This window comes from Catharus ustulatus, chromosome 5, assembly GCF_009819885.2.
Source record: "Catharus ustulatus isolate bCatUst1 chromosome 5, bCatUst1.pri.v2, whole genome shotgun sequence".
Lineage (NCBI taxonomy): Eukaryota > Metazoa > Chordata > Aves > Passeriformes > Turdidae > Catharus > Catharus ustulatus.
The window spans coordinates 38,727,256-39,015,613 of record NC_046225.1 but is presented as its reverse complement, the minus strand read 5'-3'; the positions used below and the strand labels follow the sequence as shown (position 1 = coordinate 39,015,613).

The 288,358-nt window shown below is 37.7% G+C and overlaps 3 protein-coding genes and 1 long non-coding RNA gene across 11 annotated transcripts in view; 3 read left to right on the top strand and 1 right to left on the bottom strand.

Annotated features, from left to right (window-relative positions):
* Positions 1-24,277, top strand: part of ASB5 (ankyrin repeat and SOCS box containing 5) — a 53,089-nt gene extending 28,812 nt beyond the window's left edge. Inside the window, exons 5-10 of the mRNA XM_042779307.1 lie at positions 17,611-17,690; positions 18,719-18,826; positions 20,198-20,348; positions 20,482-20,616; positions 22,140-22,331; positions 23,646-24,277. Of these exons, the coding sequence (XP_042635241.1) occupies positions 17,611-17,690; positions 18,719-18,826; positions 20,198-20,348; positions 20,482-20,616; positions 22,140-22,331; positions 23,646-23,773 (794 nt within the window). The 3' untranslated portion in view covers positions 23,774-24,277. The remainder of the gene's footprint in view (positions 1-17,610; positions 17,691-18,718; positions 18,827-20,197; positions 20,349-20,481; positions 20,617-22,139; positions 22,332-23,645) is intronic.
* Positions 24,278-26,983: 2,706 nt separating this feature from the next.
* On the bottom strand, positions 26,984-90,762 carry WDR17 (WD repeat domain 17). Of its 8 annotated transcripts, XM_033060292.2 has the most exons (31): positions 80,072-80,967; positions 78,328-78,428; positions 69,882-70,010; positions 67,973-68,156; positions 65,484-65,714; positions 62,361-62,612; positions 61,487-61,609; positions 60,965-61,152; positions 59,498-59,666; positions 57,523-57,614; positions 53,182-53,264; positions 52,199-52,285; positions 51,383-51,547; positions 48,639-48,841; positions 48,354-48,503; positions 48,116-48,246; positions 45,948-46,073; positions 43,659-43,814; positions 43,316-43,380; positions 42,411-42,543; positions 41,143-41,234; positions 39,864-39,963; positions 38,760-38,899; positions 35,470-35,490; positions 34,408-34,519; positions 33,558-33,699; positions 33,367-33,469; positions 32,442-32,543; positions 31,339-31,434; positions 30,996-31,179; positions 26,984-29,372 (listed from the first exon to the last, which is right to left on the bottom strand). In XM_033060292.2, exons 2-31 carry the CDS (start codon positions 78,391-78,393, stop codon positions 29,253-29,255), a joined length of 3,945 nt encoding a protein of 1,314 aa, XP_032916183.1. In that variant the 5' UTR covers positions 78,394-78,428; positions 80,072-80,967; the 3' UTR covers positions 26,984-29,252. The 8 variants fall into 8 exon arrangements, with proteins under 8 accessions (XP_032916183.1, XP_032916186.1, XP_032916187.1 ...); XM_033060295.1 differs by lacking the exons at positions 78,328-78,428; positions 80,072-80,967 and adding an exon at positions 90,673-90,762; XM_033060296.2 differs by lacking the exons at positions 78,328-78,428; positions 80,072-80,967 and adding an exon at positions 90,309-90,594.
* A 37,161-nt stretch (positions 90,763-127,923) lies between these two features.
* On the top strand, positions 127,924-139,908 carry LOC116996526. The gene is made up of 3 exons (XR_004417952.1): positions 127,924-128,147; positions 132,672-132,725; positions 139,632-139,908. It is a non-coding gene; the product is annotated as an uncharacterized LOC116996526 (long non-coding RNA).
* Positions 139,909-157,879: 17,971 nt separating this feature from the next.
* Positions 157,880-284,110, top strand: GPM6A (glycoprotein M6A). The gene is made up of 7 exons (XM_033060352.1): positions 157,880-158,452; positions 241,402-241,594; positions 256,071-256,227; positions 271,626-271,779; positions 273,869-273,945; positions 275,981-276,046; positions 281,861-284,110. The coding sequence occupies exons 1-7, from the start codon at positions 158,416-158,418 to the stop codon at positions 282,011-282,013; spliced, it is 837 nt and encodes a 278-aa protein (XP_032916243.1). The 5' UTR covers positions 157,880-158,415; the 3' UTR covers positions 282,014-284,110.
* The last annotated feature ends 4,248 nt before the right edge of the window (positions 284,111-288,358 follow it).

Genomic DNA, 288,358 nt, shown 5'->3' with positions numbered 1-288,358 from the left:
TGAATTGTTTCCTTCTGAGCAGTTGTAGCATCTACAGTTTAGTGTCATTTACTGCATGCATAAAAATAAATACATTATTCTATCATTCACAACATGAATAGCACCAAATGCAGAACAGAATTCGACAGTCTTTTACATTTGCTTAAAGTGAAGACCTGTGTCCTAAAAAGCTATTAGAGTTGTATTCTTTTTTTTCAGTGAAGTCAGTGATATTAGTACCATAAAAAAATTAAGTGAAAAAGGGATCCATTCTATTATAAAGGTGCTGTTTGCTATGTTATTTTTAACTTTGGCACTAATTTTATAAACACTCAATATACTCTTGCCCCATTGATTTGAAAGGGATTATTGATTAGTTGGAGCCAAGTGCTTTGCAATCAGGTACTAGAACCGTATTGGAAATAGGTTGTGGTGCTTAGTGTTTCTTTATCTGTTGTGTTGAAATGAGCATTTACATATTCATTGCATTTGAAACTTTGCAAAAGTCTACATTTTATTAATTTCTTTCTTAATGAATAAAGTCATAGCAAGTATATGTTTTTTCCATTTAAAAATTCTGTGCCCTACAAACTGATACACAATTAACTAACTTAAAAATTAACTTTGGGTATATTTAGCTCTTTAGCAAACTATGTGTAATGACAGTGGTCTGCACAGTAGTATTTCTTCTCTCATGGTATTTCGAGATCTGTGAAGATAATAACTCAGCCTTTTGTACAGCTGTTGCTGGATGAACACTGGAGGGTCAAAAGCAGCTTTTAGATTCTTCCTACTACACCAAATAACTGGTCATATCATGAAAGTGCTCTGTGTATAGGAGCACTGGGTTGGAGCTTCAGATGACTCTTATAGTTTAGTTGCTTTGGGATGAGGTATTAGTACTGTGGTATGAGGTGATTTCAATGTTTGTGTATCAAATCTAAAGAATTAAACAAGTATCAGATGTTTTGAGTCTGTAAGTTATAAACTCTGCCAACAAATACTGGTAAGATCTCAGTTTGTATGAAAGAGCCTGTATTTGTTACTACAGATAGCTTTATAGAAGGAGGCACAGTTCCTACTCAGAAACTTTTTTATAAGGCAGAGGATGTCTATTTTAACAAAAGTAAACCTGATATTCAGTAATTTTCAAAATGTATTTAACTACAAGCAGAAAATGATAGAGAGGAACCTTCTTATGAAAAAAATTAATTAGCAGAGGTGAATTTAGCATAAACAACAAACAGCTAGTCATGTATATATACACATACCTGGGGTCTGATAGACAAGCTAAGTAGTTCTCAGAATGTAAAATGATTAGTCTCAAATATGCTGTTTTTTAATGATATCACCTCTCTTCACAAAAAAATGTATAAAATTTCACTTTATCCATAAGTGTATACATTGAAGTTTACTTGAAAGCAGAAATTGTGTTTATGGTTTGCTTCTTAAAATACTTACTGGTTTTGCATTACAGGAGAGCTGAATATACCCTAGTTTCTTCTAAGCTTAAAAGAGTCTGCTCTTGAATCCCTGTAGCAAATTTTAAGCTACCCATCTTTGCTGTATCTGCCTTGGTCAGCCATGCTAGTAAAGCTCAGTACACTAGTTAGGCTAAATAAAGCTATCGACAGGATTGTGGTGCTTCAGTCTACTGGAGTCTCCATCTTCCAGAGACTGGTAAATACTATGAAGTTTTCTGTTTCCTTTTCTTTCTTGTACACTGAGAACTACTTGGGTAGTCCCAAGAAACTGGTCCTTAAAATACAACTCATAAATAGGCAATGGTGCTGTATTTCACTGTCAGGGATCTACTGTTTGGAAGGCTTGTAGTGAATGATTAGAGCAAAGTTTTCATATTTATTTTATCCTAACAAGTTGCAATTGATAATGCCACTCAGCAACAGTTGTTAGGTAGGGAAGATAGGCATGAGGCATTTTCTCAACTTGCATTCCACAGAGATCACAGTTCTATTAATAAAAGCCATACAAGACTTCTTTTAGCTTCCTGGATACAATAGAGATTCATTTAGCAATGATAGGAATATTGTATGGCATACCTATTCACCATACCACTTGGTGTAAGGCACCACATTTAGCATTTGTTTTTCATTTGCAGCATGTACACTAACGGTGTAAAAATGCTTAAGATAGTGTGAATATTCTTTTTTGAAAGTTTAGAAGGGCTTTTTTGATGGAGCTCATCACTTTCTCCTGTATTCCAAATAACTATGCCTAGTATGACAAATGACTGCAAAGAGTCATTCTTCAAAGTAAAGCAAATAGGACACTTTCTTTGAAGGAAGAAAATGACACAACATATTAGACAAATACCAGAACATTCTTTTTTGAAGAACATATTCTAGCTTAAAGAGGTTTTGCTTAGAGTTATATGATGCAACTAAATTGACGTGGCCAGAGCCCTGACTTATCATCAACAAGCAAGAGCATCTGTTGGCAAGCATGTTACTTTTAATTCAGATTTTTCATTTTTTACATCCTTCATCTTAAAGAAAATTTCTGAGGCCACAGAAGCTTTTAGTGAATGTGTATGCTGGAGTCTGTTTGCATGCTTGCCTCCCTGAAAGAAACTGATATAGCCTATCATGTGGATTTGTTTGTGGGGATTTTTTACTCTACTGTGTATGTCAGGACCTCCTTGAGGTCCATCAAATGCATTTTTTGACTGGTTACATTCAGGTGTGCCTTCTTGAAATGCTTTTTTTTTCTGAATATGGACCTTAACTTGTCACCAACCTAGGTCCCATTTGCTTGCTTGGAGTGTACACTCTAAACTCACATGGAAATGCCCTTCATTAGTTGATTTCTGTATTTTTCTGTGTGAAATGAATAGTAAGCTTATGAAATAATGGAAGTACAAAACTTAACATTATGAATTCTGATGTAGCTTAAAAACTGGGGTTTTAAAGGTGCATAGCAATATGACTGAAAGACAATCCTGTAGCAATCTGTCTGCAAGGCTTTAAAGAAAACTGGTGTTAAAGAAAATATGTAGTAAACTGCAGTATTGGCTTCAGGCAAGCTCAGTTGTACCATCTGCACTGGTCTTTCTTGCGTTGGTGAGGCACAAGGCAACGGGAAAACCAAAATAGCTTAGCTCCCTGAAGGTGGTGTTCCTTCCTTCAGCCACTGGATGCTTATGGCCAGGGTTTTGCTATTCACATTCCTCTCTTGTAAGGAATGTTCTCAAACACTCGAAGTGCAGGCAAACAGCTAGTGAACTTCTGCCAGTTAGATGATGATGGCTTGGGGGGAATTGCATAGCATGCCTAAGTACTGAGCTCTGCTCATGACTGGAGCAGTGCTGCCTGGTGGGCCATAAATCCTTTGTGGCATGCTGCATCTGTTGCATTACTGGATGTTACTCTCTGCCATGTCTGGAGTCTTTCTGGCAATAGATATGCTCTCGCTCTTTATGTCTGTTCTTTCACTATAATTGACTGAAGATTCTCTCTGAGGTGCCCTTTTCCACTCTTATGCTGACTACTGGTTTATTCCTGTGCCTGTCTTTCTATCAGAATCTTAAGCTCAGGCCTGCTTGCTAACTGATTTGCTTAGGTTCGACCCCATGACTTCTGTGATTTAGTTTAGTTTACATATTAGCAAGTATTGTGTGTCACTGCTGCCTTGTCTGCATGAAGAGTCTGACAGGTACAGATTGAAGACAAGCCAAGAAATGTAATAAATGTGTCATTGTTCCATAATCAACTTCTGTGAAGCCTGAGACAAAGCCTTTGTCATATCAGGAGTTTTAAATCTTTTTTCAGCCTTCAGTTATCATTCCCAGTATCCAAGGACACAAGGTGTAACAACTGTAGAAATCTCAGGAGAAGAGGTAGAAAATTACGAGCCAGCCAGCCATGCTGTTCCTAACATCATCATCATCATCATCTTCTATTACTACTACTACTATTAATACTGCTACTACTATACTACTACTGATTTGGATTCCCAGCTAGGAGATAGTGATGAGATTGTATTAAGAGTATGTAATAGACTTTTTTTAGTGCTTATAATGGTGTAAAGAATGTTGTTTTATGCTTAAGTTACTAGTGACCATTAAAACATTATCTACCTGTCTCCTGGTATTTGTCAAGAGGACTGTTTGGTGACCTGGATAATGCCTAAGCTTCTGGTTGCCTGCTAATGGCTTATATCACCATCATACTTGCCATGAAGTATGGCCTGATGCAAGAATCTATTTAACAAACAGATAAAAAGTTGTTCTTGACTTTCCCCTGTTCTGTTCCTAGAGCTTTAATCCCTGTGCTTATATGGTGCATTTATGTTCCTTGGCATTGAGCTGGCACTGCAGAATGTAACAGTGGCCTTGTAGGATGCTGTTTATGTCAGTTATCACAGTTCCTCAATCCTTCCTAAAATTTGCTTCTTCTTGGCATCTCCTACAGGGGGGATATTCAAGATTTCTTCTGTTTTGTTTTTGGCAATGTCAAATGACAGGCCACTCCTGGGGTGCTGGCACTGAGCCACAGGGAGCTTGTCTGTCATTTCAGCTTCGTGGTTGCAGGTATGGATCACATGAGCAGGAAGAGTCAGTTTCTAGTTCTGTTCCAGAATTTAGTGTGGCAGGTTCCATGCAGTCACTGTGACCCTATAATAATCCTGGTCATGCAGAGTAGCCTGGAAGAACAGAACAGTTTGGGAAGAAAGGAGGCTCATCAGTTGGCTGGTTTGAGATGGTTGCACACAAAATACTGATCTGTGACATTTGAAAATGGTGCAATTTCATGCAATTTTTCCTAAGATAAATTATTGTTATAGGAATTTGGACTGTAATAGATTGGGCTGCATCATGTGTTGAAAGATCAAGGAGGTTTTGGGTATTGTTGGTTATATTAACACTTTTTTGTGTGTTACTACAATTGCATCTCTAGTGCCTTAAAAATAGTCTTGAAAATAGAATGAGTTCCCTGCTGAAAGGGAAGAAAAAAAATTTACTTCTCTTTTCATTCCCACGTATTAAGAACTGCTGCCCCTTTAAACTCAGAACTATGTGCAGATATGGAAATGTTGAAACTTTACTGACATTTCCTTTTACAAAAATCTGGAATAAAAAGATTTTTAAAGTTTCCTTTAACACTTCTTCCTCTGGGTTATAAATTTGAACAGAACTAATTATTAATGAAATGTAGCACAGAGCTTTGTTTAAAGCTTGTATGCTAAATTAGGTCAGAATTCCAAACCCATCCTAACTCTCAGACTGTAGTGTCTGCCCCTTCCCCTGTCTGCTTCTCTGAAGGTAACTGCATTGCTTCCATGAGTGTCTGTAATCTAAATGCTGTCCCTAATTGCTTGTTTTCCAAGTCAGGAAGAATAATGGTCAACTGTATTTTTTATATGCTTGGACACCCAGATTTCTGTTAAAGGTTTTCTGGCAGGTTTTGGAAGTGTTTGAATGTCTTCTGTAGAGAAAAATCTGAAGAACAGAATCTCAGGACTAAACCTAAGTAGTTTTGTAGTTTTGAATGTTACTAGTTTTATTACCTTATGAAATTGAATGATACTGATTTTATTCTGTAGCTAATGTAATCCAGGGCATAGAGAGTTGAAGTGAGAAAGATTACATAGCAATTCCATGTCAGTGGTGGAAGTGAAAAGTGAAATAGCATGGTCTTTAGCCTTACTCCATGGTTTTAACCATGTTCATTTCCTCATCTCAAGTATATTTTTAACATGATTTCAGGCAATCTTTGGTGCTGTTTTCTTTTTTTTCTTTTTTTCTTTTTTTTTCTTTTTTTCCCTCTCTTTAATCTTGGATTTGTGAACTGTTTTAATAAGACTTTTTATAGTTCTTGCCGGGAGGTTGAATGGTTTGGCCTAGCAGAATTTAGTGAAAAGTTTCTTCTAGAGTTCTCAACTGGATAAGTTTTACCCTCTTTAAAACACAAAAATGGGTATTTTTTTAATGTCTTCTAGAGTATTCGAAGTAACTGAGTGAGTTATCCAAAGCATCTATGGAGTATCTCTGTGTAATAGAGCTACTTTTCCTATAAGCCATGCTTTGAAGAGGGAGAGTTTTGGGGGTGCATTGGCAGCTCATTGCTTCCTGTGCAGTTATCTGCACGAGAGAGCAGGTGATAGGTGCTGTGGGGCTCTGCCTCTTTGAAGCCATGGCAGCTGTCTGTGTACCTGCTGCTTTCCTTGCTCCTGCCAGTCACCCCTCTCAGACTGGTAAGAGAGAGCAGGGGGTGGAATAAATGTGGAAAGTATTTGTATGAAGTACTTCCAGGTTTGCACCACTCCTGTAGAAAGACACAGATTCATTCTCAGCTGACAATCTCACCCACAGAACTCCTACCAAAAAATGTAGATTTTTTTCTTGCCAGACCGCTGTCAATTCCTGCTCTGCAGTCCCAGATGCTTTGCTTGATCCTGATCCTCACCACCTTCTCCTGAGAGTCCTGGAATTCCATTCCAAATGGAAATTTGAAACTGAGATGAGCCTCAGAGCCAGTGCAAAACCCGTCAGTGTTTATTTCTCAAAGGAGAATAATGCTGGCATCTTCCTGCACAGGCACATGTGTTCCTGTACAGGCACATACATCCCTAGTATGCTCTACTGTTAATTTCTCTTCCAGTATTTATTTACTTGGAAGAAAGCACTACAAGGTAACACATAATTCTAGTGTTAAAGTGATATATTTATAATGTCCCATTTATAGTGAGGCCTTTTGTGAAAGCTCTGTTTCAGATTTACATGCAGAGTCTGATTGCTGGATATGTTGAAGTGTTATTTCAGACTGGGAGATATTCTGATTCATTCAGCTAGATAAAACCCGAGGAAAACACTTGTCTGAAAGCAACCTAATGTCTATGAGATGTCTTGTGAGAAGAGCAGTAGCCCACCTGCTTCTGTTCTGTAAAGGGTGTAGCACTATTCCAGGTAAGACATTTCTCATGAGCTGTAATTTCAAGGTGAAATTTGCAGCTACTCCTTCTTCTTCCCCATACCCCATCTAACTATAATCTTGCCTTTGATTTTCTCCTAAAGAAAACCAAAAAGGGATATAAAAAAATTAATTAAATACCTGAGCATTATTTCAGAATTTTAGGGATTAAGTTTTGTCAAGTACCTGAAAAGAGCAGTATTAGTGAACTTTGCTTGTTAAAAATTTACAAGTGGCTAGTTTATATATCTGTAGAAGACCATAATGAGGAAATACTACAAGGAAGTGCCAGGGAGGTAAAGGTGACATTTTCACATATTATTACAGAGAAATCACTGTCTTGAACAATGATGGAATTTTATCATGGATTACTTCTCTCCGCAGATTTCTGTTGTATAGTATCAGCCTGATACATAGTAATGAACTAAAAATTCTAGCACTCTTTGGTTGGTTTTGTTACTATTTTTAAAAAATACTGATCTGTGCTTCTTCTGACAAGACTACAGTCGTACTTTCATAACAGAATCAGACTTTCGAAATAATTTTTTTTTTACTCAAAACATACTTTTATTCAGGACGTAGTTTCTGTAGGATAACTTGCCCCCTATTGAAAAAAATAACAAACAAGAAACAAACTACAGAAAACCAGGAGTGTTTCTTAGTTTCATGTATTCTCCTGAATTCTAAAATCACTCTTAACTGCACATTAGATACGAGTAAAACCTGATGCAGTAATAATTGTTGTTATTAAAATAATTTCCATTCTGATAAAATAATTTTGGTTTTCTGTTTTAAGCTGCTTGGTATTCAAGCAGCAAAACATTTGAATTCTTATGCTTTAAGAATCTGTTTCTTTTTTGTGCTAAATGGTTAAAAAATTAACACCTTCTTTCCGTTTAAATCATGTAAATAGTTAAGACTCATGCTGTAGCTAAGCTGATTCTTTCTCTGTTTTAAAAATAGAAAATGCTGGAGCAGTCTTTCCCTTCCCCCACTCTGTAGTCACTAGTCCAAGCTAGTAAATGTTACTGAATGGATTTCAGTGTTGTAGCCATTCTACAGTAAGTACAGCAAGATCCTTTGTGAAAAAGCGAAAGGAGGAAAAAAGGTAGTAGAAATCATTTGTGGATGTTCGTCAGACCAGAGTACCTGCACCAATGACAGACAGGCTTTCCTCGAGAAACAAATCATGACAACAAACACTGCTGTTCAGAGGAGCCAGAATCTCCCCAAAAGACGCCTAGAAAGTGTAGGGGAGTGTCCTGCAAAACGGAAAGCTAGCTGGGGTATTCTCACCAGCCAAGGTTAGTATAGCGGCCATTTCAGAAACCGGGGGCTGAAATATGCTGAGCTGACCCAGTTTATGATGGTCTAGCTATAAAACTGATTTTTGGGTTTTTTTTCCTAGCTGTAATTTAAATGCATGCTTTTGTTAGTGGCACTTTATTGTCTTGCATGGGTTAACACAGGGGTACTGAGGCTATGTTCGATCTTTCTGCTCTCTTATCAGCTGATCTAAAATACCATTTCTTGTTTATCTGCTCTATTTGTTTTATCAAGTGTTTAAGGCTTGACTTACCCTGACTTTGGCTGTCCTGTCACAAGGTAACTGGATACCGAAGGTTAATTATTTACTATGGGGAACCAGGGAATGAAAGGAGGGGGAGGAGTAAACTTTACATATAACTTTATGTGTAAGGAGTCTATAGATAGCTGAAATAGGAGGCAACAGAGGAACACAGGTGACAGAATTATTGTCCTGTACTAAGATATTAAGGACAAATATATAATTGTAAGGCTTTGCATAGAGAAGTACTTAGGAGGTATTTAAGTTGCTGAACACTGACATTTTCAGCAATGAGGAATAAACTCTGTTAGAGGTGTTTAGGACTCCTATTGCCTGTGCCATATTTTCCTGTAATTTTTTTCATGGTCCAAGTGTGTGAAAGGGAACTTTGATGCAGGAGTCTTAAGAGGATTTTTTAAAATCATAATTCCATTTGATATTGATGATATTATAAGGTTTAGAGTGAGACCAAAAAAAAGAAATTAAAGAAGTAAAATTTAAATTTGTGATAATATGATATGAAATTAAAACTGGAAATGTTAAAATAGTCTGTGAAAGGAGCAGACAGGAGCAAGTTCATATGTTGTGTATAAAGGAACTGTGAATCTACCATGTAAAATACAACTATATGTTATAGAAATCAGAGTTATTCTTAAAATACCTTTGATAATTTCCAGTATTGACAGTTTTAGAACTAAGCAATATTCAAGAATTTAAGCACCATTTTCCTTATCTTCCAAGTATCTGTTTGAATGCGATGATACTGCATGGATGTGTTTATTCATCAGTTTTAATGTGCAGAGCATCTTTTGCCCTCATATTTTTCACTGTTTGGGCTAAGATTTCCTGACCTAAAGGAAATTTTATTTTGTGGTCATTTTGGCTCGTTAGGTCAGTAGTTTCCAAAAAACTTGGACAGTATCCCTCAGCTGAAAAGAAATTTCACAGGAGTTTATCAGTGTTAGTACTAGCCACTCCATTATATGATTGAAGGTTAGGATCTCTTGCTACTCTTACAAAGAAATAGCCACAATTAGTCTAACTTTGAAATTATCAGAATCTAAGTAAAATATGGAAAGTAAAATTTTCTGAAGAATCCATCTTAATGGGGGGGTCTAGCTACTTAGAGCCTCTTGGTGATTGCCATTCTGGGAATATACATTTATTGACATGCTGAAGTACTGACAGATGTCTGTTGCACTTAAGGCTTCTGATTGTTGCAGTTCACTTGAATAACAAGTACATCTTTTATCAAGTCTGAAGGATCCTTTTTCCCCTTCCTCTCTTTTTCATCCATGGAGGTATCCAAACCTGACTTGGCTCTGCAGGCACCCTTGCAGAGCAAAGGAAAAGTCATACTGCATTGCAGTCTGTAATTAAATAGGCAGATTGGAATATGGACTGAAAGTGATGCAGAGGGTGGAATATGTCATAAGATTGGATAAAAAGGTGAAAGGATAGAGTCAAAATGGGAAAAGGCCTTCAGCTTACTCACTTGAGGGGCCACAACTCCAAAATCTCATGGTTGTGACAAAAATCACACACTGGGCCCAGCCTGGATGCACAGTTGCTTGCTGTTTATAAGGCTTGGGATTTGGCCCTGTGCTGCATTGACTCTCAGGCAGGCTGGAAAAATGCAGTGAATTCTCAGCACAGTTTGGGAAAAATTATTTGTACTCTGGATTAAGGCTGAGGCCATGTTTGAAGAGCAAAATTATTCCAGACTTAAATCTTCAGAGTCTGAACTCATCTCAGAATGTCCATATGCCTTTTCTGTCACCTTCTAGTTGGAAAGGGGATTGAAAAACCCTTATTTTGTTTTAGTAGCTTGTCCAAGGAAATAATAACAGCCAGGGAATATTACCAGGTGCTCTTCCTACTCAAGTCAAATATGTTGTGGATCTAATAGATCTAGACTTTTAGAGATCTATGTGAGTTTACATCTTGGCATTCTAACTACCGCACACAGACTTTGCAAGCTTCTTTAGGTTAGAAAAATATCTAGACAGTTGTTGATGCTTCAAGTAGATGGAAAAAACATCCTGTGCATGAGCAAAGGACGTGGAGCTGTGGCTGTGCTTTCATTGAAGGGGCCTGACACACTCCTTCCCACATGTGCAAGGCCAAGCAGTGACTACTGCTGCTCCTACCTTTGTCATTGCCACCATCTTCACACAGCATAGTGCTACTTCTGCTGGGAACCAAGCAAGCTGTGCTTGGAAATCGCTGTTGTGTTATTCTAGGCTTTTTTATAGAGTTTAAGTGGCTCGTGTTTCTGTGTGAAAAGCGCAGTGTTAAAGTCCAATGCCAAACACTCAAAATGTTACATGTGCCACACTGATTTGACCACTCAGTGCATTATATCCCAGTATTTGACAACACAGTCACATGCCGCGCTCTTCCATGAAGCCCCAGCCTCCTTAGCTGTGCAACATGAATGTTGTTCTGAGAATGCATTAGGTTTAGACTCAGAAAAAACATATCCTATGTTTTTCTGTTTGATGCAAAGGTTAGAAGGCATGCAGCAAATGGTAGGGAGAAGGGTTAGCATTTTAATGTCCCTAAAAGTACAGTAATTTCATGAATACAAACCGCACGGACCGTAAGCTGCATCTCTGGGTGTTGGCAAATATTTCGTTCTTTGTCCATAAATAAGCCGCACCCGAGTATAAGCCACTCTGTTGTTCGCAGCGAGGACCCACGTGCAACAAAGTTGCCAAATAGTAACAGAACCGCGGCAGGGCGGGGTTTACTGGCTCAACTAAGGCTGTGCAGGCTCAGCCCGGTCGGGGCTGTTGACGGGGCCAGGTGGCCCAGCTCGGCGCTGCCGCTCGGCGGGGCCGCTTGGGGCCGGCTGCCACTGCCACTGGGCTCAGTCACCCTGGCCCGGTGCTGCCCCGTGGTGGCAGGCAGGGACGGAACCCCCCCGCACCCGCGGCAGCGGCAGCAGGCAGGGGCGGAGCTTCCCAGCTCCTGCGGCGGCAGCAGAGGGCGGGGACGGAGCTTCCCCACTCCTGCGGCGGCTGGTGGGAATGGAGCCTGCCTGCTCCTGCCGCGGCGGGCAGGGACAGGAGCCCCCCGCTTACCCCACGGGCTGCGGGGATGGTGGCATGGGGCCACCGCGTCTCTCCCCCGGGCTGCGGGAGAGGAGGGAAGGAGAGAGCTCTCCCACCTCTCTCCCCGCCCCCCGTGCTGCCTGCAGGGAGCCAGGCTCCACCCGCAGCGCAAAAGAGTAACAATTTGTAACAATTGCGAAATGCCAGCTTTTACTGGCAAGTTACTCGACTCGGCACCTCGGTTTCCACTTCTGGGGGTGAAAATGTCAGAAAATTATTCACATATTAGCCGCTCCTGAGTATTAGCCGCATTTCCGGTGTGGGAACCAAATTTTAGTCGAAATGGTGCGGCTTGTATTCATGAAATAACTGTAAATTCCATTCTTGTCTACTTTGGCACCTATGTGTTTCAAGACCAATCATCTAATGTAAAAGATTTTTGGCTGATCGTGGTTATTATTATCTAAAGCTGAAATTTCAGAAGCCCAGAGCTCTCATAGTCATAATTAAACTTTGCTTTTAGTGTACACTCTAATGTTTAAGAAATCAGAAAAAAATAAACTGTTAGAATGATTTTATAATTCAAGCATCAAAACTCTGTCTTTTAGTTCCGTAGTTTTAAAATAGTGTGAATAGATGATATTCTGATATAGTTTCAGCAGGGGAGTTGAAGTATTCTTTTGTTATTGGGACAATACCATAAAAAAGGCAGTAGAAAGTGAACAATGTTACAGTGAGTTTATAATTTGGATGATGTCTTAAAGAGATCCTGCTAGATATGGAGATAGAAAAAACCTTTGTATACTAACTCATTCACTGAATGCAACACTGGGATGGCAAAACTAATGTGAAGTCATGTGGTGTGGGTGCATTAGAGACAGAACTGTGGGGGAAAGTAGATTTGCTTTGTATGGTTTTTGGGAATAGGAAATTGTTAGCATTTACACTTGGAATGAAGCCCCCAAATTGTGAAAGTCTACATTATAATAAACATTGGAAAGTATACTGGTTTGAACCAATCCAGTTCTCATTGTTTGTATGCATATATATACATATATATACACATACATATATGCACATACACACACATATCTATACATATACAGTTAGTTATATAGTTAGAGAATTTTCAGATTATTTGAAATATTGAAATGACATGTGTAAATGCCTCTTGAATAACATCTCTTTCAGACATTTTTAGTAATTTCTAGCCTAAATTCTGATTCTCTTGGAGTTCTCAATTTTGACTGTTTATACTTCATTTATTAAAGAAAAAAGTGGCTTCTCTTTTTCTGATCATATCTAATCATGGTAGTTAAGCATCATAGATGTATTTCTTAAGGTTTAAATCCATGCTTCTTTATCCCACAAGAGATTTAGACAAATGGGTAATTTTGTAGTGCCACAGTAAAAATCTCTTGGAATGTAATTAGATACACAAAATATCAGACACATTCAACAACTGCAGTGAAGTGATTCTGTTGATCTTGGGACTCTGATGTTGCAGAATTTTTCTCTTTAGTTATTGATCCTGTCTGTTGCTTCAGTTGCCAGAAACTGAAGCACTCAGAATACATCTTAAGAAATAAAAGGTAACAGTGCTTGTCTCAATACATAGCATTTGTTGGTTTTGCAGAAATAAATATTAGCTACAAACTTTCCAAATGCTCTGTGTTTCTCATCTCCCAGTAGTGAGCTGTGTCAGGCTTCTATTTTCAGTTCTTTGATGATAGTGCTTCTTCTGACAACTCTATCTGATCTATTTAGACACAGGGCAGTAATTTTTTAAAGTGCTGAGCTCTGATATAAATACTCTCCCAATGAAGTCAGCAAGAACTTCTTTCATTTGCAGTCCTCCTTTTGAAAATCTAACCTTTAATGTACTTCTTACACTGAGTTGGGGGTTGTTTTGTTGGTTTTTTGGGGTTTTTTTTTGACACATCACAAATTTTTAGAAATATATACAAAAGGAATGACATGACTGGAGGTAAGGACTGTTGTGAACATATTTTTACTTAGTATTTTACTACTGTGATTATAATTGCAGGAATGACTTATAGATAATTGTAGGTAGATGTAAAGGAGTGAAGGCTGTAGGGCAATGTGAAGAAAAGAACGTTAGTGACTTAGAAATGAACCAAAGTCAAAATTGCAAATCCCTATTTTTGGACATTTTCTCTGCTGAGAATAGCTATCAACACCCCAATTCAACAACCAGTGAATATTTTAGAACATAATTGAAGGAATAGTGAACTACTAAAAGAAAATCACAGTTCAGGTACAGCACAAACAGTATTTGAAACATGATCAGACTATCTTTGCTTTTCTTTCTAGATATATTATGAGCAAGTAGTAAAATAACATAGGGACATTTGGCAGTGCTCCCCATAAAGTCTATGTACTGATACCAGTTTTTGAGGCTACAAAACTGTATCTCTTTGCATGAGGTTAAAAAAGAAGGAGTTTGTCCTGCAGTTTATTCAAGGTTCTCTTGATTTCACTGTGAATTTCTTTTGTGTTGAAATTCCAGTTAATCTGTCTGGGAAAGCCAATGCACAGATACTGGCCCTTTGAGAAGTTGGTATTTTAAAGAGAGAAATGTGAAAAACTGACAAAAATGGGCAGCAGTCCTTTACCATAAGAAACTGACAACTTGTCCACAGTCATATATTCAAAACCGTGTTTACTGAAAGCTGAAAGTTCATATTACAGGGAACTGTAATATGTCCAACTAGCAAGAGCAGGACTTTTTTATTATTATTTTAATTTTTTTTATTTTCCAGATTGAAAGAAATGAGTAGGATTTATAATTGCAATTGGCTGGAAGTGCCATGGGGAGATGGAGATTTAGGTATTGTATAATAATTTGTAATTTTTTTTTTAACTTTACCTGTTAATGCAGTGAATATATTTATTCTTTCTTGTTAATGCTTACAAAGCAATAATGCTTTGTAATAGTTTGCCCTTCTGGTAAACTATGCATCAGAATATAGTTAGAGATACTTCATATTCAGCATTGTCAGAGACAATATCAGAAGGGAACTAATGCATTATGAATTTTGGAATAGACTATGTTTGCTAATACTGCTGTTACAAACAGTGAATGAAAGTGTCCCTGTTTATTTTTTTGCTAATACTTCGAAGTGAGAGATGTAGTTTGTAGATCAACAGAGGGCAGTAATCTAGGCAAAGAATTTAAGAACACCGTAGATGTTTATTTGTGGTAAATATTTATGTTGAAGATATTCTTTTCTCTGTGGTATTTAATGATGAATTACTATGTATATCAATAAATTGGTTGGAATATGAATTTTCTTTTTCCCAACTTGGTCACAAAATAGTTCTGCAACATTTTGCTTTTACATTTTATTTGTAGTAGAAATGATACAAATATTTTGCATTTTATGGATTTATCAGGAACAGCTGGCTACTGAATGTGTCTGCCTGAAGATAGGAATATCAGGTGGGTCTAGCTGCAAACCAGAGCTTAACAACAGGATCTGGCATAATTTGATTATCAAATGTCACTGCTTTCAGATCCTGCCAGCATCTTTGTTGTGTTTATACATGGCTACAAAAATGTCTGAAATGTAAGTGTATTTAATAGGCATAAAAGCTTCATAACTCTTACAATTTTATAAGATGTTTTTCCATATAATCAGTTAAGTGTTTTTTTTTTTTTTTCTTTCTGTCCATTGAGTAGGATAAACTGTCAAGAGAGAGACATTCTCATCTATAAAGACAGGGGGACAAAATACCAAAAGCAACCACTAAATACAGATTTAAAATTGAGGAATTTTTTTGCACAACCAGGAGGAGAACTTAATGGATCTAATTAATTTAAATTAGAAGAACTCGAGTACTCTTTCAGATACTACTGCAGAAGAACAAAAATATTGATCAAATTACTACAGTGATTACACACATCCAAACCATAGTACAATAAATCTATCTGAGCTTATTGGTATGACAGAGAAAATACTGATGATTTGTCAAAATTGGGTCATTTGAAGGTTTCTGATCTCGAGTTTTGTTTTAAATGTATAATAGCCCTTAAAATCCCAATCACTTTGTGTGGGGCTATTTTTAAGTTTTCTTTTTGTTTGTGGTGGGTTTTTTGTTTTTGTTCTGTTTGTCTGTTTTGTTTTTATGTGGGGGGTGTATTTTTGTTTTTTTGTTTGGTTTGGTTTGGTTTCTTCATTTTGTTTTTTTTTTTTAATTTGGGCTGTCAATAAGAATTTCAAAACATTACATTAAATAAACCTGAAGTAAAAAGTACAGGGAATAATGTGTGTGCATGTGTATGTACATGCACACACAGATGACCAGAGCTTAGTGCAAATAAATCTGACAGAGTATTGGCAGCTGGATCTTCCCAATAGTCCATCTACTGCCACAGATGACAGAGTTCAAGGAGCTTCACATGTACAGGATACTGTGACGTAATAGAAATCTCACTGCTTTTTTAAAATCAAGTTTATAAAACCTTACTCTCATATTTTTAAACTTCTGTGATCAACTTTATATAGTCTTATGATAATCTAAATAATAATATTTGCTTTTGTTTTGCCAAGTTTTTGATCTCAGTAGTATTCAGTAGTGCTGAGTTACAAAGTGCACTGTATTCTCCAAGATGCAGTCGTATGTCTGTGTAAGTTTTAGTCTCATTCACTAACATCAGTAGGAAAAGGGAGGTGTTATCTACATTTTCCTATCATGCACTATTTCATATATTTTTAGCTAGGCCCTAAATTCTTTTCAGCTTGAGCAGCCTTAACCTTTTCATCATTCTGTGATTTGAGGGGTTTGTTTATAGTAAACAAAAGTGTACTTTCTGAAACAGGCTAGTGAACAGAAGGAGTCCAATGGAAACAGAAAGAGGGTCTATTTCTGGGGTGTAGTTATCTTAGAGCTTAGGCTGATGACTGCCAGTGATTGAGCAACAGCCTTCCCATTTCAGGTTCATTGCGTTGTCAGTAAATGCAGTTGCTGGCTCTGTAGGCACTCCTGGCCATGGCAGAGTCAAACCTGCACACATGAAGAGTCATCTGCCAATTGTTACCAATTCATCATTCCAGGCTAATTCTGTCTACATTTCTTCAGGAATTTTGGGCAGCTTGGTATAACTCATATAAGTGATTGTAATAGTATTTACAATTCTAGTGATTTTGTTCTTAGAGGAATGATTACTGGTAGTTCATGATACATTTTGAAGATGTTTCTTCCTTGCACAGCCTCTCAAAACTGAATTTTCAAAATTCCTGCCATAAATTGGTATCAGCTCTGCCTGCAGCCTTGGCATACTAGAAGGTGCTTGTCAGTGTGCAGTCTTCTAGAGGAAAGGGCAGGTCCTTCAGCAAGAGCTTCAGGATGTCTCTGGAAGCTGGGTTGGGAGTTACGGAGGGTTATGTGTGTGAACACAGGGTTGCTGGTTTTTTTCACCTTTCTCTTTTGGGTGTGATAAATAAATGAAAATAAAAGCCAAACCTTTCCAGTAAATATATCTAATTATTTTTAGGCCTAATAGTTTATGGAATGAGAATTTAAACTTTATATCTTATTCGTACTATAGAAATTTTTATACTGTGATTCTCACTGTATTTCTCTCCTTGCACTTTTGCAGTAGCTTCAGATTAATCTCACCATACACAAAGATCCCCACATTGCTTTTCATATACACCAGCTTCTTTGTGACTTCTTCAGGCAGCCTTATGACTGGTTTAAGTTTAAATAGTGCCTATATAACAGCTACAAAGTTTTATTATGTGTATTAAAAATGAACAATGCAAAAATAGAAGTGGAATATGGTAATTAATGAATTTACTAAATCAGATTACTCACATCAATATCTCAATATTTGTGCTGTGGACCACATAATGATTTATTAGAGATGTTTGCAGTTTATAATAGAACACTTCTTTATTGTTTAGAAACTGATCATTTGAGTGTCTAAAGAGGAAAAATTAATTTCATAGGACATTTGACTTCATTCTGTGCATCATATTTTCTGCTTTGCTCTGTGCATTCCAAACCCTTTCTAATTCATATGGCTTATTCAATAAATGTTCTTATTATATAGGTTCTTGGGCAGATCGCTCACCCCTGCATGAGGCAGCCAGTCAAGGACGTCTTCTTGCTCTAAAGACTTTATTGTCACAGGTGAAGACTCTGTTTTTACAATTGCTTTCATTTTTAATGTTTAATTTCTCAGCGTATATTGTTATTGCAGATTTATTATGCTTTGTTTTGCTTTTTTCGCTTGAATTTTTCAGAGTAATACATACTTAAAAATTTTTCATATTATAAGATATAAGCTAGTATTTAAAATATTTCCTCTGTATGTTTTAACCCCCTCCCCCCAAAAAAAACCCAAAGAAACCCCCTCCAAATTCTAGCTAAATTTATGTTAGTCTTCCCCTCTTGCATGGGATAAATCAACAGTGACATTGCTTTAAGCCTTTGGGTAAATTGAGCCAGTCAGGAAGATACTAGTTAACTGGAAGAATTACTGAAAGATTCTGGGTTTTTCACTGTTGTAATTTAAAAAATAATTGCTAATATCAAAGGGAAAGACTGTAAATGCTAAATTTTGATATTAGAATATTGTCCTATTAGCTAGTTCAATATTGAAAAATTTTACTATAGAATATATTTGATGAAAGCAGGTAGATAAAATTGTTAGTTCTTAAGAATCAAACAACACCTACCACAAAAAAATTAGAGGACTTGGTGATTTTATCAATCCAGTAAGTGTTTTCTTTGCTAAAATTCATAGCTTTGGATATTTCAGACCTTGATTCACAGGATAATAGAATTACAGAAGAGTTTAGATTCAAGTCTTTGTGGGGTTTTAAAGATCACCAGGAGTGGAGATGCACCATCCTTTCCCTCATCTGTTTCAGGGTTTCCTGTCCCCCAGTTAATTTTTCTTCCACATAGCTACTTGGAACTTGCCATGTTCTCACTTGGGTCTGTTGTCTTTTGCCCTCTTACTGTGTATCTAAACAGTCTACATATTTTATGCCTATTTCTGATTAAAAATAAATGCTCATTGAGGATTGACTTATTGCAAGTTGAGTTTTAAGCCTGTTTAGAGTGCTGTAAACCATTCATTTGAACAGTAGTGTGAGGAAATGACGCTTAATAGGTTTTGTATGATCTTTGAATACCATTCATATCTATTTTAGGGTTACAATGTCGACACACTAACAATTGACCAAGTAACTCCACTCCATGAAGCCTGCCTGGGAGATCATGTAGGATGTGCAAGAATCCTCCTCGAAGCAGGAGCAAATGTAAGGCTTTGGTTTTGTTTTCTTTTCTATAAAGTTCTAACCTTGGCTTAACTGAGAACGATATATTCCTTGATTTTAATGTAATTAGTCTCACCCTATTGGCTGTATTCATCTCAGGTAATTTCAGCTGCCATCTGAATGCTAGAAAATGAGAGTGATGGGCAGCCACTGAGACAGTCATGAGTTGGAGTGAATCTGGTAGCAGTATTCATTATGATATTCTTGTAAAATACGGAATGCATTCCTCTTCTTTACTGGGTTCCTTTCACTTTGAGTGGCTTTCAGGAGACTGTGCTTTTAATCTTTACTATGTCTACTGTCACACTGCACATGTCTGCTCTTAAAATTCTTCGGTCTGAGTAGAAAGAAACCACTGTCTCTTTTCTGTACTCCTGACATTGGCTGTCTTATCTTTTATCCCAAAATGAAAATGGGACTTCACAGATCACTTTCAATGCAATGTCTACTGATATCAGAGTTTAAGTGCATAGCTTCCCAAGTCCCTGATCTTTGTAATGGAAATATTTATTGTTCTTAAAATTCAGTTTTCAGAAGCATGTGGAATATGTCTCTTATTATAGAAAAAGAAAAAAGATACATAGATATTTCCAAAACCAATTGCTCCCTACTTCAGCTAGCACAAGGATCCTAAAGATAAAAAACTATAAGAAAAAAAATTCATTTTCCCACCTGGTATATTTTTAGTATTTTTAATTGTTTTGATGCGTGTGGGGGTTGCATGAAAGAAGATAGGCCAGAGTCCTGGAAGGAGCCTTCTCCTCATACTTGTGTTCCTTCCTCTAGTATTATTAGCCCTCACAAAATTGCCTACTTCATCTCCTTACTCTCTCACTCTGGAAATACTCAGTTGGAGAGTGAGGTGGCAAGGTTGTTATTAAAACAGTGAGCCTATGCTATTAGCTTTGTTTCCATCCTGTGAAATACCATTTGAACCTGGAGACTAACACTACAGATGAAAATGGCAAATAATCCTCAATTCTTCCCAGAGCTGTGGAGAAAAGATCCCTTTATCCTATTAGTATGCAAAGTGTAAAATTTCTGTATCAGTGAATCAAGCTCAGAGCAATGACTTTTGAAAATTATTTACTGCCCAGATGTCAATATATACTCTTCAGTATTCCAGGTGTATTTATCCAACATAGTTTAACAAGAATAATAGTAAAATAATTCCAACTGAGAAGTATGGTGAGAAGAAGAAGACAGTTTCACAGGGGCTGGTCAGTTAACTTGTTATTTTAACTTTGAGTTTTTTGGGTTTTTTTTTTCATTTTATTCTATTTCTAACAATTTCCTGTTTAAAAATCTACCTTTCTTAGAATTATTTTTGTAAATAGATTTTATATATTCTAGGTAAATGCTACAACAATTGATGGAGTGACACCTTTATTTAATGCCTGTTCAAGAGGCAGTGCAGCATGCACTGAGCTTCTGTTACAGTATGGTGCCAAAGCTCAGTGGGAGTCCTGTCTGCCATCACCAACTCATGAAGCAGCCAGCAGAGGTAGGAAATTGCCTCCTCAATAAACATGGAGCAGTTGAGCAATGTTTCAGTAAGAGGGTTAAGAGATGTGTGTGGTTTTGTCCATGAGACAGTGTACTGAAGTCAAGCAAACTGTCATGCTTTGTACTGACAGGTCACAGTGAATGCCTGGAGGTACTGATATCCTGGGGTATAGATGTTGACCAAGATCTTCCTCATTTAGGAACACCTCTGTATGTAGCTTGTGTTTCACAGCAGATTCATTGTATTCGAAAGCTTCTTTACACAGGTATGTCATGATTTAAATAAAATTATTCCTGGTCTGTAAAATAAGCATATTGTACTCGCCTTTGAAGTCAGCTGTGCTCAGCCAATTGAACTGGAACCCTTGCTTGCAGGGTTCTACTTCAAAGTTTATGCTGATTCACATTCTTAGAACTTACTATATCTTTTACTTTTTAGTGCCATAGTAAGCATAAGAGGAAAAAAGGAAGCAAGACCAGTAAGAATGAATGTTCAAAATTTTCAGCACATACTGCAGCTTTATAAATATTAATTTTCTGTAGGAAAAACAAGGATGAAAAATGGGCTTTGAGAAAATTTATATAGTAATCATTGAGATTTCATTCAAACTATTTGAGCAATGAAGTCCCCCTTGCTTTCATTCTTCAGCAAGTTCAGGTTGTTCTTTTCATGAGGCAGAGAGGCTGAGTTGCAAAGGGAAGAGGTGAGGTAAAGCACATCTGATGCTAAATTTCAGATTACTTATTTAATCAATGGGTAGGAGATGTTGAAGGCTTGCTCTGTTTCAGCACAAGTCCAGGGACACAGCTGGCATAGCTGAAAGACAATTTGCTGTGTTTCAGGTACTTACATACAGGGCTTTTGCATCCTGCAGAAAAAGGAATTAAAATGTTATAATTAAATGAATAATTCACACTTGCTGTCATTGCACCGGAATAGTTTTTCTAGTTGATTGCAGGTTATATTTAGAACTTAAACAAGCAGTTAAAGTGTTTCTCATTGAGTCCATCTCCTTGGATGATTAATTATCCTATGTCATGATTTTTTATGTTTAAGAACAGCAAAAGTATAATTAGCATATTTTGGGATAGAAATACTGCCATTGAGAAAAAAAATAATAGAAGGGCATATTCTATATTTGTTGGTGCCCTGAAGTAGAAAAGGGTATGCAAATTGAGAATATATGTAACTAGTTATTTAAACCAATTTTTTTCATGTTTTATCAGTTTGTGAGAATGTATTAGCTTTCTTGAATGTGTATCACACCTTAACTAAAATTAAAACTAATTTATAGATTAATAAATAAAGGTTGGATGTCTATTTCAAACCCTTTGTAAGCTTCAACATGTAAAAAATTTTAAGGCATTCAAGATTCTTTATTGAGTTGGTGTACTCACAAAAATATACATACAGAACTCCAGTTTAGTGATTTAAGACTTAAATAAGGAAAGTAGGTTTTTTATGTGGTGCAGATTTTTTAAAATGTGTGTAAAAAGTGCTTTTTTATGATTAGGCAACAATGATGCTCATGTTACTTGCTTGGTACCTGGATACCTTTTAATCTGGTTGTACTTAGATAATAAAACCTAGGATAAAAAAACAAAACCCAAACAAAACAATTATGTGATTAGTTATAGTTTTATGCAATAAAATTAATAAAGTGGCTAAACGCACTGTGGCATTCCAGGCCACCATTGGTTTTTGTTCGTTTTTAGCCTCATCTTTCTTACTCAATGGCAAATTTAATTAATCTCTTCTTACGTCTCTTTATGTGCATCTACCCACCAGGTGCCAACGTGCAGAAAGGAAAGCATTTGCAAACTCCACTCCATGCTGCTGCCCAGCATTCTAGTACAGAGATTGTAAATTTACTCCTTGAATTTGGGGCAAACATAAATGCCAAAAATTCAGATTTTAAAAGGCCTGTTGATTTAGCTGCCCCAAGCAGTTTAGTGGAGGGACTGCTGCTCTTCCATGAAGGTAAGTTTTACTTGTTTATATTTAATCTGCAATTTGTATTATTAAAAAAACAAACCCATCTAGAAAAATCCACAACTTAGCACACCAAACAACCCATATTATAGAAGGTAACACTGCTGTATGAAATGAATATGTGAGCATTCAGGTAATTTCCTTTCTAACTATAACCATACTCTGCAATATTTAGTCTCAGGCCAGAGCCCACTGACCAAGCAGCATAAGAATTTATATAAGCTGAAAAAGTATTGTCATATGTTTATTGGGTGTTTACACAAGTAGACTACATTTTTATTGGTTTTTACAGACCTTGTTAAAAGAAAAAAAACAGAGTATTTAAATTTCAGGTTAAAACTATATTTCATTTTGGTCAGCTGTCATAGTATTTTAAAATATGTATTTTATGTGCATATAAAGCAAATTATTTTGGTTGTGGGAAAAGCATAAGAAGTTTAATTTTCTGTATTTTCTTTACAAAATTATAAACACCTGAGAAACAAGAGACTAAAGAGTCTATAGTCCCTCAAACGTCTCAAAGGTCTATCTGCTTTGGAGAAAGAGAATATTCCAAAGGGAATTGGATGTGTTCAGACTGAACTATGTATAATGTAAAAATAAGCCACAAGAGAACGGAGCTATTTCAATAACCATGGGTTTCTCTTTAGATGTGAACTGACAAGTAACACTGATTCATGTTTTCCTCCAAAAAACCACTCTGTAGTCTGAATGCTATTAACAAAACCCCTCAAAAAATTGTATATTTTCTCAAATTTACCAAGACAAGTAGTGTTTTTAAAAGTTAGAGCATAGAAAAAAAATTACATTGCATGACACAGATATAGGTTTATTGTCTGGAGAAAATGGCAATGTTCATTTTGAAGGAGGGGCAGAGAGATAAAGACATTATAATTAACTAGTAAGACCACTAAATATAGTCCAGGATCTTGGAGTATTTTGCCTGCTTATTCTTGTTGCAGTAATGCAGTGGTAATGCAGCTGCTAGGGCGGTAGCAGGTATGTAACCTGTGCTCTGAATAAAAAAACCCAAAACAACAAGTCTGCAGTTTTTAAAGTTAATGACATCAGATATTTTCTGGGAGTTGGTTTTTAATTTTCAAAAACTGACCTTCTGACCTTTATCTTTGAGGGCAGAAAGGCAATGAAGGGAATGACAAAAAAGGTCAAATTTGCAACATGTAAAGTTTTTCTTTTTTTTTTAGAAATCTCATTATTGTGCAAGACTGTTGTAAACCAGAATGCTGGCTTTTACAGTTGTACAATTAATGTACAATTCACTTCTTTCTTTACTGTTTGCAGCCACACCATCTTCTCTTTGTCAGCTCTGCCGACTAAGTATCCGAAATTACTTAGGAAGAGCTAGACTGCATCTTGTTCCACAGCTTCAGTTGCCAACAATACTTAAAAATTTCTTGCAGTACAGATAACGTAGTAACTAATTGTTAGAAATTTAAATATAGCAAGTACATTTTCTTCTCAATGTTTATTGTACGTTTTATCTAAAGAACTGCTGGGCGGAAAAATAAAAGCCTTTTGCATATTGCTTTAAAAAATTGTATCTTTGACACCTGGGGTTGGTAATGTAACAGTAATTGGGAGCCATTCAGCAGCTAGTGCCAAGGTGCTAATCCAGCTGAATTGAAGAAGTGTGCTGATACTCTGGAACATGATTGTATAACTTTCTCTTAACCCTTAATAGCTTTAGTGCTGTTAACTTTAATCATGTCTATGTTTTTAAAATCTGTTTGACATACCTGAACCACAAAGAGTTTCTTCATTATTATTTGTAAAGTATGTCCATTTGGAGTCAATATTTTATGTATTTTTAAATTTTTGTTGTTCATGTACCTAAAAATACTTGGTAATGGGTTCATTGTATGCATTGAGGGTGCACTATATGCATTGATAAAAATAAAACAATTAGACATCAATTATTTTTCTTTTTCTTTATAAAGACAATTCATTAATTACAGTGAGAAACTTCCTTTACTCTTTCTCACTGCCTGTGCTGTGAATTGTAATTAAACTGATGTGAACATAACCATAATTTTTTTATAGAATTCTGTTTATTGGTACAATTAGCAACATTTCTCAATAGGCTTAATGCAGAGATACTTTTGATATCCTCTTGTAAAACAGAATCATATGGGCACTTCCCTTATCTTTTCATAACAATGCTCTATCACAAGCATTTAATGGGTATATTAAATGATTATTTGCCTCAGAGAAAGGCATATTTTAATGTGTAGTATCTGTGAGGTTCTGAAGGCATGTAGTGGAGATGTAGATACTGAATCTTCAAGCTCGAGCTGAGGAGGTGAACACAAGGTTTCAAAAATGTCAGTTTTCTGTATCAAGATGGGTACAGCTCATGAGAAGACATTACTTCTCTTACTACCTGTTTTGTAAACATTTACGCAGCTCCAAAAATCTCATTGCAAATTCCCAGAATACTCCAGCAGGCATTTCTGTGAAAAGATGTTCAACTCTAGCCAGAGATGGAATGGTGACATGCCCAAGAGACATTAGAAAACCTTAAGGCTTTGCTCATGCCCTTGAATTTTTGATGATTGTGCTCTGAATAGATAAAACCACAGCATATCTCCTTGCCTGCTTCTCATTTGGTGTTCTTTGAGAACAGATTACTTTCTCAGTGACTGATACTCAGTTCCTGCAAACCAAAGCACAGGACACCTGAAAACTTGCCATTTGCCCCTGGTGATTCACCCTCTCCCATTCCTTTTCAATGACTCCTTTCAGTATTTATATTTCTACTGGAAAGATGCTAAGTGAGGAACTAACTATAGAGGAAGCTTTCACAAAGAGGAATGCTTGCTCCATTGCTAGATTATATGCACCTAATAAAAAAATGTAGCTCTCTTGTCGCTATGTTAAATAACCTTAATTTGCTTCTGTTCCCTGCAAAACTCTAGTTAGGGGTCTTTTCTGGAGTCCTTGTAAAGGAAAGTCAAGTGCAAATATGAAGAGCTGATTTGGAGTCCATCACATCCTGAGTCTGTAATAGTTTGAATGTAGTGATTTTTGTTTTCATCTGGAAAGTAGCAATTTGTGTTTTCAGGTTCAACACCATTACTGTGTATTACTTTGACAAACAAGCCAACTTTGAACTGCCAAGCCAACCACAGCACTGTTGAATTTCTCCACATAGAATGAGCTCATTTAGAACCCCACCTCTGGGGTACACATTGCTTTTCAAGTTTGATTCAGACAAAGTGGCAAAAAAGGCTCTCACGTCCTGTACACCTATATCAGTTTGGATCAAACATGGCTATTCTGCAAAACAATTCTGGAATATCAGCATATCTGTATTCTGGAATACAACTAGATAATGTTAAAAGTTTTGCTGAGAGTCACACCAGAGTCCAAGCCATCTCATTGCAAATAGGTGTGTTTATGCTCTTGTGGCATTTGCAATATCTATTCCCACCATTCCCCTGATCCCTGCCACCATACATAAAGCAAACAAGACCATGTTTGCAGTTTACCGGTATTTGGTACTATTTTTTCGGTAATGTTACAGAATAGGAGACCAGTCAGAAGAAACTGGCTTGTGGTAATACCATTACTTTGATCTCAAGCAAGAGATTCTTTGCAACATAAACTTGCACCTTTTGCTACCAGATAATTATGTGAAAATTGATTTGATTTTGGCAAGCTGCGCTGAGTTGGATGGGGTGTTACTTCTGTTACTATGTGACAGGGACAAACAAAATAGGGAATGGATGTGGTTGGCCTGGCAGGATTATGCACTGCAACAGGTCTCTGGCAGCTGAGAGCATGCTACTGCCACATACCAAAGACACAGAGCAATAAAATACCTGATGTTAGTGCTTGGTAAAATCCCTTCGAATAGTGATCCCTTGTTTAGCCAGAAATGAAAGAAAACAGGTTTGTTACTGTTCTCATGCTGTGAGGGGCCTATTCCAATGTGGCTCTGATAGATTGAATTCTTAGTATGAAATAAATGTTAAGTAATGTATTAAAATATTAGGACCCAGGATCTGAAGCAAACATTGACCAAGGTCAGAGCACTGTTAAAGAATATTACAATAAAGGTCTTATTAAATGAATTGTTATGCCAATTAAAAAGTGTTCTAAGGCATTTTCAGGGGGTAGAAAAGAAAAAGTGTTGTAATATGTCAGTTCTGGAAAGAAATCCAACATTGAAATCCTGTAGGCTTGCTGAAAGTATTCCAGAGACCCACAGGAGGTACTGCACTGGCGGGTGAGAAAGCACATGGAATACAAAGTTCTCCTGGTGCTTCTCCTGGGACCTGTCCTGCGGTTGTGGAGCTGCTCGGCTCTGACCAGTGCAGCTTCACTGGCCCAGCCTGGTTGGAGCCATGCGCAGCGTGGAACAAACAGGGCATCATTCCAGTCCACAACAGAGGTTTAAAGTGCCAAAAACCCTATCTCAGACTGCAGCTGCCAGTGAAGCTGTCTCTGAAGCTTATAAACGTGTCAGTACTGTTGAACAGATTATTTCCATAGAACAATGGATTTGGTTTCGTGGGGATGTTGAACATAACTGAGATTTAATACAAATTGGAAAGAACTAGCTGTGTAGCTTCAAATGTTTTTTCATTTAAATGGAAACATTACAGAGGAGTCAAACAGTCTTTTGAAGACAAAGTATTCTTTAATATTTAGGGGCAGATACCTGTATTTGACTTGCTGTACTAGACAATGAAGTTACATATTAGCAATCTGAAATTATTTTTGAAAATGATGAACCAGTTGACAGGTGCGACCACAGCTGTAACAGCAGACACAATTACAACTTTTTCTGCATATTCCCCTCACTTACCACTGTATAAGCAAATTCAGGGAAAATGCAACCTCATGTTATTCACTATGAATGTTACCTGATGGATCCCAAATATAAAAAATGCCCTTTGACTTAATTTTGGTATTTTAGTAAGGAAAGAATTCTTAACCCTCACTCTGTAATTTAGAGGGAGTAGATTTGCCCAAGATTCCATGTTAAGGCACAATTTATGTGCAACACATTGATACAGTTTTACTTCATATTTAAGGTATTTTAACTGTGAAATATTAGTAAAAATCCTTATGATACAACAGAAGATTTAAAATATATTAGAATGGCAGTTGAATCAATGGTTCAGATCCCAAGCATCAGTCATAGGGCTGCACGTTCGGTTCTTACCTTTGCTCTCCACCTCTGTATCAATGACTTTTACATACCAGGTTGTACAATTTCTGTGCTAAAAGACAGATAGTCTTTCACATGACAGAAGCAAGATCAGATACTGACTTATGGAAAATTCTTTAAAAAACTATGAATTTTAACTTCTGAAACAGATTCTTCTTCTTCAAGCTCCGCAGAGTAAACAAAGGAAAAACATTTTCAAAGAATATTGAAGGAAGTAAAAGACTCAGTTCCAGCACCCAAGTATGTACAAAAATGGGGTTTTTAGGGTACAAAACAGCTGTGTTCCCTCTGCCCAATATATTCTTACCCCAGAAACCCTGTAATAATACTCTAGAACATTGCCAGACTGAAATTTTACCATTTTAAAGAGCATGGTGGTACTGTTATTTCTATAGTTAAATAAGGGCAAGGCTTACCTCTATATTGAGGACTGTTTGATAGGATCTGCTAGGACTTGATACTATTTCCAGTTTTACAACAGTTGCTATAGAAATAATTCTGGCAATTTTTAATTGCAACCTCTTTACATTTCATGTAACTGTCAGGAACTTAAATAAAATTTTAAATTTATTTTAAAGCAGGAGCTAAAAATATAAGAACAGATAAAGTAGTTTTCTGCTTATATGCCATCAATTAAGCTAATAGAGAGTATTGTAACAAAGGTATGTTTTCTACAGGTGAGAAATTCTGATTATAAGAATTATTAATAAGAATAATGAGTATAATATTTGCCTTTTAATTAAATTCCATACTATACAGAGCTTTTAAGTTTAAACATTTTAGTATTCTATTGCCATAACTGTTTTTCCATTTGAGTGCAGATTTAGTAAATAAAAATATCTATGCACAAGTATTTACTTCTGGTCTGTCATACAATATGCATGTTTATAACTAATAAAAAATGTAAAAAGAAAACAAGCATTTAAAATATACATAGCATAGTTAAATAACTTCAATAAATATACTGTTTGTCCTATACAAAGCCTTTGTTAAAAAAAAATTTATAAAGAGTTTTAGCCTCCAGTGAAAGTATAACGGGGGATGTTGCCAAATATGATCCTATTAAAAAATAGAATTTTGTAATCTAGATAATCTAAATAAATAAACAATAAATAGACAATCTAAACAAAAGTGACCTTCTATTTGTACTGCTATTAAAACACAATAACAAGTGGATGAAAAAAACATCTACTCTAAATTTTACTTTTGCTATAGAGCCCTGTGTGTAAAAATTGGTTCAAATTAAAAAGGGGGACAGTGTGAAACAGCCAAAACATTCCAGTCATTCTAAAAACAGTTTGCAGTTACTGTCAATAAAGTCATTCTATTATTATATATTTGAAAGACTGTTTATGGGTTTGTTATCAATATTTTGGTAACATGTAGGTAGTTGCTTACTTTACAAAGTATCTATTCACACAGAGTTGACAAAAATAATTGTCAGACGACAACATCCTTACTAAAAAAATGACATGGCTGTATATGAAATTAGGACTTTTTCTTTGGATTATTAAATAACTTTTTCTTTGGATTCTCAACAAATGTTTGTATAGAAATCCTTTTGTTCTCATTTTACAATTTTCAAAGTTCAAAACATTGACCTTCAGAAAGAATCAACTACCACCTTTCTGTCCTTTTACAATCAAGGTTAAATCAGCATTAACCCCCAGAATGTTATTTTAAGCACTATAAAGTACAGCAGAAACACCTCATCAAAATGGGTTAAGTCGTATTCCTGTTCCTAGTGGTGAGAAAGGATTCACTTTGGCCCACATCAAAGCATCATTCAATGAAATAGCAGATTTTCCATCTTCAAGAAAGAACACAGGACCCTGTAAAGCAAAAATGTTTGGGAAGAGAAAGGAAAGGAAATTACACATGTATTATGTAAAGGCCACAACAGAAAGGACATTTTTTCTAAGAACAGAAAACGTTGTTTAGACCTCTCCACTATGTTCATACAGACATTTTTCCCCTTCACTTAAAACTCTGGTAACAACTACACATTATGAATTGAGGGCACTTACATTCCCAAATCTGTTAGCCCAACCTTTCATAATATTTAAATTTTTAGTTTGATGTGTTTTATTGTTATTTTATATATGTATGCCTAGTATTCCAGAGTTAAATTTAGCTTGAATTAGAAATTGAGGTAACGAGCATTTTTCTTCAGAATACTGTGCATATTTCATCATGCCTGTCATTATTTCTGCTGATCTGTGCTTTTTCCTATCCACAAAAATACCGCCATTGATATAATGCCTCCATGGCACTATGAAAAGGACAAAGTACTCATTCATATAATGGAAAAAGAGCTATTTGCTGATTTATTAATTTCACAAAATCGGGTCTCAAAGCTGCAGTTCAATTTCAGTGCTTTCCTAAAGAGTTATGTTCTCCAAACTTGCTACATAAAACTTGTAAACCCATGCAAGTAGGCTACTCTACTTCAGTAGTTAATCAGTTAACTGATTTTGATTGTTGAGCTGATCTGCATGCCTAAAGCCATGACTCCTAGTGGAAGCTAATCCAGAAACAAGGATCCTGTAGATGACAAGCTGGTGACACCTATTTGCTATTATTGTTGAATGCATTAAAACAGTGGCAGCTTTACATGTTAGCAAATGTTGAGAGTACAGCCATAGACAGAGACCAATAATGTAATCTGGAAGTGTTGAGAGCAAGTTTTTTTTAGATTAATGGTAAGCAGTTGAGAATTTTATTTACCTCAAAAATTCCACTAGGATTTTGTAACTTTTGTCAAAAAACTATCCATCCCACTTAGTCCCTAAACCACCCTCTTACTCTTTGGGCTGACTGACATCTTACACTGGACAGGGGAAACAGACTCAGCATCACCTAGGAAAGTAAATTGTCACTGAGGCATTGTCTGGAGTCAGGAGTAGTGTTTTCAGGATCTTTTAATTTTCTCTTTATTAAAATAGCAACATATGCTAAAGAAGTGTTAAAAGAACTAATGTGTATTAATCGTAAAACTCTATATGAGTGATGAATAAATTTATTTGAATAGTCTTCTAATGTCTGGATTTAATTAGTAATGAGTTCCAAGTTTTATAGTATGCATTTCCATAATGATAAAAACCAAAACCAGAAAAATGTTAGTATGTGGTTGAAGACAAATAATTTCCTGCCTTTTATTCAAGCTGTGGTGAGGGAGTAGCCCATAAGATACGTGCACATTAGACATAATATTTGGCAAAGGAAACTAAAAGGTTTTGAATTTGGGAAATGACAACTATTTGATTGGACAATTCTCTATTTAGTCTTTCTTATTTAGCAGTTATCTCTGCCAGTCACCTTTAACTCTGCTCCTGTGATAACAGGGTAAATATGTTTCCAAACCAAATGATGGGAGAGAGCTTTGATTTAGGGCAACCTCACAAGCAGTCAGTGCTATCAGCAAGAAAGAACACTTCAGCTCTCCAAAACTGTACCTGGATCTTTAGCCCTGTCAAACAAGAGGTATGAACATCTGAATGACTGGGAAGATTTGATCCAGTGACACAGTCTGGCCCAACCATTCCTTTCAGAGGCTCCTCCTGAATTCGTGATATGATTACTGAATACAGCGCTCTCTGCGATTCAGAGGGTGGGGTGCATGGCAATTCATCTGTAGACCTAGGAAAAGAAATTTGGTTTTCAACTTTGTTTCCTAATTTGTGTTAGAGGTTAAGACCTGCACAGCAGTGACATTCAGACTTTAGAAAGGGAATAAATTTACAACTAAACAATTAACTACTAGTTTCATTCATGGTAATTTTATATTTTTCCACCTACTTGTTTGATTGTGTGCAAGCTCTCCATGCATCTAATTCCTCAGAAAGCTGTTCAATTTTCAAAGGTACAGATACTTCTCGTCTTTTTAAAAGCTGACTGAAAAGGAATGCAAGTAATTAAAGTCCAAATGAATCCTAGTAATGACTATTTTCTTAGAAGCCAAACATGATAGACAGTAGTAAAGTAAAACTGTTTCTCGTTGGAAATGGAATAACTATGGAAATCAATTGATCCTTCACAATATACTCTATATTAAACTTTAGTAATACTCATACAAGTTATAAAAGTATAGCTTTAGATTTAAATTTTATTTTCATTATCCCTATTTACACCTTACTTAATTTGCTGTAATTTTTTTTAAATTTGAGGCCCCTCTATATTTCAAGGCTATATGTGTTTTGTCAACTTTACTAAAATTAAGGATCTGTTTTGCCTACATATACCACATATGATAAAAATGCAGTTAGAAAAACATGGTTCAACACATACTTTGGGACACCATTGTTTCACTTGCAGAAAACAGTTTCAAAGCCCTTACAGAGGACGCATTTTTTATGTATCAAAATATAGGGGGCAGTTACTACCTGACCTAATTCAGCCATCTTTCATTTGTGTTGGGATACCTTAAAAATGTCCACTTTAATCAGGTAAATTGTCCACTTTAAGCAGGTAAGTGTCCAGTTTTAGCTGGGCTAGAAACTAAAAATCGGTGAGTCTTGAAAATACTGGGCAAGCCACGAACAAAACTTTGAGTGGTATTGTTCTGTGGTTCTTTACATAGGTACATGAAAGTTTTACAACCAAATGCATCACAAAATGAGTCTCAAAGACTGCTTGTTACCAGTCTATTAATATCCATATCAGAATAGCCCTCCTGTAAAAGCTTGCATTTCATGTTGCTATTTCTTTAGATTCAGAAAAGAAAAACCCAAACCCACAACAAATGCTCCTTTTGGCTTTTCCCAATCCTCTCACCAAGTTTCAGACATGAGGAAAGACATGTTTTAATTTTTTTGGCATGGGATGTGAAGAACTGGGGTCAGTGTATGGTATATGTAATAATAAGGACAGATTACTCAGAGTTAATGAAAACACAGTCTTACCTTGTATACTCATACAGTGCAGGTACAATGCTATTGTACTGTCTTCTGATAGCAAGTAAAGCACCAACGTAACCACACAAAATCAGCAACTCATTCCGAAATCTATAAATGAAAAAGTATCAATAATGAAAAGCAACAATTATTTGGAAAAATATTAAACAAACTCATATTAATGTTATAATTTTTAAACCTAGTTTATCCATCCACCTTTGGTGGAGAATATGTTTGCTGATTGTGTTTACTTTCTGTGTCATGGACTTGTTAAACTCATCTGCTTCATATTGATCTCTTTTATTAAATTTTAAATGGCATGCACAACACAATTTTTAAGCACCATCATGTAGAGTTATAAAAACAACATCACTCAGATCTTTTAATGTATAGAACTCTAAATGTAAATAAAAGTGCCCCGAATATTAGTGTCAATTTTAGTTTCACCAAGTTTCCCCAACTTCTCCTTTTCATTCTTCACACGGATATTTGTGTAGGCACCTAGGCCTAGCTTCAAGCATCCATCATAAAGGTGAACCAGAGTTATCCAACTATTTTAGAGTTAATTCTGAGAGTGGCAGCAAACATTCCTTATACTTTGACATAAAAGTCCACATGGTTTGTGATATCACTTCAGAGCTGATCAAAGTGAAGCTCTTCACATAAGACCAACATTGATTCACACATTGTAAATACTCCACAGAGAAAGACACAGTAAAGTATCTTATTTTTTTCTTGCTAAACCTTTGAAATGTGGGAGAGGCCACATTCTATTCTCCAGACTGGAAACAAGCATGCTTGCTGGATTTTTTTAGGTATCCGTATTCTGTTAAACAAAAAAAATACACTACCAGTGTGCACCTATATATATACACAATCTGGAAGATTTCTTTAAGGAAAGTTCCATTTTTCTAAGTCAGGAAAATATACTCACTCACTACACTTCGGCAACATTAACTGTTCAGTCCGTATGTAACTTAGAAGATCAAGATACGGAAAGACTGAATCTAAAGTCCAATCTGAACCACAAAGTTGTTCTGTTGAAAAATAAAATGAAAAATATCTTATGAGGTAAGTTATACAAATGACTTTTGCTTAAAAATTGTTCTTCATCCAAGTACCTACCTTTCACATACTGAATGCCAACAGGGAGAGCCTTTTCAGGTTCTGTGCTTAACAGATAGTACTTTATTGTTTCAAATACATCCCCATCTGCCTGAATTGTCTCTGCCAATTGCATACATTCTTCTACATCAGGAAGATTACACTGGAAAACAAACATTTTGCGAGAAAACTATTGAAATATTCAAACACTTCTCTAAGATGCAGAGAAATACTGATGTTTGCACATAACAATTAGAAAGAATTCTCTCTGAAAGTGTCATTGAAAAGCATATTTGCATATAATGCACATTAAGAAAGTCATCTAGAACAGAGCAACACTCAAAAAGATTTTGTAACTTTAATTTAAGCAGTACCAGTTTCATTGCTAATGTTTTTGTGAAGTTTTTACTACTGTTTAATAAATGTGCAGTCTGAGTTACACCCTAAGGGAGTGCAACCAAAGCAGACCCTTCTGCTGCTGAAGAGGAAAGGGGGCATTTATGGATATTATAGGCATAAGATATAAAACAATTCAGACTAAAGAAAGTTGATCTATGAAAACATGATTAATCTGCACATCTAGTAGGTTATAAATCATACTGACAGGTAATTCTGCAGATCATAATCTACTTCAGAAAGTCATGTGTGTCAGGGAAATAGTGTACAAAGGATAGATATGAAGAACTAAATTTATTGTACAATACTGAAAATAAATTCAACAAAGATTAACAGAGGTGAAGAGGATATGTTACATATAAGACTGTAGAGACAAATTCATCCTATGGTTTTGTATGGTCTTGTGTTTTTTGAAATTAGTAAATAAATCAATACAAAACCTTACTAGATTCAGGTAAATTCTTTTACATTGTACCTTTTCATGCAGGTCATTTATTTCTGCTATGCATCCAGGATAAAAAGCACATAGTTTTACTAACTGCAGTTTATTATCAGGAATCATCATAAGAAGATCAACTGCTAAATCCCTGCACAAACAAAAAATGACACGTAGTTACTCTTAATGATTTGTAATAGAAAGAAACTATTTTCTCTCTTACATTCTTTTTATAAAGAGGAGTTTAATGAAAAAATACTATTTCCAGAGATGTGCAGAAGCAACCTCAGTCTCTAAGACTATTTTTGTTCAATAAATGAGGCTTAATTATTCATCTTATTTGGAAAGTAATTAATTAATTTTCTGTTGCTTTAGTTGGTTGAATTGAACAGCTGTGCAATTCTTAAGCATCAGAACAATTTCAAAGTGAAATGGAAGAATATGTGAGCAGGGATGGGAAAGATTAGGAACCCTCAAATCTGAGAGAAGAAAAGATGATAATGTGGTTGTCATGAAACCATCCTCAAAATTCCAGGTTTCTAAAGCTTCATGACGTCAGTGTGGGACATCTCTAGGTATCATCCAGAATAGCTTGGTGCTCATGTGATATTGAAATAGAGAGATTATATAGGAAAAGAATGTGATACCTATTTTCATCCTTCTCAAAGGAAAACTGTTTTAGCACAGAGATGTTTCTTACATTTTCCTAAACTTTTTAACATTTGTTACCCTATCCTTCACACAACAAACAGCTGAAGGGAACACAATATTTTGAAATTATTTAGAAATTGTTCTATTTAAGTTTTAATAACTGGCTATTCTGTAACTTCTATTCATGCAGACATCATTTCTCCTGTGAACCTCAAGACTGACTTGCCCCTGTGTAAGGCAAAAAATACTACTGATTTCCTCTGGATTTTCAGAATTACCCTGAGCTTAAAAATATTCAAATAAGCTATTATCCAATGTCTGAAATTGCTTTCTATCTCACTTTCAAGTATTAATTGCAATTAAAATTTAGGACACTTAGAGAAATTTGAAAAGCTTATGACTTTATTAAGGGAAAAAATAAGCTTAAACTTTCTCCAAGAAAGAAAATACCTGTATCCAAATGATGGGAAGCTAAAAGGAAGACATTGAAACAGCATTGAACAAAATTTCACAGAGAAAATATCTGATAGAAAATAATTAAACTATAGCAGCAAATGTAAGGGTCAGGGCAACTGACGTCAACAACAACAAAAAGGCTTTCTGTTTTATGCCTTTTGACAACCTAAAGAAACCCATGCTAAAACGTCCTTGGAGAGTCTGTGATATTATTACAGCCATTTTTCCAAGTTACAGAAGTATTCTTTCAGAATCTAGGATGTTTCACAAGTTCTAAAGCTATTTTCAATATCACTTACTCATATGTGCTAATCTTCATAAGCAATTTAAACATTTTTAAGTGATTAGAAATTGTCTTGTCAAAAAACTGAAATCCAACATTCATTTGAAAAAAAGTAACTCAAAAAAGCACTCATATAATGGCCTACAAATTATGCTACCTGGAATGATTTTTAAGAATCAAACTGAAAAAACACTGTTGAGTATAAAGATCAGAATGAGGTGGCTGAGTTTGCATATGCAGAATTCAGTCTCTAAGGTAAAATATGACTAGCTTTTTGAATAGTAGAAAGTTGCTTTTTACTAGCTGCTATTTAGGTGTTAAATACAAATAAAAATGTGTCCTTAAACACTCACACATTTTTTCAAGGCTCTAGATTTGGGAAAGCGCATGAATGTTTAGTTTTAAATTATTTTTTTGTTTGATTTTATATTTTAGAGCATTTCTAAACATAACCAACCAAAACTCAAGAACTGATTTTTTTATTAACCCATCAGGATCCATCAGGTATTCCTTTTGCTGTCTACAATTAAGTGCTTCACTGCAGTGAAATGTTTGCAACTGATGGCTATCCTTAAGCATAACAACCAGTAAAAATAAAAAGGGAGCCCTTCAAATATCAGAGACCCTTGAAATTCAGCTTCCCTATACACGATCTTATGAGTACAGATAACCAAGGGAATAATGCTGGGTGAAAATCTCTTTATTAAAAAACTAAGAGAGTCATGAATCTCTGATCTTTTCCTATGGAATATAAAAAATATGCTGCAATGGCTGAAAATCAGAATTCAGGATTGCAGGGTATTCAGTGTAGTGTGTGAAACCCACTGACAAATCCAGATGTATACTTGGGCAATATGCAGTATGCAGTAAAATTCAAAATTTTATCATGCATACTCATGTAGATTTCAGTGTACACATGCTGTAAGTTTACAGAAGATTTATGGACATAAACATAAATGCCATATCATTATAAGCACTAATTACAACCCTGAGATCAGAACAAGCTTTTGTTATGGAGCTGGAAAAAATATACACTGTTTTTTAACTCCACATCCAGTGCTTCCTATCGAAGGCTACATAAAAATCACCCTTCACAATGAGTGAGCTTCAGACACCTTAAAAGCTGCAGGTGGAGTTGCCAGAACAACCCTATTAAGACAATGCAGACATGATAAACCATTGCAAAATGAAAGCAACAAGTCAATGATTTCTTATTTTATCTTTTTCTACAATGCTTCATTGTCTAATGAAAGCTAAATGTTCTGTAGAAAGGAGTTCCACTATGTTTCTCTCAGGCTACCTTTAGATACATTAGCAACTTCTAATTGTAAAAGAAAAATTGATCCTTAACTGTTTAAGTATAAACCAGTTATACTGCCAAAGTACAGCTGCCTTAGGAAGGTAATAGGAAATATACAGTAATTTCACGATTATACGCCACACCATTTTGACTAAAATTTTGGTCTGAACCAGGAAGTGAGGCTTATAATCAGGTGCGGCTTATATATGGACAAAGAAGGAAAAGTTGCTGGTTTAGTTTGGAGGACAGGTGTCTGCTGAGAAAGGCAGGAGCTTCTCTTTGAAATGGAGAATGTAAACTCCCTCCCTCCAAATTATTATAATTTTGAAATCAAGCGGCTCTCAGGCAAAAATATGGGAATTAGGAATAACAGTTCTTTTCTAGGGAAATTAAAATAGAAATACAGTACTACAAAGAAACAAACTCCAAACCCTGACAAAGTCAGAGTACAACCTGACACCCCGTCAGGCAGGGTGTTGGTAGCAGTCCCATTAAATGGTGGCTGCATCCTCTTGCAGTGACAGATGTGATTCAGTTGGAGCAGTGCTCCTGTAGAAGGTGCAGTTTCCCTCTGGAGGTCCAGTGGTGATGTGGAGAAATCTGGTTTTCCTCTGGAGTCCAGTGGAGAAAGAGGCTCCCTTAGTGTCCCAAAACCTCTGTTTTTATCTTGGTAAGAAATGTTGGGCTCTTCTCCCTGGCTGGAGCAACTTCCAATGGGATGCAGTAATTTTATCAGTCATACAGTGGGACTCAATGGGCCATTAGTAGAAAATGACTCCCTGGAGGAAGGATGGGTTGTGAAAAGATAAAGAACAACACCCCACCTGGTTTCAATGGATGGCCCATTAGCAGAATACCTCCAACGGAGATAAGGATCACTGCCCCCACCTTCAACAGATGGTGATAGAATAGATACCTTTTATCAGACTCTGTATTGTAACGTGCGCCTTATAATTAGGTGCGGCTTATATATGGACAAAGAACGAAAAGTTGTCAACACCCAGAAGTGCATCTTATAATCAGGTGGGGCTTATAATCGTGAAGTTACTGTACCTTAGGAAGGTTTTCTGCTTTTTCATTGTTAGATAAAAACCAAGAAGTTGTATTCTTCAAAGTAAAACCACTATAATGAGGAAAATAAAATTTAATACAGAAGGCTTCCCCTATATGCAAGACAGAAGTTACTTCTGCAGAATTAAAGAGTAATCCTGTTTCATCCTTAAATCTTTGTGCAGTGTTGTTTTCCTAATACTAATAGAAGATAATTTTTCAGACTCATAGTTTTATATTTTTCAATATAAAAAATATTCACTTCACATATCCTACTTGAGCTGTTCCTTTTGACTTTTTAACTCAATTCCAGCCTTACTTTTTTTGAAGCATTCTTTTTACTCAGTACAAACTAGGACTTCATAAGCTACCTACTGTCCAAGTAGCTAGGGTTTTTTTCAGTGGGTTTCACACTCTGACAATGACTCCTCTCTTATTTACAATGCATACGGAATGTATTTTGAGATTAAAGCAGAACATTTGCATGCCCTGTACTTCAAAAGTCCAATATAGCAATACTTTTTTAAGTAGCACTTTTTATTCTCCCTTCCTGTGGTAGTTTGATCTCTACAAAGTTTCACAACGACAGATCTTGATTGTTTTGTCAGGGAGAAAAATAAAAAAATCATCTTTGGATTAAGAAATTCTTACCATGCTATTACTGCCATACATTTTCTTGCTAGTAATTCTAGGGCATAATGTGTTGCTTGTGCTGCACTTTCTCCCAAGACAGTACCCACACTGATTGCCAACTCCAGTTCATTTCCACGAATCAGGTTTGCCATCGCAAGCTTCCTCAATGAAAAAATTACATCATTAAGAGACATGAGCAGTTTTGGGTATTCACGGTGTTGAGCATATGACATTCACTTATGAGACTTTTTACAGAAGGACAAATAATTAAACTCAATTATATATACTTTGGGTCTCTTGAACGAGTAAATAATTGTGCACCATGTGTTAATGTGTTTAATCAAATAGATTATCCATAGCAGAATAGTCCTTTATTCAGCTGAAGAGATCATATAAATACAATACCTAAAATGCATGATAGGAATTCCATCTAGTCTTAAGGACACTAGCATTCAGAGTGTATATTTCCCCTTCTCTTTCAGTGAAAGGACATTCAAAAACCCAGGAAAACGGGAAGGATTGTCCTGCTCTTACTCTCTGAGCAATCATAGTTACCAACAGGCATAGCAGAATGTCAAATCCTACGAGACTACAAAACAACTTGAAATATGCCTATTTAGAAATATAGGCATTAACTGATTCTCAGTTTCTCTCAGAAAAGCTTATTCGGATGGAATTGTATTTATTTGGGGGGAATAGAGGAAGAAAAATGTGTTAAGTCAGCAACAACAAAATCCAGATAAAATGAGGAAAAGAAACAATTTCTAAAATTACAAGTGAATTAAAAATATAATAAAATGTTTCCTACATGTCAGTTCTATTTTTGTATTGAGGGGTGGGCTTTATTTTTCCTAGTTACTTCTTCATTTAGATTGTAAATTCTTCGAGGTGGATGATTGTGTCTTCTTTAGCACAATAACTTCCAGTTCTAAATTGGTATTATGAGTTACCATAAACAGTAACACTTAGATGTATACATCTAAGGTACTAAAGTATCTTATATTGACTAATATAAAACACTTAGATGCATATATCTAAGGTACTTAAGTATCTTATATTGATTAATATAACAAGATATTGTAAATAAAATTCAGCAGCAACATTAAAGAAAAAGAAAATTACCTCTATATTTTCAACAGACAGATGACAACATGCTGCAAGCACCGCACGGCCATCCTGGAAATACCAATCGGCCAGTTCTTTACTGACCTTCTGCAGGAGACTGCAAGAACAAAAAATTAATTGTGCAAGATCACTTTAAGGTTGGAGTGCCTTGGGTCTTAATTTATGTAAAATTCACCACCTAAATGATGTAAAATGCTTCTGTACCCTATAAGTTGCTATATTTGGTTCACAGATAATGACACTATTAGCTTGAAAAAATGCAATCTTTTCAAGCTTCATCCACTACTTATGTCGATGCATATTGAGGTGGGTCAGTTACCCAAAGTTTGCATCAGTAGGAAATGTCTCTTCGGATTGACAGAAGAAAGATCAAATATTTGCATATCCAACCTGTAAACCCAGCACCTGAGCAATTTCTCTAATTGCTCAAAAACTGCTCATGTAAATGAAGTAATTACACAACCTCCAAACTGGTTTTGTTACTACACCTATAACTTGATAATGTAATTCAGTTTTTTCAGTGCTGTTCTAGACAAGGAGAAGTCCATATTTGGGGTTTTTTAATGGGCATGGACAATGGGAATCATAGAATCATAAAATGGCTTGTGTTAGAGAAGACCTTAAAGATCATTCTGTTCCAAGCCCCCTGTCATGGGTGGGAGAGGGGGCTTCCCCTGGACTGCGTTACTCAGAGCCTCATCCAACCTGGCCTTGAACACTTCCAGGGTTGGAGCATCCTCAGCTTCTCTGGGCAACCTGTGACAGTGACTCACCACTCTCACAGAAAAGAATTTTTTCTAATATCTAATTTAAACTTAATCTCTCAATTTGATTTTTATTTCATGTTATCAGAACCTTCATTGGTGACAAACAGCAAAGCTTCAGGAGGAGATTATGTGTAATAACAGAGGATCATGGATGCTTGTTAATGCTAGATCTTACTCACCCAAGGTTCTGAGTTAATATGCTATATATTTTAGAGTTAATATGCCATATATTTTAGTGCACAGGAACGCATCTTAAATATCAAGTAAGTGAAAATGACATTTATAATTATAATATATACATATGAAAAATCCACGTTGTGCCAGGAGGCACAATAGGGAAATTAGTGTAGCATCAGGTAGTCAGTAACTCTACTAAGTACTAAAAGACGCAATATTTTGTTGAACTCTACATTGCTGATGCCAAATTAAACACCTATGCTTTATCTCCCTTAATGACTTTACACTCTGCAATAAGATGAGGTTTACAGTTATAAACTACAACATCTTACTCATTATAATCATCTGTATTGTTTCCACCAGAATATGCAGTTCCGCTTGCTGTGGAGAGTGGTGACATCTGTATGTTTCCTTCACAAGCTGCCTGGAAGTGAATAAAATATGGCTTAATTCATGCAGAATTCAAACTGAAGATGAAATGGAATTTTTCAATAACAATAAAAGTAATCTAAGATCTATAAAAAAATTCTAAAGCCCAGTTATAATAAAGAAAATGTTTAAATGTTTAAACTAATGAACTTATTCATAGCTAAATCTTAACCTAGTTTTATCTAGCTATACAAGAATTCTACTGAAGTAAGACACTTCTTCCTTCCTATGTATTTGTGCAGGATTTTTCAGCATTTGGATATAATGGACAGTGAAGGCTACAACCCTGATTTTTACACCCCAAGGAGTAAGCAGCTCTGAGGGAAGGATGAAGTCCATAGATACTTCTCAGCAAATCTGGAAAAATTTGGCATATAGTGGCTTAAGGTGAACTTTTCTTTGTATCTCGCAATAATTAATTTCTAACATTAAATACAGAGAGATCAATGAGGGCTAAAATGAAATCAGTTGACAAAGTGATGGTTGGTCAAGGGTTAGACTCAGTGATCTAACTGATTCTGTGATTTTTCAAAATTCTTTCACATGCTTTGACATGTAGCTGGGATAACACCATTAAACCTCAGGGCTCAGTTACAGGAAAGGTAAATCCTGGCATTTTGTTGCTCATTATTATCTTATTAAACCTTTGAGACAAAGACTATTCTATGAATTTTAATATCTCTGCAATACCTCTCTTACAACAAAATTCAGGATCTTTCTGAAGCTTTAACTTGCTTTAAAGTTCAAAGATTACAGCATTTTAAATCTAAGCATGTGTCAAAGTTAAATTCTGTACATTATTAGCTATTTAGCTAAAACATGCTGATGATTTTTCAGCAGAAATTCAAGAGAAATCAAATCCTACATGAAGCTGATGTTAAGGGCAATACTGGCTGTTGAAAAACAGGTTCCATTTCAATTGAAAATGAACACATCAGTCTTCATTACGGTCATTTGGTTGCAGTTTAGAAAAATCAGTCTTTAATTCTGTAAACATGAGACACCTCCTTCTTATGATTTCTGTATAGAAACTGGTCAATACCACATGGAAGTAAAGACTAAGACATCATTATTCAGCTATTTTGCCTTTTAAATATGCATGTCATATTCTGAGCTACAAGCTAAGAGATAAATAAATATGTCTCCCACACTAGTATATATGTAGTAATACCTGTGCAACAAGCAGAGCCTCTTTAAGCTGACCTCTTGAAGAAAAGAAAGAAACCAGTTTCTTCACATCTCCAATAGCTATACAGTATGGGATAACATCATCATTTTCTTCCTGAATTAACTGATCAGCTCTCCTAATTAAACAAATGAATAAATAAACAAGAAAGATCTATGTATATGAACAATCACCAACCTTATCTATATGGAGTAGGTGTTAGATGAAGTCGAATAAAGTTCACTGAAATTCATCTGCCTTTCCAGATGTACAAACTGTGAACACTGCACTAAAGAGTTTATAAATTTGCAATTTATGTTCAACCCTTTGATTCTTGCACACAAAGTTATAGCTAAAATCCTCCGCAGTTCTATCCCAAAGCTTACTGAACAAAAAGTAGCATCACTAGAATGCTGTAACAAAAGACAAGTACAGTAATTTCATGTGTATAAGGTGCACCCTTTTGACTAAAATTTTGGTCCGAACCCAGAAGTGCGCCTTATACCCTGAGCGCCTTATATATGGACAAAGTACAGAAATTTGCCAACCTGGAAGTGCGAGCTGGCAGCCCAGGGCAGCCTGTGAGAGTCAGTAGCCTGCAGCAGCCAGCGGGAGTGCCAGGGCCCGCGGCAGGGGGAGGTTGCCTGGGACTGCATTTAAAGGCCATGCCAATCTGTAAAAAATGTCTGCAAGTTGAGCACTTGCCAGTAAACCCCGCGATCACGAGATTCCGTTACTAATTTGTTACTTGTTGCACGTGGATCCTCGCTGCAAAAAAGAAGTGTGCCTTATACTCCAGTGAGCCTTATACTCATGAAATTACTGTATATCTGGTAATAGTATCCACCCTTCCTACTTGTCTGTGCCCTTTTATGGACTGAAGCTACAATGTGCCATTTTAATTAACTTACCTTTGCATTAACTTCCTCCAATATTTCATTGATACACCAGGTGCAACTGAGAGCGCTTTGTCCCACTAGAAGAAAGCAGCAATACGTTCAACTTGGTAATTTCCATTTGAGAAACAGCCGTAATTTAAACTAGTATAACTTTTCTTCCATTAAAAATAAATTTGTCAAGAGTTAAATAAAGAATGAGTTATGCTTTGGACTGCATATGTTAAAAATAAGTGGAACAAGATTACTCTTTTGGGACTTGTGACCCGTTTATTGCCTCCCCATCTTTGCTAGGGAAACTGGTTTTAAGAAAATCTTCATATTTTTTTTATTCTTCAATAGTGTTCTGATATTTTACCTCTCCAAGTTCTACCATTAGCTCACAATATCGCTGAATTTGTCCTAATCTTAAATGTATTTCTGCAGCTTCTTTGAGTCTTTCCTCTTTGGTTGGTGCACCAATACCACCTCCAAACTTAGACATCTTTACTGTTGTCAGTTCTTGTGCCTTGGACTGGGAAAAAAAAAAAAAAAGATTAAGAAGTTTTCAGTGGTGAAAACAAGTTTTCTTGAGAATGGACTATCGCCAAATATTACAGTGGAATACAGAGGATATAATTTAAGAAAAAAGTTCTTTAGCGAGAAGGTTAATTGGAAGAGATTTCAGTGAACTATGTTTATGTTGTTAATGTGTTAGTAAATGTGTTTGTTGTACATACACATTTTCCTTGATTATCTTCCTATAATAACTTAATTTTTTTTATTCTCATATATAGATGGTATGTCCCTCATAAAAATCCTGATATTTTGAAAAAATTAAATTTGTGAACATAAATCATACAAAGCTGAAAATTGTACATATTACCATTATAATTATGTCCACATAAAGAAATAACAAAGACAGCAGGCTTAACTGGTTGACAACAGGCTCTGTGATCTGATCTGTCATACCCCATTAACCTTATGGCCAAGAAATTATTTATATTCCCAACTACTGCAATTTTATATTAGTTGGGAAGATAAGACTAAATTTCTTCATCTGGCAGAGTCTGAGAAACAAGCTGCAACAGAATTATATACAGGGAAAAAAAAGAAGCAAAGGGGGATTCCATTTCAAGAATTCTCCGTTCAATTCTATTATCAATGAACAATGATGACATTTGGCTATTCATGACTTTGCAGTACCATAATGGAAGATGCAGAACAAATTTTGAACATTCTTCACCAAGTAAACTGCCATGTAGACCAATGGCAGCTCAAGGGGATCTGTTTTTTTAAAAAACATAACACATTAATTTATTTTCCTCAGAACCTCTATATTTTTTATTATTTTCACACTAAAGTCTCCAATAAATCCTCTCTTTCCTAAAAACAGAAAAAACAGAGTTGCTCTACATCCTTATTTCATCCTGAAATGTGTAGGTGCTTCAGTGCCATTATTTAGTTTCCTAAGGAAAAGAGAGTATTAGCAGTCCTTAACAAGCAGTCAGCATTACTGTCCCCTGTACTTTCTCCTAAAGCTCTCTAACAAGATTCTGAGTCAGCAATGAAGGGGAAAAAATGCTTTTAATGTGAACACTTAATCCAGGACCACAGAATGACCAGCAATCACTGTAGTTACTCTAGGTCACTAGAGTTATAAATGCATGAAATCATGTTGCAGGGATAAACAGGCTGCTGGCACTGCACAAGTCAAAATTTAATGTCTTCTCAGGCTAACTGGCTGAGAAACCTGTTTTTTCAGACACATGGACACACAAACAGAGCTTCATAGGATTAGCAGAACAGCTGGTATTATTACACTAAACAACACTAATAAACTTCACTGGAGAGTCGTAAGGAATGTAGGACACTCTTAAAGAGCCTGTGATTTTTCAAAAGGCACAGCATGTAACAGCAAACAACAGGTGACACCAGGCAAGTACTAGTCCTGGGGCTGGCAAGTGCATTCCCTGATCCATACCAGTAGTTCATCTTTCCTCTATTTACAATCCAGTCATTAGAGTATGGGATTCTTTAGTACTCATAAGAACTTCCTAACAGAATTATGAATCTGCATATTCTACAGAAACTGTGTATCTGGTTGCATATTCATAAATGCAGCTACTAATAAATGTACTTGAATTTCCTATTCTCATTCAAGCCACTCTTAAGCTGCATATCTGTATTAGTGACAGGTTCTTGCCATTCCTTCTTCCGAGAGCTACAGAACATATTTCTGCTGACTCTCTCCCATTTTCAGACATGAATTCCCCTGTCTGTACACCTGAACATAGCTGCATGTTTATACAAGCAAATAATTTGACTTTACTGAACATAAAAGTACAGTGTATATAATAGGTAAGACAAACTTGCTTCCTAAGTGAAACTGTAGTGATGACTGCTTTGGAATTTCTTTTAATTGTTTTAAAAATGCTTGACTAGTTAATACCTGTAACAGCATTTTAACACTGACTATGCATGAAGTCACACAGACTCAGCTAGATACAATTGTAGCAGACTGGTATTGCAGTGAAGAACTGGTATTGCACAAATATCTTTGGACATGAAGTTGTGGCCTTTCGTAAAACATTGAATGTTATTTTTAAATAGTGAAATACAACATGTACTAACAACCATTTTCTCATATTGTTTGTGCTTCACTTACCAATCTAAAGCGAATGAGGTGCTTCATATGCATAATTCCTTTGCAGTAGTTCTGTGGAAGCAAACTGTCATCCTGTCCTTTTATTACAGCAACCAAGTCCCATAAATTTTTGCTGCCTCCTGGAGGCTAAAATTGTTGGGGAAGAAGAGTTTTAATACAGTTATGTTTAAGAGAGAAACTTGGAACTTATAAAGATGTTGGAAAACATTTGTCAGTCAACTCCAAGAAATATAATTTCAGATAATTTCAATATTAGAACCTTTATTATGAAAACATGAATTAGTTCAAGATACTACAAGTCCTTCAATCTTCTTGAATGTTGTAAAGGTACAGTGAGATCCATGAACCTTTTTGGTTATGTGTGGACAAAGCTGAGGGCTTGGCATTAGAGTTTTCCCTATTGCTTTCAAAGAAATAGAAGTTATCTTGTGTCTATTGCTGCTACAAACCAACAGTCAGCTGCTGGCATGCAGGAGCTGACCCCAGATTTGTTTACTTCTTTCTGTAAAGCAAAGGCATGGGCCAAATAGAAAAGAGCTTCAAGGCTTGACTGCCACAACTTGTTTTACTATCTTAATAAAAAATCTTAAAATAGACACATATAGTAAAATGGTATATGCACAAAATATTAATTTTAAAAAATAAATACATTTTAAGCATTTTTCTATTGCTCTACCCTTTGAATCAATTGCTCTGTAGAAACTGGACAACAGTTAAACATTGAATGAAGTCTAGAAGTGAGTATTCAAAAGCTTAAAGAAGCTTTTCTAAGAATAACAGGATCACAAGATTAGAAATCCAATTATTTCTGAGCTGGTAAAAAGCATAAAATCCTACTAGGGAAATTTCTGTCCTGCTACAGGAAGGGAAGGGAAGGGAAGGGAAGGGAAGGGAAGGGAAGGGAAGGGAAGGGAAGGGAAGGGAAGGGAAGGGAAGGGAAGGGAAGGGAAGGGAAGGGAAGGGAAGGGAAGGGAAGGGAAGGGAAGGGAAGGGACAACAAAAAAAACCCAAACAAACAAAAAAACAAACAAAAATAAACCTAAAAAACCCCAAAAATAAAAAAAAACCACAAACCAAAAAAAAAAAGGGAAAAAACCCAAGAAATCCCCCTACTCTCTCATTTTTCTGTTCACTAAAACTCTTGTAAGACTCCTTATAGTTTACCACAATGCCTCATTTTCTGGACTCAAAGAGCACTGAGCATATCTGATCAAACAACCTTTCTTTCTTGGAAAATTCTAGTATTCTTAAACCAATTTTACTCTCAAATCAACATAGGAAATCAAAATTTATAACTTCTGTAAAACAAAAAGTTCCATAAATATATTTTTAACAAAAGAGAAAATGTCTAAGTTTGAAATTGAGAAAGATTGTTTCATAATTTCTAAATTATACACTTCAATTTAGCTAGAACTCAAACTAAATATTTGGGATGAACTAGGTCTTTTTAGATCAGTGTTTTGACTTAAATTACAACATTGTTTGACACAAGCTCCAGTAGTAGTGGAACCTATAGATTCAAGTACTTTTGTCCTTGTTCTACAACAAGTGCAGCTCCTATTCAGCTAAGAACTCACAGGAACCCATATTTTTAACTCATTTGCACTGAGAGGGCAGCACTTTATAGAAAATATTACTGTGCAGTGGAGAAAAAGCAATAGATGCATACTGAGGCATGGGTCATCTGGACCTACAGTTCCTAAAACATAAAGAGCAGTTTGGGCACAGACACGTGGACAGTTCAAATCTTATAAGTAATGAGGGTGTTCTTTTGATCAATTAAATGATGAATTTAAAAAATTAAAACTCTAATGCAGTTTGATTAAACACATAGTTTCTTTTTCTTCAAGAGCAAATTGCTGACAAATTAACCTTTCATAGAGCAAATTGTATTACTTCACTCATTTAACTTTGCAAAAAGCTAGATTGCTTTTCACAAAGCTAAATTAATGAAATTTGTTTTTCACAACTGACAAACAGTTCAATCATGGACATTTTTATATGGTGACCTGTTAAGAAATTAACTGATACATGCCTATTTTCAAAGTTTCCTTCAAGAAAGAGAGGAAGAAAATGGTAGAGAAAAAAGAAATCTCAATTTCAGAGATTGACTTCAGAAAAGAAAGTCATGTACATTGACAGCATCCCTAAGATTGCAGAATACTTACTGAAAAAAATTCTGAAAACCACCTCAGTTTTTTTCCTTGAAGATTTCCTGACAATTTTTCCAATTCTTGTTTAATATCCCTGGAAACTTTACCACACAGCAAAGGAGAAGCTCCAGACTCCACAGCGCGATCTAATACACACAAAGATTTATATATGAAATTAAAATAAAAAACAACCAAAGGAATAGGCATATTAACATAAAGAAAATTGAAACAGTGGTTTATACAATTTGCTTACCTGTATTGCCGACAATATCATCCCAACATCTGTCTGTTATGATATTTATTTGTAGAGGGTTTATAAGAGGTGTCAATGACCAGAGTCTCACAGTGGAATCACGAGAGCAGGATGCCATAGTAAATGGACGACTAGGATGACATGTTAATCCTAGGAGAGGGGATATTAAAAATGTAGTCAAATAAGTTTATCTAATAAATTCTCTCATTAAATTACTTTACAAATTCCAAAATATATTGGAATGCTTTCCAATACAGAAATAAAACAAAATTTAAAAGATATTACCATATACATCTGCACCATGATCATAAACTGTGTCCAAACATGTTCCATCTCTTGTGTCCCAGACCCGAATTGTATAATCCCAACTGCCAGATATTAGAAGGTAAGGAATTTCAGGATTCCACATCAGTCCCCGTACTGGAGCTGTATGTCCACTAAGAACATTTATACAAGCATCTTGTGTATAATCCCATATCCGAACAGTACTGAAACAGGATAAAAACAGATAACAATCTAGATCAGATCACCTACTAAAATATAATTATTTCTCTACTTCAGCAATATTTTAAGCTTCAAATCTATCAGAATATTTATTTGCATCAAAACAGGGCTCGAAGAGTTGTAGCGAAAGGTGCTAAATCTGGCTAGCGACTGTTCACCAGCAATGCTTCTCAATTCTAGGGCCAGTCCTGCTCAATGTACAGTAATTTCGCGACCATAAGGCGCACCGGACTATAAGGCACACTTTTTTTTTGCAGCGAAGATCCGTGCCGCGCGCAACAAAGGAGTTAGTGACGGAATCGCTTGATCGTGGAGTTTACTGGCAGGTGCTCAATTTGCAAACATTTTTCCCAGATTGGTGTAGCCTTTAAACACAGCCCCAAGCGTCCTCCCCGTGCGTGGGCCCCATCACTCCCGCCTGGCGCCGGCTGGCGAGGTAGGGCTCAGGGCGACTGCAGCTCGTGACGGCCGCGGTTCGGGGTGGCTCGGGGCTGGAACGGCTCACACCTCGGGGTTGCTGCAGCTCACGGAGGCTCAGGGCCGCCATGGCTCGGGACGGCTTGGGGCTGCCTGCAGCTTGGGGCGGCTCGGGGCCGACCGTGGCTCGAGGTGGCTTGGGACCACCCGCAGCTTGGGGCGGCTCAGAAGCTCCCACGGCTCGGGGCTGCCCACTCCCTCCCTCCCTGTGCGGCTCCTGCTGGCCGGGGACGGCCTGTGGCCACCCGGTCCCACCCACTCCGCATGGCTCCCGCTGGTCACAGCTGCCCGCTCCCGCCCCTCCCTTGCAGCTCAGCGCTCCTGCGGTGCCGCCCCCCTGCGGCTTGTGCCTCACACTTCCGGGTTGGCAAATTTCACAACTTTGTACATTATATAAGGCGCACTCCCAGGTTCAGACCAAAATTTTAGTCAAAAGGGTGTGCTTTATAGTCGTGAAATTACTGTATTTTATTGTCAAGAAGTTTGCTCTCAAGCTGTCTCCTGTCATGAATCAATACACTATGAACTAACAGATTTTGCTTCAAGTATAAACCTCTAATGAATGATAATGGGAAAGCAACAGAAGCCAATACTCCAAACTTTATAAAATATCCTTTTACAAAAATATCTTGTACGGAAGATCTGCACGGCAGTGGCTTAGACTCATGGAAAAATGATTCCCCCTGCTTAACATGGACTGATATGCTCTCCCTCAAAAGCAATGGCATCAAACAAAAAACCAGAAGTATCCAATACTCATTAAAATTCTCTACAGATTCTACTTACGTATACAGTAATTTCACGACTATAAGGCGCACCGGACTATAAGGTGCACCCCCCCCGGATTCGGCAAAATTCGCAACTTTGTAGATCAGATAAGGCGCACCGGTCTATAAGGCGCACTTTTTTTTTTCCAGCAAGGCCCCGCCCCCAGCTCACCCCGTGCGGTTGCTGGCCGAGGCCCCGCCTCAACCCGGTAGCCATTGGCCCCCGGGCCCGCCTCCACCTGGTAGGGGCGGTGCCGCGAGCCACCGGACCACCCTGGACCCGGCAGCCATGGCTCCCCGGGACTGCCTGGACCCAGGAGCGGGGGTGCCGCTGGCCCCCTAGCCCGCCTTCATCCGGCAGCCGTGGGCTCCCGGGGCTGCCTGGACCCAGGAGCGGGGGTGCCGCGGACCCCCTAGCCCACATTCACACGGCCGCCATGGCTCCCTGGTACTGCCTGGACCCAGGAGCGGGGGTGCCGCCGGCCCCCTAGCCTGCCTTCATCCAGCAGCCATGGGCTCCCGGGACTTCCTGGACCCGGGAAGGTGGGTGCCGCGGCCCCCCTAGCCCACATTCACCCGGCAGCCATGGGCTCCCGGGACTACCTGGACCCAGGAAGGCGGGTGCCGCGGCCTCCCTAGCCCACATTCACCTGGTAGCCATGGGGCCCCAGGACTGCCTGGACCGGAGAGGGGCGGTGCCTCGGGCCCCCTGGTCCGCCTCCACCCGGCAGGGGCAGTGCCATGGGCCTCCGGGCCCGCCCCCAGCCGCCTGCTGTGGCACTTCCGGCTCCCCCCACGGCTCTCAGCTCACACTTCCAGTTTGGCAAATTTCGCCGCTTTGTACGTCAGATAAGGCGCACCGGACTCTAAGGCGCACTTCCGGGTTCGAGGGAAAATTTTAGTCAAAAGGGTGCGCCTTATAGTCGTGAAATTACTGTACTTTTGAAAAATATCAAACAAGACCAGGTCTTGCACCATTTCGTCAGATGTAATGTAAACATGTGTTATCCTCCTTGTGCTATTCCTTGCAGTAACAGTATCAGGCACTATGCTTGGGAAAGCATTTGGAATCTTGCACTAGTACAGCAGCTGTGACAATTTTAGATAATGACCCTGCTGCCCAAATACAATATAAAGCTAAGAGCAAAGCTAAAACCTGGATCTGAACCATGCAGAGATTTAGATTATTAAGTGTTGACAACACCATTACAAATAAAGATGTAAGTTTCTTCAATAGGCCTGTTTGAGGTTTATGTTTTCTAATAGTTCATAAATACTCACCCATCATCAGAGCCACTGCAGAGGATTCCTTCTCTGAGAGGAGACCACCGTACATGAAACACTTTTGCAGTATGCCCAGTAAAAACTTTCAGTGGTTGATCAGAGCTGGTTGCCAAGTAGTAAACACGAACATTTTTATCCTCACAACCAGTAGCTATCATATCTCTGCAAAATAAAAAAAGCAAAATCCTGGGTAAGAGAGATGATGAATATTTTTCTTAAATTTAAAAAAAATATTATATGCAATTTGTGACTATATTTTTAAATAGAAAACTTTTTGCTTCTCCTTCATCTCTTCAAAACATAGCTATCGATAATCCAATCGAAAAAACTAAGTCAGAAAAAACTTGATAAAGATCCATTGGTTGGAATGGGGAATATATTTGCGCTAGTCTTACTATGCACCAAATACAAAACTATTATTAAATTGAATTACTATATATATAGTAATGTATTTAGTTGTCTGATACATCTTCACCTTTGCAGTCATTACAAGGACACCAATATAAACCTCTCTTTCCTGGTGTTGAATGTCTGGGTTTTTTCCCCCCATCATATATTCAGCTAGATAATTTTTTCTCTCTCATCAATATGAAAAAAACCTCCTTTGAAAATTAAGACAGTTCATGGTGGTCATTTAAACATACTACTGGGAAGAGAGAGCTGCTATAGGTATATCCTACTTTGGAACAGGTAATTTCAGTGTTTTACTATCACAGTAAATATCACATTCTAGATAACTTTGTTTAACTTTACTGGTAATTAATTTAAACAGTAAATATGGACAATTCTTTGGGTTATTTATTTTTTACTTACTTGTTGTTTTGACTCCAATCACAACCAAACACTGCAGCTGGATGCTTGTACTTGTGAAGAACATTGCCATCAATGGTTCGAATAATACTGAAACCAATTACAATGTGATATTATAAGGAAAAATACATTCTGGGTAGGTTATCCAAAACTAACTTTTATTCTGTGCAAATAAGTCAGAGAGCAAAAAGACATACACAAAGAATAGGAGAAACACCCACAAATAATGTCAGCCCCTCAATTACAACATTTAACTGGATGTTCATTGTACAACATCTAACTTTGATTTCAGTATCTATGTTTCTTCAGAGGGGCTTTAAAGATGTTCACTGTGGTACATCTTTCTTGAAAGGATCCTCATAGCCCAGAATCAAAGTTGTAGTCATGGCTTTAAAGCAGAAATAGATCTTAATGAATTAAAAAGAAAGTTGATTATTTTTTAAAATTTCTGTCCATTATGTTTGAGCTGGAATGACACAGGTAGCAGAGGAAATAAATGAAAAAGGATTTTTAAAATGTGCTGAAACACAATATACGCAAAATTGGTTTCAATGGACATTCATGCGTTTTTAGAAATGAGGTATTATATTCCTGTGACAGTGCATTTGTAATTATTTTATTCTAAAATAGTACTCTTTAGTCCTTGAAACAACAAACTAAAAAAAATTTAAAATTAAGACAAGTAAAGTTGGATGACTTTTGAAAATGTCCTCTACAAATAAGAAACCTAGAAGTATGTTCTTGTCCAAATAAAATCAGTATTTAGTTTCACTATCAGTGTGTTTAGACTCTATTCCTTTTAACAATATTTCCTTTATTTTTCTCTTAAAATCATGAAAAATATACCCTAACGAGTACAGAAGACTAATATAATTTAAGTTTTGTCCAGTAAGAAAAGTTTTACAATTAATTACTGAGAGTACTGTCAAAATTTATAGACTTGAGAAGTGCATTTAGCAGGGTTTTTTTCTTCCAATAACACTCACCAAAATCCATCACTGCTGCAGGTTGCTATTCTTTTGGAATCTTTATGACTCCAGGCAATGCAGAAGATTCCATTCTTTCCATGCTTCAAAAAATGCAAAATACCTATCAATAAGAAATAATTCACCCCTTTTTCTCTCATCTATTGACTCGTCTTTTTTTACTTTATTCTCCTATGGGCTTCAGCCCTTTTCTTCCAGTACAGTGCACTGTACAAACCACGATAATGAGTACCCAGTATAAGCTGCATGTTTGACCATCCAAGTCCAACACATTTGGACTATGGAGATAGGTAGTAAAACTTCTACAGCCTCCAGCATCCAAGAGAAAACCAGGTCAAGCTGAAGAATGAGCAATCCATAACTATATAAATCTGAAGCTTAAATAAAGAACACTGTGGACAATCAAGAAGGACCTTTGGGCCTTAGGACGACTGCTCAAGGGATGTGAAGCACAAGTTGTGTTCTCTTCTGTCCTGCCAGTTGCAGGGAATGATGTGGCAAGAAACAGGAGGATTGTGCAGGTGAACAACTGGATTTGATACTGGTGATATCAGCACAATTTTGGGGATTTTGATCATGGGTCAGTTTATACAACACCAAGCCTGCTGGCAACAAATGGGGTCCAGCTGTCTCAAAAGAGAAAATGGATCTTAGTCCAGGAGATCATAGGACTTATTGCAAGAGCTTTAAACTAGTTTGGAAAGAGGCCAGGGCCAGGCTTGCTAGAGAGAATGTTTAGGGAAGAAAACAATAGAAACCACTCTAGTAGCACAAGGAAGCTTAAGAGGCAGTACCTGGAGCAAGCATAAGCAGCCAAAAATCTAATCACCAGACAGGACTATAGGGCATCCCTTTGCCCCTCCATTGGGATGTGGACACCATCAAATACTTCTATAAGGTGCCTGTACCTAGAGATCTGTGTGCAGTCACAGGCCTTTGACCGCACAATGATTACAGAGACGCAGTAGCTCACGCAACCGGAATGTTGCCACAAAAGGTTACACACTGTTTAGAAAAGATAGGTCAGGAAGTCACATTGGTGGAATTTCCCCCTGTATGTGGCAACACTCAGGCTCTATCTTGGGGTAGATGGGGAAGTAGAGAGCTTATGGTTCGGATAAAAGACACTGTTGTAGGTGTTTGTTATAGGCTGCCCGATAGGTAAAAAGAAGCAGATTAAGCCTTCTACAGCCAGCTAGAAGCAGCCTCAGAGTCACAGGCACTGATTCGTGTAGTGCACTTTAACTACCCTGACATCTGCTGGAGAAGCAACACAGTGAAGCACAAACAGTACAAGAGGTTCCTGGAAAGTGTAAATGACAACTTCCTGTCACAGGCAGTGGAAGATCCCACAAGGAATGTTGTGCTGCTTGAACCTTATACTAACAGGGAAAGCCTTGTCGGAGATGTGAAGGCTGGGGACAACCTTGGCTGTAGTGACCATTGAGATTGTGGAGTTCAGTACCAGGCAAGGTGGAAGCAGGGCAGCAAGTAAGATACAATCATGGACTTCAGCAGAGCTACCTTTAGTCTCTTCAGGGATTTTCTTCAAACAGTTCCATGGGAACACACCTTGCAGGAAAAAAGGGTCCAAGGGAACCAGTTGATATTCAAGGATCACTTCATCCAGGGCCAAGAATAATGTACCCTGATGAGCAAGAAATTGGGTAAAGGGAGCAAGAGATCTTCATGGATGACCAAGGAGCTTCTGTCATTACTTAAGTGCACACAGGAAATGCACAGGAGATAGAAGTAGGGTCAGGCCACTTGGAATTAATATGGAGAGGTTGTCAGAATAAGTGGAAATGAAATAAGGAAGACAAAGGCTCATCTGGAATTAAATCTGGTCAAGAATGTCAAGGACAAGTAGTGCTTCTTCAATTAGTAACAAAGGGAAAACCAAGGATAATTTAGGGCCATTACTAAATGGAGGGGGGACTCTGGTAACAGAGGATGCAGAGAAGGCAGAGTTACTGAACATCTTTATAACTGTCTTCACTGACAAACCAGCTCTCAGGAATCTTTGACTCAAGGCAATAGCATAGAAGAATGTTGGAAGGTAGACTTTCCCTTGATCAAGAAGGACTGGGTTTGAGAACACACAGACAAACTTGACATCCACAGGTCCATGGGTCCTGACAGGATGCATCCACAAATGCTGAAAGAGTTCTGGTTATCAGCCCAGTCACTACTAGTCAATTAGCCTCAGCTCTATCCACATAGATGACAAGAAGGTGATCAGGAGTAGTCAGCATGGATTCACTAAAGGTGAGTCACATTTGACCAACCTGATTGCCTTCTATGATGACACAACTACAGCATGGATGAGGGGAGAGCAGTGGGTATTGCCCATCTTGACTTCAGCAAGAATTTCAAAACTGTCTCTCACTGTCTTTCTCCTAGGCAAATTCAGAAGTGTGGATTGGATAAGTGGACAGTGAGGTGGATTGAGAACTGGCTGAACAGCAGATCCCAGAAGGTTGTAATCAGTAGCACAGGGTCTAGTTAGAGGCCTGTCACTAGAGGTGGTCCCCAAAATTCAATACTGGGCTCAGAATTGTTTAGCTTGTCCATCAATGACTTGATGAAGGGCCAGAGGCCTTCTCAGCAATTGACTGATGACACAAAGTTGGGAAGAGTGGCCAATACCCCAGAGGGCTCTGCAGCCCTTCAGAGGGACCTCAAGAGAGGTGAAGAGATGGGCACAGAGGAACCAGTTGAAATTCAGCAAAGGCAACTGCAGCATCCTGCAGCTGGGGAGGGAAAAACCCCAGGCACCAGACAGGCTGGGGCTAATCTGCTGGGAAGTAGCTTGTGGAGATGGACATGGGGATCCTGGTGGACACCAAGTTGTCCATGAGCCAGCAGTGTGACCTTGTGGCCAAGAGGCCAGTGGTGACCTGGGGTGCATTAGGAAGAACATTCCAGCAGGTCGAGCAATGTGATCCTGCTCTTCTACTCTGTCCTGGTGAGGACATATCTGGAGTGCTGTGCCCAGTTCTGTTCCTCAGAACAAGAGAGACAAGGAACTTGTGAAGAGGGTCCAATAGGGGGCAACACAAATGATTTCTCTTACAAGAAAATGTTGAGAGATCTGGGCCTATTTAGTCTTGAGAAGTCACAGCTGAGAGGTGACCATCAATGTCTGTCAGTATCTGATGGGAGGTACCAAAAGGATGGAGCCAGGCTCTGTTCAGTGGTGCCAAGCAATAGGACAAGAGGCATCGGGCAGAAACTGACGCACAGGAAGTTCCACCTGAACATAAGGAAGAACTTCTCTATTGTAAATGACCGAGCAATGGAACAGATTGTCCTGAGAGCTTCGGAGTCTCCCTCTCTGAAGATATTCCAGAATTATGTGGATGCAATCCTGTGCAAAGTGTTCTAGGATGACCCTGCTTGAGAAGGGAGGTTGGACCATATGACCCACTGTGGTCCCTTCCAACCTTAGTCATTCAGTGATTCTGAATAAAGGGTAGTTACTTGTTGGAATAGTGAAGTTAGTGGTCATGAAAAATTGTGGTATGAGAAAACTTAATTGGGACATGTATCAGTACCACTATTACAGAAAAGATATTCAGTAGCTCAAATGCAAATATCAGTATTAGAATGCCAGAACTCCTGAAGGTAGGTATATTTGTTTTCTGCTTGTGCCTCTCCTCACTCCCCTACTTCTCTTCTTAAAGAGCATCCCTTGTACATTGATGCAGGTCCTCTACTTAAATAATTATGTCTGTGTAATCTGAAGATCACAGTTACATACAAGGAAAACACAAAATAGTGTAAAATACTACAGCACAGTATTACACAACTCCTTCTCCCAATAAAAACTATGCTACTATTTCAGGACTTAAAAATGCCTGGATAAATTTCAGGTAATACAAGGCATGCCACTAAATGAGTCATACTGCTTAGTGTGCTGAAGAATGGAGCTTTATTGATCTAGATTCAAGAACTGAAAGTTTTTTCTGGCCCTTATGTTTGAAAATACAGAACACAATTTCCATTTTGATGCTGAGTCTGTATGTCCACATATGCTTACACAGTTAAGGAATCAGCTATGCTTTTGCCACGTATCTCTACAGGACCAGTTTTAAGATAATGGAATCCATCCGGCGCTTCATCACTCTCATATCACAAATCCAGTCTGAGGAAGCAAAAATACTTCTGCCACACAGGTAAATTGGCACCTACATAACATCTGATTTTTATACTAGAGGTTTTTATACTATAGCACCTTTTAAAAACATATGTACTTCGGTCATCTCTGTTTATGGACACTAGAGGGAATCACTAACTTACATTTCATATAGACAAAAAAAAGTAGCAATCTCATCTTACCTCACTGAATCTGGTTATCATTTTGCCTTTTCGAACATCCCAGATAAAGCCACCATTTCTGGATGTTCCACCTGCTATGCAGTTCAGATTTCCTTTAAAAAAAGATGTTTGCAAAATATTACAATAATTATAAAATCACAATATTGTTTGACAATGGTTCTACTTTAAATTGAAGAAATGTAATGTGAACATAAGACATCAATGGTACATGAACATGAGTTTTCCATAGTTTAAGGCCAGCATTTGCTACTAAGTCACAAACATCAATTTCAGTGAAAGCCTGACATGTTTTTCTACATTCCTGTTTTGAGGAATGGTCAAATAAACATTGTATTGCTGTAAAAAGTATCTTAATGCCTGCTGAAAGTCTTACATGTAAGAAATTAACAATCATGATACATATGACTCAAACTGAAAGAGAGGTAACCTCAATGTTTCAAGCTAAAAGTTGTAGCAACTAGAACATTTTCCTTTAAAGCTCCCTACATATAAAGACAAATCATAAAAATGAAAGAGAACATCTAACAGCATTTTGTGTTCTTAATCTTGCACCACTGCTGCACCTAAGACTATCAAGAATGTACCTGAATCTGTAGCCACACTCTACAGGGTGGAAAATCTGAGTACAAAACCCCACACTGAGAACATGAAAATTCAACTCGGATCTAATCCAAAAGTCACCAAATTATCCTCACCACATATAGCTATGATATATATCCCAATATAGCTATGCTTTTCATAAATAGCAGATTTATAGGAAAGTTTTGACTGTTATTTTATTCCAAGCTTAAGAGGCAGAAAAGACAATCTGTGCAGGAGGAGTCTAGCAAGGTAAATCTACAAAATAGGAATAAGCTTAAGTAGGAGAATGATGGGGGAGAAAAAAGAAGAAGGAGTAATCACTTTTTTTCAAAGGTCTTCTGAGACCAAACAAATAGTGGCACAGATTGGATGATATATTAGGAACAAAGTACAGGGCAGATAGGAACTGTCTGGGAGTAAGGTGAAAGAAGCACCAAAAGTTCCGGCTGGAAGGGACAGGTGGTTCTGGACAGGGTGGTAAGAAACAAAGTTGAAGCATGTGTTTCCAATTAATTTTTTTTTTTTCTTTACACAAACAAATCAAAAGCAACAATCCCACACCCCTCCTGCAGCAAACAAACTACGCATTCAACGTGAGCTACAACTACAAATTGAATTTAGGTGCAAGAGACTCTCTGAAATAAAAGTGCAAATTTATTTCACATATGCAGACTACATTAAGCTTCCCACCACAATATTTTTCTCCTGTCAGTTACTATTTCTTAAGAATTTAAAAGTGCAGGTGAGAACAGAGAGATGAACTACTTAGATTTTTAAAAATACATGTGCTGTCCAAATGAATAAAACACAACAGGGAAGTCAGCCTATTGTCAACTATTGACAACTACCAATAGTGTCAAGAAGTCTATTTTCAGGTACACCAAAGGGGGTAATAGAACAGTTTTGAAAACAAAATTTCCCAGTGAGTCCAGTGATTTGTCTACGAAAAAGTAGATGCTTTGCATAAAAGGTACTTCCTATTCTAATAAGGTTGAAGCAGAGTTCTTCAGTGATTAGACTCCTACACAAAGAAGGAAGAAAAAGAGCTAAATACATATGTTGCACTATTTCAGCACAAAATATAATCTGAATTCCTTTAAGTAGTTGCTTCTCATGCAAAGCAAGACATTTTGTCATCTTCATAATGCCATGTTAGAAATGTTCTGGAGATTTTACCCCCTTCATTATAAGTATGAAATACCCCTGGGAGCATTACTCAGAAGGGTAAGCTTCAGCAAGATCTAAAGCATTGAATTCTGCTGGTTTCACAGATAATCAAGTTTTGTTTAAACCTTATAAGATGCTTTCTAAAAAAACTAATACTTTTATATGACAAATTCTGCAGTCAATGCTAATTTAAAGAACATTTAGACATATAGCAAAATATCCTTACCTGGAGCCCAAGAAATTGAATAAATAACCCCCTCATTACCAGGAGATGTATAAACCGCTGATAAAGTATTTATGTCCCAAACTTTTACTGTGCCATCAAATGAAGCTGTAGCAAGAAGATCAGGGTTATCAGGTTTGAATTTGCAATCAAAGATGGTCTCAACATGTCCCTTAAATGAAACAAATATTTAATCCATTTTTATTACATTTGACTTTTTTCATAGTCCAACTCTAGATCAAACTCTAAAATACATTGTATTTAATTTATCTGTCAGATCAATTAAGAGTTCCAAAACCCCTTTATATTTAGGCCTGTCAGTCAAAATTTAAAGACATAAAATAACTGGGACTATAAGATGCTCTTTCATAGATTACTATTAAAACCAGAAAAATTCTTTCCTGAAATCCAGAAAGGGTACACAATGCCAGGAATTTATTAGCATCTTCTGTTGGAACTGTACTGCCAAAAAATTAAATTAAAAAACAAAGGAAAAAAGAAATCTAACCCCCTAATTTTTTAAAACAGGAGTGATTTTTTCCTTTTGGCAAAAAGTACCTGACTGAAAAAACAAAGCTCTGTATGTCGAGCATGTTCTACAAGTTGTTTAGTACCACACTGAATATTCTGTGTTTCTAGATACAGTCTACACTCTATTGCAGTTTAAAATTCAATCCATTAGAGATTTCATGTATCAATTGGTTGTTTTCCAAGACATGCATTCGTAAAATTTAAGTTGGCAAATACATGAAACACAGGTATTATGTAAGAATTTTTTTTAAGCCTCAGTTGCTTTACAGGATCAAACCCAATAAAAATGGAAAGAGAAAACCAACCAACAGCCTCTATTCACATGCATATGGAAAAACATGCATTGCTGAAAATTATTTGGATTTTGCTTGTTTGGGTTTTTTTTCAATGGAAAGGGAACTTGGAAAGAGGAAAAGAGAAATATCCTCAAGATAGTTCTCAAGAGTCTCAATAAGCAAAAGCCTGGTGAAGAAGAGGGTCATCTAACATAGGTTAAACCTATTTCTGAATTTCAGCTTCAAAGAAAATGTAATAATTCTTAATAATGTCTTTGTAATGTTAAACTGAGTGCATTCACCATATAGCTCTCTGATTGGACTCAATATTCTGAATTTTAGAAAACCCATTAGATAAAATTTATGAGAAGGCCATCAAACTAAAACTTCAGTTAAAAAATAAATAAACAAAAAACAAGTCCTTAAATCTTTATTTCTGGCTTAAAACAAACTGTCACAATATTTCCAACAGAATTCAGAAATTTCCAATAAAAGACTACTTTAAAATTCAGAACTGTCATTTTGTTTCCTAGAAATTTATGCTCTTGTTAACAACGGAAACTGCGTTACAGTACTGCAAAGACTTCATTCTCCATGTTTTGCTGTTAGGAGAAAGAACATAAGCCAAATAATCTCTCTATTCAAAGACAGAGATGAACCATACCAAATCTCTAAGGAAATCCCACTTTTTGGCTCCCATGTCATAAAGCCCCACTCCACCATCCATGAAGCAACAGACAGTATGACCAGGAGGAAGAGAAAACGCTTGGTTTTGGGTCAAAGTTGGAGGAGGAACAGCCTCACTTGTGGAAGATGTATGGTGATTTTTAGTAGGAAACTGTGATGAACATGCTTAACAATATAAAGCAAAACACAAAGAAAGAAGATTATTTCTTATTTCAATACTAATTAAAATCATAAAGAGTAAAATGCTTTCATTCTAATGAGATTTGAAACAAAAGAAATAGAGAATTCCTGTATGAAGCCTGGCCTACTAAAAAAGGACGTTATAAAGTACTTGATCCTTTATGCATTTGTTTCATCCACTAGCAGCAGAAGGTACTTTAATTACGAACTAAATAGCTGACCAATCCTACAGAGATTGATCTGAACATAACAGGACTCATAAATAAGATTTTCTTAAATTGCATTCATTACAATGAATAACAATCAAAATTACACTTACACTTTTTCTTCGGAGGAGAACTCAGCACATGCAAGCCATGGAAACCAGTCTGCTTCAATTTAAAATTATCTATAGGTGTTGTACGTGAAACATTCCAAACACGTAACACACCAACCTGAGAATCTGAGGTTTAAAAAAGCAAAACAAAACACAGAGGTGTGTGGTTTGAGGACTGATTAGTACAAAAATACAGCAATGAATTAAACTTCAACTCCTAAGAATAATTTCAGAAGCAGGCATTGTCAACTCCATAACACAAAATAGTCAGGATTGCATGGGGACCTCTGGAGATCATCAAATGTAACAACCACGGCATTCTATTTATTCTCCATTCACTACTGCGGACCTAACTCCTGTAAAAATAATCATTAATATTAGCTATTTAAATGCACAATAAATTCTATGGAACCTCTCTCATGATAAAATATTCTGCCAGTCTTAGCTTCCTGATTCATTAGTTCAACTTGAGCCATAATGTCTGTGGTGTAGAAAAGAGGCAGGAAATAGACCTTTTTCTTCTTTTACTTGTTTAAATCTTTGAAGTGACATCAATTAGTACAATCTATTTTTATCTCTATTCCCAAAGGAATTAATATATTTTTTGCTAAAAGGTGCATGAGGAAAATATTATTTAGTATTAAAAACTTGTAGAAAGTCATATATTTATGTAGCTAAAATTTTTTTAAAACGTAAAATTTGCTTAGTGTAGTTTTACTATTTTCGGATTTTTGTTATGGTCCTTTTCTGCACAATTCATGTATGTTTCTACTTGTAAAAATATTATGAAACAGAAAAATCAAACTTGGAGTATCAATTTTGAAGACTCAGTCCTGTATTTGTTATCTTTGTATAAATCAGGAAATAAAAGCCTTACCTCCAGTTATAAACATTCCAGGTGCACTAGAAACCCAGGCTAAACACTGAACAGATGCTGCTGCACTGGGAAAACTGAAAGTTGTGATACAGGACAGAGATTCAGAATCAACAAGTCGAATACCATTATGTAAATTAGCAACAAGGAGGTAATCAGTTGACAAAGGGTCCCACTCCAGAGCTGTAACTGGATCTTCTTCATCTGTTCCTTCAAGAGCCTCTGGTCTTAAGACATGTTTCTGATTTCTAGAACCTTTAAAGTGCACAAGAAAACAGGTTGTTTAAAAATTAAATCGCATATATCCTTTCAATAGTCACTAGCCTGCTCCATTGTCTGCATCAATGAAAGTAATGGAGCTATCTTCGCAATATTTGACTTAGAGTATTTATTTTTCTATCAGATTTGGCTTTATGTTTAATACAGCAGAAAACTGAAATAGGTCGCAGGCTTATAAACATAATTTTATAGGAAAGTATGTTAAATCATATACATTGTCCTAAGAATTTCTGTGATTAAAGGTCTGCAGCACTGCACAACATACAAGCCATTTGAGTGTACATAAATCTGCACACCACAGCAAATACAGGCAAAATAAAGGCAGTTTGAACCAAGAAAACACTGTGGCAGTAAAGGCTTTTTCTGAACAACTGCCTTTAGACTTTTTTCTTCTTTAAAACTATGAGTGCAGCTATGAAGCGTTTATAGATTCCATAGGCAAAACAGACCATTAAGTATCTAGTTTGACACTTAAAGATGATGTTTCACTTGATGATACATATTATCAAAACCCACATTTTTTTGTATCATTCTTATCTCTCACTTTTTATTTTTACAGAGAGATGAATGCTAGTTTTACAAGACAGTGCACAGTACAAATGAAACAGATCTGTAATTTTGAAGTTGTGATCTTATACTTAAAAAAAAAAAAAAAAAAAATTAACGCTTTTCTAGAAATAAGGAAAGGACACCTTCCAGTACTCAACTTCAATCTAATTTTTAGTTTTGGTACTGTTTCATACATGCAACATCTAGGGCAACTTTATAAAAATAGTTACCACAAATGGGAGAAATAATTCAAGACTGCACAAAAAATTAACAGCATAAACCAATTTCTCGATTCCATTTTTCACTCTTCTGAAGCATTGGGAATAACAGTAGAAGTATGATAATTGCACTAATTTGCAAAAAACTTGAGAACTCCCACTTCTTAAAACGTAACCTGCTTGCATTACAGCTCCCCTTTTTTTTTTTTTTGTACAGACAACAAAGTTGAATTGTCATTTTTCAGTTAGCTATACAAGAACTAAAAAGCAAAAAGTCCTCGAGTGACTGAAGCCACCCATATTCCAACACTTCAGCACCAAGAAAGCACAAGCACCTGGTGGGAGAGCATTAGACAGTATGTATCTAGGAGCCATTCAGTTTTATCTGTGTTTCAAAAAGAGTCTAAAAGCAAACCTCATGAAAACCCTAACTGCTAAATTTTGTTTTCCATTAAAAGAAGACATGAACAGTATGAATCATGCAACTGAGTCACGGGTCATTTCACTAAGTGGTGCTTGTTTTGAGAACAAATGAAAGAGAAAGTATTTGGATCTATATGACTGCATTGAATCTCCCCAAAAATTGGGTATTTACCAAAGGTTCTGGCACATTAATGCATAGTCTAGAGTTAATAAAAAAGAAAATACATCCACAGCAGAGAAAACTAAGTAGATTAACAACAGTGAAAAAAAGGTGTAGTCTGCTACTTATGCAGAAAATTTTCACCCAGCTGCATATAAACTTTCAAATTTTATTTCTCTGTTGGAAACGAAGAATCTTATTCATGTTGAGAATAGGAAACAACTTGTATATTTTTAAAAATTTTAATATTATTTTAATAAATATGTGTGATATTACAATAATAAAGAAAATTATCCTAAATACAGAGAAAAGCAGCATTCTTGTGATAATCTAATCTAAATTTTTAGTTCATGCAAATAGTTTTATCCCCAAAAGTAATGGATAATTTTCCTTAAACAATTTTTTTACAGTAACTTGAATTGTGATACATACAAAACTGCCACTGCCCGGACTTTTTTAGCCTATATTATATTTTCATTTGCAGAATATAATTTTGATTTTTAAAATATTTTTCTTATTATTTGTGGTTTTGTATTCAAATCATTCTAGGAAGACTTCATGAAAAGTCTCAGTCTGATAAATACTTTGATGTTATGATATTAAAATTTCTTTCCTTTTCCCAATAGAGTTCTAATTCAGTCAGCACTACAGAAGCAAGAAAATCTATTCTCTGTGACATCCTGTGTGACAGATTAGAAATGTGAACTGAAAGAAAAGAAATTTTGCATGGCTGTTGGAGAACAACTCTATAATGTGTAAAATGAAAACATTATTTTAAAAACAGTTTTTTTCATGAAGTTGAAAATCAATTTTTATTCAAGGAAGAAGAAGCAGTCAGGAAAAACTGAAAGGGTCAGCATAATACAGATATCTGCCTTTGAAGAAAACTATGAAAACAAGTGAAATTTTACCTTCAAATGAGCTTATCAACATAACACCTTCTAAGTAGAGAACTAGACTATTTATAAACTATGCACAAATGTGTGTCGTGGATTTCAGACAAAAAAAGATAAATATTTTCTTCTCTATCCTTTGACAGAACGGAACCATGAATATTAAGTGTGATGTGAGATTCTACCTATAAAATTGTAGAGGATTCTAGAACATGAAACAGAGAACTCCAGAGGAAATGTAAAAGTACAAAAGTAAACAATAGATTCAAAACTTTCCATTCAGAATGAGAAACTTGCAGGAAAATACAGTTCAGTAGAAGATCATGGCTGTTATAAATCTCAAAAAATAAGTGTTTATTGCAGTTGTCAAAAAATTGCAGTCCTATCTTGGTCACAAAAGAGAGGAGACATAAAGAAAATGCCCTGAATTCTTTATCTAAGAAAACATTTTTGTGACATGGAAGGAATAGGAATATGAATCAAGAAAAAAATTAATGTATGTAGCTACATGATAGAATTTAACTAAAAAGTGCAGAATTACATGCATAAGGAGAAACAAGTTATACATATATAAAACTAAATATTTTGCCATATGGGTTTTTACCTGGTTGAAAAATAGATAGGCTGCCATCAGTATGTCCAAAAACCACCTTTCCTTTTTTCTTCGGATGCCATCTAAACAGACTGATATCTGACAGGAAACTATGTGCTTCTCTATGCACAGTTACCCCGCTGTCAGGTCCTGAGACAGTCCAAATGTATAGTGGACCTCTATGGGACACAAATGCAACTGCATCACCTGCATTCCAGCACCAGCCAAGGGATGCAGGAATTCCTGAAACATACAGGTAAACCTTGTAAGAACCAGGATACAAAATTCAATGTAGTATTCCTTGACCCAGTATCAGTAATTGTTTTGAAAAACAATAAAAATAATTGTTCTACATAAAAATTGCTAGACTGAAATTTAGAGAACTGTGTGCACATCTTACAGTGTAAAAGTAAACTACAGACTTCCATAGGCAGGGAGTAAAATCATTTCCCAAATTACTTCATTACTACTTTGATGGGCCGTATTTCATGATACCTATATTTCATAAGTGCCAAAGACAATCAACATTTAAAAGAGAATATGCCTGATGCTGCAAACAATACTTTCATTCATTCAGAATTTCATTCACTACTATGTTTAACTGTAAGTTATTTGCTACTAAGATATTAAAATACTGAGAATTTCAAAAAGCCTATTTTAGCAAAATACAATAAAATTTAAATAAATCTAACAGAAGCAGATGTTTGTGACAAAATTTGAAAGCTAGCTCCATAATAAAAGGGAACTTTTGATAACTATCTTCTAGATACAGGAGTTTTAATTCAGTTGTCTAATACCTAACTGTAGGCAGCCCTGCTTCAGAATTTTGATTTTAACGTCTCAAACCCTCATCATCCTCATAAATTAATAATGTGTGCCTGAAGGAATCAATGACAGTAAGACATATTCCTCAAGCTGAAAACTTAAAACTGTATTTAGATTCTTTTATACGGCAGTGTAAAAGGGACTAAAAGATAAATCAATAGGAGGTTTAAACATATTACCTTAAATTAGTTTCTAAAAATATTGAAATAGTAATAACAACACTTCTTTCATGTGTAGTTGCCTTGGTTTGAAACCCAAAACAGCAGTGATTGGCTGAAGCAGATTTTTAAACAAGCAATGTATTGAAAATTCTTATTGAAAAAAGTACTTATTGAAAAATAAGTACCAGCATTTATATTTATGCATGAACTGACACATTATTTCTTTTAGAATAGATTAAATCACTGTGGAGTTTTCTTTTGTATGATATGCAAGATGTAAGAGATTTCCAGAGGTATCCCTAGATGCTCTGAAGAGAACAGAGTAGGGAGTCCCAAAATAGCTTATTAGATCCTGAGATTCTGATTGTTCTTGGGTTGCATTCATGAAAATGTAGGAGTCAAGGACACCTGATGAGATTGACTGTAAGAACAGAAATACAGCTATTGGTTTTGACTAAATGTCATAAATCAGAATTGGGCAGGGATATATAACTGTAACACAGATGCTTAACCACCTACAATTGTAGTACAATCTCCAGCAGTTTCAAGGCTTGAGACAAGATTCAGGTAGACAAGCATCAAGGTATCTAAACAAAAGCTGTTCTTCAAATTCATTGATTATTTATATTTGAATCTGTTAAGGCTACCTTTTATTTGCTCTCATTTAGCTAAAGTACAGTAATTTCACGCATATAAGGTGCACCCTTTTGACTAGAATTTTGGTCCAAACTCGGAAGTGCGCCTTTTACCCCAGAGCACCTTATATAAGGACAAAGTTTGGAAATTTGCCAACCTGGAAGTGTGAGCCGGCAGCCCAGGGCAGTCCGTGAGAGTCGGTAGCCCGCAGCAGCCGGCACCGGGTGGGAGTGCTGGGGCCTGTGGCACGGGGAGGGCACCTGGGGTTGCATTTAAAGGTTACACCAATCTGTGAAAAATGTTTGCAAATTGAGCATCTGCCAGTAAACCCTGCGATTGTGCAATTCCGTTACTAATTCGTTACTTTGTGGCATGAGGATCCTCGCTGCAAAAAAAGTCCAGTGAACCTTACATATGGACAAAGTTTGGAAATTTGTCGACACCCGGAAGCCCGCCTTATACTCCGGTGCGCCTTATACTCGTGAAATTACTGTAATTGGGAAATTTGTTATTTAAAAATTCAAATATTTATCCTTTTATATAGTGATGAAAATAATTTTGATTTGGGTTTTTTTTTCCTCCCCTGTTCAATAAGAAATCATTAGCAAAGTAAATTCTTGAACCAGTCAACTTCTTTAGAGAAAAAGAATAATGTATTTCTTTACCAAATATAACATGGTTGATAGCAATTTACCCAAACACACTATCATTATTTTCTAGAATAAACTGCAACAAATCTGACATTAATATTGTGTTAGGTAACTGTTAAAACTCCAGCCTACCAACCATAGAGTTTAACCATAGAGTTACTACATCAAGTATTTCTCATACCCATGGATCAAGCTGTATGGATAAAACAGATTTCCACGTCTAAAATACCTTTTGTATTTTCCAGCTTGGCCACAACTTTCTGCTCATTCACATTCCAAATGATCACTAAACTATCTGCACTGGCACTTGCAAACACGTCAGGATTGTGGGGACACCAAGATATGGCTGTGATTGTCTTCTTATGCTCAGACATAATCGCATGGAGCTTGAATTCATTGTATCGGTGGTCCAGCTAAACAAATAGCAAAATTCATTTTAGAAATACTTTTTTTGTAAACTTACTTTAAATACCTCTGGGTTGGGGAATACTTCATATAAGAGTATTGGACTAACAGATGAATTTATTGTGCATTTAACTATTGCCAGTACCTCACATCTCAATAAAATAAATCTCATACATTTGACTTGGGAAAAAAGGTTGCCTGATATCCAACTATCCAAAAAACAGTTGTATGTCTAGCTTCCTGTCACTTATAAATTATTATATTTCATTTAGAAGTGTACTCAATTCTAAAATGTTTTATTTATAGGCATGGTAACAATCATTTAGTAATCTCCAAGGGAGTAAACAAGACAGAATATAAAAATGAGTTTGAAATCCTTCTCATTTTTTAAATTACTTAGTATAGCTAAAAATACACTAAAAAAAAAAAAAACAACAAACATGACACAGTAAATCTTGTTCATTTTAATCCTACTATCAGTATAACTCGTAAAATTAAAGTAAGTACAGTAATTTCACGTTTACAAGCCGCACGGACTATAAGCCGCATCTCTGGGTGTTGGCAAACATTTTGTTCTTTGTCCATACACAAGCCGCACCCAATTATAAGCTGCTCTGTCATTTGCAACGAGGACTTGCGTGCAACAAACTTGCCAAATAGTAACAGAATCGTGGTATGGCAGGGTTTACTGGCTTGGCTCGGGCCGTGAGGGCTCGGGGCTGCTGACGGGGCCAGGTGGTCCAGCTCGGCACTGCTGCTCGGCAGGGCCGCTCGGGGTTGGCCGCCGCCGCCGCTGGGCTTGCTCGCCCCGGCCCGGCGCTGCACCACGGTCGCAGGGGGGCACGGAGCCCGCCGGTACCCACGGTGGCGGCGGCAGGAGGGGATGGGAGCCCCTGCCTCCCCCCGGGCCGGGATGCCAGCAGGAGGGGGCCCCCCGTCTCTTCCCCGGGCTGCTCTGCCTGAAGGAGGGAGCTCCCCCACCTTCCCCACCCCCTGTGCTGCCTGCACTGAGCCGGCTCCACCCGCAGCGCAACAGAGTAACCAATGTGTAACAATCAGGTAAGGCCGGGTTTTACTGGCAGGTTGCTCGACTCGGCACCTCGGTTTGCACTTCCAGGGTTGAAAATGTCAGAAAATTATTCACATATTAGCCTCTCCTGAGTGTAAGCTGCATTTCCGGTGTGGGAGCAAAATTTTAGTCAAAACGGTGTGGCTTATAATCGTGAAATTACTGTATATCCTTTCTTTACCCATATATTTCCCAATCTGAAAATTCTATGTCATAGCATTTCTATTTTTGACTTAGGTGCTGATGTACAGCAACTAGAAACTTCAGAAAAACACAGTGCTGAGGAGTTCAAGCTCCAAATTAAGGTGGGTCACTGAATCCATAACTCTGAACCATTTTAATCCACTGTGCAAAAGACTATTTTATACTACAGTTTCAAATGGAAGTGTGGAATTGCTTCATTTCTCCCTCAGAATCCAGTCTTCTATCACTGAACTTCACTCATCTCAAATGTTTCCTGCACTGTAAGCTGTCTTCTAAAAATAATTATTGGCACATAAAACTTCAGGGTTATCTTGAATGGAATATTGAGCTTTACATAGATATCTTCTCAGCAGCAACCATACTTGCAAAAGCATTGCAGAAACATTTGTTGAAAGGGTTCAAAGTGAGATCAACAACAATGTAAAAGTATAACTAATCTGATAAACAAGAATAATCTCACCTGATAAATATAAACAGCAAGTGTAGCACAGTAGGCAAATCTGTCCCCACTAGCGGCACATATATCCTTGTTCCATGGCTGACATCCAGCAGCTAGAAGTCCTACTTGCTTCACATGTGACATTTTTGCCTTTAAAACAGAAATTCATTAAACTCCAAGATAACAGAATATTAAAGAATAGAATAATACATTTTTGTTCCCATAAATAATTTATACATGTCTACTTAAAAAATATAATTCGCCTGAGATACAAGTGAATGTATCTGAAGAAAGAACAAGTCGATGTTCAGGGGCTACAGTGCCACACAAGAAAGGGTGCCTAATACCAATCTATTTGGAAGCAAAGAGTGGGGAGAGGGGGGTGCCCATAAAACCTTGAATAGTTTTTGATTTGTACTAGCTGGAACCATTCATCATGTCCATTTTCTTCTACGGTCTGGTTCAAAACTTTCTCAATTACAGTTTGATGTCTTCTCTGCTCTCCCATTCATCTCCCACTGACAGTCAGACAAAATAAACCACATACTAATAGTTTTAAGTAAAACCAACATGTAGAAAGGTCTTCAAACCTCTTGCATAGAACAACTCTTTGTCATATTAACCTCCTTATCATCATCCTTTCTGGAGAAGTTTTCTAACTTTTCTCAATAATGACTGTTTTAACAAAATAGTTGAAGTGAGCTGTGAAAAATCAAATGCAAATCTTAGGGTAATATTACTGTACAGCAAAATATGCTTTCTACGTCCAAAACTAGTCTCACAGTTACAGCTGTGTTCAGAGTGAGAAAACTGACTTCAACATAAAAATGCAAGAAATGTTTTACTGGTCCAGACCAATTATTTACCTAGCCCCCATTTCATTCAGGATAATGTCAACATGCTCCCTAGTAACAGAATGTCTCAGGGTCATGTTTATGCTGTGGATACATTAATGGACTGAGGGACATTAGGTGGAAAAATATTACATGGAGTGTGGAGGATGACATCTTTAGGTCAAAGAGCTAAGACTATAAACCTGAAAGAGAACGAGAGCTATGTTAAATTTACGAAGTGTTAGATACTATTTCAAGCTCCACAAAGGAAAGGGAATTACAAGAAATGAGACTTCAAAGGCAATCAAGTATTTTGAGGGAGAAACTACTGAATTACCAGGGTTGGTTATGCAATGCATTGCTATGTAGGAGTTTAGCACAGATATGTTGCTGTAGATCACTTTTGACCTACTTCATGTCAAATATATAGAGGGGGAAATCTTTTTCTGGATGACAGTAGTATTAAGGAACATAACAGAACAAACTTTATACAGGTGTTGCAGTAGTAATCTACAGTACCCAAAGGAACCTATTGGTCGCTATCGACTAAAAGCTGGTTGCCTAAATATTATCAAAGTTTTATTTTAATGCATTATACAAGGGATAAAAATAAAGTTGAATGATTAATTTATTTTTAATTTTTCTCCTCTGCTTGATGTATCTGCTTGGCAAGTAAACAGTAATGAATAATTATAGGCAGCAAATTCCATGACATCATGTTTCTCTCACTCTGGAAAGTGTGACAGAAAAAGAAAAGAATTGAGAGCGACTTATTCTGGGGACTTCTTTAGCCAAAGATCAGGATCAGTTGAATGTTTGAGACTGATCATCTTAAAGATATCACTGACCCTAGGTTAAGTGCTTAAACATTCTGAGTGAGTACTAAATTAAAGAAATTAAATACTCACATGTAACCTTTGAAAATTTTGGTAAAAGAGACTGAAACAGCAGAACAGAAATATACAGAAAAGTAAGTTACGAGCTTTGTTGTGATCAGTGCTTTGGCTATTAGACTACCTATCTGTCTGTCAATAATATTAATTCTACCAACTTCTGCAGCAAATTAGAGATTCCAGAGAGAACATTTCTATAAATTTTATCGTCTTGTAGCTCCTTGTTCTGATGTTCTAAATGATATGAGAGAAATTTATCTAATTGTTTAAAGAATCAACATCCTCAGGTGGGTAAAATAGTCTCCAAATTTCTAATTTTGCAATTTAGTGTTCTTTACTGCTCAGTAAAATTATCAATTTCAGAGGTCCCTTCTGTGCAAATAAAGTATAAATCACATAGGCAGAGAAATAATTGGATCAAGGTCATTCAGAACAGACTTTTTCTAGTTCCCATGAAAAAATAACATGCACTATTAAAAATCACTTTTTCTGAAATTAAAGCCTCCCAGCTGATTAGATAACTATTCTGTGAATAGAATAACTGACACTAGAAATTTTGGGTTCTGTTCTGGATTCCAGGGAAAACAATGGCTAAAACTCTAGGTGTGTCAGCAAACTAATAAAGAACGTTGAAAAAAAAGAAGCCATGGTGAGATTGGAGATAATTAGTTGTAAACTATTAGATTATCATAGGTTTAGTTCCAGGTTTACCATCTGAAAGCCATCAATGTAAAATTGATGAAAAGTTGATAACTATATAGAACCCAAGACTACCCAACTGTTTACTTCATAATAATAAAAAAGTTTTCTCACATTGTACAGATATCCTTTTTTACCTTCTCATATAGAAGCTGAAAAGTCCTGATTTGCCAAAGTTTTAATTGGTAAGAAAATACAAGTTAAGTCTTGTTTAATTTGCAGCTTGATTACAGGTAGAATTAGTCATAAAGCTAAGATCTCTTACAGATGCTAAAACAGAATTCCACAGATTTTTCTTTCAGAGTAACAACAGATTTGTCTTGTGGGATTCTGCAGTGATTTCTATGAAAATGCTGCTAATAGATGAATTTTTTTAATTTTAAATGAAAAATGTTGCACTGTAATATATTATTAACTGAGTTAAGAATTCATGCTTAATATGTATTCTTAAACATTTACTAGATTTTCCCTATTTAAGTATATGTAAAAAAGTTACATATATAAAATATTGAGCTTTATTACAGAAAAGAACTTACATTTTATTTACTAATATTTATTGTTTTAAACTTGTTATTATTTCCTCCTTTTTGTAATGATATACCATTTTACAAGAGGAAGCATTTGCCTTCAAATTCAGTATGACAGTATCCAGAAGAAATGACAGTTGTGTGGAATACTGACTTGTTCTCTCATAGGTGTCATGTCTTAAAGCAGTTTCCAGCACATCTTTTCGAACATTATAGATTTCTGTTAAGCATACATAACAGAGTAAGCAGTGTATAAAATAGATGTACTCATCAGAACAGCCTGAGTAAAATGACAAAATGTAGAAATGAAGCATAACTGAAAATATGTATGATTTCACACATGGTGCATTTTTATACAATGGAGATTTTTTATACTTTGTAAAAAAGCATTTTATTTTGAAATAAGGGAACTACAAGTAATTATATTTGACTCTTAAGTACACAATGAAAAAAAACCCCTGTGCATGTAAAAACGTACACCACACTGGGAAAGCAAGCAGTGTGTGCTCACAGTTTCCAAGGAGATGAAGGAAAGAGGGAGGACAACAAAACCCTTTCTTTTCCATTGGCAGAAGCAGCAACATTCAAGGTCCTTCCTTGTTGTTTAATATAGAAAAAACCCAACAATCAACCACATTAAACTGTAATTTGGTATATCATAAATATAATTTTAAAATAACAACTGAATTGACTAGATACATATGATGGCTTTATATCAATAACTTAAAGATAAATGCCTAATAATCCCTACCTTAGCATAGGTATCATTTTTTGCAAAGCACTTTAGATTTTCCATGTTCATTCCAGTACCTTGCTGGTCCCAAAAATGGAAAATATTTTTCTGATTGTAGAATGAAATCACTTTACTTGACAGATAGGAGGAGCTAAACCTTGATGTTCACAGAATAATGCAGTTACTACAGGATGCAGGAGAAAAGACTGAGTGTTGTGTCACACCACACACAAAACTGCAGTGTCAGTAGCCTGGCAACTGCAGCTCTTTAACAGGCACCATTTTAATTTTAATCTAAATCCCTTTTCTCTGCTTCAGCTACTTAGTGTATTTCATTGCTCACTGCATTTTCCAGTTGCACTACAATGACACTTGTAGAATAATAATAGCTCTTTAAACCCATCACTTAACACATTCATTATCAATACAGGGCTTGCATGTTATCAATATCCACAAATGTCTAACCATCAAGCACAAGCAACAACAGATGCTACATGTGCTTTGATTGTGGTCCATGTGGTGTATGACCTATCCAAATGAGTCCATATGCAATATGGCATGCATACAAAAGTGGATATACAGTTGCCTTATGTAAATCAATATGCTTCTGTCTATACAGAGTGTAGTTTCTTAGCAGTTAAAAGCAGTAAAGTGTTACTGTCCTCTGCTTCTGTTCTCTCCATTGTGATTATCTTCCCATCAGGTTTGTATCTTTTCTTATGTGGAAAGCTTGCTGTCACTCCTGTTTGTTTGACACATAAAACTGCTACATCTCATCCAGACTATTGTCCCAAGGTACCAATATTTTTGTCAGCAAATCAATGCTAACATAATAATTAATAAGCTCTTTAGTGGTATAAAGACTTTATATCACATTATATCTCCTTAAAGATATTGGGTATATTTACCCATCTTTGGGCGGAAATCAAATCCCTTGGAGATTAAACTGTCCCCTGTGAACCACAGAGTTTCAAATTCATTACCCTATCCAGTGGGACCAGTTAAAAGCACCAGACAATGAACAATCATTTTATCTTGCTAAAAACATGAAGATTTCAAACTTACGAAGAAATCTTGGCATGTCTGCACGACAGAGCAGAAAATGACTTCTGACTGACAATGTCTGCCTCAATAGCACCGAGACTCATGTAAAAACACAAACGTAATTAGCATGGGTATTCTTCCAGTGACACTGGGGACCACCAAGCACATTATAGCCATGTTAACAAATTAAATTCTCATTAATTTCTCCTGACCTATGAAATAAGGATTACTAGAAATACCCTGGTATATATGCAGCTTAGAAGCCAATAGACAACTTACAATATGAAAACTGACAAAACAAAGAAAAGTTCTTCCTACTTTGGAATACCACAAAATGCTAAAAATTTTTCAGTCTTGACATGGTGTACTAAACTGCAGTTACAGTAAATTCACGAATACAAGCCGCACTGAGTATAAGCCGCATCTCTGGGTGTTGGCAAATATTTCGGTTTTTGTCCATAGATAAGCCGCACCCGAATATAAGCTGCTCTGTCGTTCGCAGCGAGGACCCGCGTGCAATTAGTAAGAGAACCGCGGGAGGGCGGGGTTTACTGGCTGAGCTAAGGCTGTGCAGGCTCGGCCCGCTAGGGCTCGCTGACGGGGCCAGGTGGCCCAGCCCGGTGCTGCCGCTCGGGGCCGGCCGCCGCTGCCCCTGGGCTCGGTCACCCCGGGTCGGCGCTGCCCCGCGGTGGCAGGCAGGGACGGAGCTTCCCCCGCTCCTACGGCAGCGGCGGCGGGCGGGGACGGAGCTTTCCCGCGCCCGTGGCGCCGGCGGCGGGCGCGGACAAAGCACCCCGCCTCCTCCCCGAGCCGCGGCAATGGCGGCGCGCACTTCCCGCCGTCCCCCCGGGCCGCGGCAATGGCGGCGCGGGGCTCCCGCCGGCTCCCCGAGACGCGGCAATGGCGGCGCGCACTTCCCCCCCCCCTCCCTGGGCCGCGGCAATGGCTGCGCAGGGCTCCCGTCGGCTCCCGGAGCCGCGGCAATGGCGGCGCCCCCCCCACGTCAGCTCCCCGGGCCGCGGCAATGGCGGCGCTTCCCCCCCGTCGGCTCCCCGGGCCGCGGCAATGGCGGTGCGGCCCCCCCGCGTCCTCCCTGGGCCGCGGCAATGGCGGCGCCCCCCCCCCGTCGGCTCCCGGGGCCGCGGCAATGGCGGCGCCCCCCCCCCCGTCGGCTCCCCGGGCCGCGGCAATGGCGGCGACCCCCCCCGTCGGCTCCCGGGGCTGCGGCAATGGCGGCGCCCCCCGCCCCCCCCCCCCCCCCCCACCTCTCCTCCCCGGGCCGCGGCAATGGCGGCGCCCCGCCCCCCCCCCCCTCCTCCCCCGGGCTGCAGCAGAGGAGGAAAGAAGAGAGCTCTCCCGCCTCTCTCCCCGCCCCCCGTGCTGCCTGCAGGGAGCCTGGGCAACACGGTAATACTGTAACAATTGCGAAATGCCGGCTTTTACTGGCCGGTGCTTGGCTCGGCACTCTGGCTGGCACGTCTGGGGTTGTAAATGTCAGAAAATTATTAATATATTAGCCGCACCCGACTATTAGCCGCACTTCCGGGTTTCCACCAAAATTTTTGTCAAATTGCTGCGGCTTGTATTCGTGAAATTACTGTACTAATGCAGGTCTCTGAATAGTCTGACACAATACACACTACTCAAGCAACTGTTATGGGCAAATGACAAATAAAGTCTGACTGTAAAAGCAGTGACTATCACAATGTAGAAGAATGTAGAAAATTATGTAGCTTTACATTTACTTCTCTACACAAGTGAAGTCCTTCATACTTTCCAGGAGAATTCTATCAAGGTAGTCTACTGCTTATTAAAGTGCCAGGCTGGTTGCTAGTTTACCACTAAGCAGTAGTATTTTTTCTAATTTTATGCAATTTTCTAATTGTATGCAATTCATGGTACAAAGGCCATCTATAGGTCTCAGATAATGAGAAGGCTAACCATAGTCACAAAGAGGGTGCCTTGGACAAGGCTTTGAATTTCAACAAGATTCCTCAAAAATACCAGAAGCTTTGGCTAGACTCTTGCAACCAGAATTTGCAGATGACATTTCCTAACCTATGACAACCTAGAAAGTGTTCAAAATGTACATTCACTTATCCAGACACTGACCAGGAAAAGAACACCAGGATTTAAAAGATTCTTTGAAATGAGCAAGTGTTCTACTAGTGTTCACAGCCATTTCAAACCTCCACAAGAAACTTGGACTCAAATCACTACCAGAACTGATTTAACCACAGGATCTCTGGTTTCAAAACGGAAGAAGTTGTGGACCTTTCTTTAAACTTTGAAACTTGAAATCATAGCCTGAAACTCTTTTACAGAAACAATCACTCAAAATAAAACCCAAATATATAAATTGATAGATAGATATCCTTCCTAGAAAATATAAGGCAATAACATTAAAAAATAATAACATAGTAAGTCTTACAAAATAGTGGGTTTGACTGTCTTGACTACACTATTTGTACATTTAACTAGAATACCCTTTATTGTGCAACTTTAACAGGAAAATCTAAAGAGCCATACTAGGTTTGAAACCAAGCATAGAGAAATGCTGACATTTTTAATATACATCACCACCAATGTTGGACTACACAACTAATCGATATGAAACCATCTAGCAGTGATAACAAAGCCATTATCTATGGAATATTGCTTAACCATAGTTTGCAGATAATGTGTGTAATACACAGAAACATGTATAAAACCATGTCTGATCACAGTATGAAGCATCTAGGAGTCTGCAAAAGATTCTGTTCTCGTCTTCCAATCCAGAGTTACAACAATCACCACGGATGCTTTTCTGCTTGCAAATTGCCAAGACTGTTCTGATTTCAGATAAAGTTACCTCTTGACGCATCTCACATCTGAATCCCTGATGAGAGCTATTAAAAGGCAATTCTACATCTGAAACATCCATATCATGAGTGACATGAAAATGGGAACAGTGGAACAGTATTAATACCTACCAGTTTTTTATACTTAGGAGCATATAGCTGGCATTATCAAGTAATACACAATAATAAAATGAAAGCAGCTGCTATTCTAATTCATTAGTTGACGATATACTGTGAAAACAAGAAGAAATCCCAGAAGCATAAGGTACCATAAAAGAGCTTAATACAGTAAAATAAATGTGACCCATATTCATTTCCCACCACAAATCTATGAAAGCAGCTGTCAACATGCAGCTAATAAATGCTAAAAAAAAAAATCCAAGTTATCCTGCAAATGTTGCTATAGTAACAACTCCTCCTCAGAAAAATGTTAATAAAAACACAAAGCTATCCAAGATACAACTTGGAAATTACCCTAGGTGAATTTAGTATCTCCCAAATTTTTTTTTTACCCTATTACTAATTATAACTATTTTATGTTATTCCATACACGGTATATCAATTCCTTCTAATTCAATCAAATGAAATGCTTGCTTTCCATCTCACTGCATATGAAAAAAATACTAATTAATTATTAAATTATGCAACCTAAAAAATGCAAGTAGGTGGTTGTCACACTTCCAGTAACTTTTATCCAGCTAGGAACATTAATTTTCAAAAAGATCATTTTGAATATGTTTTATTTATGTTTTGAGACCTCACTAAAACTACTTAAAATCTCTTCCTAGTACCACTACAGAAATACTACTTTTGATACTATCAATATAATAATAAATAGCTTAAAGAAGAAAAATATAAACGTAGTAAAAGAGAAAATATTGCTTTAAGCAATTCTTACTCTTTGTTGTCCTTCATACCAATCATCTTCATCAAACCAGTGGGAAATATAAGTCATCCAAGCCATGAAAGAAGGCACAGTTGAAATAAAAAATACAAGACCTAAACACATATAAGTATAATAAGTCCTGTGCTAAAATTTACTCAACACTACAACTACTCAAGATCAGATCTGAAGCTCAAGATCAGATCAAGCTACTCAAAGATCAGATCTGAAATCTGTAGCATGATTTGAGATTATTGTTTTAAATTCATAAATATGTAATCTGAAATACTTTTAACAGCAATTTAAATGCTCTACCTACTGGATTTTCTAATGGAAAACAGAAATCAATACTAAAACAATTAATAGATTATATATTCCAGTATTTAAAATTAAAGCAGATTAGTGCTTCAAGATTGATTTGCTATGCTTCTGAGCCCTGAAAATGAGGTGTTGTCTGAGTAATTCTTATCTGTCTCCTAAAAAATCATTTTCCTTTTTCAAAAATGTACAGTCTACAAAATGCAGTTCAATGCACAAAAGCTTATACCAAAATGTAAAATATCCTCAGAATCATGGGGAATGATTTGTTTTGGTTATATAGGGAGTGGTTTCAATTGACACAGTAGGAGGGGCCAAAATTACCGCAAATACCGAGCATAGGTTTAACATTTTTTTTAAGAGGGGAAAAAAATAAATCTGTAACACCATTGTTCACAGCCAGCAGAGCCTAAAGGGCTCATCCGCAGCCACCAGCACTGGTTGAAAAATGTAAAACGCCTAATTTAACTAATTCATTGGAATGGATCTGCTTATTTTCTTTTCCCCAGAAGAGGTTCATGTATCTGACAGCATTTATTCCTTCCAAGGCAGTATCCTTTTCTGGCATGCTGCCAAGCTTCACGTTAGATTTCACAGTGCATTATGCCAATGAAGATGAAAGGTAAAAAGGAATAGAAGCTGTACTACCCCATTTCAGTACTGCAGCAATATACTTCATCAGCTGTGCTGCTTAGGAGATGTTATCATACAAATCTTCCTGAGTGCATGGTTACAGCAGCTATCAAATCCTCAACAGAGATTGTGCAGACCTAAAAAAAACCCCAGTTTCCTAAGAAACCTAGGATCCAGACAACCTCTGCCTTTCTATACTGACTTAACAAGCTGTTCCCCACAGTTTGCAATATAATGCATGCAAAAACTAAACAGGGAAGTTCATTGTCTAATCAAGAAACAAACAAAGCAAAGTAGGAAAAGAACAGTATGTGGAAGTACCAGATACTAACTGGTCAACCATTTACTTACTATTTCCACAGAGTAATTCTGTGTCATCACCTGCTCTACCCCAGAATGTCTAGTTTCCATTAAGGGTACTGTATAGGCAGGTGACATTTTCCAAGGGCATAAAGAAAAGCAGCAATACTTTTGGTTCCCAATCATTTAGTCAGAAATTCTGACATCCAATGAGGGAAAAAAAAAGACCATACATATAAATTACACATGCAAAACCATAAATATTTAAATCAAGACACCCAGTAATAGGAAGTAGCATTCTAAGGTTACCAGATTATTTGTAGTTATAAAGTCCTCCATGTAAATGGATACAGAACACAAGAATATACAGAAGAAATTCCTACAACCATGCTGAAATTTTTCTAATTACTTGCCCTTTGAGTTTTCAGCTCAAAAATTAACTATGCAAAGTGCACAGAATTGCATAGTCTCACAAACTGTATGAGAAACATAGGACTAAATCAGTCACCTCAAAGCACAGTGCTGAAGAAATCCCCGACCATAACCATGGTCTACGAGCAAACAATAAAAATGTTGCTTAGGTACCACATCTGTGAACAAAAATTTTACAAATTGTTAAAACATAAATACAATATTACTGCTTGACACACATGAAAATAATGGTTTCAAGTAAATTAATACTTGCCGATTAACGAAAGTCTTTGCTTTCAGGCTGTTCTGTATTTTTTATAAGGGCATATACTATCACTGAGAATCTTGATCAAGAATTACAAGTAGTTCAATAATAACAAACTTTTTTCTCTTCTAGGCCTGGAGCTGTTCCACCATCTATGTAAACTTCTTTCTCTTTTATGCCTATGTATCGGTTTTGCAGGCCTGGTTTCTGGAAGAGAGATGGAGGGGGCACAGAGGTGGCTTCCAGGAGAGGCTGCTGGAAGCTTCCACCATGCCTGGCAGAGCCAATCTCTGATGGCTCTGAAGATGGACATGCTGCTGGTCAAAGCTGGTCCAGTGATAACATATTAAAGAAGGAAATCACAACAAAGCACACACAGTTTTTTCTAGTCAGAGAAGAGGAGGAGGTGAGAACCTGTGATGGAAACAATATGGGGACGCCAAAGTCAGCGCAGGAGGGAGAGGAGCTTTTCCAGGTGTCAGAGCTGAGATTCCTCTGCAGACCACGGTGAGAGAGCTGCGCCCCTGCAGCCCATGGGGATCCATGGGGATCCATGGGGATGCAGACATCCACCCACAGCCCATGGGGATCCATAGGCGATGCAGAGATGCATCCACAGCCTGTGGCAGAAGTGCCCATGGCAGAGTGGGTGGATGCCTGGAGGAGGCTGTGATCCAATGGAAGACCCAGTGGAGAGAGAGGTCCCTGCTTCCATGCTGGAGCAGCCTGTCCTTGGAGGACTGCACCCTGTGGAAGAGTGACAGACGCTGCAGCAGTTTTGGGAGGATTCCTACTCGTGAGAGTGGATCCAACTGGAGAGATTCATGCAGAAGTGTCTCCCATGGAAGGGACCCCACGGTGTAGCAGGGGTAGGACTCCTCTCCCTGTGCTGAGGAAGAAAACCTTGAGTGATGAACTGACAAATCCCCATGCTCTGTCTCCCTTCACTGTCAGGGGGAAGGACGAAGGGTTTGGGGGGAAAAAGATGTTTTTAAGAGCTTGTTTTACTTCTCCTTATCCTCCTCTGATTTTGTTTGTAATAAATTTACTTTGTATTGTTATGTTGATCCTCTTTCGCCCTTGGAGGGTTTTTTTTTTTCTCCCAGTCCTTAACTCGTGAACCCTTCACTAATTTTTCTCTCTTCTGCCCAGCTGTGGCAGGGGAGGGTGAGCAAGAAGCTTTTGTGAGTGCCTGGAGTTTGACCAGTGTCAAATCACAACAGTCTGTAGCTGCTCCACCATCTATATGATCTGAGTTTTTTAGTCTCAATACCAACCTGTCAAAAGAATGAGTCTCTCAAGACAGACAAACTCTGTGACTCACATTTAGTTTCAGCATCATCAGGGAAGTATGGGATAAAATGGACATGTATACTGTATTATCCTTTCAATAAACTGGTAAATACCTTCAACTCAAAAGTACAGATGTAATTAAAATCCTCTCACGATAGCAGATGGGAATTTAAACGGCTTACAATTTAAAAAATCTGTTACAATTACATGTAAATAAATTAAGAAGTTTGGTGTTAAATTATACATGAAAAATAGAGACAAGAAAGACTGAAAATGCATTATGGGGCAATGATATGTTTTATCCTATTTCATCATTCATCTCCCAAGTACTGGAAAAACTATTATACTATAGTATGCTGGTTTTGGCTAGGGTAGAATTAGTTTTCTTTCCAGTTGCTGGTATGGGAATGTGTTTTGGGTCTGTGCTGAACAGAATTGACAACACAGAGATTATAATTAATATAAATTACACAGAGCCAAGGCATTTTCTGGGGGTGCATATGAGGTAGTAAGGAAATTCAAGCTTGGAGAGCTGACCCCAATTGACCAAAGGGATATTCCAGACCATACTAACCATGCTAAGTACATAAAGTGAGGGGAAGAAGGATGGGCGGGGAGACATTCAGAGTAATGTGTTTGTCTTCCCAAGTAACCATTGAGGGGTCCTGCTCTCCTGGAGATGGTTGAGCACCTACCTGCCCATGGGAAGCAGTGAAAAAACTCCTTGCTTTGCTTTGCTTGTGTGCTTGGCTTTTGATTTCCCTATGAAACTATCTTTACCTCAACTCAGGAGTTCTCTGGTTTTTACCCTGCAGATTCTCTCCCCAGTCCTGCTGGTGGGGGATTGAGAGAGTAGTTGAGTGGGTGAGTGAGGCTTAACTGTTGATTGGGGTTAAACCGTGATACACAAATATAACAAAACATATGTATAAGATGAATAAAACTATGTATACTTAATATTATAATAAAATATGAAAAATCTCAAAGCGTTCTATCTCTTAAATTGATGTAATTAATATTAATATTATTAAATGTTTTAAAGTAACTTAGTATGCTCTTAACCTAAAGTCCAGTTGGTAGCTCCAGTGAAGTGTCCTTTGATCTCAATTTAAGGACAACAAAATGTACCATAAGAGATCAGACCAAAAGAGACATCTTCAAGGCATATACAGTCTTACAATATATTGCCCAATACATTTGTTTGCAATATTCTAGAAGAAATAAAAAAAGACAAAACATCCTATTCATTTAATGTAGAAAAAATTGTTTAATTCTTGAGCTGACACATGAGAATGGCATGAAACTGTGTCAGGGCATGTTCAGATTAGACATTATGAAATGGTTCTTCAACAAGGGGGTGGTCAGTCACTAGGACAGATTCTTCCTGAAGCTTCCATCACACCAAACCATTCAGATTCCACTGAGCATCTGGACAATGCTCTTAGTCATGTGGTTTAGTGAGGAGCAGGACATTGGACTCAATGTTGCTTACAGACCCCTTCAAACTTGATATATACTATGATTCTATGATCAAACTTGTGCTACGGACATTTCACAATCTTCCCTTTGAAACTAGGTAATCTCATTTTAGCTCATTTCAGATTGACTAGGAATAAATACAAAAAACCTAAAGCACTCAGAAGGAAAAAGTGGAAGGGATGTTGAAAATTATGATGCTTTAGCATATGAACATCACAATGTGTCGTTAAAGTTCAGCACTACAATAATCAAGAATTACAAGATACTAAATACATCCACTCTTAAAAACAGCAGTTATTTTCTCTTCATATTTTATATTAAAGTTGATCTTCTGGAAATTCCAGTGCAGATATCTGTTTATTATGAGAACAAACTACTACCTAGCTCTTTACAGAACACATGAGCCTAAAAATCTAGAATATGCTGGAAAGTATACTGGCCTCAACCTCTACACACTAAAAAAAGGTACCTAAATATAACATATATGTATAATTTACCCAAAAAACAGAATATAAAAGATTACAGTAATTTCACGACCATAAGCCACACCGGACTACAAGGCGCACCTCCGGGAGTCAGCAAATTTCACAACTTTGTACATTATATAAGGTGCACCAGACTATAAGGCGCACTTTTTTTTTGCAGCGAAGATCCGTGCCCTGCGCAACAAAGTAACGAATTAGTAACAGAATTGCGCGATTGCAGGGTTTACTAGGAGGTGCTCAATTATTTTTCAGAGATTGGCGTAGGCTTTAAACGCAGCCCCAAGCGTCCTCCCCGTGTGCGGGCCCCAGCACTCCTGCCCACCCCTGGTGCCGGCTGGCAAGGCACGGCTCAGGGCGGCCGCAGCTCGCGGCGGTTCGGGGCGGCTCAGGGCCGCCATGGCTCAGGGCAGCTTGGGGCAGCTCGAAACCGCTGTGGCTCAGGGCCGCCACGGTTCGGAGCGGCTCGGGGCCACCGCAGTTCAGGGCGGTTCGGGGCGGCTTGGGGCTGCCGTGGCGCGGCTCACACTTCTGGGTTGGTTCGGGGTGGCCGTGGCTCGTGACTTCTGCGGCAGCCCGCTCCCTCCCTCCCTGCGCCGCCCCGGCAGCTCTGTGCAGCTCTGGGAGCCCTGTGCCCCTCCGGTGCTCCAGGTGCCCCGAGCCGTGCCAGGAGCCCCGCGCCCCCCTGGGCTTTTCCCCTGCACTGGCGCAGCCCCGATTCTGGTGCAGTCCTGATGCCGATGGGCTCACACCGTGCCGGAACAGCCCCAATGCCAGCGAGCTCGCTCCGCGCTGGCACAGCCCTGATGCCGGCGCTGCCTCGATGCCGGCAGGCCCATCCCGCGTCAGCACTGCCCCGATCTCGCCAGGCTCGCCCCACGCCGGCACTGCCCCGATGCCGCTGGGCTCGCCCCGGCCCGGTGCTCCCCTGATGCCGCCACCGGGCGGGTTCTGCTCGGTCGGGGCTGTTGCGGGCTCACACTTCCAGGTTGGCAAATTTCGCAACTTTGTCCATATATAAGGTGCACCGGACTATAAGGTACATGTCCAGGTTCGGACCAAAATTTTTGTCAAAAGGGCGCGCCTTATAGCCGTGAAATTACTGTACTTATGAAAATAATAGCCTATATTGCATTAGAATGAACAAACTGATGCTACTCTCTCATATTATCTGGCAATATCAGAAGTCAGCCATGCACTTCAGTAATGAATAAAGATTTTCAGAAATGGATGAGAGGTAAGAAACCTCAATTTTGACTTTTACCACAAAATTTGCTGTTAATTAATAATTTGTTAATATACTGCAACAAATCACCCATGCACTTTTTTTCCCAAATACATCTTTAACCACTGTTACTGTTTCTCCTTAACTATTATATACAGAAATATTTAGACATTTGTCTGTATAACTTCTATAAAAAGCCATGTTTGTTACATTCTTGCCATAAATCAATAGCATTATATATGTTTCAAAATTAAGAATTATTTTCAAATAATTCAATTTTTACCTAAGAATTTTTTATTTTTGCTGTACTCAATTCTGTGAGAAAAATTCTTGCCAATCCATGTAGACATAATTTCATAGTATGTCTCATCATAACTCCAAAAATTATCTGTCTTAACTACTGAATTACTAAAGATCAACATGCTGTGACTTTGCATTGAGGACAAAACTCCTTATAGGAATGTCTTCATAACAAAAATGCACAAGTAACCCAAGAACAAATACTAGAAAAATTCCTTAAATTACAAAAATATAGGAATTCATTTCTTTCATAATTTATATGCCATTATGCAGATTCATAACACCAACAACTGCAGTAAAGAAGTCAGTTAAATCCTCAGGTTTTATTTATTAATTAGCACTTACACTGAGAACACAAAGCACGTAATGATGCCAAACATCCTAACAGACAATGCTTAGAGTAAAGCTGTGCAAGAACCAATCATATGATAATGACACAGTAAACCTATACCTCAGTGATCTAATGTCATACAAGGTCAGGAAGAATTAGATTACCCTAGACTTCCCCAACTCCTATCAAGGTACTAATGGCACAAACATAGCAGGGATCTAAACAGGTGTTCTTTTAAAATTTTTCCCTCACTTGCTCTTTCCCAACAAGCTGTATGGATTTATCAGGACATGACATACAGAACAACCAGGGCACCTAACAGTGATTAGAATAAGCTGTTAGTAACAGATGTACAACGCTATCATCACCACCAGATCTACACTGGGCTGAGACTTCCACACAACCTTCTCACAAGCTACTTTTAAGATTGAGCTTTATCACTTTATAGAGGAGATTAAGCTTTAGCTACCAACAATAGCAGTGGATTGGACTTGATCATGTATCTTCTTAAAGATGTTCCATAACTGGATCTTCAAAATAAATGCAATGAAGTTTTATAGCTTTTTCCAAGAAAATAAATTATCATCTCTTCAGAAAAAAACCCATAAGTTTGTATGTATATATTTATAGTATCACTTTTACTATGGCTTAGCAGACACCGCTTTAATTCTGTGAAGAATACATATAAGAAATGGCAACATTAAATATCTCCAGTTGTGTCCTTGGTCAAAAAAGACAAAAAGGGCACACAGTATATTTACAGGGGAAAATTACAGTCTTATTCATAAAACTATGTCTATATTGAAATACTTGTCTCAGTTTCACAATCACTACTCATATAAAATTCGAACGTAGTCAACATCAGAAAGTGCCCCAGTTATGATTCAACCTGGCAGGTAGCTAATTCCACACGGCCACTTGATGATTTTTTGGTCTGACAAAAAACAGTTCATATGCCAAAAATCATATTGCATGTATTTTTTTTGTAGCATGATCACAAAATTTTATCTACCTCTACTAAGTGATTCCATTCTAAAATATTCTTCAGATACATGTCAGATTCTAATAAATTTAGATTATAATAGTGCAAATCCTGTCAGGAATTATAATGCACACATTATAAATAAATATTTTAATTATATCAACTTTTTATACTATAGTTGGGTGATTTGAATGCTAAGATAAATTAAATACTAATTACTATAAAGTACACTTCTAAGGCAGATAGAAGAAGTAACATAATCACTCCCTCATGTACCAAAAATTTACCTATGAAGAAAAAAATGTCAACAGTTGTAACCCAAAAGAGACCACAAAGAAAATAAACTGAAAGTAGGAAAATAATTTAATGAAATAAAACAAATTCGTTCTAGCTGTGAAACTCGAGGTAGTATTTAAAATCAACTGTATTAATTAATGTATTTGCTGAGATAAGAAAGGTTGAACAGTCAAAGTGGGGATGACATCCAGCTGTATATCAACTTATTAAGTTTTCAAATTTGAGCTAGGCCTTAAAGCAGGATGTGGGCAATAACTTAATTTTATTAGAAAAACAGGTCAACACCTGAAAAGTTTGTTTCCAATATAATGTTCTAAAACATGAGATTTTCTGCCCTAGGAATTTTTAGAGAGCAGTCAGGTTAACAGATTTGTTCAGACACCTCAGAGTCACTTGTGCCCAAATATCCATTAAGGCAAAAGAAATCTCAAAAAGCAAGCATCGCAACAAACCCCAAAATAATAAACTCTTTTACTGTAACAAGATTGCCCTTGTTTCTCTGGGAAACCAGAATGGGATAGAGCTACATACCTGTTCACAGCCAGCACTTAAGTATAAAGATGAGCTTAGGTTAGGAATAAATGATTAGTGTCAGGAAGAGCTGTTCTCAACACCAACCACACACTTGACTGCGGAAGGCTTAATCTTTCTTTCCTGAAATCTAAACCAATGTATGAAACTGATCTCCTGGATCTGACATGTCCTCTTTCACTCAAACATCATCAGTCCTCCATCACAGGTATTTTCACACAATAGAAAACTATTTGAAAAGAAAGTTAGGAGAATGAAAATAGTGGCATTAATTAGTTCTCTTAGACCTTGATTAACATATACGGGGTAAAAAAAATTAAATATCATCAACTCTAACATAAAAATTCCAAATCACTCTTTAGCCAGATTGAAAAAGAGAACACAGAAGTTTAAAACCAAAAAATTAGGTTTCAGACTGTCAACAAACTAGGCCATTTATGTCTCAATAAGCAAGAAGTTACAGAGCATTTTTTCTAATGGTACAAGTAAATGTCAACAATTACACCTAAGACAGAAACAAACTAGATCTTAAAACATGTAACTCATTCATAGGGATGAGATAAATGCTGTGTGTGGTCCAACTATAGTACATCAAGCAGAATGGAATCAATCAAAAAGAGAGAAAGAGGGAAAAAATCCCTACAAAATCATTTTAACATTGGATGCAATAAACCATGGGAAAAGTATGAGCCACCAACAGGATGTAGCCAGAAGAAATATACAACATATAAGGAAAGATATTGTTAATACAGAAGGAGCCTAACATCATTATATCAGTCATTCATGCATTCATTCATGCATTATGTTTGGTTAGCACATTCCAGAGAGACAGATTTAAACATTTAAATACAGGGGTTTAAAAATTAATGAAACAAGGAGGCATTTATCAGAGATACAGAAATGTTATATGAATCAAGATATCATACATGCTAAGCAGCTGCGTTCAGATTGGTCACATTGGCTAGAAGGTCAGTAAGGGCTCCTGAACCTGAGGCAAATTTATAGCAACGTAGAAGCATTAAGGAAAAAAACTTCACTAAGCAGAAGAAAGGCAGTATTAACCGCATCACTATAAGATCTATAATATACAGCCCAAGAGAAAAAAAAAATTACATCAATCCTCTTCCACTGCAACAACTTCTTCTGAGTGCCTCTACCATCAATAAATAGGAAATTAGATACTAGACAACAACAACAAAAAAGATTCACCACTGATGAAAATCTTAAAAATCACTATTTATCAACTTGTTTACTTACAGTTTTCCACATACAATTAAACAAAGTAGTCCAAGTGAAAAAATGTAAGAAGACTTAGTCCAGACAACAGTGCAGTCAAGGCCATCAGTATAAATTAAAACACCAGCAAAGAAAGACCTGGAAGAGGCGAGTTCCTACACTTGACACTGCTTCAAGAACTAATAAAGGGTATTGTCAACAAATAAAAACAGTCAGCAAAGTTCTGCAGGCCTTTACTGACAACCAAATAAATCCCACATATACCAGAAGAAAACAAATTCTCCAGCCAGTATTGAATAGGATAAGGAATAAATGGCCCTAATGGATACAGCCAGGGCTGCTTATAGGATGCAAGTAGAGAAAAGATTACCATAAAAGCTTCTGCCTTTCTCCAGTGCCTGTAGTACAGATCAGCTGCTGCCATAAATAATGGCTAGTCTGAGTGACAGGATGTCACTGAATTGCCTACACCCTACAGGGGAATTCACAGTTCTTGTAGCCACTTTCTGTAATTCAAATGTTATATTGCTATCTACTTCTCCTCTTGTGCTGCCTATATTTTGCTATATAAAACAAATAATGTCAGTTATATATCATCACCACCAGGACTTGCTGAAGTTACTCTTACTGCCCACATCAACTTTAATTCACAGACTGCAGGAAGAGGAAATAATGCTTTCCCTAAATTATAATCTCCTATTACCACTTCTAGAAATAAAATACTGAATTAAATAGACTATTAGGACTCACCAAGGACCTCCTTACATTGTTCTTGCTATGTGGGAATTTTCCTCATAGAGATGACCAAATGACAAGTTTATTGTGTGTTATGGGTCCTTGACCACAGCCAGAGTTACTCAAAGAGTCCAAGATTTGGTAAAATAAAACATAGAGAATGTTGAAACTGAGGAAGAAGACTTTAGATATCTTATCAGGGAGAATAATTCATAAGTGAAAAAATCAGTAAGTAAAACCATAGTCCCACAATATTTTAAAATGTTTGCATTATCTGTATCCATCCATGCACACTCCACACTACCTTTGCAAGTTCTTTATACCACCATGTCTCCATAAGGGTTACAACAATTTGTCGAAGATGACTACAGTCTTAACTGATGCTTCTGAGCAGTTTTGAAATGCAAAATATAAATAATGATAACACAAAGTAATCTAGACTGATTTGTGCAAGGCACTTATTCTCTAACAGAAACCTTAAAATGTATCAGTAACTTATACAGTTGTGCCTGTAATTGGGAAAGAAATTTCACAAGAGAGGTTCATTTTCCTTATTTTAGAACCACAAAAAATTAGGAAGTGCAATGATTAGAACCTTGAACTTATTTTAAAACAGTGGGAAATATGCCTTGCCAGAAATAAAGCAAAATAACTCTGTACTAAAGTATGTTTACCATATGTGTTTCTCAACAGAATTCTTCCCGTTATACTCTTAGGAATAGCAGGTAGCTGCATAATGTCATGGCAAAATTTTTAAACGGTACAAAACCAGAAGGCTCATGACTCCTATACAAACCTTCTAGAATTAGAGAGACAATGAAATTCCTAACCCATGAAATTTTTGAAAGACTAAGTGCATGGCAATCAGAAAGAAACTCTTGAACCAACAGAGTTTAGTGCTCAAAAAGGACATTTCCAGGTATTTATTTTCTATATCACGCCATGGTTAAGCCCATTATTAAGGATAGTAGGGTCTTTATTAATTCTAAAATCCAGGATTATGTTCTGCACTGCAGCATTACAAGTAATTAAAGATCTTGCTCGGACTTTGGTTTCATACCTGCCATCTTCAACCCTTCCAAAACAGTTTCTCAAATTGTTGTATGACAATGACTATGTAAAGCAACATCTCTTCAGATATTAGGAGAATTTACCGAACAGAAAAAAAAAAAACCCACCTTGAATTTATTTCTTCATTTGCAGAGTCTGCTGTCTTAAATTCACTTTCACAAGCTTTGCTTACTTAGCTTGTAGTTTGCTTTTGTACTTGAATGATTTTTTTTTTTTTTTAAATTCTCTAAGCTTGATTTTGCTTCCCCCTCCCACACTCGCCCCAGCTGGGAAGAGCATTTATAGTATGAACAAGCACAAACCCCTCCCTCCCTGCGGAGGGCAAGCGTTTGCCACACAGCTTGCTTCTTATAGACATTGCTGCCCCCGCCTTTACTCTTTCTCAAGTTCATGTTTCCGCACCAGCACGCTTGTAGAGAGAGACACACACAGCAGGACAGTCCCCAAAACAGTGCAAAATCCCGACAATACCGTCAGACGGCTCCTGGATGCTTCAGACACCGCCCGCAGCCCCGAGAGCTCCCCGGGGCCGCTCCGTCCCCGGAGCGCAGGTGGGCGTAGGGCGGCGGGGCCCGGCCGAGCCCCGCACAGCGTCCCGGGCCGTGCCGTACCCCGCGGGGCAAGAAACGCCGCGCCGCGCCTCCCCTGCCCTGCCCTGCCGCGGGGGCGGCTGCCTGCCGCCCTGCCTGTCCGCCCGCAGAGCAGGACACGGAGTAGCCGGGCAGAGCGGAGCCGGGCACGGAGGGGCCGGGCAGAGCAGCGCCGGGCACGGCAGCGCCGTCTCCGGGCAACCCGCGCGCCCGCCCCCGACGGGCTCCTCGGCCGCGCGCCGCGGCCGCATTGCCGGGCAACGGGCCGGCCGCACGCGCACGCCGAGGAGCGCGGGCCGGGCCCCGCTGCTCTGCCCCACTGACAGCCGTGTCCGGCCGGGCCTGCGCCTCACGGGCTGGGGGCACCGCCGGGCTGCTGCCGGCGCCGCTGGGCTGCGGGGCCCTGAAGGTCTCTGCTGACCTTCGTGGTGCTGCGACTGTGTTCCGTGCGAGGGTGACGGGAGGTTTCAGAGCTCGCATTCCCCGTTACTCTGAGGGCACCAGAAACCAGGGCCAGGTGGGAAGGGCGGATTTTGCGCTCCCCGAGGATCTCCGGGGAGTGCTCGTCGGTCTCCAGACGTCCCAGCTATCAAGCTAAGCACTGTAACGAGACATGAAAATTGTCTCGTTTAGCTGTAGCTGCACCTCGTTCGCAGAGACCGTGCCTCCATGCTGAGGGGCTGAAAGGAACTGCAGACTAAGCGCACTAATCCTATCAAAGAGGAGGCACAAAACGCATCCCACCAGATCTCACTCCACCGGGGCTATCACGTACATATGTGGATTTATGATTCACAGACGCTTACAGGGCAGCATCCACTTGTTTTTTCTCTTCTACGTTTTTCCCTTCTCCAACTGTTTGTGCAGCTGTATAGTGGCTTGCAGTGTGGAACGTGTTTAGTGAAAAGGTTTATTTCCTCAAATTGTATTTCAACCAGAAGAATTTCCTGGTCCAACTCAGTTTATCACCTTACTATTGCTGTGTTTGTGTCAAAGTGATGCAAACGGTGGGAAGATACCCAATGAACTGTGCAAATACAGTCCCAAAGATAGTTCTTGATTTCTTTCAATAAAGCTAACACGATCCACTGTATCTGACATGTATACACACTCAAATAAGAAAAAATTATTTCTTACCCTGTCCTCTGCAAAAAAGCAACTTGTTGTTTGAGAAGATTTGTTGTACTGTGTAATTCCTGACAGATTCTTTTTTAGTAGAAGGAACTGAGAAGAGGTGGATAAGGAATCACTTTTTCTATCGTTTGCAGGGTAGAAAATTTACAATATACATCACCTGCCAGCGAAACTTTTCTTTAATTTGCTTCCTTCCTCGGAAAACTATGCTATGTTTTAACCTAAATGATTTTAAAGACCATATCAACCATACTTGGTCGTAGTCTCAAGCACTATTTCCCATATCCAACAACATTCATTACAAGAAGCAGGTGCAGACAGAGAATGGAACAAAAGGCCCTTAAGTATTATACTTTAGGAAAAGCTTATAGGAGAGATAAATGCAAAAAATATAAGGAAAAGAAATTTATTCTTTCACTCTTGATATTTTATCTTTTGGCAATTATAAACTATGAGATTCTTGTACTAAAAGTTGCACTCAAGGTCATGGTTATGTACTCTCTACATTTATCCACCATCCTAGACTTTTAATCTCCAAAATATCCCACAACACTGAACACTGTTTTTAAAGTCAGCATTTGCATTTGTTATTTTTAAACCATCCATCTGGAAATCCATGTGCTCCCTTTTTAATGATAGATAACAAATAATTTTCTGTTCAACTTTTTTGTCCACTCATTCTTTCCCAGCTCTTTCCAGCCAACCCTTTCACCAGTTGAAGAGATCTAGCCTATTTTCACTCTTAGATAAAATCTAACTGATAAATGCAAATTACCACACTTGTTGCCTTTATCTTCTCTAGTCATACTTCATTCTTTTGGTCTAGGGTGACTGGGACTGCTTAGAGGTTATTCCTAGAAAAGTGTCAAAGGATCAAAGGATCAAAGGATCGGTTCACAGGATCATAATATAGTAAAAGAGGGTGATTCAGACTAGAAGAACCTTCTCAGACAATCTAGTCAAACCTCCTGTTCAAAGCAGGGTGAGCTATGAGGACAGGACAGATTGCTCATGGTTTTATTTTGCCAGTCCTCCACTGAACTTACTCCCTTTTGTTGCCTTTCTTGTTGGGGGCCCAAAACTGGAAGCAGTATGACAGATGTCGCCTAAGATGTAGAGAGAAAGAAGCTAAAGATGTAAAACAGAAAACAGTTTTAATATTTTCTCTTATACATTCTAAGGATAGAAAACCTTCCCTTAAATAGAACTAAAGTAATTTCACGACCATAAGACGCACCGGACTATAAGGCGCACCCCCCTGGCAGTCGACAAAATTCGCAACTTTGTAGATCATATAAGGCGCACCGGACTATAAGGCGCACTTCTTTTTTGCAGCGAGGCTCCGCCCCCAGCTCCCCCCGCACGGTTGCTGGCCGAGGCCCCACCTCAACCTGGCAGTCATGGGCCCCCAGGCCCGCCTCCACCTGGCAGGGGCGGTGCCGCAGGCCCCCGGGCCCGCCTTCACCCAGTGGCCATGGGCCCCTGGGCCTGCCTGGACCTGGGAGGGGTGGTGCCGTGGGCCCCTGGGCCCGCCTCCACCCGGCAGCCATGGGCCCCTGGGCCTGCCTTCACCCGGCAGGGTCAGTGCTGCAGGCCCCCAGGCCCGCCTCCACCCAGCTGCCGTGACACTGCTGGCTCCCCCACGACTCACAGCTCACACTTCTGTGGTGGCAAATGTCGCAACTTTGTACATCATATAAGGCGCACCGAGCTATAAGGCACACTTCCGGGTTCGGGCCATAATTTTAGTCAAAAGGGTGCACCTTATAGTCATGAAATTACTGTGATCACATTTGAGAGCATGAAGTAATTTTCTCTGGATTCTGAGATGATACTTAGCACTGCAATCTCTGTTGTGTTTTATTTTAGTTACAGTAATTTCACGACTATAAGGTGCACCCTTTTGACTAAAATTTTGGCCCGAGCCCGGAAGTGCACCTTATAGTCCAGTGCGCCTTATTATAATGAACAAAGTTGTGAAATTTTCCAACCTGGAAGTGTGAGCCGCAATGGGGGGGCGGTGTCGCGGAAGCGCCGAGTCGTGAGAGGGGACAGGAGCAGGTGGCCGCAGGCAGCAGGAGCCCCATGGGGAGGGAGGCAGGTGGCCCTGGCCGCCACGTGAGGAGGGAGGCGGGCAGCCCTGGCCGGTGCTCTGGGAGGGAGGCAGCGGGCGGTCCCGGTCGGCGCGCTGGGAGGGAGGTGGGCGGCGGCTGCGGGCAGCCCCCGCTGGCGCGCCAGGAGGGAGGCAGCTGATGTGATGGTCCCAGCCGGCGCACCAGGAGGGAGGCGGCAGGGGGTCCCAGCCAGCGCGGGGAGGGAGGTGGGCGGCGGCCTCAGGTGGCCCCGGCTGGCGCACCAGGAGAGAGGCGGGCCACCCCAGCTGCCGCGCCGCAAGGGAGGCGGGCGGCAGCCGCGGGCGGCACCTGCTGCTGCACCAGGAGGAGGCGGGCAGCGGTCCTGGCTGGCACACTGTGGGGGAGGCAGGCAGCCCTGTCTGCCGCACTGGGAGGGAGGCTGGCAGTGGCTGCAGGCAGCCCCAGCGGCCGGGAGTCGTGCCGGGAGGGAGGTAGCCGGTGGCCACAGAAGCCCCGAGCCATGAGCCGCGGCCACCCCAAGCCAACTTGGAAGTGCGAGCTGCGGCCGCGCCACGGCAGCCCCAAGCTGTGCCTCGCCAACTGGTGCCGGGGGTGGGCAGGAGTGGCGAGGCCCATGGCACGGGGAAGGTGCCTGGGGCTGTGTTTAAAGGCTACGCCAATCTGTGAAAAATGTTTGCAAATTGAGCACCTGCCAGTAAACCCCCTGATCATGCAATTCCATTACTAATTTGTTACTTTGTTGCGTGTGGCACAGCTCCTTGCTGCACAAAAACAGTGTGCCCTATAGTCCAGTGCGCCTTATATAATGTACAAAGTTGCGAAATTTGCTGACTCCCGGAGGTGCGCCTTATAATCCGGTGTGCCTTATAGTTGTGAAATTACTGTACCCAGAAAAGCAACAGAATTTTTACTATTAGGAGTCTTGATTAACATAGACATACCTAATAACGTCTTTATGCAAGGTGTGTAGCTCTACCACTCTACTAAGAATAAGTCCTACTTTTTCTACCTTCTCTGGGACTTTCAGCTGAAGAAATAAAGGTATCAAGGTGAAATGCAGTAGTTTATTGTTGTCCATGTTCACCATACAAATTCTTATCTACATCATTAGTTATAGTTACTAGAGCCTTAAGCTTTTACAGAATTTTTTCTTGTTTTTTCTCAGTCACTTAAAGCTCAGTGGAAATTTATTCTGTTAGTTGTTTCTTAATCTTACCAGAACTCTGTATTTTCTCCTGCACTTGTGTTATTAAAGGAGGATACATTTATCCCAATTATGGCTATTCAATAAAACTAGTAGAAATAGAAATTTAAATTGATTGAAAATGCAATTTCAATTTCCATCATATTAGAATCCATGAGTACAGTAATTTCACAATTATAAGCTGCACCATTTTGACTAAAATTTTGCTCCCACCCCGGAAATGTGGCTTACACTCAGGAGCGGCTAATATGTGAAAAATGTTCTGAAATTTCCAACCCTGGAAGTGCAGCCGAGGTGCTGAGCCGAGCACCTGCCAATAAAACCCAGGATTGCGCGATTGTTACAAATTGGTTACTCTGTTGCACGGCGAGTGGAGGTGGGTCCGTGGCAGCAGCGCAGCGGCGGGGGGAGGTTGGGGGGCTCCCTCCTTCAGGCAGCGAAGTCCAGTGGAGAGGCGGGGGCTCCGTGCTGCTATCCCCGCGGCCTGGGGGGGAGGCGAGGGCTCCCTCCTGCCAGCCCCGCGAGGCAGCGCCAGGCTGGGGCGAGCGAGCCTGGCGGCAGCGGCGGCCAGCCCCAAGCGGCTCCGCCGAGTGGCAGCGCTAAGCTGGGCCACCTGGCCCCGTCGGCAGCCCTGAGCGGGCTGAGCCCGCATGGCCTGAGCCGAGCCAGTAAAGTCCACGATTATGTTACTAATTGGCAACTTTGTTGCATGCAGGTCCTCGCTGCGAACAACAGAGCGGCTTATAATCAGGTGCGGCTTATGTATGGATGAAGAACAAAATGTTGCCGACACCCGGAGATGCGGCTTATAGTCAGCTTGTGATCGTGGAATTACTGTACTTAGAATTTTGGTAACTTTCATTTTATTCCTATGATATGAGTGACCTCTGGTGGGAATAAGTAAATATTATTTTAATTTCTCACTAAGAATGGTTGAGGGTTTTTTTCCCACTAGTGATCCTGTTCACTTGCTGCCTGTCAGGGAGTGCCAGGCCTTTCTACCTCATGTTAACTGAGATAGAAATTACAGTAATTTCACGAATACAAGCCGCACTGAGTATAAGCCGCATCTCTGGGTGCTGGCAACTATTTCGTTCTTTGTCCATAAATAAGCCGCACCTGAGTATAAGCCACTCTGTCGTTCGCAGCGAGGACCCGCGTGCAACAAAGTTGCCAATTAGTAACAGAACCGTGGCAGGGTGGGGTTTACTGGCTTGGCTCGGGCTGTGCAGGCTCGGCCCGCTCGGGGCTGCCGACGGGGCTAGGTGGCCCAGCCGGGCGCTGCTGCTTGGCAGGGCCACTCGGGGCCAGCCGCCACTGCCACTGGGCTCGGTCACCATGGCCCGGCGCTGCCCTCTGGTGGCAGGCAAAGACGAAGCCCCCCTCCCGCTCCCGCGGCGGCGGCGGTAGGCGGGGAATGGAGCACCCCGCCTCCTCCCCGAGCCGCGGCAATGGCAGCGCGGGGCCCCCGCCTCCTCCCCAGGCCGCAGCAATGGCAGCACGGTGCCCCCCCGTCTCTCCCCCGGGCTGCGGCAGAGGAGGGAAGGAGAGAGCTCTCCCGCCTCTCTCCCCGCCCCCCGTGCTGCCTGCAGGGAACCAGGCTCCACCCATGGCGCAACAGAGTAACATATTGTAACAATCACGAAATGCCGGCTTTGCAGCTGCTCTGCTCGGCACTCTGGCTGGCACTTCTGAGGTTGGAAATGTCAGAAAATTATTCACATATTAGCTGCTCCTGAGTATTAGCTGCATTTCCGGTTTGGGAGCAAAATCTTAGTCAAAATGGTGCGGCTTGTATTCGTGAAATTACTGTATATCTAGCAAATGATTTCATGGGGGACTCAGGCTGGTGGTTTTCTTCCCCCATTTTTTTTCCTAAGAAGTCCTTACTGAAAGGTGTCAAAAAGAGAAAATACTTGAAAGAAGCTTAATTCATTGTGTTCATGCAGTGGTTTTATCAGGTGCATACAGTCTCTGCAGTGACTAAAATCAGTAGTATTTCATAAACTATTTTAAGCACAGGAATTGCCACTTTGGCAGTGGTGTTGATGTTTATTGGTAGTTACAACATTGGGATTACCTAGAATTCATTTCAGGAAATGAAATGCAATGAGTCCAACATTTGCAAATGAGATCAGGCCAAATCAGAAAGCCCCGCTTGTCCTTAGTGACTTGCACAATGTAGACTTTGAACAGCCACTGCAGGACGTGAGGAAGAAGAAGGTGACAGACCCTTCCTGGCTGATGATTAGTTTTCAAAAAGCAGTAGCCAGGGATAATCACTACTCTGAACAGGCTGGCAGACAGGCTCTGGTTACCAAATCTAGCACTTGGGTGAGATTCGCTTTGAAGTGCTGGACCAGTAGGTCATTCCTGTTTTATCTTACAGGAATACCACAAGATCTTCCACTGTCTTACACTCTGCATGTGCTCAGTAGCTCAGTTTCCTGAGACTAGGAGTTTAGGATAAAATTAGTTGCTTACTCTAATCTATTGAATGTATTGATTAGATCATTATTGACTATAGTGGGAATTTTAAACACCTAAATTTAAACCAGAGTTTTAGTGGCAGCAGATGTTTAGGCGAGGTAACACCTCTTCTTTTTTTGCATATTGCAGAACTACTTGCCCAGATAACATTGAACCTGAGAAGGCGCAGGCCTTGCTGTGCTGTGGTGTGCTGTCCTGTGCTGTCCTGTGCTGCACATCCCACCAGGCTCTCAAGGCTGTGGCTGTAGAACGCTATCAGCCAGCTCATTGTGACAGAGGAGACTGCAAGTCTGCTCCCACTTGGCACCTGGTGGCTTTGCCATGATCTTGAAGTGCAGTAGGAAGCTTTCCTGTGGATATCTTACCTTTTCAGGAGTAGGAATGATTAATATAGTTATATATATGCAAAAAAAAATCCTATAGTAGCTCAAATGACCAACATGGGGTAGCTTTCTTTACAGCCAGGGTCTGCATGGTGTGCTGCACACTGACCAGGGAGGGCCCTGTTCAATGCTGCACAGCTTTGAGTGCTAAACATCTAAAGGAAGGTAAGACTACCTGCACTATTCTCTATTTCTTTATTTTTTAGCTACTATAAAGAGCATTTTAACTTGTACTTTGCAGAGTTCAGGTGTCTTTCTAACTGGGAGCATAATGGACCAGTATTTTGTAATGCAAAATGCCTCCTTTTCTGATTTTTTTTTTTTTTTCAGAAATACTGGTGAGATTTCTAGTCTACAGAGAAGAGAAAAAAGGTTACCTAGAAGCAAATATTTTAGAATCAAAAACGTGTTGAGGCTTCTCTGGTTCCCTTCTTCAGGTTTTGTACAGTTCCAATTGTCTTGGCAGAGTTCCTTTGAGGTAGAAAATGCAAGGAGCTGGCAAATGTAATTATTTGTAATTCCTTTTATCATAGATCAGAATATATAACTTTGATGCACTGGAATAGAGGCTCCTTGAGACCTTTATACTCTTACACATCTGTGTAGGAGCAAGCTCTAAGCAGCACAAGCAGTGTACACAAGCAAGTGTACACAACACAATCAATCCACAGAAGCCTTTTTGTTAAAGGCAGTACCTACTAGTGTAATGATATGTGCTCAGGCCCCACAGCAGTTACTCCTGTTTAAGTATTGGTCTCTACAACCAAGATCTATGACTAAACCATTGAGATTCTACTTGAAATCACTATTTCCATGTTACAATGTCTTCTGTAGGGGCCCTCTATAACATTTTCTTAGAATAACAGAATCATCAGGGTTGGAAGAAACCTTCAAGATCATCAAGTCCAACCATCAATTTTGCATCATTAAATATCAATGCATGAACCTAAGATGATAAACCCAAGAATTAACTCTTTTAGCTCTGCTGGATATTATAAGATGTGGTCAATGGACCCTTTGATGTAAAAGTAGAGCATGGTCTCCCTCTCAATTGCTTCCTTCTTCTGCATACCCCTCTTCAGAGATAAGGAAGAAAGGGAGAGAGAAGGATGGGTATAATGTGTTTTATCATTCAACCCCACTAACAACACCTCTTATTTCACAGGTAGCAATATTTTGTCTGAAATACGTTATTTCATGCACTTCTAATCAAACTTTCTCATCTCACATTTAGCCTGTGAACACATCTCCCATTAAATCCTGTGAAGTAAGTTCCTTTCTTTTGCTTCTGAATATCTGGACACTATTTTGAATTAATAGATAAGGTATGAGATGCTACGTGTAATGAAGGCAATCACTTTTTTAGTTTTTAGATAACTGCAAAAGCTGGGCTAACATCAGTTCTTTAATGATGGGCAACTTTTCTACTCATTATTAGTAAGTCTGCTGGTAGAAGGAAGAAGCTGTACAACTGCTTCAATAGCAACAACAGTTCAAAAGCAACAAAAGATGCCAGCTGTACCATAATTTTATGTTGTTTTAAATCTATTGTTACTCATGCTGCAAGCTCCTAACACTTCCAATGACCTTTGATATTGTGGCACTGCTATGGCCCAGATCTGTCAGCAGAATAACCATATCTATCATCAGACACAACGACTGAAATCACCCCTTTGACCAGGAAAGTCTGTCATGCTCAAACAGCAGTGGCTGGATCCAGATGAGATAGGATTAGGTGATTTCAAATACATTGCTGTGTCCAGTGCAAGCAGGTGTGTGGGTCATGGAGCTTCCTGGGGCATGCCATGGAACAGGGATAGAGCTGTGGTAGAGCTGTGTGCTGTGGGCAGGGGCCATGCAATGATGCTGCAGGATGACACTACAGAACACATGGCATGTGTGGGCCAGGAAGTGGAGAATGGAAATTGGTTGAAGTCAGGGTTTTCTGTTTTTGCTGACACTTTGGTTTTGTGCTAGTCCTGTTCATTGTCCATACACTAAATTGCATAACTACATTCTGATCTCTTCCCTCATGGGTTTATGAAATAATTTCTTTAGTGTTCTTACCATATTCCCCCCTTCCTCTCTGCTTCCTTCTTACTTCTTCCAGTTCCTCATCTGAACCTTTTATCCTTGAGAAGCCCTTCAGTGACCAGGTACATAGTTAATTTTCTTCTAACCCTCTTCCTACTGTGCTTTTCAGAGTGTTCAAATCTACCTCAATGTAGCCTCTCCTTAGCAGGAGCTCTCTCTGCTTTTCTTTCATCTTCTTCTACCATTATTTCTTGATTATAAGTGAAATCTGACAGTTTAAATAAGGGATGGTAATATAGTCAGTACACAGTAAAATAATGTCAGGCTGTGACAGTTCTGCTGAAGAATTAAAAAGAATTAAAAAGTTAGAGTTCACACACTCTTTTTTTTTCTGTAGAAAGACATTATGAACATTAATCCTTCATATGCAAAATATGGAAGATTAAAGAACAATTCTACTTAGATTTTCTTTCGATCCTTTTTGCTTGCCCTTTCTTCCTGCTCACTCCCTGATGCCATTCAAACTCTTCAGTTTTCATTGACTAAAGTAGGATATTCTGTTTCTTGTCAAGTGCTTTCATGCAGGTATAATTTCTCAATGCTCTTATTTATCTTTGGAGGCTAAATCAGTTGTTTGCAAGAAAGCAACACAGCAGATGTAACTGGAACAGGACCAAGTTTCAGAACTGAGATCTTGTTGCTTTCAAATTTGAAGCATCATGGCATCGACATAAAATAAGGATTATACCATAACTGCTTTTATAGAAGCATGCATTTTAAAAGCTGCCTTTTAGAGAATTTTACAATAGTAAGATCCAAGTGTAATGAATCCCACCTTTCATTATATCAAATAAAAGTTTTGTCCCTGATTTCAATGGGGGCAAGATTGTGCTTGGACATACTTGAAAAAGAAAGATAAGGTTTGTTTACAACACACTTTCAACATGACAGAATTTACTGGAACATCAAACATAGTATAAGGAAAGTACACCAGAGCTATAGTTAATAAATGCATTGCATAATTCATAAAATATAATGCAACACTGAAAAAGGGTCAAGCCCATTTTTTAGTCTGCCACACTTGCTAAATAATGGCAAATATATACTTGACTTGCATAAACGAACTAAACATGAGTAATGTACCCTTCAGCAAAATAGCTAATTTTTTCCTTTCAGAATGCTGAACATTTCATAATCCAGTGGATACACCAGTACATTCAATAGAAGCCAAATCTAGCACTTGTTCTGTACCAGATTATTTACAAGCTCTGTGATTGTTATAATGTCCTCCTTTGCTGCATAACTGCAGCTTAAAAGCAGGTAGAGCATTCTAATTTTCCCTTTTATCTTGAAGTAGTTAAGGATATTTTTCAATTCCCTGCTGTTTTTACTCTTCCCCCTACCCACTCCCTTTTTTCCACTTTTGTCTTTATGTTCTTATTCAGTGTTATTTTCACCTGTAGATCTGGGGGGGAAAAAAAAAAAAAAAGTGTTTTCCTCTCTAACTGTAAACCCTTCAACTTTCAGAGCACTTGTCTCCACTAACCATCTCAATGCTTTTGCCTGGTTGTTGAGAGACCCCATCTCCTGACCCTGAGCGCTATGCTTGTGGAACTTGAGAGTTTCATTGAACATTGCTGAGAAATACAGAAAATAGGAAGGTTGGCTTTGTGGGTGGAGATGTGCTTTTCCAGGGGTATTTGAGTATTTGATGGGGAATCTGGGGAACTGTTACCTTGTTTGCAGAGGAATCAGCCACAGAGAGTTGTGGGCTGCTTTTCAGGGTTTTGTTTGTTTGTCTTCTGCGCTTTTTTTTTGTTCTTATTTGGCTGCGTTTGGTTTCGGTCTCGGGTTGTTTTTTAATTTGGGGGGGAGGGGGGGAGAGCTAATTGCTCGTGTTACCTGCAGGGCAGGATGTTGTGTTTGTTTTGTGAGAAATGGTGCTTAGCCCTGTAAAACACAGGGGAATGGTAGTATTGCCGACTGCCTCACCAGCTCCGAACCTCATTCAGGCTTGTTTATTTATTGCACAACAGAAAGGTAATTCAGATTTGGTTTGCAGTGCACGCCAGTGACATCACCGATTTGGCTTTGCTGAATAACCTGAGCCGACGGCTGCCCAATGCGAGGTGTTTCTACAAGGCTTTCTTTACAATCTGGTCATGTTCCGATACCAAAATTTTTCAGAACAGCTATTTAAAAGATGTACCGAAAGAGAAAACAGAGGAAGGAAAAAGAAAAAAAAAAACCACCAAAAAGCCAGGAGCAGGGTGAAAACCCGCGGGAATATCCGCCCGCTCGGCGGTGGGCGGGCGGCAGGGCGGAGCTGCTGCAGCGGTGACGTCATGCTGGAGGCGCTGCCGGGGACCGCGCCCAGCAGGGGGCGCTGCGCTCCGTCGCTTTGTCCCCTCAGGCGACGAGCGCGGTCCTTCCGTCCCGTGTCCCTTGTCCCCTGTCCCCAGCAGCTGCGGCTGCGCCAGGGATGCGCGGGGAGCGGGGCACGGCCGTCAGGCGGGGAGCTGCTCTTGAGCGGCACCGAGCGAAAGCAACAACCGCACCTGGAAAAAATTTTCTTTTGCGTCCTGCGTTTTCTTTACTCTGTCTGTCTTTCCCTTTCCAGTAGCCTGTAGTAAATATCTCTCATCTGTGGAAAAACAAAGCAAAACGTCGCTCCACTCCCCAATCCCCCCTCAAAAAATAAAAAAAGGGGGAGGGGGAAAGCAGGGATTACGTAATTTGTTTTTCAAGTAAGTGGAAATCCTTCTTCCTTGAGGAGTGAAGGGAGATTGTTTTTCCCGCAGCCTCCTGCAGGTGGAGAGCTGGAGGATAATATAAGGTTTGATGGAGAGCACGTCATGCAGTCGGACACAGAAGACAACGCAGTTCCTAATCACAGACGGGAATTTCTTGAAGTCAGATTTGTCGGTCTTGATTCAAGTCACCCATCATGAAAACAGCCTTCTTTTTTTTTTTCTTTTTCTTTTTCTTTTTCTTTCCCTGATTGATTAGAGCTGTTTCGGTTCACAGAGGAATGCAGTTCGTATGAAAACCAGTGCTTGCATTGGACAAAAGCGAAGCTGCTATGAGCTTCTCAGGAAGTCCCCCTGTAGCCGCCTCCCGTTACAAAAACTTGCCGCATAAACCCAATACGATTGCCACAAGAAATAGTCCTGGAAGGTGATTTTTTCTTGTCTTTATAAGCACATGTAACAGTCCAGTGGTTGCTTCAGAGCTGCGTACACAGTGGCTCAACAACGTTGTAGTAATCATTTTTTTTGTTAAAAAAAATAAAATATACTGCCGGTAAGTAAGGAGGGTAAAGGGAACATGTTGAAGAAGGCTTGTTCCAAAATGTTGCTTGTGAAATATGCAGCGTTTTGGTGATCCTTGAAAAGAAGGATGCTTTCAAGTGTGAAAAAACCCCAAATCCTTTTTGTAATATCATCCAGAGTAATTTTGTGTTTTGTGAGAATCCTGTTGCTAAGAGTGAAACCGATCAGGACATTGTCAGATAATGCTTTGATACTGTGTGAGAAAACTGGTGCAATCATTGAAATTATTAGCATAAGGAAAGAGAGAATGATAATAGCAAAAATGAATGAAGGGACTGGAAATAGGAAAAAATACTGATAATACTGAAAATACTTTGCTAATGACCTGTGTTTAAAACTCCTGGCTTTTATTAACAGAACAGATAAAATTTCATGGGTATCCTAGGTAGACATGGTTTATTTATCCTGAATATTAATTAATTTTATTAAAGCCTTTTGGTTAGCTTTTCTGCCCCAAATCACTTAGATTCACTGACGGAACCCCTGTATTCTGAGAAGAAAAATTTTTCATGTGACTTTTAAAACTATAATTATTTCAACGACACAGTAATGATAGTAATTTGAGACTTTTCCTCATCTTTCAGTGTAAAAGTTCTATAGGTCATGGGACACGGCTAGTCAGCATGTTTTTGTAGATATGGACTTTTGCATTCTCTTCTCTTTCAGTTGTGAAAATACAGTTGCAAAACTAAATCCAGTTTGTGTTGGTAACTTTTTTTTTTCCCAAAGAAATTATTACCTGTCTCTACTGATGAAGGTGTGGCTTCAAGTACAGAAAAAATTGGTGAATGTAGTCACCATGCAGGACACGGATGTTGAATTTAAAGATAATTATAATGACATTTTTTTTTCACCCATGTATTTCTAGTATGATGAGTGTTGATGAGATCCTGTCACTGGTTTTACTGGATTTTCTTCTTTTAGAAGATGTTAGAGCCTATGCAGTAGAGGAGATACAGTAATAGGAAGCACATTTTGAAGCAGGGAAAAAAAAGTCTCTGACCTTCAAAGTTACGCTCTTCTTATTTTGTTTTATGAATATTTGCATTGCTGCTGGGAGGCAGCCAGAGGAGTAGCCCCGGAAAACACTTATGAAATTGAACTTACTAGACCAAGTGTTTTCTTGAAAAGAGAGGTTGAAGTGTAAGATTTATCTCCTTTTGTGTTATTTGGGCAATGAGGAGAAAAGGTTTTAGTTTGATCTATAGGATTTTTTAAATTTCGAAGCATGATACTGATCAACAATTAAATACTTTCTGTCTAGGTCAGTGTCAGGTCTTTCATACCAGAAAACTATTTAAGTCTGTCTGAAAGTACTGATATTAAGCATGATATCTGAAATGGTTCTTCATCTTTTGCCGTAGCCCAGAGAATGGCATATCCTTGGACCAGATCCCCCTCCACAGTCATCTTCTGAGAAAAGTGCACTTTCTGAACAGTTCTCTTATATTAATGGCCCAATGATGTACCAAGTATTGACACTGAGTGTCATAAATTGTCCCTGTCATTGTCCCTGTCTGAAGGCAGGTACAGTTTGCTTATATGTGATATAGTTAATACACCTACTGTTTTTCTATTGTAAGATTTGAAAATCTTAAGGTGATTTCTTTGGGCCTCTGGTCACTAGCATCCCAGACCTCTGTGCCTCCTGGAAAAGTCTGGGATAGAGGAATAGCATGTGTGAGAGGAGGACTGAGTTAAAGGTTCATATAAGCAAACTGAGACTGCTGGACATGCAACCAATATTGATATCTTCTATTGCTTATCTTTCTTTAAAGACTGTGGTGAATATGAGAGGTCTTCAGTAACTGGAGAAAGCTAATTAAAATGCCCACTTTCGAGAGGGAGAGGAAGGATATCCAGAGAACTGTACACTGCACAGTCTCATTTCAGTTCCCGGGAAGAATATGAAATAGATGTTCCTGGAAGCCATCCATTTACCAGCAAGGTAAATAATGTGATTCATAACAGCCTTCATGGCTTTACTGAGGACAAACCATGTCTAACCTGATTACATTCTGTAAAGAGGCACCTGTCTCTGTAGATGAGGATACAAGAGGTAAACAATTTTGTTTATCTTGACTTAACCAAGTATTTTGACATGGTTTCTGAAAGTGTTAGGGACTAGTGGCCACAACACAGGTGGGAATGCAGCTCCACTGCATGTCTCAAAGGACAGAGGTGTACAGCATGATGTCTGAGGAGTTGCTGCACTTTAGAGGCTGATACTGATGTAAATATTGCTTAACATTTTTATCATTGACTTGGATGATGGCAGGGAAAGTACCCTTTTGTGAATGACAGCGAGATGTGTGGCAAAGTGAGTCAGCCTATATGCTGGGCCATACACAGGGCTAGCATTCAAAAGGACCTCAGCTACCCTGACTGTAAGGTCCTTGGTGAAATCTAGTAAGAACAGACATGCTTGGGCTGGCATAACCCCATGCAGCAGCATAGGCTGGTGAGTGACTTGCCAGAGACAGCTCCTTCATAAAGGACCAGAGGCTGAGTGAGGATTTAACCATGAGTCAACACTGTGTCATGAAGGCTGTCTGCCTGCTTGGTGGTCACAGTACGTGTAGCATGCACAAGAAGGAAAGTGATTCTTCCCCCTCATTCAGTGCTTGAGTTTGCATCAGGTGAGTCTGGCTTGGAGATAGGTCCATCCTTCTCCCACACCCATCAGAAGATTGCTAAACTGGAACATTGTTAACAGATGGCTATCAGAATAGCTAAGGGGATAGAGCACTATGGAGATTCTCAGCTGTTGAAAACACAGAGTTCTCGTTTCATAAAGGGATAAATATATACAATTATTTGATACAGAATGGATCATTAAAAATGGTGTGCTTTTAACACCTAAGATTGTGTGGGTAGAGGAGTTCTGGAATGAAAACAAAATCTAATACTTAGAAAGTAGTTTGGAAAGAATACTGTTCTTTCCAAACATACAAAGGTTAAAAAAAAGTAAGAGAGTAGTATTGACCTTTAGTATTCCAATTTGCATTACGAGAAAGATTAAAAATAAACAGATTAAAGGAATTTTATGATTGGCTTATTCACTATGCTCCTTTTACACTTATTCTAGTCTGCTTTGGTTTCCATAGCTACTAGTTTAATCATGGTGCACAGAGCTATTTCTAATTATAGTATATTCCAGCATAAAATTAATTCTTTGAGTATCTCAAGCAAAAACCCAGCTTGCATCTTGTTCTTTGACATTATCACAAATCCTGAAGTAGCACACTAGCACATCATATTTAGTCTGTTCAATTTTATTAAAAAAAAGTCTTTAAATATATGCCTGCTTAGATCTGTGTCAAGGGAGACAGGTTACAGAAGGACTTTATTGAACCCAAGTCTGATGCATTATTTTCAAATTATGTAACACTCGTGAATGATCAGTGGCTATTATAGAAAAGACTTGTCATACTGAACATCCAATGTCATCTAGTTCTGTTCTCTGTTTTTTATCAATGTGAAGTTTCTGTGACATCTTTAAATTCCTCTTACACAAATACATGTTTTTTCCTTCCAAAATAAAGAGAATGAATTAGATATATTTTGTCTTGAAGAACTTGCAAGGACTCAGGTTCTACAACTGAGTACAGGTGGACCAGACATACAGTTCAGTGAGAAGTTATTGAAGTGCAGTGATTGCAGGCTAGATCACAAAATAATCATCCTCTGAATTCAGTAAAAGTCTTTCTGTGAGTAAAGAATGTGTATTTTGATCTGAATACATTTCTAAGTAAGATCTAGCATTTTAAACTTCCAAAATGATACACTGACTTTGCTTGATTTATGAGTTTTAACAATGTTTAATCAGTCGGAAAAGCTTATGTGCATATTTCCCTTCAACAGAATTCGTATCATGGAATACAATAACCAATATGTCTCCCATTTACTTCTTCCATAAGAATCCTTGCTATATTGTATAGTGAACTCTGTCTTTTTAGAAAATGTACATTATATGCTTTTTGTATTTCTTAAAAAACTTTGCCAACCTTTATTGATTCAGTCACTTCTAGATGAGTTTTCACATGTACATCAAAAGATGCTGCACTCATTGTAAGATAATCATTATTGTCTCATCACTTGAAAAATTATCTATAGACTGAAGGCTTTAATTAGTTTTTTTTTAATATTAAATCCATCTTACTTCACCTTTAGGCTTCATCTCCAAAGTTTTTAAGTTTTCTTATGTAGAATTTTACCTGCATGAGATGGCTGGTCCACTAGTCTTTAAAGGTATCTTTTAACATTTTATAGATATACTTTTTCAGTACCTTAATTCTGGACTTGCATTAGACTGAACTAGAATATGATTTTACTGAAAAAGTGTATGACGATTTCACATTTTCATCTGTAAAGGTTTTTGGGTTTTTTTTTTAGGATAAATATTACTGTAGTTAAAATACTGTTCTGTGAGCACTGTGTAAAATTGGGTTTTCCACCAGTACTGGTAAAACTACCAATTTAAATTGACTTGGCAAGAAAACGAACAAAGTTAAAAGAAACCAAACTAACCAACCAAATAACCAAACAACCAAACAAACCAAATAAATAATAAAAGCAGACTTGCTTAGTTTGATGCAGAATGCTTGGAATGTTTCTTTTTATGCTGTCTTAACTGTTGGGCATTCTCATCCTGTTGTGATTAAAAAGTGCTGTCATAGTAAATTAGAAAGAAAAATCAATAGAAGTTGGCCTACAGCACACCAAACAAATTCCAATCTAAAAACTCTCACAATTCATTATATTCTTTTATTCTTCCATGAACACTATTTTAAAGTTGACAGGCATATATTTGTCTCAGAAACTATGGGGCTGTACTGATAATATAAAATAGTTTGTTTCTCTCATTGGAATTAACAGTGAAATTTCTTGTAGTTTCCAAAAGGATTGTGGATGCTTGCTTCAAAATGTATTGCCATATTGAGTATATTGGTGTGTTATTTGAACAGAGTTGTTTGCCATCATTTATTATTGGAAGATGGATGATATCTCTGTAACAGATTATCATCATCTCATATCTTGTTCTGTCCTCATTCTGCAAGCCTAATAGATACAGCACAGAGTACTGCTTCCATCCATTTATTTTAAATGTCTTGAAAATTCACTTTTTTATTTCCCTTTCAGAATGATCTTATAGATATCCTAGTGTGTTTAAGTAACCAAATGATTGCTAAATATTTGTCTGGTAAACTGGTGAGTGAGAAAAATAATACAGAAGATATACAAGAACCAGTGGATCATATGATCATATCTTTTCATTTTCTCTCCTATGTAGTGATAGAGAAAGTGTGAATTGATCCCACAAAATTAAAGAAGTTAGTGTTAGCCAGTTCAGAGTTAAAATAATATTACTTGTTTTGATGGCAGCTGAATCCAGTGAACCTTGCTAGATGCAAGGTGGCACCTTATCTCTGTTTGCAGGCAGTCTCTAGCCAGGCTACTTCCCAGTGGTCACATACATATATATATACAGACACAACCACACGTATTGCAGGGACAACCAGCCATTGCAGGCACCTGCAAAAACACACAGAGCATTCATACCAGACAAACCTAATGACGAGTAGCTTGTCTACATGTGTCAGGTCTCTTCTGTTCCCTGACTTCTCTCCATTTTACTGCTCTCGTTTCTTGTTGATTCATCTTGATCCCCCCTCATCTTCATCCCTGTCTTCCTCAAATTAACAATTTCTATGTAATTACTTCTACCCAATGAGTCGCCATTGTAGCTAGGTATCATGGGCTTTACACTCTCTATTTGGTAAAATCAGACCATTTTGTTTATCTACCTGGGCAAACGATTGTTTTGTCTAAAATGGTGTGTGATTATTATTGTTGCTGGTTGGAGCAAATAGGCAGTTGCCTTAACAATGGGAACAAACTTTGGTAACAACACAGTTGTTCATTTATAGTTCAGGTTTTATCAACCCTTTAAGTGGAACATTGATTTAAAATTTTGTTCTAAAAGGCTTTAAAAGTGTTCTGTGTGACTCATTTAGGTTTGGGGCTTTGTTCTCAATGTAAACTGCAGTGGTATGATTTTTTTTAATATCCAATGGCTTTGAAATACAGTGTATTCTTTATAAGCAAAAAAATTTACTGTTTAAAAAGCATGAAATGCAGATGTTTAAAATTATGCAAAGTGCTTATTTTGACTCAGTGAGTGTTCCGATGGATGATGATGCAGATATTTAAATTTTGTAAATGGTTGCTTTTCAGAATCACAGTTAAAGGAACTGAAAAAATATCAGTATCTCTCTATTTTACCCTTGAGCAGTATACAAGGTCTAGTTTGAGATGGAGTTAGGAAAATACTTCCTATGAGGAGTTATATATATGTTAATAGTAATGCATTGAAATTCAAAATCTTTGTAGAAATAATCCATCCATTCAGTTTAGTAGTGGTTATGTAGGGATTAAAATTTTTAAAGTGGGAATTAGAAGGGCCCAATAAATAGCTAATATGCTTGTAGATATCAGGGAACTTTTTAGAATGTGAAGAGAAATAAGTTGAGCACTCCTAAGCAAGTTCCTGTTGAAAGTAAAAGATAAGTATTTTTGAAAATGAAAAGTCTAAACACATGAAAGAGGGAAAGCTCAACTGTAATATTGTGGTACTATGTTTAATTCAAATGAAAATAATTTGAGGTTTACTATGTGCACAATGTTCCCCCCTCTCCCCCAAGTTATTTAAGTCATAGGGATGACACCCAGAGGTAACTCATACACCACTGGAGTATAAAATTTGAACTCAACAGAAATGGAGCTTACAGTTGGCAATGGCACACTTGAGAGTCTCTAGGTAAGGATTAAAGGACAAACAAGTTGTGTGGATATTATTGTGGGAGTGAATTATAGATCACTTAGCCAGATGAAGACACTGAGGAGCTATTCTTTGAGGAACTGAGACACCCCCAAATCAAGTGCTTTTGTCCTCATGGAAGACTTCAACTTACCAGAAATTAACTGGGAGCATCACACAGTTGGCACAAACAGATCTGGAAGATTCCTAAGGCATTTGGATGATAACTTACTGGTCCAGGTACCAAGGGAGCAAACTAGGAAAAATGCCTTCATTGATTTGTTGATGTCAACAGAGTGGTTCTGATAAGTGAAATGGAGATTGGTGGCTGTATTGTCCACAGTGACCACAAAGCAATCAAGTTTAAAATTTCTGTTGACAGAAGGAAAAATGCCAGTGCCAACAAAACTTCAGCGCTGGATATAAGAGCAGACTTGAGGCTTCTCAGGAGACTAGGGAGTGAGGTTCCCTGGGAAAGTGCTTCTGAAGATGCTGGGATCCATCAGTGCTGGTCCGTTTTTAAGCACCACCTTCTAAAGGCCTGGCAATTCCATGCTGTCAGTAGTCAAGCAGGTGAGGCACAGAAGACCAGCTTGACTGACTAGGAATCTTCTTTTGGAGATTATGACTGCTGTGAGCAGCAACAACAGAGCCAGGACAGCCAGGGAGTTTGTGGTGTAAATATAGAGGGACGGGAATGATGGAGTTGCCTCGAAACAAAGAACTTTTAATGTATAAATAACAAATGTAGAAACTGCATGGTACAAGGGCCAACCTCCAAAGACCCTGAAACCCAGAAAGGACAGAGATGTATAAATGAGGTAGAGGGTACAGGATCCAATCAATAACTAGGATAGGGAACAGAACCATATAGCTGACTGGCCACTAGCCAACCATATATCGAAGCTGAGAAAAGCACCTTATTTGTAATAAACTAGTTAACATGTTAGCTCTCATGAGACAACTCTTCTTGCTATTTTCTCACAACGATGGAAAAGAATGTCCTTCTTCCTAGCTAGTCACCCAGGGTTTGAAGCTGAAGCTGTCTGCATCTGCAGGTGAAGCCAACTCCCTGTGCACCTCAATTTCCACAGGAGATAAGGCAAAAAAGGAAAGAATATGGCCAGTGGAAGCAAATAGAGGTGGCATGTAAAGCACACAAAGATGCTGCTTGACAGTCTAGGGAGAAAATTTGTGTGGCCATGGCTCAACTAGAGTTGAAGCTGGTGAGAACTATGGGGGGCAATAAAAAAGTTTTAAAATATATTTATGTCAAAAGGCAGTGCAGAAATTGCATCAACCCATCACAGGATGAAGATGGTAACCTCACAGTCAGGGACATTGACAAGGCAGACGTGTTTAATGCTTTCTTTGTCTTCAACATCATTCCTGGGCTGTGGGGATCTCAGCATGCTAAGCAGGAGGATCATGGCTGTGAGAGTGATAAACTCCCAGTTGACCCTGAACTCATGTGGGATTTGCTGCTCCAGCTGGATCCCTGTAAATCTATGGGGCCTGATGGGATTCATCTGAGAATACTCAAAGAGCTGGTTGATACTCAAAGAGCTGGATGATTTTTTGAATGGTCTTGGGAATCTGGAGAGGCCCCAGTTCACTGGAAACTGGAGACAGTAGTTCCAGTTTTCAAGAGGGGCAAGAAAAATGAACCTGGAAATTCCAGGCCTGTCCGTCTCATTACAGTGACTGGTAAAATTACGGAGAAGATTATTCTCAGAGGTATTGGAAATCACCTGAAAGACAACACAGTCATTGGTTACAGCCAACATGGCTTCATTGAAGTCCTGTTTGTCAGACCTGATTTCCTTTTATGGCAATGTAACTGGTGAAGCTGACCAAAGGAAGCCAGCTGATGTGATCTTTTGGTATTTCACTAAAGCTTTATGTACTGTCTCTCATAGTGTCACTCGGAACAAAATTATTCAACTGGGTCAACATATTGTGTTGGGTGAGCAACTGTTTCATGGGTTAGGCACAAAGGGGTTACTGTGATGTGATAGCATCAAGTCAGTGACCAGTTGCTGCAGGGTTCTGCTGTAAGACAAGTGCTCTTCACCATCTTCATAAACAATTTGGATGCAGGACTTGAAGGAATACTAAGTAAGTTTGCAGATGATAGTCAATTTGGAGGAGTTGTTGACTCCCTCGAAGTCAGGGAGGCCCTGAAGAAGGACCTGGATGAAATAGAGGGCTGGAAAATCACCAATTATATGAAGTTTAACAAGGGCAAGTGCTGGATTCTGCACCTGAGATGGGGCAACCCTGGATGTACAGATAGACTAGAGAACAAGAGGCTGGAGAGCAGCACTACAGAAAGACATCTGGGGGTCCTGATCAACGGCAAATTGAGTCTCTGCCCTGGTGGAGAAGTGGGCCACCCGTGTCCTGGGAGCATCAGGCCCTGCATGGCCAGCCAGGCAAGGGAGGGGATAGTCCTGCTCTACTCTGCTTTGCACTGGGGCAGTCTCACCTTGAATCCTGTGTGCAGTTTTGGGTGCCACAACATAAGAAAGATACTAAGCTATTAGAAAGTGTCCAAAGGAAGGCAGCAAAAATGAGGGGAAACAGAAAGAGGAGCAGCTGAGATCACTTGGTCTGTTCAACTTGGAGAGGAGGAGACTGAAGGGAGACCTCATTGTCATCTATAGCTTTCTCACAATAGGAAGCGGCAAGGCAGGTTCTCATCTCTTGGTCCCTGGTGATAAGTGACAGCACCCTAAGGAATGGTATGAAGATGTGTCAGGAAAGGTTTAGATTGGATATTAAGAAAAGTTTTTTCACCCAGAGGATTGTCAGGTGCTGGAACAGTCTCCCCAGGGAAATGGTCACAACACCAAACTTGACAGAGTTTGAAAAGTGTTTAGACACCAGGCGCACATAGAGGTGTTCTTAGGGCTGTACTCTGCAGGGTCAGGACCTAAACTTTGATGATCCTTGTGGGTCCCTTGTAGCTCAGGATTTTATGATATAATAAAGGCACAGCAATAACACACAAAGGTTGTGGTCATTGGTAATTCCATTGTTACATAATGTACAGGAGCAAGATTCCACTCAGTAAGGAACATTGAAACATCTAAATCATTGCCTCAAATAATGTCTAATAGGTCTTTAATACTGAAAATAGTAATTGACTGTGACAATCATAGAATTAGTCTGAGACTGCTGAAACCTGAAATTGTTTAACTGATAACTGTGATGTTTTACTTACAACTGAAGCCAGCCTTGGTGGTGCTAGGTAAGTGGCAGATAGCAAAGGAGTCTTTTGTTCTTTTGTTTTTTGTTTTTGATTTTTTTTTTTAGAAGGAGATAAGAGGGCTCCCACAAATTTTTTAGAGTGCTACAGAATATTTTTTTTTGAAAATTCAGGCTATATTGAGGTATACAGTAATTTCACGAATACAAGCCGCAGCAATTTGACAAAAATTTTGGTGGAAACCCGGAAGTGCGGCTAATAGTCGGGTGCGGCTAATATATTAATAATTTTCTGACATTTACAACCCCAGACGTGCCAGCCAGAGTGCCGAGCCAAGCACCGGCCAGTAAAAGCTGGCATTTCGCAATTGTTACAGTGTTACCGTGTTGCCCTGGCTCCCTGCAGGCAGCACGGGGGGCGGGGAGAGAGGCGGGAGAGCTCTCTTTCCTCCTCTGCTGCAGCCCAGGGGAGGGGGGGGGGGGGGGCGCCACCATTGCTGCGGCCCGGGGAGCCGACGGGGGGGGGGCGCCGCCATTGCCGCGGCTCGGGGGGGACGCGGGGGGGGGGGCGCCACCATTGCCGCGGCCCGGGGAGCCGACGGGGGGGGGGGCGCCGCCATTGCCGCGGCTCGGGGGGGACGCGGGGGGGGGGGCGCCACCATTGCCGCGGCTCGGGGAGGACGCGGGGGGGGGGGCGCCGCCATTGCCGCGGCTCGGGGAGGACGCGGGGGGGCCGCGCCGCCATTGCCGCGGCCCGGGGAGCCGACGGGGGGGGGCGCCGCCATTGCCGCAGCTCGGGGGGGCCGCGCCGCCATTGCCGCGGCCCGGGGAGCCAACGGGGGTGGGGCGCCGCCATTGCCGCGGCTCCAGGAGCCGACGGGAGCCCTGCGCAGCCATTGCCGCGGCCAGGGGAGGTGGGGGAAGTGCGCGCCGCCATTGCCGCGTCTCGGGGAGCCGGCGGGAGCCCCGCGCCGCCATTGCCGCGGCCCGGGGGGGGGCGGGAAGCACGCGCCGCCATTGCCGCGGCTCGGAGAGGAGGCGGGGTGCTTTGTCCGCGCCCGCCGCTGGCACCACGGGCGCGGGAAAGCTCCGTCCCCGCCCGCCGCCGCTGCCGTAGGAGCGGGGGAAGCTCCGTCCCTGCCTGCCACCGCGGGGCAGCGCCGACCCGGGGTGACCGAGCCCAGGGGCAGCGGCGGCCGGCCCCGAGCGGCAGCACTGGGCTGGGCCACCTGGCCCCGTCAGCGGCCCCTAGCGGGCCGAGCCTGCACAGCCTTAGCTCAGCCAGTAAACCCCGCCCTCCCGCTGTTCTGTTACTAATTGCACGCGGGTCCTCGCTGCGAACGACAGAGCGGCTTATATTCGTGTGCGGCTTATCTATGGACAAAAACCGAAATATTTACCAACACCCAGAGATGCGGCTTATACTCAGTGCGGCTTGTATTCGTGAATTTACTGTAGTCCTAATTTTGCTTCTAGAGGTGTCTATTAATTAACCCTTTATTGAAAGGTGAGTATTGGGCTATTAAGATGTTTTGGTTTGTGCCACTAGGACTATTTTGTGTAGGTTTGTGTTTTCTTATGCTGACTAAATTTTAACTAAACTTTTCTCTTCAAGGGTGGAAAGATATCTTAAAGATTGAAAAAGCCTAAATTTAGGCTAGCAAAGGATGGATCTAATTTTCCATAATATCTGTCCACTAATTCACTTCTAGTGAATTCATATTTTGCATAATTCTCAGCATGTATATCTTTATAGTCCTTCAGTAGGTACATTATAGCCTGCATAGTGAGCTTAGTAGCAGCTGTGAAAGAATTTAAAAATCTGTAAGGAAGAAAATTACAGTAATTTCACGATTACAAGCCACACTGAGCATAAGCTGCACTTCTGGGGTGTCGGCAACGTTTCGTTTTTCCTCCATAAATAAGCCGCACCAGATTGTAAGCGGCACTTTCGTTCACAGTGAGGATCCCTGTGCAACTTTCACAGAGTTGCCAAATAGTAACAGAATTGCAGGATCGCAGGGTTTACTGGCTTGGCTTGTGGCCGGGCGGGCTGGGCCTGCTTGGGGCTGCCAACGGAGCCAGGTGGCCCAGCTCGGAGCTGCCGCTCGGCAGGGCCGCTTGGGGCCGGCCGCCGCTGCTGCCGCTGCCACTGCTGCCGCCACTACCGGGCTCGCTCGCCCCCGCCCGACGCCTGCACCGCCGCCACCGCGTTTGCTTGCCCTGGCCGGCGCTGCTGGTCCTGGCTCTGCCGGGCTTCCGCACGCTGTCAGGCTTCCCCGCCTCTGCCAGCCCCTCCAACGCTGCCGACCCGGCCCGCCTCTCTGCTGGCCCACCCCGCCTCTCTGCCAGCCCGCCTCTCTGCTGGCCCGCCTCTGCTGGCTCAGCCCGCCTCTGCCGGACTTCCCCGCCTCTGCCGGCCCCGCCGCCTCTCTGGGGCTGACCGGGCTCCAGCTTGGCTTGGGGCTGCTGCAGGCTCTCTCTCATGGGTTGGCAACTTTCAGAACATTGTCCATATATTGGTGGCTCCGGAGTACAAGCCGCACTTCCGGGTTTGGACCAAAATTTTAGTCAAAATTGTGCGGCTTATAATTGTGAAATTACTTAGTTGTTAGTTTTGGTTCTTAAATATTTGAATTAGCAAAAAGAGATTGAGGTTTCAAACTGTCATTTTACTATCCACTGGATTGTAAGAGAAAGGTAAAAAAAACCCCTTTGGATTAACTTTGCCGTGGAAAGTGTAAGAAGATCGTACAGGGCGTCTGAAAGCATAGCTGCTGAGACACTGATCTTCTTGGGGAAAAGTCAGAAGACAGAGATCAAAATACAGCCTGAGTAGTTGATAGAGTTTGTGATGTGTGTGGGGTATCTCTTTATTTCTGAACATCAACTGGGAGAAATGAGGAATGCCCCATCCAGAGAATGCTACCATCTAGTGATGAGGATGCATCATTAAAACAGGATTTGAATTGCCTCAGGCAGAAAAGGAAAATGAATTTGCATCTTCCATTTCACAAGTGAGTGTACTTGGATTGTACGGTGGTGTAAATGATGTTTTCTGTTTTCTCCATCTTCATTTTACAAAAGAATATTTATCTCCTAATTATTGAAAGATAAGCAGTTGGCTTTTATTCTCCTCCTGATATCTACTTTAGTGCAGGTATGCCAGAAAAGGGATGAATTTTTATATATTCTGCATTTCTTAGTCTTCCTCTTGGTTAATCCTAAACATCCTTCTGATTGATGAACATGATATTATTTATATCCTCTAAAATACCAAGCTTTTTTCCTGGAGTCCTTTCATATGATCCTAACTTTCAGACTTGTGACCAAGCAGATAAAATTAAGGTAATTTGTAGATGCCTAAATATTTTCTTATATCTAATTCTTATCAAAGTATTGAGAAGATCTGAATGCATATATGAAAATTTAACTGCACGCTGACCTCAAATCAGCAAGAAACAGGAGGCATGGAAGTTACTCATGTAAATAGTTTTTTCTTATTCTAGTGCTGCTCCCTGGGAAAGTATTCAAGCCTCAAAGAAAGAACTATTTAATAAGAATCCTTCCTATTGCCAGTGAGCACACACACTTACATGAATTGACTGATTAACTAGGCCAATTTACCCTTTACTTGTTATTTTTTAAAATACATTGTTTTAATCAGTTCTTTTTGGGTATTATGATATGATATCATAATATGATATTGATAAATCATCACCTATTACTCTACTACGTGTATCAGATCTATATGGATGTATTGAGCCTCACCCAACTGTTAGTAATTTTAATTCCTGTTGTGTCCCTTGCTTGGATTGACAAATGTGTGACTTGCTTCTGAATCATTTCTGCACAGAGCATACAGGGACCATCATGCTGAACACATCCCCAGTCATGTGACTGAAAAGTCTGATGCATGATTTATCTTGAATCATACCCTGTATTCTTTTGGAATAAACAAGATATATTTGCAACAGCCAGGAGCGTAGCAAACCTCGCTGGTTTTCTAAACAGACATTACAGTAAACTGTTTAAAAGAGTAGAAAAGTTAAAACTTTTCCTAGCTTGTGCCAAGAGATTTAGACTGCATTCCCAGTCCTCTTTTCTGTCTTTTTGCTTTATGCGCAGAGACAACTTCGCCTCCTTGCTTGTTGCACACACTTTTGCTTTGCTGGATATGTCTATGGTTTTGACTGCATAATGCACATATTGCTTATGTATTAGGCAATCTGTAATTTTGAGACACAAAAGATGTAAAATCATTACAGTCTTATGGTACAAAACCTGCCTTGAGTTACTGAGGCATTTTTTGTTTCCCAGACCTCTGGAGAAAAGGTGGTCCCCATAGTCACTGTTTCTGTAGGCAGGTTCTGGATTGTTCCCTGGCTTAACCTGGGATGCTATCCAGAGGGTCTAATTTTGACATGCCTTAGGAAAGGAATTTAGGTATTTAAATGAGAGAATATTCTGTAGCTATTAATAGAAATATGTAACATTAAAACAAAGTCTGAAACAACAGCTCTCAGGTGCCTTTAGAAATCTTTTTGTACAGATGCTTTCTGGTTTTTTCCTCTTGTTTAAAGGCTAACACAATTTGTAGAATCTTAAATGCTTTGTTCTTTAAATAGAGGTTTTTGAAAATTAATATTCTTGTCACTAGAACAGTACTGCAAACAGAAAGCAGTCATACTGCCAAGTGACAGTGAATGCAACAGTTGCTTTTGGAACTGAATAGAGTCCTTTTGATGTGGTTTATACTTTGAAACATCTAAAAATGTTATGTATTTTTCCACACTATATTAGTAGTAGTAAGAATATGTCAAAATATGCAGCTTTAACATAGGTGGCATGTTTATTTGCAGATTTTACTTTGTATGCCCCAGAGTGCAAAGATTAAATTTTTTTCTCCAGTGAAATTCAGTACGTGTTGAGTTATATTGTATTTATATTTAGAATTGTATCTATAATAGAAAATTTATTTCAGAAACTACTTGTCTCAAAAGAGTAAGCATGCTAATTTTAACTACTCAGAGTCAGCTAAGTTTATTCCAAAAGTAAAATAGAAATTTTGGTTATTACTCTACTATTTGCTGCCTTCCAGGCAAACTGAAATAATTTTCTTCCTTCCTATTTTGAAACTACCATGACCATTGCATTCTGAATCCTAAGAAAATCTACAAAGACTTACTCTAAGATTCATTCATCCACTATTTGAAAATAATGACTGATAAATATTTTTGCTATTTTAAGGAAGGATGATGAAATGGCTTTAGCATGTGGTGATTCATACTATGGTCTGTATGTATGTATGCTGTGGCTTTGTCTGTATTGAATTGTATTTGACTGGAAATATGCAACAGCTTATTTTCTTTTTAAATATATAGATGGAAAAATTCTTTGGAGCAGGTAGGCTGACATAGATACTAACAAATGTTTATTTTTCTTTTGTGTACTTGCAAATTGCAAGATTGTTGTGGTTGGTATTTATATCTGATCCACACTGGCAAAATATTTTATTTAAATGTTAAATTTGTATTTCTCTTCATCTCTGCATTGCCTATAGAACTGTTAGCAGCAGAGTGCTCATGTTCACATATTTTTATTTCACTGTCCAATGGATATCTGATATTAAAAAGTACTCCAACAGCAGTCATATATTCAATATCAGTCCTGTTTAATACTGTCATCAGTGATCTGGACAAGAGGATTAAGTGCACCCTCAGTAAGGTCGCCGGTTGGATCAATGGGCTGAGGCCAACTGTACAAAGTTCAACAACGCCAGATGTTGGGTCCTGCTCTTGGGTTACAACAATCCCCTTCAGAGCTATAGGCTTGGGAATGAGTGCCTGGAGAGCTGTCTGGCAGAAAACGACCTGGAAGTGTTGGTCAATGACAGCAGAACTTACTTGTCTGGTATGTGGACATTTGGAATTTCCTTTGGCCTCCCATGGAGTAATAATACATTAGGGTCTTTCTTGTATTTTTATAAGGTGATCTAAGTTTCAGTTATTTGTATGTTCTGGTAAGCTGTTTGTGCCCATTATGATTTTTTTCAGGTATAGCACCTACTTAGAACTATAAATTCAATTTTTAGTTACTAATCTTGGTACTATATTTATTCCTTTAATTTTCTCGTGGATCATCTGAGAATTGGAAGACTTTTTCAGGAGTCCAACTGGGCACATGAGTGTCAAATGCCCACATTTCACAATTTGGTGGCATATATTGGCCTGAGAGTCTGCTGTCAGAAGGTGCAACTTTCAGGCTATGCCCTGTTCACTTGTCATTACTGGCTCTACAAGATAAAGACTGCTTAAATTAGGCACTATTTTAATTTAATCCTATGATACCTTGATGCAAGAGTCCTATAGAGAAGGTACTGTGGGCTGCCAGGCAGTCAGTAGTGGTGAGCAGGTGAAGGGGAGCAGGCAAAGTGCCACAGTCTGCTGGGAATTCTAGGTACAGACATTCTCATGAGTTTTGACAATACTTGCATATCAATCTCATTAATTTTCCTCATAATTCCAAGTACAAAGAGCTACCAGAACAAAAGAGTGAAATTGTATTCTACTTTAGATATCTTCTACATAAAAATATTGATTAAAAATCATAAGTAAAACCCAGACCATCTCCTAAGAGAATCTCCTTTTTAACATAATGGCAGCTTAACATTTTGTCTTCATTGCTTGACTAGAGTTCTAACATCTGTATCTCTGGCCTGAAGGCCTTATCCTTTCCAGGAATGGTCTTAGGCCTATACCTGCTTTTATGTAGCTGAATTAAGATGAAACAGATGGCTGGTTGCAAAAGAGAGTATAAAACTGCATAGAAATATTCTAAATGCTCTACTGTTTCTTGTCTTGTTTAACACAAGGTCATTTTGTGATTTTTTTCCTGACCAAATCCTTCCTGAGGACGAAAATGTGCTGTGGGCTGTAAAACTCTTAATTCCCCACCCTTAATGGCCTGATGAAAGATTGAATAATCCTCATGCAAGTTAGAACATTAACATGAAGTCCACAGAGGCGGAAGGAAACCAGGAAAGCCTAAAAAAGAAAGATCAACAGCTTCTGATTAAACAACATGTTATTTTAATTCTGTCTTGATTTAGCGGATGAGTTAAAATCGGTGGATTTTGAATAAAATCTCTTCTATGCAGCGTGTGTCTGATGCAAGTTGATATTCAGAATAGAGGTTTATCATCCTGGGAAGCTGTTTACTAGTTTGGGGTGACCCAGCTTTTTTGATCCTTGAGGGATAGAGTTTTTACTTTTAATGAGCTTGAAGATCTTTATGCTTAATTGATTAGTTAGATTTTTAAAGCAGTAGTACATTAATTTCTTAGCTTGAAAAATTATTTCTTCCTGTGGTCCATGGTGTTTTCCAGTTTAACCATGGAGGATGCAGAACTTTATAGTCTGATAGTGTTTTACTTTTTCCACTTTTTGTCTGATTATCATCCTCTGTTTTAACCCTGGGTATCTGTTTTTGTTTTAAAATATTATTCAGATGGATTATTTGCATGCTAGATTAGCAGTTGAAAAGAGGAGTCAGTGAAAGATGGATGAACCCAGTGCTACTCTGAATAGAGTAAAAGATGTTTACTACGTAATAATACTTATTTATGTTTATCAGGTAGTGTGCTTGGCATCTCATTTTCTAAGACCTGTGCATTTTGTGATATATTCACCTGAGAATAATTTACAGTCTGTGTTGTTTCACATTCTTGGTATTTTGTTTTGAAGGCTATAGTACTTTCATCACCAGTTTTTGTTAAGACAGGCTTCTACTCATCCATGGGAAATGGAAAATATGGGCAAAATAAAGAACTTTCATTGTGGCTGATTTCACTTGGTTTTGGGAATTAGCTGGGTCTCAATTTTGAATTCTAGATTTGAAATTGAAGACAATACTGATATTTTGCTCTGCAGTTAAGGGAATAAAGTAAAATGTTTGAGGCTTATCTGACTTGCTCCAAATCAATCATGACTAGCCTTACTGAAATCAATGTGGTTAGAGTAGTAAAAAATCATTGTTGAGTGTGTGTCAAATTAAAGTTAACAGAATTTAGAACTGAGCACAGTCGATGTAATTTCTATAGCCTAGTGTTTCATTTTATCTTTTGCTATCGTGTGGGGTATCACTGCAGTCTCCACAAAGACTTTCACAGGACCTTCTGTCCAACTAAATTCTAACTAAACTGTTTTGAGAAGGAGTTGACTGAAGACCTTATTTGTAAGCCCTATTCCACCTACTAAAACCAAAGCTATAAATAACCCATCTGCTCTCTGCCTGCCTACTGACATATTTGCTGACTTTCCCTTTCTTTTTCTTAATGGCATAATTTCTTGTATGATATGTGAACAATGAAGACAAGGCTTTTTAAGAAACAATTTTTGATAGCTAATGTTTTAACCATGTCAGACTTCCATGATGGTGCAATTTTCTCTCAAAGGGCAGGTAAGTGGTGGTGCTGATTCAAAATATATAGTTTTGCTTAGAAATAAGACAATAACTATAACTGTCATCTAACTGCTGTGTTTCCAGAAAGATTATTTCTAAGTGGACTAAAACTCTCTTGAGACAAGTTCAAGATCAAGTTTTAATCTTTATTTATTTATTTTATTTTGATCTTAGAGATTACAAAGCATAGTTTGCAGAAAGCTCAACGAGGGTCTGGATTAGTAGATTAAATGCTAACCTTTCAAAGAGTCTCAAGGTACAGATGAAAGAATGTCTTTTGCACTTGTGAGACTGAGTTTATAGCTTCATTGAGCTAACAGTTTTCTAGGATATAACTTTCCTGTTTAGCAGAGAAAAGAAGGCACTTTTTCAGAGCCTATGGCAAATTTCCTAGTTGAGAAATATTTGTTCTACTTCAATATCTATTAGATGTTCTGGAGAAGGTAGTTTGCAGATTTTAAATGTTAAAAGAACTAATTATTACTTGGGATTTAATTTTTGGAAATCTGTCAAGAGTTCTATGGCTTTCAGAGAGAACAATAAAGGTCAACCCATTCTGAATCAATTTATGGATAATAACTGATATTGTGGTACATGTGTACTATTCAGAAAGAATTCAAAAATAACTCAAAGAATGTGTCTTCTTGAAACCTCTAGGCTTAGTATGTGTACACTTGCTTTTCATTTCCATAAATCCTTCATTTCTCCATCTAATCTAAATGCTTCTTAATACCAATATCTTAAAGCATTGAGGAAGTATAAGGAAGGAAGGGAGATTAATTACTTCAGTTTGATGAGAAGGTTATTCTTAAAGACAAGAAAAAAATTAAATTTCTGAATCAAATATCACTTTTTCTGTCACAATATTTTCATGATGTAAATATATATTTTAGATGTTCCATGAAAAGGTAATGGTTCTAAGGACCTTGGGATATGTAATCCAGAGTATAATTTTTAATATCTTGGCTAGGTAGCTGTTTTTATTTCCAAATTAATTTGATGACTGTATTTTAAATAATGAAGTAGCCTCTGGTGAGGGAGAGCTAGAGATACTTGTGAATATCAGTAAAATTCCTGGGATGTTAGAAGACTGTAATCCCCCAAATGGAAGGACACGAAGAATTTCTTATTGTAGTTACTAAATGGAAGCTCCTACCCAAAGATGTGTTAAATTGCAATATATTCTTTGGAGATGGGAGTGCTTGCTGGTATATAATTCTTTCAGGCATATCGGTATATTCAGTTGCTATAGGAACAAGACTTTAGATAGAGTTAAGCAGAGAATAAACTGAGATCCTAATATACAGCTCTTTCTGATGAAAGAGATGTCCTTTAATCATCATCTTCATGCCATCTGGACTATAGTTCAATATTATCTTACTATATCATCTAAGTTTCTTCTAAAATATACTTTTGATCATGCTTCAGCAATAAATGCTGAGTAGAATAAATTACTTGAATGAAGAAACTGTTACTCTTCAGGGAGTGGGTAATTCACAACTGTAAGTAGAAGTCTTAATAACAGATCTCAATTTCCTTTCACATATGTTGCATATATGCCTGTAAAATCCCTATGCACACATGAAACTTGCATAAAACTTCAAATAACAATTCTGGAAATAACCATACCAAATTCTATTTTGTCTTCTGGTGGAAGTTGGTGCCTGATCACTGTTTTCAAAGTTAATGAACCTATCCCTTGGTTATATTGACTGAATGACATCAATGATTCTAGTTCTTTGTATTCAAATACTGAACACAAAGAACTGATACTGAGGCTCGTACTGAGAAATGTGAGACTAGTCATGAAGAGGAAGATTTCAGATGACTTATTTAGATGTTTAAAATAGAGGAAAAAATAGTCACATTAGAACTCTGCATCAGTAAAACCTGTATGGTGAGGATAACAATGGATTTAATGATCTGAGAATTTGACAGGCTTTAGAAAAGCACAGTGAAAACTCAAAATTGAAATGCACCAAAATATTTCTTTTGTTACAAAGAAACATTCTCTGGGTAATATAGACTGTTACAAAACCTTTCGATTCTTCTAAACACCATTTTCCCTGTTCTCAGTCTTATGGATGTCCAACTGTGACCTGAAACTCAGTAGCATCAAGAAAGAGTCTGTTCTCTCTGCTGGATCTCCATTGCCTCATTGCAGTTTCTCTTTTCATTTTTATCCTTCTTTTTCCTTTTTAAATTTATTTTTATTTTATTTTAAATTTTTATCATAGATAAGAAATATTACATATCAGATAGCCTGTCACCTGTGCATTATCTTTTGACTGATATTTTGGCCTTGAGATTTTTAGTATGTGTATGTATTGCAGATTCATTCTGCATAAAATCTCCAGAGACTCAAGCTTTTCTCTTCTTCCATACAATTCAAACTTCCAACCTGAATCTCATTATTTTGAGATATAACAGAGAGAGAAGTCTTTTCAGAGGGATGTTGATCCTTACTAGATTGTGTTCTTGATTTTCTGAATGTGTGTGCCCACATAGCCCCACTGAAGGCACTCTGGAGTGCCAACAGAAGATTAAAGACTTTCAAGTCTGTATGGCTATAGAATAATTACTGTGCAAACAGATGCACTCTCTGAACAAGTGGTCAATTTGAGAAAGGTGGTTAAAGTCCCAGAAGAGGTAAGACACAGTATGCATTTTTGAAATGTCCAATCTACCAGTCTAATTTTTTTCTGTGTGGAGCAGGTTTTATTCTATTTTTCAGAATAACTTGGCTAGTGCACATAAAGGAAACAGTGTGTCTAAAATATTAGCACTTTGATAATGTCTCATATCAGCGAAGTAGAGAGGAAAAAAGAAAGTAGTTTCATCTAACCATAAGATCAGTGCAAAGATATTTGAAATGTTTTATTCAGAATGGGTAGAATTTGTATAAAAAGTGGTCTGATAAATTGAAGAAGATACCTGAAAGCAACAAGTTAAAATCAGCAAATCTGAGGTGGTTTGGGATGTTCAGCCTGGAGAGAGAAGCTTTTGGGAGATCTTAGAGCGGCCCTCCAGTACTTAAGCAGGGCCTACAAGAGAGCTGGAGAGGGACATTTTGCCAGGAAGGACAAGGGGCAGGTTTAGATTAGATGTTAGGAAAGAATTATTTCCAGAGGATGATGAGGCACAGGAAGAGGTTTCCCAGAGAAGCTGTGGATACCCCATCCCTGGAAGTGTTCAAGGGCAGGTTGGATGGGCTCTGAAGATGCTGTAAGGTGGAATAGGAGTGTTGGAACTGGATGATGTCCAATGTTCTTTCCAACCCAGACCATTCTAAGATTCAACAAAGCACACATGTACAAAGCACTATACTTAAGTCAAAAGCAAATGAGAGTAGCAGGATAGATGGAGCTATCACAGAAAATGCTTATTTAATGCTGGGAGATGCTGAAGAAATCCTTGCATGAAGATCCTGAATGTGCTTGTTTATCTGTAATATTCCAATATTGTATTAGAGGGCATCTGTCAAGTTTTGGCCATTACTGCAATGGAGTGATTTATACAAAATGTCATAGCATAAAAGGAAGGCAAAAACAGTAATAAGGGTTGGATAGAAAGACTCCTCCAGTTCGCTCATAAGAGAGGAAATGGAGAGTAATGGAAAAATTAACTATAGTTTATTAGAATAATGATTGTGATAAAATTTTCTCCAAATCCATCCCTCCCTCCCTCACAATAGGATAAGATATTAAGAAGGCAAAAACCAATATGCCAATCTGCAGAATATTTTACAAATTATAGTGATACAACACCCCGTGGCTAGCCCTGCTCCCTATGTACTCTACAGAGCTAACCTGGGGTGCTATCATGTGGAACAGGATAAGATATATAGAGGCTCTTTATCCCAGGATTTTCTTCAGTTTATTCCTTCATAGCTTCGATGGGGGAAAGAGAGACCGAATCACAAGGTCTCAGGATTTTTCAATGGTCAGGAAAGGAGAGGGGGATCTTGACTTCTTGCCAATCCCATTACAAAGGGTCAGTCCATAGGTTTTACAGGGTTACAGGATTACAGGGTTGCAGGGACATACCATTCTTAAAACATCTTAGGTACTGGGTTACAACATCTCACCGTTTTTTTGTTTAAAAGAAGGATATTAGGTTATTCTGGTTTCAAGTTATGATCTTTTCCACCACTTGGAGTTAGTAGGAAAATTAGATTGTTTCAGGGTTTTCATCTCTATGTGATTTACCACTGAGACAGAAGGCATGAGACCACTAATGACCTTGAGAACTAAGTGATGAAGGATTCCGAATGCCATTATTACAAGGAAAAGAGTAACAAAGAATAACAAAATAGTTTTGACTATAGAAGTCCACCACCCAGGGAATTCCCAGCCCTTTGATCAGTTAGTTGAACCAATCTTCAGATTCATGCTTCACTTGTCCTATCAAGCTGTTCATGTTTCGAAGGACAGCATGGATGTTAGGAGATTTCAAGGTCAGGTTCATGCAGCAAAGTCCTTCAAATTCCTGGCACTCATGTCCATGTAGCAGCAGGAGAAAATCTATGACAGCACGGTTTTGGAGTGTGGCCTGCCTGGTAACTTCCTTGTGTTCTAGAAGGCAGCTGATGGCAGTGGAAGTCAAATTTGCCTGTTTGACTACCCAACACTCTAGGTGGCCCAATTCACCCAGAGCCTTGGCTGCTGCAACCCATGGAAGAAACACGGATACAGCAATTCTTTTTTAATTGGCCCAATGAAAAATTTCAGAGTCACAGTCTTTGTCCAAATTGTCTGCACTTCTTTTTTGGATTTTATCCACTGATTTGTTTTTATGAGTCCAATCACTAATTAAGGTTTCGTTGGGTGCCAACAGGGACAACCGCCCTATGGTACATGGTCCACCTAAAAGCTTAGAGGGAATTCCTGCCCATACCCAATCTCCACAAACCAAGAACAACCCCTTAGGGAGGCTCTTGGGACTTGTTAGAAATGAGGTGTCGGCTGCAATATGACTCAAAACATTGCACCACCTTTTGGCCATGAATTCCTCTCTATGTTGCCTTATGCTGTGGAATTCTTTGGTGTCAGAAGGTTTTGGATAGATTGCAAGATGAATGCGGTATGGTGCTGGATAGGAACCTAACAACTCTAATTCCTGAGGTTCCTGAGCTGCTTTCCACCTGCACTTGAAGATGGTCCAAAAACTGCAAGAAATTTTCTGAAGGAAACTGTTTAATATTAACATAACTACCTTTAACTTCAACAGTAGGCAATTGATTGAAGGGTTTTTCTGCTACTAGGCAGATCTTATCCAAAACAAATTTGGTAAATAAACATGTTTGTTTTTCAGGACAATGATATTCCCCTTCACCAGTCAAATGTTCCTGTGTAATATCATTATTATCCTCATCTTTTGCACTATCTGGGTTTTGTTGAAGTTCCTGCAAAAGCACTCTTAAAGATCTTTTCCACATGCTTTCCCACAGATCATGCTCTGAGGGAGTTAACAGACACCTGAACAAATCCTTAATATCATTGGGTACCATCTCATTTGAACTAAATGTAGCTTTTAAAAATCCTCTAAATATTTCACTGTTCCTGCCAAATTCTCTTTGAACCTTACAAATTTCCTTTTTATCTTGATCTGTTAGTGGATGATATGTTCTTTTGCCATTTCTCCTACCGATATAAACAACAGGTGCTACAGATGGGATCTTAGTTTCAGAGCTGGACATTACCCCCACTTTGGGCTCTGTGATTTGTTTATCCTTTTCCTCTGCAGAGGCATTGTCCTGAGGGGGTTGTGAGCTCAGCCCCAGTCTACAGGAAAGTCCTGCAAGCGGCCCTTTCCCCCCACCCCCACTGCCCCCCTGGCAACTTGGGTTTAAGGAATGTGTAACCTGAGCCGGGGAGGGGTAGCCATGGAAACCCAGGGTACAGGATGGGGGTAGGAATGGATTTAAGGGTGGTCCCAGAGGGAAAAAGGGATTATGGGATGAAGAAATGGGGGCCATGTGGCTGGAGCCATGTTGAACCATGCCTCCAGGCCCCTCAGGAGCAGACACATGGCCGGTACCCTGAGGGGTAGGAGGGTCAGAACCCGGCTGCAACAGAAGGACAGTAGTGAGAGAGGGGTAGATGGAAGAACTGCTGACCCTTTGTGAAAAATCCTCATCCCCTGGATACTGGGGAGGTTTTTGGGGTTCCAAAGTTTCCTCCAGCCCCAGGTGAGTGGATTTTAAAGAAAGGGAAAAGGAATCTGAGGTGCTTTGCTGTTGCTGTCTGTTATTTTCTGTTTGAAGTAAAAGTTTTTTAATTTGCAAAAATATTGTGAGGAGTATAGAGGCTTTTTCATCTCCATTTTCCACTTTTAATGTTAATAAATCTCCAATTTCATTCCAAAATAGAACTGAATTCGTATCTTCCAAATTAAGAGCTGATTTTTCCACAGACAACCACTTTGCAAAATGTACTAGTTTTCTGTTGGAAATGGTAACATCTGCTGAATTCAAAAGTTCTCTAATCTGAGAAGCCACACTTTGTTTTAAACTAGATTGCTGTGTGCCCATTTTGATTTCTTCCGAAGCAATCTACTCTAATATCTCAGCTGCAGTGCACAGTTAAACACAGAAAAATGCGGTTATAGTTTGTATTTCCTGCGCATTGTAAGGAGGAGGAAATAGAGCTCTTTTCGCTGTTCCCTTCCCCCGCCACAGGGACTTCGCGGGCTGTAGGGCGTGCCGCCTTTTTTTGAAACCGATGCTGGCGTGCTATACTTCCTGCACGGCAGGACGGCCTCGGCTACAACACATCCCCCACTGCGTGCCTCCAGTTCTGCACAGCCCCGAGCTCGGGCCGGACACTGTGGAATTCGAGCTCCCCCCTCAACACCATGCTGTTACACAAACACTCGTACCCTCCCCCATGGAGGGAACCACTGAAGTCTCTGTTCTGAGATCACCCACCTTGGACTCTGTGGGCTCTCGATCTCATCCCCGTAAGCTGAAACTACTATAAAAGTAGTCTTTTGCTGTCAGGGTAGCTGGCTTGCCCGTCGGCTTTCTGAACCCTATAAGGAGTCACTGCCTCTCACGTGGATTCTTAGGAAAAAACCACAATGGGGGCCAACTGATAAAACACCCTGTGGCTGGCCCTGCTCCCTATGTAGCCTGCAGAGCTAGCCTGAGGTGCTATCATGTAGAACAGAATTAGATATATAGAGGCTCTCTATTCCAGGATTTTCTTCAGTTTATTCCTTCATGGCTTCGAGGGGAAAAAAGAGACCGAGTCACAAGGTCTCGGGGTTTTTCAGTGGTCAGGAAAGGGGAGGGGGATCTTGACTTCTTGCCAATCCCATTGCAGAAGGTCAGTCCATAGGTTTTACAGGGTTACAAGGTTACAGGGACATACCATTCTCAAAGCATCTTAGGTACTGGGTTACAACATTATAGAAATGAAAAAGCATCTACTTTAAAGAGCCAAGTTTGTTCAAAGTAAAGTAGTATGTTTTTTTACCTCAATTGTACTTTTCATTTATATCAGAATAGCTTAATACCTTTTTGTTCATATTTATATAATTGCTTGTCCTCTGAAAATTTATCATTTAATATGATTATTTAAAACATTGTTTCCATTATAAAATGTGTTTGACTTGAAACTATATTTTTATATTATATGAAGATTTTCAGTGTATGTTTAGGTGAAATTAAATGGAAAGATGCATGATTCCAAAATACAGGATAAATATCTTACTAAGAATAATATATATAAATTTTATATAGATGATATAGAAGATATAGATATAGATGATATAGGTGGAGATAGATACAGATATAGGTATAGATATAGGTATAGATATAGATAGATATAGATTATAGATATAGATTAGATATAGATATAAACATAGGTATAGATAAAGGTATATAGATATAGATATAGATTAGGTATAGGTAAAAGTATAGGTATAGATATAGATATATATTAAATTCTTCTTATTGAAATATCTGTTCTGCATAAAGTATATTCAGGTTAATGTAAGAATGTTTTTGTTGTGAAGAATATTTTTTTTCCAGAAAAGTACACATCATCACATTAAATTTCTAATAACAAAAGAGAAACTAGTGAAATATATAAATTTATTCTATATATATTCTATATTTTAGTTATTATAGAATAGTATTTACAGCAATTTAACGATTACAAGCTGCACCTGATTATAAGCCGCACATCCGGGTGTCGGCAACGTTTAGGTCTTTGTCCATATATAAGCCACACCTGATTATAAGCTGCACTTTCGTTCTCAGCGAGGATGCTTGCACAACTTTCACAAAGTTGCCAATTAGTAACAGAATCACGGGATCGCAGAGTTTACTGGCTCGGCTCGGGGCCGAGCAGACTTGGATCGGCCCCTCTTTTCCCCTGCTGGGGCCGTGCGGGCTCAGATCAGCCCTGCTTTTCCCCTGCCAGAGCCGTGTGGGCTTGGATTGGCCCCTCTGCCCCCCCGCCGGAGCCGTGTGGGCTCGGATCGGCCCTGCCAACCCCCCCCCCACTGGATCCAGGCGGGCTCCGGCTTAGCTGGGGGCCGTGCAGGCTCGCACTTCTGGGTTGGCAAATTTCTGAACCTCATCAATATATTGGCCGCACCTGATTATAAGCCGCACTTCTGGGTTCGGACCAAAATTTTAGTCAAAATGGTGCAGCTTATAATTATGAAAATACTGTAATCACATATTGTACACCCACATTTGAAAATATTTTGGACACTTGTAAATAGAAAGAATGCAACATTTTTTATATAATCCTGTTTACAATTCTTTAAGTAATTTTCTTTTCTTTTTTTGTGAAAAGAAAACTTGCATAACAAGTGCATATATGAAAATTAAGTGTTTTATTACCTGACATTTTCAATATGAATTATTACCAGTCAGATTTATTTCTGTGTGGTAGTGTCTCTTCAGGTATGATTGAATATCTACTACTGATGGAACACTCATAAATTTTCAAAAAGTCAATCAGTTTCTTATTTAAGAATTTATTTCAGATCTTACCTATAATACTTACTTAACATTATATTGATGGGGAGCTATGATAACTTACATGGAATATACTAATGCAGTAGAAAATATTCTTCTCTGATGGGTCCCAGGGAAGTAAAGTTGTGGGTTTTAGCTTTTTTTTGTTTGTTTTTGGTTTGGGTTTTTGGAATGATCCACAAAATCCAAGATTTATAAGAATAAAATTGGAATTATTGCCTTCTTAAATATAGAAAACTCAAAATTATTGTGTCAGGGAGAGCAGAAATAGAAGACGACTGTTGTAAAATTTTGCTCATAGTGCTCTAGCACTGGGGTCTCACTCAAATTAGTTCATTTGCTTTCTGCTCTACAGGAAAGTCTGTGGACTCCTGCCTGGTGTGTGGGGCGTTTGTTCTCTGAGACTTGGTTGCCTGCTTCACACACTGCTCAGCACCAATCTTATTCTCTTTGCTTGAAATGCAGCTTGAAGCTCTTTGGTGCCACTCTTAGTTCCTCCTTTGTGTACTGCCTACTTCAAAGTATGTCCACTGTAAGCATGCTCAGCTTCTCCTTGGGAAAAGAGCAGCCTTCCCCTGCCATCCATTCATTTATTTTAACTTTTTTCCAAGGGACCTTACCTTAGATAATCTACTAAACTCATATAGCATAAATGAAGAACAAACCAATAAAACACTATCTGCTACCTGTGCATATTAAATTCAGTATTTTTAAAGACCATTATATCAATCATATCAGTAAACAAAATTACAGCCTTTTGCTTCAGTTCCTTAGGGTCTTTACTGTGGCATAATAAAACATGTAACATGAAAAACCTTTTAGCTATAATGAAACTCAAGAAATTGTTTAAATTTTTATGAAGTAAGATGATCTCAAACTGAAATAATCTGAATGGATATTCTAGCTGCATCTGGTTATGTAATAAAAGCATCACACCAGAGATATTTCCTGTTGGTATTGGAATGGTGAGTGGGAATTTTAGTTTATAAGAGCTGTCTTTCCTATATTTGAGTCTGTTCTGCTATTTCACCTCTCATTTTCTTCTCTGATTCATTATTCTTTTCACTCCTTTCTTTGAACCCTTCTTTTATAGAAGAGGGCTTTACAGAAGGTATTGTTTGAAGCTGTTATGGAGGAGATTTTACTTTTTTTGAGATGTTTCTCAGTCCTCATTTTATTTCAACAAGTCTGGGTTGTGAAGACACTGATTCTTTCTTTCCTGCTGACTTCTTATCACATAGTTGCTCACTTGGTCTGCAATCGATTCGGTACACTTTGTATACAGAGGCAGCTCAAGCAGCTGTTACTTAGCCAAACTGTGAAGTAAGCATTAGACCTTAATTGTTGCATGTTGGTCAGTCCTAAAGTCAGTCCAGTCTTTTTCTGACTGGAGAAGAGATTTGCATTCTAAAGATTATTCATGTGTGAGTTTCAAAGGCAGTTTTCACTGACCTGGTTAATATTAAATACCTTTTTATTTCTTCTTCCGTGGACGTCATTAAGTTTTCTTAGTGTACGTGTGTGAATAACTTTTTAGTCATAGGGAATGATCCCCAAAAGGCAGTGCTTTTCCTCTCCTTTTTCTCATGGTAGTAGTAATATGGAATATAAGCAGTCCTCTTCTGTGTTCCAGTGGTTTCCCATGGATCTTTTCTAAATCTAACTTCTGCAAATGTGAAATTCCCCTGCTAAAGATACTTTCTTTTGTTACATGTTCAGTTTGGACAGAAGACTTATGGGGGAGGAGTATAGTGCCAGTCTGGATTGCCACAGGTAAGTCCTGTAGCTTGAACAAAAATGAACAGCTACTCCCTGGTAGACCTGTGTTACTGAGGACATAAGGTGCTGTGATAAACACCCAGGTCTGTGCACCCCATAGTGCACAAGGGCAAACCAAGTGATCTCTGAAGTCCTGAAAATAGCTTTACCTTTTTAAAATGTTTGAATCTGGCAAGCTGAAAATGTGTACCTGCATTCTGACCTAAAACTCAGACATGTGCGCATGTCACAGGAGTTAAATCCACAGATTCCAAAAATTTCACAGAATATTCTGATTTGGAAGGGACCCACAAGGATTGTCTAGTCCTACTCTTAAGTGAATAGCCATACAAAAGAGATGAATTGCACAGTATAAGACAGATATAAAGGCAAATATTGTACATCTAAAGAAATAAAATATCCCATCTTTCTAATGCTGTCTCTAGCCACAGTGATCCTCAGTGCCCAAAACCTGTCACTGGATGTGTGGTCCGGTGGTTTTATGCTGCCATAACTCAACATTAACACAAAAAACAATCACAGATTTCTCGTGCAAATAAAATTAATTTGTGCTGTTCTGTGGAGCATCCTGATATCCACTCTAATTAATTTTGCTTTCAAAAAATTTATAGATAATTGATGTATTTTCAATACTTAAAGCCCACCCTGTTGTGTAAGATAGGCTACCTAACCACAGAGTCATATATCTGAATAATTATTCCATGATTTTTGGTTTATACTGTTTCTTTTTACAATTAGTCTGGTGACAGCTTGAATGAAAATTAGTTGAGTGACATTAGCTAGATTAATAGCATTCATCTAGTTATTAATAGACCTTGAAAATATTTCTGTCTTCTGGAATCATTCAACTATTTTCTTTGGCAGCGAATGTCTTAATGAAAATTAAGATCATAAAGGGTATGCTTTTGTTCTTAATCAGTTCATTTAGTGCCTTTTGAAAGCTGTGTTTGTGATTCTGAAAAGTGCTGTACTCTGTTCTTTATCACTAGGCTTAATAAATACAATAATAAACATTTAAAAATCATAATATGTATTTCTATTCAAAGAATGAGCATTACTTGTGTGTGCATCTGTTTGGATTGTACATGCACATGTTTGTCTTGTATGTGCATCTGTTTGGATTGTACATGCACGTTTGTATGTGTTGTTATGTATATATACATATAACAGTTATATAAATTTGAATAAAATAATAAATAATAAAATATTAATCTAATTTTCAGGATATAATGTTAAATAATGTAATTTTATTTGCACTTCTCAGCTTCTGGATTGGAAAATGGCATTTTAAAATTATGATAATCTTAAACACAGTGAGATCATTCCTGTGGATGAAAGTCAACTCTTTACTTTGGCTTCCAAAATGTGGGGATATAATGGATGTAACTGAAATTGGAATGTGAGCTAATTGTTTTTCCCAGTACTTTTACACAGTGATGGAAGTGGATCAGCAGATAAACACTTAAAACATCCAACTTACACTGGAATTTAATTGTAAAATGATATTTTCATATATCCACCAAAGCAAGGTTTATTGCATTATAGTCTAATAAACTGTTCTATAGTAGATTAATTTAAATAACAATTAACATAAACACAACTAACATTGCAAACCAGCTGAAAACAGTTCATAATATCTTTTTCTACACCACTACCATATACTCATTCAGTGATTATGTAATCATCTCTGGTGGAGATAACACAATAGAGCACACTAAATTAGAAGGGATAATTGCTGTGATAATAACTAAACAAAAATGTGACTCTTTAGGATTCAGATTGGTTTTTGGAACCATAAAGACTTTTTTTTTTTTTTGTACTCTAGCTTTTTTTCACTTTTGCAAAAGGTTTTTCTATTTTTCTTACACTTAATCTTACCAAAGGCGTGAAGTGAAAATGGAAATAAAAGCTGCAAAAACTTACAATTCTTATTGCAGTCGCAATTTGTCTTGATCCATAACTTTGTAGTCTCTTTAGGTCAGATTTTGCAGCACCCTGTAGAAAGAGTGTCAGAAATCCTTACTAGAAAGATGGTGTGGATTAATCTGCTGCCTACATTGTGGCTCACTGACGTCTACCTTGAAGATGAGTGTTTATTTTCAGTCTGAAGTTTGGTGTCACTAATTAAATCTCTGGATCTAGATTTGTCTTGTAATTTGTTTTTTAATGTTGTAAGTAAATAACCTTTTGAACTTTGAGAGATATGGAAAAATGTACATTTGCTGAATAAGAGTGTTCAAAGCATGAGATGGAATTCTGATTTCATAATGGTTGTGATTTTTAGAAATGGTGGTGTTGAAACCAAATCATAGACATTTAATAGAAAATGATATATTTTTGTAATCTTTCTTACAGAAGTCCTAGGTGTAGAACAGTGAGACAAATGTCCAAATGTTTGATTCTCTAGATTTTCTATAAGAAACAAAGGGCTTGTGTGTCACAACATTCACACCAAGAAGTTATAACTGATATTTCTCATTACTGTAGATGTAGTCCAACCATCTCCACCACAAGGATGTGATTTGGATTCCAATTGAATTATTTTGACTGCTACTTGTAAGTGTAAATTTTTGTACATCAATGTGACAAGTATTGTGGACATATCCTTACAAGAGGCAATAGAATGACAAATACCTATTTAGATGACATATAAATCTTGCCATAATTCATGAGGAGAAAACTCCTCTCATAATTTTACTTAGAATAGAGATATAAGGATATATGGATTTGTAATTTCAGTGCTATTTCTGTTAGGCAAACTCACCAAATCACAAATGAGTATAGGTTGAGATGAAATAACTCCAATTAACACCATAACAAGTGTTTAAGTCCAGATAATTTATTTCATACTTACAGAAACTGTAGAAGATGAGAAGGAAGAATTTGGACAGGTAGTAATTATTAAGTGATTAAGTACAGTAATTTATCTTGAAAACAGAGATACAAATAAAGTAACAAAAATGACTGAGGTTTGGTCTTGAACTGAGTTTTGTGTTATAGTTGCCAACTTGTTCTGAGTCTGAGACCACCAAGCAGCTGAGTATCATAGTAAAGTTATGAATATCAAATGCCTGTTACTACTCTTCAGACATCTCTAATCTTTTTTTCTTCCTGTTCTGTTGCACTGATGTCCCACACCCTGACTTAGATTTTTATTTTTGTGCCTGTTTTGCGGGATATGCTAATATATTGCTGCTTTACTCCATTTTGTGATAGAGGATTCCTTTTAATGTTTGAAGTAAAAGTACTTGGGGGCAACGTCCATGTCTCTGATTTTTTCTTTTAACAGTGCATGACACTGCAGGTCTGTGCGACTTCACTGAACTTCTAGGCAGTGCCACATTATAACTGGAAAAATTGTGTGGTTTGCTTCCACTTGCCATGTAATTAACATTCCTGGCTGAATAGGAACTTAACTATTTTGTATTCTTCTTCAAATGCTGCATAAAAACTTCCAGGGAAAAAAAGATCAAATAAATAATATGGTATCTTTATCAATATTTATTATAGAAAGTGGTACTTATGCTGAAGTGCATATGTTACATATGTTACATATACTGAAAGTTGGGATCATCAGGTTCTGCTAATTAGTAGACAAGATGCTGCTCACATTGCAGTTTCATGAAAATGAAAATTTTGTGTCTTCTTTTTTCACAGGTTATGCCATCTGGCTTCACTTTTATTCAGTGCATGAATATTATGAGCTTTAAATTTTTATCATGTACAAAGTACTAAATTAATTCCTTAATTTCCTGTTTCTTCTAAATTGTTAGCCTAATTAAGAACTCACTTAGCAGAATATTGCATATTAATCACATGGCCTCTTTCACTAACATGCTAATTTATTAGGGTAAAATAACATTATAACACTTCAAGACATGGAACCTCTGTAGTGTTTCTATTCATAATATCTAAATGCACAGAATTATCAGCAGATCCCATCACCCAGCAGTATTACTAAGTTCAATATGTGCCATCAGTGTTCAGCAATGGAATTTTAACTTTCTTCGTGTCAATATTAATTCCAGTCTCTCTTTTTGAGGCAGTATAAGCTTCAGGAAAAGGATTTTGTAACCTTATTTTAGTATGTAATTTTTGGGGGGGAAATATGAGATGGTGTATTTTGAAATATGAGATGTGTTTTTGAAATTTAAATCCAAACCCCCAAAGCCTCTCAGGTTTATGAGATCAATTCTCAAAAATATTTCTAATTATTATATTGTTTAGTTTGTTTTTACTATTGCAGATAATACTAGGTGTGTATATGATTTTAATTTTTTATCATTATCAAGAACAGCTTTTCTTGCATTATTAAGTCAATAGAATGGTCACAGAAAAAGCTATTTTTTTCTCCATTGTATCTTAAACCCAATAAAATAATGTGAATTGTATGAATTGAATGGTTCCACCAGAAACAATTGGGCTGGCCATACGCTTGAAAATATAGATGTGCTTTATATATCTTGATACTTCAAGGCTGATTTCTACATGATGAACTTAAGTTGTGAGGATGAATAATTGCAACTCTGGTGAGGCTGAATCTGGAATTCTGCATCCAGTTCTGGGCTTCTCAGTACAAGAGACATGAAACTCCTGGAGCGAGTCCAGTGAAGGGTGACAAAGATTATTAAGGAACTGGGGCATCTCTCTTATGAGGAAAGGCTGAGGGAACTGGACCTGTTCAGCCTTGAGAAGAGACAACTGAGAGGGGACCTCATGAATGTCTGTCAGTATCTGATGGGAGGTGTCAAGAGGATGGAGTCAGGTTCTGCTCAGTGCCAAGCAATAGGACAAGAGGCAATGGGCAGAAACTGATGCACAGGAAGTTCCACCTGAACATGAAGAAGAGCTTATTTACTCTCAGTGCAGCTGACTAAGCACTGGCACAGATTGCCCTGAAAGGTTGTGGAGTATCCCTCACTGGAGATGTTCAAGAACCACCCGGACACAATCCTGCACCATGTGCTCTAGAATGATCCTGCTGGAGCAGAGAGGTTGGACCAGAATACCCACTGTGGTCCCTGCCAGCATTACCCATTCTGTGATTCTGTGAATTTCACTAAGTGAACTAGTCATGAAATACATGTAGCTTTCAAATGCTGGAGTGGATCCTAAAAATTTAGGAAGTAAAGTAAATATTGGTTGGCAACAGGGTTAGTGTCACAGATTATGGTATATTTTATGAAGTCAGATATCTCTGAAAGTCCAACACTTAGCCTTCAGTCTACTTCACATGCTGTCAAAGCTGTATCTTTTTGTTGATGTTTAGTAGGCTTATCAACTGATGTGGTTTATTCAAACCATATTAATAATTTTCAGCTTTTATGGATTCATTCTATGATTCTAGTCTCATTCTCCATGTTTGGAAGAAGCAATACTTAGATACCCTCCTAACTGTCAAAACATATATTCTATTTATGTGCCTTTTGTCACTTCTGTCTTATCATGAAGAGATATAAGAACAGTCTGAAAAAGCCCTTTGGTTTTAAGAACCAATTTTGTTAGTTTTTTTTTTAAAAATCCTTGTAAAACAGAAGTAGTAGCTCCTGAAAATTGGCATAATAATTCTAGTATTGGAAAAGAATGGGGTGAAAGGAATAAGTATTTCTATTCTTATCAGTATGATCTGAACTCTGTCAAGAGATTAAATATTTCTTATGAGACTCCATTAATTAGAAACTGAAAGAATCAAAAATAGTTAATGCAGTCAAGTGGGATTAAAGGAAAGTAGATCTTACTTGACAAAATTAATACAATGGTGTATTTAAAAGCAGATAGGGGATGCTGGAAGTGTCTTTAAAAATGTGATATAATTAAAAAATGATACAGCATAGAGTAGAAGTTTGTTGATTGCTCTCAAATTCATTTTAAATGGTATACAGGCACCTACAGGGTGTATTTTAAGTGGTACTCTAAGGGCATTGATTACAAAATGTTTAAGGCTTTTTTCAGAGATCTGGAACAAAATGTGAAATCACTGATTATAATGAAACACACCAAGAATGCAGTGAATCTTTTAGCCTAAAAGCAAAGTTCTGAGATTATCACATTCTGCAGTATGATATGATAAACAAAAAGTTGACGCTGGAAAGCTGTTTAGTCTCATCAATATAACATAAGACTGAAAGCAGAAAATGGTTTTCAGGTCAAAGTTTACTAGGCAGAGCTTTAATGGTGCAGGTAGTCTTGTGTTGGGACAGCTTCCTAGTGACCATTGTGGTGGTTCTCTGACCTTACAGTGATGCAGCTTCCGTGGACAGGTATGCATAAGTGGAATTTATTACACATCTGGAAAACCTGATGCTTTTCAAATCTTAGAAAACTGAGGTTTGTCAACATTTTATTGGCCTGTTGCGCATACGTGCTGTAGATCTGATATGAGTTCAAAATAGTTGACATGACTAACATATTGGAATCCTATGTCAGGATTTTATCAGAACCAAGACTTCATCTTTGGTTACTATATTGATTCGAACTGCTCTGCATGTGTGGTTAGAAATTTGAAATCAGAAGAGGCAAAACCTGTGGAACTTAAAGGCATAAGCTGTACAGTGTGTGAATCTCTGCAGCACTGGGGTCTCTGTGCCATACAAGCCCAGCCGTTGGTGTTTTGGCTTTTAATAGCTTGGTTTGCAGTAGCAGCAGAGTGTTTGCAGGAACAGGACTGTGTTACGGCGCACTGTTCTGCAAACATTCAGTAGCCGTTGAAAAGAGACGTCATTGGAATTCTAAATGTTTCAAACATATTCCTTTAATGTAAATTGTCCCTTGTTTTATCTGGTACCCATTATTTCTCTCCCCTTTGCACAAGACTTACACCACCATAGGGCACCACCAAAATTGAGTTTAGAAGTCCCTAGAAACGTTATGCTTGCAATGATGCCTTTCTTCTTTCTCCAGGAGGACTGTTTTTGTCATTTCTTTCTCCAACTGGAGAAAGTGGGAAAAGGCCTGGAGACCTACCTTGTCCTGAGACCCAAGAAGACACAGTGCTTTTCTATCCATTTCAAGAGCTCTACATCATTACCTAGATACTGTTTTAGAAATCTCACCTCTTATGGGATTAGTGGCAGTGTTCTTCTCCAAGAACTAATAGAGAAAAAAATGTAACAGAAAATAAATTATGTTTAGATTTCTGTTGCAGAAATTAACCTTGAGGTCTGACATGTATGCTGAACTGGGGAAGGATATGGATAAAAGAATTACTATCTGTGCAATTTTGCAACTGAAAAGACATGAAGTATTCAGCTTTACAAATAAATAAATAAATACACATCTAATTCATATTGTGAAAGTAAATGTGTGATTATATTAATTACAGTTAAATTAAACATCCAAGCCAATGAAACATCTATAGAAAATAATTTCTCCATTTGGGGGAAGGTTGCCTTATTTTTCTTTGTAGTCCACATATTACAATGTCTCAACAGTATAAATGCACACATTAATATCAATATCAGTATCAATATCAATATCAATATCAATATCATCAATATCAATATTAATAATTTCCCAAAGGTCATACATGTGATAGTTGTGCTAATTCTCATAGAATTGCACAAATAATTCAATTTATTTTGGGGAATTTTTACTATATTTTTGGCATGTAGTCTTGAACCACTACTTAGATTATTGATTCTTGTGTATTTGGATCAGGAGGCTGGAATGAGACCTGCTAATTTTGTCTTTAAAACATTCAAACAGAGAGTTATCCTGACTTTGAAGCAGGAGTTATGTGTCCATTATACATAACACTATTAAAGAATAGGATAGCTGTCAGTCCAGATTAGAATCCAAAAATGTTTCTACAGAGCTCTTCACATTTGTGTATGACCTTTGTCGACTTCCCTTTCTCATTGCTGCTTGATGTCAGGGAGAAGGAGTGAAAGGATGTTTTTTCATTGCTCACAGCAGTGCTCCCCAACAGACATCTTCAGGGTAATGTTTCTTAAGGTAACAATCAACAAAGCTTCAACAGTTCTCCCTCAGTGTATTTGCAAGCTGTTACACCACTTTTAGTGACATATTTTCCTTCACAGTGGAAGTATAACAGAAAATATGACAATGATAATGAAGCATATCACTAGAAAGAAGTAGATAGCAGGGCAATGACATGAGTGTGTGAAATAGTTATCAACCCTGGCAGTCCCTTCAGAAAATGACTGAATGGGGGAATAATGTGCTCACAGAACTAAAACTCCATTTGTAATTTGTTGGTTTTTTTGTTTAACTCAGATTAAACCTATATGTTTTCTAGTGTAACCTTCTATTTTTTTCATGTAATCTTTAAGAAAAATTTGTGGGAGGACACCAAATTACTATCCTGTTTTAGTTAAACAAATATCTTTTGGAATTCATAAAACTGCAGGATTTGCTATTGTTTTTGTTTGTAAGAGGTAGAAAAAGAATGTAGTATTATGTTAGTAGAAAATTGATCCAAAATACAATAAATCATTATCATTTAAGAATTAAAATAAGTTTTATAGGAAATGTTTGAATTTCTTTTTGTTTATTTGATACTTAATAAGCAAATCAAACAGAAATATTTGTCTTGAAAATATTTATTCTACGGTTCTTGTGGACTTTTTTGTTTGGTTTTGTTTGGTTGTTGTTTGTTTGTTTTGTTTGGGGCTTTTTGTTCAGTTTTGTTTTGTTTTTAGTATTTGCTCTCAATAGCCCCATTTCCTCCTCCACTTCTTGCAGAGAAAAACGTGTGAATTCAGGCTTTACTTGAATGTGGGAAACTGGGACATTTTTGCATTGCGTATTCTAGTTTTGTTTATTTGACAGGATTCTAGCAGAATACCACTTCTTAAAGTATGGACACTTTACAAAGTTAAATAAATAATTTTTTGGGGCACAACTGAAATATGGTTAACTGAAATATGGTTGCTTTTGAAATGTATACAGTAATTTCACAACCATAAGACACACCGGACTGTAAGGCACACCCCCCGGGAGTCTGCAAATTTCGCAACTTTGTAGATCATATAAGGCGAACCGGACTATAAGGCGCATTTTTTTTTTTTTTTTGCCGCAAAGATCCGCGCCGCACACAGCAAAATAACAGATTAGTAACGGAATCCCGCGATCGTGGAGTTTACTGGCATAAGCTCAAATTGGAAACATTTTAACAGATTGGTGTAGCCTTTAAACACAGCCTCAAGTGCCCTCCCCGGCACTCCCACCCATCTCCGGCTGGCGAGGCGGGGCTCGGGGCAGCCGCGACTTGCGGCTGCCACGGTTCAGGGTGGCCACAGCTCACACCTCGGGGTTGCTGCCGTTCAGGGCGGCTCAGGACTGTCCGCGGCTTGGGGCGGCGTGGTGCTGCCCGCTCCCTCTCTCCCTGTGCGGTTGCCACTGGCCAGGTGCTGGGCGGTGCCTCTCAGCCCGCGCGGCCAGCAGGGGCTGGGACGGGGGGCTAGGTGGTGGCTCTCAGCCCGCGCGGTCGCCGCTGGCTGGGGGCTGGCCGCTCCTGCCCCGCCTCGCGGCTGGGCTCATGGTTCGCACTTTTTTTTGGCAACGAGGAGCTAAGCTGCGTGCAACAAAGTAACGAATTACTGCCAGTTTGCAAATATTTTTCACAGACTGGCGTAGCCTTTAAACGCAGCCCCAAGTACCCTCCCTGTGCCGGATCCGGGACCTGGACAGCTGCCGCCCTCCCCGCGCGGCTCCTGCCTACTGCGGCTGCCCGCTCCCGCCCCGGCTCGCAACTCGGCACTCCCGCGGCACCGCCCCCCCATTGCAGCTCACACTGACAGGTTTGCGAATTTTGCAACATTGTCCATTATATAAGGCGCACCAGACTATAAGGCGCACTTCTGGGTTAAGGGAAAAATTTTAGTCAAAAAGGTGTGCCTTATAGTCATGAAATTACTGTAATTCAGATCTCTTGTCTGTTAATGTGTTTAATCCTTTTTTCTTCTTCACTGTTTTGTCCAATATCTTCCACCATCATTCTTGATTGTACTAATCAATGCAGTCCTCGGTAGTTTTCCTGAGAAAAATTTGTGTGGTTTATGGCGTGTGGTGTGTTCCTCCCCCAAGTCTGTCTTTTTTTTTTTCCTTTCTGACTTCTGTAGGCTTTTTCCAAATGAAGGTGAGGAGTTGCTCTTCAAAACAAACTTTTTGCTCCCCAAAAACTTACATTTGTTCTCATTAGCATCAGCCTAAACAAGGCAAATAGGCCTTCCTCAGCAGCTCAGTGATACTCACAGAAATACAGGTACTATGGGTGAACACAAAAGGTTCTGCTTACAAGTATTAGGTGATGACAACACAAAAATGAGTGTATGCATCCATCATAGCTCATGATGGTGTCCTAAACAAAACAGAAGCTTCCAGAATGGGATGTCATTGGGCCCAATAGGACATTATTGATTATGAATGGTCACTTAGAAACAACACAACTCTGGACATTGAGCATGTAGGGAGAAGCCTGTTCTGCCCAAAAGCCTGGGCAAGCTGGACAGCTAGCAAAGAATTTGCTATTTGCTATTTCTATAAGCATTTCACAAAATACTGCATTACAAAGAGGTTTTTCAGAGTCACCAGATAGCTTGTTTTGACTATTTTTCAGTAAAGATAGCTACAGGCACTGTGCTAGTCAGTCAACAAAACTGGGACTGTGTTTTAGAGAGAAAAAAAAGGAAGCAGATATTGGTCTGTTCATAGAAATGTGAAGCAGAAAAAATGCCCTGAAGAGACTCACTCACTCACACAAACACTAAATAAGAGATAAGAAAGAAGGGGTGTCCTAGTTTGGAGGACAGGTGTCTGCTAAGAAAGGCAGGAACCTCTCTTTGAAATGGAGAATGTAAACTCCCTCCCTCCAAATTATTATAATTTTCAAATCAAGCGACTCTCAGCCAAAAATATGGGAATTAGGAATAACAGTTCTTTTCTAGGGAAATTAAAATAGAAATACAGTACTACAAAGAAACAAACCCCAAACCCTGACAAAGACAGAGTACAACCTGACACTCTGTCAGGCAGGGTGTTGGTAGCAGTCCCATTAAATGGTGGCTGCAGTCCTCTTGCAGTGACAGATGTGATTCAGTTGAAGCAGTGCTCCTGTAGAAGGTGCAGTTTCCCTCTGGAGGTCCAGTGGTGATGTGGAGAAATCTCATTTCCCTCTGGAGTCCAGTGGAGAAAGGGGCTACCTTAGTGTCCCAAAATCTCTGTTTTTATTTTGGTAAGAAATGTTGGGCTATTCCCCCTGGCTGGAGCAACTTTCAATGGGATGCAGTAATTTTATCAGTCCCACAGTGGGACTCAATGGACCATTAGCAGAAAATGACTGGCTGGAGGAAGGATGGGTTTTGAAAAGATAAAGAACAATGCCCTACCTGGTTTCAATGGATGGCTCATTAGCAAAATATCTCCCACGGAGATAAGGATCACTGCCCCCAACCTCAACAGATGGTGATAGAATAGATACCTTTTATCACATCCTGTATTGTAACCCAAGACAAGGGGGTCTATAGTTTCTTTAGTCTTGGTTTACAACTAGGTTGGTTGCATATGTGTAATAAAATAAAACACATAAACAATAAAATAAAAGAATGGTTTTGAAAAGTAAAAATAATGAAATAATAAATTTTTAAAATATCTAAATAGGGATTTGCAATGTTTATCCAGACAAGGAAACAGTTTAAATAGACTTATGTATATCTGTGTTGGATCAGCTATAGAAATTTTTTCCGTTCAGTGAATTCCAGCTGATGTGCTATTAGGTGCTCAAGTTTTCAGGCTGAGGATTCAGTTCCGCAGCAACCCTGGATCTTCTGGTTGTCTTTAGGGAATGGTATGTGGATTTGAATATGTTGTCTTTTTATTATGTTCCAAAATAGTTTTGGCTTAATAATTAGTTTGAAACATCAAACATTCTTTTCTTTATCTCTGCCTGAATTTCTTAATTATAATTTAGTTAGGAAACTATTTCAGTCTTTATTCTGCTGTAGCACTGCTTATCCTCCCTGTTCTGATGCCATTTGGAAAGATGAGGTATGACTTTTTTTCTAATTAGTAAGAAAAAATAGTCAGCTAAAAATATTCAGTTAATGACTCTGATGCTTTGTTAGGGCTTGAGAAGAGATTTTTTAATATAGCATAACAATATCTTATAATGATGTAGCAATAAGATGCTTTGTTTCTGAAAATTGTCATATGTCAAGTCATTGTTGATCATCTGTTGAAATGGAGCATGATGACCACTCAGACTTAGAGTGCATAATTTTTGAAGTTTAGCAGTGTACCTTGACAGCATTTTAAAAATGTTTCTGCATTTTTATATCACCTATTAGTATTTTAGAGTGACTGAAGAAGTGAATTTTATTTTTGAAATTAGGACAAAAATCAAAAAAGGTGGAAGTGATTTAAAATGGTCACCTTGCAAGGCAGAGATAAGCATGAATTCTGGAAATACTAGTTGATGTGATAGAAAATGGAAGAGCAAGAAATTAGAAAGCTGGGAAATGAAAGGTTTTTTTGTGGATGACATTGGTAAGGTGTGAAGCGATGCTGTCAGTGATGGAGTTGGATTGGGTTCTGAAATTGTGGTATTGGAAAAATATACGGGACAGATTCAGACCAGGTAATGTTTTCCAGCTAATAAAGCTGACATATAGCTGATATTCTGGAATTTTGTTACGTTGGGAAAAGCTGGGAAGAATAACAAGATGGAAATAACATTGGGAAGAAGTTGTTTTTATTTTTTTTTTTTTTTTCTAAACAGTGTTAAGTAAGGGATCATGTGTTTCAATTGGTAAAGCTAAAATGATAATTTGGCTCAGAACAGGGATCTCTGTAAAGGGACAGTTTAGATACAGTTATAGTGACATAAGAAGACTGTTATATTTTGCTTGTTAGGAGAGACTGATTCTGTTTCCATCTTTATGGCAAAAGTACATACTTAAATAGATGCGTAAAATATTGGGGGACTGCCATTAAAAGGTTGTGACTGCTTACTTATAATCAAAAAGAGGAAGGAATTTTATATATTTATTTATACCTACCCACATGCATGTATATATATTTAAATAACCATGTAGAACAATCTCTGAAGAGCAAAATTATATGGACTTGTTTTGTAAATGAACTTCATAAATAAATTGTGTATGTGAAAATTTTTTACCTTTATGATACTTTTGTAAATAATTTTTGGGCTTCTGAGAGAAAATATATTCAGCATTGCACACAATAGGTCTGTTTCTTTCCTATAGGCAGCAGGTTTTCTTTCTTACATATCAAGAGTAACCATTTGTCTTGTGTTCCCTTATCTGGGAAGACTCCAGAGGAAGAACTTCTTTGCTTAAAAAAAATACAGTTAATGTGCTGTCTGTTAGAGAAAATCATTCTTCTGAAATTTGGTGGCCCTTAATGATGTGTTTCTGTTGTCATAGAAATGAGGATTTTTTTTTTTTATAGGTTTATTTTTTCTGCCTTTGCTTTTTATAACCTTCTTTTTTAAGTTTATCTTTGTACTGGAAGTGTTGTGCTTCATAAAAGAAAAGATACTTCCTTTATCATCTTTTTAATTCCCTTGTATGTCCACTAGAGTTTGATGGCTAAAAAGCTGAGGAAGAAACAAATATTGGGAGATGAGAAGACACTGGGCATGTACTTCAACTTACTGGTACAGAGTCTCCGTCTGGGAGGGGAAAGAAGGCATCATTGCAATGAAGTATGAAATGGTAAAGTTAAAAATTTGATTGGACTAAATATTAGATGTTGTTAACACTTTCCATCTCATACAGATGTGAGTTGCAAAGTTACTGATGAAGGCCATGAAAGCAATACAGTTTCTACTGTGTTTTCTGTCATTGACTGAGCAGGAGGTTTTTTCCTTTGTGCTTAAATACAGTGTCATGTTGTTTACAGTTCTTTCATACTTGTTTTTTCTGGATCTTGATAAGAAAAATGATTCAAACATAAAAATGGTTAATACTATTTACAGAATAATTTAAAAGTGACATTAATGAGTTAATCCTGTGTCAGTTCTGATGCCAGGTACCCCTGAGGCATGTCTGCAGCAGACAGACATCTTCAAGATGTCCATGACACACTGCATAGAATTTCCATCCTTTATGAGGTTCAACATACCTCACCACCTGCCATGCTTTTATAGCTTTCTTCCTCACCATTAAATGTATCAGTTAGAAATGGTCTGCTTCATCACAATAAAACCAATAATTTGTGATCTAATGAGTGTGAAATGTCCATGAAGGACATGTAATATATGTTAGAACATCAGACAGGACCATCTGTACATCCTCCTGTAACATCTGTACATCCTCCTGTGACACCTGCAAGCTACCATGGCAGGACAGAGCATGGGGTCATTCAGCGGCCACTTGGGATGACATATGGGTACTAGCTGGGGAGGCTTAGCTGGGTCAGCATATATCTCAGGATCACTAATTCCTCATTATGTCTTCAGAATGATTCCCCCAAAGCAGTTTTTCTGTAAGTGTATATTCAAATGAGCTGAAGCACAAGTGATATCTGTAAAAATAAGCACATGAACATTTTTGTGCTGATTCAGAGACAAAGCAGGATTCAGGCTGTAAATAATTTGAGCCTGTGCTGTGAAGACACGGGTTCCTCGCTTCCAAGAAAAGGTGGGAAAGGTTGAAAGAGATGGCACTTGAGAAGCAAGTATGATCTCTTTTGCATAGTGTCTTCTTTCATGGGAAAACCTTCATTTTACATCTACCATTGTTTTTGCCCTGATAAGGTATTTCATCCTTCATCCAAAGTTCATATTATAATGAAATAGGTATGCAGTGAATAACAGCTTCAGCTGAGTTCCTAAGAGGTAGATCTTGCAAACTATTATAAGTTACTGTAGTCTGCTTTGAGAATGAAAAGCATGGGGAAAAATCGGCAAAACCCATGTGTATCTAAGCTAGCTTCTACTCTTCAAATCTTTAGTTGCATGCTGTTCCTCCACTTTCAGGGTTTTTCCACCTTCTCTGAGTATTTAACTTTTTAGCTGTCCTGGTCATTTCTTTATTAAAAAGTTTCCTTATTTTTAAGGTTTCCCATATGAACTTTAGTAAAACAATGATTGATACACTCTTTTTCTCTGCTTTGTCATAGCTTTTCTGTGTGTTGTTGTATATTTTGAAATCTGATGTCTCAGTGTCTCACTGGTTTTTCTTCTGTATTGATGTACTCAGTTCATCAGTGTCTTCACTTGGGGAAAAACTATATTTAAATTTTTGTATAAGTAAATTGTTGTGTCTCTTTAAAAAAAACCAAAATTATGATATTTTGATGCTTATTGTTATTACAATTATCAACATAATGTTAGAAAAAAAAGAAAAAATCTTGTTAGTACAGGATAATTTAAAAAGGTACATAGCAAGTTAGTAGTTTATTAAACATATCCTTCAAAAATTATGCCAGTGGTTAATTCACATCTAAACATCTGAGATTACTTGTTTTAGGTTTTATGTGTAAGTATACAAAATATTTTTGAAGTGATAAGAACATTGGTTTTGGAGTAGATATACATTTTTATGATCTACACTGTTAGCAGATAGATTTAGAAATGAAAACAATCTTATAAGGCATTACACAATTCAGAAAAGAGTGTTCATTTTACTGTGATCCACACTTGAATCCTTAATGGTAAAATAATAGTAGAATAACTGTCATGAGCATAAGAACACTTAAAAAGTCCAGACCAGATTTTGCTGTTATTTGGACCGTAGTCTGAGAGACAGACTGGTAAACTTCCTGAGAATCCATTACCAGAGTAAGTGCTGACTTTACAATTATTATATTTATACAAGGATTGATGGAAAAAATATTTTGTGATGCTTTTATTTGGTAAAATTTCTGCAGTTTGGGGTGTACATTTTAATAAGCGCAAAGGAGGCTTAGGAAATCTGATATTCAAAATATATCTAAACCAGTAACCAGTTTACTTCTGTTAGAGTAAAGGTGATAGTTTGGGAAATGTGGTTTGATTTGCTGTGTTTAAACATCTGATAACTTTTACTCTCTTTGTGGGAACCTTTTTTTTTCCCCTTTAGTCATCTGAAAACTGATCTGTAATCCATTTATGTGATTTAGTTTTCCAGATTAGGAAGATCCTCTAATTATGCTGTATTAAGAGATTGCAATTAGAGTTTGTAATGGAATCTTAGCTTGAATACCACCTAAAATGTGCTGCTTTAAAAAAAGAAAAAGTGTTTTGCTAATCTTTATTTCCCCCAACTTGTCCTGTTGTAATAAGAAAATTGAATGCTACTTTGAGTCTTTCAAAGGCAGTAAGTAAGTAACAGAGATTAAAAAAGGGATTACAGGATCCAGGGTGTTCACTGAACCAGCATCATTAAACCAGTGCTCATGGAAGATATTTATAAACTGTTCTTTTGTAGCCTGTAATTGAACACTCAGTTTCAGTTATGGTTTTTAAATCTCTTTCTCTGCTTTCCTAGGAATAATAAAGAGATGGGGTGAGGGATGCAGTGAAACACTCAGTCTATGTTCTGTCAGGACATGATTTACATGCCTTTTGTTGAGGGGCATGCATATTGCATAAAGGTCTCATTTGCTGGACACTTTGCATCTGAATAAAACTACATAGGAGTATATCTATGTATGGGTGTGTCTATATGCATAAATTTACATATATAGATACATAAACATACATATACACATGCATATTCATGTATCTAGAGCACTTAATCTCTAGAGCTTCAACAGTGTTAGAAGTCTGCAATTTTTATTTAAAAAAATAATTTTTTGTCTTTTCTTTGGCATGACAGTTTCTCTAAGTGAATGGCAATGATGCCTGGTTTAGATTCCTTACATTTGTTGCATTTATGCTATAAGAAATAGGCATGCATTGCTCATGAGGGAGTATGCTAAGGAGTAAAAAGCTTGCTGGTAAACTGCTATAAGCAGAGTCTAACTTCTATTATTTTGCAAATTGTATATTTTTGGTCTCTCAAGTTTCAAAAAATAAGGCAACTAAAATTGTCATTATAATAATCATTAAACATCTATGATTTTTTCAGCTTGACAATTATCCATAAATCATAAGCTTTCCATGCCAGTGGGAGGACCCACCCAGCAGCCTTTTGTTTATTTATCTTTTTTTTTTTTTTTTTCACTCAACTGCTAATCTCCCTTTTTTGGCTTGTTTTTCCTTTCTTCCTACTTTTCAGAGCTTGGACGAAATGGACGCAGTTGGAGAAAAGTCAAGCGTTAGCAAAAATCTTCACAAAGAATCTATTGTAACTGATCCCTGTTTCACTTCAGTGCCTGGTAAAATCGTGGAGGAGATCAGTCTAGGCATTACTGAGAAACATTACAGTTATCAGTCACAGCCAGTTCAGGTTCAGGAGGGGAAAGTCCTGCTTATCCCACCTGATGATATCCTTTTATGATAAGGTAACCCGCCAGTTGAAGAAGGGAAGCCAGTGAGTATAATACTTTTGTATTTCAGTAAGACTTTTGGTACAGTCTCTCACAGGATCCTTCTGACAAAATGTCCAGCACACAGCTGGATGAAGATATCATGTGATTGGTGAGCAACTGGCTCATGGGTCAAGCACAAAGTGTTACAGCGAATGGGGTGACATCAGACTGGGGACATCTTCATCCTTGGATTCAGGACTCTAAAGAGTGCTAAATGTGCAGATGCTAGTAAATCGGGATTTTAAGGAAGGCAAAGCCAGGTCCTGCACCTTGGATCTGCAACTCTAGATATACATGCAAACTGGGAAATGAGAGACTGGAGAGCAACAACATGGAGAGAGATCAATAATCATTAATGACAAGTTGAATCTGAGTCAGCAATGCCTTGCCAACCAGGAGGGCCACCCATCTCCTGGCCTCATTGCAGTTTGCAAACTTCCTTGTGACCAGTGATGGAACCTGAGGAAATGGTCAGAAGCTGTGTCACAGGAGTTTCAGGCTGGAATTAGTAAAAGGTTCTTCACCCAGAGTATGGTTGGGCACTAGAAGAGGCTCCCCAGAGAAGGGATCACAGCACAAACTGGACAGACTTCGAGAAGCATTTGAACAATGCTCTTGGTGTAAGCATGGTGTGTGCCTTGGGGCTGTCATATGCAGGGACAGGAGATAATCCTTCTGGACCCTTTCCAACAAAAGATGTTCAGATCCTATGTCTTGTTTTGTCTAAAAGTCTTAATTGCAAAGATTTTTTTGTGTCAAATAATGAACAAATCCAATGCCTAAACTAGTGTAATGGAGGGATAACTTTAACCAGCTTGGGTATTTCAGGTAGACAGGTTATTATTCTGTGGTTTGTGTGCTGTACACATGCAGGAACTTGGCTATTTGTTCTGTATGATGATTTGTGTGGAGAAACTGTAGAATCTGAAGTAAAAAGCAGAAGAAATTGATTAATTATACACAAACCCCTAATGAAATGTAAATTAACTCCTTCATCTGCACCTTGTAGGCAACGTGTGCGTAACAAATATTGAACCTTAAGGTAAGATTTAAGCATAATAGTGTTTTAATGATGCCTTGAATCCAGTCCATTACGCTTGCACATGGTGAACTGCGATAGAAGTGAGGGATCCTGAATTCAATCATCTTATATACCACTTGTGTTTCCCAACAGGAATGGTCAAGTTCTTCCTTTCTATGACATATGACTGATGGTGAGAACTGTTTTGAAGCATTCTTGTCTGTGTATTTTTATCTTTAGCCCCTCTCCTACTTTATTTCTATACTGTTATATTAATGTTTTTCTTGTTACAGTTATTGTATGTTATATATGTGTGTTGTGTATTCTTCTGTGCCCAGCTGCCTTCTTAGCTACTAACTTAGGAGTCCTTGTCAAAACAAAGGGCTATACCATGTACCACCTTTTGAAATCATCAGAATGTGCTTTCAGACACTCCTCAAGATTTAAAGACAAAGCAGAAACTCTAGGGAGCCAAAGAGAAACTTGAATGCTTTAATAGACCGGTAATCTCCTGTTGAACAGGGGCACACTGGGAAATACACATACTGTTGTTACATGTAGGATGGATAATATTTTTAGTCACAGATTTTTGGTTCCATAAGACTGGTGGGAAGAGAAAGCAAGGTTTGGATGTAAATAATTTTTCCATTCATCAGACCCCAAAATTTTGAAGATATTTGAATGAATACTTTGGTGTACAAAGACCACAAAAGTCAAGGGTCTCTCAAAGCACATTAAGGTATGAAATCTCTCAGCAAATGTGATTACAGCTTTAAATAATTAAGCGATTAAAACCCAGAAGCATCTAATGTGGTCATTTAGTCCAAACTCCTGAATAATACAAGTATTAATCAGAGAATTCCTATGACCTAATTTAATTAGCATTTAACTAAGAAAATACTGATTATTATTTAGTTGAGTTGTGTGTGTGTGTGGGTCCAAGAATCCAATCCTGGCTAATTTCTCTAGTGTTTGGAAGAAATAATTTAAATATAATTTCTATTCTCCAATGTCTAGTTTCAAAATCCTTTTACATTGACTTAACTTTAACAACTTTGCGGTAGATCTGTTTTCTTGTAAGTACTCTGGTATAATTAGGTGCCCCTCACCTTTATTCTTAAATTTACCATACTAACAGGTTACAGTTTTAAACTGAAGGAGTGCCTGTTGCCAGTTTTAAAGCACTTCCAGTTTTCAGCAGTGACTTTGCATTGATGGCACCAAAAACTGTATGGAATATTTCAGTGATATTTATAACAGTAAGAAATCTTAGAATACAATCACAGTGTTTTGGTTTGGAGAAGACCTCTGAAAATACTGCAGTCCAAGTCCCCTGATAAAAGCAGAGTCTGCTGGAACTGTATGTGTTGAATATGCCACCCTATGAAATGTTCTATTTATAATCACTTGATCTACTACATATCTGTATGGTTATTTATTAGTACATCCACTCCTTATAGCACTATCTGGGGTGGAAAGGGCTCTGTTGAATGATCACAATGCTGTGCTTATGTCATGGTTTATGTCCCGTTTTGAAAGGGGATGTGAGCAGCTGTCTGTTGTTGTGCTTTAAATATACTTTGAGGCTTACTGCTGAGGTCTAGAGTATCCATGTGGAGAATCTAGCTACAATATTTAGAAACCCATATGTAGAAATGTATTATTTGGCATCTCCCTCAATTATACTGCCATTCATATTCAGTTCTTCATTAATCCATCAACCAGGGGCATCTTTTCAGAGTTAAACCTTACCAAATGAGCAGCAGTATCCTTTGGGAATATATCTCATTTGGACAACTAATTTTGATCTCAAGACATAAAAAGCAAAATTTTTTTAGTCTTAGGTATCAAAATGATTGAAATTCTTCAGAATTTTAGAGGAATGATATCGACAGTGTTAACTAATTTTACTCTGGAAAATTGTACTTATTTTCAAAATAAAACCGGTAAAAATCATAAAACATATCCAGTCAGACTGAAGGTTTTGAATTACAGATGATACTTGCAATAGTTCCAGATAATAGTCTGGAAGTATATTAAGACTGGTATTCTGAATCTGTTAATAAATTTTTATTCTCTTTCTCCTCTTGATCGATATAGCGCGTATGAAATATATATTTGAATACTGATATGAGCAGGTTACTTCTCATCTCTTGTGTTTTAAGTCTGAATATCATATGAAATGGTGAAAGATCTTCTCAGTGAAGGATTTTTTTAACCAGATGAGGCTTTCACAAAGAGGTTAATTTTTTGAATAGGATAATGATGTTTGTGTTTGTTGGTATAAAACATAATGAAGTTATATGCAAGGAGGTTGTCTTCTCACTCTCCTCTTCAATAAAATTTCTGTTTCTAGACATGTTAAAATAAAGAAGAATGCAAAAAGAAATGCGAATAAATTAAGGTCATCAAGGAAAGGATGTCTGTTATTCTTCTGTCAAATGTAACATCCAGACTTGAGCACAAAAAGTAGGAAGAGACTTTTTCTATCAGGTGAAGCCCAGTACTGAAATTTCTTTAGACTATATGACCATGCTGCTATGTCTTGACAGTTGCCTGTTTTAAACTTGTAGTTTGTTCCTCTAGTAGAATGTAATTTCCTCAGAAAAAAGAAATTATTTGGAATTAGTAGAACTATACAAATCCCATCAATGGGGTAAGAAGCAATATTCTGCTAGCATTGCATTTTCCTTCTACTTTCTTCCTTCCTCTTTTAACATTCCATATCCCCACTAATTCTGATAATTTTCATGTCATTAAGCATTCCTCCTTTCCCTGGTCACTTGTGTGAGTGTCTGCTATGAGTTAAACTCAGGGCCATGTGCTCTTGGTTTATTACTCTGTAAGTATTTCATGAAGATGTAGACATGAAATAGACATCCCAGAGCAGACATTTAGAGATATTTTTGAAGTCTTAAAGCTTCCCAATGCCTCCTTCAAGATTCCTCTGTTGGACTATTCCAAAGATGAAATATGACGTGCCATAATTTTATAGTTACACTTCTATTTTGAATACAAAACGTAAATTGTGGAGTACGCTAAATAGAAAATTGGAACACCAGTTTTAATTTTTTTGTGTGTGTTTTCCAGATTTCTATAATCTGCTGCTTAATTTACATAAAATATTTACTACCTGTGCATTTACATTAGTGTTTAGGTGAGTTTAGGAGTGAACTTTTAAAATGTATGTCCCACTTTCCCTCACCTGCTGTATTTTGGTTTGCATCATAGAATATTCTCTAAGAACATAATTTTTTTAAATAATTCATGTTTTCATAAATATTTTTATATATGCATTATAATTTTTTTGTATAATGGAACCGGAACATGCTTTCCAGGAGTGAACTGTACACCACTCCAACTCCTGAAGTGCAGTCTTTCTGCAGGACCTGACTGGCATTAGTCCAGGGTGAATTCCCTCGAAGCACAAAGAACATGTATTGCTTCACTCCCCATACTTCCTCCTGTAGTCATAGGCAAAATAGCTGAAGTAATCTGAGCTGGCTTCTGATTTTTCTTGCTTGGTTATTGAGGTAGTAGTATTAGCAACATAAGTAATTTTGCACTCTTATATTATGTATTCATAATCAAGTTTGTTATGTTGTCATGATCAAGACATCACTGCACCACAACATTATCATTATTATGTAATTGAAAATCGATAGGATTGAAGGATGGAATGGTAAACTGCTTTGAAGACCACACAAAACTGGGAGTAAAAGTCAGGTGTTTGTCATGCTGTTTAAAGTTGTAAGTGCTCAGCTACGTTTCATAATATCATAATGGACACCAGGGGATCCCTTAATGTCATCAGCTTCCAATTATTCTCTTGATTAACTGTTTATTTAGTCTCATTATACAGTTGGGTGTTCTGTCTTGCCTTGCCATTTACAACTGGCATAGTTGTCCAGTGATCACTTGCACCAATAATCTCATTTCACATTAAAAGGGAATTTTCGGCAGTCGAATGGAGTTCCCACTAACATAGCTCTTTTCTGTGCTAGAAGTGTTTCCAGAAACAGAAGCTTGTGTAGTTTCTCTGTACAGTTTTAAAGTAGTTTATGTATCATTGGTGGCAAATATCTTTCCCAGTATGCTGAAGAAAGCAAGCCTTTGTGGTTGCTGCTTAGAAAGTCACATACAGCTGGCATTTTCTGTGGTGGTTTGTTATTCTGTGTAAGAATGGCAGAGCTTTTCTGTTCTTTGGCTTTAGGATTAACATCTATTCATAATTTAATCTTCAAAGGTCCTTGGAGCAGATCTAAAGAAACATCGAGGAGGCAGATTTATGTTTTAACCTTGTTAATCAGGTGGAGTTAAATATGAAACAAGCTTACATGAAATCTCTTTCACATTCTCTCTGTTGCTCACTCTCAAACAAGCTGTGTGGATGACCAGTTAATAGCATCTGAAACTAAGCAGAATTCTCTGAAGAAGGAACTTTGACACTTACAAAGTTTGGAGGAGTTGCTGTTTAACAGAAGCTGTCAGTATATTCATAACAATTACATTTACAAAGAAAAATAGATTATTGTAGGGGTGAGGGTAAAACTTAAAGCCATTTTTTGTCAATGCTATGCTTTGCTTCATCAATTACAGTGATTTCAACTTAACCTTTGGCATGTGAGTACAGTAGGGTTTTTAGGAACTTAAAAATCCTGTCAATAAGGTGTGTGTGAACCTGATGTGAAAATGATCATAGTGGGAAGTAGATAAAGGATTCATTCAACTCAATATATTCGTGCCAAAAGCAGTCTGCCCTGGAAGTAGCAAAAAATATGGCTAAAACTTTTTCACAAAATATTCCTCTATTCCCCAGTAATTTGCAGCTCAGGGATCTCATATTCATGAATCCTTGTGATTCAGATTCTCCTTATTACTTTGTTGGGTTCTTTTCCCCCTCTACAACAGCCTCTACAACAAGTTTCCACTACTTAAATACACGTTGTGTAATATGCCTTTGTTTACTTCTCGGCCTACTTTCTTTGCAGTCCTGTCCGTTTTATCGAACAAGTTGTGTCTTCTTGACCGTTTTATGTCACTCAAGATTGTGCCATCTTTATTGTATCTTCTTCCAGTTATCTCTTTCCAGCCTTTTTTCTTTTTGGTGTCTGTTATATTTGAAAAAAGTTTATATGTTTGCTTCAAGGAAAAAGGTAATTTGGTTTCATCAGTGACCTATATATTCCATTGTTGCCAACATTGCTGTTAAAGATGCTGGTCACCTCAAATATTTGGTGCTATGAAAAACCCAACTTAGAAGCAATTTGCCAGGTAAAATGTTTGCCAGATCCTCTTTGAAATAAGAAGATTTGTTAAATGCTTATGTAAGAAAAGGTTTTGAAGAGAAAGAATAGCAGAGAGGACTTACACAAGAGATATGTTTTAAAGGAAATATGCTTCTCTTAAAAAGATGTCTAAAAGAATAATTCATAGAAAGAGGGAAGATGCTTAGATCCTGTGGTGTTTGCAGCACTTCTATATGTATAGGCCTTCTTAGTGTGTTAATTCTTAAATGATTTATCAGATCTGAGAATTAAATAGCTGATAATTTTTTTTTCAGATATTCCAGAAAATAGAGCCCTAGAAACACAAATTAAGAGGGGAAAAGAAAAAAAAAAGGTGGGAAATGCATTGAGTTATAAATAATGATTTAATTATTTAATTATGCATACAGATATGTATATATATAAACTTCATACATGATAATTATTCTGATGCAGATTTGAACAGATTTGTATGCAAATGGTAAAAAACCAGCAAAAAACCAACAATAATTCCCCCCTCTCAAAGCCCCTCCCTAAAGAAAACACCAAACAAAACCCAATCAGCCAAAGTAAACACCTTTTTTTTTGTTTGTGGCTCAGATGGCAGAACTTAGTCAATGTATTTAGCTAGCATAAAACAAATAGTTGAGCTATTTATCATTTATATGTTAATAGGATTTTTCAGCCATAATAGTTTTTATTTTTAAGTTTTAGTCACTTGCCCCAGAAGGATGAAAAGGTAAATCTGCAGAGAAAAATTGGAATTGTGTTCACTTTTCACTTTTGGTGAAATAATGGATGTCTTAAAATGATGATATATTGCTCTGTAGACTAAGGTACAAAAATGCTAATTTATTGCTAGACTGCAGTGTGCAATTTGCATTCCAAATCAGTCTGCAGAGCTCCCCAAATTAGCAGGTACCCTAACAGTGTATTTAACCTAGGGTTTTCCAGAGCAAACTCATAGCAGTGTGTGTGTTTGTATGTGCTTCCTCGAGTATGTATCCACATGTAGTGCTTCACCATTTTAAGATCCAGTTATTTTAAAAGAGCTTTGAAGAAAGCTAATTTGAGATATGAGCAATCAAAAAAAGAATTGTTGCAAGAACTGTTTTAAACCTCTGAATTGCCTCTAAATTCCTGTTTACTGTGACAATGAGATGTGCACAGTGCATAAAATTTGCAGATTAATGTCATGTGTAAACACATATACATACACACAAAATTGTATTGCTATAAAGATAATTTTTAGAATACCGTAAGGGCAATATTATATATTTGTCATTAGTTCCTGATGATACAGATATATAAGACGAGAAGTGAAGAGTCATATTATTCTTAAATGTGCTGATACAGGAGGAGGGGGAGAGGCGGGGGGGGTGGGGGGGGGGGAGAGAGAGAGAGAGAGAGAGAGAGAAAGACAAGTAATACAGCATAAAGAACCCACAGGCATTTGGGCTTTCCCACTTCAGTAGCAAATAGGGGGAATTGTGGGTTGGTGGTCTGCTTCCCTTTAGGAAGACACTCCTCCATCTGTTTTCAGCACAGCCTGTTTTCAATTTAAACACAGATTTCAATACAAACCTCAATTTCTTTACTCCATTTTATATGCAAAGTGAGGCTTATGAATTGGTGTCATTGCCATAAGGGCTCAGACCAAATTTCCCCCCAAAATTCGCAGGCTGTTCATTTGAATACCTGCTTACAGTGGTTCACAATGGGCAGCTTTGAGAAGAAAAATTGATAATCTTCACGGAAGAGTAATTTGAATGAAATTACACTTGACAGCCTGTCTCCAAGCAAACAAGGAGAGTGAGGGAGCCTTAGCTAAGCTCTGAGGACTTGCCTAAGCCTCTGCTGTTGGAGCTTCCCAGGGAAAAAAAAATCCACACTTTTTCCTGCATCTGACTGAAGCTTTTGATTAATTCTCTGTAGCTGTTTCTAGTGAAGAAAGGTAGCCATGGAAGAGAATATGGAAGAGGGACAAACACAGAAAGGTATTGTGTTAAAATTGCTTTTTCTTTGCATGGAGATATTTATTTTGCTGTTTCTTATTTGCCTTAGCAGCATGATGTTAGGTTGGGGAATATCTGTATGCGGCAGATGGGGAAAGACATATTATTTTCATGTCATTTATTTAATTTTTCTCTCTGCAGGAGCACGTAGCATTAATACTGACAGCTGATATCTAATATAAAAAGAATCTAGGTAGCAAATTTTGCATCTATGCAAATAATGTTGTGAGCATTTAATGCAGCCTGCTTTCCAGACTAGTCTTTGTTAATGTTCATTTATTTCACGTTTTCATGCTTGTCTAACTGGGTCGAGGGAGTCTAGTGTGAACTATGAGAGAGCTACTCACACAATATTTGGAGCTGGTTCCAGTTGGATTTCTAACAATGTATCCAGTATTTACACCTTGAATGAGAATCCAGACTGAACAAAGACACAGGGTATATCTTGTATGTACTAGGCAGTATTGAAATTTCCCTCTACCTTTTTGCCGCTTTGGTTTTGTAATGTGTTGCAGCAAACTTGCTATCATTCTAATATTTGCATGGCACAGATTTGCATTTTGCAGAAATTAATTTTGCAGTCTGCAGCTGAAATTGCTTTAGCAAGATGTACACAGCATATTCAGAGCATTTCTGTTCCATGGCTTCTGGTTGAAAAAAACTGAATGTTGTGGGATATGTTAGCACTTGAATGTCCAATTTAAAGTGATTGAGGACAATTAATTAATGTGTGGATCTTTGGGAGACACAGTGCTTTCAGTCCTTTCACTTAAGTGTTATTCCGCACAAGCAATATAACAGTAGTGAAAGGAACCAAGGCTTTTTAAATTTTTCTTTACTGCAAGCACAAAGGCTAATCCTGGTGATATTTGCTATGTTAAATTTTTATTCTTTTAATTTTACATTTTTTGAATTATCTTCCATTTTTGAGGAGGATATGCGAAGTTGCCAAATAATTTACCATAAATTGCCTGTAAAGGCATATTTTTCTGCACTGATACCATATTCTGTTTTTCTGCTCCCTGATCAATCTGCTTCCTACATGTAAATGTCGTGTTTTCTTATTATAAGTGACCCATTTAGACAGAATGCAGCTTTGAATTGTTTATGGTCTTGACTTGATCTAGAAGCACAGTATATAGTAATCAGAATATTAAAAGAGGATATATGTGGTCCATGTGTATACACACTTCTGTTTATAGATAAGTAGATTAGTATCTGATTACAGCAGTTTCTTTGGTTGAATTTTATTATTTGTAAATGAAAGATAGAATAGGAAAGTACAGAACAGATCAGTTTTTCTGGTTTGGTTTGGTTTGGTGTGGTTTTTTTTCCTGAAGGCAAAATCAATACTTTTACTGTATGATTCAAATTTTTTAGGTTGCTTTACACTTAGAAATTGAAGACATGCTTTTAAAATAATTCTGAAATGCAGTCTTTTGCTTCTTAAAACAAGTAAATTGAACTGTTTGACTGAGGAATCAAAATACGTCATTGTTATCAAATAATGTTGCCTGAAGAAACAGTGTGAAATTGAATTCTTGAATTCTTATTAGAGAGAAGTAAAAAACAACAGAGAAAAAAGTGAGTAATTTTTGTATATTGAAAGAATTTGTTATTGATAAACTGTGCCCTCATTGTTCATATGATAAGCAGTTGAATGACCAATAGCCACTCAAAATGGTGTGATTAATAGTGTGATTACAACAGCTGACACTACTTACCCCCCACCCCCATTTAAAATACCATGTGTTCAGCCTTTTTTCCCTTTAGTGGTACCCAGCTGTCATCACAGACAGTAGCACAAGAATGTTAAGAGCTCACAAATCATATGTATTTTTCCTTACTGGTCTGAAAAGGGATGCTGCTTAGATTCTGTGACCATACCTGTGAACTTGGGTTTCAAGATGTCGTGTTCCCTTGTTGGGTTATGACAACTTTTAGAATGTGTTTCCAGTTTCAATAAAATTTGCAATTCAGGAGGCAAATGAAACAATACTTTCAGTTTTGAATTTTCAGAGGTGCTTGATTGCATGATAGGGAAGTGCACTTGAAAAATATTGACCAGTGTTAGTATGACATGATAGTTCTCTTTCATAGTTTCTGGGGTTTTTTTGCTTTCATTTAGTGTGATCTATCTACTGGTTGTTTAATGGATATCCACAGGAGAGTTCCAGGTCATCCAGACCAATTTTACTAATTGTAGTGCTTCAGAAACAGTAATGGTAATATATATATATTCAATTTTTCATCCTCCTGCCATCTCGGATGAAAATGTTTCTTTCTTTTTCTTTTCTGATTTATACAAAATCAATGGGAGTACAAATTGTCACCTCTTATCAGCTCCTGTGCTTTTCATAGCAGATGCTTTGAACCTCCCACTGAACAGCATTACGTCTCGCTAGCAGCCATGATGGAAGTGAATAACTTCGTACTGATGCATTTCATAAATACAATCAAGATAGCTCTAGAAGATTTGGAAGTCTTTTTATTTTTGAGTATTTTATGAAATAATGTATAAGTAAGTGCAAACATAATTCTTAATACAATGGTTCTGGACTGGTTCTGTCAGTCTCTCAAACATTCTAATGTTTAACTCTTATGATTTCTTTATGTCTGTATCTTGTAAAATTACAAACAGGGAAATGCATTCCTTTTTTTTTTTTTTTTCTTTTTCCTCTGAAAGTAAAGTATTACTAGAAACTCACTTCAAAGTAAGGGACATCTCCTGCCCTCCCCATTTTCTTTCTACTGGCCGCAGAAAGTGTGTTTTTGTACTGGCATCACTACCCTAAATGTGGTGAAATGAGATAAGGCTGTTGTCCAACAGTTTTCATGTGTAAAGCTGTAAACATTGAAACCAAGAATAATTTCTATTTATAAATTTCTTCTTTTAAGGTACTGGAAATCTTGTTGTGCCTTCTCCACCCTTTTTTCCCCCTTGATATCACATTTCCTTTGCTAGGAAACCAGTACAGGCTGGGGAGGAGGTTTTGAGGTTTCAAAGGGATTTGCTATGCTATGTCTAGCTGTCCAAGAACTGAAAGTGTGTAGGAAGTCCGTCTCAAATGCTAAGTAAATTACAACTGAAATATATTCTAAAAAGGCAAAAAGTCATAACATCTCAGAAATATCTACTTGTCCACAATTTCTGTAACACTGATGTTATGCTACATCCTAGACCTCTAACATAATAAGAAATTTGATTGCAAATTTGCTGTCTGGAAAACCCAGGATAACTAAACTGAGTCTATTTTTCAAAAAATATCAAGTCCTCTAAGCAGAAATTTTACTGATCCCTTTAGTGATGCATGCTAATTTTGAAAACCTCATGCATAAATTGCATGTGGCAGTGGTAGGTCTCAGCTACCAGTGTTTGAAAGACAATGATGTCAAAGTGATAGCTTTGTGATGTGGAAAGAGGTATATGTCCAGCTCCTGCATTTCAGATCTTCCCTCTGTGACAGCACTAAGATTGCAATGGTGCCCCCAGTCCCAGTTATTCATCCCAATAAAGAACTTTTCAGATTGCAGGCACTGTAATTTTTTGCACTGTAAGGAACTTGGTATAGGGGAGTGATAGATTATTCTCACCACAATCTGTTTCAGGAAAAAAGAGAAATATTCTGGAGCACAGTAAATCATATTTATGCCATTTGCACTAAATGGAAGATGAATTTGTCTTTTGTAATGATTCATTCATAACTTCATTTTGCAACTTGAATTCCTATATAAAATAAACTCTTGGGAATGAATGGAGCATCATGTGTTTCTACAGCAGCAAACATGAGAAATAAACTAATTTTACTTAAGGTTTCTTGGCTGTCATATATGTAACACAGTTAAGGTTTCACCAGTAGGATAGCAAAGAAAAAATTGTTGTATTATTGTGACTGGAAATTAATGAATAACAGAAAATAATATTTGACTTGCATTAGTAATATCTGTGGATCTGCAGCCTATTAGCAGAGCTTTTTCATTTGTTGTCGGAGCATACCAGTAAAGGAGAGCTTTAAGCAGAGTTTTGGAAGAAAATCATAAGGAGATATGGATGCTATCAGTAAAATGTACACACAGCCTCTGATTCTTCAGCCATGAGACAGTACATTGTTTCCTCTTCACTACTTTTTGGAAAATGGCAGACTGACTTAATAGGGTAGTATAGAGTAGATGAAATTTATGGGTTTTTATTTCATATTAAGAAATACCAATGGGCAAACAGTCCAAACATTACTGGCATCCTTTCTTAGTTAGTCTTCTAAATCTTCTTATTTACCTCTAAGAGAGAAGAATTTTCCTTATCTTTTGACTGTTGCTGCAAAGTTGGTTAAAATAAGAGTGAAGAAATCTCACTTTGATTTGGTTTGATGACAATACTTGTAAATAAAGCAGAGGAGTTATTTTTTGTTCTTTAGTGTAAATGCCACACTGAGTGAGGGCCATGCTTGTGTCTTCAGTTAGATCCTTTTTATGTTAGTATTCAAAAGTAACTTGGAAATAGTTTTTAAATTTAACCTTATGAGTACAAAGTAGCAGGCATTTGCTGGCTCATATTCTTCATACCAAATCTGGATTTGTAATGCTTGATTCTTAAAGAAACCATGGTGTGCAGAGGTTAATCTCTATTTACTTTGGGAATATCATTTCAACTGAGTAAACTTAGTTTCCAAGCTTGTGTTCAGACTGGATTTCTGCAAGCTGCTTCAGAATAGAATGGTATTAACCTCCATCATGTTTATCACTTCCTGTTCTTAAAGGTGTGTTTGTTATAATTAGAGCATCACATAAAATACTCACTTAACAGTTACATAGTCACTAAGAGAGTAAATAAATTTCCTTCGTAGTCAACACTAAATATGGAAATAAATTTTAGCATCTGGCAAACTATCTCCCTGTATTTCCTACCTAATACTCCTTAGTAGTTAATCAATATGCTTTATTAAAGAAAAATGCAATAACAGTCAATATGAATTTGAAGTTAATTGTTCTCAGACTGTAAGATTTATTCTTCTTTATGTAGCAACTACAGGCTACCTTACTTAATATTCTTACATAAGGAGCACTGTCTTGTAGAGCTGAAATTTGAATATGTTATTATTCAATACATTGGGATTTTTTCATAGATAATGATGTAAATAAATTTAGTCTTGCTTGCTTATTTAATCTTTAACATTGAAATGTCTCTGTTAATAGTAGAAAACTTTGTATTTCTTAAAGGCTTAACATTATACTAGTCCTAGGCATGAAAATCCAGCATTAATAGGACTTCATTATAATTTTATATACACTCTTTCAGGGTAAAAAAACATTCCAGCTGCCCCAAGGCAGATGGAATCCTCAATTCAATGTGTGAAAATTTAAGTCTTCATGGTTATTTTGACACTTGGATGTCAATTTCATAAATAAGCTATATTAAAATGATTTTTCATAGGAGCTGCAAATGCTTAGGAAAAAAATGTTAAATGTATTTTAAATTATTGATTTACACTACTTAATGAAAAAATATTGTATCAGAATAGCAATATAAATTTATAAAAATTTTTTTCTACATTTTGTGAAAGTAAAGGCTCACCTTTGGGGGAAAAGGGCTACTCTGGGTTTCTAATTACTCTAAAAAATAATAAATTAAGGACAATGCAATACTGTAGATACAGCAAAATTAAATTTGATTCAGCTGAGTGTTTAGAGTCCTTATGGATTGAGAGATTGTTATGCCTAATATCCAAATTGTTTTCATTTTAGATTGTGACTGTGCATTGGTTTCTGCTAAGTACCTTAGACAATTTGGCAATGTGACTTTGTAACCTGTTTTAAGTGGCCTCCCACTGCACTAAAATTCAACATGGAAGAATGGAGGAAATGCTACTAGCATCATATAATGATGTTTCTTTCTTGATGAAATAGTTTTTACCTATTAGTTCTTTCCATGTACATAGGTGAGAGTATGCTATTTCCTCCTAGTAGTTTTATATGGAGGACTGAGTAGAAAACTGTAAAAACAACTTCATGTTTTTGGGATGTTCTGCTTCAGATTGTAGACCTTGCGAATAATTTTATAAAACCTGTGAAGAATATAGGCAACTGAGAGCCATTAAAAACAGAATGTAAAAAAGGCAAAGATGAATATTGATCTCATATGAAATACTTTGTCAGTTAATATTTTCTTTGGCAATTCTATTTCAGAAGAATTTTCAGCCAATTCAAGTGACTAAAATGCAAAATTCTTGCTAATATCTTGTGATACAGCAAGTCCCACATTGATGTGTTGTCACATATCTTTTTCATGTGGGAGTGGGGGGTTAGAGAGGCTTCAGTTCCACTGTGCAAGAAACAAGGAGTAAGCCTTTTCATTTTCTCAGCTGCAGAGGGATCAATCTCAGAGCATCAAAATTGAGAGGGTCAAAGGCATACACCAAGTAGGAGTTAACAAAACTGGGAACTATTGTGTATGTGTGATCTAGGGCCTTATGAAGGAACAGCACTGACACAAAAAATGGGTTACATATTCTCTTAACTTGCCCATGGTAACTTACGCTTCAATGCGTTAGTCTCAAGAAGGCTAATTTTTATCTTTTATTTTTTGTCCCCTCTATGATTTTCATCTCCTTCTTACTAGTTATCATGTAGGAGTTCAGTACTCCTTCCAAAATTTATACTTCAGCCATCTGGAACAACATTTTTTCCAAATAACAGTTGCTGAAATACAACTACTGAATGCAAGCATTACTCTTTTTTTTCACTTTTAATGCCCCTGACATTAGCACTGGAACAGTTTCTGAGGACTTTTTATTTGGTTCACATAGTGAAAATTTCGGTTTTTTTCCCCAGTAATGATAACAATACAATTATACACCAAAGGATTATCACAATAAGTTGGAATGCAATTTTTAAAAAGCTCAGTCTTTTTAGTAGTGGCATGAGGGGAACAGTGCATTTGCTGAGGTTCTGGTATAAAACTAGACCAACAAAAATGCATTTGCTGCACTTTTGGTATATGAGATTTGCAGAAAGGTACTACTGCCAGAATTTAAGAAACTAAAGGCAAAACTATTATTTCCCTTCACTTGTCAGTATCTTCCCATTTGTGCCCTAAGACTGCACTTTTTAAAAAAATTCCTCTTAAACAAAAAAAGGCGCTTTTTGATTGTTGTCCTGCTTTTCATTTTTTTTCTGTGGAAGCACTTTCTTTACTTTCTTTTTAACACCTGGAAGACAGAAATTAAATTCTGGAACATTTTAAAATTTCTTCTGGGAACATGTAATAGAAGATGACAAATGCTGCATATTTATTAATTAAGTCATAGCTGGTCACATCCTACTCAGGTTGCAGAAGAATGATTTTATACAGGCAAAATTGGACATTAAGGAGGAATTTGAAGGAAGAGAGTTTAGTAGCATAGCTAAGTGATTAGGCAGGGATTGCTCTGCACTAAGGCACAATAAGAAAAAAGTAGAGATGATTGATGATTGTGCTGATAGAGGTTCAAGAGAGGCAATATGAAGAAAAGAAGAAAGGAATAAGCAGTAGAATTTGAATTACCTTTGCAGGGCTTCAGAAGTCTGATATGGAAATAGGGGAATCATATGATCTTTTATGTTGAAAAAAACCTCTGAAGTCCTCAGGACCAACCATAAACCTAGCACTGCCAAGTTCACCACTAAACTATGGTGGAAGACAATATTAAAGTTGAAAGAACATTTGAGTTTTACACAAGAAGTTAATAGAAGCATAAATTTGAATTATCTTTTGAAAATAGTGTACATGTAATTTAAGCACATTTCCTCCCCCCCCCCCCCCCAACCCCAGTAAAACAGCAGTTATATTATGGCTACTAATAATACCATAAAAGTACTATGGCAATATTGTAACTGTGGGTAGCCCTGTGGGTAGCCTCTATTTGAGGCTATAGGTGAGGGAAGAGGAAGAGTATGTCTGGTTTTATCTTAGAGTGATGAGAGATAGGAAAGATTCTGTCAGTTGGAAAAGGAAAGTACATCACATTAATGGAAAAGAGTTATCACGATTGACCTGTTGGCCTAGTTTCTCTGGTGAAGGAAGCTGGTATTGCACCCCCTTGCTTAGCAAGGTGATGTAGCCAGTGTGGGAGGCTCCACAGTGTAGTGGCACCCTCTCTACTGGTGAATCAGCTTAGCTTTCTTTACGTAGTTCATGAAAGATTCCCATCCCCTGCTTTCCCACCAAATCATCTCTTACTCTATTAAGATACATACAATAGCAAGCACCTGGCATAACTTTGAATCAATTTAAAAGCATTTATAAAACAACCATGGGAAGAGCTTGGGGTATAACTTTGCAGTTCCCAAGTGAGGATGCTTGACCATACTTAAGAATTTAGGTTTGGTATTTTTATGCAGGAGTAGATCCTGAGGTTCTGATGTCATGGTTTTGATTGGTACTGAAGGGTGACATGAGGAAACCTATCCAAACTAAGTACTTATCCCTACACTTGGGTGGCACAAAGCTCTGACTCCCATCTCTCCAGAAGAAAGCTAATACATACACCCTGTTGTGTTCTGCTTCCATCTGCCACATTGTTTTCTCCCAGCGTCTTTTACCATTTTATGACTCATCTCACACCAAACAACCTTCAAAAGATTTTCAACTCTGAGACAGGGAAAGTTACTGTCAGTACCGTGGATGCCTTGGGAGTATTTGTGAGTTATTTAAGTAACCGTGAAGTCATTCAGTTGAGCATTGCTTTCCTTGTTAGTGACTAGCAATAGACAAGGTTAAGTTACCTTAACCTGTCCAGTAAATTAATCCTTGCCTTTTGCCACTTAAATACCATAATGTGTCTTAGTTTGTATGTACTAAGCGATATATATGCAGCAACTGCTTGCTCTTTACTGGTCAACTTGTTCTGTGACCTCTGTGGTGAAAATTTATTTCCAGCTTCTTTTTTCTGCATAATTTATCTACCATGTTCATGACACAGCTTGGAGTTGGGATCTGTTCTCTGTGATGCTTATGTTTGATTTGCACCCTTTCCAATGGAGGACGTGGGGAATGGCTGAGATGAACGTGCTGCTGTCACTTGGACCAGACCAGACAAATGTTTCTGTGCCCCACCTGAGTACAGAGTTAAACAGTCCAGGCAGCTGCAGTAGAAGAGAAAGAAGTAGCTACCACTGGGTGCAGGAGCCTGAATACAGCCTCTCTGGCTGCTGGATTAGTCCATTATGAAAAAGCTTACAGTAAATTCACGAATACAAGCCGCACTGAGTATAAGCCGCATCTCTGGGTGTTGGCAAACATTTCGGTTTCTGTTCATAAATAAGCCACACCCGAGTATAAGCCGCTCTGTCATTTGCAGCGAGGACCCGCGTGCAACAAAGTTGCCAATTAGTAACAGAACTGTGGGAGGGCGGGGTTTACTGGCTCGGCTCAGGCTGTGCAGGCTCGGCCCGCTCGGGACTGCCAGCGGGGCCAGGTGGCCAAGCCCCGCGCCGCCACTTGGCGGGGCCGCTCGGCGGGGCCACTCGGCGCGATCGCTTGGCGGGGCTGCTCGGCGCCGCTGCTCGGGGCTGACCGCCGCTGCCACTGGGCTCGGTCACCCCAGCCCGGCGCTGCCCCGCGGTGGCAGGCAGGGACGGAGCTTCCCCCGCTCCTACGGCAGTGGTGGCGGGCGGGGACAGAGTTTCCCTCTTCCTGCCGCGGCGGCGGCAGGCCAGGATGGAGCCTGCGTGCTCCTGCCACGGCGGGCGGGGATGGAGCACCCCGCCTCCTCCCCGAACCGCGGCAATGGCGGCGCGGGGCCCCCCAGTCTCTCCCCCAGGCTACGGCAGAGGAGGGAAGGAGAGAGCTCTCCCGCCTCTCTCCCCACCCCCCATGCTGCCTGCAGGGATCCAGGCTCCACCTGCGGTGCAACAGAGTAGCAATTTGTAACAATCGCGAAATGCCGGCTTTGCAGCTGCTCGGCTCGGCACTCTGGCTGGCACTTCTGAGGTTGCAAATTTCAGAAAATTATTCACATATTAGCCGCTCCTGAATATTAGCCGCATTTCCAGTTTGGGAGCCAAATTTTAGTCAAAATGGTGCGGCTTGTATTCATGAAATTACTGTAACTATATCTGTGAAATTATTTTACTTTTTACTGATATCTATGATAATAGTGAAAGAAAATAATATTTTGAAATCTGCATACAGTGTGAAAGAACTCATAAACTCTAAAAAGATAATGTATTTCGAAGACATTATGGCCAATAAGGAACATGTACTTGAACTTATGGGGGTAGTGGGTTAATAAGTAATTTTAAATAGTAACTCAATATGCATAACTGAGGATGAAAGTAAATGTCTGAAATTGCCTTGAGAAAGAAACCATTGACTACTAGCCACTTTGCTGGTCATGAAGGTATTCAATTAAATTATTGAACGTTGTATTATTGATTTTTAAACTGAGTAGCTTTAGTGTGAAAGGCTTCCTGCTTAAAACAGTTTGCCTGTGTTCATGACTTGTTGATAAAACAGTTCTGCAAAGAAAAAGAATTTCCATTTCTATCTGATTGATACAAATGCACTAATTTACTTAATTGCGAATTAGTCTGAGTAGATTAGATATATAAAATGCTTTTTCTATTTGTTGTGGTGCTTCAGTATAGCAGCACAATTATCTTCAGAAAATTTCTCAGCCTTCAATTTTTTACCAGCAAACTGACCACTGCTGCTGACCAATGTACTCTTTTGACATTATTAATAAACATAACCATGATTTCCCCTACCTTTCCTCTTAGTAGCAGACTGCAGCTCCTTGGAGACACCTGCAGGTTCTCTCTGCAGTTCTCAAGGTAGTCAAGCACCTTATTGCCATGTACAGTAAATTCACGAATACAAGCCGTACTGAGTATAAGCTGCATCTCTGGGTGTTGGCAAATATTTCGTTTTTTGTCCATAAATAAGCCGCAACTGAATATAAGCCACTCTGTCGTTCGCAGCGAGGACCCGCGTGCAACAAAGTTGCCTAATAGTAACAGAACTGCGGCAGGACGGGGTTTACTGGCTCAGCTAAGGCTGTGCAGGCTCGGCCCGCTAGGGGCTGCTGATGGGGCCAGGTAGCCCAACCCGGCGCTGCCGCTCGGCGGGGCCACTGGGGGCCAGCCGCCACTGCCACTGGGCTCGGTCACCACGGCCCGGCGCTGCCCTGTGGTGGCAGGCAGGAACGGAACCCCCCACCGCCTCCCAGAGCCGCGGCAGGGGCGGCCCGGGTCCCCCCCCTCCTCCCCGGGCCGCGGCAATGGTGGCGCGGGGCCCCCCGTCTCTCCCCCGGGCTGCGGCAAAGGAGGGAAGGAGAGAGCTCTCCCGCCTCTCTCCCCGCCCCCTGTGCTGCCTGCAGGCAACCAGGCTCCACCTGCGGTGCAACAGAGTAGCAATTTGTAACAATCGCAAAATGCCGGCTTTGCAGCAGCTCGGCTCGACACTCTGGCTGACACTTCTGAGGTTGTAAATGTCAGAAAATTATTCACATATTAGCCACTCCTGAATATTGGCCGCATTTCCAGTTTAGGAGCAAAATCTTCGTCAAACTGGTGCGGCTTGTATTCGTGAAATTACTGTAACTTAACTGGATGGCTGAACTAGGTTAAAATGAAAGTGTGTCATGTTCTCCAGGTGTTCACAGTCAGCTTGACATCTACTCCTCTGAGTCACAAAATATGTCTACTCTGTAGTCTTGACTTATATTTGCTACATAATGCTTTCCTTTTGCTGGAAAATTCATAGTTCTGATAGAGCATTAAGGACCCCTTTCATCCACGCTGCCTACCAGTGCTTGAGAAAGACTAAGTTTTGCTTGTAAGTGCATATATGGCCCTTCATTACTTCTAAAAATTATAGACATCAGTAATTTGAAAATCTGAAAAATCACTTACCAAAGATCTGATCTTGCAAAGACTTAAATATACATCTTTGATGTCATATGCTTTAGTAATCCCATTGGGTTTATAGCAGAATAAGCAAAAAGGAAGCCCATGAACGTCTAAGATTAAGACCTAACAATGCCATGGAGTAATTTGCATGTTGCTGTAAGGTTTTTTGGCAGGATATCTGTGAGAAGACATGATGATGCAATTTAAAAGGGTTTGAGAGGAGACTGAAAGAAAGGTGAATGGTGTTTGTTTATCAGCTGAGGGTTTTTTTTGTTTGTATTGCATGGTATTACAGTGACTAATATGCTTTGGGTCTCCTGTGACTGTCTGCAGTTTCTAAAAAATATTATTCTTCTTAGATACTTTTTTAAAAAGGTTTTTTGTTTGTAGTTTTCTTTAGAATTAGTGGAATTTGGATTTACTCCCAGGAAGGGTATACTGGACCTTGTAGTGGTATTGAACAATTTTGCTAGTGTGTCCTGTTCACATACTTAAGCCAAGATGATCATCAAATTTGCTGTGCAGATGGAATTTTTCCCAAGGCAGGCTACTAGTGACCTTCTTTTTATCTTTCTTTTTTTTTTGCAACATGGTCATGGTCTGCTTTCTAAGATTATCTGGGAGTTTATTTTCATTAAATTCTTGCTTCTAGTGCAAGACTAACATTGGTGTTTTCTTTTGCTGTCCTCTTGTAAAAAACTACAGATGATCTTTGAAAGTAGGTCTGGACCAGCATGTTTGCCTGTAGTTTCTGGGCTAGATTGGAGAAGATTTAATAAATCCTTCTGAACCGAACATCTATTACAAGGTTTTGTTTTATAAAAAAGTTCTGGACTCTGACAATATCTAGTCTGAGCTCTATGCATTTTTTTCTGATTTTTTTACCATATGAAGTGTGCTGTTAAAAATTTTAAAGGAAAAAAAGATACTATTTTCAGCTACATTTAGAATTTGTGTATCTTCTATTTTTATATCTCTTTATTAATATAGATAAAATTAATAAAAAGGATGCTCATAACTGTGTCTATCCTAAGATTTCAAAAAAACATGTATGCTTCAACCACACCCATGACATGAGGCACAAAGGCCAGAAAATTGAAATTAATTTCAGCTGTTCGACAGCATATGGAGCCTACCATTTCTCAAAGATGTTATCTTTCAATCTCTCTAAATTATTCTAGATTTATGAACATTGTTCACTAGTGAATACACTGGAGTAATTATAACCTAGTGGTGGATAGGTCTTTTAGGTCAGCTGTGTTTATGCTTGTGGTTCAGACAAGATATTTTTCTTCCCCCTCCCCATCTGGTACATTCATCAAATATTTAAGACACAAGGGAACCTGTTAAGGACATTTGAGGTCTTTCATCTTCTTTATGGCTGTGTTTATCTAATGGGGAATTTTGCTGTTAATATTTTTTTTAATCTGTTACATGTCTATACCATCGGTATTGTCTGTACTTCCAGGAGATATCCTTCCTTTATTACATGTCATATCCCCTTCTAGATGAATATATTTACTTTATTGCATAATTACTGACAGTATGAACTTTTAAAATCCAGTTTGGACACCTCTGAACTGGATCTAGTGATTGTAATATGTGGATTTCAAAAAACCTAAAAAAACCTGTAGCTGACTGTGAGTGTGTTTTTTTAATATTATACACAACCAAAGAGCTGAAATATACTTTCCTAATAGAAGGGTAACTATGTCCCTGACTGGGGAGTTACCTTCTAATACACAGTTATTCCTCCTTGTCTGTCTTGATTTATTCCTCATACTGTTTTATTTTTATTATTATCTTTTAATGTAGACTCAACTAGATTTGATGCAGCTGCTGCAGTTGCTGTCTTGTCATATCCTCTGGGATATATTGTTTCTCCTTTGTATTATTCTTGCCTTAATCACTCCAGATTTTTTATTTTTTTTACTCTATACTAACTCTGTATCTCAAGCTGAAAGAAGCACTGTCTCCTACTAAAGGTATGAAAGTACTACTACTCCAGAATCTCTGATCTGAAATCATTCCTCTAATCGAATACCCTGATAAAGCAATAGACTTCAATGTTTTTACAGAATGGGGTTGTTTTATTTCTAAAGGGATAATTTTACTAGGCTTTTTGTGGCCCTTCAGGGACAATGAATTACACAATGGCCCAGATGTAACAAGCAATATGTAGCAGTCATTAAACTATATTGCACTCATCCTCACTGTCCTTAATCTGTTAACATTTAGTTGTTGTTTTTTTTCCCCATAACCATCTTAGTGTGATAAATTGTATAATTTCAAAGCTTTCCTACCTAAGTGTGATTAGGAGTAATTTGACCAGGGGTAGAAGTGGGTAGTAATGATGCAGAATTTTTTCAGGTAAGCATGGTGATAAATTCTACAATAAATTGAACTAGTAAGTACTAAAATATAGAATACCTGCATAGAGTGAATATAATGAAACAAATTTCTCGTTTGTAAGTGGGAAAAGATGTTGGAAATGTCCACAAAAATTCATTCACCATTGTCAGAATATGAAAAACTTACAGGGTTTTTCATTTCAATGATGCTATGTAAAAAGTGGGTAATTATTTGCAGTTGCTTTGTGCAGTTACTTTGACTCTTTATTTTTATTCTTTGTCCATTATGAACTCATTTTATGAAATTTTTTGTTTTACCTTTGTTAAGAAGAATTAAGAAAACACCTCTTTTCTAAGTGTCTTTATCATTATTGGGGTAGAATAGCAGTTACTCTGTCAGTGTCACAGTGTTTATTTTAATCTCTGAATTAATTTTCTTGGTTGCTAGGCAATTCTACTTCATAGATTTAATGGAAATGACTAATTCAGAGTGCTCTCATTTCATAATAGGCAATCGTTTGCATTAAAACTGAAACTAGGTTTCTCTATGACATAATGTTTGAGAAACACTTGTATCGGTATACAATTTTATTACTCTAGTGAACAAAATATTCAAATTTCTGTTATCCAGTCCTGTATTTCTTACAATCCAACAAAACTGTTGTAAATGTAAAGTATGCAAAAGAGGGAGATTTGGGCTTTTATATATATATAGAGGGCAAACATCTGCCCTAAGGTCTGAAATTTTGGAAATTTTTTAAGGCATCTTATGGAGATGGTTTTGTCGTATGTATTTGGAGCTGGTATCATTTTACTTTTTTTTTTTTTACATCCTCAATGACAGTGGTGCAATTAATAAGTGCTGTGTATCTGAGTTACTCAGCCTACAAATTTATTCAGCAGATACTCCTTATTAGCAGTACATGGAAGTTCTAAAATAGGTATGAATATTCAAAGTAATATAAACCATGTTATTAAAGAAAATCTCTCAGCAGTGGGTCATTCTGGAGGTTTTTCATACTGAAAAACAATTCCAGAGGACAGTTTCTTTAAACTTTAGAATATTATTTTCTGCTATTTCAATACTATTCCTATTTAAGTACTAATATGGAGGAAAAAGAGCTTTAAATGAAGTTTCTTAGGTTCCTCTGTATCAGGGTGGTGCAGAAGTGCAGGCCTCTTTCATTTTGTTGCTACCAGCTATACTTTCACTTATTCTGAACTATCATCTACTGAAATACTGTCTTTTAGCTTGTTATCTCCATTTCACTCCTATGTTTCCATGTTGGGGAGCTGCTCAGCTTAAAGTGAATGGAATCCACCCTCCTCTGAAGAAGAATAAAGGATTCTGTGGGCCAGACTGCCAGTGGTGCACCCTAGTATTCTGTGTGCTTCTGACATTGGTTCAAGGTTTATCAGTTCAACTTCCTTAGTCCAGAACATCATTCTGCATGCTTATTTGCTCTTTATTTTCATTCTCTTCAGTTTATCATACATTTGTATTCCTGACAGTGGCCGCCTTTTTGTACAGTTAGTGTGCTGAACACCACAGCTGATTTCATTTATCTGCATAGTTTGTGGCCATCAAGACACTAAATTCTAAGTCCAGTTCACAAATATATGTTTAATATAATATGATATAATATAATATAATATGATATAATATAATATAATATAATATAATATAATATAATATAATATAATATAATATAATATAATATAATATAATATAATATAATAATATAATGTAATATAATATAATATAATATAATATAATATAATATAATATAATATAATATAATATAATATAATATAATATAATATAATATAATATAATATAATATAATATAAAGACAGAGAAGGCTGAGAATACTGTATATTTCAATGATTTTGTATTTAGTAGACAGTGTTTCAGTACTTATTATTGCAAAAAACCTCTAGAAAAGTCTTCCAATTGCTATCTTACAACTTTAGTTACCACCTAATGGTGCCATGCTATTTTTGAGCTTTCTAATTGGATTTGAGAGAAAACAAATTTCAAAAATCCCCAAATTAAAAGTATTTTAAGATTTTTTTTAAAGAACATGGGGGGGAAAAAAATTAGATCACTCGACTGTACTCTTCGCAGAAAAAAAAAGTTCTTTTGTTCAGTTTTTTGTTATATTTGAGGTAATAAGATGGGTAATTAGCCAGAATATTTGCAACTGTGATGGTAATGGACACTGAAAGCAGAAAGTTGGCTGATTTGTAGTCAATAAATAGTTGTGAGACTGTCTCACTTTTTGTAAATGAAAGGTGGAATATGCAGCCAAAATGAATAAGATTATATTTATGTCAGTGAACTCTCCCAACTCAATCTATTTTAATGTTTAAAGAAAGCAGTACTGAGATGATAGTTTTCTGTTTGTGGAACTGACTTATGAAACTACTGCAACAGAAGCATGAAAATGTTAATGTGAGTGAAAGCAAACCTCTAGGGAAAATGAAATAAATTTCTTAATGAACATACTCCATGTCTCTGGCTCCATGAGGCAAAGCACTTACTTGGATAAACTGGTTGTCAAAACAATCTCTTTAGTGTACTAACAAAATACTGACAACTGCCTTTCAACAAATGGGATAATGGGAAAAAACCCCAAAAATCAAATGGCAGTTTCAACAGTGTGCATCTTCAGTAGATACAAACATTAAATCTCTTTTTATGGGAATATCAGGAAAACGTTCTTCTCCCAGACAGTGTTTGAGCACTGGTGCAGGTCCCCGGGGAAGTGGTCACAGCACAAAGTTTGACGAAGTTCAAAAAGTTTTTGGGCAGTGCTCTCTGGTACATGGTGTGACTCTTGGGGACAGAAATTGGACTTTGATGGTCCTTGTGGGTCCCTTCCAACTCCAGATATTCTATGATTTTATAATTCTCAGTAAGAGTACACAATTGCAAAAAGAAAATATGTCATAGGAATAATTTCCATTGTGCTTGGTAATTCTGAGGAATTAACTTGTTATGAAATAGTGAAGGTGTTAAAAGTTATTTTATTGGATTAAAAAGTAAGCTCTCCTTTCAGGCAGTAATTCATAAGTTACTCCTTTAGAGATAAGGTTTTGTGAAATGACTGGGACATCATCTAAGTTTCTGGATTGAGATATGAAATATCTTAAACAGATTATTTATATCATTTACATTTTTCAGTTCGACTTGCAGAAATTGCTACAAAATTATTTGCAACCCTGAAAAATCTCACTGTAATGCACTGTGTCTTGATTTCCCATCTGTGAAAAACAATATAGGACACACATAAACTTTCATTTCTTCCACTCATTCTATGACTTGTTTATCACTTTAATAGGTGACAAATTTATACAATGCAATCTCAGTTGAGTCTTCTAGATACTAAAGCAAGATGAAGTATGCTAGGGAATACTTACTAATTTTTAAATAAATGAATAAATTAATAAATTTCAGGCATTCAATGTTCTTTGCTATTAAGGGTGAAATGCAGTTTAACTGAAGATTCTTTCCCATCCCACCTTAATTCTGAATCAAACATTTTGTTTAAATGAACAAAACTAGAGGAGTTGCATTCATTGTACATATGGCATATGTGTTGTTAAAATGAAGAGTGACAGACCTTTGATTTTTAGCAGTGACATAATCTAAGGCAGAGTGCTATGGTATACATATGGTGGATGCCTGTACAGCATGCCAAAGGAAGGAACAGTTCAGAAAGTTGTTAACTTCATTTCCTTCATAAAACCTGATTTTCTTAGTGATTATAATATATGAAATGGAAAGTTCAGGATGCATACTTATCTACTAGTTATTAGTACCTTTTAAAACTCGTTTTACAGAAGCAGTACCAAACAGAGACAAATAAGCCTGTGTTAGCTTTTTTTTTTTTTTTTAATATACATTTTCTTGGGATGAATGGCTGTTTTTCTTTAGGAAGGTGATTGCAAAATTTTCAGCTACTGAAATGATGACAAAATTTGTTCTGTCTTTGGCAGCAAAAATTACAGACTGTTTTATCAGCACATGATGGAGTATAAACCCAAATACAAAGAAAATTTTAGGCTGAAAATTAACAGGCCTAACTCTTAAAAGAATTATATTCAAAATACTGTTTCTTAAATGTGTCTGTTTTATTTGAATATATTTGGTATACAGCCCACACAGAGAGTCTCTGAGCATCTTCCTGCATGGTGCATGCAACATGGTGCTATCATGTCACATCCAGTCTCTCCCCAAAACTGTAAGCACCACCATCTAATTTGTCTTAGTGGGAAGAATGCACTGTGGTGAGCTCTACACTGTTATCACAAGATTTATGTCTGCTATTCAAGCTATCTTGTTTAAATGTTGTTTATGACCCCTTCTTTAAGATTGCTTTCTGTTAACAAGATGAATAGTAAGATTAGTTGTAGAAATAACCAGTCTTCTACATCCCTCGCTTTATAGCAAATTAACTCCTCTTTAACAACAACTCCAAAAATCATGCAAAATGAACAAAATCTCAGCAGTTTCATTACAAAAGCAAATTTACTGGCTTAAATAATAATTTAAAAAATCCTTAAAATTACATTTATTGTATATTTCATCAATAGGGTATGGATTATATGGAGGCTCTGACAGTGTTAGTGACACATTCAGCATGCATGGACATGTTTTCATTTAAATGCTTCCAAAGAAGTTGAAAGGTTGATTGGTTTTATTTTCTTTCTTTTTATTTTTTTCTCTGCGATAAATAAGAGTATTCCTCAGTCTTTGGTATTTAGTTTTAATGTCAAAGCACATGATGGACCTAGTGTTTACCACTAATGCGTTGAATAACATTGAAAAGCAATTCTGCCCTCAGACAATAAATGTTGCACTTAGAATGACTGAAAGCAATGCCAAACTATTATAGACTTCCCTAGATTAAAAAAAGTAGGCAGGAAGGACATACTGCAATTTAAACAGATGAAGTGTAGAACATAAAGTTTTCTGAAGAATAGACTGTCTAATATGTGGGTTGGGAAATAGTGGATGGAACTTTATCTTCAACATCTAGTCAGAAATTTTAGTAGTACAGTTAGCTTGCTAGAGAGGATTAATGATAATACTAGGTCAGTCCACTTTCAGTCATTTTTTCAAACAAGAAGTATTCAAAAGAAAGATTGGCATTGATTTTTTACAAATTTGATACTAACCTATGAAAATGTGTTTATGAATTCAAACACTTAAAAAAATTCTCTTCATAATTCTATCTAATCTTATGGCAATTTCTTGAGGATTTTGAAGGTTTATTGTTTTAAATTTCTATTAATAAGTGTAATGCTTTCTTTATATTGTGACATACTGTTGTGTTTTAAACCCAGCCAGCAGCCAAGCCCCACACAGCTGCTCACTCACTCTCCCACCAGTGGGATCAGGGAAAGCAAAAACTAGAGAACTTGTGGATTGAGATGAAGGCAGTTTAATAGGGAAAGCCATGCACACAAGGAAAACAAACCAAGAAATTAATTCACTTATTCCCATGGGCAGGCAGGTGTTCAACCATCTCCAGGAGAACAATGGCCCCATCATGCATAGCAGTGACTTGGAAAGACAAACACCATAATTCCAAATATCCCTCCCTCTTTCTTTTCCCTGGTTTACATACTGAGTATGATGTCACACAGTCTGGAATATCCCTGTGGTCTGCTGGGGTCACCTGTCCTGGCTGTGTCCCCTTCCAACCTCCCATTCATTCCCCCTTCTTCCCCACAGTTGCTGTATGAAAAGCAGAAATGGCCCTGGCTCTGTGCAACCCCTGCTCAGCAATGACAAAAACATGTCCACATCATCCACCCTGTCTTCTGCACACATCCAAAACACAACCCATGCCAGCTGAAAAAAATTACCTCTGCCCCGGCCAAAACCAGAATAAATATATCGAAAACTTTTTGCCCATAAGAAAACACTGCTATTTTTGGGAGAGAGATATACTGGTAGAAAAGGCAGTAAATCTATAGTGGCTTCATTTAGTCATGAAGCAGTGCTTTTCTCAGTTCCAATTAGAGACAGGTGAAGTAGTACCAAAAGACGTTTAGAAAATGAATGTAATTTGAGTCTGCAATCTGGGTCTTATAGTCATAATAGACTATACTAGCTGTGGAAAAACTATTTTTAAAAAAAATATAAGTATACTGTAATTATTAGAAGAGCAGAGTGTGTAAAGTTTCAAAAACAGTTTGGTTTCCTCACTTATGTGGAACAAATTCCTGTTAATGATGATGAACACACCTTCAAGAATATATTTTGACCAAAAAAAAGAGTTTTGTAAAATATTTGCCTTTTTTGCGTAGTCAGTATTAGGCCATTGTTCAGAGTCATGAAGTAAAACAGACCCATAAAATTTCCTGTGCTAGCAGCAGGGGAAGAGCACAGTTGTATATTTGTATTCCTCCCCGAGAGAAATTAGGAAAGAGGAAAGTGGAAAGTGATTCCACCTTTTTTATGCCCCACTGTTCAACAAATCCAGGCAGATCTGAGAGTGAACTAGTCTGGAAGAAATGAATGATTACCAATATTCATTACCTCTGGAGAATGAAAGAACAACAAAAGAATGAAGAGGACTTTTGGCATGAGGGAATTTTGAACAGTTATGCAGTACATAAGGCGTCTGTTGCCTGCAGTTGGGTGGCATTTCTGCTTAGATTTTCAAAATTTCCAAGGACTAAGTAATGAAAATATCAGTCTTAATTTCATTTAAAAAATAAGACATGTTGAAAATGTGAAGTGGATGCATTCTGAAAGCTCCAGAACCAAAATAAAAAAGTGAAAGAATAGAAGACCTGTTAAAAAAATAAAAAAAGAAAACAAATAAACAAACACAAACACCTGCACACAAAAGCAAAAATAAAGGCCCCAAACTTGTTTAAAGTGTCATATGGAGGCCTGATTTTTAAGCCAGGCCTCATTCACAGTTGATGACAATTAATGTAGTACTATAGAGTTAACTATTTTAGGATAGTAAGGCTAGCTGTCCTTTAGCAGTTCCTTTCATTTGAATAAAGGGTTTCCTGGCTCCTAAAGCATATACTAACAGGGCTACTCAGGATGTGCAATTAGAGTCTCTGTATCTAGGGGTGTAGTAGAATGCAGTGGGAGGGTAGAGACTTAGTGTGTAGTGTTAGATCATTATTCAGTGAAAATCTGCCCTTGCAGAAGCTGGATAGTGGAGTACATCTGATGGGCCACAGGACTGTATGGTCTTACAGGGAGTGAGAGGGTGGATAGCTGCTGAATTGCCAGTGGCCAGCAAATTAGGTAACTACAGGTTGCAAGGGTTTAATGTACAGAGGGAGTTGTTAGGACAGGAGGGTCTCCATCTTTTACTCTGTGTTTAGGGAATGTGATATCATGCCTACATAATATTTTACTCCTCCTACTTGCTATTGAAGCAAGAAGCTGAGAGAAGAAAACCAAAATCACTTTTCAGCTAGAAAGAGTTTCTCTAGCAGCTATTTTGGATCTGTACAAAGCCGTCAGGGTTGGTGTTGGCACTGAGACTTTAGCCAGAGAGGAAGCTTCAAGGACTGTAACAATTCCCCCAGGCAACAGAAGAAAACAGGCAGAAAATGCTATTCCTGCTCCTAGCTGCAGAATTCCCATAAACTCTTAGCCCCGCATCACAGAATCACAGAATAAGCTGAGTTGGAAGGGACCCTCAAGGACCATCAAGTCCAACTCATCGCCCTGCACAGGACAACCCCAAGAGTCACACCATGTGCCTGAAAGCATTGATCAAATGCTTCTTGAACTTTTTCAGGCTTAGTGCTGTGACCACTTTCCTGGGGAGCCCATTCCAGTTCCCAACTAGACATGCTGTGCCTGACACACCCCAGGTTATGGTTGGCCCTCCTGGCTGTCAGGGCACAATAAGTCAGATTCAACTTGACATCCACCAAGACCCCTCAGTTTCTTTCTACAGCACTGCTTTCCAGTGTCTCATTCCCCAGTCCATACTGTACATACAGGGCTGCCTCATCCCAGGTGCAGAATTTGGCACTTTCCCTTGTTGCACTTCCTGTGGTTGGTGATTATCCAGCCTTCTACTTTACCAAGGCCTCTTTGCAGGACCTCCCTGCCTTCGAGGAAGCCAGCAACTCCTCCCAGTTTTCCATCATCTTTGAACTTGCTTAGTATCCCTTCTATTACTTGCATCCAAGTCGTTTATGAAGACATTGAAGAGCACAGAGCAGAAGATGGAGCCCTGCAGAACCCCACTAGTTACAGGTCCCCAATCTGATGTCATCCCACTCACTGTAACCCTTTGTGCCTGACCTGTGAGCCAGTTGCTCACCAAAAACATGATGTCCTTATCCAGCTGTGTGCTGGACTTTTTTTCCAGAAGGGTCCTGTGAGAGACAGTCTCTGCCTTATTGAAATCCAAGATCACACGAGCTGGCTTCCTTTCATCAACTGGTGGGTTACCTTGTTATAAAAGAAAACAAGGTTTGATAAGCAGGGCTTTCCTCTCATGAAGCCATGCTGGGTGTGACTGAGGACTGTTTTGTCTTTCAGGTGTTTTTCAATACCTCGCCGAATAATCCTCTCCGTAACTTCACCAGGCGCTGAACTGAGACTGACAGGCCTGTAGTGGGGTTCTTTTCTCTCCCTTCTTGAAAACTGGGATGATGTTGGCCAGTTTCCAGTCAACTGGGACCTCTCTGGGTTCCCAAGACTGCTTAAAATCATCCACAGAGGTTTTGTGAAGACATCAGACAGCTCTGCCAGGATTCTGGAACGAATCCCATTAGACTCCTTAGATTTGCAGGGATCCAGCTAGCGAAGCAGATCCTGCATCATTTCGGGGTCAGCTGGGAGTTGCTCATTCTTACGGTCATGGTTCTCTAGCTATCTAGCATCATCATCTCGGTTGCAGTGCTGCATAGAAGGTGTACATTAATTTTGATAAAAAGATGATATAAAAAACATCACTTTGCTTTGAGCAGCAGCTTTAGCATAGTCCACTGCTAAGGCTGCTCTTTGGTGATTGCCAAAAGCAAAAATGTGATTTGATTTTGCCAAAAGCTCAGTGCAACATGTGCAATGAATGTTCCTCTAGTACAAAAGATTGAATTCTCTCATTTGTGCTGCCCTCAGTCTTTGGCTTTGGGAAATGCATTCTGCAGCGGTTTCTCATGGAGATGGGAAGCACTGGACTGAGATCTGCGGGGAGTTTTCCCCAAGATGCTAACGAGGAGGAAAAGCCAGGCATGTGGAAGGGAGGACTGCCTAACAGTAGAGTCTGATTTTTCCCTTCCAAATGTGGTTTGAAAAGTGGAGAGAAAGCTGAAGTAGTACTTTGTCGCAATTTGGCATTGACAGCATTTGGAAAGCTTCACTTCCAGAGAGGCAGGAATGTTGAAATCATTCTCTCACAATGACTCTCATTAAAGGATGTGTTGAGGAGAAACCTAGGTACCTTTTAATTGCTGGCAGATGCAAAGTGGATTACTTGGTGTGGGGAGCAAAGGGGAACTGGAATGTTCGTGTGTCCTCCAATTCCCTCTTCACAATGTTTCATAGGGTTCCCATAAGATGCAGTCAGTTCCGGGTGATTCTTCCTATGTCCTGTTTTGAAGAGATACAGGAGAAGCTGTGCTATGGCCCAGGAGACTTGGGCTGTATTTCTGACAGAATTTGTTCTACAGACACAGCAAATCTTTGAGTGTATGTTTGCATGTGTGACAAATTTCATGGAACAAGACCGAAGGAATTTTTAGGAATTCTTCAAAGAGCACACCTCCGAGAGTATGCCTGTCCCATTGTCATTTTCAAGCCCCCCTGTAAATCCTAAAAGAAATCTTAAAGTGGTTCAAAGAAAAGCTTGCAAGATTTCCCACCCCCAAGGGAAAACTAATATATTTTCCTTTAACTTCACTCTTTGGAATAGTGGGAGGTATTTTTGGCTGCAACTTTAGAGATTGCAGCCTGGAGGGACATCATGCATAGCCAAATGCATCCTTAATAATTGATTTTGGAAAATTAGTTAAGAAAAACAGTGTTTTACATTGAAAAACATTGGCATAATAATGCAAGTTCCTACATATGAGAGAAGTCAAGTGTAAGGAAAAAGGGGAAAGGAGTGGAACGAGAGAATCAGCACAGCTATTACTGGTATGTAATATATGTGAAGAATGAGAGCTTATGGATTTCACAAAATAGGTACTGTTTAAAGAATTTAACTTTTATGGTTTTATAATATTCTGATATTTTAAACAGCAAATGCAGACATGAATTCAACTCTGTATGGAATAAAACATGACAAACAAAGATAACCAACCATCCTGGCACATAGAAAAGAGAGCCCCTGTGCTGCTTTTGCATGTCATAGTGGCATGGGCCTAGGGAGCCTTTTAAAGATAAGAGAGATTTAGCATTTAATTTAGTGAAAAGAAACAAGGCTGGAAGAGCCCAGAGAAGGACTGAGGGATCAATAGTGTGGAGTTTAAAGAATGTGCATGGGAAAGGTGGCTGGAAGTAAAAGGGTGGTGTGTGGTTAAACTAGCTAAGCTATTAGACAGTACTGCAGGGATATTAGATACAACCTAGAATTGCAATTTTTACCACTCACTGATGCTGAATTTTCTAGAATAAAGTTTTCACCTTGAAGTTTTTCTGGTATCAGTAATCTCTTGCAGGCATAAGGAACATTTGCATTCTCCCACACCTCCTGAAAACAATTTTTAAAAAAACTTCATACATGACACTGCAAGCCACAAAGGTTTGGAAATATCAGTTTCAGGATGTGAAGCAATACCCACTCTTAGGTGTTAATAAGAAAGGTATTTCTGCTAAAGGTAGGTGATGGAGAAACAATCCAAACCAAGAATTTTGGTAATATCTAATTGCGGCAATATGGGTTCATATAGCCAGGCAACAAACAGAAATGTACAGAATATTAAGAGTAAACATATAAATAAACCTTCACTGGATAAAAAAAAATAGCTTTTTCTACGGATACTGCAGAAGGCTGCAGCTATTTTTTGCTCACTGCATGGTTCCTCAGATAATTCCATTTGGTAACTGGTGACACGTGTTTAAAAGGAATTGCTGACTTTCATTTAAAGTGAAAGCATATTATTGCAGAAAATGTAGGTAAACCTACATAAAACATACTTTTTTTTGCATTTGGTAATATGCCATTATATATGTATAGTTCTCTTTGTAGTTGCCACCCTATTTAAGCAAATTATTTATGTTTGAATAATCTATTTGCAAAGAAGGAAAAGAACTGAGGGAAACTGGGTAATGAAGGAAGGGGGAAGATTTTGAACATGCCTGCAATAATTTATTTGTAAAGGGGCAGAATTGAATGGGAAACCTGTAACAAGCTTGTGCATAGTTAATTTTTAAATATAAATCCATGATCTAAGTGTCTTGCAGAAATCACTGTGGGGGTTTTTGTAATGATATGCTCCTACGATAGCCATCTGTACAAATATATTCTAAATTAACCCTTGCATTCTTATAGTTTGAAAGAAGGTTTTCAGGTCTTAATTCTTCTCAGCTCTAGCCAAGAATGCAATATGCAAAAGCTATTTCACTTCCATTGCTCTTATTGCAATATTGGCTTATTTTTGTGAACCTAGTTAAAAAAATAAATACACAAATAATGTACAGATTATGATGGTAGAAATTTCTCCCTTAGAGCAATGAATACATGGGAGGATTAAAACATATTACCATTAGCTCTGTTTATAGTGTTCTGGCTTTTCAAACTGACAAAGATTTTTTCCCAGACATCCTTGTAGTTCAGTCCCTGGGATTTAATCTCTGTAATGTGTTACACTCACTATTGTCCCAGTGAATTTGTTGACAGACAGTAAGTGGGTCACTGCATTGAAATGCCCGATGTAAGCCCCGAGTTCTCCCTCTGCGTTGGCAAGGCAACAGCAGTGGTCCAGGAATCATGCGCAGAGCAGGCTCCAGCCTGCTGCTCTCACGGGGTCTCACTGGAGGGCAGGGAGGAGAAACACCCTGGGTGCTGAAACAGGCAGCAGATTCTTCCCCCCCTTTTTAATGTGTCTGTTGTCTTAGAGTGGTGGTGGGAGGGGCAGAAATGCAAACTTACAAATAAAATGAAGCGACGCACAGCAATTGACTCTATGTTATTGCTTCGTTCTAAGGTCTTCGGATATCATTTTAGTTTGGTGGTATTGAATACATTATACATCAGTCAGACCTAGTTGTTCTAATATGTAACACATGAAAGATATTTCATAACTGCTTTAGATCTTGACATGGTTTGCCATTCTCTCTTCCCCTCTTCCACAGTTCCTTATAGAAAAGCAACTGACAAAGTGCTTTTTTCCATGAATTTATAAAGCAGAATTTCATGTGTTGTAATCCTCATGTATGCTAACATTCAAAAAAAAAAAAAAAAAAGTCAGCGAGAATTAAATTCATAATAGTTTTTTGAAAAGTAGTCTCCAAACACAGAGAAAACTTAAATTTGAACATCCAAAAGTTCATAGTAATTGTTGATCTAATTAACTGATTTCCAGTTGACACCAACCACTAGTATGTTACCACTAAAACTGGAAGGAAAGGGATGTGAAGGAAAAAGGAAGTAATTTTGTAATTGCAGAGATATAAACCCTTCCCACTGACCATGTCTCAACATCAATGAAAGTTCTGCATCTGGAGGAAACAACTTTGTTACTGACAATGCAATGGACTATGTGTTCATTTGCTTCAGTGGAGCAGGTGATGAATGGAAGAGGTATGGACTTTGGCACAAATATCTATTTTTGTAAAATAACTGAGTTGTACAGAGCTGAGGGCATGCAATTGGGCATGTTCAAAGCTTTTTTTCTCGAAAACTCTATTAAGGTAGGAACTCCTGTGAGTAGTTTTCTCCCACACAGCTATAGAAGTGGGAACAGACAGCTCAGTTTTGCCATTAATGCTAAGCTAACATAGGGAACCAGGCTTCCCTATATCTTTCACAGAGGTTTCAGCTAATCAAAAAAATCCCTAAGAATGCCAGTGCTATAATGCTGCACATCTCACATAGCTTTTGCCACTTTCACAACTCATATGCTTTCCATCCTCAGCTGATCAACAGAAATTACTTCTTCTGCAGTGTAAACTCACATTGCATGGTAAATATTTCATACTTCATATTTTGGGCCTGCAGGTATTTCACATGCACCAACAAAAAAAATACATTTTGGAAACTGTCTTATAAACAAACGAAAATTTCAGAAAGGGTTTTGAAAGTATTTCTAAGTGCGTGCTCTAATAAAAATGGCACCCTGGGCAAATAAGAAGTAGGTAGGCTCCAACTCAAAATAGTTAAAATAGAAGACAGGCAAATTACAGTAATTTCACTACTATAAGGCACACCGGATTATAAGGCGCACCTCCGGGAGACAGCAAATTTCACAACTTTGTACATTGTATAAGGCGCACTGGACTATAAGGCGCACTTTTTTTTCGCAGAGAAGATCCGTGCCGCACGCAACAAAGTAACAAATTAGTAATGGAATCACGCGATCGTGGAGTTTACTGGCAGGTGCTCAATTTGCAAACATTTTTCACAGATTGGTGTAGCCTTTAAACACAACCCCAAGTGCCATCCCCATGCGCGGGGCCCGGCACTCCTGCCCGCCCCCGGCTGGCGAGGCGAGGCTTGGGGCAGCCATGGTTCGCGGCTACCGTGGCTTGGGGCGGCTCAGGACCGCCCGCGGCTTGGGGTGGCACGGGGCTACCCACTCCCTCCCTCCCCGCGCGGCTCCTACCAGCCGTGACCGCCTGCTCCCGCCCCCACCTCGCAGCTCGGCGCTCCCGTGGCGCCACCCCCCTCGTGGCTCAGCACACGGGTCACGCTTCTGGGTTGGCAAATTCCGCAACTTTGTACATTATATGAGATGCACCGGACTATAAGGCACACTTCCGGGTTCGGACCAAAATTTTAGTCAAAAGGGTGCACCATATAGTTGTGAAATTACTGTAATTATAAAAATTATTCAAGTTTAAAACTGAGGCAAATAAACACTGAGTCATGATCTGTTGCAATGCCTTCCAATCTTGTCTAAAGATTTTAAGCAAAAGGGAAAAAAATGTGGAACTAACAAGTCTTAGTTCTCCCAATATCCCTTGTAGCTTATCTTTCTCTTTTCTCCTATTCTCTCAAACCATCATTGTCTGACTTGATTATTTCCCTGCATTGTTTAACTGAACTAAACTTTGAATAGAAGAATTTTTTAAAATTAATTTATTATTGTACTACTACTAATAAAAAAAAGGAAGCAGGACAGTAGGTTTTGAATTTTTAAAAGAATGTTATCACAGTTTCTGAAGTAGTTAACTCTTTTAACATTTCACCTTTATTGCCTAATTATTATGTAGGCAATTGAAAGTCTGTTTTTAATAAGAAAGTTAAGTAAAACCAACCATACATAATCATTTTTAAAGGCATACATCTAGTAGAAAATCTATATTTTGTTCTTGGAGAAAAGAGCAGAGAAAATTTTCCTTTTCATTCATTTTCAGTTCAAGTTTGGAGAAACTCCATGGCTCTTGAAAACATTGCTTGTTCCTTGATAAATTGGAAGTAATGTGCAAAAATATTTCAGTCTTTTAAAACTACTTTTATAAAAGAATTGTCTCCTTTTCTTTAGGAAGTTTCCAGTTCCTTGTAGTCTATTTCTTTAATAATTTCCTACTGTTTGTTTATCTTTTGAATAAAAATAGCTAGACATACTGCTGTTCAGTTTGACCTAAGTAGTCCTGTGATTTTAACTCTCTGTGCTGCTTTTACAGAAATTCATAAAACTGCACAGAATGCACTGATATATAGTCAGATCTTAAATTATTTGTCTCTGCAGGGCTTTAAATCTCCTCAAGTTCATGAATAAATGCTTCATATTTCATTGGAACATGTTAAAGAATGGGAGAGACGGAGCTGCAAAAAAAACCAGGGACAGTAAATAAAATGGCCACAACTCCAGTCACTGGCATGGGGAACTCAGATTTCTAGAGGCTGTGCTTAAGGAGTTTATTTTCAAGTGGGTGCACAAGACAGTGGAGGATATATGGCACAGTCTTAAATCTCATAGCTTTCTCTGCTTTTATTTCCCATTTGTGGGACTGTTATTTTCAATGTGTTCCATATTTCCGAAAATTAACTTTGGATAGTCAAAAGACATGGGAATTAAGTTTTGTTCACCTTCAGTGATGACTTTTACTCCTTTAGGCTGTGTACATGGAGACAGTCATTACCTGCAACAAAGTATATCTTAAACACTCATCGGATCTTTTTTAACAGATGGACTGCAGTGAGAATATCGGAAGCTGGTGCCAACTTCCAGACAGCTAAGTGTGTCAGGGATGAGGATATCTTTAAGGTGTTAAGGAAAAATAACTTCCACTTGCACCAAAAATGCCCAGATCTCCCAAATTAATAACCCTAAAAATCCTATTGCTTTGATTTTTGAAAAGTGGTTTACTGCATAACTAAAATGACATATAATTTTCCAGAATGAGCAGAAATGCATTTTCATTTTGAAACTATTTTGATTAAATATTTCACTTGTAATTAAAGACGAAGCTGCTCCTCTTTCTTGACCTGGCTGTCATGTCTTTTGAGTAACCTATTAGAAGTGAAACAAAAAACATATATGTAAATCAGTGTACAGAGATGTGAAGATCCATGTAAATTAGTGTACAGAGATGTGAGGATCCTTTTACTGGAGTCCAACTCAGTGGGGCTTCTTCAAGTATTTTTTCCAATTATATTTGTTTGACTGATGGCTTTGAAAGTGATAGATATGACTTTTACTTCATTCTTAGGGACATAGAACATAGCCTAATGGATTGAAACTTTACAGAGAAAATTTGTAATTTTCTTCATTTTAAGATCTTGCAGAATTAATGGAATGCCACTAAAGCATCTCTCTCCATGTTTCTTATTTGGAGAGTATGCAGTGTTATTGTAACATATCCCACTGCTGTCTTTTATTTTAAAGCTATTTTGGGGACTCTGAGGTCTCTTCCTTCCTCTTCATTTCTGGTCAGTAGTGGGATGGAAGAAAAGCTGTAGTCGGTAAACATGAATGGGATGGGATGGGATGGGATGGGATGGGATGGGATGGGATGGGATGGGATGGGATGGGATGGGATGGGATGGAGCACAATTCGTATTGTGGTATTTTTCTGCAGTAGAAATGCTGGGACCTGAACATAACTTTGTTGGAGTTCATATGCAGAACAAAATATGAATGCCTTTATTTCAACATGCATGCAATCTGAATGCACAGATATGTTAACTGTACATTTTGACATTTACTGCCACAAAATATTCAGCGATTCTCATCAAGGGTTTGCATCAAGTGCCTACATCGTGAACTTTCAAAGAGACTTGTCTTCAAGTGTATCCATGCTTTAAAATGAAGAAAAATGCTCTGCTCTTTGAAAAAGAAATTTTGGGAATAAAAGCTATCTAATACCAACAGGAAGATCTAAAACCTTATAATGGTGTCTGGTTTTGTGGGTGTTTTTTTTGTGAGCAATCATTTTTCCCTCTTCCTCCTCCTCCAAAGTTTCTTAGATGCTTATCCCCGGAGAACCTCCCACAACTCAGATTTGGGTTGGATTGGATTGGATTGGATTGAGTTGGATTGGATTGGCAGGGAGGCTTCCTGTGGCTGTAGTTTCATGTAGGCTGTGATGGACAAAAGCGCTGTATTTTCAGGTTCCCAGCCTGAATCTCTTGCAGTTCTCTGTATAAAAGGAGTGGAAGACTTAGGACTTATCCAAAAGGGAGTTAGAGTTTAGGTATATGCATTTAAATCTGATCCTCTCTAAACCTCATGACGTTTTGCCTAATCCTGGTGGCATCTAAAATGTATATGTGCCAAAATACCTTAAGTTGCATTAGAGACATCCTGGAAGCGGAGCTGCCAGGAACTGGCTTAGTGAGTTTCACATCTTTGTGCAGTTCATCTATGTGCAGAGTGTTGCTTTGCCTGTGCTGACTTCCAAGTTTCATCTTGAGAAGTGTGATCTGAAAATGCATCAGAGATGAAGAGTGCTAAGTTAATGGTTACAGCATACACTTGGGATCAAGTCCCTTCTCACCTACATTTCCTATATCCCTGAGAATATTCTAACAATTGATCTGTATGTTGGGTTAAAATGGGACCATTCTATCTCTGCTGAAACTGTTGAATGTAACTGAAAATAATTGTAGATTGAGTAGAAGAGAGAGAGGAAGAGCGAAAAAAATGGACGTAAAGAGAAACTGATGAAGTCTAGTGTTTGCATACATATCTTAAATAAGCTGTCACTAAATATATTATTAAAATAAGAATTTGAAGGTTTGCTTATTGTGCGGGACTATCACAGTTGCCTTTCTTGTAATTCTTCTCCTTCCACTTGAAATTCTTCCCTTGCCCCAGATAGAAAAATTGTGGATCATACAACAAAATTTCATGGTCTGCAAAAGAGATGTGAAACCAAAGTAATTTTGAACTAATAGCTTAATTTGTGTACTTCTAGACAACTGAATGAAAAAAAAAACCCCAGTCCTAGTATAGGAACAGTAATCACATTGTATCATAATAAGGGTGTCCTTATTTTTATTTTTAAAAAATCATATGATAGTTTGATTTGGAAGAGACCTTTAAAGATTATGTGGTTCCAACCCTGCCACACCCAGCATGGCCAGGGACACTTCCCTTTTGATCAGATTGCTTAAAACTTCATCCATCCTGGCCTTCAACACTTCCAGGGATGGGACATCCACGACTTTTCTGGGAAACCTCTTTGAAACAAATTGTATGTGACTCAGCACTCTCAAAGCAAAGAATTTCTTTCTTACATCTAGTATAAACCTACCCTCTGACATTTTAAAGCCATTCTCCCTTGCTCATGATTACATGTCCTTGCAAAAAGCCCCTCTCCAGCTGTCTTTTCAACCCTTTTTAGGTACTGGAAGGCTGCTAAAAGCCTCCCCTGAGCCTTCTCCAGGCTGAAAAACTGTCTTAGCCCGACTCCACAAGAGATGATTACTTCATCTTCCTGGCTCTCCTTTAGGCTTGCTCCAACAAGCCCCAGAGCTGGAAATGCAATATAAGAATGTAAAAATCATTCTAAAAATGCAGCTGATACTCCCAGTTGCTGAGATTCTGGAATTGAGGATCCTTTTGAGTCTTCAGAGGGTGTTTCAGTTTAGCATACACACTTGTTTTCTGCCTTTTCCATAATGTCAGGATACATGGGACACCAAATTCAAGATCTTACTGGGTAAGCATTTTGTGTATATAAATACAGGACTTACAATCTCTTGGATTCTATGAATAAAAGGAGCATTTTACCTAAACAGCTTGAATATAGAATGTTGTTGCAAATGAAATGTGAAAGATGAAGATAAAGCACATAGCTGACATATTTCTATGCAAATATTAGGTATTTTAGAATTTTGTCTATTATTTTTTCCATTGAGCTATTTGAAAGCAAAAGTGCTAGCTCATAGTCAATGGAGGATAATTTAGGAAGAATGTGCTGGGGGGAACATGAAGCTTATATAATGAGTGAGACATCACAAAGAAAGCAGTGAAATTCTTTGTTCTGATATCTTCCATGTTTAAAGTTGTTTTATCTATATATCACTAGTAAATGAAGTATTCATATAAATGCTTGAATTATCCTATGAAATGTGATAAAGTAACAAAGTTATGTAGATTTTCAGTTTTTCTAGTCTGTTGTCACATTGTCTAGATGGCTAGCTTTTTTTTTTTTTTTTTTTTTTTGGTGAGCATATTCCAGATCATTTTATAATAAATTTCCAGTAACAAGTATTAAATAGGACAGGAAAAAATCCTGAAAGAAAATGGCTTAGATAACAACCATAATAACTCATAGTGGACCTACAAAAGAAGTAAACCAACATGAAAAAAGAGGAGTATCTTAAATGTCTATTCTGTGTTATTGCAACTATATTTACGTAATAGTTTTCTGATGGAAGAGATTATTTATTCGTTTACATATATTATTCTAGTATACAGTAATTTCACAATTATAAGATGCACCATTTTGACTAAAATTTTGGTCCGAACCCAAAGTGCGGCTTATAATCAGGTGCGGCTTATATATGGACAAAGAACGAAAAGTTAGTGTTTTAGTTTGGAGGACAGGTATCTGCTGAGAAAGGCAGGAACTTCTCTTTGAAATGGAGAATGTAAACCCCCTCTCCAAATTATTATAATTTGGAAATCAAGGGGCTTTCAGGCAAAAATACGGAAATTAGGAATAACAGTTCTTTTCTAGGGAATTCAAAATAGAAATACAGTACTACAAAGAAACAAACTCCAAACCCTGACAAAGTCAGAGTACAACCTGACACCCCGTCAGGCAGGGTGTTGGTAACAGTCCCATTAAATGGTGGCTGCATCCTCCTGCAGTGACAGATGTGGCTCAGTTGGAGCAGTGCTCCTGTACAAGGTGCAGTTTCCCTCTGGAGGTCCAGTGGTGATGTGGAGAAATCCGGTTTTCCTCTGGAGTCCAGTGGAGAAAGGGGCTACCTTAGTGTCCCAAAGCCTCTGTTTTTATCTTGGTAAGAAATGTTGGGCCCTTCCCCCTGGCTGGAGCAACTTTCAATGGGATGCAGTAATTTTATCAGTCCTACAGTGGGACTCAATGGGCCATTAGTAGACAATGACTTGCTGGAGGAAGGATGGGGTGTGAAAAGGTAAAGAACAATGCCCAACCTGGTTTCAATGGACGGCCCATTAGCAGATTATCTGCCATTGAGATAAGGATCACTGCCCCCACCCTCAACAGATGGTGATAGAACAGATACCTTTTATCACACTCTGTATTGTAACATGGGACTTATAATCAGGTGCGGCTTATGGACAAAAAAACAAAAAGTTGCTGAAACCCAGAAGTGCGGCTTATACTCAGTGCGGCTTATACTCAGTGCGACTTATAATCGTGAAATTACTGTAATTCTTGTCAGCTGGGTTCATACCACTGTGTATGATTTTTCATGGAATCATAGAATATCCTGAAGTGGAAGTGACCCACAAAGATCATCAGAATCCAACTTCTGGCCTGGGCAGAACAACCCCAAGAGTCACATCATGTGCCTGAGAGTGTTGTCCAAACACTTCTTGAGCTCTGTCAGTCAGGTGCTGTGACCAGCCACCCTCTGGGTGAAGAACCTTCTTCTAATATCCAGCCTAAAACTCCCCCTGGCACGACTTCATGGTGTCCTGTCTGTAGTCAACAGAGGGAAGAGATCAGTACCTGCCCCTCATTTCCCCTCATTAGGAAGCTGTTGAGGTCTGCCCTCAAAAATGCTCTACTCAAGGTGAGGTGCACCAGTGCAGAACAAAAAAGGACAATCCTCTCCCTTGACTGGTTGGTGATATTTCACTTAATTGACACCAGAACAGGGTATGCCCTCCTGGCTGTCAGGGCACTACTGACTTATATCCAACTTTCTGTCAGCCAGGACACCCAGGGCCCGTTTCACAGTGCTGCTCTGCAGTCTCTTTTTCCCCAGTCTGTAGGTACATCTAGGGTTGCCCTGGCCCAGGTGGATAGAATTAATCTTCTGCCTGACTAGAGTACTTCAGATGCAATGATCAAGTAAAATATTTGATCTACTAATATTTAAAATATATCTTCATTTTACTCTGTGTCAAAAAAAAAATATATAAAGCACACTAAGTCAATTAAACTGAAGGTGCTTAATTTTCTAGTAAAAAATTACATTATTAAAATGGTGCAGAAGTTTTTCTATGAGTAGAATTAAAATTATTTAATGTGTTATAGACAAATGTTTCATGGTGAGAATTTCAATATATCTCAGCAATGTGCACTTGCAACCCAGAAAGCTAAGTACATCCTGGAGTGCATCAAAAGTAGTTTGGCCAGCAAGTCAAGGGAGATGAGTCTGGCCCTCCACTCTGCTGTCATGAGAGCCCATCTGAAAAACTGTCCAGCTCTGGAACCCCTAACACAAGGAAAATGTTGACCTGTTGGAACAAGTCCAGAGGAGGGCCAAAAAGTTGATCAGAGGGCTGGAGCTACTTTCTTGTGAGGCAAGTCTGGGGTGGTCCAATCTGAAGATAAACCTTTGGGGAGATCATATAGCAGCCTTCCAGAACCTGAAGGGAGCCTACAAGAAAGCTGGAGATGTACTTTTTACAAGGGCATGTAGTGTCAGAACCAGGAGGAATGGCTTTAAACTGGAAAAGAGTAGGTTCAGATTAAAAATTAGGAAAAAAATCTTTACTATGAGGGTGGTGAGGCACAGGAAGGTTGTCCAGAGAGGCTGAGGACAGCTCATATTTGAAAGTGTTAAAGGCCAGGTTGGACAGGGCTTTGAGCAACCTGATCGAGTGAGTGCCCATGGTAGAAAGCTTGGAATTAGATGATCTTTAGATGGTCCCTTCCAACCCAAGCCATTCTATGATCTTAGCCTAACGCAGCAACATTCAATCAAACTAGTTATCAATTCTCAGTCTACCTGACATTTAATTGTCGAAGTTGAATCATAGATACATAATACATGCTTGAATGGGATTGTGCCTCCTTTTTGGCTGCTGGTCTGTGTGGCCAAAAATTGTGAATTTCCAAGCCAGATGTGCAAAGACAGCATTTCATATGAAGCTGCATAATAAAAAATAGTTGAGACTTACCTTTATTTTTGGATATTCTCTTTAACTTTTGTTGTTTTTTGGTAATAGCATCGCTATTTTATGCCATTCTTCATTGGGCTACGCTTCTGTCTTTGTTCTTATATTATCTGAATTTTCTGATGTGAGCATTCCACAAGAACCATTTGCCTGCTATAGACTTTGTCTGATAGTCAGAAATAAAGATGGTTGTCCTCTCTTGTTACATCTTATTTACATCTTTGTAATCCTCAGACATTTTCAAACTGTTTTGGGTTTGCATTATTAAATAATCTTTATAGTGTTTATAGTATGGTTTTGATATAGAAAAATTTAAAAAATAGAAATTTTGTGGTAATAAAGAAGACTAAATTGTTTTTACCCATTCAAAAAGAATGGAATGAACATATTATATACATATCTCCTTGTTTTTCTTTTCTGTATGTGATACTGGTATTAGAAGTTTCTCTATGTACATAGGGAAGTGTTCAATAAAGTCTGTTGAAAAGTCATCCTCTCAAGCGAATAAAAATGCTAACGATAATTAAGAAGTTATGATAATATATCATTGCTTTTCAGGAACTGATAAGCAATTTTCAATTTTAACTTCTTTACTGATAGATTTGTACTGCAGCTTTAGTATTAGAGCTTTAACACAGCATTGGTGTTTTGCTTACTCTCCTATTTTTTTTATTAACCAAAACTGAGAGAAGGAGGTTTCCTGGGGAGGGTTTCTTTTGTTAATTTGAAAATAATTTCAGTTTTATTTTCTTGCCCTTGGTTATAGCAGCCTAGAACTGCTTTTGTACTCAGTTCAGTGTACTTGCTTGCCTCTGTTAACTATAGGAGAAGCTAATGCAGAAAAACATACTTCCTGCCATGTCCATCCTTGCACTTTCCTAATTGATTTAATCTCTGCTCCATCAGAGCATTGAAGCCTCAAACCTCTTCCTTAACCCAGTCTATTAGTCTGATGAGAATTGTGCCATGAGGGGACCTTGATTTGTCTGTCCTTATTGACTTAAAAAAGCCAGCAGCCAAAAAACCTTGATCTTTGCTACATTACAAACCTTGGACATAGACTTAAATCACTCTGAAGCAGGCTAATAGAGATGCTGGTAACTGATTTTTTGGAAGAGTTTAGATAAAAATCTGGCTTAATGAAGTATTTTGCTTTTAATTTTTTCAAAATTGTGCAACGAAAATGAGCAAAAGAACATTTTGTTTCCATTCTTTATTGGCTACGTAAAAGCTATGCAAGGTTAAAGACAAGTCCATTAAATTTTTATTTAGCCTGTACAACTGGATATGAAAATACTTTGCTCAAACTGGTTGCCCCCTGATTTATTCTTTATCTGTAATGAATTATTTTCTTCTTTTAATATTTGATTTTCTGTTCTGCTCCTTGTATAGGATCAAATTTAGATTTCTGTAAATGCATGCAGAGCACAGAATGTGATAGATAGATAGATAGATAGATAGATAGATAGATAGATAGATAGATAGATAGATAGATAGATAGATATTGACACCTAGATGGACATTGTTGCATGGTGAGTGATAGAGAGATGTCATACTAACTTCCATGTTTGAATTTTTTTTCTCAGAATTTTGTTCTGTTTTTTTTTAAACTGATAAGCTTTCTTGTCCATACCAATACAAAACTGTTTCATGAGATGGTGACACTGGTGATTTGTACCTACACAGAGGAAGAATCAAATACAACTGTTTAAGCAGCTTTTTCATTTCAGTCTTCTCCTTTAAGAGTATTCTATACCATAATTTTGCATCATGACTGTACAATAATTTTAACTGCTAGTGATTTTTTCTAGGTTCCAAACTGCTGTAGTTTTGGAGTTACAACCATCAATCAATTTTCAAAATGTAAAAACTATTTACATTTTACTTAAGTTTCTTAAACTGCATTTAGCATGAGCATGCTTCTTTTGTTCTGTGCCAGAAACATGTATTTCTGGAGGATTTATTCTCACTTCCATCACATTATTTTTTTACCCAAGATCTGCACTGTATTGAAATATCTCTCAGCTTGCTATACCCACCTTATTTGGGACACCTAAAAATATTGATAACATGAAACTGAATAATCATGGTATAGAATACAGAATACATTACCTTTTAAAACTTGGATTTTTGGTGAAGTTTTACAGTTTCACTTTTAATTCTATTAATATAATTGTTGAATTTGTTTATCTTGGAAACAAAGTTTTGCTGAATCAAACTGGCCAACCAAAGGAGGTACTTAGTTTTCTAGGGATGGCATGATGTGGTTTGCGACTCCCCACGATTAGGGAGATTAGGGAGAACTTCTGAAGTCTCCAGTGTACTCAGGTAGTGAGTAGAGTCATTTGAGACTCTTGTACACCCTCCTATGCATTGGTTCTACCTGGACAGTCACATTTTGCCATAATTTTAAATATGAAAGCTAAAGTAAACAGTATTGGCAAGCAAGATTGGAAAAATCTGTCAATCTAATTTTCATTTAACAATTTGCATGTACTGTAGAGGAATGCAGATCTCTGAGCCTTGAGGTGTCAGGAAGCTGCCTAAGCAGACACAGTCATATGTCAGACTGTGAAAGCCTTGACTGTACCATGCTCTGCTGCGTGTAGCCAGGCATCCCTCCTCTGCTCAGCAAGTGTATCAAGCGTTAAGGTCACAAAAAAACATAAGTGATCACCCTACAAATAAGTTGGAGGAAATAATGTGATAATGAAGACAAATACACATAAGTCGGACGTGAGGCAGAGGAGATTCAAAGGTACAAAATAATGTTAATGAAAATGTTGCTGTTCTTTCCCCATTAACTTCTATTTATTCACTGTTTTCCCCCTAGAAACATTTTTAGGTAAAACAACGTTGTGAAACATTTGATGGTGAGCTTATCGGCATTCCTTTTAAACCACAATTATCAGTCAATCAGTGAATGTATGCATACTGTTGTTAGATACGTGTTTCATCTTCTGACTGGGAGACAACTGGACATTCAACCCATTGACTGAGCACTGGTGCATCACTTTTATATTAGTTGAGATTAAGTACATGTAGTATTTATCTATAATACACAATGATGTACTTAGCACTTTCAAATGCTTTATATTGCATTTGTAGGTATGTGACTTTGGCCTTATTAGAACATTTGGAACTAACACAAAACTTCTCAGTATGTGCATGCTAAATTTGTTGGTATTTGAAATGTCTGACATGATAAATTATTGAATATATTTATCTGGATTGACTTTGCAGGGCTTACTAGTAAAATGGAATATTTTTTACCTAAAAGTGGTTTCATGTTAGGAAGGTTTTGAAGGCATTCTGTATGCACAAAGTACTTGTAATATAATCCACTTAAATCCTGTCTATTTCGTTTGAACTGTAAAGTCAAGTACTAGCAGGTCTTGGGCATTAAGATGTCTAGTATTCTGTCTGCATTAGCATGTGATAAAGCTACTATTTTGCATATATTTCAGCTTCATATGGGCAGCAGCACATTCAAGACAAATCAATTTGCATTTATGTCTTATATTTTAAGAGCTACCTCTTCACGTCAATAATCCTTACAGTGATTCTTCTGAGAGCCAGAAAGATTCCTTGTCTCTGCAAGCAAAAGTACTACTGGTGCAATACAAGCCCATCTTGGCATTTTCCATGCTTGGACACCTCCTTTAGAAACATTAGAAAGCATTTTTAAGCAGTATTTTTGCTACTCTGGTTGCCCCTTCTTAAAACTACTGTACTTGCTGGAAGTTTTTTGCTAGAATCAGCTTTTATATGGTTCTTTGATTTTATAAATATTTTATTTACAAAGAGCCATTGTATCCTGGTTGAATAGTGTGGCAGTGGTAACTGAGTGTCTAGAATGAAGTGTACAGTAAAGTCTCTGCCCCTGGCATTAATTATCCACATGTGGAACGCAGGTATAAATATATTGCAAGGAGGATAAAAGTTCTACATTTGACTTTCCAAATAAGAGCTGTACATTGCAGTAAGTAATTCAGCTGTGGTTTCTATACCATACTAGGACATTGGATGTTACAGTGAGTGTAATTCTCATCTAAAAGTGAAAACACCAAACTGCAACTTAATGGCAGTACTCCTCTAATTGTACTCTTCTAGAGGTACTGTTAAGATGTCCATTTTAAAGCTTTTCAGAGTGAAATGCATGAGGAAGAAAAGGTAACTTGATTCTTCAGCCTTGAAGGAAAGTCCGTAGTATAACAAAAGATAGTTTAGTCATAGACAGTTCTTTATTATTTTTTTAACCTTATTCTTGTAATATTTCAAGCATCTGTACCTGAGTAAGCAATAAACAAACTTAACTAAGGCATTGCAGAGACATTTTTCACATCTGTCTTTTTTTGAAACCCACCCAAATTGGTTAAGTTTTCTGAACTGTGCTAATTAGTCCAAATAATTCAATTTTTTCCCCATCTGGATTTACCTCCTTAGTATTCCTAACCAACCAAGTCACTATTTTGAATGCCAAATGTCATTATAAATACCTAGTTTGTATGAGCTACATGAAAAAGCCCTGACACAATTTTCTCACTTCTTTTGTATGTCAACTTGCACAATATGGTGTGCCTAATCAAAAAAAAAAAAAAAAAATTGTGTAGAATTACAGTAATTTCACAACTATAAGGCGCACTGGATTATAAAGCACACTTCTGGGCTGTCGGCAAATTTCTGAACTTTGTCCACATATAAGGCGCACCAGACTATAAGGCACAGGCACACTTTTTTTTTTCCAGCAAGGATCCACACACAACAAAGTAACGAATTAGTAATGGAATAGCGCAATCGCAGGGTTTACTCGCAGGTGCTCAATTTGCAAACATTTTTCACAGATTGGCATAGCCTTTAAATGCAGCCCCAGGTACCCTCCCCATGCCGTGGGCCCCGGCACTCCCGCCGGCCCCTGGTGCAGGCTGATACGGCTGGTGCGGCTTGGTTCCCGCAGCGAGGCTGCAGCTCGCGGCTCCTGCGGCACTGCCACAGCTCACAGCTTGACACTGCTGTGGCGTTGCCCCCTCTCACAGCTTGGCTTGCGGCTTGCACTTCTAGGTAGGCAAATTTCCAAACTTTGTCCATAAATAAAGCGCACCAGATTATAAGGTGCACTTCCGGCTTTCGATCAAAATTTTAGTCAAAAGGGTGCACCTTATAGTCGTAAAATTACTGTACTTAAGGCAACTAAATATTTGACCATGGAAAGTAAAAAAAAAACCTTTAGAGAACAAAAAGAGTATATTCATTCTTCAGGTAAACACACAGAAATGTACCAAGTTATACACAGTGATGCCCACATTTACAATTCTGCTCTAAGACTGTCATATAACCTAATTTTTTTTTAATCCTTTGAAACAAAGACTTAAGTGCACTTCTTGCAGCTTTTAAGTTTAGTTTTTAAATTATTATAAGTTTGAATTTTGCAAGGGAAACTGTTCAGTGCTTTATTAAAACTTAAATATCCCCTCTTGAGTGAGAACCTTTGTTTTATAAGTATGAAATTGTTCCTAAAATGTACAATAGTAGATGGTTCAGAATTTTAGTGCTTGTAAGGGTATCAGAAGGCATTGTTGTTTGTGTCTCTCCAAGGACTGCAGGAGTGAAGAATTTCCCACTGTAAGATCAGGTTTATGACCACCTGAGGAACCTGAATGTATCTGTCTATAGGATCTGATAAGATGCATCCCAGAGTCCTGAGAGAACTGGTTGATACAGCTGCTAAGCCATTCTTCACGGTGTTTGAAAAGTCATGGCAGTCAGGTGAAATCACAGGTGACTGGAAGAAAGGAAACATTGTACTCACTATATAAAGAGTAGAAAGGAGGACCCTGGGAACTACTGAGCCGTCAACCTCACCTTAGTGCTTGGGAAAATGGTGGAACAGCTCCTCGTAGAAACTTTGCTAAGGCACACGGAGTACAGGGAATGTGCTGCTGGGTTGGGGCAAACCCTGGTGTCAACACAGGCTGGGGATGAACTTGGAAAACAACCCTGCCCAGAAGGACCTGGGGGTGCTGGTGGATGAGAGGACATGACCTGACAATGAGCACTTGCAGCCCAGAAAGTCAATCCTGTCCTGGGCTGCACCAAAAGCAGCGTGGGCAGCAGGGCTGGGGAGGGGATTCTGTCCCTCTGCTCTGCTCACACACCACCTCCAGGGCTGCATCCAGCTCTGGGACCCCAGCATAGGAAGGACACGGAACTGTTGGAGCGAGTGCAGAGCAGGGTCACCAATTTAATTAGAGGGATGGATCACCTCTCCTGTGAGGAAAGGCTGAGAGAACTGAGGTTGTTCAGGCTGGAGGTGACCAAATTGTGGTCTTCCAGTCACTGAAAGGAGCCTACAGGAAAGCCAGAGAGGGACTTTTTACAAGTGCATGTAGTGACAGCACAAGAGGGAATGGATTCAAAAGAGAGTAGGTTTATATTAAATGTTTGTAAGAAATTCTTCACAATGATAGCGGTGAGACACTGAAACAGGTTGCCCAGAGTAATTGTGCATGCCCCACCCCTGGAAGTGTTGAAGGCTAAATTTGGTGGGGCTTTGAGCAAGCAGATTTAGTGGAAGATGTCACTGCAAATGGCAGAGGATTTGGAACTTAATTATATTTAAGGTGATCCTCCAACCCAGGCCATCTATAAAGTCTTATATCACTAAACCATCATCTTCTAAGTTTTTAAAAAAAAAAAAAAAAAAAAAAAAAAAAAAAATAGGTAAAGATCATTGCAAGATAACACACCAGGAGCCTAAGGCTGTGAGAATTGCCTAATGAAGGCTGCATTTTCAACTCATGTGGAACAGTTTGTTTCTGAACTAAACTGTGATCATTACTAAAAAATAAAGTTTTGCCAGAATTTAGTGGATTACATTATATCTAATATGCAATAACAGAGTTTACAGAAGAGTAGCGAGATCTCCTTGTGCGTGCTGAGATCCTCATTTGCACTAAGGATCCTACTTGTCCCATATCCTCAAAGAGAGTTCATTTGTTTTACATTTGTTAACATTCTCCAAAACATCCTATGGGCTACACCACTGCTGCCTGATATAAAGATTTCACCTGTTGGATAGAGGGTCACCAAACAATGGCACAACTGAATTAGTTCTAAACCTGTGTTTATCCCAGTAGAAGCTCTGTGATTTTTTGAAGTAGAAAAGTCCCATGGGAAATGATTAATTAATTTTCTTTCTGTTTTTTTTTCCCCACATATTTAGACTACAGATCTCAAAATCTTCTTAAAGCACCTAAATCAGTAAACATGTTAAATGGAAAGGTTACTGTACTGCCATTGTTTAAAAAGAATTAACTTTTTGTCTAAGTTAATTATTTACTTTAGTCTGGTTATTTTAGTTTAGAATTGTACCTTCATTTAGTCTGAAAATATCAGCTGGATTATTGTATGTGATGCTGGCATGTTCAGAGTAGTTTTTTTTTTTCCCCCTCAATAAAACATGCTGTTGGAAGTCTGTTTTTTTAAAGAGAGTTATATAAATATGGGTTAAAAAGGACCACTTTTTTCCCCCAATGTTGTATACACTTAACAGCATGTTTAATTCATCCCCTGAAAAACATGACAGTTCACTTTTAAGATTTGTTTTAGCTTTGCACTGAGAAACAGGGGTTTGAAATGTTGATAAGTATCTTTGCACAATACGTTCATATTCTTCTGAGCCTTATGACAGTTGGTGAATGTGCATTAAGAGATCATCTTCCTGTCCCCCACAGGAGATCACCTCCACACAACATATGCAGCGTTTATCTGCCAAAATTCAGAAGTCTCTTGAATCAAGCTTTTCAAAAAATTCTTCCATCTGGAGCTCTTAGTGTTTTCTAGAGATTCTAGAAACCTACCAAGAGAAAAATCAGAACATTTCAGATACTATAGTTAAACTTAAATATCTTTTATAGGAAAAGCATCATCATACCAGCAGTACAAAATTTTGAAGATCTGTGTGTATATTTCTGTGTTTTAATATAACAAAATACTCCTTACATGCATGTAAAATTCATATATTCCATGTATAACCAAAGAGAAATAAACTGTAGCTGATGATGATGATGATAATGATGATGATTATTATTATTATTGTTATTTTTCCTTCCATTTGTGGAGAGGTTAATATGCGGGACTAGTGTCACAAAAATGTCACATTCACTGGGAGATTGTGATGTTCTCACTACATCATTAATTTGAATCTAATACTGATTGCAAGTTTGTAGTACTGGCAAGCGAAAAATCTATGCTGTTTTTACATCAGAGAACTTGAAAAAGAGAAACAAAAATGGAGTCACAAAAATAAACGGAAATTGCAAAGTCTTTATTTTTCTCACACATTTCTTTTTGCTTAATATACACAGGATCTAACTCCCTAGTTGCTTAGGCAGGGCAAAGAAGGATAGAAGTGATATTGTGAATACTAAACAATCTCTTCAGTACAGCTTTTTGGCTGGGAAAAAGTAAACCTATTTCTGCTAGCTTTGCAAAAGTATTTTTTCAGTTACGTTGGTCAGCACAAAGAAAATGATTATTGAAGAATAGGGAAGGGAAAAGGATTAGTAATCCTACTTCCTACACTTTGATTTTTTATTTGAAGAATGACAATTGCAGACTATGATAGTGGTCAGCATTCAAGACTGAATGGGTGCAACTTGTTTTAATTGAAATTATAAGGTAATTTTTTGAGTTCCATCATATCAGATGATTTCATTTAGCCAAAGGCTCATATTATAGACTACTTATTTCCTAACAGATTTTGACAATCTGATTTTATGAAATTGTTGTCTTGGTAACCCATTCACTTTGCTTCCATCTATGAAAAAGCAAATGAGAAAACAGTTATCTGGCTTGAATTAGTTCTCAAATCTTTCACCATTCACTTGTTTTTATTTTTGTGTTAGATAACATACAAACTAGAACCCAAAGTAATGCAAATATGTAATATGTAACCCTGAATAATGTTGTCTATATAGCTCACAGGCAAATAGATATACTATCCTCAATTACTTAGTATATAATTCACAGGGGGGTTAATTATAAGCTCTTCAAGGCAGTGACCTCATTTTTGGAGACATCTGTAAAGTGCCAAGCATAATAATGGTACTATCTGAATAATAACACAAAAAATATACAAAAAAGAATTTGTGCAATACCAAGCAAATCCCCATTTGTTCATTATATATGTGTATGTGCATCCATTTATTTATATATATATATAATGCTCTACTTTATTTGCATACTTACCTAATGGCTATTTTTGTTCAAAATGCATTTGCATACATTGATTTCTTTAAATCATGTTTTCAACTTATGTAGTATGGTTGAGCCTGTAGTATGACTGAGCCTTTGTTTTCGTAAGGTACAGTACTTTGGGAGGTTTGAGTGTCATAGAAAAATTTGATTCCAAAAAAATATAAATGACAGAAAGGTTATTGAAAATTACCAGAAAATAAATGTTGTGAGTTGAATGAAATTGTATAAAATTAGGGCATTTAATCTCAGGGTTAGCAACCTTCTTGTGTTCAACCTAGAAGGATTACTCAGACTGCATATAGCCTCACAGGAATTTGCAAATTTAGGAAAGCAAATTTGAAATGCACTGAGAAATTTAGTTAGTATGTGAAAAATTAGTAAGAAAATTCTGCCAAAATGGAACAGAGCTGAACAGTCTTAAAAAACACATTGTTTAAGGCATGACTGATCACATCTCCAAGTGAACAGAAAGAACGAAACAGGAAAAAAGCCATGTGCCTTCATGATACAGTTGAAGATGTAATGCTGAAAAAAAAACATAGCTCCCAAAAGAAAAGAAAAGCAATGAAGCAATTTGTCAGCAGTAGTTAAACTGGAAAGGAACAAAATAAGAAAATCAAAAATTGAAAGATAATTTTCGTAAAAAGGTTAGAGAATTTATTAAAAGCTTGGGGGAGAGTGTAATGAGATAAAGACAAAATAGGACCAATACTAGGGAAGGTAGGTAAAAGGAATGACTTTGTGTGTGGGCACTTTTTTGGGGAGTTTTTTGTTTTTGGGGGGGTGTTTGTTTGTTTTGTTTTTTGGGGTTTTTTTTGTTTGTTTTTTCTGTTTTTTTGTTTGTTTGGTTAGTTGGTTGGTTGGTTGGTTTGTTTGGATTTTTTTTTTTTGGTTGCTTTTGTTAAGAAGAGCTAAGTCCCAAATCATAAGGTTTACGTCATTAAAATTTCCCACAGGAATGCCAGTTCATAAGAGTATAAAAAAAAGAAAGAAAAAATACTTTCACATGTAAGACAAAAGATTTGATTTCTTGGTTTCATTGTGGCAGAAAACAGATTTCATTTTCTACTGCTTGTTTCCTGAGATGTTGTTTGAGCCAGTGGTTATAAAAGTTTGAAGCTATATGAAAGTTCAGGATCAGTTTTTCTTAGGTCATGTGGGATACCTTAGCTTCATATGGTGGATTTTGTTAATTACTGCTTCCCTTCTTCAATTCTATTCCCATAACTCTTGTAGTGAAGATCTACAATATTTATGGAGTTCCAGAGAGCCCCAAACTTTACTCAAGTCACTTTTGCTTCTCCTGACCCCTGCTGTATCAGTTTTCATCTGGCCTATGCAGCTCCAGTGAGGTCCCACTTTATTACCTGCTTAATAAAATCTTTGGGATATAGCTAAGGGCTCCCAAAGCCTTAAAAATTATAAACTTTCCATGCTCTTTTTTGTGATTAATTCCTTGCTATTATCCATTCTTTGAAATAGTATTGTACTTGAACTAAATTGATGAAAAATGCAGGTACACACAATTACAGTAATTTCACAATTACAAGCCGCACTGACTATAAGCCGCATCTCCGCGTGTCGGCAACATTTCATTCTTTGTCCATACATAAGCCGCACCTGATTATAAGCCACTCTGTCGTTCACAGTGAGTCGCGTGCAACAAAATTGACAATTAGTAACAGAATCGCGGCATGGCGGGGTTTACTGGCTCCGCTCGGGCCGTGCGGGCTCGGCCCGCTCGGGCCTGTCGACGGGGCCAGGTGGCCCAGCCCGGCGCACCCGCAAAGTGGGGCCGCTTGGGGCCGGCTGCCGCTGCTACCGGGCTTGCTCACCCTGGCCCGGTGCTGCCCTGTGGTGGCAGGCGGGGACGGAGCCCACCGGCACCCACGGCGGCGGCGGCAGGAGGGGAAGGAACCCCCTCGCTCCCGCAGCGGCAGGTGGGGATGGGAGCCCCCCGCCTCCCCGCTGGGCCACGGGGCTGGCAGCATGGAGCCCTCCTCCTCTGCCCTGGGCTTTGGGACTGGCAGGAGGGAGCCCCCGCCTCTCCCCCAAGCTGCGGGGATGGCAGGACAGAGCCCCCTGCCTCTCCCCCGGGGTGCGCTGCCTGAAGGAGGGAGCCCCCCACATCCCCCCCAACCCCACACTGCCGGCATGGAGCCCATCTGCACCTGCCACGCAACAGAGTAACCAATTTGTAACAATCTCGCAATCCAGGGTTTTACTGGCGGGTGCTCGGCTTGGCACCTTGGCTGCACTTCCGGGGTTGTAAGTTTCAGAAAATTTTTCACATATTAGCCGCTCCTGAGTGTAAGCCGCATTTCCAGGGTGGGAGCAAAATTTTAGTCAAAATGGTGTGGCTTATAATCGTGAAAATGTTATAAATACCAGTTAAATCAGGCAGTAGGGTTCAAAATTATTATAGATGATTAGCTAAAGAATGGTAACAAAAGTTTCTTTTAGATTTAATATAGCTGTATCATAATAAAGCTCTTCTTCTTTTTTCTTCATCTGACTTTGTTTCCTTCTTGACCAAATGATAGTGATAATTTCAGCATTTTTTCATGCCTTTACATTCATGTTTAGATTTGATTGTGTGTCTGTTCTTTCAGGTCTTCTCATGTTTAACTTTTTTCCTGAAATTCCTTCATTTGTTTCATACAGTGGAAGAAAATTGTTATTTGGCATGACAATGAGCTTGAATGACTTTCCCCAAATTCTTCCTTTGGTGAAAACCATCCACGGTTGGTGAAAGTCTTACTGCCAGTAGCATTATCATAGTAGGGAATTTTCGAAGTCCCTCATATGTATTTTTCTGTGTTGTTTACCTTCCCTGTTTTGGTATGTCCCCAGAAAGCACCAGCAATCTTTAATTGCTGTGGGCACACAAGTCATGAGGGAATGTTGTGCATAGCTGGCTGGGAGCCCAAAATCATTGGTCTATGGGCTTGCTGAATAGGAGAAAATCCTGGTTCCTGAGCACATGGCTGTACATTACATTGTGTGGTAGGTAAGATTTTGGCTTTAGGCACAGATGGCTGATATGAACACATAATTTTTTAATGCTAATATTAATAAAATAATAATTGTAAAATGTGGGACATGTAATACAAGATGACGTGGTGGATTAAACATATTAATATTCATTTGGAAAGATCATTAGTACTCAGTGAGACATCCTGCTGATGGTCTTTAAACCACTTACACTACTGCCTCATGTATATGTTATCTCTTTCCTTCCGTCAATGGACCAAATTTTCCAGTGTCACAGCACCTCACCTTCCTGGTCAACTAAGGATATAGAATACACATGTGGTTTTGGTAACTTCCTTTCTGGTATGTATTTTAGGTTCTGGAAGAATTTTTGGCATGAGTTTTTGTAGTGGTGACCAATTTTAAAAGAACAACAGTGATAGCATTCCTTTCACGGGGCTAATTATTGCTCCCCAGGTATGTACAGAAGTATTAATTTTGTGTACATGATAGATTGCTAATTGTGTCAGCAGAAGAAGTTTAGGTAGTAGAAATAAAAATGTCACAAATCTCTGTTGCTCTGTTTTTTGGGTTACATAGTAATCAGGGGAATGAAGACTAAACAAATATTTATAATTGATACTCAGCAATGGGTCTGCCTTACTTTCTTTCTTATCTTGTAACTCTACAAAGCTTATGAGATACTTTATGAATATTTGTCCCTTTGTCTTTTCGTTCTGTTGCAAATTTTCTTGGTAGTTTATAGAAAACTGTGTTTGAGTCTGGTTACTGAATGTGGGAGTCAATGATGCCCGTATATTCCTGATACTCCACTAACATTCTGTGTGTGACATGCAGGACTTAGAGATGGACTCCATCAGATGGATCAGATTTCCATCTGATCCCAATGATTTGTCATGAAGTAACCTGATAGGTACAAACAGAGGTTCAAGTTAGCAGTATATGAATGCTCCAGGAAACATGAGGTGGGTTTGACCTTGGTGGTATATACCTAATAACTTAAAGTTTTTTATGCTGAGATGTTATTGCAGACTGCTAATGGATTCAGGGGATTGTCCAGAAAACAAACAAACAAACAATACAACAAAAAAAACCCACCTGAAAAGTGATTTACATTTGTATAAGTTTGTGGATAGCAGAGTGAATTTCCAGTTTATTCTAACTATGTGATGCATCACTGTTGGCTCTCTAAATTATATGGTGGTCATCTGTCAAGCTTATGGACTCGCAGCACAGTGTGATTTCCTCTGGATGCATCAACAATCTCCCTTAGCTGGCATACACCTCTCATGCAGAGACACCAGCAGGGAAGCCTTAAGCACAAAATAGTTGCCTTTCTGGAATATCTGATCTTGAAAAGATAATTAATCTTATCCCTAAAAGCAATGAAAAAATTTCTTTAATTGCAGTGAATGGGTCACTCAAATTATATTGCAAGTTCAATATAATTTGGATTTCACAAATCGTGATATACAATGAAAGTGAAAGCCTCTCTTAGGACTTAAATGAAATTCTTATGACTGAAAGCTTAGATGGTATTATTCATGTTGCAACTTTGGAATTGTATTTAAATCTTTTGTCATGTTTTTTTAAGTCATGTATTTGAGCAAAACTTGTTTCTCTCGATGGTTTTGGATGTAATATTTGTTATGTTTTTCAAGGAACTCTTTATTTTGAAGGAATACAAGGCCTAGTTATGCAAGCATCTACAGGTGAGCAGAGGGTCTTTTGCACATGGGGCTGAGCAACACCCTTCACAACACCTGATGGGTCTGTGGTCACACTTTCCTATTAAATTTGTTAATGTTTGAGTGGAGTGAGGGCATGGTAAGTGATCAGAAAAAAAGGGTGAAATGAATAGACTGGTATTTACAGGGCTCTTACCTGGCACACCATTTGTTCCCAGGGCTCATCCTGTTAAAATATTCCCCAAAGGAAATAAATTAGTAAGAGTTTCTCTGTTACTTCTATTGTGGAGAGTTTTTGGAGCATCTGCAGGCGTGCAGCAGCAAGAGAAAGAGTTCTGAGATTCAGATGTCACCGCCTGAAGATTGTGCAGAAGCATGAGTCATTTAGGCAGAGATTTTTTGAATTCCCATAACTGGCAGGCTTGGAAGCAATGACTTGATCGTTGTAGCAGAAAATGGACAGTCCTACTCTCGAATTAGCCAGAAACATTGGAAATAAAAATATGTTTTTTAATCTTGATCTCAGGAAGCCTGTGCCAGCTCTTTCAAGAAGAGTTCAATATATTCTGGCAATACACTGCAGATTCCTGTGCAATTCTAAGGTCCTACAGCTGTGAAAATGTGCAAATCAGGAGCAGGAGGGCATACCAACAATCATTGTACTTGAGCAGAATTCTGATAAGACTCAGAACTGAATTTTTCACCAAAGTTCTGTTGTTGCTGCCTTGTATGATGTTGAAAAGTGTACATAGAGGAAAAACTGGTAAGTAAAGAATGGTTACTGTGGTATGTGACTAAAACATTTTTCAATATATGCTTTAGTAGAATTCTCTGGTTTGTAAGGCAGAAACATTTTAGCGGGTTTCTTCTCCATAATTTAAAACTTCTGGGTATGTCTATTTGCATTTCACATCAGAATATATGCTTTGTGTGGTTGAAATTACGTGCATTTTAAAAAGACACATGTATGCTACTTGAATGTGATATGCAGATATGGTACTGATACCATAATTATAAAATATATATGATGCCTAAGTTTTTAAGTGCTTGCACATGTGAGATTCTATAAATAACCTATAGTTGATTTAAGAACTAACTAGACCAGATTTTCCTCAACTTGTTTTTCTCACTCACCTTGCCCCTTTCATCTCTATCTCCTCAACAGAGATCTGCAACAGAGATGCTTTCAGTACATCACACTTCCCTTGCACAGAGATTACTCCTCTTCCAGTAGTGTTGGGCAGAAAGTTGTACCATTCCTCTGCTGTTTGTACTTACTCATCTTGGGCATTGGTAGCCAAGAATCCTGGGTGACCATAACAATTGTTTCCATATAGTTACCTGATCTCCTGAATCTTCTCTCGCTTCTGGGATCTTTCCTCCAACCAAGATCTTTACCACCTCCTTGCCAGTTCCCTTTTTTGTTGTACTCCTTTTCTTTCCACAACCCCAAAGCCTCAGGCTTCCCAATTTAAGCACAGTGTGATCAGCGTTCTAATTTGTGGTTTTTGTCTTATCTGTTTGAAAATTGGAATACCTGGGACAAACCACTTTTATAACAGGTGTTGGAAAGATTTAAAATCAGACTGTACTTGCAGCTGGCAAATAGCAAACTTCTACTTGAAAGTTCAAACCCTGGGTTTTTGACATACAGTCCTCCTACACACATGCACCTTATTATCTGCCACCTGTTAGTGTTCTCAGTTTAAGACGGAAGATTTTTTTGTTTATAACAGGCGCTGATACTCCTAAAATATCTGCAGTTGGATACCCTGCAGACTGACCCAGTCCCATGCTGTTTTCTGCACCTCTGTCCTTCCCTAGAACAGGGTAGAGAGTGGAGTCAGTAGAAGGGACAAGACTTTCCAAAGTACCTTTGAGCTTCACCCTAAAGGTGTAGTAGTATTTTAAAGGTAGATGATGATATCAGACTTTCAACAACTGCATATGAAAGATTAGGAACCTTTTCTGCCCTTATTACAGGACTACAGAAATTAACACCCATCAATACTCTCAGTGATAACATGTTGTGTTACCCTCTTACCTTGAAGTTCTTGAAGCATTTTAGGGAAGAAATACAAACATTCACATACTTATGGTCTGGAAACTACAGTGAAGATAGTTCACATTATAATCAAACTATAATTTTAATTATTTTCTCTTTCACTGTGTTAAGCCAGAGCTGAAGAAACAAGGAAATTTTTTCATATTTTTCAAGGATAATCAAAAATCTGAAACTAATTTTTTCTAGTTTCTTATAAATACAAAGAAGTGCTTATAATTAAAAGGTTGGGATTTATCTTTTCATATTATGCGATAAATAGAAAATTTAACGAAACACTTTGCATTTTAATGGTTTTTATTGACTTGGATTTAGAAACCTTCATTTTTCTCACAGTCTTTATATGGTACAGTCATCATTTGTGACTTTTATAACTGTGCATGGCTTTGTGTTTTACAATGTGCATTTATAAAAAGCCCTTATAGATACTTTAGTGGATTTGAAAGGTCTCTGATGTCCAAAGAAATATGCAGAAGAGCCCACTGACATCTAGTGAGTGTACAATTTCTTTGCCAATATTTTTGGCAGTTAGTATTTAATTGGCAATCTCCTAATCTCCTATTTGTTCATAAGTTTGTTTTTTATTTTTTTTAACCACTGTACTATGAAACATCTTGAATTATAAATTTTAGTAAAGGAAATGAAGGAATGTCTTACAGGAAAAGCTCATACAAGTAGTTTGCGTTAAAGAGAATTTGTATTCTGGTCGTATCTCCAGTGGCAGCTGAAATGAACCCAGCCAAATGATTTCAGGCAGCTTGTGCTAGTTGCAGCTTGTCTACAGATTTAGTCATTAAGAAATTGTAGATAAATGGTAGTAATTGCTACTTCTGAATTTTTATATATGAAGCATTGGAGGAGAATCTATTTGAATAAATAAGCATTATAAAAATGAGTTAAAGTTCATTTATGCTAAAAATTATCCAGAATTTGTCTGTTGTGCTGGTGCTCACTGTCTGACAGACTGATGTTTAATTTACATTGTGTGCCAGCTTTATTAATATGACTAAAAACTTAAATATTTTTTACCTGGAATTTCCATTTAATACATTAATTGCTAAATCAGTATAATACAGAAATATGATTCTGATGTTTCTTTCTCTTCATTAATGCTAAGTATAAAACAGATTCTATATTTTTGTGGTTTACATCATTGATTATTGCAGTTAAATGAATATGACTATAAGAAATTTCGATGAATAATATGATGGCTCACAATGATTTATGCAGGACAATAAAGCAACTACCATTACTAGACAAATTCCTGAATTCAAAATAAACCCCAAAATAATCCCCAAGTTTGCTGATTCCAATTTTTTTCCTCTTCTTTGCCACCATTAAACAGAATCTCAGGTCCACAGGATCATCAAGATTGAAAAAGGCCTTCATAGTCCATAAACCTAGCACCATCCTAATCTCCACTAAACCATATCCACAAATGCCATTTGTACTGGTCCATAATGAAGACAAACACATATAAACTCTGATAGGTTTATTTTGGTGTGAGGGATTTTGTTTTGTTTTGAATGACGGATTTTGTTGCATGGTAATGCCACATGTCAGAAAAGCATGAAGCATAATCAGGGAAACTTGTAGTGTTGGTGGTGTCTGGGATTGTTACCTGATATCCTCTGGAGCTTTTTTTAAAGCTGTATTTTCATTGAAAAAATACTTGTTGCAGAAGTACAATGATGACAAATATATGAAGGCTTGATGATGTGAATGAAGCTGAAGCAACTGCCATCGAGCAACATGTTGTTTTCACTGGACTCTCTTCTCTCTTCCTCTGTATCGGAGATAATTTAATTCTAATGTTACCCTGAGGTTTCTTTTCAGTATTAAAATTCCTAGAAGAAAATGATCTTGCATCATAGGGGGTTCTTTCCCATAGTTATGGTTTTCAACTAATGGAAGGGATTTTTTTGCCTTTGTCAGATATTTAATGGGTATAAAAAGATTCAAGCAAAATTGGCTCTTGCAACTTCTATCTGTATGATGTGAGTTCATGAAGAAATGAATGTGGCACTAAATGGAGGCGTTTGACACTAACTGGATGGGTTCTCGACAAAAATGATTCAAAATTTTCAGACAAAAATAGTCTGAAATATTAGTGTTGCTACAGCTGAGGAATTATGTAGGAGTTTTTCTACCTCTTGAGGAGCTGTTTCCTTAAGACCTGCTGTGTTTTTGTTGTAGAGCAGGTAGCATTTTGGTTTATAAAATTTTTCAGACTGAATCCTAAAGTCTTAACACTCAAGAAATTTACATATGACAACTTTCTTCTATCATGTATTCTTTCTGCTAAAGAATGTTTTCTTAATACCCTGAAGTCTGTACTAATCCATAATTTTATGTTCTATTGTGCTTAACAGTTCTGATCGTACTAGTGATTTCAGTGGATTCCTCATTGTGTGTATTACCAAGCCCAAAAACCCAGCCCATGCTTTTCCTTTCTCTTGTTTCTTTGTCTTCTATGTAAACAATAGATGCTAGGGCTTTCTATTCATCCAGCATTTTTCAACACAGTTTGGCATTACTGCCAGTAGATTTCCCAGTAACAATGGGAGTAAAACTGAAAAAACCTGTCCTTTGTAGTGAAGCCTTTATCCAGGTTGCAACTATAGATAGAGTTTAATAAAGCAACTCTTCCATGAGAGCATCACTTTGGACTGTACAAGTGAAACTGTCTGTACTCTGTGACCTCTGGAAATTCTTCTGGGACTGATTGTTGGTTCCAGATGTCACTTTGCATTTAGTGGGATTTTTTAATAAACAAAGCAACTGCTAAAGTGGTCACTTCCCGGATCTTTCAGGAGGCAGTAGAGACCATACCACCTTTGATATCCTCTACCTACCTTGGGACTCTAAAATAATGACAATTTTTAAACAATTTTTTACACTAGATCTACCCCCACTTCAAAGGTCATTATGAGGATCCCTCTCAAGTCAAGATATTATTATTATTCTGATAGACCAAGCTATTAATAATATTTAGAGATTAGAATAAACTAAATTTACCAATAAAATCAAAAAACAACCTGGTTTTTGTCTGTTCTCTCACTTAATACAGTAGTTGAATGCTGGTGTTAATGCCTAGAGAAACTAGCAGTAGACCATTTGGAAACAAAGATGGATAATTTCTTATCTATTTCAGTCTATGCTTCTCATCTTTCTTTGGTCTGTTACAGAAAGGGGAATTCTACACATCAAGAAACAGGTGTCAGGAAGCTGTTTATTTATGAAACTTCAGCTATGGAAAAGAGAAGAGTTTTCCACTCTCTACTCCTTTTCAAATTAATTTCTAGGTTTTAATATATTTTGCATCAGCCATGTGAAGGAACATTTTGGCACCCCAAGTACCATTCTTGCAGTAATTGCAGGGGAAATTTTGAGAAAACTATGTTTTGTTTTAATTTATTGTAGCAATGACTAAAGAATAATAGAAGAGCAATGGTCTCTCAAACAATACCTTATTTCTTGCTTAACCAAAAAGAAATTTTGTTTTTGCAGAAAACAATCTTTTCTTCATTATTTTAAAATTAAGGAGGATGTACTGCTGTTGTGTTCAACTGTGTTGTAGAATTAGTTGTTTAAAAGCTCAAGCTGTGTGACTGTAAGCATCCATATATATATATATATACAATTTTTAGTATGAAAAATGTTTTTCAAATTTCAGGGAGTATGTTTTTTATTCTGATAGTTACCCTAAATATTGTCTTTTGTTGCTAATTTGTAAGATCTTGGATACCCTTTTTTTTACCCTGGTAAAGTCCTCAGTTAGTGGGTGCAGAAATAATGGAAACCAAAAATATTTGCCTGCCTAAAGAAATATCTTAAACCTGAAAACTTGTTTAGTGACTCATTTATGCTTCAAAAATACTTAATGATGAAATGATGCCATATGAAATGTGTGAACAAGTTATATATTTTTCTCTAGCTTTGCTTTTATCTTTCTTTGTGCTTTCACACTATATGAATTTCATATTTGAATTTCTTATTATATAGTATGTCAGATATGTCCTAAATTTCCTACAACTCATTAAATGATATGAATATCAATATATTTCAGTAATTTTCATATTTTTAAAAAATAGGAATTATAATAAATAACACATTATTTATAGTATGGTGATTTACCTATAGTATACTTGGGGACAAATGTACAGTAATTTCACGATTATAAGCTGCACCTGATTATAAGCCGCACTTCCAGGTGCCAGAAACTTTTAGTTCTTTGTCCATATATAAGCTGCACCTGATTATAAGCCGCACTTCCAGGTGTCAGCAACTTTTAGTTCTTTGTCCATATATAAGCTGCACCTGATTATAAGCTGCACTTCGGGTTTGGACCAAAATTTTAGTCAAAATCGTGCAGCTTATAATCGTGAAATTGCTGTAATGTTCGGGTTTTCAATTCTCTTAAGTTTTTTTTTTTTTTACCTTGAAGATCTCTTTGCCACAACTATTCCTCAATTATTCTTAGAACCTTTAAAGATTCTTTTGTCTGTTCTTTTATATTTTTGGATTGGAAATAAGAAGAGAGGACATACCTTTGTTAACTCTTACACGAGAAGATGCAAATTATGGCTATTAGATGTATAGAAAATCTAGTCCAAATAAATCTGTTTAAAGTGGAGGTATAGGATATCTGTTGGCAAGGGATTTCCTGATCAGGATACCAGAAAGCTGACATAAGGGCTTTGGGCATGACTGATTTCTCTCTGATAGTAGCAAATGGCCTAGACAGCTTTTGCAGGCCTCTTCTTTGTCATTTTATATTATACAATATAAATTAAAATCTGCTCATCTTAAATATCTTATACTGTTATTTATGTAGAAGTTCTAGACAAATCTACTTCTGGGTTAAAGCAAGCAAACAAAAGAATAGAGGGAGAGAAGGGAGAATTCAGCATATATTACTCCTATACTTGCCTCATGTCATTTAGCAAAAGACTACAACTCAGTGTCATCTGAGAGCTAGGACTGGATATGACCCATATATACTGTGCCAGCTTGGTGGGTCATGATGTTGTGGGTTTTTTTAATTTCATGAAAATAAGGAAAATGTTAGCATAAAATCTGCTTGTCACAGTTTACGAAGTCCTAGTAACTACAACTGTGTTGGCCATGTTGTGACCAATAGAACTACTTTGAGCAGTAAGCTGGTAAATCTTTTTGGAAAAAACAGAAAATTAAAAGGAAAAAGTATTCAAATCTTCAGTTTCATAAAATGCTGCTATAAAGACTACTATGAAATCAGTTTTATGAGGCAGGCACAAGGTTGCTGCAACTAGAAATCCATACAATTTGAAATTTGAGCTAATTGCTGAATTGTAAACCCTGAAATATCTTTAGGCCATTATCCTTAAAATCGACATCTGCCCTACTGATCTCACATGGTTACTGAGAAATTTAGTATTCTACTTCTGTAGTGAAGGACATGTGTAGTTAATTGCCCAAAAGCAAATAGTAGTTTAACCAGGCTGGAAGAAGCCTTTACTTAACATCAATAACCCCTCCAGCATTTCCTTGCCATATTTGTCAAGAATATAAAATAAATGCCCCTCAAACACTTTGCTGTTTTTTAGAAGTATCAAATCTTTTGAGGTCAGAGCAGGATATTCTGTGAAGCATCCCTGAGAGCTTCTCCTTGGCTGGGAAGTCAGTCCCACTTTTAATTTCACCTCAGGGCTTTGACATTTGACATTCAAATGAGGCAAATAAAATAATCAATAATCAATAAGGCAAGCAAGTCTTATCAAGAAATAACCATCTTGTTAACCGCTTTATCTGTAGGAGAAAAAACCCCATCCTAAACTTATGGAAGTAGACATCCCTATTCCTTTCTTAACTCTTTGTACATGATTTTGTGTTCTGTTTAAGTCTTGTTCCAGATTTATGAGCCAATGTTGCATCTTGCACTCAATTGAACTCTTCAATGATATGGCTTTGCAGTCATTGAGAACACAAATTTTGTTGAAGAAATCAAAGGAAATCTTAGAAGAAGCTGTCTTGTACTCAAACCAATAGACAGAGATAATATAAAGACAAAGAGAATAAGTGATGCAATTTTGTCAAAACCTTAATATCTGACCATTGGTTGAAGACAAAATATTGGTCAGCTAAGCAAGCTCATGCTTTAGTCCTGAATGTGTCAAATGCTGTCATGAAGAAAAAAGACAATTCTTAACAGTTTTCCATGCTCAACAAAAGAAAAAAAAATTCATACTATCTTTAGAAGAAAGCTATTGTTATATTTAATACTTTCCTTTATAAACAGGTAAGAACAATGCCTATCTCTTTAATGTGTTCAAAGCAAAATTTAAGACTCTATCACATTTTTGGATGTCAAGTAGGTCCCAGAAGTTTATATTCTTTGCAAAATTCCAAGGCAGTTGCGTGTCTGAAAGATGCTGGCAGAGAAGACTCAGTATTTAAACAAGTATCAAGCTTTTTCTGTATTTAAACATTTTGAGATAGGAACCATAATTGTAGCCTGCTGCATCTGAACCTCATCTCTATTTCCTTCTAATATCCAAGTTCACTTTTTTTCTTTTGCTTTTTTCTTTTCATGTATGTCTTATTATCAGAACACATGCATACAAAAAAAATTTAAATAGTCAAAACTTCTTTGCATATATATTTCAATATTTTTAACTTGATGAAAAAAACAAAGGCTTAAGGGAGGTTTTGTACCAGATTTATGCCATCAAATTCAGTTTGTTACAAAGTATTTTGAGCAATTTTTGTCCCTGAGGAGAATTATGTACTTATGACTCAATTCTGACTGAATCATTGCTCAATGTATCAACAATATATTTCTAGCTCTTTAGAAGTAGTGGAAAAGAAGGAACTCAAATATTTTTGTTTGTAACATTTATTCAAATGTATATTTTTTTGATACATTGGTGTTTTATTTTCCCAGTTTGACTGGGTTCTTTGTTTTCTTAAGACAAATTATTGACAGCAGTTTTAACCTGTGTTTCCCTGGGAACAAAAATTCCTTGGCAGCTGGCCATTGTAACAGATTTTCTGGGTGACATGCATATTCTATACTGAACTTGCCAAGGCCTGGTGTTTCAGATAGCTTCCTTTTCAAGAGCAGGTGTTCATTTATTCCACATCATTCTGCAACCTTGGCAGATGAGATAAAATTCAGAACTAGTGCAAAAGTGCTCATTGAACCATTTCCATAGAAATAAATCTTAACACTTGGAGCTTGAAGTAGAAAATTCGAAAAGAGGCAGAGTATGAAATGGTGAAGTAGCTGGTTTGGTTTAGAAAAAAAGGTGGCTTATACCTGGACATACTACCATATTAATTGTCTGGTTTCTTCACTTTTCAATAGAATATGGCAATGGTATTTCTGGACAGGAATATTACAGTAATAACAAAAATCTCTTTGCATAAATAGTTCTATCTGATTGCAATAGTTTATTCTTAATTATAATAAGTCTTATTGCCTCTCTTATTTTCTTTTACTTGTGATTTCTTGACTTTATCAATGTTGTTTCAATTACACATAATATAAATTATCAAAATCCGTCCTTAGTGCAAAACATATGCATGGGATCTGATAGCAAATCTGTGCTTGAGAAATGAATGTGTGTTAAATATTTGATGAATTTCATTGCCACCACCACCTCTTTTCCCTTGCTTAGAAAATAGTAAAAGCATTTTATCTTTAAATTGTTCCTTCACCCTTGCATAATCTCAATTAAACCAACTATAGAAAACCTTTTTCTTATGCATTTCTTTATTAATCTCATAGCCAGGGTAAATGTTTGAAAGCTATTTATCAGACTTACAACAAAAAAACCCCAATAATAGATTATTAAACCTGCTGAGAGAAAATAAGCTTACTATAAAAGCTGTAGAGTATGCATAAAAGTTTCATAAAATTAAACTTGCATTGTCTTAGTTCTGTCCACTGAATAACCCTCTCTTGCTAGTGCAGTTGTGTTTTACTCCACCCTTAGCTGCCTTCACAGCCCTTTCACTTTCATTCTGTAGTACACTTGCTCAGGACAGACATAATCCATGGAAAACACTTCTGTCACTGGGGAAGATGATCATGGCTATTGGAGGAGCTGGACACTGTAATTTTAGTTATGAGGACTCTAGAGAAGAAAGAAGGGATCCCAGGTGAAAACCAGCCAGGGTTAGGAGAAGGTAAAGTGCAATGTACTTGTACTCTGACAGCTACCTATGATCAATCAAAAAAAGCAGTAGTGCTCTTGTTCATGTTCTACAAGCAGGGGAACTATTGACAGAAAATCCTGGGTTTGGTGATAAATATGTTTTCATAGCATAAATCATTACAACATGTATGTATTTGCATTTTAATAGAGAAAATCATGATGACCTATTGAGCCTGTGGGGTTTTTTTAGAATATTCTATAAGGTAATATTGTCTGAAAACTGTGTTCCTGTGGATGTAAAAAGCAGTAGAATAAAACTATTCCTGAAGATTTAAAAACTAGTCTTCTAGATTACAGTAAATTCACGAATACAAGCCGCACTGAGTATAAGCCGCATCTCTGGGTGTTGGCAAATATTTCGTTCTTTGTCCATAAATAAGCCGCACCTGAATATAAGCCACTCTGTTGTTCGCAGCGAGGACCCGCGTGCAACAAAGTTGCCAAATAGTAACAGAACCGTGGCATGGCGGGGGGTTTACTGGCTCAACTAAGGCTGTGCAGGCTCGGCCCGCTAGGGGCTGCTGACGGGGCCAGGTGGTCCAGCTCGGTGGTGCCACTCGGGGCTGCCCGCCGCCTCTGGGTTCATTCACCCTGGCCCCGCTCCTGCCGCCGTGCCGGCTGGGCACAGAGAGCACGCCCTGCTCCCGCCACGGCGCCGACCAGGCACGGAGCACCCCCTGCTCCCGCCACGGCAGCGGAGGGCGGGGAAGAGCGCCCTCCCCCCACCCCGAGCCGTGGCAATGGCGGTGCAGGCTCCCCCCCTCCTCCCCGAGCCGCGGCAATGGCGGCGCGGGGTCCCCCCGTCTCTCCCCCGGACTGCGGCAGAGGAGGGAAGAAGGGAGCTCTCCTGCCTCTCTCCCCGCCCCCCGTGCTGCCTGCAGGGAGCCAGCACAACAGAGTAACACTTTGTAACAATCGCGAAATGCCGGCTTTTACTGGCAGGTGCTTGGCTCGGCGCCCTGGCTGGCATGTCTGGGGTTGTAAATGTCAGAAAATTATTCACATATTAGCTGCCCCCGAGTATTAGCCGCACTTCCGGGTTTCCACCAACATTTTTGTCAAATTGCTGTGGCTTGTATTTGTGAAATTACTGTAGTTCTTAGAAACTTTTGATACTGTAAGTCTCCATCTTACCTACACGTTGTCACACAAATGTGTACAGCTAAAATACAGCATAATGAAAGACAAGAGTATAGATTTGAAAATGAAAACTGCATAATAGAGGTAAGTTCTAACATTTTAATTTATTTCAACAAGCAGTAAGTTCATATTTTGTTGCCAATGTCACAGTAAATTTTTTTCTCATTTGGTGTGACAAAGACGTATGGTTTTTGCTAGAAGATTCTTAAAGTTCTTATAAGTTTCCTATGTCAAGAACTCACAGCACATTAACTTTCCCTGGTTACTCTGAACATTTGGAATCTTTGAAAGATATTATTCTTTTGAAAGAATTTGTTTTGAAATTTTTTTTTGAGTATTAATAATAGTTCTATAATTTCAACAGTATTCTAGTCTAACTTGTTTGTTAGTACAGGTTAGTTTTCTTTTTGTTCAGTTGTTGTCATTTTTTACTTATCCTATTTTTACAAACATTTGCATTTGTCTTGTCTTTGTAATAATAGTGCACTGATGACTGCAGAAATACTTGTCTCAGGTGGACCTGTAATGTTCTGCTGCTGACCTTTAAAAGGTCCAGGCTTTTTTGGATAGTAGTCAAGTGGAGATTTTCTTTATCCCTCAGAAAAACGTTCCTAGAGGTCTTGAGACCAGAAACCAGAAATGTCTATTAGTGAATTTTGTGTGTGTATATGACCAGGAAAATAAAACTTATGTATATGTTTCTAATGAGGAATTATAGTCCTTTTTGTCTTTGCAAAAAGGTATGTTTCTAATGAGTTATTATAATCCTCTTCTTTTCAAGAAAGTGTATGAGTAGATTTTTTAATCAGAAAAAATTAACTGGAACATATTCTGTGATTCTTGAGGCCCATCTGGCATTGGACACTGGCGTAATGGCCAGGAATAGCTTTTCAGGCTGGGAAACTCTATGTGTGACAGTGTACCTTAACACTGCACGAGAAAGAAATGTTGCACCAGGCTCCCAGGCATTGTACTGGGTTTTTACTCTGATATAAATCTGCACACGGAGCAGAACATGGACAAACACTTTGGTCATACTTAACAATCCCAACTTTAGGCATGTGGGAGTGGGCATCATCTAGAAAATGAAGTGTCTTCTTTTTTTGGTGTAATTTTGGAGCCCATTCAGCCAGCATAGCTCTTCACAAGCTTGTTGGTAGGAGTCTTTCAAGCTGTAGTAAGGTTTAAAATAAAAAAGGCCAAAGAAAAAGAACCTACAAAAAACCTTTCATCAGCAGAGCTGCAAATTGTTCCATGCTGAAATACCATCTGCTCTCCAAAATAAGGGATTTTTACTAGAATGCAGTATGTTTGTATGAAGATGTACCCTGCTGCGTGTTTTGCAGTTTCCCTTTGTTGTATTTGCCCCACCATATTAGATACTTTCTGAAGTCATTGACTTCTTTATTAAATATTAGTTGACTGGATCTGAAACGTACACTTTCTGTCTGAAGGCATGGCCAAGTTTTGGAAGGATTCTTACGTACTTTATCAGCATCATCTAGAGCATTATATTGACCTTTTCACATAGCTTTAGAGTGATTTTCCTCAGAAGGCACTATTTGAGAAAACAGAAGAAAGTCTTTTAAGGTCATTTAGATGACCTCACATAAACACATTGCCATTTGTGCTTTGTGGAAATGAGCAGCTTTCTGTCATTAGAGGACGCATACTTGAAAATTCATTATGAATCTTTTTTACTGAGCTTGCTGGAATTTATTGGCAAAATGCAGTGCCAAACTTCATGTATTTGTGCTATCCTAACCTAAGAACATTTGTGTGGGGGTCTGATCAAAAAAAATCATGCTAGTTTGGCCCTGTTCTGCTGGCCCTCTCTGCTGCCAGAATTTTAAATGTATGAAAGTTAGATTTATTTGCAAATACAAGATAAACTGTTTATCTCTGTAACCAAATGTTTAGGAAAAAGCATGCGTCTTCTATACCGATGGCAAATACAAGTTTCTAGTTGTTATATTTTACAATTTACGGAAATTGCAGTTTTTTCTATGCTTTTCTCTCCAAGAAGAACTGTCCTTTAATGAAAATTTATTTGCATAAAACTGTACAGTTACTCATATCATGCAAATTGTTTTATATTGTGCATGTGTCATTCTTTCATGGTTCAGAGCACAAGCGAACTTGAGAAAAAAATCCAGTTGTGAGCTTTCTAATTCTAAAGATATGTTTCTGGAGGCCACTATGTGATTATGTTTATTATAGGTAATGGTAATATTTACTAGTTTCTCCAGAAACACATTTTTATAAATTGAGTTTCTTGTGTTGGAGGAGGAGCATTTGTACTCTTAAATATTACTACTGAATGACGAAAAAGGAAAAAAGTATTTTCCATTTCATTTACATTCTCTTGTATCTTGTATTACTTGGTCTCTTGGCTTATGCAAGGACTCCTTCAGTTTCTGATTTGGTTATTGAAATTCTACTTAAAGGTCTATGTAAATAGTGTGAGAATTTTAGTCCCATCAGACTCTTCAATAGTCTGTAAAGCTGAATCCACTGGGAGTGGCCTGAATTTTCAGTTTGCCAAGTTTGATAAATAAAGTTCTGTAGTGTTTCCCATACAGAAAATCACATAATTTCTTTTTCCCAATATCTACATTTGGCTATGTAAACCCTCATTAATGTGTAATGTTGAATAAGAATAGGGAAAGACACATGAGAAATTATGTAACTGGGAAAGGAAGATGTTGCCTGTGCTGTATATAGTGCCTACATGCGATATTATAGGGAATCTAGTCAGTAATGTCTGTTTGGAGTCTTCAAAGTGTTATCTGTAAGGTAGCTTTGTACCATTGCTGGAACTCTAAATATTTATCCTTTAATATACTCAGTAAGTACACATCTACCTCCCTGACTATGCATCCTGCATCCACACTGAGATTTGCTCACCAGGAATTCTTTAGCTATTCAAAAAGCTACTGTGCTCACAGTGCTAAGTGAGTTTTGTTAGCTACACAAGGGAATAATTTACTGTAAATTGATTTTTCCCCCATCATCTCTTTGGAAGATTTCTACTAGACCAGGAAGCAGATGAAATACCTGGAGGCAGCTGAATTCTTTTTCCCTGTGCTGGTGTCTGTAACCTAGCCTGGTTACTATAATCCCATGGTTGAAAGCAGATTGGCAAAACCCATGGAATACACTAATAAGCTTCTTGCATTAAAATGGATAACAATGTCAGACTGTATTTTTCATAAGAATGCAGTGGATTGACTAACAGTGATCTAAGCATAATTTTGGAAATTTCCTATGATATTTATCTGCAGCATGTGGAATTAGAGTCAATAATAGTTGTTACAATAGCAGTTAGAATGGTTTTCATAGTGCCCCCTTAATCATGTTTGCCTGCAGCATACAGAGCTCTGAAATCTTTACATGGGGAGAAGATCATTGATTGTGGAGAGATATTTCATGTATTCATTTGCACTCAGCCACTGTTAGATTTGGCTGTGTGTAATGAAAAGGACTAATGGATTTGTTTTCAGTAAACTAAGAAAACAGTGTTGTAAATCCATACCTACGGTGTTGCAATGTTAGCAGCAATGTATAATTACAACATTTTTATAACATTACATGCATGAGTTTTTTGCAGTTTGCTCATGTTTTTTATATATTAGCAATCAGAATATTGCAACTTTCCATGTTGATAATACCCTGTTCAAAAAATGAAAATTCTCAAATCAATGTTGTTCCAATAACTTAAATAGCAAACCAGTGTCCTGTTTTCTGCTGTATGAATGATATCTGGCTGTAAACTCATCAAAATGTAAATGCCTATAACTTGTATATTTCTCTTATGCATAATTAGTTAATTGGTTAAACTTCAGCTTGTTGGTAGGCTCTTCATTACATGAGATCTAATCAGAATATGTAGAGTTCACTTAAAATTCAGGTTTTTTAGCCTATTTCCTTTCATATACATTGAGGATATTGTCTACAAAACAGCTCTCTTCCAAATCCTTGGGTATCTCCTTATATGATGTTTACTGCTCTCATTCCATTTCATGTACTGCTTGTTCAGAGAAGGCATAGTCCAGGTACTTGGCAAATGAATCAGAACAAGCTAGAATTCAGATAATATGTATAATTACAAATGAAAAGTTTGGAACTCTTCAAATACTTCCAGGTGGAACAGGTAATGCAGAAGGCAAGGTAGGAAGGTTGTCTAAGCTGTGCTTAGAATTCATTGAAGAAAACCAGAAATGGACAATTATATAATGAACCAAAACCTACTCCTGTCTTGTTTCCTCTAAAAATACAAGAAGCATCACTTGTCCACTCTGTATACTACTTCTCTATCCTGAAACAGCTAAAGTTGTGAAATCTCGGTTTGTTTTCTTAGTTGTTAATTCAGAGAAATCACTTGGCTTTATAAAAAAATGCAAATTTTAATTTTGGCTTTATTATAGTATTTTATATAAAAGTAGATAGATAAAGAAAGATAGCTTAAACTTGCAAATCTATTTTAAAATGCTAAAATATTTAAATAACAAGTAGACACACCCCCCTCAAACTTTAAAAAGTCTGTGAAAATCGTAATGTCCCTTCCAACATATTGGTTTAAAGGAATATTTTTCTGGAACGTTTAGGCAAGTGGGTGAAAGCATTGCTCGAAATACCCGTCAAAGTAGTCAAAACACTTTTGCCTGGCTATATAGTCCTGTGCAACCCCTTCACTACTCCAAAAAGGAGTGCAGTGGCAGTCAAAATAAATGGATTATCTACTTGTTGTTTGTATGGATGTCATCAGATCACAAAGAATCTGGTTCTTCCTTTTTAAAAAATTTACCTATATACCCATAGTGAGTACTGTGACTGCAGCCTGCTATCACACTGCAGCAGCTGTTGAGTACTACACAGCTTTTTTCTGACATGTAGGTGATGAGTTTGCCACGTAAATGTAGGTGAAGGTGTGTGCCTGGAAAAATGGCATTGTAAAGTTTACTGGAAATCCAGACAGAATGGCCTAGATATTATTGCCTTGGACATAAAATTTGATACAGTTAAATGGCATGTTCTCCAATTGTTTTTCAAAGAAAGCCTAAGTTTAACCTAAATTAAGTTGTATAAATACTTATACATAACTTTGGTATGGATACACATATATCCATATCTTTTAAATTAGCAAATTATTTTTCCTCAAATGCATTTGTCTTTGTTTTATTCTTTTTTTTTCCCCCTCAAATCTCTCTGTCTGTTGACCTTTTCACTTCTCTACTTTTTCATTTCCCAGGAGTAAAATATACTGCTCTTAGCATAGTGTTGCAATGAAGAGACTGTATAGGAGCTCAGTGAGACTTCCTGAGACTGTGACCTTTTTTAATGTTAAATGGCTTACCTCTGGAGATAGATGTGCTAACCTAATTTAATTAATGCAGAAAAGCTGCAGCAGATTAATTTTGACAGTTTCAAGTTTAAAAACTAGTGGTTTAAAACTATCATGTCTTTAATTTTGATGTAAAAAATTCATATATTTTCATTTCCTCTGAAAAATAGTTTTTTTTTCCAATAAGTTAGATGTAATGTTAGACTGTTTTTTCAAACAGGCCTTAATGTTATTTTGTTCATGTTTATTGAACGAGTGGGAAGACTCTGAAATTGGAGATATAAAATGAAAACAAATTTATTCACCAAATGTGACCGCAGTCAGCACAGGACATACAACAGTAATGTTTAATAAAAAAATCACATCTGTAAGAAAGACAAATATCTTTTATTTGTTTAGTAATAACTATGTGTTCCTAAAATACCTGTTGTTCCCTTTCTATAGTGATCTTGCTTTAAATCACCAGCAAATTTTGTAAGATACCTTATATTTAATATTATAATACAAGATATTACATATATTAAATTAGAATGCTTTGAAGTTCAAAACTTTTGAGAGTATGAGAAAAATAATTTGCATCTCAAAGACAAACACACTACTTGAAAATTTTCTGTTTAACCATAATAAAATAACTACACGTCTTTTAAATAAGGAAAATCTAATATAAATCTTACATACTAAAAATATTATTTGAAAGATAAAGTACTACTATTTCTGTGAAATATTCTTTTGAACTAGTTTTATTATATCTATTGTTTCTATGCAAATGTGATGTATCATCTTGATTTTTGCTTTGTTTGATTTCTCTCTGGAGCTGCTTCAGTGAAATGATTTACAGGAAGGTAGATATTTCTGGCTGAGAAATGTGAGATTAGCAAACACCTCTTCACAGCGGTGTAGCTGTGAAGAACTACAGAGCTCTCCAGCTGTAGAACAAGCTAGCAGAAAAGGAGATGCATGAGAAATGAGAGCCAGTCATCGTGGATCCTGGCTGCTGTACAGTGCTTCTTTATTTCAACATTGGCCTGTCTTTTTCTGTTCCACGTAAAACCTTTCCTTTCCTTAGTATTTGGAATTTAGGAAGAACAAAATGTATAACAATGAAAAAGTCTAAATAAATAAACAGTCTATTTTATTTATAATAATAAAACAATCCAAGACAAACTGTACTCAATGACTGCAGGCATTTCCTATTTTAAAGTTAAGGCATAAGGGAGAATGAACTGGTATCTAGATATCAGATGATATCTATATCTAGAGGTGTAGGTGAAACTGTATCTATTTGAGCTGTTAGGGTACTGCTGAATTTCATGCAGTCTTGTAGATTATATTTTGTTCAAGTCATGTGTAGATAGGTTTCATACTGTATTATTTGATATTGATTTCTTTCTAAAGAAATTTGAAAAACAAAAGTTTCAGTCAATGCAATTTTGTGTAAGGATTAGGTTGGTCTGGCTTGCTTTCATAATCAATGGTTAAACTAAAGATCAGTAGATATCTACCACTATTAGGATGAAAATGTTATATGACAACTCTACTTTCATTTTCTAGCATATTTCCCAACTTGTATTGCCTTTGGTCTTTCACAGATCTTTCCTTGCTTTTGTGTGCCCACCTTAAAAATAGTTCCTTAACCTTATATGTCTATGAGGTAAAAAATAATTACATCTAAGTACCTTACAAGTGATTTTTTTGGGAAACAAGAAGGTAGTATTTCATGGCAAAGCAGCAGGTAAGTTAGATTAATATGAAATATGATATCAGAGTCTGTTCTTGAAATTGAGTTTTCTTGTCTGTGTGCCACATATTATTTGTAAATGTCTTTTAGTATTTTAATGTACAAGTATAAATGCTTTTTCCACTCTACGTAGAGAGTGAAAATGAAATGCATTCTTAATGCGGATTGATCTTGCACTAGGTTCTATTCTGTTTGGTTGAGAGCCATTTTCGTCAATATAGTTATTCATTCCTTTACTTTAAAACTTGTTTTTACATTTAATACTTGTTGAGTTTTCTGTTCCTGCTGGAGTCAGTAATAAAGGCTGTTTAAGTCCTGTGGGAGATAGCTTAGGCTTTATTTATATGGGCTTTTTGAAGCCACTAGAAGTCCGTTCCAGATGTTTCTGTTCAGAAGAAATACATAACTTAATCTGAGGTCTTGGTAGAAGGAAACTTAATGACTCTGTACCAATAAAAAAACTTCCATTTTACATCACTGAGATTTTTAGTTGTAGACTTGAGAAATCATGTAACATACCACAGAGACTTTGCTTATGACCTGTATCTTTCAAGTTATTATCTATAAAAAGGATGTGCAAATTTGCACTGACTAAATGATGCCTGTACATTGTTTATTCCAAGTTCATTAACAAGTAACTTATGCTTGTGTTTTATTTATATCTGCAAACCTGCTCATTGATAGCTTCATCAGGTTGTGTTTTTAAATCAGATTAAGCTGTTGATTATTATATAGAAGGGTTAAAGTAGAGCGTTTTAAATTGTTATATGTATTCACATCTGTTTTTTAAATACAATGGCATTAGTTAGTTTCATAGAGAAGTCTTCATAAGTAGTCATGTCGTGAAGGATAACAGTTATTTGCCCCATCATGACCTATTTTTTTCCTTTCTGAGGTGTAAAAGTGACAGTTGTATAATGCTTCCATTAAAAGATTTTTGGGTTTATTTCCTGACAGAAATATTCAGAATATTCAAACTTTCATACTGAAGCTTTTTATAATTCCTTTTTCTACTACAATAGTTGAAGATGTTCTACCCTTTCGTATAGCAAACATGACAACATGTGCATGTCTGTTTCATTGAGGATTATCTCAGTGCCTTGGGGAGGGGTGGTGAACAAGGCTGGGGAGTGAAGAGGGAAGCAAAGCTGTGTTCCTACTGCTCATTCCCCAGAGCAGATCAGCTTTCTGTCTCCCAGCTTTGAAGAGAACTAGCAAGATTATCAGCTCTGATTATTTATCAGGAAAATAGGTGTTCAAGGGAATAGGAGTAGCCAAGATGAAGAGAGCCTGAGGGTAAAGGAAGCAGATGAAGCAAAAAGAGGCTTTTGAGATAAAAGTTATGCAAAACGTGAGGACATTAGAATCAGAAGTTGCATATGATGTAGAATAAAGGGTTATATAATCCCAATTAAATTAAAATTTTAATTGACACCATTTCTAAAATCTGGGCTTTTTGAGTTCTAGAAATCCACTACTTTCAGCTAAGAGCTGTACAAAACACACACTCTATCCTCTTCAGCAGTGAAAAGATTTGTGAGGTAAAAAGGTCATTTAAATAAGGTGAATATTTAGTATTTTGCTTTTGACCACTATGCTCTGCACAGCTACTGGAAGATTTCCTGAGATCACAGTATTTGCATCCTACCTCTACTTGCATTTGTGTTACTTCTGAGTTTCAAACACCAAGAATTGGAAATGACAAAAGCAATGTCTACTTTGATTATATAAATGTAAGTATTCTGAGAAATCATACTAATCTTATTCTGTGTACCAAACTGAAAAGCCACTTGGCAAATAACCTGTTTGTTCTTCTGTTCCAATAACTGAAAAAAAGGAAGATACTACCTTCTCTAAAATGAAGGTGTGCAAAACCCACAAATACCTATTAAATATGTAAGAGGTTTGTAAAGCATTCCATTTAAACAGATGAATGCACAGAAAATTCATGAAGCAATGCTTTCTGGGTTTTCAAAATTTTAATAATGCACTAAAAAAAATTGAAAAAATATGTAGCTTAAATCCTAGTATTACTCAACCTATTTTTGAATGAGGAAAAAAAATAGTGCAGAATTTTACTTTAGTACATACTTCATAATAGTTTTTCCATTGGGAGAAATAATTCTGTTCAAGGCTGAGGAAAAGAATTGAAGGATTATGAACTCTAGATGAGAGAGATGAAAAGGATACTTATTTTCTGGTTTTATGGTCCATGGCATTGTCATTCACTTTATAATTAGAGTAGTCAGTGTTGCACAGAATTAGTGTACAAATTATTGTTTTCAATTGAATCAAGCCATAGAAACTTATAACTGTTTTAATCATCATCAATGCATTATTGATAGATATAATATGCTTCTAACCAATTTAAACCAATAATAAATTGTTTATTTATTTAATGTAAAATCTTAGATACATGATCTGTAGAGTACATATACTGGGCAAGCTATTTGAATTAACTGACCCACATCTCCATTACTTGTACCATGTTTGTGAAGCTAGTTTGTTTAATTCCTGTCCCTTTAGCTTTAGAGCGATTTTGAAGCTGACAAATGTTGTCTGTGTTAAATCAGCCAGAAAGATTTTTTAAGATTATAAAGATTGACTATGGTATGCCTGAATGATTTGTATTTTAGGCAGTGACTGCTTTGTGTCAGTAACTTTAATACTTATTAACTACTAGATTGAGATCTGTCTCATTAAACAGCAATGAACCTAATGCACTGAAGACTCTATAATGGCTAATCACAACACAGTTTTCTGCACATTGTTGTAATCGTCCATGTCCAAAATATGAGTATTCATTTCTGTTCAAGGTGTGAATGTATAAATTTTTGCATGTATATAATTAGATTATTTTAATGGATACTTTTTCTGAAACTTTGCATTGGTTTACATTGCAAGCAATACCAATACTGATAAAATCAATCTTCTCAAGCATGTACAGGTCTCCTTTCCAATATTTTCTCTTAAAAATATGCTTCTTTCTCACCAGAATCATTACCCCCTTGGGCGCAGATAAACAAAACCCTGTACATCTATAAATATCTCATGTGAAAATTCTTTTTATATGAATGTGAAAAAATGAAGGTGTTATGTCAACTGGTGTAATGTCATCTAGTTCGGGATACCTACATCATATACTTTATATTTTATTGAAGTTGCAGTGTTAATTTGATTTTAATTCAATTGGACAAACCACAGGTTTTCAGCCAAGCACATTCTAAATACCTTACTAAATGAAGCCTTGTGTAGGTACCTAAATAGTAGCTGAACCAATTTCTTTAACAAGCTGTGAGGTGTGCAGCCAGGAGCTTTTGCTTAAATTAGTTCTTTGTTAGAATTACAGTTGACAGGGCTGGGAGAGGTAGCACTGTTACCTTAAAGGAAGCATACAGAATGCAGGATGATCATTTACCTGTTCACCAAAGCAGAAAAAAACCCCCAACCCTAGAGTGATGAAAAGATTAGTTTCCTGTCTGACAAAGCAAATGAGGCATTTTTGCTTTAAAAAAGTATTTCCAGTCAATCCAATCCCTTTGTTGTTGAGAGTTATGGTGAAGGAAAAAAATACAGAGTAGCTCTTCAGGATGTTGTGCAGTCTCTGCTAAAGCTTGGAATGTACCTTCACTACATGAAATCTAAACCTTTGATCAGAACTCATGATGAGACTTTACTGTCAAGCTGCTGTTTCTCTGGTGTCACTAAAACTTACATCTGCATTTTGCAAATAGGTACTAGTCAGATCTATTGCTTCACACTGCTCTTTTATTATTGTGTGATAACGATTCTCATCATTCGTTAGAGAGTTATCCAAGTTCAATAAATATTCTGGCAGAATATTTGGTGAAACAGAGGAAGTCAACAAGCTATTTGAATACTGATGAAAGAGTACAGTCCACTATAATGGAAAATGGATTTTTGCATGTGTGTATATAAGTATACATGTACATTTATCCATATTCAGCTATCCTCTGTTTTAGTTGTTAAGGAAAAGAGGTTCTAGATAGTCTGTCTGGGCTTTTTTCCCTCCATATTTCGGAGCAGTTAAGATGGATGGAATGAGAGAAGCTTGTTTGCTATCTTGGGAGTAGTACACACATGCGACTCCTAAACTAGGAGAAAGAGATGATGTCTTCTTCCTTACTGTTTGTTTTTATCCTTTAGACTACAATGAAAATTAAAATCAAGTTTCTTTAGGTTAGTTGTGTCTTTAAACTTACCTGAAAAATATTTTAATATACAGTAATTTCATGTGTATAAGGTGCACCCTTTTGACTAAAATTTTGGTCTGAACCCGGAAGTGTGCCTTATACTCCGGAGTGCCTTATATATGGACAAAGTTTGGAAATTTGCCAAGCCAGAAGTGTGAGCTGCAAGCCGAACCGCAGCCGAAACAAACCCCAAACACTGACAAAGTGTCTTGGGTTACAATACAGAATGTGATCAAAGTTTCTATTCTATCACTATCTGTTGTGACCAGGTGGGGGCAGTGATCATTACCTATGTGGGAGATACTCTGCTAATGGGCCATCCATTGAAACCAGGTGGGCATTGTTCTTTATCTTTTCACAACCCATCCTTCCTCCAGGGAGTTATCTTCTGTTAATGGTCTATTGAGTCTCACTGTGTGACTGATAAAATTACTTTATCCCATTGACAGTTGCTCCAGCCAGGGGGGAGAGCCAAGCCTTTCTTAACTAGATAAAAAATGAAATTCTAAGACACCAAGGAGCCCTTTCTCTACTGGACTCTAGAAAAAAATGAGATTTTTCCACATCACTACTAGACCTCTGGAAGGAAACTGCACCTTCTACAAGACCACTGCTTCAACTAAACCACATCTGTCACTGTAAGAAGACTGCAGCCACTATTTAATCAAACTGCTACCAACACCCTGCCTGACAGGGTGTCAGGTTGTGCTCTGACTTTGTCAGGGTTTGGGGTTTGTTTTTTGTAGTACTATATTTCTATTTTAATTTCCCTAGTAAAGAACTGTTATTCCTAATTCCCATATCTTTACCTGAAAGCCCCTTGATTTCAACATTATAATAATTTGGAGGGAGGGGTTTTACATTCTCCATTTCAGAGAGAGGCTCCTGCCTTTCTGAGCAGACACCTATCCTCCAAACTAAGACACAAAGTCAGAGCACAACCTGACAGCCTGTCGGGGTGACACTGGTCAGTCAGGGTGTTGGTAGCAGTCCCATTAAATGGTGGCTACAGTCCTCCTGCAGTGACAGATGTGGTTCAGTTAAAGCAGTGGTCTTGTGGAAGGGTGTAGCCTCCATCGGAAGGTCCAGCGATGATATGGAAAAAAAGTACGGTTTTCCTCTGGAGTCCAGGGAAAAGGGGGCGACTTGGCATCCCAGAATTTCAGTTTTTATCTAGGTAAGAAAGGCTGGGGTCTCCCTCCTGGTTGGAGCAACTCTCAATGGGATAAAGTAATTTTATCAGTCCCACAGTGGGACTCAATGGGCCATGAGCAGAAGATAACTCCCTGGAGGAAGGATGGGGCGTGCAAAGATAAAGAACAATGCCCTACTGGTTTCCGTGGATGGCCCATTAGCAGTATATCTCCCACAGAGATAAGGATCACTGCCCCACCTGGTCACAACAAATAGTGATAGAATAGATACTTTGATCACATCCTGTATTTTAACCCAAGACAGCATGGCTGGTGCGAATGTTACTAATTGGTTACTTTGTTGCATGCGGATGCTCGCTGCCAAAAAAAAAAATGCGCCTTATACTCCAGTGCACCTTATATATGGATAAAGTTCGGACATTTGTCGACACCCGGAAGTGCGCCTTATACTCCGGTGCTCCTTATACTCATGAAATTACTGTAATTTAGCTCAAATACAAAATACATCTTTAATTTGGCCTTGAAAGTTTGTTATATCAGTTGATGGTAACACAGATATTATAGGTCACTAGGCAAGGTGGATTTGCTAACTGTAGTTGTTTTAATAGCTAAGTATTATAGATGAAGGCTTCTTGAAACAATAGTTCTTCTCATTGACAAAGTAGCTTGCTTCATTTTACTCCAACTCTGCATTAAGACAGTGAATTATTAGGTAACTGTATAAGCAATGCATTTGAGATTTAATTGCCTTGTGTATAAGTGAAGAAATTTGTTCAATGCATATGATGAAAATGCAAATATAAGTTATATTTCTGACGTAGGAGGTGCCATGATTATTAGTGAGCATGCTGAATTATTGTTTTTTTTTTTTGTAGTGAGTACAGTTTTTTGAACACTACAAATTGAACTGGAGTATTAAGTGCTTAACAAGGAACAAGGGAAAGTTCTCAATTAAATCATACCTAATATTAAGCAGTGTACAAAATGTGTACTAATTCTATTACCGTTGTTCAGGTTTAATTGTTATCTGTTACTCAGATCAAGACAGCATCCATATGAGAAAGGGAGGGAGGGATATTGTGTTATGTACTGTATTTCATTAAAATACCTTGTAATCTCCAGATTGCCATATTTCAAACGAAAATAACCATGAAAGAAAGACCTTTAAAATTTGCATATACACTAAGGGTAAAAAACTTATCCATAAATTAATTTGTAAATTAGGTCTTTGAAGATCTTAGTAATTTTGATTAAAATATTTTGCAGCACAATTTTATCTTCTAAAACTATTGGTGCTGTTACCAAGAGGTTTTACTAACTTAAAAAAAAAAAAGCTGCTTGCATTCCATGAAACCCTTGAATTTACATTGGGGTATTGAACTAGGCTGGAATTAGAATTCTAAAATCTCTAACTAAATCTTCTCAAATAATTAAGTTCAGTTTAGAAAAGTTTTTACAACAGTATATTTTCCTAGTACAAGTGCTGAGCAATCTTGTATTATTATAGGATAGAGCAAGTGAGCAGTTGAGTATTTCAATTTTTTCAAAAATGGTAAATAAAACTGAGCTGAACTCAGTTATGTTCTTCAGACTGTGACTCTATTCCTTTTGCTTTAATGACTACAGAGAAGATTCAGAATATTTTCTGCATTTTAAAGCATTTGAAAGATCGAATATTTTGTCTTTATTGCTTCAATTGCGAGTATTTCAACTTTTAGCCACATAAGAAAACATCATCTCTTCAAGCTGTCAATAAAGAATTCCTCACATACATATTCAACTCTTACGGCTGCATTTTCAGACCACTTTATCACAAGTACAAAATTTTTATTTTCATTTTTGTTTTGAAACCTCTTTGAAGGATCTTATTGGGATTTTTTTATGTTAGTGAAAGTCCTTTGTATCAACCAATACACAAAATATAGTAGTAAATAAGATGGAAAATTGTGGGGTTTTATGCTGCAAAAGGATAATTTTTGTTGTTGGCCTAGGGCCACTGGGGGATGGATATCTGTGTGCAGACCTGATATGTCCATGGTGAGATAATCCCAAATCATTCAAATATCTGAAGTCATATTCTTTTCATGACTGTACATTTCTCTAAGTTAGAAGATCAGAGTATGGATGAGATGGATGTTGCAAAGGTAAATATTTTGCTGCATTTTTGTTAAATGAGGAATTGTGTGAGGTGTTACAGAGCAGTTTCTGGCTGCAAGTTGCAGATGTTTATCCTTCATATAATTCCCTGTGCAGAAATGTTGTCCTAACCAGTCCACAGAGATGGTTCCTGGGATTATTTTTTTAATATAAGCACAGTGATCTGGTGAAGGGCTGGGTTTGTGGGAGCTGCTTCCAAGATCCAGCACAACCAGACTATATCTCCACTGCTTAAAGCTGTCATCCTGGCCAGTGGGATTCTCATGAACAAACACACATTATAGTGATTTTGACAATGCACAGTGTTAGGTATGTCAATTTAGTTTGTGGTATTTTGCATCTAAATAAGAAAAAGTCTTTATCATTCCTCAGCCTTGGTCCCACACTGATTGCAGTAACTGAAGGAGCTATTAACTGCAGAATGACTGTAAAAGCCTAAAGACCAACATTTTCATTTTCAGTATTATCTGATATCTGATTAGTTAATATCCAGTCACACTGAGGAAAAAGTCAAAGTAGATCCAGTCATAATACACGATATAGTGTGTAAAAGGATACCTTCATATCTGGTTTTTTATTTTCATGCAATTAGTTGCCTGTTTCCTAAAATCCATTTTTGTCCATTGAGGCATTATTCTTCCTTTTCTACATATCATGTTTCTTGCAACTGTTCAATATTTAATTTACTTTTCCACTGTAGTCATAGCAGTCAGGATATCAGAATTAACTTTGTGATAAAATTACTTTTTATTGCTTGATAGGTAATTCTGTAATTGTAAATGTTCTTATTGAAGGCTAATCTAAATGAGAAATCATCTCTTGAACAAGATTAAGAAACAACTTCAGTTGTTAGCATTACTGGCCTAGTTTCCAGTAGATCATGCATAATGGGAAAGGGAGGATCAGAGTGGGGATGTATTCCATTAATGACCCTGGGACCAATCACATGGAATTGTGTTTGCAGCACTTCTTGAGCAGGTTTTCCAAATCAAAGTACAGGGGTGATCTTTGATGATTCATTCCCAAATGTTGCTTCACCTCATTTGCAGCTTTGTAAAACCACATCATGAATGTCTTGTCTTTCTTCTGTCCTTGGGATAGTATTGAGGGAGCTGGATTGCTTCCACCTGCTGCTATACTGTGATGTTCTGGAGACCAGATCAGGAAGTATGCCACATGTTGAGTAATTCGGGGGTATGAGATATGAGTAAAAAGTGTTTATTTTTGTTCAATACATTGCATTTTGATGACTGTGTTTATCAATTAAAATATTACATAATAGTCGCTTGACTTGAGGTTAAGTCTAGCTTAATAAAATTCAGAAGTAAATCTGCATGTCTCATGATGGGGCTGTGAAATTGCATTTGAGTTGATTGGCCATGAAAGCTGTGTGACAAGTGGTACAAATTTAGATATGAAGAAATGCATGCCTAGCCAGGCATGTAAGACACAGAAGATTTTGTTATTTTGTTTTCTATTTCAAGTTTATGAAGTTCTCTGGCATTTTATTTGGACTCTGCGGTCCTGTCTTCTAATATTAGATAGAAAATTTGTTAAGAAAAATAATTTAAGAAAAAGTGTTATTAAAATGTTGCATGTTCTTCAGAGGTACTTGTTCCCATTGGTAATTATATTATCTGTGATTAATCTGTAATTCTTTGGACATGTGGTTGTCTCTGATTAATCATTTAGGTGTTCCAGCTGTAAATGAGTTGGAAAGGATGAAAAAAACCAAAACTAGGATATCCTTCTTCATCTTCTATGTTTACGTTTTATGTATTTTCTCAATATTGAGTTTCTTCATGTTAATATCTGGGGTCAGTGGGTTTTCTTAACTGTTTATGTAAAAGGCAGTAGCAAAATAGCATTCTGAAACTGGTTCTGGTGTCACTGATTTAACTTCACTTTCACAGACAGAAGTGGCATGAGATGTAAGTCCTGAATCTTTTTTTTTTTCTTTTAAATATACTGATCAGAAATGGATTTGAGTATTTTATTTGTTGTTATATGTCCTGATCTACACTGAGGAGAGAGTTCATATATCACAAACACACTAGTAAAGAAATTATTGTGGTGATGCAATTTGTGTGCATAATTATATGTAAATCACAAGGAAATTTCTTCTTCTGCTCAATACCTAAATTTATTGCCCTCTTAATTTAGAGATTGTATAAATAGAAAATCAATTTATTTTTGGCTGATGCAATTGAAGATATTCTAGAATATTTACCCCAAACCCCATAAACTAGAAGAGATTTGCACAGATTTGCCTGTATAAGGAAGTTTAGATATCTATATCAAGAATATTTCTGATGTCGATAGTAATAACTGTACTAAGAGGAAGAAAGAGGTAGTTGTCTATGAGGATGTTTGCTGGCTGGAAATGGATGTATGTAATGCAAAATTAATTTGTTGCATTTTGATAGCTAAATACAGCCAGTATTTGGAGTTTTATTTTATCAGATTAAAATAAAATTTCTTCTCTTGTCATCTTCTGTGTATTTCATGACTAAATTTTCTCAATGGAATGATTTCAATAAAATAGAGGAAAAAAAGAACAGAACAAACCTTCATGCGAAAAACTACAAAAAAGGATAGTGTTCATGAATACTCCCTACAATTTTGGTAAAGACATATGGTCCCAGAAAATTTGGATTTTCACTTGAAGGAAAAATATTGATACACATAAGCAAAATAAGAATGGTAGATGCTGAATTATATAGCACAAGCTTATTGTGCAGAGTGAACAGTTTGAAAAGTACTGAAAACTATTTGAAGATGAGAACAAACATCAAAGGAGTATACAATCTTTTTCATTTTTCCTAGTAAGTATTTCTGTGTCTGTATGTGTTAACTGCCTTGTGAAGAGGGTGTTTGGAGAGGTGAATGACTGCCTGTCTCCACAGACGTACAGACATATCTCACAGCTGAGTCACACTGTGCTGGTGATTCACTACCACTGTGCAGGTTAAAATAGCATTTCTATTGTTCTGGTATTAAACAGCCATTTGCACATTCTGAACAGTTGAAACAAAATAATTGGAGCAGATATCAACTATGGCACATTACCTTGTGTGGTGTATGAATGATGTGTAATATCCATTTTAAAATCATAGTGCTGATTCACTGGTTTTTAGTTTTGAGGTGATTTGACAACACTGAAAACTCTAGAGTTACTCATGAAATATGAAGTGAGAAAGGTAGTAGGGCTATGGAAGAGCTGAATAAATGAGCAAGGCTTTGACAATATATGAGTATTTGAAAATTTCACGTGGTTGAATTAATTTTTTCCCAGTATTTTTTTATGAATGAAAAGATCTTGAGTTGGTGAAATATACCATCAAAAGCTTCCCTCAAAGGGTTATAAACATGAACAGTTTTAATGCAAGAGATGAAGAGAAGCACTTCACTATTAATTTATTTCAGTTATTTTACAAATTTTGAAGTGATGGGGGAAAAAAACCATTTATTTTAGATTAAATTTTTCCTTGGGTTTTACATTATTACATCCATAATTTATACTGTTTTTACTTTGTTATGTTATTTTACTATACTTTTACACTATTTTACTATAATAAAGCTCAAGTGATATTACTGTCTGTGGGTTTTGATGACATCTGGATTTGTTACACCTGAGTGTGTGCTCAACCCTCACTGGACCTAGTGAGTGGGGTGAAGTAGCTTCAGGAGGTAATGCAAAGCCAGCTGTTCCCAGACTATAGTGCATACAACTTTCTCTCTTCTAGTTTATCATTCTTGGAAGGGGAAAAAGAAATCTTTACAAAATTTGTCTTCCTCCTCCCTGCCCCAATCTATTGCAATATTAAGCAACATTCCCTAAAGTCCACATGTCCCTGAAAATATTTAAGACTATCTTATTTTTTCATCTTTGACTTCACAAGCCCTCAAACATCATTCCTGTTATTATCCTATTGTCATCTCTCTCCTTTTTTGCTTTCTCATATAATGTCGATAGATGTACAGTGGTACTAGCTTTCTGAGGCTTTTCCTGCTGTTATTCTGTGCTAAAAATGGCAATGGGCAATTTTGTGATAAACTCTGATGTCAGGTAACTATGTATTGTCCCATAGTTCCTGTTCAATGCACTTATTTTCAATATACAATTTTTAGTTTTTTTGCCTTAAAGACAGTAGATTTTCCAGTGAATGATTTATTTTTTTTTTGTATTTGTATAGGCTTTAAAACACTGAAATATTAATCACGGTAGCTGTTACTAAGGGTAATCTTACAAAACAAGACCAAGGGAGTTTTAAGAGATTCCTGCAGTTTTCTGCATGCAGAATTAGATACTCCAAAGGCATTTATACATTTTTCTAGTCTGTTTCTAACATCTCGCACTGATGAAAACACACAGAATCCCTAAGTATAAAATCCTCATAGTCTGTCACTGAAGAAAGACTCAAAGTGACCCCTGGACATCCAAAACCTTGTGCTGCTGAAGAGGAGAGCTGCCTGCTGCCAGTACGGTGGAATGGCAGGAATTGCAAGGATGATCTGCTCCTCACCCAGTAACGCATTAGCTCGTAGATGGAGTGGGTGGGGGGAGAGGGAATGCTCTCACCTAAAATCCTGGAATGTGTTGCACCCATGGATGTGTGTGGTGGACACTTGAGCTGGGTGACTTGTGACAGGTTACTCAGCAAGACTTTGGCACCAGTTTAAATATATGGATTTGCACATTTTACCTCTGGTATTTCACAGTTGTCTCTATACAATAAGTCATCATTAAGCCAAGTCTCAAGCCATAAATTTCTCTTTTTATACAGCTTTTATACAGCTAGCATACATACTTGGGTATTATTTTGTCTTTTATACATTTCATATATTCTATGTTAAGTATACTACAGTAAATTCACGAATACAAGCCGCACTGAGTATAAGCCGCATCTCTGGGTGTTGGCAAATATTTCGTTTTTTGTCCATAAATAAGCAGCACCCGAGTATAAACCACTCTGTCATTCGCAGCAAGGACCCGCATGCAACAGAGTTGCCAATTAGTAACAGAACCGCGGCAGGATGGTGTTTACTGGCTCGGCTTGGGCTGTGCAGGCTCGGCCCGCTCAGGGCTGCCGACGGGGCCAGGTGGCCCAGCCCGGCGCTGCCACTCGGTGGGGCCGCTGGGGGCCAGCCACCGCTGCCACTGGGCTCGGTCACCATGGCCTGGCGCTGCCCCGTGATGGCAGGAAGGGACAGAGCCCCCCTCGCTCCCGCGGTGGCGGGCAGGGACAGAGCACCCCACCTCTTCCCCGAGCCGCAACAATGGCGGCGCGGGGCCCCCGTCTCTCCCTGGGCTGTGGCAGAGGAGGGAAGGAGAGAGTTCTCCCTCCTCTCACCCCCCCACCCCGTGCTGCCTGCAGGGAGCCAGGCTCCACCCGCGGCGCATCAGAGTAACCAATTTGTAACAATCGTGAAATTCCGGCTTTGCAGTTGCTCGGCTCAACACTCTGGCTGGCACTTCTGAGGTTGTAAATGTCAGAAAATTATTCACATATTAGCCACTCCTGAGTATTAGCTGCATTTCCGATTTGGGAGAAAAATCTTAGTCAAAATGATGCAGCTTGTATTCATGAAATTACTGTATATTTTTTTACCTGAAGATATCCAACCACTTGAAAACTGCCTTCCATAATGTTACTTATATTTGCAAAATAGCAAGGGCTTTCTATTTGGGTAAAATGTGTGCATATTTGAAAATGGCTTAAACTGTTCTCTTCAGGGAACCTGAACCATATATATATACATATATGCTATACATAAATATAGATATATATGACTATTTAATATTTGTTCATTAAAAGCTGTAAATTGAGGTTTTTTCAGGCAGGAAATTATTACTTGACTTATCTAGGCTAAAGGAAAGAGAAACATACTCTAAATTAAAGGACAAAATATGAAATTACAAAGAAAAGCTACCTTTGAGAATTAGACATAATGAAAGTAGGCATACCATCTTTAAAGAATGGCTTTTTTCTTTTGATGCATTTTGGGTACTATGATTTAGCATAGCATAAAGCCTTTGGAAGAAGTTAAAATTTATTGTAGCATACCTGTTGAATACCTTATATGTAACTTTTAATTGGTCTTTGTCTGTACAAACATTTTAAATCTATATGGCTCACTTTGCTTTCTATCCAAGTCCTTTTTGCTATACACTGGTACTGCTTAGGAGAAAATATAACTTCTGATCACTGAGTCAATGCCTGCTTGTCTTCTCTCAGCCAGTGGTTGCCACATTCTCTGTCCCTTCAGAAGTCAATAAGAAGGGTTCCATGGGGTATAAAAGGTTTTATTGGATTGATGAGATTTGCAAGAGTCAGAGATGCTGCATTCATGAAACTAGGCAGGGTAGTGCCAGAAACTTGAGCACACTTACTGAAAAAATGTTTCTTTTGGAACTGAGCATTGTTTTAGACACTGTGATGGCAGGACAAGAGGCTGTCCCTTTATAACTCGAGCAATTACCTTCACCTAAGAAACATCACACAAAGTAAAATATGTTGAGACAAAATTCAACTATTTTTTTTTTCTAATTCTATGCTCTTTGGTGGATGTCTTTATTTATTCTTGTGAGGTACTTGAGTGATGCACAAGGAATTGGTGTTGTAGGCAGGAGCAATTCTGTTGTCAGAAGTATGTCCAAAAAATTGAAATAAACCTATGATGATGGAAGGAATTGGACTGAATATAATTTTTTTTGTTGTTGGTTTTTTTTCGGATTTTTTTGTAAATATAGGTTATAACCTATGACATTGTAACCTGCTCTGTGTAAAAAAATGAAGCTCTGCAATGGATTAACTGTTTAACCTTTCATGTTAATGAGATGGTATGCCTACATTTAATAGCTCAAGTAGCAACTGAGAAAACTCAGAAGTTGGATTAACCTTTCACAGGTTTTATGACGGTTTGGGTTGTTGTGCTTCACCGAAACTCTCTTAGGCATACAGTCTTTAATTTTCAGAAGTGTTCCCCACAAACTAAACATTCTTTTTGCTTTTTTGATATAATTTAGTAGCATGTAACCTCTTTTTTCTTTCCTTTCCTGTAGGATGCTTCGAGTGCTGCATCAAATGCCTGGGAGGCATTCCCTACGCATCTCTGATTGCCACCATCCTTCTCTATGCTGGGGTTGCTCTGTTCTGTGGCTGTGGACATGAAGCACTTTCAGGAACCGTCAACATCCTGCAAACTTACTTTGAGATGACAAGATCTGCAGGAGACGTGATTGATGCCTTTACCCTGTAAGTTCTCTGTTCTTTTTACTTGTTTCCTTTTCAAACTGCTGAAAAATTCCACAAGTGATATAAAGTTGACTCAGGAAAAAAGTTTTAGTGAAAATCATTAGAAAAAATGGTTTGGATAATCTTAGCAGATGAAGTTTTGACCGAGCTGATATTTTTAGTATTTGCAAGCAATTTGGAATGCTATTAAATATCCCAGAGATTTAATTAATTTATAACTAAAATTTACTTTATATAATATTGATAAATCTGTTCCATGCATTCTTTCATTTAAGAAAACAAACAAAAAAGAAACCCCAATGTCCACAAAATTCTAAACAGATAAAACAGACTTGTGCAACAAGTAACAGTTCTGAGAATAAGCACTGTAAAGAAGCAACCAAGGAGTTTTGCAGAAGTCTGAGACTTGAAATGTCAAAATTTGATTGCCTCTGGTTTTTCTGGAATTAATCTGTTTTGAAGGTTTCATGCTTTGCCATTCCTGAAAATCCATTTCTGGAAGACCTTTGTTTTGTTGAGCATCAATTTCTCTTTGTTAAATTAATTACATTTAAAAAAATAATTTGCTGTCTGCTGAAATTAAATGAGATTTATTCTTGTATCTTTAAAATTATCTCTTTGAAACATTATTTTCATAGATATTTGAAATTAAAATTCTTACCTGGCTGCTAATGGTCGTAACTAATGCTGAAGAAGCCTATCCTTAAATTTATGATTATTCTCTTTTATGAATATTTTTCATGAAAGTGAAGTGCTCATCAAAAATATTGACTTCTTCTGGTGGATAGTTCCATAATAAAAAACATCTCAGGGCTTGGCAGTGATCAACAAACAAACCAAGTACCAATGAGTGGAAAAATCAAAGCAGAACAGAGAACTTACCTATGCCATTGTGTAAGTCCTTCTTTCATTAATATCATTAATGCTGTATACAGCATTGGTGCCTCAAAGAACATAAAGAAAGGATTATTATAGACCAGGAAATACATGGTTAAAAATTGAGTATGTGGGTTCTTCAGTGTAGAAAGGGGGTGATTAAGAACCACTGCACAAGTGGTCTGTAAATTCGCAGTATTATGAATAAAACATGAAATTTTAGATTGCCTGTCCATTCAAGTAAAAAAGGTTTGAGCCATCAGAGGAAATTAGTAGGCACCAGATTCAGCAGGAGCAAGTTCTTCAATGTTTTCACAGCAAAAATACAAACCTAGTTGCATATTATGGATGCCAGAAGTTTTTATGGCTTCAAGGGAAGACTGGATAATCTTGGAAAACAAATCCATTGATGGTTTCTAATGATGCACGGATTTATCCAGCTAAGACAGTCACAAAGGCTAGACTAGTGTCAGAGGTTGTCTTTTTGACTATTAAACTTTCCTTATATTCATTGATTACCATAGAGAAAAATGAACAAGATATGTATATTTGATCTGACTGGGTACTAATGTTTGCATGAGAGCTAGAAATGGAATCTGAAATTTCTCTTGGGTTACATTATCAACATTCTTTCCAAAGCTTCTCTCCAAATTTTAGGAGTACTCACTATGGGATCAGTAGCTAGAAGGGAGCATCACTGCTATGCCAAATTACAATTTCTTCTTTGGCTCAAGATATTTTTATGTCCTTGTATAGTAATACATTGGGTTGAGGGGAAGATGTATCTTCTGCTTTGTCTTTTTGGTTTGTCATTTAGACTAATGAGTCTGGCTTGACTTGGTGGCTAAGGTTCATTGTTATCCTGAATGACAGATCAGTCATTTTATTAGGCTCTAACTTATTTTATTAGTCCCTAGGAAGCTATTAGTGCAGAACAGCCACAAATCAATGCTTTCTCCCTATAGCACGTTTTCCAGCTTCTCTCAGTGAGATACTAAAGTGAAAGTATCAGTCAGGGAATATAGTCCTAATGCATATAATTCACTGTAAAAGATTAAGGAATTGTAAAGGTAATTTTTCCGCCCCCTGGCATTTGTTTTTCTTAGCCAGCAGATTTTGGATCTGTTTGTTTTCTTTGTTTACTTAAAGAGACTATAAATCCAGTTCTTTCTTTGGCAGATGTACTATAATGAAATTTGATTTTATTCAGTTGTGAAAGGTATATCTAAACTTATGTCTTAAAGGCAGGAGGAGCAAATATTTTGACTAAAAGCAGATAAGCCATTGCTTTGAACTGGGTAAACTGTGTGACTTGAAAAGAAATTTGCACACGCTAATTTTCTACCTGTTTAAGTAGATATTACACTGCTTTTAAAATAATTGTGTGGGGAGAATAAATCCTTGATATTTTCTCAAAAGTATTGATTAACTGTTAGCAGTAAAAAAGATGTATAGTAATTATACTTTTGAAAGACCAAAAACCAGAAAGAAGAATATGCAAGTAGAAATAAATGCTGTAGGGCCCACATTCTTAAAACAGTACATATTGAAATGGAAATAAAACCTATTTTTTTTAATTTTTCTGATTGCAAATGGTAAGAACTTCAAAATAATCTAGCAGTGTGTCCTAGTCAACTGCAATTTTTAAAGGTTATTTAACATATTTGGCCTCTTAATGCTTCTAGTGCTGTGAAGTGTCTCAGGCTGGCCCGGAGTCTCTCCTGTGATAAATGTGCCAGGCAGCTGCTGCAGTGGAGTGAAGTGTGTTAGATTCTGTTTAATCATGCTTATAGTATCCGTCCATAGTTTCATTAACATGTTGGATTTCAAATGTCATTCAGCATAAAAATCAATCCCTATCTGAGAGCTATTTCTGTGGGTGGCAAGAGATAAAGTCTGTTTTAACTATGTCCACAAGTGTTTGTTCTGAATGTAAATAACTCACAAGCCACTCTGTATCTTTTGTTTCTGTCAGTGCTGCTACTGGCTGTAATTTAGAAGAAGCAGCAGACCCTTGTAGAGAAAGTGGGGCATAATGAGGGCACCAACACCCTCTGAAACACTCCCTAAATGCCTAACATAAAAGCCAAAATATCTAGATCCAACAAAGCCATTCAGAAACGCCCATATCAATGTCCCTGAGGGCATCAACAGCCCTGTCTGTCCCTGCCTTGTCTCCCCTCAGCCTTCCCATGGACAAGAACCACATTTCACTGAAGCCAGAGGGCTTCAAACCCTGACCACTGACTCTCCTGACCACAGGGTTGGGGCTGCTCTGGGCTGCCCACACTCCACATGGTGCCTTGACTCTTGGGGAGAGAGATTAACTAATTAACAACCTGCAATAGGCAGCAAAGTTCCCTTGGAGCACTCAGCCCTTGGGGATTCAGCCAAGAGCAGCAGCCCTGTGCAATAAAAGAGGTGATCTGAGTGCTGGTCCTCCAGACTTTTTCCATCTCCCTGGATTACGCCTGAATTCAGAGTATGTGCCAACTGCAGATCATATCTGCTGGAAATATTGTCAAGTAGTAAATATTCGTAATTTTAAAATTACAAGCAAGTTTTGCAACTGTCATTTAAATTCTATAAATGCCAGTCAGGTACATAAATTTTCTCAAATTTATGTTTTTCTTTCCAAGTTAAAATACAGGATGATCATGGTCAATAATTCCAACGTTATTGAAGCAACCTAGAGAGAAGACAGGTAGGGTAGAGGGAATGCTTTTTTGCTTGCTAGTTTTTAGGGGGAAAATGCAAAATTCGACCTGTAAGAAGATGCAAAACCCAAAAAATTCTAAAAAAAAAGGATTTTGTCTCAAAGCACTGCATTATAGCCTGACTTTAGTTTCTTCAGGGGAGAAAGGTTAAATAGTTACTCGAAATACTTGAAATCAAATGTGCTCAAATTCATGAGAGCACATGCTGTATAGACAGTGGTGCCTGTGAGAGGCTGACCTGGAGCAGAGGCTAGACAGTGTTACAGGAATAAAGTAGGTATTTATTAAAAGGAAGATATATCTTGGGCAGTACAAGAGCCAGGCCATGGCTGTACCCAAGATGCATGGTGGGTCATGAGTTTTCACCCTTTTGTAAGTTTTGATCCATTTACATATTGGTGCTAATTGTCCAATTACAGCTTCAAGTTATGAAGTCCCATCCTCCCAGATTGCTTTCTTCAATTTGCTGTTGTTTACACTTTTTGGACCCAAAGCTGCAATGTTGTCCTTGGTTCTCAAGCTGGAAAAGGATTGTTTTGTCTAACTAAACTATGGAGAGAACTTTCTAGCACTTTATATGAAGTTCAGAGTCACACACTAAGGCAGAATCTAAAAAAAAAATGAAAGGTAAAACTTAAGGCATCAACAGGTATTCCTTATGGAGAGAACATATCTTCAAAATCATATAGCTGATGGTAGACTCTTCACTGTTTAGACAATCATTTTTAAGTCCATGGATTTTTAATACATTGGATGGCTATAAAAACATTTGGAATTTTCAATGTGTGATCTTTTCATTGGGATAAACCTCTAACTATATTGCTTTCTGAACGACATTTAGGAACCTTTATTCCCTATACTTCCAGACTTTTTAACTGTCAACATTACCACTGTTCTTATGGCAGCTGTTTCCCTCCACCAACTGCCCCACCAAGTGAAGGAATGCCTGTTTGGGAATTTGCAGAAGTCATAAGCTTTTTGGGGGGCTGTGGATTCTTTCAGTGACTGTAGAGTACAGTCATTTCACGATTATAAGCTCCACCATTTTGACTAAAGTTTTGCTCCGTACAGGAAGTGAGGCTTGTATTCCGGAGTGGCCAATACATGAAAAAAAAGTTCAGAAATTTGCCAACCGGAAATGTGAGCATGCAGCAGCCCTGAGCCAAGTTGAGCCTGCACAGCCCCGACCAGAGCCAGGGCTGCCCCCGGCGGTCGCGGGTGAGCAGGGAGCTGTGCCGGGGCAGCTCTGTGGCGGGGGATGGGGGGACCCGTGCCGGGCCGGGGCCGTTCCCCGGCGGGGGAGGCGGGAGTCAAGCTGGGCCGGGGCAGCTCCACGGCGGCAGCGGGGTGGCCGGGCCGAGCCCACATGGCCCTGAGCCAGTAAACCCCACGTTCCCGCGATTCTGTTACTGCTTGGCAACTTTGTGAAAGTTGCACGCGGATCCTCGCTGCGAACGAAAGTGCAGCTTACAATCTGGTGCGGCTTGTATATGGAGGAAAAACGAAATGTTACCGACACCCCGGAAGTGCGGCTTATAATCGGTACGACTTGTAATCATGAAATTACTGTAGTTATTTTACTTCTCTGTGATCCAAAGGTAGCCTAAGGAAATACATATGATGCTTTAAATTATCCTGAAAACTGCTTTTATAATATTTAACTGCAAGAGGGGATTGATTTATGTTGCTGACCTTGTCAGTTTAACAGTTCTGTAGGTTTCACTAAAACTGAGCAATCGGCTTGAGGTGGATGTGGTATTCAGGTATTCTCCTAATAATTTAATAAAATGCAGCAAGCACAATCTGCAAAGCACCAGGTATAATTAGATTTTCTTACTTAATCACTGATTTTGAGAAGATTACAAAGTCAGCAGAAACAGACACATGATGATCAAGCATGCATTGCACGAGCTGGATTTTTATATTTTTCTGGTGTTTCGAAAAAATTCCAAAAGAATATTTTAGAAAATCAGCAGCACAAGGTATTTTTTGTGTATTTCCCAACAGCATTCTTTTCCAGTTCTTTCTCTTTAGTAGGCAAGGTCAGTCAGTGCCATCTGTCACATGTTTGTGATATATAGGCCATGGAGCAAGGAAATCATGCTCTTAGAGTAGAAAAAGAAGAAATCTCCCTGATAGTAACATTAAACCCATTTTCCTACTGCAGACAAAGCTAATTCAGGTAGTTGTAAATTCTCTTTTTTTAAAGGTGTGAAACCAAATAGTGAATTAAATGAAGTTGCAATCTGTAAATCTGCTGCCACTTTGTTCTCTACAGAAAGTTTCATAGACACTGTATTGGTGCCACCTTCCTAGGTCTAAACATTTCCTTCCTTTCATAATGTGAAACCTGTGTTTCAAGTATTGCTGTGGCCAAGTTTGATGCTTGCTGATAACTTTTCTGCTAGTGTATAGTCAGGGTTTATTAAGATGGTATTGCTTGGTAATATAAATATGTATGTACAGCTGTCTATTTCTGAGTAAAACAAAAAAAAATGGTTCAGAATCTTTTATATCTCTCCTCTTTGTGATAAAAGCAAGATTTTGAGAGGTAAATAAATGGATGCTATGATTTGCTGTCTTTTGTTGTTGTTGTTGTTGACTTTGCTGCTATCATAAGTCAAATGCTGGTAGCAGTAAAATATTACTGTTATCATCAATATTTCTGCACTTATTTTAGTGGAATATTGTGAAAGTTATTACAATGTGTAAATGACAACTAAAATAAAATGTGATGTTTATATACATTTGTATTAGATTGTGTGATGATTCTGTTTAAGGCATCTACTTAAAACACAATAGTGGTAATCTGGTTTTTGCTATACAGTTTTGGTCTCTTACAAAAACTTGGCATTCTTTAAATTTGAACACACGTTATGTTTTAAATACTATTCGTATTATGGAAAGCAAAACCTGTAAGGCTCTGTATCAAATAATTGCTAACTTATGCAGGCCTGTGCCATAGCATGATTGGAAACAACAACTGACATTGCCTAGAAGAATGAAGTTATCTCCGCATGGAATATCTAACCTTGACCCGTGAGACTTCTTTGGGTTTTATAATTTGGTAGGAACCACCAGATAGAGCATAATGTTATTGAAGATGCAGTTTACTTAAGGAGAGCAGTTTTTATTTAATTGGAGTAATAGAGTCATTTACAAGTAGCAACACTGGACAAATACAGCATATTAAATATTAGATGCAGAACATAGGTTTTTAGATCTGGTGTCGGTGACATATGCAGCAAATCTGGCAAAAAAAGTCAGCACCTGAGAATATGACATTTACAAGATTAAACAGTGCTGAAAAGACAGATTTACCACCTACTCAGCTGTATTATGTAGTCCAGTCTTCTATATTCTGTTAAAGGCAATGCCAACGAAAACTTATGTAAGTAAAATTTAAGGATTTGGAAATTACCTGCAAAGACATAGTCCTCATTTTATGAAATTGAATAAGGAAATTCAGACCACTACATGAGAATGCCAGTGGAATAATCTGGAAAATTCATAGCAGTGCATGTGAATTCCAGCAGAGTGATCTTACATAAAGAATTTATTGGTCTTCTTCTGTGCAAATACAGTCTCCTACTTTTCGGCAGACATCTGCATTATTTAGTGCTGTGTTAAGTACCTCTCCTTCCTGGTTGACTGGAATTTAGATTAGCTATAATCACTTCATGTCTTATGATTTTCCCTTTCTCAATAGGCATTTTGTTTCCACAGAAGTATCATTTTCTTTTTTAACTGCCTTTTTTTCCCTTTAGTTTTAGTTCACTTTATAAACAGATAAAATGGAAAGTATATATTTATATGTAATATCCATATTGCTAAATATGCTTTATGTGCCGTGTAAAACTAACTCTCTGCTCCAAAGGATATCTGAAAAGGATAAATTTGCTATTATGATCCCAATCTGGACACAGTGACAAATGGTCAGTCTTACACTGTCAGTGTGTACAGTAATTTCACGAATACAAGCTGCAGCAAGAAGACTAAAATTTTGGTGGAAACCCAGAAATGCGGCCAATATTCCAGTGTGGCTAATCTATGGACAAAAATGTGATATCTGCCCTTACCTAGTATCATACTGGTCCAGTCCCGAGCCAAAACAGTCTAAAATCCATGGTTTCCCGTTGTTCCGACGATGAACCAATCAGAGAACAGCTTATTGCCTGCCTGTGGATGGTGGCGTTACTGAGGGGCAGGGGTTGTTATCGGAGTGAGTTACCTCGGCAGTTCGATAAAAGTGTGTGATATTTCTCTGTACTTTTTAAAGTGTTTTCAGTCTTGTGCGGCTACGGGGCTGGCTGGGCTCGCAGGGAGAGGGCTGGGGGAGCCTCTCTCCCTGCAGGGAGAGGGATGAAGCGGGCAATCGGCTCGCAGGGAGAGGGCTGGGGGAGCCACTCAGCCCGCAGGGAGAGGGGTAGAACGGCCACTCGGCTCGCAGGGAGAGGGCTACAACGGCCGCTCGCCCCGTGGGGCTGCGAGGGCCAGAGCAGCGCTCGCCCTGCGGGCCGCGAGGGCTACAACGGCCGCTCCCCCCACGGGGCTGCGAGGGCTACAACGGCCGCTCCCCCCGCGGGGCTGCGAGGGCTACAACGGCCGCTCGCCCTGCGGGGCTGTGAGGGCTACAACGGCCGCTCCTGTGCCAGCACAGAGATGTGGCTCCGCTCGGAGCTCAGCTGCCTGCCCGCGCGGCTGAGCGGCTGTTTAAAGGCAACGCGGATCCATTGGGAATGCTCGCAAAATGACCACACTATTGTTCCTGTCTTTTTCAGCTTGTAAATAAAGGGTGTGTCTTTTTTCACTTGGAAACAATGTTTCCGAGGTCGGCAGTAAGCCAGTAAGCCCCGGCGATCCCACGATTGTGTTACTAAATGACGATTTTGTGAAAGTTCACGGCGAACTAAAGTGCGGCTAATATTCTGGGTGCGGCTTATCTATTGACAAAGACATCAATGTTGCCAACACACCGGATATGCGGCTTATACTCCGTGCGGCTTGTATTCGTAAATTTACTGTACTTTGTATGCCCCCAAGTTTATAGTTGTACTAATGAAACACTCACAAATCCTGCTGCATGCTTTTCCCACATCTTTTTGCACTTTATTGCTGTGGAAGGTTGCCTGGGAATTCAGTATCCACAGTGTAAAACAACCATCATGTAATTCTACCAGAAGTCAGCACAGTACTCTGCTCTAGCTCCAGTGGGGCTTTTGCCTTCTTCAGACAAAGAAGGCTCCTGATCTCTTCTGAAATTTACACCTCTAAAAAAAGTTTCTAAGAAAGTAGTTTTAGATAGAACAAAATTAGGTTATGAAAAAACCCCAAGTAATGTTGAGGAGAAGCCTTGTCCTTCAGCTGTAGTTTTTTCAGTGTTTTAGACTCAAGGATTTTATGATTAGTAAAATTCTTATGCTGGAGCTTTTCTTATTTCAAGAAAGCTACAAGATTCATAGAGCAGAGGTGTGCTTTGTGCTGCTTTTGCTCTTCTGCCATTAGTTGGAGGATTCTATATGGCTTCTTAGATGTCCTGCAAGAAATCTTTACTCAACTCTTCCATTGCTAGGAAGGAAACAACAAACTTTTAGAGGATGATGATCAAGGGCTCTGTTCTGCATGCCTGTAGAGAGTTGTACATCACAAATTAAAACCAATGGGTATTCATGTCACATCCGCTTTGCTTCAGAGTAGGACAAGAAAATCTGGCCCTTGCAGAATGTGAATGTAACTTGCATAGTGTAGTATGACGATGTCTTCTTTATATAATACTAACAATCTGGCTTTAGTTTTGAGCAAATGTTTTGTGTGATTACACACACAATTTCTTCCAGAAGTAAATAATCAAGGTCTCTGTTTTCTTCTTATTCTATTTTGTTTCTATTTTAATAAAAATTACTTTTTGTCTTTTTTTGGTCTTATCCTTTCTCTGCTGGTTATCCTTTCTCTTATAATTTCTTGATAAACTTTGGTTGAGCGTTGTATACACCAGTTTTATTTTCTTCCCACCTGAAATTTAGAAGTTAGACTCCTTATTAACCTAATCTAGAAAAAATTCCTCATGGACTATGCTGACATTTTCTTAGTACTTTCATTTTCTCCCGTCACAGTTAGAATACTTCAGTTTCTTTTATCTCATTTGAGCTCTTGGGAGGTTTTGACTTACTTTACAGGTAGTACATGACTATTAATAAATTCTTCTTTCTCCCTATTTGTTTTCCTTCTGAAATTTGTCTTTGCCTATATCCTCCTTTTCCTAACAATTTCCCTCTTTTTCATGGTACCAGCTATTTTCTTTGCTCAACCTGCTTAAGTGAATAGTGTCATGAACCGACACCACGAAATTGTTCCTAGGTGGTTTGCAGGAGAGCCTGAGCACACCTTTTCAAAAGTTCCACAGGACTTGGTTTCTGCATAGCCTAAACAGACCATTTTGCTTGCAAATATCCCCTTATACCTTGTCTGTCTTCTAAAAACACATTTGCAAAACTATTTCTACAAGCTTGAGATAGCTTGAGGGCGAGGCTGCTATCTCAGGATCTTAACACCCTCTTGGGACCAGTCCCTTAGGGGACAAGAGGATCAGCATGGAGGCCAGCATTTCTGGTTTACAGAGTAACAGAGATCATTGTGTGTTCTAGATGTAAATATCAAGTATTCAAAACTCCCTGTAACTGAAAGACAAAAAAGTAAAAAAACAAAAAACCAAACAACCTCCCAAATCAGGAGAAGCCCTTCTACACCAATGGTAACATTTGCATGCATTTCTCATCCTTCTAATTACTATGGTATTCTTATAAAGATTTCAGCACTTTGATTGCTTTGCTTTGGTATTTTATTTTTCTTATTATGTTTGTGGGTTTTTTGGCTTGGAAATAGATTTAATTACCTGAAACTACTTGCATTCGGAGAGTATAGGTACAGTTTACTGGCAATCATATTCTATTTAACATCTGTAATATCTTAATATCATTGTATATATTGGAGAAGTTATGTTGTAAATTCAGGAATAAAAACATGAGACAGAATTATTAATTCAGGAAAACCAGTCCCACAGTAATAACTAGTATTCTGGTGGGTAGGCCAATGAAAACCTTCAGAATATTAGGCTTTTATCACTTATTCAGGCTGAAGTGCACACATAATTTATTTGAATATAATGATTTTCTGGGCATCATGAGAATCATGTCACAGGGCCAAATTAATGTGAACTTAGCTGTTAAATGAGATAAATGTCTGTACTGCATTCCTATATTAACCAAATTAAAATAAGAAAAAATCCCCAGCATGTAGATTGTTCCAAAACGATATTAACACAGTTTTCACAAAAATCTGCTGAACATAGATACGATCATTCAACAAACTGGTTTATTTCTTGCTGATTTATTATAATTTTTAACACTTAAATTTGCCAAAACACCATGAAAATACACAGTAGGAAATCTGCAACATTTTTCTGACTCACTAAGAATATTTTCACTCACCTCTGACTTGTCTCTTCTGGGATAGTCTACTTGGTACTCAGTTTCAACCTGTTCATTGAGAAGTTAGCATTGATTGATGTTTCCCTGAACACCTTCTGCCAGAAGAAGAATAAAGCATTTTCTCTAGAGATATTTAAAATATATTTCTTGTTGGATAGAATCCAGATTCAGACTAATGAATTAAGGAGTTTATTTAATATGGAAAAATTAATGACCTAACAGCAGAGAAAGAGCTAAATATTGAAGAATAAGCTTGATATAAATCACAATTTAAAAACAGTAATGATTTTGTTTTTAACATTTTTTAACATAGCATTAAGGGAAGGCAGATCCAGAATCCATGAAGAATCTACCAGAATAAGGGAGTATGCAAAATATGGCTTAGATTATTTTATATTTTCAAAATACTGCTTTTACTAACTTCAATATGCTTTTCACAATTGTTTTATGTTTAAATAATCATTCAGCTCAATCTGCAGCAGCCTAGGTCAGAGTAGCTTTAGTTTTCACACAATGTATATTTTTTAATCCTGTCAGAAGAACAAAATTTTATCAATTTGTCTCCTTTCTTTACTCATTACCCACCTCTTTTCTTCCACTCCATTTTACACCAGTGTAAGACCTTCTTGTTCTTTTTCTTTGTCCTTACCCACCTTGGCCATTGGCTCACGTTCATCACCCCTTCTGCTGTTCCCTTCTACCTCCCTGGTTGCTCTCATGCTCTGTCTGCAGCATTTGAGAATTTGCTGAAGTACAGATGGCAATTAATCTCTGTGAGTTCATCCACAAACATCACATTTTATTTTAAAGGAAGGCAATCTCCATTTTATAAGGTCTATCTTTTATCTGCTATAAGTTAATGAGAAAATAAAAGTTTATGTGAACTGTATTAGATGTTGCAGAATAACTTAATAGTAGTGCTATCTTCAAAACTATATATATATAAAGTTATTCTTGTACTACATTTTCTTTAAATACAGAAGACACTAAATGTAACTATACTGCAATAGAATTCTATCTGTCTTTCAAAGAGGTAGTTGAGTGATTGTCTCACAATTTTCATTTATCTTTTTACTCTTTGCTTTATAGGAGATCCTTTTCCTTTGGAATAAGTCTGGCTATTTCATCTCGTGTAGTCTGATGAATAGAGATTTTATGACCTCTCTGTAATGAGTGGATGAGGAAGAAATAGATTTCTAGATTTGGCTAGTGTTGGGCTATATATATTTTCTCCTTTTGTGAAAGGGAGGCTTAAGTGAAAGTTATTCCTGTAGATGCACATAAGGCTAAGGAAAAAGCAGAGATCTCTTAGTATACTTTTTGACACAAGCAGCTCAGTGGGAGACCCAGCACAGAAGGTTTAAAAGGCTGTTGTAAGGACTGAAATAGTCTCTGGACTTCTCAAAAGTCCTAATCTCTTTAGGGCAATGAGAGCTTGTAACTGAGCACATAAAGGTCTAAGAGGAGCTGCTGCTGGCAGAACTCCCAGACTTCAACCACTGATGAAGGTCACAATTGTTTAAAGTATATAATATAGAAATTGGAAGAGTTTTTATGGAATAGTCACAAAGTTTTGTTTTTGTAACTTTTTTTTTTTAAATCACTAATGGCAAGAGAGGCTTAAAACACAGTTTTGATGTTCAAAAAAACCGTGTTACAACGGCTGAATTACTGCCAAATCAGGGAAATGGAATTTTTCCCATTAGAAAAATGTAATCAGAATTATATATATTAAAATAAATTTCATCTGCATAATCTCATACCTTCTACAGTGTTAAATTTGTTTCATGCTTTTGAGTTGGTCAAGTATCTATTCCATAAAGAAATCGTCTTACTCTAGTTTTCACTTGAGTATGAAAAAAAACGCAATGTAAAAAAAAAAAAAAAAAAGAAAAGTCTGGAAGTGCTTTTTTACCAGAATGTTAGGGAAAAACAACATGCCTCATTTTCCAGTATTCATTTGTAGTACTTCTCCTATCCCCAATTATGTCAGAAGTTTAACTGCATTTTTATTGCATTATTAACATACGTCTGAGCCTGACTTTGAATCTTTTGAAAAACATTCAAGCTCAAAAATATTTTAACAGGTTTTTGAGTTTTTTAATTGTATTATACATGCAAAATATGTATTGTGAGTTGTCTTTTGAGTGATGATGGAAAGTATGCTCCTAAAGACTTATCGTTAAATATCTCTTTTCAAACCAATAAAAATATTAATTGTTATCTTGAGAAAACATCCGGTGTGGGTAAGAGCATGTCGAAATTCATCTGGCAGATCCTAATGGTTCTCAGCCTTGTTTTTTGTCTTTCGCTGTTATGAGGTGCTGCTTTCTTGACCTGGAGAATAAGATTGGAATTTAGTACCATCTTAAATCTGCATATTATCATTTTATAAGAAGTTGCACAGCTCCTGCCCTGTCAACAAGCTGACAATGTACTGTGGCTAGCATTTTAGAGAAGTTCAAGTAGCACACTTTGAAATCTGCTGATCTAAGGCTATGGTCAGTAGGAATGTTTCCAAGTTTTGACAACAGAGTGGAGAGGTGCTAGTGAAAATCTTTTCACTAATGCTGCTCATGAGAGAACATTTAGGAGACATAGTCTCCTTGAGACGATGTTGAACTTATAGGCGGTGCTGGGCAGAACAACCACACAACCCAGGTAATCTCTGTAGTGAACTGAGCCTTCTAGGACCCTGTAAGTCACACTGCAACCCACCCCTCTGTTGCTTCAGCTGTGTGTCTGTGAAATTATGTTTTAAAGCCTCATTATAGAAGAATTACAGATGATGTGGCCTCATTATTTCTGGAATAATATGTTTCTGGTTTGAGTAAGGAATCTCTCTTGATGACTTTATTATTCTGTGTCACTTTTCTGTCACAGTTTGTCCACTGGAGAATAAGTGAGAGAATAACAATGAGAAGATAGCACAGACTGACATTGTAGCTTGAGAACTACTTGTATGTGCAAAATGTTTTACTGAAGATTGTAAATAAATATCTTCTGTAACCTAACTGCTGGATAGAATCTGTGATTTAGAAGATGTGTGAGATTTTTACTTCCTTTTAATTTTTTTTTTCTTTTCCACTTCATTTAGATGAAAAAAATTGAAAAGTAACTGACTTTTAAATTGATGTGAAATTTTTCTGCATTAACCTAAACAGATCCATTTTCACTTTTAATTAGATTAAATGACCCAGTGTTTCCTGTATCAGTCCTATTTTATGTCAAAGTTCATTTCTGTCCTCAGCTTCTCTTGTCATTATGCACATCAGCACTTACACTCCAGTCAGTCATGAAGTTTGAGACTCAGGGGGCCTGATTATCTCAACCTGAAATTTCAGACTCAGCTTTAAATATTTATACAGATAATTAATTTTTGCTGTTCCTATACAGGATTGACATCTTCAAGTATGTGATATATGGTGTAGCAGCTGCATTCTTTGTATATGGCATTCTGCTGATGGTGGAGGGATTCTTTACAACTGGTGCCATCAAGGATCTCTATGGAGATTTCAAAATCACCACTTGTGGCAGATGTGTGAGTGCCTGGGTAAGTGGCTAAGAAAGCTTTTATGACAAACTTGATATGCTTTGTATATTTTTTTAGTGCCTTATGATGTTTATTTTTGGTTTTGTTTTTCTGTAATATTTTGTGATACCTCAGTTTAGTGTTTAAAATTTGCAGCAAAGGAGAACAGAGTTATAAATATTCTCTGTATTGGTTAAACACTAAGTAATTCTTGGTACTCAGGAGCAATGAATTCCACCAGCTGAATGAGAAAGCTTGTTACCTCAGCAACATAAGCTGCACTGAACAGGACTAAAACTGTAAGGCCTCCAGGTCTACTGGGAACAAAACATTTCCCATGCTAATATTTTCGGTTATTTTAGGAATCTTGCCTGTTCCTCTTTGGAACAAGCTGAGACCTGTCATCAGGTTCTGTTTTGTTTCTAAATGGCAAACATCCCATTACTTACTCCTGTGTTAATCTCAGATTTGGAGAGACCATTCGTTTATGATCCTGGAAAACCTGGATTTAAAAAACTCTGGTTTGTACTAGGACTTAAATGGAAGTTTATCATGCTAAAATTGCTGACTTTTTCAACTTGTATTATTTTAATATTTCTGTTCAGTGTCAGGTAAGTAACTAATTGTTTTGGTATTTGACTATTCTGCTTCTCAGCTAAGAGGCCTGTACACTTGGTAGCTCTTGGAGTTGGATGTTTCTGAAAACACAGTCTGCATCGTGATGTGATTTTGTGATGAATACTAAGTGAATAAATGCAACCAAATAGTTCTGGGTGTTAGAGTACACTTATTTTTTATTCTATATTAATGATAAATAATACGTAAATTAGTAGGTGGGGTTGGGTTTCCCACTGTACTTTACTGCAACTGTCAACTCTTAATTGAGTGGAATACTGTCTAAACAAATATAAGCAATAAATACTTCCAGTCACACAAAGACTATCAAAACTGGTATTTTGGATATCCTGACATTTAAGGTTAAACTGGACACAGATGATCTGCACATTGTAAATCAGTGTGTATGTCATCTCTATGTAGATGTAACCTGCTCCATAGTAATCCTGTGGTTTTGTCTCTTTTTCTTTTGTTCTTGTCATCGTTGTATGATTTTGGGACTTAGACTGAAATTGCTTCAAAACCTTTAAATAAATACATTAAAAAACACTGAGAACATTTTAAATAAAGAGCAGTCATTTCTTATGCCAGCACTTCCTTCATCTCCTGGAAAGAAGTCTCTAATCTATATTCACTGAAGACCTACTAAGTTAGTTCCAATTCTGTATAGAGTAGCAAGATTTTCAGAACACTATTTTTCTTCACAGCTCCCATGAATGCCTGTCCTCAATATTGCAGCAGAGCAGTGCTACATCCTCTCACAGTTTTGATAACTGTAATTCTCTAGTATGGGTCTAGCAGAAATGAAGGGTTAAGCAACTATTCTATGCTTAATATCATAATTATTATTAGTGATTCGTTATATTACTTCCTTCAACACTTTACTTTCCTCATCAGTAATTTGCAATGTTTGTGTTTTACTTTGAGAAGCTCTGGGTTGATACATCTAATGTACATTGTACATCTAAGGTTAAGGTTTATGATCACAATTAGAATAATCCATCAATTAGTTTGAGTTAAATATCTTATTGTCATTATTCTTGATATCAGTAGAAGTTTTTTTTCTTTTTCCTGGTGAAAAAACCCCGCAAACCTGCTGTTTGATTGCTTGTCTTATTTTGATGATGTGTCATTGATGAGAGATGGTGAGATTGCTATACAAATGTCTGGAGTTATTTTGGATTATTATTTTGGATTTAGTGTCTGTACTCTAGCAGGTATATTTTAATTAAAATTTAATATCCTTTTGACTAGGTTGATTTTCATTGTCTCATATTAAAATTCTTGAGGGAAAAATAACATCCTAGATTTTAAATATATATATATATTAGGAATTAGAAAATATTTCATTCTAAGAGAGACATGTTTAGAATTTACTCAGTTCCTTAATGCAATGATATAAAGAAATAAGACCTAAGAACAGCAAAAAGAATAGAGAAGAGGTAAATGAAACCAATACAGTATTGTGTGTCAAGGCCAGGTTGTTCAATTGCTAAAAACAGAATTTTGTTGTGTACAGTTGCCAAAATGAAATAATGTTATTGAAAGGGGTTGGCAGATACTACAAGTAGCAAGAAAGCTTACAGTAATTTCACGAATACAAGCCGCAGCAATTTGACAAAAATTTTGGTGGAAACCCGGAAGTGCGGCTAATAGTCGGAGGCGGCTAATATGTGAATAATTTTCTGACATTTACAACCCCAGACGTGCCAGCCAGGGTGCCGAGCCAAGCACCTGCCAGTAAAAGCCGGCATTCCGCGATTGTTACAGTGTTACTGTGTTGCCCTGGCTCCCTGCAGGCAGCACGGGGGGCGGGGAGAGAGGCGGGAGAGCTCTCTTTCCTCCTCTGCCGCAGCCCAGGGGAGGGGGGAGGACGGGTGGGGGGGTGCGCCGCCATTGCCGCAGCTCGGGGAGCCGACGGGAGCCCCGCGCAGCCATTGCCGCGGCTCGGGGAGGAGGCGGGGTGCTTTCTCCGTGCCCGCTGCCCTTGCCACGGGCGTGGGAAAGCTCCGTCCCTGCCCGCCGCTGGCGCCACGGGTGTGGGAAAGCTCCGTCCCCGCCCGCCGCCGCTGCCGTAGGAGCGGGGGAAGCTCCGTCCCTGCCTACCACCGCGGGGCAGCGCCGACCCGGAGTGACCGAGCCCAGTGGCAGCGGTGGTCGGCCCCGAGCGGCAGCACCGGGCTGGGCCACCTGGCCCCGTCAGCAGCCCCTAGTGGGCCGAGCCTGCACAGCCTTAGCTCAGCCAGTAAACCCCGCCCTCCCGCGGTTCTGTTACTAATTGCACGCGGGTCCTCGCTGCGAACGACAGAGAGGCTTATATTCGGGTGCGGCTTATCTATGGACAAAAACCAAAATATTTGCCAACACCCAGAGATGCGGCTTATACTCAGTGCGGCTTGTATTCGTGAATTTACTGTACTTGTATACAGTTTTGAGCTTTTAATTTTGTAAATATTAAAATCTAAGCTGTCAAAGATTAAACAGTTGGTTTCTTTTACCAGTGACTTAATACTAGAGAAATGTAAGCACAGGATATTTGTTGTTTTGAAAAAACAAAATTATAAAAATGGCTCCCCATCTGAAACACCTTTGTAAAAACTCCAGTTGTGACTATGACTTCACATCAAATTTGTCCACATCTTTCTAAATGGACATTTAGCATGTTAAAGTCTGATAATGAAGTCCTTCAGCTTTACTGTTGTCGCCAGTTATTTGCCATTAAAATGTTGCATGAGCAAATTTGTCTGTGACTAAACCTATTATGAAATGGAGGAAAAATAATCAATACAAAATTTCAAGAGAAAAATTACTTTAACTCTGTACGGATAAGCTGTATTTCTATGTATGGAGATAGGAAAAGTAACATTTTTTTCTCTTTTTTAAGACATATTTTTGAAAAGCAGGCTTTTAAGAACGCCAATAGCCAACATCTGAAGGAACTTTTCATGTGCCCTTCCTGACCTCCATCCTGAGCTGCAAATAGCTCATTTTCTAGCTCTGAATGGGCAAAAGGTAGTTCTTTTTCCTGAAGTAATGGAAAAAGAAATAGCTCATCCTAACAGTTGCAGGGACTGTATAGCTGATTTATCAGCTGATATGAGCATTCAGAGGCTTAGCATCCAAGTCATGTCAGTGCTGCCATGGAGTAGAGCCTCTCACATCTGAGAGGCCTTGTGAAAGTGGCAGTGAAGACTCTCATTGGCAACATTTGCAGACTTAATTTACTGTGAAAAGTAAAACAAAAGCGGTAAACAATGCCAGTCACATTCGAGGAGGGATGGCTTTCTTTCTAGGCTTCATTTTTCCATGCCTGAACATGCTTTTAGAGTATTAAATGAACAGTCATATATAACTGTGCCATAGCATGATTAGTAAAGAATGGGAGGCAGGCCTGAAGCCAGCTGTAACACGTTTGCAATTTAATGCTCTTCCTGTTTATACCCAGCTCCCCTGGCCATGGAAAGTCTCATTTACACCTTGTTTTAGAATATCTGTATATTGAGTCAATAGAAAAAAAAAAGAAAAAATAAATACAATGACACTTTCTCCCTCGTGTTATGCTATGAAATGGGAAAGGATGTTTGGTTTTTGCTTTATTTCATCAGAAAACATTATATATAGACATGGCAGTTGTATTTCTATTTCTTTGTACCTTGCTTTTCAAAAGAACCATGTTAAGGCTCTAGAGAAAAATGTTTTATATTCTACACTTCACTTACATATACCTTTTGTACCTTTAGTTTTAGGAATATTTTATTTTAATTACTGACAAAGATTTTTCTGCTTTTGAAAATAATTCTGGGTATCTGATTACCTATATGCTATTTCACACATGCTTCTTGAGTGCCTAGATTAAAACGTGAACGTCCCAAAATATTTCCAGATTATATTGTGCAAAAAAATGATGGAAGCTGCACAAATGTTCTGAAATACCATCTGTGAACTCGTCACTTCATCTTTTCTTCACAAGACCTGTTATTCTAGAGGCAATGAAGCTGCATCATATTGACATTTGGTTCTTTGTGTAATAGGAGGAAGAGAGCTCAGAGCAGACTCCGCTGGCTTTCCCACCCAGAACAGATGTATTATTTCTGTATGTTAGAAGTGAAGCTCTCATTTCTAAAAATTAGATACCATGTCTGGACATTCTGGGGGAAACTGCTGATCTGAAAGACAGGGAGGCCTTGCTTCTGATGAAATTCTGCTTCGTCTGACAAATATAGTATGCTTCATACCATATTTGTGAGAAATAAAGGACCTTCTCTCCAAGACAGCAGATATACTTAGGGGTTCAGAATCCTTTAAACCGATATGAACTAGGGAAAGTATCTAAAAATCTCTTGTCCTCATACATGTCTACCTGTCTATGCTGTAAATAGTTTCAGTCTGTGATATGGGAAATGGGGAAGGTGAGATTCATAGTGCTCTGAACTTTCAGATTGCTCAACAGAAAACCGGAAACATGATTTTTTTTCCCACAAATTACCCAGAAGATAATAGAGTAGTTAATTTCAGGGAGAATGTATTATGACACAGTTATATCCTACCTAATTAAGGATGTCACTAAGGTTGTCAAGAGAAAGGTCTGTGCTCCTTCAGTAGTTAAAGGAGAGGGAGGCTTAGGCAAACTTTGTCAGATGAATTGAATTTTTTTGTGACTTTCCTATTTTCTGTAAAGATAATAACCCTCAAGTCTTTTAAGTTATGTCTTTTATATTAAGCTCTTCAATCAACTACATACATTTATTTGGATGTATCCTGCCTGGCCCCTTTAGCTGGAATTTAGGTGAATAATATTTTCTATCTAAACAGAGCTGGAGTTAGTAGATTAAAGAAAACATACTAGCAATTTAATGGGTTGTTGGAATTCATCTTATACCTGGATACTAAACCAGTGTTGGAATTTCTTTAGAGAACTCTGTTCCTTGCAGTTTTCTACTCTTGATCTTGAAGTAGGAAGAATAAGACCTAGCTATAATTCAAAACTCAGTTGAATGGTTAAGAGAGTTATCTTTATATCATTCTCTCCCAACAGCATTGTTAATACACATGTGGAACCCTGAAAAGGAAGGAGAAAGCAAGTTATCTTTTTCACTATTTGTTATATTTTTAGAAATATTTTGCAATCAGCTCAGAAATTATTTTGTTATGCATATCTAGGTGCTGACTCTACCTTTTTTCCTGTCTTATTTCTGTAATCTGTCCAAGTCTTTTTGTTTTTCTTTATTGTATAGTTACAGATTTTCTCACTCAGGAATACTGCAAGTATAGAGTCATACTTCCATTTGATATTTCTTTTCTCCCACAACTTTCCATGTGTTGTATATGCAGCCCATTTGTTAACTGTGGTATTCATTACTTCTTTTAAAAGAGGAGTGTGCCAGACATTGCAATCTGCCTTGCCAGTAACTTCTCATCTTCTCTTGGTCTTGCTGCTCACTGACAGCAATGCTGTTGTTGGTAATAACTGGATGAACTGGAGGGTTTTGCTTCAGATTGTGTTTTTGGTCTTGCACATTGATGAAAGACTTTTTTCTTGGCATGTGAGCTCAGTCAGTAAGTATTTTTTGTTAATTAAACTGCTGTCATATATTTCCAAAGTATGCTTAACTTTGGGAGAGGTTACACATTCTCCATGGTCTTTAACTTTCTTTTATGGATCATCCTAAATTGCTCAAGATGATAGCTTTATTTCCCCTGTGTTCAAATAATCCATCTCAGCTTTAACTAGAATGTTTCATCAGATGACAGTTTCCCCTGATCCTTGTTCTCACCTGGATAACTTATTAACTGCATCTAGACATCTTACTCTTTTTATAGCTATTTGAGCCTTTCAATGTCAGTGAAATTATCACAAATTCATTATTTTTATGGTGAAAGAAAACCCGTAGAAACCATGTACCTTTGTTCTCCATATGAACTGCATCTTCCTGTTGCTATCTTATGAACTCTTAATTAGCTTTGTAAATATTTTTTGGCATTGCTTGCACAGGAAGGAGGGAAACTTTTAAATTTATTCAAGGTCAGAATAAAAGCTTAAAAGGTTGTGTTATTGACTTTCAATGCTTGGGAAGACAGGAAACAAGCAAGAAAGGTCCCTACCCCTTCATTTTCCTATAGGCTTCTCAAAACCCATTAAGAATATATCAGAAGAGAAAACACTTTTTTTTTTTTTTCTGACAGGCAAATATTAACCTTGAGTGACACACTTGTTTAAACTTATAGCTGTTATTTCTGCTTTCTGGTTTAAGCTTCACTGACTTGTTTCCAACTGCAAACCATGGAATCTTCCTGAAAAAATGTTACCATGCAAATTTTGGAAATCTGTATTGTTCAGTACTTTCCCAGCTGGGCGTTTCCTCTCCATCTGTGTATGGAAAACTTATCACTGAAAACCATTAGAGTACGGCTCAGGATTTAATAAAAAATTTATCAGCTATTTGGTGGCATAACCTAGAAAATTTACTGCTAGGACCAGCCCACGTTGTCAGGGAAAAAGTAATGATGGAACTGATTGTTTTTTGTACTTTATGTCTTCAAATTGAAGAGTTCCATGGCATGAACATAGAAAGGAGGGCACATGAAAAAGGAGTATTTAATGAAAATATCCTGTCTATATTTCAAAAAACCAGTTTTAAAAACAAATTTTATACCTTCAATCACATTTGAATACATAGCAAATGGCTTAGCTATATTCTGAGAAAGCACCTCCTAGCATCAGAAAAATACCACCAGAAAGAAAACCAAAAGCAGGAGGATAATTTTGCCAATTTGAAAATATGAGTGTATGCATTTTGAGAAATAATTCCTGTTTGAAAGATTGTAATAAAATTACATAGGAAATTCTGCTTTTGGCAAGCAGCAGTAAAGATCTAGTGCTTCCTATAGGACTTCAGAAGCCTGTCAGACTGCAAAAAATTAGTCTTGCCTGAAGGATACATAAAACAATTAATGATATCTTTAGGAAAATCAATGTTATAAACCCATCAACATTCTAAAGAAAATTCAGAAATAAAAAATAAATTAGAATATTTGGTTTCTAAGGAAGTACCAAGAGACAAACTGTATACTCTCAAGGAAAAGCTTAGTCTTGCATCAATACAAAGCTGTCTTCTTCAAACTGAGATTTCATCCATTTGTTTGCTAAGTAATATTTCAAAAAGTGAATCAATTTGTTATAGAATAATTTCTGATGTGACTGTGGAAATCTCCTCCTACACTACTACCAAAAAATCAACAGCATAAATCAGAAAGTAAGCCAGTTTTTTACAGGTATGTAAATGGTTTCCATAGGAATATAAATAATGTATGGAATATTTTAACATTAAAATACACATTTAGAGAAATATATGTACAGATAAAAAAAAAAAAGTAAATAGATGAAAAGCAGAATGCAACAGTGAGAATTGATCCTAGTTCAGACAAAATCAGTTTTTCTTCCTTCTCAAATATCTGTAGAAGAAAAATATATCAAAAAAACAAACAAAACTGTTCCAAAATGTAATTTCAATTTTCTGGGTTTTTAAATTTTTTGATTAACATATTTTAATGATCAAAGAAAATTCTCATTAGGTAATATTCATTATATGAATGAATTTCAGTCAGGCAAACCTGAGAAGTCTTCCCTCTATGGAGAGAAATTTGGACCAATATTGGCTTTTTTTCCTCTCAAAGCCATTGATTTGAATGTAAGCCAAGGAATATCAACCACATGAAAGTAATAGCACACCATGAAATCTATCCATGTTTCAACAAGACTTTTGGAGCTGTGCCTGGGAGTGTAAAATGTTAGAGAGAGAGAGGGAATGAACATGTATTGTAGAGGCAATGATAAATGTCCAACAAGTGATTGTTAGCAATGAAAGTGATGTTATAGAAAAGACTTTGCACGTGTGTATTTTCTGTGGTTTACAGTGCATTTAGTGATAAGAGCAACAGTCTCTTCCAGAAGCATTGTATATAAAATGAGACAAGTTGAAATATTTTTGCTTAATCTTTTATCTCTCTCCATGAATGAGGCATGAATTTGGAGATGCTAGTTAGTGCAGAAATTAAAATGTTAGAGGCCATTTCCTTGTGAGCTACTCAACAGTCTTTCTTAAACATGTTAATGTCTAAAGACATCTGCACAGTTTTTGTTTTTTTTATTTTCTCATTTATTTACATTTAAATAAATAATAACATTTTTGGTTCTAGACATTTTAAAATAAGCAGCTGAGGCTGTTTAGCTTCTGCATTGTTAAAATGTTTTCCAGAGGAACTCAGCAAGTTTTCTACTTGCTGTCTTTCATATTTGCATATGGGGAATTTTATATGTAAAATGCTGCCACCAAAAAAATCCATTGGGAAGAGATGGAAATATTTATGTAGAGATTCTTCTTTAAAAATAATAAAAATAAAATGTAAATTTTGCTGGATGAAATCTGAACCTCTGAAAAGAAGAACTAAACTTCTGCAGGGTAATAATACAGGTGATAAACAGGAACGAATATCTAATCGTTAAACTACTCTGTCATAAAAGTTTATTGATAAAGAGCCCTTATTGAGTCTGGACTGTTGATGTAAGGTGTAGTCAGAGCCCTGGATTATAGATGATTGTATGCAAAGAAACAACAGGCCTGAAGTGGGAATATGTAGTACTTTAAATCTGACTTAACTGTGCACTGTGTCAGTGCTCTCCCAGTACAACTGGATCAAGACAAATTTCAGCACTTGAGAAAATATGTGTCAGCTGCAATGAATAATTTAAAAAGAGTATGCAAATGTATTTATGCAGAATATGTGCATGGTAAAGAGACCGTAGCAGTAACTCAGAGGAATTTTTCCTGAGTAAAATGAACAAGATGAAGCAGAAGGCCTGAAAGCCAAAGGTCTGTTATGAATTTGAGGCTGGCCAAAGTGCTTAAACTAAGTAAGTTTTTATAATTATTGAAATCGAATATATGGACAATTGGAAGTGAATGAGATATTTGAGAGGACAATTCAGGAAGAAATCGAAAAGATCTTTCTGTTCACGCTTCTGTGTGGCCAAAATGTCCAGCACAGCACCTTGTTCTGGCATTTCCTGTTGGAAAAATGCACCCAAAACCAGGACTATACTGCACTGCAGAGGGTAACTGCTTCCCACTATTCCCATAAGAGACAGTCAGGCTAACCCTGGGATTATTCTGGGTGATGTCCACCACTGTGAATGTTTCATAATGAAGCATGATAGGCTTTGAGCAGGATGGATGTACATGACCTCTACAGGTATGGTTTTGATCTCTGGCAAAAACTGTCTAAGAGAATTTCTGAAGCTGTGAAGAGATTTGGAAGGAACCTCTGAGTTCATGTAGGTAGTGGCAAACATTTTTTGTGTGTGTCATAGGATAATAAATCTAAATGTGATGCAAACATAGGAAGGTGTGCATCTCTTTGCAACTCTCTGCGGTAGGGCTCACATCAGGGAGTTCATATAAAATAATTATATTATGAGATTGAGAGAAAGTGTGAAAGTAAGTACTGAGTGGTTTGAAGCAAAGATAAAACTACATGGCAACATGAGTTTTCTGGAGCTAAGTTTTATTTGGTCACTTTATTCGTTGCTATGTTTCTGTATTATTTTTCTTGTTGGAAGCAGTGGCATCCTTATAAAATGTAATGAACAAGATTTAATTTGTTTCCTTTTCATTCAATTTCTCTTTGTAGAAACTATACCTTCTAGATAAGATTTCACTGTCTCTGTCCCTAGGGTCACTGAAGCCATCATACAATGTTTCTTCAGGGGTACTAAATTATTTATAACAAAACTAAAACAAGAACAGTGTTTGAAATTTAATGAATGTGCTTTTCATGGGACAAGTACCCATAAATTAGAAAGAAGGAGGGGAAAAAAACCAACCAGTAACTGAAATCTTGATCTTCTTAAAGTGTATGGGATTTGGGGAATTTTTACAATGGAAAAAGGATTTAAATCAGCTATGACCACCAGGCAAGCTGTGCTCCACACAAACAATTTCAGAATATGCTCTGAAATACCTCCTTCCTGACATTGGTCTGTTTTGATTAAAATATTATTCCAGAAGGTTGATGATGCACCAGCTCTGATAATTTATAACTCAGAAATACAATTACAGGCACTAAGAAGCTTACAAAATCTGGCAAGAGCATTTTGCCAGCTGTGGTGATGATACAAAAAAATAACCACTACAAAAGTTAACGGTTTGTTTGTTCAAATAATTATTCATTTACAGTAATTTCACGATTATAAGCCTCACCATTTTGACTAAAATTTTGGTCTGAACCCAAAGTGCGGCTTATAATCAGGAGCGGCTTATATATGGACAAAGAACAAAAAGTTGCTGTTTTAGTTTGGAGGACAGGTGTCTGCTGAGAAAGGCAGGAACTTCTCTTTGAAATGGAGAAGGTAAACCCCCTCTCTCCAAATTATTATAATTTGGAAATCAAGGGGCTTACAGGCAAAAATATGGAAATTAGGAATAACAGTTCTTTTCTAGGGAAATCAAAATAGAAATACAGTACTACAAAGAAACAAACTCCAAACCCTGACAAAGTCAGAGTACAATCTGACACCCCGTCAGGCAGGGTGTTGGTAGCAGTCCCATTAAATGGTGGCTGCATCCTCCTGCAGTGACAGATGTGATTCAGTTGAAGCAGTGCTCCTGTAGAAGGTGCAGTTTCCCTCTGGAGGTCCAGTGGTGATGTGGAGAAATCCAGTTTTCCACTGGAGTCTAGTGGAGAAAGGGCTCCCTTAGTGTCCCAAAACCTCTGTTTTTATCTTGGTAAGAAATGTTGGGCTCTTCCCCCTGGCTGGAGCAACTTCCAATGGGATGAAGTAATTTAATCAGTCACACAGTGGGACTCAATGGGCCATTAGCAGAAAATGACTCGCTGGAGGAAAGATGGGTTGTGAAAAGATAAAGAACAATGCCCTGCCTGGTTTCAATGGATGGCCCATTAGCAGATTATCTGCCATTGAGATAAGGATCACTGTCCCCACCCTCAACAGATGGTGATAGAACAGATACCTTTTATCACACTCTGTATTGTAACATGCGGCTTATAATCAGGTGCGGCTTATATATGGACAAAAACCAAAAAGTTGCTGAAACCCAGAAGTGCGGCTTATACTCAGTGCGGCTTATAATCATGAAATTGCTGTAATCTGTTCTTTGCAAAGGTGAGCCGAGTTTAAATTAGCGCTCTTTTATCTTCATGATTTGGTAGATGAATTTCACTATCACTTCTATTTTGTTTTGAGTTTATATGTTTGGCTTCTTAGAGCGAGAATTGAACTGATCAGAGAAAGTAATTCTCACTATAAACACAATAAGTAGGAGGCTAAAGAACAAACTGTGATACCTCTTTAAGACTCTATACTGCTATTTCAGAAATCTTCAGCTTGTCACGTAGCAGAATGCTACTTCAAAGTAGAAAGATCCCTTTGAATCTCAGGGGATTGGGGTCTGAATTTATTTCCTGGAGTGAACAGGTTCCTTAAACATTCCTTGTAAGTTCTCTTAAGCAAAGAGGAAAGGTTGTAATAGCAGAGAAAATTATCTAAGAATGATTTTATTCTTTCCTGTGTTTTTTGAAAAATCAGATAATTTATAATTTCATTCAATTATAAAACAAATTTGTATGCTACCACCTGCTATTGCTAGAAATAATAATTTGTTGTGCAAGCTTAAACGTTTTTTACTGCCCTTACAGCAGGAAGTATATTACTGCCCAGATCACATTTCTGTGGTTTGATTCACTGATGTCAGTGATAGCAGCTTCCAGGCATAACCCTAATTACCACATAGTTTAATGTGAAGTTTTGTATTTTAGTTATTCTTACATAAGCAAAGGAAGCTTCCATATTTATTTCTGTCTTCTTGGTGTTCGTGGTGTTATGAGATGAAATTAGGCTGGGCACTGAAATGATGAAATATCTTTGGCCACTGGCTCTTGATCTGGAAGCAACCGACAGAGGAAAACTGTCCTTTGTCTAAAATATGTTTTTAAAACTAAATGGTCATTTGATCAACTTTTTCTGACATACCAAACCAGTCAGATTCATGTTTTTAAAGAGAATCTGTTTCATAACAGGCAGACAATTCTCTCTGAGAAGGCAGCTCTTGTGACTCACAGCAACATCTGACAGATTTCTACTATCATTTTATGCCCATGGCAGATTTTTATAGGCTAATAAGTTCTGTTTTCCCTCTCTTTGCTATACTAGTGCTTTGTATTATCTCAGTGGAGATCTTTGAGTCGGCTTCTTCATCATTACCACGGATCAAAAAATAAATAGATATTAAAAAGGATTTGTAATGTTCATGGTGGGGCCTATCTTTTTTCTCCATTTGGTGCTAATCACAAAATAGGAAGATTCTCAAATCTATATGGAGCCCAGTAATAAATATAGTTATTACATTTCAGTAATGTAACTAATATAAAATATTTACTAATCCATTAAATTATTATGGATGTACTACACTGAGATGTACTACATTTATTAAGGACAGTTTATTTCAAAAATTCTAGAAGGATCACAAATTAGACTTCAGAATTACCTGTTTTTGAAAAGCTAAGAATATAGTCTAGGAGACTGGTTTACTTTTAAAATACTTCTAGAATAAATGAGAATTTAAAGTCTATACCAAGACTTTTTACTTATTTATTATTCCTGCCTTATAAAAAAAATGAGTGCAACTCTTTAGCTTGATAATAAATTAAGTTTGGACATAGCCCTTTAGTTGGGAATTTACATCCCTGAATCTACATTTCTAAGTAATTTTCCAAGTAGCTATTTGTGAGTGCATGCCTGGGGTTGAGCCAGATGTTGTTTCATTAACACTGTAATAGGGAAAGGAAAAAAGAAAACAGTAAAAGAACAATAAAAACAGCAGCAACAAAAAGGAGCATACAGTACAGAACAGTATTTACTTGTGTTAACTATTTGCTCTGCAATAGATGGAATAGAATTTCCAATATGTAAAGCAACTGACACATGGAAATTACTATAGCAGTATTCAAGGGTGCATATTTATTTTGGACTTTGCTATCACTTTCTCTCTTTTACCAGCTGGGTTTCTAGTAAGTGGGTTATTGGGAAAATTTGGTAAGGAAGACAGCCATTACCTGCATGAATGCATTTTTAGAAATCTTTATGTATAAATTAGGCACATCAGTTTTTCTTTTAAACTAGTTGGAAATTGAGGGAAAAGTTAAAACAGTTTGTAACTCTCAAACTGGTAAGCATGGATGTAAAGTAGGAATATTGAAGCATGGAGTACTAACTCAAGAAAAGGATAGAAAGCTGATATTAAAAGTATTAAACAGCTTTTCCAGCTACCAGTCTCATTTACCTAGGGACAATCAGGAAAATTAATCCGAAATAAATTTTAAACTGGATTAATTAAACTATATTAAATCCCTATGTAAGTATACTTCCTCAGAATAAAAATACTTTTATTTAATAATATTTGGAAGTGAGTTAAAGTAAATTAAATTACGGTCTGTTTAATATCTCTTGAGGACATCCATCCTTGAACTTCAAAGCAATAAAAGTATCTCATTTAAAATTCAGACATTTTGTTGTTTTGGCTTGCATTTCCTATCAGATCAATGTGGATAAACCACACTGCTCCAATTTTTAGTACCAGTTACAACCTTGTAGCTTCTGAACTTATATGATTTCCATAACTAAAATCTGTACTTACACTAGGTTTTTTCCTGTATTACCTGAATTGAGAGATCTTAAATTTAAAAAATAAGAAAATCAAACAAGAAAATATCTTCAATTTTCCCCTTATTTACTCTTTAAGGTTTAATTTTAGCAGATTTTTGATCAAGTTATTCAACTTTCAAACATATTTCTTATTTCTTATTCTCAGAGCCAATATTTTTCTGAGGTAAGCACCTAAAAAAATGTTAGTGTGATGAAATTTTTTTTGTTCCAGTAATGTGTTTAGATTCATCAACATTTCTGGAGCCACCAAATGCTAGGGATATTTGGATTCAATATTTAGAGACTAATTTCCACATTTTACCATGTAGCCTCTTCATATCCTTTCCACAGCATAAAATGAAAATACAGTTTGTTATTAATAAGTGTGTTTCCCAGTGGTTTCAGGCCAGCAAAGGAGCAGGAAAGTAGTAGTTTTACATATTTATAGGACATTTATTTAGTTTTGTTTTCTGAATGGTGGATTTGCTTGCATGTAAACCCCAAATATGACTGAATGCAATAACAGAATGGCAAAAATATAGTCTCATTGGTTCAATGAAAAATGGATTTGCCAGTGAGATTTTTGTGGCAGTCATAGATAAATGCTCATTTTTAATTAAGAGCCTGATTTTAAAAGCAAAAGAATCAAAGCTTACAGCATTTAATTTAAAATTTTTGCATTATGATTGATAGTTTAAGATACAACCATAGGGCCCCTTGTCCTGACGATGGAGTAATGGTGATGAGGGAGAGGGACAAACAGATTTCCCAGAGCATGCAGCTGTCTGTACTTCAGGTGTGCTGCTTTGCATCCATCACTGGTTTACGAGTAAGAGGAATATGGAGTAATTTTGCACTTCTGGGAGCATAACTCTTGTTCTTCAGAAACATCACATTAGTGCTCTGGCATCATTTTGACCTGATCATTAATGGATTATCGGACTAAAACCATAAATTAAATAAGGACAGAAACAGGCAAAACCAGTCATAGTCTCATTTGTTACTTCTCTGTGGTTCCTTTTTTTCCAATGGTGTATCAGTTAAGTTCTGACTTACCAATGGTTTTGTTCTTCCTTCTTTACTGCAGTTTATTATGCTGACATACATCTTTATGTTGGCCTGGCTTGGAGTTACAGCTTTCACTTCTCTGCCTGTTTACATGTACTTCAATCTGTGGACCATTTGCCAAAATGCCACCGTAGTGGATGGAGCTAATCTCTGCTTGGATCTTCGCCAGTATGGTATGTAAATAAAAAGCACTAAATGAAAATTAAGGCTTCACAAAAAAAGGCATTCCATCGCTCTGCTTCCATGTATCTGAAAAGAGCTGTTCAGTCTTTCTGAAGCAATTGTTGAGTGTCTCTCTCTGCCCTTTTACCCACTAGTCTAGGCAGTGTATAAAAGATGAACTGCATTTCCAGACCTGACAAAAATTGAGCCAACCTTGTCCATCTTCCCAGAGTAATGAAAATCTGGCATGGGGCTTTGGCTTAGTCTCTTCTTTACAAATTGCTGGAACTTGTCTAAAATGCTTAATTAGTCATTTATCTGGAAAGTGACTTTTAATCTTGTAGTAGGACGCTGACTTGAAGATGTGAGATCCTAGGGTGGCAGCTGTCTCTGCAGAGGTGAACTGGGACATGACAAGATTCATTGATTTCAAAAACCTTGATGAGGACCAAAAATGCTGATAATAACACTCTAAGAAAGTGGTGGAAAGAGAGATAGTGAGGGAGGTAGGCTAAAACCTGAATGGTGGAAGTTAGAATAATGTAGGGATGTGCACTTATGTGTGTTTAGACAGGATGCTAAATTTGGATAGAAATGAATTTGTAATGTTAAAATGTCTGAGAATTCTTGTGTTGGTGATGGTAATTCAATTCCTTCCTTCTTCAAGACTGGTTTGATACTACATGTTATGGTCTTAGTGATTTCTCAACCCACAGAGCTTTGGGTAATCATACTCTCAACAGAGAGTTTCTTATCTTTCTTTTGTTTCCTTGGACTAAAATAAAATCACAGTATATTTTAAATTGTTATGTGGAGATTTAAAAGATGCTACATTTCTTGGCAAAGAAACAGTTTCATTAATAATAAACATTTCAATTAACCTGAAATAAAATGTTTTACATTATTTTTTCATGAGAGGGAAGAAAAGTTGGGGTTTTTTATTATTTATTGGGTTTTATTCCTACACAGCATGGCAGATGAGTTTGAAAAGCCGTTATCTCTGTAGATCCCATCAAGTAGATTAATTTTTCTTTCTATGATCTTTTATTTTGTTAATATGCATGACTACTTTTTATTAATTCTATTTAGAATGATCATAGAACACTAAGATACACAATGCGTATTCTGTGAATGTACCTGTTTCTGGTAGATTCAGTGCAAAAAACACTGATGAATATTAGGAAAGAATAATTTTTCATGGTAAATGAGTTAATTACAGTTTTTTCTTCAACCTAGTCTTTGATTTGGTATCTGGACATTAGTTAAAGGAAGCAAGGTAGCAGATTCTACTTACTATTGCTGAAAAGAGAAATAAAATACAAGTTGGTATAATGCTTTTTTATAGCTTATGAAAGAAACTTTATTCCAGATCAATATGTTTGAAACCAATATAAAGCACATTTCTCCATTTCTGAGGGTAGAGAAAGTTTGTGAACATTTAAAGTGTATAAACTGGTAGCAAATAATTTCTATTTTATTAATCGTTGTGCTGATCAAAATAGGGAATAAAGATATTTTCAAAAATGGCAGAAAAATTGCTGCCTACACGTTTCTTATTATGACTTTTACTATATAGATGATGTGTTAGTTTTGTGTTGGCTAAAATATAATAGAATTCTAGGATGGTTTTGGTTGGAAGGTGTCTTAAAAACAAGTTCCACCCCCTACCATGAGGCAGGAAGACTTTCCTCTAGATCAGGTCGCTCAGGACCCCATCCAACCTGTCCTTCAACACTTCCAGGGATGGGATGTCCATCGTTTCTCAGGGCTCAACACCCTCACAACAAGGAATTTCTTCCTTACATCTAATCTAAACTTATCCGCTTTGAGTTTAAGCCATTGCCCCCTGTTCTACTGGAGCACACCCTTGTATAAAGTTCCTCTCCAGCTCTCTTTATTTACTCTTTTAGTTACTGGAAGGTCTCCAGGCTGTGCAGTCCCAGCTGCCTCAGCTTGTCTTCACAGGAGAGTTGCTCCAGACTCCTGATTGTCAACAAAACCCAGATACCATTGTTAAAATAAGTTCTTATCTGTTCTCATATAAAGGAAGTTAATCTGTGCCAGGAATTCTAAATAATGTGAATATTTATTCTTCTTCAGGTATTGTAACTGTTGGAGAGGAAAAGAAGGTTTGCACCTCATCAGAAAGTTTCATCAAGATGTGTGACTCTAATGAGGTAAATAAATATCATAATATTTTTGGCAAATCCATAATATATGTTGTAGTAGAAAGTAGCTAATATATGTTTTCTTACTGTTAATGGTCTAATTCTAGCTATGGTGATGAATTATATCACAGTGAAAAATACAGTCAAGCAAGTAGTTTTCCTAGTCTTTTACCAAGTACCAAATTTAGTCAGTGCAATTTCTTCATCCATTTTTTTTCTAAAGACACTTGTGGTTTTTTTGTTTGGGGTTTTTTAATAATTCCAATAACTTGTTCTTTGTTGTTGAGATGTTTTTGAAAGCTAATGCCCCTGCTGCACAATGAATAGGTCCATACAATGACTCACTGATTGAAGGCCTTATGATTACTGTTGTGACAAGAGAGTAAAGATTTCAAATGAATTTGGCCAAGCCTTGTTAAACTTTAGGGTTGTAGCTTTTAGCACATTTTTCTTTGTAGTCTGTCCCTTGGGCAAATGCCACCTCTTTCAGTGTTCTGGTTTTGTTTTTAAATTATAAAAGATGAAAACAGGACAAAGTTACAGTAATTTCACAATTATAAGTCACACCTGATTATAAGCCGCACTTTCGGGTGTCGGCAACTTTTCGTTCTTTGGCCGTATATAAACTGCACCAGATTATAAACCTCACTGGATTATAAACCACACATTCTTTCACAGTGAGGACCTGCGTGCAACAAAGTAATGAATTAGTAACAATTGCACGATTGTGAGGTTTACTGGCAGATGCTGAATTTGCATTTTTCACGGATTAGGGTAGCCTTTAAACGCAGCCTGAAAACTAAAAAAAATACAGAGAAAAATCACTCACTTTTATTAAACCTGCCGGCTCCGCTCTTGCCCAGGTGAGGGGAGGGTGAGGCCCAGTGGGGCGAGGGCAGTGGGGCCGGCCGGGCAGGTGCCCTGCCCCGGGTGCTGCGCAGCAGCAGGCAGGAGCACAGAGCCCGAGCCCACTGGTGTCGGGAGCTGCAAGCCCGGTGGAGCCATAGCGGGCAGGGCCACGTGACCTTGGCGTGTCCGCAGCACTGCACAGCCCCGGGCGCGGGCCGGGCAGGGATGGGGCAGGTGGTGCAAGGGATGATGGGGTCGGCAGGACTTCGTGGCTGCTGGGGCTCTGTGGCTGTCGTGGCTCGCACTTCCAGGTTGGCAAAATTCATAACTTCGTCCATATATTGGCCGCTCCTGAGTGTAAGCCACACTTCTGGGTTCGGACCAAAATTTTAGTCAAAAGGGTGTGGCTTATATTCGTGAAATTACTGTACATCTGCCTAACACAAACAGAAGCTAAAATGTTGATCCCTCTAAAGCCAGAAGGATCCACACTTGCTAAGTGTTTTACTAGGTCTTACCTAGTAAATGGTGGAATAAATCTTAGAGGGAAGGTACACAATCTGCCCTTATACCAAAACCATTTTAGAAAATGCAGCTCTTGTGCAGTTGACTCTCTGTGGCTGCTGCACAAACCAGGTCACTGAAATTAACAGCAAATGTAATCATTTGGTTTGGGGTTAGACGAGGAAGGCGGTTAATTTGCATTATATAAGTAACCTGGTTTATATTATATCACTATGAATAAATTTGAGAGGAAAGTGGATTAATATATGAGGATGGAAGGCTACAGTTAATGAAGGGAAAATGGGTTTTCTTAGGCTGTCTCTACCACTGGAGAAGCCACCACAAACAGAATTCTTGTTAAGTAGTATTGTAGTACTGTAGCATAAAAAAATCCTCAAAATGCACTGGAGTGTTTATTTTTAAATAATTAACTCCCTAATATTTTATTATGTAAGTGCTGTTTTTTTAAATAGAGTTGTGCTTTTTTCCTGATGTGAGCATTGTAACAAAACAAGCAAAAGCACAATGGCATGTAGTGATATCAATCTCGTGGAAAAATACTCCTGTTCATTACTTTTGTGGAAGGGTGGCACAAGGAAGGCAATTCTTTCTTCTATGTTATTCTGAATTTTTGTTCATTTTCTGTTTTTTGTACAACCATGAAAGTCCTTTTCTTTGCCTCCCTTTGCAGCTAAACATGACATTCCACTTGTTCATTGTGGCACTTGCTGGAGCTGGAGCAGCAGTCATTGCTATGGTAAGATACCCAACACTCTACCCCTCGTCTGAATTGCTGATACTTTCTGGTTCTAACTTAGGATCAGCTGTTCAATTTCCATACTATCACTCAAAGCTATCATTAAAAAATAGTTATGCAATTCAATACTCTCCCTTTTTTTCTTTTTGTTTTTTCTAATATATTGATGGATACTCTTTGAAGTAGAACATCATGATTACTTTTTAAAATTAAAAAACCCCACCTATAAGTACATGGAAAGAATTTTTACTACTCTTTTGCTGTATTCAGACAAGTCTGAATTCACGTGTCTGTGTTGTAACCATAGTATTATACTTTCATGATCTCTGCCTTTCTGGGTATTCATAGGCTTGCCACACTGCTCTTTTAGGTGCAGAATCTTTTTGTCAGTTCTGTGAATATATGTGAATGTGTTGATTTTTCTGTCAGGACTAATTTTTCTTCTCCTTTATAATGAAGATTACTTTAAATTTAGTGACATTTTCTCAACGAGAAGGTTCCACTGAGAAATAAAGTGTATGAGCTGGTGCCCTGTTCTTCTGTCTTTTGTCTGCTGTATTTGCCTAAGCATAAAGATATTTTTAGACTTGCAATTCTGGTGTAGGTTTGCACTATGCACACTGGAATGGGAAATGAGAAGTGACTGTTACTTGGTGCTGATGCATTCATAAGTGTTGGTGGTGATCACTATATACTGCTTATACTAGTAGTTTTTAATAGATCATAAGGCCATGATTATTTTGCTATCCTTATAATTCAATGAAGCTAGTACTCCTCTTAGATTAATGATTTTTCTTGTTTCCATTTGCCATTCATTTGCTGCAAACAGCAAAGATAGCTAAATGAAAAATGTAGTTTTTTGTTTCAAGGCCACAAATAAGTGCAATAGCAGAATACAATTCATATTAATAATGTAATTGGATTTTCAAACTTAAATTTTTCTACTGACAGTTCCAAAAATGGCGATCATATAGCAATTATGATAATATATCATTATTGTGAGGAAATTAAATCCAGGAGATCATTACTTTTCCATTGTATTATTATTTGGAAGTATATTCAGTAGTTATTAAATTATAATTTGCTCAGATAACAATTCTGCATTTTAAACAAGACTTTTGAATCTGAATAGCCACCAAAAGATATTAAATGAAAAATAATACATCTTCAGTGAAAGCAAATTAAGTAGGCACTTTGTGCCACATTATTTAAATACATAATACTTTCAATGAAGTTTTTAAGAAGACCCTTCAAAAAAGCATATCAAAGATGCTATAGCTGTATTACACCAAGCCCAAGTACCCCAGTAATTCACTTTGATGGTGCACATTTATTAATATATATTTTTATCCAAGTGTGCTGTCTGTTGAATTATATAACTGCACAAAGCAGACATGATAACACTGTTTCAACAAAAATATAAATTAATATTCTAAGTGCTAATAAATTGCATAGTGTCCCAATACAAGTAGACATATGTTTCATTAAATGTTTGCAACAGTTTTATACATATATTTCAAGTCTGTGACTATACTGTTGGTTTTAAACCTACCATTCTAATTTATTAGGTACCCACTAAAGGCCAGCACATTCCACTCTTTGATGGTGGGAATTTCTAAAACCAGCATACCAGACCATATCTGAGACATGGGCTTCACACTTGACACAGTAGGCCAAACATAAGGATAAGGACATGAGGGAAAATTCAGAATTTTGTGATTGGACATACAGATATTAACTGGTTCTCCTTTGAGGGAAGTTTACTTTCCCAAGGTAAAAGTAATTTAAGAGTGGAAAAATTAATTAGAGGTCCTAATTATCTCAAGAAGATATCTTTTTTTCTCCAGATATTACACTCAAATTAGTAGACAGAGGTAATGCATCAGTAGTGAGAAACAGTGTGCAGAAGTAATTCCAGTAATTGGAGAAACAGTGCCCTTCACTGCATGTGCTGTTTCAAGAATAGTCACAAATATGAAATGATGACATTTGTCATTGTGTATATCCAGGACATGTTTGTGAAAGTCAATAGGAAAATTTGATTAAAGTACTGGTCTTTTACAAAAGAAAAAGCTTATCAATATAATGCACTCTTAAAACATTTCTTGCAAACAATTACTTTAAACAGAATAGTCTATCTGACTAAAATGGTAAGTATATTTCATTTATGGCCAGTCAGTAACAGTAGCGCAACATTAGGGACACTGCTGAATAACTGAATTGGTAAAAAATGCTGATTGAATTGGCTTTTAAAGTTATGTCATCAATATACTCCTCTGTATCCTCACTTCTGAATTTGTAAACATTTGCAAGTGCCAGATTATTTAATATATGAAGATTTCTGAAACCCTCTAATGTCAATATGATTCTACAAAATTCACAAAATAATCAGCTTATTCATAAATGTTAAGTCCATCTGTCCTCAGGATACTTTTAATGAAAGTATATTTTAAATAGGTATATTTTTAAAAAGTAGTAATTTACTTCAAAACCACCACAAAACTTGTTAATACTTGTAATACCATTTGGTCACAAACCACAAACTCCCTATATCTCTTGGTCTCAGATTTGTATATGAGTTTTTTTTACAATTCACTAGATACCTCTTTAGTCTGCAAAGGAGGATGTTGTTTTGGGGTTCAAAAGGAGAATTGTCCTACATATTAAGACTGATATATAGGAAACCTCATATTTTTTATATTTTATGTCAAAGAAAGTTTCGTTTTGCAGAAAAGAAAACTGTTGAAGAGTTTGTTTTGAAAATTTATTATTCTTATGTCAACCCAAGATGGGGAAAAAAGAACCAAAACCAAAACCTGATAGAATTATTTATGTCGTGCTTTTTGAGATTTTTCATTATGGAAAATATAGCCAGGCTTTTGAATCATGTTTAATTTTTACCATATATGATTCTTAGAAGTGCTGTTCCTTCTTATGTCTGAATGGATAACAAATGCACATGGAAAATATCATTACAATAATACATATTAATTTTTCTGTTGTCAGTGTGTTAGATAGAAACAGAAGACATGAAGTTTAAATGTAAGCTCTAGCATTCAAGAGTTGATTGTAAAGCCAGAATACATTCCACCTGTGTTGTTTCCAGAAGAAAAACTTAATAATGAGATGTAAAATTTCCTTTCTCAAAAGTTACCATGTGAGCTGGTAACTCTTTTGCCTTAACTTCCTGAGCTGGTAACTCTTTTGCCTTAACTTCCACAGAAATTTTGTCCTGCAGGGTGGCAATGCAATAAATTCTGAAATAGGAACGAGGAAAATGTCAAGTGGTCTATTCTTCTCCTCAGTCTGATTGTGCTCTTCTGCAGGGTATCAGGAGCTTATAAATGGAGAAAGAAAAGTTATTTAGACTTGGGTCCTGGGGAAGTAGTGACGCATCCTGAATGGAAAAATACAACAACCCCCCCCCCCACCCAAATACCCTCCTAGGCTAGCTGCAATTCCACAATTTCTAAACACTGCACTCTACTTTCACCTTATGAAGAAATCTAAGCAGGAACGGGTATGGAAAGACCCTGCACTCTGTTGCATATATCTGTAATTGAAACCTCCTGAGGTAGACTGTGGAAGCTGCCTGGCTTCAATTTAAATAAACCTTGATGAGGGCCCCACTGGCTTCAGGCTATTTAGGTCATGGAGTTGTGATATGCAATTAGACAGCCACTCAGAAATGACCTCCTTAGTGTGGCAATGTTATCTAGGAATTTGGTGTTAAAACAGAAGGCAAAGGTGGCCAGACTGTTCAATGTACATGTCATTATAAAACGTGGATATATATTTGAGATTATATAAATTAGAGTAGGTGTTTCCTGGCAAGTCTTCCTACTTACAGTGAAAGTGAGCTACAAGAGTTTTCAATGGTTTATTATAGTATTTTGATTCAGTAACTTCATAAAAAAGGGATGGGCTTTTAATGAAGTGTTTAATGAAGGTCAGACTGTTGGCAATATACCTCCAAAATAGTTTAATTTTTAACAAAGAAAAGTGCGGATTGTAATGGCAAGATGTTAAGTCTAAATTTGTCTCTTACTGGGTCATTACCAAATATTTTGTGAGGATAAGAAAACATCCCATTTTCATCACAAATTCTTCAGGTGCAAGGATTTCTGGCACTGATATCCCCTACTTTCAGGATTCTCATGTCTGCAATCTGTCTGAGGTTCAGACTGTAATTTTAACTGAAATTTCAGGCTCAAAGGATCAGTATTCATGTTTGCATTGGGTGCAAATTGCAATTGAGATGACAAACTTGGGATTACCAACCTGTTTATTTTGATTTTTCTCAATAGTTTTAGTGTGGAGAATTCAAGGTGTTTCATTCAGTACAATGGGGATCCAGGATTAGAGTCTCTCATTTGATCTAGAAATGCTTGATCCAGAAACTACCCATGGTGAAAGCTTTTGGAAGAGCTGAGTTAGGATAGAAGGTGTTTCTTTTTCCTGGAGAGTGTTCCAGAGTGACACACAGCATGCTGTCGTCTCCAACATCAATACCCATGGGTTGCATTGCTAGTGTTGTTCTAGAGATATTAAGAAAATCCTAAAGATATGTAGAAATACTACTCTAGTTTGTTTGGGTTTTTTTTTTTTTTTTTCCTAGAGGACAGATTCTCTGTATAACCTCTTTCTATTTTATGCTTCCTCAAGTCTGGCAGTATTCCTCAAATAAGGATTAATTGGAAACTTGACATAAAACATGAGGATAAAAAAAGTAACAAAATATCTGGTCATTTTAAGGGCTTCAGAATGCTTTCCTTGATTTTAATAATCCAGATTAAGAAATATATTTTTGCCTGTATGAATCAGTAACAATTGCCAACGATTATTTGCAAAAAAAAGTCCAAATAACATTGGATATTCTGAAAGAAAAAAGACATATTAGATCATTTAGCATGAATCTAAGATACTCATATCTACAACAGTACAATATGAACAGGAGAATTTGCATAATCTCAGGGGTTTTTTATTATTTATTGTATTATCATTCCATTTTGCATAACTGAATCCCAGTATAATTTCTTGTTTTCTTAGAGAGGGGTGAAATATTTTGGATCTCACAAAATTGCTTCTGAGGAAGTAGATTAACGTAAATTAAATAAATGGTCTCATCAAAAGGTGTCTGAAAGCCAGCTAGGGAAGGAATTAATGTCCCAGCATAAACCAGTTGAAAATCCTTGTGGAAAATTTTTATTTTCTGACTGAATTTAGAGTAAACATTTTTAAGCTATATTTTGTTACATTTTGCCCAACTGAACTCCCCAGACTAACGAGTTGAATACAAAGCTAGAATTGTACTTGAAAGAAGTATGTCATGGCTAAATAGAAAGAAAATACTAACTTTAGCAAAAATTAAGAAGCAAAACTTTCTGTAATTGCATTAGATATGCAGACATAAGATGTATCTATGGCATATTTCTACCTTAAGAACAATAACAAATACTTCTTCAGTGGGGAAAATGTACAATAAACATATAACCAGAAGGCATTTTTTCATGTACCTTTGCAGACTAGCTAAAAAATAATGCAGGGATGATTTGTGGATTTTTCAGGTTTTAGGTTTTTTTTCTTATATCTATTGCTACCAACTACTAGTCATAATAACAGTAACAGCCGGGAGATAATCTGAAGATTGATGAAGCCTGAGTTTGCCATTGTGGTCCTGTAGTACTTCTTGACACAAGAATGTCTAGTTCCTGCTGATGAGAGCCCAGTCTCTGTCCTACAGCATTTGAGTTCACACGTGCTCTATTCTGTCTACCACTATTGTTTCTTAACGTTGTGTTACCTCTCTTACAGGTTCATTATCTCATGGTCTTGTCTGCCAACTGGGCCTATGTGAAAGATGCTTGCAGAATGCAAAAATATGAGGATATTAAATCAAAGGAGGAACAAGAGCTGCATGATATTCACTCTACTCGCTCTAAAGAGCGGCTCAATGCTTATACATAAAAGATACCTTGTCTTACTTCCTAACATGTGAATGCTTTGTTGTTTAACTAAAGACCATCCTACCATTTTAAAAACAATTGAAAGTGCTTCTCACAAAAGATAGTTTGGGTGACTTACATATCACCTACATACAATTCTTGGTTGTCTAGCACTTGGTTTCTTAATTAGTTCTTACTTTGTGTGACCATTCTATACCACAAAGCTCCTAAATAGCCTTTCCTGAATCCCTTTAAGCTAATTAGTTCTGATAGGTCAAGAATACTAAACTATTGTCAAATACAACTATGTGTTTGATTTTTTTAATCACTTTGTATGTGTTATGCATAACACCTTTTGCATTGTTTCTTATATGTTTTTGGAAAAAAAAAGGTAGCTTTTTATACTTTTTAGTTTTGAGTTCAGTAACTACTTTAACTACAGGTATACTTCAAAGGGACCATTGTACATGGTGTACAATATATGAAGAAAACATTCTGATGACTTTCCTTTATATATGGAAAACCTGCCAGAGGGACCCTGATCAACTTGAATGAAGGTCCTAGGAACGTTTTAAACAATCAAAGGTGCAATTTCTAAATTTGTAATAGTGGGTAAAAAAATTAAAAAAAAAAAACGAAAAAAGAAAAAAATATTTAAAAAAAAGAAAAAAGTGCTTCTTATCTTTGTTAACATTGTATCATTGATGTTTTTAAAGAATATTCTCTTGTTTCAAGTTCCATGGGTGATAATTCCTGTTTGTATTGTGAGCATGCAGTCCGTGGTGCTAACAATGCATGGCCACTTGCCTTTTGAAGGAATTCAATACCACGGCTACCTGTTAACAAGTTATGGTATATAGACAACTGTTCATTAAGTGATATAGTTATTCATAGTTTTCTACAGAATAATCTCTCTTTAATTCAATGATGGTTATGCTAAATTGGAGCTGTCCATGTGATGATGTACAAAATTACCGCTTAGCTACATTTATGAAAGTAATATATCAAAAAATGCAGTGACCATAGGAGTCAGATGTCTTTTTACCTGCTTTAAAAATTTAAATGGATTGCACCTGTCTGAACTGTAAAAGATATATTAAAGGAGACTTCCATAAATGTTATAGCTTGGCTTCTAGCTTTCCTACACATAACGGTTTACCTGTATTATGTTGAAGTAAGGTGAAAGACCACTACAGAGCTTATTATTTCAAAGTGTATTAATATATTTGAACCTTTATTTTGATATGAAAATGTTATCAGAATGATAGGTCATCTTAATTTGAAAGAATTACCTGTATCAAAAACAGAACAAAAAACCCTATCTAAGAAAAGTTGGTATCATTGGACCAAATTTGGTGGATTTTTTTTATTTTGCCTATTTCTAATGCTACAAGAATGCTGTAAAGTGTCTTTTAAAGTGATGTAGCCTGACAAGACATTTTTGTCAGTGTTAAAAATCTTAGGTAGTTTTGTGCACTTATTGGACCATTGTGAATTCTCTCTCAGTGTAAGTGCATTTCTAATAAAACTTCTTGAGTAAAACTCTTCTTTGTACTATTACTAGTCATGCATCATCAGTAATTTTTAACAATTCTTGTAGTAAGTAGAAGGTAATACTATAGTTACTTGTGGCATGATAATGCATTAAGTAGTATTAGTTGGTTGAGGTTTTTTTTTCTTTTTCTTTTCTTTTGCTTGTTTTTTTGGTTGTGTTTTTGTTTTGGGGTTTTGGTTTTGGTTTGGAATTTTTTTACACTTAAGCTGTCCTACAGGGTCAACAGTTTTCTGATAATGTGCAGTACCGGTATTACAGTTCTGCAAAAAGTATTAGGAACCTCTTTTTGGATTCTATATTGTAGTGTTTCAGTTTTGTGTCTTAAAATGTTTGTGCTGATTTTTAAAACTATGTCTTTTAAACTCATGTAATGATGTTAATGCTTTTGGCTCTTCTCTGGTATTAGAGTTTGTATTTTCACAAAGAATGCTTTGTAGCAGGCATTACAATTAATCTGTTTTGTACATAAATGTGCCAACAGCTTGATGGTGGCGTTTTTGAAATGTAGAACAAAGTGCTTGCAAAATGTAATAAACACACTTGTGTACTTTGTGTTCTTGTTAATTCTTGGTGTAGTTTTTCTTTGCCTATACTGAACAGGTCACTGTAACCAGAAATGGATGAAGCTAGTTCCTCCTATAGACCTTGCTATTGTACAGACTGTTTTGAATGTCTCCTAACCAGCATTTAGTGTCAGAAATCATATATCTTAAGACTAAGAGGGCAAAATACTTCATAAGAGCAGAGTTTCATAGTTTAGGAAGTGCCAGTATCATGAGCCATACTTACTATATTTTTAGCCTATCAGTCAAAACTAAAATGAGGAAAGATTCCCGTTACTACAGTCTCATTTGGAACAGCTCATCAGAAACTGACCTGACAGCAGTTTAATTATTGCTGAGGATACTGATTTCTGGATGTTACAGCAACTAATACTTTGAAGCCTCAATAACAATACTACATTACTTATGTGCATGTAAAGTAATTGAAATGGTTGAGAGAGAGCTGTAGCTGTGCCAACTAAACTAATGCCACTAAGGAAAATTATTTAAAATACAGCTCCACAATGTGTTTGTTTCTTGGTTAACTAGCTGTTATGTTGCTCTTTGTGTGCTCTCAATGAGAACATGTGCCATAATGGCAAATGATTTTTCAGAAGCAGCACAAGCCAAGGGAGTAGAAGAGCTTCCCCCAGCACGGAAAAGCACATCAGTCGTAAGTGATTCACTTCAAAGTCTGTGCACATTTGGTTTATTCCAGAGTCTTCTCTGTTTGTTGGCAGTCTAAGCTGATTTTTCCTGAGGTAGGTTGCATGGATCTCAATTTCTATAAACTCTTCTGTGCTTAATCTACACTTGCGTCTATTGTGCTTTTAAGAAACAAGAAAACCATTGTAGGTTAATCTGTTTGGCACAGGTTTTTGCCTTTAAAAAGGCTTCAACTAAATAAAAATTTTCAGTTTAAGAGGATTCCAACCCTAGATACTCAGTTTTGCTTACAATAATTTCACGAATACAAGCCGCACCATTTTGACTAAGATTTTGCTCCCAAATCGGAAATGCAGCTTATACTCAGAAGCAACTAATATGTGAATAATTTTTTAACATTTACAACCTCAGAAGTGCCAGCCAGGGTGCCGACCCGAGCGCATGCCAGTAAAAGCCGGTATTTTGCGATTGTTACAAATTGTTACTCTGTTGCGCTGTGGGTGGAGCTTGGCTCCCTGCAGGCAGCACGGGGGGCGGGGAGAGAGGAGGGAGAGGTCTCTCCTTCCCTCCTCTGCTGCAGCCCGGGGGAGAGACGGAGGGGCCCCGTACCGCCATTGCCGCAGCTCAGGGAGGAGGGGGAGGCCCCGTGCTGCCATTGCCGCGGCTCGAGGAGGAGGGGGGTGCCCCGTACCACCATCGCCGCGGCTCGGGGAGGCGGCGGGGGCCCCATGCCACCATTGCCGCGACTCGGGGATGAGGCGGGGTGCTCCGTCCCCGCCCGCCTCCACCACCGTGGGAGTGGGGGTGTCTCTGTCCCTGCCTGCCACCACGGGGCAGCGCCGGGCCAGGGCGAGCGAGCCCAGAGACAGCGGCCAGCCCTGAGTGGCCCCACCGAGTGGCAGCGCCGGGCTGGGCCACCTGGCTCTGTCGGCAGCCCCGAGCAGGCCGAGCCTGCACAGCCCGAGCCGAGCCAATAAACCCCGCCCTGCCGCCGTTCTGTTATTAATCGGCGACTTTGTTGCACACAGGTCCTCGCTGCTAACGACAGAGTGGCTTATACTCAGTGTGGCTTGTATTCATGAAATTACTGTATTTACTATGCCCCATAAAGGCTACTAATAGCATGTTACAAAACAGATTCAAAATTGATTTGAGGTAGACATCTTTCCTAGTCCCTGTCTCCCATTCACATCACCCCCTTTTCTTTTGCACAAGATTATTTTATCCCTCAGTAGCACTGTTTCCCTCAGCAGCAGTGTTTCTGCTTTGAGTATAAGCACATAAAACATTGAATCAGCATGATTTAGACAAGGCACAGCAGTGCACGGCAGACTGGGGTTGTGTTTCCACTTTGGTAGAGAGATTGGCAATTTTTAAGCCAATGCACCACCTAGTTAGGTGATCTAGTTAGATAGAGGAGACAAGGAAATTATATGCCTATTTAATATTTCTACATAGTTAATGACTTCTTTTTCTACAGGACCTAAATTAAGAGAATTTCAACTACAACTGGCAATATATCCACAAGCTAATTTAAAATTATATATGCAACTTTTGATTTTACATTAATGCAATTATTTAAATCGTAATATGTATGCATTGATTGTAAGTATTAATTGAACATTATCATGATTACAACTCACTTCAGTTGATGTGGTATATTTAGGACAAAATATGTCTATATTCTACTTCCTGTAATTGCTGATGGTAACTGCTTATAGAGTCTTTTCCATCACTGAGATCCAATGCATTTTTTAATTGTTCACTTCTGGGTTACCACAACTATTTATGTAGTTGGTTTTCTGAAGAATGCAGCTCAGTTTTATAAACCATAGAACATCAGACCATAGTAAATTTCATCATAGGAAGAATGGGCATGTTTATGCAAGCATTCTCTTAAAAAATCCCAACTCTTAATTTTCACTGGGTTGCACAGAAAGCCCACGTATACTGTTAAGCAGCAAGTGGATTTATGTCTCACATTTCACCACTGCCTCCATTTTGGGTAGAGATCAATTGGAAAGATCAACTCCAGAGCACAGTGTCTTTAACATCTCTTTCTGCCCCACATGAATTCTTCTAACTTGTATTTTCTACAACGGAGGATCTCCAGCAGTTTCTGAATTTTGAGATTTTCAACTATAGCTTCTTGTTCTTTCAGGTGTCTGCAGAGAACCCCAACACATCACAGAGTCACTTATGTGTCTAACAGTAATTAGCAATGGTGGAGACAGGTGAGTGTTTCTACTGGCACTCCAACGGATGGTGACTAGTAGAGAAGTGGACCATCTTTGGCTTGCAGTAGTTTAAAGACAGATTTGCGGCTATTCTGCAGGGAGAAATTTATCCTGAGGAAAGGGTTCTGCACACAAGCTGCTATGCATTCTTTCCTTTCCTGTGTAAAGTAGAGTTTGGTCAGATAAATGTGAGCCCATTAGGTCTTTGATTTGGCACTCCTGAGCTTCCCAAGTTTGAAAGGGATGGTTTGGGGGCAGGTGTATCTACTTCAGGAGTTATTAAAGTACAAAACAAAACAAAAAACCCCGAGAGACTTGCATTAATATCCTGTGGTTCTACATGCTGAGTTACTCAAGGCAGAAATACTGTACAGGCCAGAAAAGGGATTATTAGAGCTAGGTTTTTCAAAGGATCTAAGTATTTTTTCTTCTCAGTTGCCCAAGAAAACGATACTTAGCATGAATTGCTTTCCTGTGGTTAATGGAGAATATTTTGGTCTCTGAGACTGTAAGTCCTGGGTTTTATTAAATAGCTTTTTCTCACATGTATTTCTTTGTAAGGATAAATATTAATTTTAGAACAAATCTCATGGGGAAACATATTTATCCTCAACAAATTAATGTCCCTGTTAAAGCGTGCAAATCCATTCCTGGGATTTTATAATTCAGTTAGTTTAGTTGCATTTACAATCACATCCTCACCACTTTGTCCTTTTGGAATAATAAACTAAATCACATGGTTAAACACAGAGGAAAAGTGTCAGGTTCATCAGTAGCCTGGTTTGAACTGACTAAGCAGATGGAAACCTTTCCCAAGGAGACAGTGTTAAATGATTCATATTGATGCCATCTTCTGAAGTATGAAACATGTTAAGCACAGATACCTCATTAAGGTGTTTAATTCATATTTCTGCTTTCCTTTCATTATTTCCTTCTCCATGGCACACTGTTCCTTGTGACATAATTGGAATTGGAACTGAAGCAACATAAAACTTACTGCTGCTGAGGAGGGGATGTGCCAACACCACTCAGCGGTGATGCACCACATGCTTGGAACCAGGGATGAGAGCAGTGAAAAAGGAAGGCAGAAAAAAAGAAATATGAGATTTTCTTTTCCTAGTAAGCCCCAGCTGCAAGGTAAAATAAGCTGGGCTAGAGACCTGTACCTCAGTTAAAGAACTATATGCCTTGCAGGACTAGGGCTTTAGGAATAGTGAGTTTCTGACATGGTACTAAGGGTAAATGCTACTAAGAACATATTTTGGACAGTCTAAAGCCATGTTTCTCCTGAAAGGAGCAGATGGCCAAGAGAAACTTGTAAACCTTTAATTGTCACAGTAGGACCTAGTCACTGGTCATCTGGCCAT

Excerpts from the sequence above, each read along its gene's own strand:
- WDR17 (XM_033060290.2), bottom strand. The coding sequence starts at position 78,438 with ATGTGTTTAGGTCTTGTATTTTTTATTTCAACTGTGCCTTCTTTCATG. Across the intron at positions 42,544-43,315 it reads TGGAGGAAGTTAATGCAAAG|GAGAGCTGATCAGTTAATTC; the intron begins GTAAGTTAATTA and ends TTGTTTAATTAG. Across the intron at positions 31,435-32,441 it reads GCACTGTATGAGTATACAAG|TCAGCTTTTAAAAAGACGAG; the intron begins GTAAGACTGTGT and ends ATTCCTTTTCAG.
- GPM6A (XM_033060352.1), top strand. The coding sequence starts at position 158,416 with ATGGAAGAGAATATGGAAGAGGGACAAACACAGAAAG. Across the intron at positions 158,453-241,401 it reads AGAGGGACAAACACAGAAAG|GATGCTTCGAGTGCTGCATC; the intron begins GTATTGTGTTAA and ends CCTTTCCTGTAG. Across the intron at positions 256,228-271,625 it reads GCAGATGTGTGAGTGCCTGG|TTTATTATGCTGACATACAT; the intron begins GTAAGTGGCTAA and ends TCTTTACTGCAG.